Source organism: Cnephaeus nilssonii (genome assembly GCF_951640355.1).
Source record: "Cnephaeus nilssonii genome assembly, chromosome: 21".
Lineage (NCBI taxonomy): Eukaryota > Metazoa > Chordata > Mammalia > Chiroptera > Vespertilionidae > Cnephaeus > Cnephaeus nilssonii.
The window spans coordinates 15,763,633-16,025,426 of NC_137092.1; the positions used below are offsets into that span (position 1 = coordinate 15,763,633).

General features: G+C 48.8%; 13 protein-coding genes and 1 pseudogene across 32 annotated transcripts in view; 6 read left to right on the forward strand and 8 right to left on the reverse strand.

Moving 5' to 3' along the window:
• Nucleotides 1-758: 758 nt before the first annotated feature.
• MSTO1 (misato mitochondrial distribution and morphology regulator 1) lies at nt 759-6,833 on the forward strand (the record flags this gene model as incomplete). 3 transcript variants are annotated; one of them, XM_079760964.1, is made up of 14 exons in its annotated part: nt 771-2,140; nt 2,252-2,387; nt 2,857-2,926; nt 3,018-3,093; nt 4,030-4,084; nt 4,166-4,304; nt 4,455-4,572; nt 4,824-4,958; nt 5,061-5,216; nt 5,470-5,601; nt 5,676-5,860; nt 6,031-6,135; nt 6,222-6,331; nt 6,622-6,833. In XM_079760964.1, the coding sequence occupies exons 1-14, from the start codon at nt 2,057-2,059 to the stop codon at nt 6,831-6,833; spliced, it is 1,713 nt and encodes a 570-aa protein (XP_079617090.1). In that variant the 5' UTR covers nt 771-2,056. The 3 variants fall into 3 exon arrangements, with proteins under 3 accessions (XP_079617089.1, XP_079617090.1, XP_079617091.1); XM_079760965.1 differs by having other exon boundaries at nt 813-2,140; nt 5,064-5,216; XM_079760963.1 differs by having other exon boundaries at nt 759-2,387; nt 5,064-5,216.
• Nucleotides 6,834-7,235: 402 nt separating this feature from the next.
• GON4L (gon-4 like) lies at nt 7,236-56,012 on the reverse strand. 8 transcript variants are annotated; one of them, XM_079760919.1, is made up of 33 exons: nt 55,725-55,797; nt 55,427-55,499; nt 52,099-52,629; nt 50,514-50,705; nt 47,396-47,589; nt 46,390-46,464; nt 46,159-46,209; nt 43,338-43,388; nt 42,903-43,013; nt 41,326-41,445; nt 40,573-40,743; nt 37,542-37,734; nt 33,760-33,861; nt 32,125-32,183; nt 31,441-31,544; nt 29,233-29,431; nt 28,642-28,728; nt 28,089-28,257; nt 26,543-26,687; nt 24,739-24,889; nt 20,047-20,163; nt 17,987-19,687; nt 17,179-17,437; nt 16,190-16,374; nt 15,107-15,304; nt 13,200-13,343; nt 12,538-12,681; nt 12,332-12,451; nt 10,404-10,517; nt 9,466-9,676; nt 8,001-8,628; nt 7,811-7,913; nt 7,236-7,404 (listed from the first exon to the last, which is right to left on the reverse strand). In XM_079760919.1, the coding sequence occupies exons 3-33, from the start codon at nt 52,601-52,603 to the stop codon at nt 7,255-7,257; spliced, it is 6,753 nt and encodes a 2,250-aa protein (XP_079617045.1). In that variant the 5' UTR covers nt 52,604-52,629; nt 55,427-55,499; nt 55,725-55,797; the 3' UTR covers nt 7,236-7,254. The 8 variants fall into 8 exon arrangements, with proteins under 8 accessions (XP_079617045.1, XP_079617046.1, XP_079617047.1 ...); XM_079760920.1 differs by having other exon boundaries at nt 55,687-55,730; XM_079760921.1 differs by lacking the exon at nt 55,427-55,499 and having other exon boundaries at nt 55,725-56,012.
• A 1,688-nt stretch (nt 56,013-57,700) lies between these two features.
• On the forward strand, nt 57,701-77,714 carry SYT11 (synaptotagmin 11). Of its 2 annotated transcripts, none has more exons than XM_079760988.1 (4): nt 57,701-57,986; nt 64,534-65,360; nt 72,956-73,079; nt 73,514-77,714. In XM_079760988.1, the coding sequence occupies exons 1-4, from the start codon at nt 57,953-57,955 to the stop codon at nt 73,822-73,824; spliced, it is 1,296 nt and encodes a 431-aa protein (XP_079617114.1). In that variant the 5' UTR covers nt 57,701-57,952; the 3' UTR covers nt 73,825-77,714. The 2 variants fall into 2 exon arrangements, with proteins under 2 accessions (XP_079617114.1, XP_079617115.1); XM_079760989.1 differs by having other exon boundaries at nt 72,959-73,079.
• Nucleotides 77,715-81,792: 4,078 nt separating this feature from the next.
• LOC307093373 (heterogeneous nuclear ribonucleoprotein D-like) lies at nt 81,793-82,753 on the reverse strand (annotated as a pseudogene). Its single transcript has one exon. The product of its transcript is annotated as a heterogeneous nuclear ribonucleoprotein D-like (transcript).
• On the reverse strand, nt 81,793-95,115 carry RIT1 (Ras like without CAAX 1). Of its 2 annotated transcripts, XM_079761428.1 has the most exons (6): nt 93,654-95,115; nt 92,935-93,069; nt 92,707-92,763; nt 89,575-89,648; nt 89,159-89,350; nt 81,793-88,137 (listed from the first exon to the last, which is right to left on the reverse strand). In XM_079761428.1, the coding sequence occupies exons 2-6, from the start codon at nt 93,026-93,028 to the stop codon at nt 87,907-87,909; spliced, it is 648 nt and encodes a 215-aa protein (XP_079617554.1). In that variant the 5' UTR covers nt 93,029-93,069; nt 93,654-95,115; the 3' UTR covers nt 81,793-87,906. The 2 variants fall into 2 exon arrangements, with proteins under 2 accessions (XP_079617554.1, XP_079617555.1); XM_079761429.1 differs by lacking the exons at nt 92,707-92,763; nt 92,935-93,069; nt 93,654-95,115 and adding an exon at nt 92,567-92,614.
• Nucleotides 95,116-95,229: 114 nt separating this feature from the next.
• KHDC4 (KH domain containing 4, pre-mRNA splicing factor) lies at nt 95,230-113,189 on the reverse strand. 3 transcript variants are annotated; one of them, XM_079761426.1, is made up of 14 exons: nt 113,090-113,189; nt 112,384-112,600; nt 108,733-108,861; nt 108,277-108,356; nt 106,105-106,157; nt 105,694-105,857; nt 104,736-104,947; nt 103,849-103,909; nt 103,163-103,220; nt 102,666-102,919; nt 99,475-99,666; nt 98,459-98,571; nt 97,395-97,486; nt 95,230-96,512 (listed from the first exon to the last, which is right to left on the reverse strand). In XM_079761426.1, exons 1-14 carry the CDS (start codon nt 113,125-113,127, stop codon nt 96,313-96,315), a joined length of 1,863 nt encoding a protein of 620 aa, XP_079617552.1. In that variant the 5' UTR covers nt 113,128-113,189; the 3' UTR covers nt 95,230-96,312. The 3 variants fall into 3 exon arrangements, 2 of the variants coding, with proteins under 2 accessions (XP_079617552.1, XP_079617553.1); XR_013812956.1 differs by having other exon boundaries at nt 96,455-96,512; nt 98,459-98,543; XM_079761427.1 differs by having other exon boundaries at nt 96,333-97,486; nt 98,459-98,543.
• A 5,177-nt stretch (nt 113,190-118,366) lies between these two features.
• RXFP4 (relaxin family peptide/INSL5 receptor 4) lies at nt 118,367-119,305 on the forward strand (the record flags this gene model as incomplete). The annotated part of the gene is given in 6 exon segments (XM_079761850.1): nt 118,367-118,380; nt 118,382-118,868; nt 118,870-118,900; nt 118,903-119,086; nt 119,088-119,137; nt 119,140-119,305. Coding segments are annotated over 6 exon segments (828 nt in total). The 3' UTR covers nt 119,202-119,305.
• Nucleotides 119,306-122,768: 3,463 nt separating this feature from the next.
• ARHGEF2 (Rho/Rac guanine nucleotide exchange factor 2) lies at nt 122,769-160,430 on the reverse strand. Of its 4 annotated transcripts, none has more exons than XM_079761330.1 (26): nt 160,164-160,430; nt 158,452-158,569; nt 154,795-154,912; nt 154,170-154,209; nt 152,977-153,070; nt 140,679-140,823; nt 138,473-138,540; nt 138,077-138,140; nt 137,318-137,447; nt 136,989-137,098; nt 136,705-136,851; nt 135,983-136,233; nt 135,219-135,344; nt 134,780-134,897; nt 134,337-134,585; nt 131,708-131,784; nt 130,951-131,120; nt 129,323-129,390; nt 127,693-127,893; nt 126,991-127,107; nt 126,787-126,854; nt 126,609-126,644; nt 126,356-126,406; nt 125,470-125,913; nt 124,996-125,179; nt 122,769-123,939 (listed from the first exon to the last, which is right to left on the reverse strand). In XM_079761330.1, the coding sequence occupies exons 1-26, from the start codon at nt 160,415-160,417 to the stop codon at nt 123,866-123,868; spliced, it is 3,522 nt and encodes a 1,173-aa protein (XP_079617456.1). In that variant the 5' UTR covers nt 160,418-160,430; the 3' UTR covers nt 122,769-123,865. The 4 variants fall into 4 exon arrangements, with proteins under 4 accessions (XP_079617456.1, XP_079617455.1, XP_079617458.1 ...); XM_079761329.1 differs by having other exon boundaries at nt 124,996-125,113; nt 160,164-160,321; XM_079761332.1 differs by lacking the exons at nt 154,170-154,209; nt 154,795-154,912; nt 158,452-158,569; nt 160,164-160,430 and adding an exon at nt 153,232-153,459.
• Nucleotides 160,431-170,812: 10,382 nt separating this feature from the next.
• SSR2 (signal sequence receptor subunit 2) lies at nt 170,813-178,059 on the reverse strand. Of its 2 annotated transcripts, none has more exons than XM_079761304.1 (6): nt 177,972-178,059; nt 177,121-177,275; nt 176,335-176,433; nt 175,163-175,271; nt 172,424-172,501; nt 170,813-171,348 (listed from the first exon to the last, which is right to left on the reverse strand). In XM_079761304.1, the coding sequence occupies exons 1-6, from the start codon at nt 178,032-178,034 to the stop codon at nt 171,238-171,240; spliced, it is 615 nt and encodes a 204-aa protein (XP_079617430.1). In that variant the 5' UTR covers nt 178,035-178,059; the 3' UTR covers nt 170,813-171,237. The 2 variants fall into 2 exon arrangements, with proteins under 2 accessions (XP_079617430.1, XP_079617431.1); XM_079761305.1 differs by lacking the exon at nt 177,972-178,059 and adding an exon at nt 177,916-177,955.
• A 2,416-nt stretch (nt 178,060-180,475) lies between these two features.
• UBQLN4 (ubiquilin 4) lies at nt 180,476-195,425 on the reverse strand. Of its 2 annotated transcripts, XM_079760506.1 has the most exons (11): nt 195,278-195,425; nt 193,437-193,588; nt 192,821-193,038; nt 192,067-192,329; nt 190,359-190,517; nt 186,306-186,531; nt 184,885-185,024; nt 184,321-184,404; nt 184,053-184,168; nt 183,685-183,868; nt 180,476-182,173 (listed from the first exon to the last, which is right to left on the reverse strand). In XM_079760506.1, exons 1-11 carry the CDS (start codon nt 195,383-195,385, stop codon nt 182,021-182,023), a joined length of 1,803 nt encoding a protein of 600 aa, XP_079616632.1. In that variant the 5' UTR covers nt 195,386-195,425; the 3' UTR covers nt 180,476-182,020. The 2 variants fall into 2 exon arrangements, with proteins under 2 accessions (XP_079616632.1, XP_079616633.1); XM_079760507.1 differs by lacking the exons at nt 193,437-193,588; nt 195,278-195,425 and having other exon boundaries at nt 192,067-192,572; nt 192,821-192,838.
• A 1,041-nt stretch (nt 195,426-196,466) lies between these two features.
• On the forward strand, nt 196,467-199,598 carry LAMTOR2 (late endosomal/lysosomal adaptor, MAPK and MTOR activator 2). The gene is made up of 4 exons (XM_079761367.1): nt 196,467-196,620; nt 196,922-197,084; nt 199,170-199,259; nt 199,462-199,598. Exons 1-4 carry the CDS (start codon nt 196,553-196,555, stop codon nt 199,516-199,518), a joined length of 378 nt encoding a protein of 125 aa, XP_079617493.1. The 5' UTR covers nt 196,467-196,552; the 3' UTR covers nt 199,519-199,598.
• A 71-nt stretch (nt 199,599-199,669) lies between these two features.
• RAB25 (RAB25, member RAS oncogene family) lies at nt 199,670-211,577 on the forward strand. Its single transcript, XM_079762186.1, has 5 exons — nt 199,670-201,449; nt 205,096-205,291; nt 206,492-206,685; nt 210,750-210,830; nt 211,233-211,577. Exons 1-5 carry the CDS (start codon nt 201,407-201,409, stop codon nt 211,358-211,360), a joined length of 642 nt encoding a protein of 213 aa, XP_079618312.1. The 5' UTR covers nt 199,670-201,406; the 3' UTR covers nt 211,361-211,577.
• A 4,215-nt stretch (nt 211,578-215,792) lies between these two features.
• MEX3A (mex-3 RNA binding family member A) lies at nt 215,793-221,792 on the reverse strand (the record flags this gene model as incomplete). Its single annotated transcript, XM_079761882.1, has 2 exons — nt 215,793-217,771; nt 221,339-221,792. 2 exons carry the CDS (start codon nt 221,790-221,792, stop codon nt 216,672-216,674), a joined length of 1,554 nt encoding a protein of 517 aa, XP_079618008.1. The 3' UTR covers nt 215,793-216,671.
• Nucleotides 221,793-247,999: 26,207 nt separating this feature from the next.
• Nucleotides 248,000-261,794, forward strand: part of LMNA (lamin A/C) — a 17,347-nt gene continuing 3,552 nt past the window's right edge. Inside the window, 2 exon segments of the mRNA XM_079762045.1 lie at nt 248,000-248,878; nt 260,928-261,169. Of these exon segments, the coding sequence (XP_079618171.1) occupies nt 248,523-248,878; nt 260,928-261,169 (598 nt within the window). The 5' untranslated portion in view covers nt 248,000-248,522.

The following is a 261,794-nucleotide window of genomic DNA, read 5'->3' on the forward strand; positions in this document are numbered from 1 at the left end:
CAAGGATCACAAATTTAAGCTGAAATATCTCTTTAGTGTCCTTTTATCTTTAAAAGACTATATGCATTTTTTTCAATTTTACTAAATAGATGTATATTCCCCAAATAATAAATGAGGCTTTGTTTTGAATTTATGTTATATCATGCTGTATATAATAGTTTTTACTCATTAGTTTTTTTAAAATATATTTTATTGATTTTTTACAGAGAGGAAGGGAGAGGGATAGAGTTAGAAACATCGATGAGAGAGAAACATCGATCAGCTGCCTCCTGCACACCCCCAACTGGGGATGAGCCCACAACCAAGGTACATGCACCTGACCGGAATCGAACCTGGGACCCTTCAGTCCGCAGGCCGACGCTCTATCCACTGAGCCAAACCGGTTTCAGCTCATTATTAGTTTTTTGTTTGTTTTTTTATCCTCACCTGAGGATAAATGTCTTGTTATTTTTTTTACTTTTAGAGACAGAGGAAAGGAGAAACATCGATGGGTTGATGGGTTGCCTCCCCCAATGTAATTAACAAGTTATATATGGAGGGTTACTTTGAAATCCTGCAACCATCCTGTTTTCCAACAAATTATCACCCAATGGTGTTAACATCCATTGATGATCATCATTTGAATAAATTCTTAAATTGATAGCTGCAATCTAAATTTAAATTCGATCATTCTGTCTACATGTTTTCAACACATATAACTTGTATCCAGAATAAAGTACCCACTCCTACAAATCAGTAAGAGACAACCCAAAAGAAACACGGGCAATGTCCACCCCGTGTGACTCAACCAGAGGTCAGGGTTCCATTCCAGGTCAGGACACATGCCTGGGTTCCGGGCTCCATCCCTAGTGGTGGTTGGGGAGGGGAAGGGGACATGCAGAAGGCAGCCCCTCAATCATTCTCTCTCATCACTGATGTTTCTCTCTTCTCCCTCTCTCTTCCTCTCTGATATCAATAAAAATATATTTAACAAAAAAAAGAAACATGGACAAGAGACTGGAACATGCACTTCACCAACAGGGATATCCAAATGGTTGATAAACTTATCAGAAGGTGCTTTCAACCTCTTTGGTAATCAGGAAAATTAAAACCAGTGATAAGGACTAAAATTTTAAAATGTTGGAAAGATTATGAAACATCAACTGAAAATTTCCCCTACACTGGTGGTGGAATTGTAAATTGGTAAAGAAATTTATAAAACAGGTTGGTGTTATTTACCAAGTTCGAACATATCCAATATTATGACCCAACAATTACACTCCTAGATATATACCCAACTGAAATGTATGCACAGACACCTACACAAGAATGTTAATTGTATCACCTAATAGCCCAAACTGGAAGCAATCTCAAAGTCTGTTATCATTAGAATAGATCATATTCATACAATCGACTATTCTGAAGCAAAGAAAATGAACTGTAAGTACATAGAACAAAATGAGATTCACAAAATATACCGAGCAAAAGGCAGACGCAAAAGAATATGTGCTCCAGAAGAAAAAAAAAAGAATATGTGCTCCGATTTATTTACACAATATGCTGGATAGAAAGACAGATAAAGATAGTTCACAGGGTTAGAAATCAGGAAGGCTGTGACTTTTTGAGCGGAAGAAAGGGATGCGTGGGAAGCTTTAGGGGAGCAACTTTTCCAACAAGCTTTTAATTTTGCCTGAAGCAGAAATATCCCGAGAGAGAAGAGACAAACGCTGCAAGAGCAGTAAGAAGTAGGGCGAACACCCACAGTCCCCACCTGAGCAGCAAGGACAACAGCACCAAGAACGCGCCAGCAAGGGCGTCGGCTCAGGCGCCTGCAACTTCCGGCGTGGGCCCCACCCCTTGGCAACCACAAGGAAGTGGGACTCGTCCACGATAGGAAGAGGCGGGAATGATGAGCGGTGTCTCTAAAGCCCAATGAATCGTTTATCCTCGGGAAAGACGTATTTGTGGGCCAATAGGGCTCAGAGGATGAGGCCCCGCCCACAAGCCTGCCGAGCCAATCGGCTGAGAGCAGCGAGGGGGCAAGCGCCGGTTTTGCGACTTAGCGGAGTCGCGCGGCATGGCGGGCGGCGCCCGGGAGGTGCTCACGTTGCAGTTGGGACATTTTGCGGGTTTCGTGGGAGCGCACTGGTGGAACCAGCAGGTGAGGTCTCTTGGCAGTTGCCCCAAGCGGAGCCTTTCGGGATCTCCAGCCCTTACCTCCGGCTTGCCCATCTTGCCACCCCTTGGTCCGGCCCCTTTTCTGCCTCCTCAGGATGCTGCGCTTCACGAACGGACTGATACCAAGGAGCCGCCAGGGGAGCTGTGCCCCGACGTCCTGTTCCGGACCGGCCGAACGCTGCACGGCCAGGAGACGTACACGCCAAGACTCATCCTCATGGATCTAAAGGGTGAGGCGGTGGCCCGGGTCGGCCAATGCCCATTTTCTCCTTCGCATCGGAGTCTCGAGCACCCGTTCGTTTCAGGGCACGCTGACCACACTAAGCCGAAGGGCAGATGAGTTGCCTAGGGAGAACTAGCCACAATAGACAAATACCCGAGGGACGCCAGAACGCAAAACTTGATTCCGTTCAAGAGCCATCTCTGGAATGGGCTGCTTGTCTCTGGAGACAGTGACATGGCAGTCCTCTAAGACCGCTGGGTAGTCTTTGCCTCAGGCCTCACAGCGAAGGAAAGGATGAAATCTAGATTCTCCTAGGCAATGTTTTTTTCCAACTTACGTATATTCAAGAAAGCTTGGAAGTGCCAAGTGCTGGAGGGATGGTGACAGCAGGTTTCCAGGTGATCAGAGGAAGATTACCTGAAGCCTGGGAGGGACTAGGCTTTGATTTCACATTTCCTGTTATTTTTTTTGTGCAGGTAGTCTGAGCTCCCTAAAACAAGAAAGTGGACTCTACAGGGACAAACAGCTAGACACTGCAATAGCATGGTATTTGTCGTTTGGAGAAGAGTGGGAGATGTGCACAAAATGCTGGGAAACAAAGGCAAACTGGCTATGATCAGTCTCCAATTTCTTTAAGGCAGGGGAAGCTCACCACACACAAAGAGGAACTCCATCCCAAGAATCCTTATCTCCAGGATCTCCTGAGTGTAGAGGTGAGGGTCTCAGCCCTGAACTTCTTTTTCAAATTGTAAGAGAAAGTTTATTAGAAGGTTACAGAGTTAGTAAAAGTGAGCCATATAAGGAACAAGTGGCTAAGGAAACAAGTTACAGAGACAAAAGAAAGGTTTAGGAAAGGACCATGGGAAAAAAGATTTGAGAGGGTGTGCTCCGGGGAGGGAGGGACAGACAGACTGCTCTGAACTTGCACACTGAGTGCTACAACCACAATGTCTCCACTGGGTCAGAGAAAGAGGATTTCATTAATCTAAATCAGTGATGGGCAACCTTTTGAGCTTGGTGTGTCAAACTTCGCCAAAAAACTGAGCATAACTCGGGTAGTGTGTCACTTTGAGGAAAAAACATTATTTCGCGATATTTATAGTTTAAACAACATAAATGTGTAATTGTTATATATAATTGTATTTAATAAACCTCAGCGGCCGCATGTCATCAGAAATGGCTACGCGTGTCAGTGCTGACACGCGTGTCATAGGTTCGCCATCACTGATCTAAATGCCTTAAATAGTATTTTTGGAAGGAGCACTTTTCTTCCTAAAGGACTGTGACTAGAGCCCAGACAGTGTGGCTCAATGGTTGAGCATCAACCTATGAAACAGAAGGTCACTGTTCGATTCCTGGTCAGGGCACATGCCCAGGTTGCAGGCATGATCCCCATTGCTGGGGAGGAGGGGGAAGTGCAGGAGGCAACCTATTGATTCTCTCTCATCAGTGATGTTCCTGTCTCTCCCTCACCCTTCCTCTCTGAAATCAATAAAAATATATTTTAAAAATAAGTAAGTAAATAAAAAGGACTGTGATTACATAAACAGAAAGGAGGCTGTAGGGTGTGGCCAGCAAAATCAGGGAGGATAAACTTTTTGTCTTTAGACTGCCTGGAACTAAATATTGATTTTTCTCATCCCTCCCAGGGAGTGCTGAGTAGTGATGGTATCTGGAGGGTCAAATCCATTTCCAATGGCAAAGGTGAGAGTTGTCCAAGTACTGCAGGATGGGAAGTGGGCAGAGCAGGAACATGGAGATGAATTTCCTCTAATTTTCCTTTAGGTCCCACACCACTCACCACTGCTGCAACTCCAGAGCCACTTATCCCCACAGAGGGCAGCATCCGAGTCTGGTCAGACTTCCTCAGAGTGCATCTCCATCCCCGGAGCATCTGTATGATTCAGAAGTACAACCATGATGGGTATGGGGTGCCCCAGAGGCTGTGAGGCAAGAAACTGGGTTCCTATACCAATGTTGGATGGGAGCTCTTGCGGGGGGGGGGGGGGGGGGCAGGGGCGGGGAGAGCGGGGAGCAGGACCCTGTAAGTCCTGGATTGTGTTTATCACGATAGTGAAGCAAGTCGCCTGGAGGCTTTTGGCCAAGGGGAGAGTGTCCTGAAGGAACCCAGGTACCTAGAAGAGCTGGAGGACAGGCTGCACTTCTACGTGGAGGAATGTGATTACCTGCAGGTAGCTGTGGGCATAGTGGACACTGGGGTAAACTCTGCTCATCCTACTTTTTTTAAGATTTTTAAGTTGAGTTTTGGAGAGACGAAGGGGAGAGGGGGAAAGAAACATTAATGTGAGAGTGGCACATCAATTGGGTGCCTCCTGCACAATCTCTACCGAGAACCAGCAACCTTTTGGTGCCTGGGACTATGCTCAACCGAGCCACACCCACCAAGGCTCCTTCTACTGTCTCATCATTCACCTCTCTCTAGGGCTTCCAGATCCTGTGTGACCTGCATGATGGCTTCTCTGGTGTAGGTGCTAAGGCCGCAGAGTTGCTACATGATGAGTATTCAGGGCGAGGGATAATAACCTGGGGCCTGCTCCCTGGTCCCTACACTCTTGGGGTGAGTCGAACTTGGAAGAAAAAACTCAGGGTATGGAGGGAGGAATGAGGGAATGACAGCCCAATGAGAAAGCTGCTTAGAACAAACTACTCTTTCTTTCAGCAGGAGCCCCAGAAAAACATCTATCGTCTGTTAAACACAGCTTTTGGTCTGGTGCACCTGTCTGCTCACAGCTCTCTAGTCTGCCCCTTATCCTTAGGTGGGAGCCTGGGGCTGAGACCTGAGCCACCCGTCAACTTCCCTCACCTGCATTATGATGTAAGGCTCGATGCTCTTGTTCTGCTAGTAACAGGGACTCTGTCCCACTCACCAAGACAGCCTGTTCTTGAAGCCTCAGCTTGAACTCAGCTATGAAGTGGCCTCTTAGATCCCAGTCCTGTTTATCCAGCCTTAGGCCGATCACACCGATTTGTCTCAAAGCCCCCAGATCTCCCTGCCCATGCTGTCCTGCCTCCACACGCTCTTTCCAGAGCTTAAGACTTAAGTGCTCTCTTTGGTATCCTCTTTACAGGCAACTCTGCCCTTCCACTGCAGTGCCATCCTGGCTACAGCCCTGGACACGATCACTGCTCCTTACCGCCTGTATTCCTCACCAGTCTCCATGGTTCATCTAGCTGATATGCTGAACTTCTCTGGGAAAAAGGTATGAAGCTTTGTGAGGGGTTAGGTCAGAACTGAGAAAAAGCCCTGTAACTTGATTTGGTCCTTCCCTTTAAGGTGGTGACAGCAGGAGCATCCATCCCCTTCCCTTTGGGTCCAAGCCAGTCCCTTCCCGATACCCTGATGCAGCTCGGAGGGGCCACCCCTTGGACTCCACTGTCTGCATGTGGGGACCCTTCTGGAACCCACTGCTTTGCCCAATCAGTGGTGCTGAGGGGTCTAGACAAAGCATGCCACACCAGGTGAGGACTGGTGGTCCTTAGAGCCCTTGTCAGACTTCTGTTTCGTATTCTTTTCTCTCTAATACTTCTGGACATTCTCATGGTATTGACCTTCGTCCCTCTGTCCCACTTTAAAAAAGAAAAAACTGAGCACCCCCATATTAAAGGTGATTTTGTCTCTGATCTGGCAGTCAGCTCACCCCAGGTACACCTCTGCCTTCCCTACTCCATGCTTGCACCACTGGGGAAGAAGTCTTGGCCCAATATTTACAGCAGCAGCAGCCTAGAGCCAGGAGGTTAGTAAAATGCTTGCTCCTGCTCTCCCCTTAGATCTGACCTCCCTTGACCCTTTCTCACTCAGCTGCTATTCTCTTGTCCCCAGTTCTTCTCATCTGCTGCTGACTCCCTACAAGGTGGTTCCTCCTTATCCCTGCCTCTTCTCAAGCCTCAGCCAGCAGGGCTTGGTTCTGGATAACCCCCCAACAGGGGCAGGTATGTAAGAGATGAAGAAAACCAAGATTTCAAACATGGGAGTGGTTTACTCTATCACTTTCTGGATAAAGATACTTTAAAGTCACAGTCAAACATTTCTTTATTCATTCAATGGTTCCTGAAGACTTTTCTTCCTCTGGAGTACTGGTATACTAAGGGGACAGTACACAAAATGTATTGAGTTTACTTTATAATCAAGTCAACTAAAGACCCAGACTTGTCCATCTATAGACAGAGTCTCGGGGTGGAAGAACAATCCGTCTACAGGTCTCTCTCTCTCCCTCTGGCAGGGGAGAGCATCCCAGTGCTGGGGGCCCTCTGCTCCTCTTCATCCCTGAACCGGACCCTGGGAGACTTGGCCAAGGAACTCGCCAAACTCAACCTGCGGCGCTGGGCCAGCTTCATGGATGCTGGAGTGGAACAGGATGACCTAGGGGAGCTGCTGCAGGAGCTACGCAGTCTGGCCCAGTGCTACCAGCATGGTGACAGCCTTATGGACTAAAGTCCCAAGAAAAGGAAAGAACTAGTTTACAATAAAAAGTGCTGGATGCAGGAGCTATGTCTTGGGACTGGCTACACCAACATATGCACTTATTACATTTAGAATCACTGTGCCTTACATCACAATAACTGTGTACCATCGGGACAAATTTCAAAAAGGGTAGTAAAGGAGCTGAGCCCCCCTCTCCCTCAACACTATTTACAGAGTAATTCTAAAGGCTTCGTAACAGACATTGAGTGAGGCAGATAATGGCAGAGCCATGAAAACCCTCAGCCTAGCTTTGTCCTTGTCCTTGGCCCCTGCTCCTTCAGCTCTATACTGGGTTCAAAGGGCATTCAAGCAAGGTACAACCACCCTTTCCCTCGTCAGGGTGCCTGTGGTTTTGATCCTATGCACGTGACTCCCACATGCTTCCTGAGTCTCACTCATCCAGCTCCTCCTCAGACAGAAGATCCCCATGGTCAGAGAGCTGGTCTGCATTGCTGGTGCTGGTTGCATCGTCTTCATCCTCCGAGCTGGCCTCGCAGGCGGTGTGGAAGAGCTGCATGAGTTCTCGAAAACGGTGGGAAACCTAGGAGGAGAGGTGAAGGTTGGTGTTCCATGTCCCTAAGTAACATAAAGCATTATATACCAAATTAAACAATCTTATTTGTCCCACACAGTAAGGTTGTGAGGGCTATGTCCTCCTTAAAGATAAGGAAATTCGAGTTAAGTGGCTAAATATTTTGCCCAAAGTCACACTCCTAAAACCAAAATTACAATAGAATCTCTGGGGCTTCCACCTCAAAATCCAATGCCCTTTCTCTTCTAAAACCACTACCGATTACCCTGAGAAGCCAGGCCCTTCCTCAGCAGACCTTTACAATCTTCTCTTCTCTTAGTTGGCCAACCTGTCCTCTTCCTGCCTCTCCTGGATTTGAAACTGTAGAGGGCTACTCTTCCCGCCCCCCCCCCCCCCCCGCCCCCCGCAACCTTACCTCAGTAGGAGTCTTATTTCCTAGCTGCTGGGAGATGATTCGAAAAGTCTGGGGCTGTGCTCCTTGTTCCTGGCACATGGTGAGAATCACACGGTCAGCTTCCCTGTAACCCATATGTTGTGATTAGTCCTAAATTAGTGTCATGGATTTGGTCCTTGTGCTTTATAAATACACATCCATCCCTACCTACCTTGTCCACAGGACCACCTTTTCCCCGGTGGAGCTGACCTTGCTGTTGTTCGCACATACGGTGACTTCTGTGGCCTTTGGCTGCTGCTCCCCTTCTGGACCCTTGACCTGTATTCCATTGTCTTTACCCAAACCTCCTTTAGGGGTTTTGGGAGAAGTCTCTGAGGTGTCAATTCCTGATGAAGATTCATGGACTGAGGACTTCTTGTCTGATGTCTTCACACCAGTTCTGCTTGAGGGTAGCCAGCTCTCTTGAGTATCTGGTTCCCCAGACACCTGTCTTCTCCCTAAGTCTCTGGTCCTTGAGGAAACAGGACTCAGGAAAGAAGCAGGGGGTTCAAGAGTTCCAGAACATTGAGTTTCTGAAGCATCGCAGACCGGCGTGTAAGACTCTGAGTCACCTGCTGCCTGATGGCCCTCCCCCTCATTCTGAAGCCTGGGGAATGCCTCTGTGCAGCAGGAAACCTCCGGTTTGACCTGGTTGGTCCTAGTGTTGTCTAGAACAACTCCAGTTTTGGAGGGAAGCTGAGGAGTCTCTGGTGAGCTGGGCGGTGGGCCATCCAGGAGGAGCTGCTGTTCCGTAAGAATCACTTCTTGAGGGGACAGCAAAGTGCTCCCCACTGCCAATCCTGCTTAGGAGGAAAACAAAGATCTAACAGTGTGGACAGGGTTGAGATGCAACGAAGGACTGGCTTCAAATTACCACAGGGTCACTTTGGTAGGCAATTGTGACAAAATTCTAATCCATAAGAGTGAGGTAGGGGTCAGGGCTAAAGTCACATTTAAAGAAATAAGCCCCGGCCTGGTGTGGTTCAGTTGGTTGAGTGTCACCCCATGGATGGAGAGGTCACGGTTCAATTCCCAGTCGGGGCACGTGCCCAGGATGTGGGCTTGATCCCCAGTAGGAGGCATGCAGGAGACAGCTGATTGATTGCTTTCGCTCACTGATCAGTAACAAAAACATTAAAAAAAAAAAAAATTTGCCCTCCTAGCCTAATAGCTCAGTTGGTTAGAGCATCGTCCCAATACACCAAGGCTGTGGGTTTAAGCCCCATCAGGGCACATACAAGAAGCAACCAATGAATGCATAAATAAGTGGAACAATAAAACAATGTCACTCTCTCTAGACATCAATAAATAAAAAAAAAACAAAAATATCTGCCTGCCAAAGCTGATAATGCTGGAGTCTTTAGAATGCGGAAAGATAAAGAGAAGGGATTCAGAAATGGGAATTCAAGAAAAGGCTGAATCGTGTTGATTTTGTAGCAATCTTAGTTCTGCAAAGAGTATTAAGGCCACAGGAGAGAAAACTAAGGCTGAACAGGAAAAGGGATTTCTACTGGTTTATTAGTAACAGTCCCTGAAAAGACTGTTATTTACCCAAGTTCAAATACATTTTTACTTAAAGTGTGTGAGAATCAGACAAATAAATGGAGAAAGGCTGGACTGGCAGCCAGATCACTCACCTGAAATAGGCATCTCTCCCTTCCGGGTACTCCTGCCAGTCCTGCTCTGGGTTGCCTCAATGGTTTCTCGTTCCTCTGGGGCTTCCTCCTCCATCACATCCTTGCCCTGCCCAGCTTCCTTAGCACCAGGCAAAGGACTGGCCTCTCGGTGGGGGCTGCCACCCACCAACTCATGGGGCTCCTTGCTCTTGTAGGATTTGCTGTCATAGACCTGCAGGGATGGCCTTGTGGGTCACGGGTCTCCTGACCTCCTTTGTCTTAGGGGGCCAACCAAAGGAAGAAGCCCTGTTGTGATGCTCAGCAAGTCAATCAAGATGCATGCCTGCGTCAAGGATTTTAAATGCCCAGAATACAGTACTGGATTCAACAACTCCTCTACCTAAGGATTGTTTGCTGCCAACCAACCCTACTCTACCTAGAGAACCAGCATTACCTTTAGGTCTGTTTTCCTGACATAGACTTATTTCATTTAAAAAAATCTAAGAAGGAACTATTTGAACTAATTGATATTTTTCCAATTCCAAAAACTTTATCCACAGGATTCTCTTTAAAAAGTAAAATCTGCCAGACCGGTGTGACTCAGTGGTTGAGCTTCGACCTAAGAACCAAGAGGTCATAGTTCGGTTCTTGGTCAGGGCACATGCCCAGGTTTCAGGCTCAATCCCCAGTAGGGAGTGTGCAGGAGGCAGCTGATCACTGATTCTCTCTCATCATTGATGTTTCTTTCTCTTCCTCTCCCTTCCTCTCTGAAATTAATAAAAAAATATTTTTTTACAAAGCAAAACCCACAATGTATTTTTAAAAGATTCTATTTGTAATCTATGTGTGCATAAAAGGTTCACATCTGTGGTAGCAAACAATACCCCAACAGTAAGGCAACCTGGAGGTTGATTTAGGTAGGCAGCTCGGAAACCTCTCGGGACAGCCCCTGCCCTCACCTTGCTGCTGCAGTGGCTGCAATTTCTCCTTTTGCTCTTCTTCAGTTTGGAATCAGGACCTCCTTCATGGCATGCACAGGCACAGTCCTTGGCACCATCTGGCCACTCAGTCTCCTAGGAAATATCTGGGCTTGGTTAGCTGCCAAGTATTTTGGTAGCAAGAGAGAAATATCAGCTTGCTCTGGCCCTGCCAATTCCATCCTTTTATTATATACCATATCTTTATAATGCCTGAGGAAATCAATGTCTAAACTCAATTAAAGCTTATTATGAATCCCTAAACAATTCTTAAATGACCCCCAAACTAACATATCCCAGTTGCCTAGATGTTTCAAGAAATATTTAAGTCAAATATAATCTGAGGCAAAGACACTGGAGAGCTCCAACAAAAGGTATGATCTACTCACTCATCTATCTTTGTTTCTGTCTCCCTGTGCTTTGAGCTCTCCCCTCCCAATCACCTTGAGAGAGGCTTTGTATATAATATGGAAGGCTCACTCAATGATACTCTATTTAATAAACCCAAGACCATATTTATTCCGATTGATGATGAAAAAACTGAGATATTAAATAAATTGCCCCACGTCATTCAGCTACTAAGAAGTTCTTCCCTAAGAAATAGTAAAAGACATGGAGTAAAGGGACATGGATTAAAAAGACTACTTCTTGACCTAATCAGTTAGGCTTAGTGGATAGAGCTTCGGCCTGCAGACTGAAGGGTCCTGGGTTCGATCCCGGTGAAGGGAACATACTTCAGTTGCAGGCTTGATCCCTGACCCTGGTCAGGCACGTGCAGGAGGCAACCAATAGATGTGTCTATCTCACATCAATGTTTCTCTCTCTGTCTCTCCCCCTCCCTTCCATTCTCTCTAAAAATCAATGGAAAAATACCCTGGGGTGAGGATTAAAAAAAAAAAAAAAGACTACTTCTTGCCCAGCTGGTGTTGCTCATTGGTTCACCCTCAACCCATGAACCAAGAGGTCACCAGTTCAATTCCTGGTGAGGGTACATGCCAGGTTGTGGGCTCAATCCCCAGTAGGGGGTGTGCAGGCGGCAGCCAATCAATGTTTCTAACTCTTTGTCCTTCTCCCTTCCTCTTTCTCTAAAAATAAAAAATAAAAAAATCAACAAAAACGTATTTTTAAAATAATAAAATAAAAAGACTACTTCTTGAAAAGCATTAGAGAGCAGTATGAGCAGATGCTGGAGCTGGATTACCTGGGTTCATATCCTAGCATTGCCACTTATTAAATATGAGACCCTGGCAATGGCCTCTCTCTGCACTTCAGTTTCTTTTCTGAAAAATGCAAATAAGAGCAATCTCTTCATAGGATTATTGTGAGAATTAAATGAGTGAATAATCCACTGAAAATATTTCCAAGAGATACATATTTTGTAACACCCCTAAGGACTAGCCATTATCATTATGGGCAATCTTAGTTCTTTTTTTTTTTTTTAAATATATATTTTATTGATTTTTTACAGAGAGGAAGGGAGAGGGAGAGAGAGTTAGAAACCTTGATCAGCTGCCTCCTACACACCTCCTACTGGGGATGTGCCCACAAACCAAGGTACATGCCCTTGACTGAAATCGAACCTGGGACCCTTCAGTCCGAAGGCCGACGCCCTATTCACTGAGCCAAACCAGTTAGGGCTCTTAGTTCTTTTTTTTTTCACATAAGCAGAAAAGAAAAAGTTAAGACCCAAGGGCAAGAGAAATAGCTCTGAACTGGAAAGAAAATGGCAAACAAATCCTTCTAATGAAGCGCTCCAGAGTGGGGCCTCTTCAGCAATTGCACTGTTCTTCCCATGGGCTCTGCATGTCCATAGCAGCCTCAGATCCCGGAGGCTTTGCCAGAGAAACACTTAGGCAGAAACTCAAGTCTTGATTAATGAAAAATGGACAATCTCCAACAACTTGGTGTACCTTATCATGATTTTGTACCCCAATCTCCTTTCTTCTTTTGTTCTTTGGGGCTGTGGGTATCTTGGGAGGTTCCTCTTCCTCTTCCACATCAGGCAGTGCCACTTCTTCAAAGCCATCAAACTGGGGAGAAGTTGGTGCCACTCAACATAGACTACGGGCAGATTATCCCTCCCTTCACAACCCTAGTGCAGCCTCAGGGCTTTTACCTCATATTCCTTCTCTTCAGTCCAATTGATCTCTTCAAAGTCACCCATCCGGCTAGCTGCTGGGCGCAGATGGTCAAAGAAGATGGAGAATTCATCCTGCAGGTGGTCGTGGCCCTTGAGGAGATGCCACATCTGTGTCTTGAGCTAGGGAGAGTTGTACAGGGAAAGATGAAATCCCCAGATCCTCTCTAGGCCATATTCCAAACCAGTCCCATATACTTCCAAGTTCTATTTTTCTAATCAACTGGGAGACACACAGAAGCCTCTCTTTGATAGGTAAGTTTTTAAATTTCCTCTCCCTCCTTGCTTGCCTACACAGGAGGAGTATTTACAATAGGTTTGATTTCTAATAACAACACCCTCTATCCTGCCCTACTGATCTCCAGGTCAGGCATTAACCCAAGTAGAGCAATAAGCTTCTTCTGGGCCCCAACATCACCTCCTTCCTTGAACGTCAGTCAGGATCTGGTTTCGGGTGGCAATCAACCCCTATTCCAATGTATTATGCTATAGACAAGTCTTAAAAGGTCCTTGCCTTCTTCATCTCCTCTGGAAGTGCATGGTACCCCAGAAGCAAGAGGATACAGGCTAAGTTAGGGAAAGGGAGAAGGGAAGGGCCTAAGGCCTAGATGACAATGGAAAGGAAGGACAGGAAAAAATACCTCCGTAATCTCCTGGGGCAGGCAGTCTGCACAACTTTGGAGGACCTTGATAATCTTCTGGTGATGTGAGGGGTTCTCCGCAAAGCAAATTTCAAGCTGCCGGAGAAACTTGCGACTCTTCTCAAAAGCCTGCTGCTCCTCAAACTACCAGAGTGAAAAGAGAGCAAAAGAGGAGTCACCTATACAGCTAGAGCAGGATGTGGGGGTTCTAAGCATAAGAACCAAGAAAAAATGGGTTGGGGGAATAGGGGATGAAAGGCTCCAGTTTACAACTGTGTGATCTTTTTAACGACCTCTAGCATCTACCCACCTTGGGCTACTGGGGTCTACTGATCCAAGATAACTATGATGTGAATGAAAGATTCAAGAGATGTACATATCTCAAGTTGTTTACTGTTTCATGCATTGTGAAATCAGACACTCAAACTGATGTAGCATTCACAGTTTACAAAGAATTTTCACATATGCACTCATTTGATTCTCATAATAATACAGAAAGAGAAGATTGGCATGATATGTATAATCATTCCATTACCACTTAACTGCCTTAAGACTATCAGAAAATTCTCATTATATCCTTTATTCCTGTCTACCAGTCATGACAAAAAAATGAGAACTACCAGAATATCCCTCATGTTTAGATACTTATTCTCCAACATTTCAAATGTCACCTTATCACAGTGGCCCTCCCAACCCTCCATGTATAAAATTGCAACACCCTAGCCCTCACCCATTTTACCTACTACTCTCTATTCCCCTTTTCTACTTTATTTTTCTATAGAGCATTATTACTATAAATCATTATATACTATATACCATTTATATATATTTTATAATTTTTATAATATACAAGGCAGGACAAAAGTAGGTTTATATTTGTTCATATGGAAAATAATACAATAACAAACAAATCATACAACAAACTGTATTTCACATACTCACAACTATAAACCTACATTTGCCATACTCTGTATATATATTTACAATAATGAATTTTGCTGTTTGTATGGTAAATGGGAACATGGGCCCTTTCCCATGATCCAACTCCTCTTCCCACCCTGTGGGAATATACAGAAGGCCATCTGTAGGTGGACTGTGTGACCTTCGGAGCCTGGCCAGCAATTCAGACTAAGAAAGGCCAAAGAGAAACTGCTTCTAGATGTGAGCCCGGATTGTAAACAGCTAGAGTTTTGATCTCACACAACTTGCTCTCGGGCATGACCCCCTTCCCCTGCATGCCCCATTTTGCTTTATTTTCTGTACTCTATTATAAAACCGTGTGCTGAGAAAGTCTGGGTGGTGGTTAGACAATAGCACCAGCTGGCTGCCCCCAGTGTGGCCTATCAGCAAGCCAGATGGGACTAGATGGAAACCATCACAGGTGGAAGCCAGTGCACATGTCAAGTCCTAATAAACTCATGTCTTTCACAGCTAGTCCTCAGGGTTATTTCTTTAGAGTCCACAAATACCCTAAGATTTTCTCAGACCTCAGCACTTTACATAACATTGTTTATCATGACTTTCCCATGAGAATGTAAACTCCATAGGGCAAGGATTTTTTTTATAATTACTGTAGTCATAGTACCTAGGACTTTGCCTGACACATTAAATATTTGTTCAATGACTGCCTGTTTTACAACAATGAGAAGCAATAGGCATATGATTTAGCTAAGGTCTTCACTGGCAACTGAAGGTAAAACCCTCCTATTCCTCATGTAACGTAATTGGGAGAATGGAATTGGGAAGATCATCCTTTGAAAAGGAGGCTCTTACCACCTTGTGCTAAGAGAAGGCTATCTGACTGGAAGTAGTTGGGAGACTGGAACAGTGTGAATCAACTCTCTATTCAAATCCAATCTCGCTCTGACCCAGGAATCCCATTGTGTGGTCTTTGCCCATCTACTCACTAATCCACAGGCCAAAGCTTGCTCGGGCAACAGGAAAGCAGCAAAGTCCTTCAACAGCTGAGGCCAGTCTTGGAGAAGAATTTTCAGGCTTTTGTAGAGATCCACAGCTGTCTGCCTCTGAGTACTTGACTCAAATTCATAGATAACCTGAAGGAAGTCCTCATACCTGCCAGGGATATGTTGCAGGGCTTCTCGTACCTGTACAGGAAGACTATCAATCATCAGTACCCTTTCTTTGCGTTGCAACAAAAACGGCAATACCAAGAAAGGATGAGGAGTTATTGCTTGAGAGCTCTAAGAATTGTCCTTCCTCTAACAGGTCCTAAGATCCGACCATTAATGGAAGACAATGAGCAAGGTACATAATACAGCTCCTTTTCTGCTAGTGGGCAACTGAAAAGCCATTTTCCCCACAAAACGAGGTTAAGTTTTTTTTTCTAGCTCACAGCCCTAGCCTCTCCTTCCTGATTTCAGCTCCATATTGAAATAGACAAGTATTCCATCCATATATTTCAGCATGGTATCATCTGAGGGTAACTAATACAAAATTAGGATTGTTAGTAAATATTAGGAGACAAGAAAAAGTCATGACTATCACTGCTAGTACTCCACTTTGCTTGGGGGCGATAAAGGAACCAGGTGGTTAGCAAAAGAATGATACAGCTAGCCAGGACAACTTCAAGGAGCAGGTTGGTTCATCTCTCTGAAGATCGGGTGCCTGAGATCCACTCTCTGGCAGTGTACCAAAGGTCTGTCTTCACAAGCCAAGGGCTCAGTAAGGGTCCTATTTTAGCCTACCCAGTGAAGTCACAACCTCTTACTGATGATGGTGGTGTCCATCTTTCCCCAATTTCTAGGTAAGAGAGGGACGATGCTAAGGTACTAACAATCAACCTGCTTAAAACTGAATTCTATCTCCTTATGGTTCTCCCACAGATCTTTAGGTAATTCCAGGAGAGCAGAGGCAGAGGCATAGAAGGCTGTTGTGGAGCCTGAAAAGCAAACTTCATTTTAAAAACACCTTCCTTAAAGGAGCAGCCTCATTCAGAGGGAATGGCAGTACAGGAAGTAGCATTTGCCTACCCTAGTCAGATAAGCCTGAGCAAAGGCCAAATCCTTCTGCTCTCTGAGCGGATCCCGTTCGAGAATGTTCTCATCATACAGCAACAGCAGTTTGGAGGTGTCCTTGCTGGCTCGGGCCCGACTGCCCCTCTTATTCCGAGCTCGATGACTGCTCCGGCCCTTTCCAGAAGCTTTGATGCTCTCTCCTTAGAGTACATGAGAAAAAGAACGTTTCTTCATCCCTGCAACCCCTACTCTTCCTATCCCACCACATGCGCCCACCCCATGCAAACCCTTTTAATGGTATGGAACAAATCAGGAGAAAAGCTGCTGGGAAAATGGAATGAGGCATATCTGTCTCTGTCAGGTCAGCTCTATGCAGAATCAGCAGTCTTGAGTGAGTATGGCCTATGTCGAGCTCTCAAGGGACTATGTCTTGGTGAGGAATAAGCAGTGCTTTCTGAAATAAACATAGCTTTTAGCCTCATACATGATAGATGAATGAAGAACCAGTATAGCCTGGCTGGTGTGACTCAATAGACTGAGCATCCTCCCATGAACCAAGAGATCCTGGGTTCAATTCCCAGTCAGGGCACATACTTGATCCCCAGTAGGGCGCAGGCAGGAGGCAGCCCATCGATGTGTCTCTCTCATCGATGTTTCTCTCTCTCTCTCTCTCTCTCTCTCTCTCTCTCTCTCTCTGTCTCTCTCTCTCCCTCTCCTTTCCTCTCTAAAAATCAATAAAAACGTATTTTAAAAAACAGTATAAAATTTAGATAAATCTGATACAAATCTAACAGCTGATGAGAATAAAATTTTAAATTTCTGAGCATCTCATCTGTAAAGGCACCAAGTTAAACCTCTGTTTGGGGGAAGGGAAGTGGCAGGAGTGATCCAGAGTTGTTTTTCTGAAAACTTGCCACCTAGTTTACAAGCTAGCCACTCTGCACACGTCTTTACACAATGAGGCCAACTGAGACCTGCCTCTCATACAGGCTTGCCAAACTCACCTGGTGGGGTCCTGCTGGTCTCTTCTGGAGCAGTTTGGGGTGAGGCAAAGGTAGCAGGAGGTTTCTCAGCAGGGTCTCCCATGGCTTCATCTGTCATTCCATCCTCTTTCTGCAGGCTTTCCATTCCTTCTGCTTCTGCTTCTTCTTCCTCCTCTTCTTCAGGCTCAGAGTTCTCTTCCTGAGAGTTCTCTTCCTCAGACTCACCTTCCTGACTCATGCGCCTTTCAGATGCGAGCCAAGTCAGTTTCTCCATTGTTTCCTGCAACCCTCACCCCCCAAAGAGTGTTCATAAGGGCTGGTAATGGCTCACCAAGTGCTGACTACAGTTTTTCTAGAGGAACTGAGGTTAATCAATTAGTGTGTGTGTGTGTGCCTCACGCACATATGGCGGGGGGACCTGTGGGGGTTACCACAGGAGTTACCACAATTATCAGAGCCTGGTTGTCTGAGTTATGGAGTCATAGGTGTGGCTGGGATTGCTGCCTGACAGTAGGAGTGGGGAGGGGGTCTGTTTGGAAAGGTCCCCTCTACCCTGAAGATAGTTTTCCTTTGCCACAGTCCACACTTATGATCCATTTTTTAGGCATTTAAATTGTGCTTAGGTGATTCAATGAAACATTTAAATGTGTTTAAGTCAAATATAATGAGTCAAATTTCACCCTTTCCCTCTCCTCTCACTGCAACCCAAAAATTTTATTTCAAAAGTCAAATAAAAATGATTTTAGGAATATCTATAGTGCAGCAACCAAGGTGACCTATTGATATTACTGAGTCCACAAAATACTTGAGAATATTTCCCAACTCTCACCTGGAGTTCTGGGACAGAGAGCACAGATTCCTCAGAAGCTGAGGACATCTCATCTTCCTCATCTTGGGTAAGGTCATCGAAGTCCTCTTCTTCCTCTTCCTCTGGCCCATCCTTCTCCCCTCCAGTTTCGGGCCTCGCTGGGGTCCCTGCTACCTGACCATCAATGCTGAGTAAGTCTTCAGGTTTCCCGGGGAGGGTGCTAAGCACCATTTCAGAGTCAATGGAGGATGAAGCATTCTTTGGCGATTCTTTGCTCATATTTCCTGAGTTTCCTCCGTCAGGAGGCTCTTGAGAAGCCGACGGGGTTTTAGCTAGTTGATTCCTCTCCTCCTCCTTTTGTAAGACTGTCTGTTTCTTTGCTTCTCTTGCACCACTTGTCTCCTCACTTGGGAAGCCAGCGTCCAATTCCACAGAGTATTCTTCTTTGACTTCATCATAAATGGTGTGCTTCGGGGATGCCCGGGGGACTTCCTCCCCAGGATCTTTAGGTTCCATCTTGACAATTTTCTCTACATTTTCAGGAGGAGAGCTTAGAGATTCTTGGAAGCCCTGAGGCAGTGGTTCCACAACTTGCCTCCCCTCCTCTGTTTTCACAACAGTCCAGATATAGGCACTGTTCTCCGACAATTCTTCCTGGCACACTCCCTCTGATGGTAGAGGTCCTGGGCTGTGCTCCTTTTTGGGGAAGACAGAGGCACAGAGAGGAGATAGGTCCTGGGGTTCTAATTTGGGTACCAGGCCTGGAAAGGCATTTTTCCCTTCATCCAAAGGACAACCAACATCCATATTCACTTGGGCCTTCTCTTCAGAGGTGGACTGTACAGGAAGATTCATAGAGTTGCCAGAAACAATTAAGGGTGGGATGGAGGAGGCTACAAGGGGCTGGTTCAATGGACATGGGAAGGAAGTAGGGTTAACTAAGAGTGTGGTGATGGGAAGGGTCTGAGAACTCTGGGCCACAGTTGCATTGACAGGCTGAATCATGTTGCAGCCACTGCCAAGGCTCACAACCTTCACAGTGGTGGCGGGAACAGTGAAGATAACAGGTGCAGAGTTGATGAGGGGGACAGACTTCAGACAGAGCGAGGCCTTGGCCCCCTTTTTCTTTGGGCCTCTCCGTTTCACATATGGCTTTCGGAACTTAGAAGGGGCAAGTGAGGGCAGCATTATCTTGGGCACAGGAGCAGGGGAGAACAGGGTCTGGGGCTCGGACAGAGGGAAGCTGGTCCTGGCCTCAGGGGGTAGAGTAGGCAATACTGTTGAGGACTCAAAACTATCACCCCCAGTGACCCTCAGTTGAGGGACGGCTGGCACTGTCTGTAAGACAGTGGCTGGCTGGATCGTTTGAGGAATCCGGACCACCATTTTGCTTGGAGGGGCTTCTGACTGAGTTGACCTAGGTGGCATTTTCCCAGAACTGGAGGTAGGCTGGAGAGAGGGGCTGGGTCTAATAAGGAGGGGCTTCAGGGTTGATGACCGCTTCTGTCTCCAGCCCTTCCTGGAAAAACAGTTGGCAACTGGCTTCAGTTTCAGGACTACACCCTTAGGCAACAGCAGTGGGTACCGAGTCTCACTTCCCAACTCCAAGCTGGTTTTTCCTACATCTGGGTCCGGCTTGATCTCAGTGCCCGTCACATTTCCTGCCTCTCTGGCACCATCAGCTACGTGCTGCATTTCCTCCTGGATGGATGGCAGACTGGCCTGTTGGGAACAAAAACATTCTGATCTAGCATACGTCAGAATTTGGTAAAAAATAAAATAGGGTTTTCTAGATTTTAGGAACTTTGTCAGGACAGTCTCAAGGTAATCTTTTCAAGAAGGATTTTTCTGCACAATATCAAATTTCTACAAAGACTACATTCCTACTGCATACTCTTCTCTGAATTTCCCATAGGAAACTATCATTTTACCCACTTGAGGGGAGGGGAGAAGAAGGAGAGAAGGATGATTTCTTAAATCCTAGTTCTACAACTAAAGCATCAGAGGTGTAGAGTGGAACTGATGTTTCTGCCAGGTTTTTAGTGACCTTCTGCCTCTGGTCTTTGAAGAGGAGGGCTTACCTTTAACCAGAATGGAAGCCGGTGTTCTTCCCTCTCTACAGGTGGCTTCCACTGATGTGGCTGGATCTCTTCACAGCACTTCCCGAAGATGGGCAGCTGTTTGGTCTTCTTATAAAACTGAGCATGAAGAAATGAAGCATGAGTTACATTTCTTTCAGAAACATTGCTCTCTGTCCAGGTAAGGAGTGGGGTGGGCAGTGGTTTGACTGACACAAACACACATACACACACAGGTACACATCCATATATACATGTATATAAACAGCATGTGCTGAATGCTTCTGCATTTAAAATTATACTAATCTCTAATCAGTAAAGATTTTATAGTTATTCAATGCCTTTTAACTGATAATCTCTATTCAGGTCACCAAGAAGGGTAAAGTTTAGGTCACTGAGAAAAGGAAGCAGAGAAATCTTATTTAAAATTTGCTCCTGCACAACAGCTGCCTTAACCCTCATCCTGGACACATGGAAGCTTCTTTTTTAAAAGCAAATAATAGTGAAAGAACATTAGAAGGGAAGGGAAAGAACAGAGAGACTGAGACAGTTAGGTTTTAAGCATAAATGAAGATGGAAATTGAACTTACAATGACAATAAGCACCCATTCATTCACATTTGTAGAATGCCTTCTATGTGCCGGCACTGTGCTATAAACTGAGCATACAAAATAAGAGAAGCAATTCCTGCTCTCAAGGAGCTTACAGATTAGTGGGAGAAACAGTCAAGTAGACCAATAATGACATTCTGTGTAAAAAAGTACAAAGATGTATACAAAAAATGACACATAACTTCACACTTGAACAATATTTTTCTGGAGCAGGTGCAACTGGTATAGATGAATCTTAATGGAACAGAGTTTGCTACATGAGGCAGGGGAGGGCAGAGTATACTTCATGTTCAAATCATGAACATGTTTAAGGAACCACAAAGAGAAAACTACTGCATTAATCTAAGTGTAACAAAGTCCTGAACAAAGGCAGTGGGCAACCGAGTAGGAAATAAAGTAAGAAAACTGAGGATGTGATGACTGGTAGACATGGTAGTAATCAAGCAGGAAGGATTGAGAACACTTCCCAGGTTTATGGACTGAGACGTTAATGTCATACACAAAGACACAGACCACAGAAGGGGTAAGTTGGGGAGGAGTTTGCTGTTATTGGTGGTGACAGTGGCACAACTGGAGGGTACAGAGGGAGAGACGTAAGTTCTATTTGGGGAGTCAGTGAGGAGTGAGAGAACCAAGTTAAGAATTCCTTTAAACAGTTGGCTACACTAAGTCAGAGCTCAGGAGAGAACTAGACCAAAGACACAAATTTGAAAATCATGGAGAGAGATAGATAATACCCAAAATCATGAGACCATTAATCCAATTTACTGTGGAACACTAACATTTAAGGACAGAGCAGGAGAAGAAGAGTTCATGAAGGAGCAGCCTGAGGTAAGAGTCCTGGTATCACAGAACATAAGAGAATAGGGAGTTTAAAGAAGGAATGAGTGAACAACACTCTAAAGTTTAAGAGGAGAAGAAGAGAAAAGTAGCTACTGGATAGCTAACTGGGAGATAATTCACGATCTTTGCAGGATAATATCCACACATTCATAGGTTAAAGAGTTAAGGAGAAACCTACAGTTAAAACAGTTTAAACCATCCATTTGTCTTTGTTCCCTTTTGAAACCCCATGAAAATAACAGAAAGGAATTTCTTACAGGTAAAAGCCTACAAGGAGAGAGAGAATGAGAGAAAATGATAACAACAGCAAAATTTTCAAGGCTAAAAAGCAGATGGAGCCCTGGCCAGTTTGGCTCAGTGGATAGAGTGTCAGCCCCCAGACCGAAGGGTCTGGGGTTTGATTCCGGTCAAGGGCACATACCTCGGTTGCAGGCTCGATTCCTGGCCCGGGGACTATATGGGAAGCAACCAACCAAAGTGTTTTGTTCACATTCATGTTTCTCTCTTTCTGTCTCTCTCCTTCCCTTCCACTATCAAATAAAAATCAATGGGAAAAATATCCTCAGGTGAGGATTAAAAACAACAAAAAAAGCAGATGGATGAATACTGAAACACATGAGCTTCCAAACTAAGACACAGGAAAATGAAGAAAACCAAATCCCATGTGGAAGAAAGTTCACAGCCAACAAAATTGATGTCAGAGTCTAGCAAAAAGCTAAGACACCACCTACTTCTTGAATTGGAGGAAAAGTTACAACTAAAATTAGGTAAAGATGAAGAGGACAGATTAAATCTGTTGAGGAGGCAGTCAAACCCCCATCCCCTCTCCCACTGTGTGGAGTCAGGTGAAAGCCTCCCCCTGCCCTGGCAGGAGGATTTCTGGAAACGATGATCTCTGGACCAAGGCACTGGGCATAACTGAGGGCTGGGTACTATGCTTAACAAATACAGAAATTCCAGCCTTCTTCCTCTCCTGCTTGCCCACTGTCCCTCTGCCATTCACTATTTTAAAGTATTTAATGAACCAAAAAGGCTACTGGAAATTTAAAATGTTAGACGAAATAAAGAACTCAACTTGGCCTAAGGGTTAGAAGAAAAAGTGAGTATCCCAGAAAGTACAACATAAAGACAAAGTAATGTGGGAAAAGATAAAAGACAAGATGCGAGGACCAGCCTGAGAGGCCTACCATCTGACTTACTGGGCACTGTGCAGAACAGATCCAATGAAGGGAGGACACCATGCATACATAATTCATGGAAACTTCCCAATACTGAAACACACGAGTTTCCAAACTACGTTTTACCAAGCACCTCACGTGATTAATGAAACTAGACCCAAACTAAGGAATATTATTATGAAATTTCAAAACAGTAAAGAAGAGGAAATATCTTACATGCTGCCACATAGAGAGATAAAAACTGGTATCACGCCAAGATTCAAGAGTCAAAACAGCATAAAATTTCTAAATTGTCAGCACTAGAAACCAGAAGAAAATGGAGCAAAGCCCTTAACAAATTCTGGTAAAAATAATTTCCAATTTAGAATTCTGGTCCACTGAAGGAGAGTAGAACAGAAACATATTTTTAAAGGTTTTATTTTGAATAATTATAGATTTACAAGAAATTACACAAATAGTTCAGAAAGGTCTTATATGTACCTTTTACCTCGTTTCACTCAATGGTAAAATATTGTTACATTGTAACATATACAAACCAGGTATCTAGTACATTGACTAGGAAATTGACATTGATACAATCCACAGACCTCAATACATATAGTTTAAACTTAAAAATCTGATTCTCAAAAACTCTTCCTCAGAATACTACTAGGATGTGCTCCACTAAAACATGAAAGTAAAGCAAAAAAGATGTGGTATTCAGGAAATAAGAGAATGCAACATAAGTAAGAGGCAATCAATCACGAGCAAAATGGTAAAGAAAGAGCCTAAGTTGATGCTACAGCAAGTTGAGAGAGCAACCCATGTAAAGTGGAAACGCATCAAAGCGTAGGCAATTAATCTAGTACACAAGTGTAAGGAATTTGCTATAGATAACAGATCCCTCTCTTCATCAAAACTAAGAAGGAAAAAAGAATGGTTGCTCCTAAGAGGTCCCGTAAGGATAGAAAAAGGCCTCTCTTTTTCTTTGCTTTGGCGTTTCACAATTTATGAGAAGCACCTTGTAATTAAACCCCAAGACAGCACTAGCTGATTTGGCTCAGTGGCTAGAGCATCAGCCTGCGGACTGAAGGGTCCCGGGTTTGATACCGGTCAAGGGCACATGCCTGGGTTGTGGGCTCGCTCGAACCCCAGTAGAGAGCGTGCAGGAGGCAGCTGATCAATGATTCTCTTTCATCATTGATGTTTCTATCTCTCTCTCCCTCTCCCTTCTTCTCTGAAATAAAAATATATATATTAAAAAACAAAACAACAAAAAACAACCCAAGATTGTTGGCTCCTCTGTTCAAACTGCAAGACAAGCTAAGCTACTTTCAAGGCTACATTCTTGCATCCCCTCCTCCATGTTGTTTTCACAACTCAGGGAAAATTTGCACCAAGGAGTCTCTCTAGTTAGTAAAAAGTTCCCTTCCTCCTTCCCCATCAAACGAGCCTCTTTTGAACTCTTCATAACTTTTGTTCTGAGGCTTGGGAAAAATACGGATAAGACACCTCCTTAGGATATCTGTTGGACTGTCTTTTGGAAGGCAAACTAACTTTTTAAGACAACCCCTCTGGTATCTGCTCAACTTCAACACAATCCCCCTCCCTTCTCTGTCACCTAGCAACAGCAACCAATCACTCTTTATTTTTAATTTTATTATTTTTTAAATATATATTTTTATTGATTTCAGAGAAGGGAGAGGGAAAGAAAGAGAGAAAAACATCAATGATGACAGAGAATCATTGATCGGCTGCCTCTTGCACGCTTCACACTGGGGATTGGCCCACAACCAGGCAATGTGCCCTTGACTGGAATCAAACCTGGGACCCTTCAGTCTACAGGCCAATGCTCTATCCATTGAGCCAAACCAGCTAGGGCCAATCACTCTTTAAAAGTGGAAGCCACTTTTTGTTACCCGTCCTGTACTGACTAGCAATACCTGGCCCTTTCCTCCCTTGTAAGATAAAACAAATTTCTTCTCTGCATCTATCTCTTCTTTTAGTTGTGAATTCTTTCACAGCCTGAGTCACCAGCCAAAGCCCTAACAAGTCCTCAGGTAGAACTTGCAGGAAACACTTACTTTGAAGATGTTGTCAGGAGCTCTGTTCATGCTGCGGTTCTTAATTCTCACTGTCAGTTGGTGGGCAGTCTTGCAAGTTAGAAGGTACTTGCTGATTAGAGGCTTAGGAAACTCGGTCCCTTCAAAGTGCTTTAGTCCTAAAACTAACAAACTGAGAAAGAACAATGACTCGAAATCCCACTTCACAATCCATTCTTCTAAAAAGGCTTCCCAGACTAACTCCACATTTTACAATCCACTTTTTCTACATCTAATTCTTGTATAAGTTAGTGGCTACTCAACAAAAAATTTCAGATATTTACTGAGTGCTAATAAGTACAATGAACAATACTCAATGAGAAGTTCACAACTGTGTGAGAAGAGGAAAACATAAGCGTAAATCACTAATGAATGTCAGAACATGTGAGTTTTCATACTTTGTATTCCTTTGAACTTTGTATTCAAAGGAAGGAGGATGGCTGTAATAAAACAAATATAAAAAACAATGGGCACCATGTTAAGCATATGAAATCAACACCAACACTACCTCCCATCATAACATAATCTATTATGGTTACCTATGTACATATTTACTGATGGCAATGGGGCAATACACATCAAGAGCCATAAAAATATTCCTAGCCTTTATCGCATAATCTCACTCTTGGGAATTTACCAGAAGGGATGAACAGCAAAGATTTTCAAAAGCTCTATGTACAGCCCAGCCAAAGTGGCTCGGTTGGCTAAGTGTTGTCCTGTGCACCGAAAGGTTGCCAGTTCAGTTCAGGTCAGGGCACATACCTGGGTTGAGTTTGATCCCTGGTTGGGGCAGGTACAGAAGGCAACTGGCAACCGATTGATGTTTCTCTCTCACATAGATTTGTGTGTGTATGTGTGTTTTTTCTCTCTCTCCATTCCTCTCTCTAAGCATGTCCTCAGGTGAGCTTTAAAAAAAAAAAAGCTCTATGTGTACAAAGATCTTTGGTGAAGCCTCACTCACAACTGCGAAACAGCAGAAGGGAGAAAAGTAGCAAATGAAAGAAATATCACAGGGCCATTAAATATTCCTTTAAAGGACAATATACAGAAACAATAAAAAAGAACAATGTTACAGCAAATAGAAAAACAATTTAAAAAAGATGTTAGGTTAGCCTTGGCAGTGTTCTCAGTGGTTAGAGTGTTGGCCTACACACCTAAGGGTCGTGGGTTCAATTTCTGGTCAAGGGCATGTACCTGGGTTGCAGATTTGATCCCTGGCCCCGGTTGGGACTCATATGGGAGGCAACCAATCAATGTGTCTCGCTCACATCAATGTTTCTCTTTCTCCCCCTCCCTGCCTCCCTTCCAATCTCTAGAAATCAATGGAAAAAATATCCTTGGATGAGAATTAACAAAACAACAACAACAAAAAGACATTAAGTTTAAAAAAGGCAAAAAAAATATGTATTTAAATGGCCAATAATTATACAAGAAATGCAAGAGAAAAATCATTATCTTGGGATGGTTAGAATAGTGGATAAAAATTTTTTCCTTCGGAAAATTTCCTCTAATAGTACATACTACAAGATTGTTTTTTACAATCAATAAAAGACAAAACATAATTTAAAATGTTTGGAAAATGTGCATATCATTCCCCAAAAGAATAGTATTTGGCAAGGCTGAAACAAGCACATATTATATAACGTTTTAACAACCAACACTGCTTTTCTTTGTCTTTTGTGTCCATATCTTATACATGCCTTATTTCCCTAAGCTCCTTAAGAAATAAGAACTAGACCTTCTCTTCAGGATATTCTGTGCTAACCCCTCCACAATAAACCCTTACTTGTCCTCAGCCTTGGTGAATGAATTCTTATCCTGGGGATTCTTTGCCTTCAGGGAACACACTGGAAGTAGCTCTGGATACATGAAAACCTTGCTTGTGGCCAGGATCCAAGCCACTTGCTTTGGTAAACAGGGAAATTTACAGGCTGTAAGAAAAAAAAAATCCCAATAAATTAAATTCTAGAACAAAGAGGACTTCACACAAGTTTCTGATTGCATTTTTGCATTTAGATAGAGCTGTCCCCACCTAACTTAATCCCCTCCAAATCCACACAACTCTCCCTACAAAAGTTTCCACAACTTTCTGAGCCTAACATACACCTCATGGGAATCCCATTCAATGTTACTAAAATTTGATTTTCTTATTCTTTCCTATGTAGAATACTTAACACACTAAGTAACATAAATACTTAGAAAGTATCTACTAATACCTGGCACACAGTGTATGCTAAAAATATTTTTACCTCCTTCCCCCTTTAAATCCTTGAAAGATAAATGACCTTCAACAATGCTTTCTTTCTTCCAGGATAAGATTTCAACTTCTTAAATGTCCCTCACAAATCTGGTACTCCAAATTTTATTTTATTTCATTCTTACTTAACTTTCATTAAGTTTCTCCCAGATTCCTCCTGAGGCTGGGAATTAAAATAAAAAACATAAGGAGAATGAGACGACACAGTCCCATTCATTTCTGTCTTACTGTCCAAGTCTCTCAATTCCAGGCATTTTTCTGCCTTTCCAGAGATAAGAACTACTATAGCCATACTCCTCCTTCCATAGGTGTTTTTATATCACCAGAAAAAAAGTACAGGACACTGTATATATTAGTCATTACTGAAGTTTGGTGTTAAATTAAGTTTTCAGTACCAACATATAGCTATAAAGTAGTTTGAGATCAGTGTCCATGACCTAATGAACTTAAATTCAAATATATTCAATTTAACTATAAGAGTCAGGGACTTAAAATCAAATCCAAAGACAAACCTAAATCCAGACCAAACCACAACTAATTTGCTAAACCAGGAAACAAATCAAAAGCAAGTATTTATCAAGTATATGGGTGGTGCTTCTTTTCTATGAGATACCAAATGGAGGATGACACTGGTGCTACGGGAGGGCCCAGGGGCCCTGTAATGGGAGGCCGCAGCCGCTTCCGAGGAGGATTTGGCAGCGGCATCTGGGGCCAAGGTCAAGGCTGAGGTCGTGGCCAGGGCCAGGGCCAGGGCCGCGGCCATGGAGCTCTCAGAGGCAAGGCCGAGGACAAGGAGTGCTCCCAGTCACCAAGCTGGGCTGCCTGGTTAAGAACATGAAGACCAAGTCCCTGGATGAGATCTAGCTCTTCTCCCTGCCCATCAAGGAATCTGAGATTATTGACTTTTTCCTGGGGGAATTTCCACAAAGATGAGGTTTCGGAGATTATGCCTGTGCGAAGGCAGACACGTGCTGGCCAGAGGACCTGGTTCAAGGCATTTGTTGCCACTGGGGACTACAATGGACACACTGGTCTGGGTGTTAAGTACTCGAAGGAAATAGCCACTGTCTCCTACCCGTCTTGACAGTTTTACGAGGACTCCAATCAATGCTGACATGTGTGTTGAAATCTTCAATGAGCTTCATGGCTCCCATCAGGTTACAGGGTTGGAACAAGGTCTGAAACTTGGGGTTGAACTGATGGTGAAGGGCAATGGAGCTTTGAGCAAAGGTTCCCAGCTCTTCCTGGGAAAACAGGGCACAAAGGAGATTTAAGTTCCAGGCCACTAGTATCAATAGCCCTTATCCTGTGTGTGAAAAACTGTCCTTCCTATTACAGGATAAAAACAGGTAAAAAAATCATCCTAAACTCTTTCACAATTAACATTACCTCTTTAAGACTGCAAGTCAGAGCAATACTCTCAAGGAAACTGAATACACTCTCTGCCCTTTCATGAAAATCAGTGATTTATGTTCTCTCAGCAAACACAGGAAGACATAGGAATAGCTACCAAAACATGCAGGAGAGAAGAAGAAATATAGATTATGGTGGGTGAATATCTGTGAGAAATGACTTGCCAAGCTAACTGTATACTCAATCTTTAGAGTTAGGGATATCTGGAACCTTACAAGAAATATCCTGGTGGTACTGGCCTCCGAGCTGAGACTGGGGTTGGCGGTGGAGAGAAGGTGAATTTGCGTCAAAAGCTGAACATGCTGGGGAAGGAAAGAAAACAATACAGTGACATGTTATGATGCCATTTCAGGAACCCAGAAGATCTTGTCAAGATATTTGCAACTTTATTAGACATCTTTTGCTTTCTCAATAGTCTATGAGTGCAACATAGTATGAATTTTACAGTTATGTTCCCCTGGAGCAAAATAATAGAATCAGAAGTTTAACCTCAAACCAGAGAAACTGAGATTAGAAAGAAGAAAAAACTATTCTGGCCACAAGGCTATTAAATTCAGAATGGATTACTAGGATTCTTTGAAATCTATAATTCTGAATATTATCAACATACTTATATGCATTCTTGCCTGAGCCATGATGACTCATGAACGTAAGTTCTCAGGGCCTACCTGATGTGAAGATCCTGGGGTCCTATGGTTTCAAAGAGTGTCAAGACACCTATTTCTGACTTTTACAAAGATGCTAACTTTGTCTTCAGGTCAAGCCATGGGATGATCCAATAGTAACATTACCAAGAAGAGTCTCACCTGCTGCATCTGCTGCTGGAGCCTCTTCCTCTGAGCTGGGTCTAGAATCAGAGTCTGAGGAACATTCTCGCTCTGGGGCTTAACCCTGTCTACTTCCTGCTGCTGTTTGGCTGAAGATTTTCTCAACTTCAGCTGCTCAAGGAGCTCCTTCATTGTACGATGTTGCTCATTTAGCAAGTTGGCCAGTGGTTCTTCAAACCTATCCCCAACAGGGAGATGACTGAATGTGAACATTTCCGTAGGTCCACAACACATCCAATTCCTTCTAATAGTGGTCTAAGAGAGTCTGCATAATTTCTATCTACTGATAATTCCTAAATTCCACTTTAGCCAATAAGCAAAACTCCTAGTCTATCCAAATCTTTTCCCAAAGTTGTTAACATAGATTCAAATAAGATGATTCTGAACTGTACCTCATCCCCATTTTTCTACAATCAGTCCTCTAAGTAATCCTATATAATAAAAGCCTAATATGCTAAGTGTCCAACCATTCGACCAGTCGCTATGACACGCACTGACCACCAGGGGGCAGATGCTCCGACCAGTAGGTTAGCTTGCTGCTGGGGTCTGGCCGATCGGGACTGGGCAAAAAGGGCCAGACACGCCCTGGACAAATCCACATACTGGGCTGGTTTCGGCCCGATCCCTGCAGGCCAGGCCAAGGAACCCCACCGGTGCACAAATCCATGCACTGGGCCTCTAGTATACAAATAAAAGGAAAGGAGCAGAGAAACACCAGGATAACAAAGCAGTCAAAGAGCAAATGGAAACTTACCATTCAACTATCATACTGATATGCACATTAATCTGGAACTTGTTCTTAACAATTATATAAAATATCCTCAAAGTATAGCATTTGTTCTCTGATATACCCATTACTTCAATCCCTGATCTAGCTTCTCCCATTCCACTCTTGTTCTGCACTGCTTTTGTTTCTTAAAAATTCAAAGACCTGCAGGCATGAAGCAACAAGGGATATACTAAAATATATGGCAGTTTAACTGACCTGGTGAATATGGCTCGCCACACCCTGGTAACTCCCTGAAACCCCATCCGGTGAGACAAAGGGCTGCTAGAAAACCAGGTGTCCTCAAAAATGGCCTGCCTACAGACTCACTCGCTTACAAACATTCACTTTAAGCTGAAGCCTAGAGACAGCAGCTCGAAAGGTGCCAGAGACAAACCAGGGACAAACTGAATTGTATGGCTTCATGGCAAGCGCCACCATTGTCCCTGTGTTGAGGCCTCCCTACAAACAGCTGGCAGATGCAGGAGGGTGCCAAATCTGAATCTGCATTAACCTGATGAACACCATTAGCACCAGCAGGTGACACCGAGACCTCGCTCCACCCAACTCGCACATTGTCAATAACACCTCAATAAAGCTAAAAGGGGAAATTCTGAGATACTTGTTATAGTTTCATTATGGTATTTATTGTAATGGAGTATGACTAATATTTCTAGCTTTTACACATTGGTTAATATACTTTGTTGTCTTCACTAAACTGCAAGTTCCCTTAAAGACTAGCTTTCAAATGAATCCCAAGCTCTCTAGTTAGGTAATGCTGTTCGGTTAAAACACAGGACTCATTAGAAGCTGTGGATCTCTAAGTTTTGCTTTGTTCCACCCAGGGAATAAACCCCATCCTGATTTCTGTTTCTACTCAGAATGAATAACAATAATGTACAGATAGATTATGCAAACCCATCGCAAAAATAGGAGGAAAAATTAAAGCCTCTACTATCTGGGTGGAGCAACAGAAGTGCTAACTTTATGTGAAGAGGGCAGTACATATATTTCAGACCCTAGGGCATTATTACAGGTGCTTCATGGTTTGCTCAATTAATGCCTAGGTAATTAACAAACATTCATTAACATTTACCAGATGTTAACAGCAAATGAGGTGAACAAAGGGACATGATGGATATGACAATTTGGGGTAGTTTTTGTGGCTGGCCACGTAAAGTCCTACATACCTCTCCAGCACCACTCACCTGGAGAAGTTGCCACTGATGCCAGCTGCTGTTTTTTCTCCCTTCCCAAACAGATACAGCTTGGTCTGTAGCTGCACTGCCCCATCATAAGGAGACTTATTCACCTGACAGCTAATACTCCCCTAGGGCTGGGGAATTAACTGAAATTTCTGAAAACCTTTTCACAAGACATTTTTTCTCTATTCTAAGTTTCAAGGTCTTTGACAGGCCTACCGTAGGGCTTGAGGAGTATTAAAGTTAGGTCGAGGCTCAGCCACACGTTCCTCCTCCTCTGGGCCATCATCTTCCATGCTGGGGAATCCCATCTCATCTTGGAACTGAGGAAAAGGAAAAGGAGCGTTTTCCTGGGGAACGGGCATGTGAAGTCACTGCAGCAGTGAGAAGGGAAATTAATCACTAAGTTTACAGGATAATGCTGGCACTCAGAAAGAGCTTGCATCAGAGTATTTTTCTCACTTGAGGACTTCCACAGTCCTGCACATGGGATGACTACACTATTACCCCAGGGGGAAAAAAATCTCTCAACTGGTCAATCTGTATAGCTAAGGACAGAGCATGGATGACTGACAGTGATCATAACATCTTTTAAGAGATAAATTTATGAGAAAGGTAACTATGTGAGTTTAGAATAATCTAAAACTAGTATGCAATCTTTAAGGATGCACCAAATGATAGCTGGGAAGGCCATCCAAAGTTTGCAAGTAAAGTTTACTAAGAATTATCTATATATGGATAATCAAAGTTTGTTAGTTACCAACATTCTCCTGCCATTATATTCTCTCCTGGGTGGACTAAAGGGGGGGAATTGGCTTTGTATGAACACCATTCTGGAGGCAGGGGCCCTGGGACCCAAAAACAGAGCTTGCTGAAGAATCTACTTTTACCATCCATTCTTACCCAAAGATCCTTACTCACAGTTTCAAACAGCTCTTCCATCAGTCCATTCACTTCCTTTTCTGCAAGAAAACCCAAACAGTATGTTGTGGGCACATTCCCATAAGAGGGAATTCCAAGAAAACAATGTATGTTATTTTCAGCAAGGCATTTGACAAAATCCGCATACATATCTAACATTCACTATTCAAAAACATTTACTGAATACCAACTATGCCTCAATCCTGTTCTAGATACTTGGAATACATGAGAGAACTAAACAGTCTTATTCTTGTGAAGCCAGAGTAGCTAAGTGGTTGAGCATTGACCTATGAACCCACAGGTCACAGTTGGATTCCTGGTCAGGACACATGCCAGGGTTGCCAGCTCGATTCCCAGTAGGGGGCATGCAGGAGGCAGCCAATCAATGATTCTCTCTCATCACTGATGTTTCTATCTCTCCCCTTCCTTCCTCTCTGAAATATTTTAAAAAATATTTCTATAAAAAAATAATAAAAATGACGCTTTCTTCATAACCTGGTCAAAAGCTAACAATGTAATGCATGCAATAAAAATCAATAATTTCTGAAATACGTTTTCTATCACTGGCAATAAAGTAATTTTTCAAACAAATGACTCAAGTCAAGTGATTTGCTTTGCATGCCTCCAATCTTGCTTTCTTTATATTAAACTGGTATTTAATCAAAATGGTATTTCTAAAATCCAAATAAGTTCCTACTTAAAACTCTTTGAGCGCTCCTTTTTGATAAATCAAAACTCAAACTCAAGGTTCTCAAATTCAAGGTCTGAACACTGATTACCCTTTTCTACCACCACTCACTCACACAACTATACCAACTACTTATTATTTTCCCAACACACTTATTGTTGTTTCACAATTCTGCTGTTTATAGATGCTCTTACATTTGTAGTATCCTTCTCTGCCCCCATTTACCAAAAATCTCCTATTCCTCCTTCAAAACTAGGATAAAAAAAATCTCATTTTGTGAATCATTTCCTAAGCCCTCCCACCCTAATTTCATATCATACACTAGATTATACTCTTTTAGGCCTTTATACACAACTTATTATAGCACCTATCACTTTGTATTATAATGTTTTCTTCTTTTAAAATATATTTTTATTGATTTCAGAGAGGAAGAGAGAGGGAGAGAGAGATAGAAACATCAATGATGAGAGAGAATCACTGACTGGCTCTCTTGCACATCCCCTACTGGAGATCAAGTCTGCAACCCAGGCACCTGCCCTGACCGGAATTGAACCTGGGACCCTTCAGTCCACAGTCTGACGCTCTATCCACTGAGCAAAACTGACTAGGGCTATTACCATGTTTTCTGTTTGTATCCCCTACTAAACTGTCACCCTATAAGACACAGGCCATGTTTTATTCATTATGGTATACTAAGTATAATCCCTGCCAAATACTGGACTCAATACATAACTATGGGATATATAAATAAACGACTGATAGGCTTTCTGAAAATATACCTACATTTAAAGATTTATAGAAATAGGATAGAGGAAGCTTAAACATCTCAGATTAAATGGACTGCAAACTTTACCCTCAAAAATATACAAAGTGAACAAATGTAGATGGGACAGAGTCAAGAGCAGGACCCATAGTAAACACAGACTCACTGGTGATTCTCACTGCCCGATCAGTGCGGAAATCCTCTGTATCTGGTTCATCACGGTCTTCCAGGAAATTGTATTCTGGATCATCATCATCATCCGCCTCATCTAGAAAACACAAAGTATCAGACACTCATTCCCAACTCTGAACTCTTATCTTTAGTGACAATGTAAGATAGTCAGCACTATAAGACTCTGTTCCAATAAAGATCATCTATCTTTAAGTTTTAAAATAATTTATTTTTTCCCTCCGTGCCTTTGCACAGATCACTTCCTACAGCTGACTCATCTCACTCACCTATTCTCTCCAATAAGCCAAATTCCTTCCTTCCTCCAAAAAAGACTTAAATCTGTCAAAATGCAGCAAAAGCCAGAAAAATGAACATATAATTTATCTCAGGAATGCCACTTTGATTAGTGCATCTTATGAAAATAATATTTTGTTAACCTTCATAAAGGCATTGACAGTGGAAAAAAAATCTAATTCCCCAAAATCAGGAAATGACTATAATATGAAATGCAAAGAAGCAATATTCTATAAAAATTCCATATATACATGACAAAAAACACAATGTAATAACATATAATAATCATTAAGTTTCAGAAATTATATCCCTATATTAGGACTCAAAAATAACTAAAAATACACAAAAATAATAAGCATTTGTTATGTTAGGACATAGAAATGTGGTTGTGTTTCTCCCTAATAATTTTCTCTGTATCTTCCCCATTTCTCAAGACAAATTGTTTGCCCAGCCGAAGTGGCTCAGTGGTTGAGCATTAACCTATGAACCAGGAGGTCATGAAGAAGTCACTGAATTATTGTTATATTAAGGTAATATTTTTCTGAGACTATTATTTTTTAATTATTTATTTTAAAATATTTTCATTGATTTCAGAGAGGAAGGGAAAGGGAGAGATAGAAACATAAATGATGACAGAGAATCACTGATTGGCTGCCCCCTGCATGCCCCCTACTGGGGATCAAGCCTGACTCAGGCATGTGCCCTGATTGGGAATCAAACCGTGACCTCCTGGTTCATAGGTTGTCACTTAATCACTGACCCACACTGCCGGGCCTTGTGACAACTTTAGATTAGTGATGTCCAAGAGAACTTTCTACAATGATGAAAACGTTATACATATGCATTGTACAATAATAGTAGCCACTGGCCATGTGCAGAAGTTGAGAACTTGAAATGTGGCTAGTGCAACTGAGAGACTGAATTTTCTTTTAAAAAATATATCTTTACTGATTTCAGAGAAGAAGGGAGAGGGAAAGAAAGATAGAAACATCAATGATAAGACAGAATCATTGATTGCCTCCTGCACATCCCCTACTGGGGATCAAGCCCTCAACGCAGGCATGTGCCCTTGACTGGAATCGAACCTGGGACCCTTCAGTCTGCAGGCTGACACTCTATGCACTGAGCCAAACCAGCTAGGGCAGGAACTGATTTTTTTTTTTTAAATCTACCACATGAGAAAACTAAATTCCTTACTACTACATAGCCATTAAGCAAGAGAGGAAGATGTCTATGCATTACAATGGAAATAGATCTAACTTATATTAAGTGAAAGAAACAAAGCTTCAGATGCAGAACAATATGTGCAGTATGATTCCTTCTGTGGAAAAAAAATATTTGAGATAAATATGTGCTTGATTAAATACATAGAAAATATCTAGAAAGTATTAACAAAGATTGAAGAATAGAACTCTTTGTACCCTTTCACGATTTAGTTTTTCATAATAAATATCTTTCATTAAAAATAAAAATATATACACAGTTTTGGTCCACAATCATTGAAAAATCTGTACCGATTAAATCGCATCTAACCTATATTCTTTACTCAATATTAATAATAGTTTATAAAATATTAAGTTGCATTGTTTATACATAGCTATTTGAATGTCAAATCTTTTTCATGCATTTGTGAGTTTATCTCCCCAATAAAACTTCTTTAATCCTTGGAATGGAATTCTGTCTTCCTAATCTCTACAGTCCTTTCTTATTAAGTCTCTTCACAGTAGATCCTTTTCAAACACTGCTGAATAGTGAAAGCACTGAAAGAGCCTATAACATATGGATATTATATTAATGTTTGGACACCCATCTGTTTGGGTGCAAGAACTGCAATAGACAACTTCTGCCTATAACACACAAATGGGTCAGCCAATGTTCTCAGAATACCTATTTGGCAAACATGTTGAAAAATCAATGAAAAACATATCCTTGGGTGAGGATTAAAAAAAGAAAATATGACAACATCTGGAATCACTACAAATGAAATTAACCTCATATCTTCTAAATCTACAGAAATATATTGTACCAAATGATTAAATTATGCCTGATTTCCACTACAGTACACTTTTTAAAACTCACCAGACAATTTTAATAATGTAATTTCACAGTATTAAAGTAAGAACTTTTACTTATGTTCTAAATCCCTACCATAAGTAGGGATTCTTACACGACGTATGACTGTAGTCAACATTATTTTTTTGTCTGATTAATACTCCTTCCTCACTTCTGGAAACACCATCACTTCTTTTGACCAACTACATACTCCAACCACATTGTTCTCTGGTATGCTGCCAATCACAGAACTCCATGATGAACAGCCTTCCTATCAATCCCATGCAACACCAAGAAAGTGAGCATGTGATCAAACCAAGCCAATGTGAGTTGTTCCCCTGGATTTTCCAACTGCACCCTGTAGGAGAGAGTCCTTCTGATCTGAGGACAATGCAAGAAGTAAACGGTGTGCTTATGACTATGGTACAAGCCTTATAGAATAAAACAGGGTTAATAATGGAGTTGATCGACAAAAAGAAGTAGAGATGAAGGCTATAGAGAAGGAAGGCGGGCCCTAACAGGGTGTCAACTCTACTGCAGGTTTTTCTGCCCTTTAGCAAAGTCTGGTTTCATTTGACCTTCTTACAAGTGGGGGTTTGGATTCTTTCACTTACATCATAAAGAACCTTAACACAATAGTCAAGTGAATCAATGCACTCCAATGAGAGGGTATATAAAATTATGTGTGCATTTATATTTCAGGGGAGGATTCTTAACATTCAAGATTCCCAAAGATTCTAAACCAAAAAAGGCGGAAGAGGGGAATTTAATTACTAATCTATCTATATAAAACTGTAATATGCAAATCGACCCAACAGCAGAACGACGGGTCACTATGACGTGCACTGACCACCAGAGGCAGGTGCTCAATGCAGGAGCTGCTCCCAGCCTGCAGGCCCCAATTGGTGTTGGGGGAAGATGGGGTTGGCTAGCAGACAGCGCTAGGCCAGCCAAGGCAGGTGCAAGTGGGGGCTCCCTGATCACCACGACGGTCGCCCCACATATCGGCTCTGATCGCTGGCCAGGCTTAGGGACCCTAACCGTGCACAAATTTCATGCACCGGGCCTCTAGTCCTATATAATAAAAGGCTAATATACAAATCAACCAAATGGTGGGATGACCGGTCGCTATGACACACACTGACCACCAGGGGGGAGACGCTCAACACAGGAGCTGCCCCCTGGTGGTCAGTGCATTCTCATAGGGACGCACTGCTTAGCCAGGAGCCGGGCTCATGGCACAGAATGGGCTGAGGGACAACCCACTGAGTGCACAAATTTTGTGCACCGGACCTCTAGTTTAAAATAAATTGCTGGGTAAATACCAAATTCAATTAACCAAAAATACCTTCTTTAAGTTTTTAACTAATGAAAATTTCATCACAGAGAAAGCAGACAGAGTAGATAGTAAATGCAAGTAAAACTACTTACCTTCATTCCCCACATCATCATTCATGAGTCCCCCAAGCCACAACTTCCATTCCTCATCATCTGCTGTATTGGGGTCATACATGTCTGGGGTGATGTCTGGAGCTTGAAGCTCTGCCTCTAGTTGTCCCAGAGGAACATCTTTCAGAGGCATCTTAGACCGGGTTCGGAATGCAATGAGACTGTCATCCATCGGCTAGCCAATAGAGAAGGAAATAAAAACATGTCACTGAATGCCTAATGCTTCCAAATTCTCCAAATCTCATCATATCCTATGTGTTTCTCTTCTTAGCTAGAACGACAAAGTCTCTTCTCTAAACAATTTGAGTTTATTATTCTTTGAGAAACTTTAAGGACAATGACATCAGTCTTAAAACCAAATTTCAAGAACATTTAAAACAGCTTACTAAGCTATAATTTATATGTCATAAAATTCACCATTAAAGACCGGCCAGAGTGGCTCAGTGGTTGAGCATTGACCTATAAACCAGGAGGTCACCGTTTGATTCCCAGTGAGGGCACATGACTGGGTTGCAGGCTCAGTCTCCAGTAGGGGGTGTGCAGGAGGCAGCCAATCAATGATTATTGTTTCTATCTCTCTCTGAAATCAATAAAAAATGTATTAAAAAAAAGAGAAATGATTCTTCATTAAAAAAAGTTCACCATTACAGGTATAAAATTGAGTGGATTTTACTGTATTCACAGAGTTGTGTAATCAACACTACCTAATTCCTGAACATTTTCATCACCCCCCTCAAAAAATCCAATTCCCACTAGCAGTTACTCCCCACCCCATTCTCACCTGCATCCAATCTGTTAATAACCTTTTGCACTCGGATGTCGAGTGTGACTCGACACGGTTAGCATTAGAATAAAGGAATCGAGAAAAAAGCAAGCGAGTGCAAAGGGTTAACCACTTATCTACTTTCTGTCTCTAAAGATTTGCTTATGCTGGATATTTCATATAAATGGAATCATACAATACGTAGCCTTCTGTCTCGGGCTTCTTTTACTTAGCATAAGTTCATTCATTTTGTAGAATGTATCAAACCTTTGTTCCTTTTTAGTGCACAATAATATTCCATTATATGGATATACAATTTCTGGTTTATTCATTTATCACTTGAGGAAAATTTCAGTTGTTTCTAATTTGGAGCTATTATGAATAATGCTGCTGTGAACATTTGTGTATATATTTTTACATGGATATGTTTTCAATTCTCTGGAAAAGGAACTGCTGGGTCATATGGTAATTATTGAGAAACCACCACACCATTTTCCAAAGTGGCTGCACCAGTTTATGTTCCCAGCAGCAACATATGAGGGTTCCACAATCTTCCACATCCTTGTCAACACTTGTTACTGAAAATCTTATTTATTATAGCCATCCTAGTGGTAATGAAGTGATATCTCATTGTAGTTCTGATTTGCACTTTCCTAATGACTGAAAATGTGGAGAATCTTTTCACTGCATATTGGCCATTTACATATTTTCTTTGGAGAAATGACTATTCATATGCTTTGCCCATTAAAATTTTTTTTTAATTTTTCAATTATAGTTGACATACAATATTATATTAGTTTTAAGTATATAACATAGTGATTAGGCATTTACATAACTTACAAAGTGATTAACACCTAAGTCTAATACCCATCTGACACCATACTGTTGACTATATTCCCCTTGACTGATTTTATACTAGCAATATGTACATCTTAATCCCTTCCCTTTCGTCCTTCATCCCCCTCTATTTCCCAAATTTCCATTTTTGAATTGGGTTGCCATTTAAAAGAACATTTTTTTTTTAATTTACTCATTTTAGAGAGAAAGGAAAGAGTCGAGGAAGAGGGGGAGGGAGGGAGGGAGGGGGGAAGAGAGAGAGAGAGAGAGATTGAGATTTGTTGTACCATTTATTTATGCATTCAATGGTTGAATCTTGAATCTTGTATATGCCCTGACCGGGGATTGAACCTGTAACCTTGGTGTATCAGGATGACGCTCTAAACAACTGAGCTACCCAGCCTGAGCAAAATCTAAATTCTTTATCATAGTTTTTTAAAACCTTCATGATCCCACGCTCTAGCTTAGCTCTGACCTCACTCCTACTACTACTTCCCATGATCCTTATGAATCAGGAACTTTAAATGTGCTATTTCCTCTGAATGAACCATTTTTCTCCCAGATCTTTTATACATGCCTGGCTCTTTCTCATTCAGATCTCAGCTCAAATGTCACCTTCATAAGAGGCTTTGTTGTTGTTAATCCTCACCTGAGAACATCTTTCCACTGATTTTTTTAAAGAGAGTGGAAGAGAGAGGGAGAGACAGAGAGAGAGAAACATTGATGTGAGAGAGACACATCATTTGGTTGCCTCCCACATGCACCCAGACCAGGGCCAAGGATCAAGCTGTAACCGATGTGCCCTTAACTGGAATTGAACGTAGGACCCTTCAGTCCATGGGCCAACGCTCTATCCACTGAGCCAAACTGGTTAGGGCTATGTTTCACAATTAAAAATGCTTTCTTTCACATACCTTATTCCTTCCTTAGGAGCTGCCATGCTCACAATAAAATAGTACAAATAAAATAGAATATCAAAAACCTACAATTTCATAACTTTTACTTATCATATCAGAATTTAATATCATCCCTTCTCTCTTCCCAACATAAGCAACAAATAAATTACTCCATTTGACTTTCTCAGTGATTTATTATTTTTTAAAAAAATTCGTTGTTGTTAATCCTCACCCGAGAATATTTTTTCCATTGATTTTTAGAGAGAGTGGAAGGGAAAGACGGAGGGAAGGAGAGAAGGAGGGAGGGAGAGAGAGGGAGAAATATCCATCAATGTGAGAAAGACACATCAATATGGTGCCTCCTGCACAAGTCCAGACCAGGGCTGGGGATCAAACCTACAACCCAGGTATGTGCCCTGAACCGGGAATAGAACTTTTGACCTTTTGGTGCATGGAGAGACACTCCAACCAATAAGTCACACCAGCCAGGGCTCTGAGAGATTAGCATTATATTTACCTGGAAAGAATCCATGCAGACTGGACTAGATGCCAGTTCCTCATCCACAGCATGCAACTTCTCCATGAAAGTACTATCTCTGGTCTGTTTGGGCTTTGGGGGGGGTGGAGGCCCCATGGGTACTACCTCAGCACTGATGTGCCTGATGGCAGGTGTGGCAATTTTCTCAGCCTGATTAAAAGATGCAAGCACATTAAAAAATAAATGGAAGGGATGGAAGGAGAGAGGGGGGAAAAGAAGCTGAGAGAGGGAGGTATATCTTTCATATACTAATAATCTTTCTGGACCCATCTAGATAGACATGATAAAAGTACATAAAAACAAAGACTCTGTCAAGTATATTAATTTAATTAGGTTTCATGCTATTTCCAATGAAACCAACAGGATGCTACTTAGGTTATCAAAAGTGGGAAATGTTATAAAAATGGCTTTAGGACAATATTAGAAAACTGGTATAAAAAAGAGAAGGGTAGGAAAGAAGAAACTCTGTTAGTCACTCTTATTTGGCCCCTTAATGAGACATCACAAAAGCTCTTTCACTATCACTGGGTTCAGTTTTCTGTTAAAATGTTCATTGAGTTAAGAGACTTTGGAATTGAAACAGTTATAATAACCAGTTAAAAATTCCAGGAAGATCCTGGCATGATTATTGATCTTGATTCATGTTTGGCAAAGGGTAATAGTTCAGAATTCACACAAGAAGTCACACGATAATTTTTTTCTATATTATCGCTTTTGTAGATGCAGATTTACCTCTGATAATATGCCATTCTCTTCATCTGTTTCATTCATCTCAGAAGACTGCCTCAGTCTGGATTTCTTTGCCCCACGTGGAGACGAAGCAGTGCTTTCAACATCACTTTCCAACAAACTCTACAAAACATATCCGGTTCACTTTTACATTTATGCTTCTACCTTATTCCACTGAGTATGAAGTATCACAAGAGAATGAAATCACAAATTATCATTGCATTAGAGTAAGAGAAAATACTTTTAAGTAGAAGCTTAATATTGTGACGGTAGGAACAGAGATCATCAGATCAATATGCTCATCAGCAATGCAAACTTTGTAAAATTGTAAGGCATTCATCACAGATCCTTTTATAAACAAGTCAAACAACACATTTAGAAATAGAATATTACCAAAACAGAAATAGAATATTACTATAGCTAAAAGAAACAAGATAGATGAATCTCAAAGGCTTAACCCTTTGCACTCGGGTGTCAAGTGTGACTCGACACGGTTAGCAGTAGAATAAAGGAATCGAAAAAAGCAAGCGAGTGCAAAGGGTTAGTGTTAAAAAAAAGTCAAGAATACAGACCCTCTCTCTTCAGGGAGTCTGACCATGCCATTCCCTCCACCCTCTCCTTCCCCAACAGGTATGTATCTCCCAAACTCCAAGGGGCCCCAGGAGACTGGTGACCAGGGGAGAAATGGGCAGAGCACCTCTTCCAGGGCTAACTCCCTGAACCTGTCTCCAAGGCCCCTTTTCTCTGACTTCCTAGTGAGCCAAAGCAGCCCAGCCTGGGCTCTCCTGTTGCTGCTGCAATGTCCTTCCTTGTTTCACTGTCCTAAGTGTGTTTTTGCTGCAGTCAATAAATTCTTGCTTGCTTTTCTACCAAAAAAAAAAAAAAAAGAATACATGCACTATGGGTCCATTTATAAAGTTTAAAAACAGTAATTGAACTATAATGTGTAGAGCTGCAATTTTAGGTGATATAACTATAAGGAAAAACAAGAAGCCCTAGCCAGTTTGGCTCAATGGATAGAGCCTCAGCCTGCGGACTGAAGGGTCCCAGGTTCAATTCTGGCCAGGGGCATATGCCCGAGTTGCGGGTTCAATCCCGTGTGGGGTGTGCAGGAGGCAGCCAATCAATGATTCTCTCTCAGCATTGATGTTTCTATCTCTCTCTCCCTCTCTGAAATTAATAAAAATATTAAATCAAAACAACAAGGAAGTAATCCAAAAAGTCAGGATAATGGTTATCTTTAGGGGAAGAGAAATGATTATAATCATGAAGGGCAAATAAGAGGTATCTTGGCAATATCATATTTAATGACTTTGGAGAAGTTTCATGAGAATTAGCTTTATAATTAGGCTGTATATTTTTACTGTATGTACAGCTCTGTGTTATATATGTTATATTTCATAATACAAGATATGACAAAATTAAGAGTGTGACAATACGTCTCAGACTTGGATTTATGCAAAGTGAGTAGAAAAAACAACGGTGTCTCAATCCTCTCTATAGAACAGGTGACATTACAAAGCAAGAAAATACACTCTGCCTTATTGAGCCAAATTTTTTTCTATATTATCAACACTCACAGGGTCACCACTGACCTCTTCAGCAGTCTCATCTTCTTCTTCATCATCTGGCTGGTACTCTTCATCTGAGGAATCATCTTCTTCAAGGTTGATATCCACAAACTGAGGAGGCTTCATAAATACAATTACAGAAAGAAATGAAGTAAATAGGAAATATAAACCATATGTATTTGGAAAATAAGGGGGAAAAGACAAAGCAGGAGGGGAAAAAATCCTAAGAGCACAATGAGCTAAAAGCAAGTAACAAGAAGCAGGGGTTAAAGAGACTACTAGCAAGAGAATCAAACCCAGCAATTAATAGAAGAAAAATTAAAGCTGGAATTTTAAACGTTTAAGTTAAAAGCCCCAAAAATGTTAACAAATAAAAAGTACTTAGGTTTCAAAACTGATGAAGTCTTTCTGAAAAAGAGTAAGAATTACCTCTTCCAAGTTTACCTTAATTTCATTGGCCTTCTTAATTGGTGAAATATTCCATGTTGGAATTACCTACCAACAAAGAATATAAGTAATTAAGTTCTCTTAACTAAAATAGACTGTTTTTCATTTTTACTTTCTCTTTACCATTACAAAGAGCCATTTACCTACCATGGAGCTGCACTGAGCTAAGGGTACTGATTATCCCTGAGAGTATACTCTCAAATATTTGTCACAGCTTGACAGCAGAAAAGGTAAGAAAACTATTTCCATGATCAGCATTTCTGCCTTAAACCAGGTAAGACTCTGTATCTGTCTTGTCTACTTTATATCACAACTTGGGTTCACATGAAATAATGAATGTGAAAACTACTTGTAAACTACAATATTATAAGTGACAGTAGCCTTTTGATATCAGTATTTTTTTTAGTCACATTACATAAATCTACCATTAGAATGCCTCCAAAAAGCCAGCCACCAAAAGTACTTTTTTTTAAAGATATATTTTTATTGATTTCAGAGAGGAAGGGAGAGGGAGACCGAAACATCAATGATGAGAGAGAATCACTAATCAGCTGCCTCCTACACACCCCCTACTGGAAATCGAGCCCGCAACCCAGGCATGTGCCCCCGACCTGAATCAATCCCGGGACCCTTCAGTCCGCAGGCTGATGCTCTATCCACTGAGCCAAACTAGACAGGGCAACGAAAGGTCTTATGAAAGGATTTGGAGTGAAGTGTCAAATTGTCCACAACTTATTTTCAAATAGTATAGGAACAAACAATAGATAGAGTTATAAAGCAAATATGGCAAAATTTTACAACTGTTAAATCTAGATGGAATATGGATTCACTAAAACTCTTGCAACTTTTTTCATGTTTTAAAACAGTAGAGTTGGAGGTAAAAGATTTTAAAATAATTTTTTTAAAGGTCCTACATAGTGCTGACAAAATGCCATTGGAGTAGGTAATTTCTTGACTATTTACTTGTGACCCAATCAAAATCATTTTATGGCCGAAACCGGTTTGGCTCAGTGGATAGAGCGTCGGCCTGCGGACTCAAGGGTCCCAGGTTCGATTCCGGTCAAGGGCATGTACCTTGGTTGCGGGCACATCCCCAGTAGGGGGTGTGCAAGAGGCAGCTGATCGATGTTTCTCTCTCATCGATGTTTCTAACTCTCTATCCCTCTCTCTTCCTCTCTGTAAAAAATCAATAAAATATATTTTAAAAAAATCATTTTATGAACAAAATCCAACAGGCCACTAGGTTCTATCTCTACGAGGAGCCTCAGGTTTTCCACATTTCAGCCCTGCCTTGTCCTAGCCACTTATCGAGCTCTGTGTAGCTAGGCCTGCACAAAATGTAAAGGGGATGATGTGATTCAGGGCCACACCCTTTCTCATGTTTGTTTCTGAACCAATCAGCTCACCTATTCCCAAATACATCATGAAGGCAAAGCAGCATCTGGGAGTGTATTGGAGTTAGTCTATTAAGCATTAAGAAGCAAGAGGAACTCTAATCCTGCTCTTCCACATAAACTATAGTCTTGGGTTGTTCAACTTCTCTACACCTATATTCGTGGCTGGTAAGCATAATCCAGAAGCTGATTTGGATCTCCTTGGCCTTTTATTCCAAATCAAACATGGAAATAATATCAATTACACCCCATATGTCAGGTAGACTTCATGTAACTTCTGTCTCTCTGATGGCTGCTTTCATCATAGCTACATGTTCATTTGTGTACTTCCTGAAGATGATAGTTCACTTAATGCAACAGGGTTAGTTGATTAAATTAAAAAATATGATGTGGCTGTCAAAAAGCAAACCTCAGACTGCATCAAAAGAAATATGGTATCTGGAACATTGAGGGGATAACCTAACTTTAACCTGTACTAGTTAAAACACATCTGGACCAGTAGATTCCACTTCGGGCATACTTTTAAAAGGATACAGACAAACTAGGTACATTCAGAAGAAAAGGGTGATTGATAAAAATACTCAAAGCCATGTCACATAAAGACCAATAAAATATTGGGGACGTTTAGCAAGAAAAGAATGTTACAACAAGAGATGCTAGTTTTCTTCGACTAGAGGAAAGGTCATGTGGAAGAGGAACAGACATTTCTTCTACAGGGTTGCAAGGAAAAGAGCTGGAAAAAGATAAAAACTGCAATATGTATTTCGGGTCCATCTTCCTCACTATCAGAGATAGAACGGACTCCCTCAGACTATCACTTGCCTTGTCACAGAAGGTAACCACAAACTGGACAAGTGTTTGTTAAGCAGGATGTAATGTGGTTCCAAGCATCAAAGACCTTGCTATACCAAAATACTTCAAAAGTCTTCAAGTGGTTCTCAAACTTCAGTGTGCAAAAGAACAAACTAGTGTGTTTTCAACGATACATAATCCCAGGCCCTACTCATGGGTCCTGATATGTAGGTCTGAGGTGAGCCCAAGAACGTGAATTTTTAATAAGACTCCTGAGGGAACCCACACCAGGGTGATATTGACACAAGTGGTCCCCAGGACACACTATGAGAAATAGTAAACCCTGCCACATAACATGAATAGAACTGACCTCTTGTTGCTTTCAGCAACTCTAAATGGTTATCTACTACCTACTAAGTCCAAAACTGCACTATTTCCACATCAACTAAAATAAAAATAAACTATGCTGATGATTTCATATATTCTACCTTTACTTGTCTTTTACAAATCTTTCATTAAGAAGGCAAACTCAGACCACAATAATCTCTATATTTTTTTTCTCTACAAATAACCTGAAATTAGATATTATTTACCAATCTAAGTAAACAATAAAGAAAAAACAGAACACCCACCACTCCTTTCTCCACCACTTCCTTAAGTTTAGAGCGTGTCATTTTGGGTTCCTAAAGAGGGGAAAATGAGAAGAGTCAATAAAAATCATCGTATAATTCTTAAATTTTAGGATGCTAACTTTGCCCCCAAATGCCAAACTACTTACAGATTCCAAAGTGCTCTCCTACACTTAGCCAGTTTACAGGTAGCTCTGTTCCATGACATTAAAAAAATGACAATCAAATACTCACAAACATGGGCATATCTTCAGTCTCACTGATGGCTGCTTTCATCATCGCTACCACATGTTCATTTGTGATTACTTCCTGCAGAAAGATGAAATTTCACATTATGCAACAAAGATGTGTCACTCGATAACACTCATCTCTCTGTAATTCTGCTAAGCATATGTAGAGACAAATGAGAGCTATATACTCAGCTTCAGATTAGGGTAATGCAAGGCAACTAAAAGCAAAGAAGCAAGTTTTGCATAAAAACACACAGCTTCAAGCAATTTAACAGCTTATTAGCTGCTACAGGGAATAAGAATGGCTTACATAAAAAGAAATTCTGCCCTAGCTGGTTTTGCTCAGTGGACAGAGCATCAGCCTGCAGACTGAAGGGTCCCAGGTTGGATTCCAGCCAAGGGCACATGCCCGGGTTGCGGGCTCAATCCCCCCCAATAGGGGGCGTACAGGAGGCAGCCAACCAATGATTCTCTCTCATTGATGTTTCTATCTCTCTATCCCTCTCTCTTCCTCTCTGAAATCAATAAAAATATATTTTTTTTTAAAAAGGAAATTCTGAGGTAACTATATGCTTAGGAGAAACTAATAAACAAAAGTTTTATAAATAGCTGTGTTGCTACATATTGAAAAACAGTATTTGCATATGTGCAAAGTACTATAAACTGTTAACTGGGCATCTTTTCAGGCATATTAACCTACAAAAGAGTAAATCCAGTAAAAACATTATCATCATCAAATCTAATAAATAATACAGTAAACAATTGAATCAGTGAAGGCAGCAGAGGAACAGTTTATTTTCCCAGTTAAGTTCTTCTTTAACATTTGTTCAGATTTCAGATGTGTGCTGAGTGCAAAGAGAAATCTATCTTGAAATGTAAAATGTTTCGCCACAGGTAACTCACAAAATTAGTAATTCACATACCAAGAGTCAAGAATTTCCTGAGTACTTTTATTTGCTTCCCATAAAAAATTTCCATTCCAATTACATAGCTGTCCCAGTCTTACTCACGTGAAGGATGTTTCGCACATTGACTGCTGTCAGATTGTGCTGTTTGGCGCCATCCTCTAAGGTACGGTCAAGCATATCATCCAGTTTTGGGTCATAAGCCAAAGTCCCTTCTTCTTGACCCCTTCCATCTCGTTTCCTCTTGGTACCCTTTTTCTTTTTCTGCCTTTTCTCACTTTCTTCACTGTCTTGCTCTTCTGCAAATAAACCAAGAACATCACCAGAATCTCCAAAGTAACTCTCCCCAAACTTAACTCCAAAAGGCAACGTTGTAAAGAGAAACAAGCTGCCAGCTGTCCGGCCCTGGAAATCAAAGATTATGATGTGGTAGAGGTGGTAATGGTGGAGGTGGTAGAACTGTCATAGTAATAATACCTAACTTTCACGGAATATTTACTTTATGTCAGATAGTCTTCTACACACTTTATATGTATTAATTCACGTACTCCTCATAACTAATACTCCTTATGAAATAGAGACTATTCTTTTTTCCACTGTACAGGTGGAGAAACAGAGGCTAAGAGATGAGAAACTTTCCGAAGAGCCAGTAATGACAGAGCCATGTTTTGAAGCCAAGCAGTCTAGCTCTAGAATCAGCAGTCTCAATTATTACTCCATATTGCCCAGATAATGCATGGGAAACCCTCGGTTTGTGGCCCAGTCCTATAACTTAACAGGGTAACCTTGGCAATAGTCTCGTTTTTTTCTTTTATAAAATACTAGCGTTCCCGTTGCAGGAAAAATCCTGCAATAGGGTTTCCTGCTGCACTCTACCCCGCCTCCGCTCCTCCCTTGTCGACCGCCCCGCCTTCTCGGCCAGCCCGCCTGCTTTTCCCTTCACCCCCGGCCCTGCCTTCGCTCCTCCCTTCTCCACCCCCCGGCTTGCTTGCTTCTCCAAAGCTTTACTCCCTTCTGCAGCTCTTGGGTTCTTTGACGCTGTCTTGATATGCAAATTAGCCGTCATCTTTGTTGGGGTAATTTGCATAGTCGTCCTGATTGGTTGGTGGGCGTGGCTTGGCTAGTGGGCGTGGCGAAGGTGCTGTCAATTTGCATATTTGTCTATTATTAGATTAGACAGATATCTGCCCATCAGGGATGCCAGGTGGATTAAGTTAAATAATATATATCAAAGTGCTGTATAATCAATGAAACATTATATAAATGTAATTTATCATAATTACTATTCAATCTAGAAAAGAGAAAAACAAAGAGCAAACCTACAAAAACTCCACTCTGAATTATACAAATAAAAAAGGTACACACACAAAAATAAGATACCAAGTATCTCTATTCTACAAGAAAGGAGCACAAATATAACCAGAAAAAGAAAAAACTTCCTGCCCTGGCCGGCATCACTCAATGGTTAGAACGTTGGCCTGTGCACCAGAGGGTCTCAGGTTTAATTCCCAGTCAAGGGCACATATCGGGGTTGCAGGTTTGACCCCTGGCCCCAGTTGGGGTGCGCTCAGGAGGCAACCAATTGATGTATCTCTCTCACATCTCTCTCTCTCTCTCTCTCTCTCTCTCTCTCTCTCTCTCTCTTTCTTCCCCCATCCCTCCCTCCCTCTCCATACACCCTCCTCCGTTCCATCATCTCTAAAAATTAATGGAAAAAATATATTTGTGTGAGGATTAACAAACAGAAAATACAAATCAACCAATGAATACATAAGTAAAACAACAAATCGATGTTTCTGTCTCTCCCCCTTACTCTCTCTCTAAAATTAAAAATGTTTTAAAAATTAAAGAAATAAAAAGCCTACAACTATTGTCATACATGATGGAGAAACACTGAACACCTTCCCCCAAGTTCAGAAATGAGACATGGATGTTCACTATCACCACGTCTAACCTACATAGTAATTTGCAATCTATCTATACTAATAAAAGGGTAATATGCTAATTAGACCAGACATTTTCCCGACGACCATCCACACATCCTTCCTGACAAAGCCAGGCCCGGGCGAAGCCACCTGCCGGTGGTCCCGGGCACCAGCGCCTGCAGCTGGCTGCAGCCTGGGAGATGGAAAAGCTGCCCAGCCCGCAGTCCTGGGCACCAGCACCTGCGGCTGGCTGTGGCCTGGGAGACAGAGAAGCCGCCCACCCCGCAGTCCCGGACGCCAGCATCTGCGGCTGCGGCCTGGGCAAAGCCACCTGCCCACCGTCCCCTGCGGGCACATCCCCAGTAGAGGGTGTGCAGGAGGCAGCTGAACGATGTTTCTCTCTCATCGATGTTTCTAACTCTCTATCCCTCTCCCTTCCTCTCTGTAAAAAAAAAAAAAAAAACAATAGAGAGAATTTTTTTTTTTTTTTGCTCTTATTTTAGAGAGAGAAACATCAGTGTGAGAGAGAAACATCGATTGGTTGTCTTCTGTATGTACCAGACCAGGACTCCAACCCACAACCCTTTGGTGCACTCCAATCAACAGAGCCACACTGACCAGGGCAAGAGTTGAATGGATAAAGAAAATGTAGAATGTTCAACAACAGAATACTATATAGCAAAGAAAATGAACAATCTACAAATACATAAAACAATGTGGACCAATTTCATAAATATATAGTTAAGTGAAAAAAGGCAGTCACAAAACGTGCTTAATATTCCATTCATACAAAGTACAAAACAAATGAACCAATCTATGCTGCTGGAAGTCAGGGTAATGGTTACCCCAGAGGTAAGGTGTTGGTAATAACTTAAAGGGAGTACTTTTGGTACAGGTAATATCCTGTTTCCTTTTTTTAAATGGGAATGTTCCAAGGAAATGTTCATCTATTTTTAGAGAGAAAGGGAGAGAGAGAGAAAAAAAACATCAATGTGAGAGAGAAATATCAATCAGCTGCCTCCCATACACGCTCCAATTGGGGACCAAACCTACAACTCAGGCATGGCCCTGATAGGGAATGGAACTGGAAACATTTGGTGTATGGGCTGACACTCCAACCAACTGAGCCACTGAGCCAGGGCAGTAATATTCTTTTCTTGATCTGGTTGCTGGTTATATAGGTGTATTCAAACTCTGAAAATTCAATCATCTTTTATATCTTAGGATATGTGCAGTTTTCTGCATATTATACTTCAATAAAGAGGATTAACTTAAAAAAAAAAAAAGAGAGAGCCTACCCATTGGAATGAAGAGTCCATCATCCTCTATCTCTTCCTCAGCCTGGTGATCTGAAGTCCTGAATGGCTTTCCTTGAGGAGAGGCACAGACATCTGGCTGAGATGATTTCCTAGGCTGGGCTCCTAGTTTTACAGAGTGGCTGCCTGATGGCAATAAAGGCATCTCTTCTCCAGAATGCATCTGAGGTTTTCCTGGAAGAATTACAAACACTGCTTCACACTTTCACCATTCTTAGTCATACTCTATTGTAGAAATCAGGATCTTGTTATAAAGTCCTTTTTAGATAGATAACTTTGTTAATGATGCATATACTATACAGGCATTCCTCTCTCTTAAAGACAGTGTCCTAAGAAAAATATTGAAATGATATTGAAATATGCTCACATCCAATTCACTCATCTATAATGTCAGGGAATTGAAGTAGATAATTGCTAAGGTCTTTCTAGCTCTATTATACTGAGAGCTATGCATTTATTTCCTACTAGAGGCCCGATGCACAAAATTCATGCAAGATAGGCCTTCCTTCCCCCGGCTGCCAGCACTGGCTTCCCTCTGGCACCCGGGACCTGGGCTTCCCTTGCAGCCCTGGCTTCATCCGGAAGGTCGTCTGGTCTAATTAGCATATTATGCTTTTATTATTATAGACTCAGAGGCCTGGCGCATGAAATTCATGCACTTGTGGGGGGGGGGGTCCCCTCAGTCCGGCCTGTGCCCTCTCGCAGTCCAGGAGCCCTCAGGGGATGTCCAACTGACAGCTTAGGTCCTAAGCCCGCAGTAGCTAAGGAGGCGGGAGAGGCTCCCACCACCGCACTGCACTCATCAGCCATGAGCATGGCTCAGGGCTTCTGGCTGAGCAGCGCTCCCCTGTGGGCACACTGACCACCAGGGGGCAGCTCCTACGTTGAGCGTCTGCCCCCTGGTGGTCAGTGCGCATCATTCTGTCATTCGGTTGATTTGCATATTAGCCTTTTATTATATAGGATTAGCTGTCACCTACAGGAAAAGTTCAAACACCTGAGCATAGAAAATAAAACCCTTCACAACCTAAGCACAATCTACCACTCTGAAGTCATTTCTCACCACTTCTTCCAAGCAATATCACCATCCTCTTCTGCCTCTGACCTCTGAGCGGACTACTGTTGGCCTATGAAACCCTATGTCATCATTCTGTCAAACTGCAACTCATCCTTCAAGTCCTAAGGGTTAGGTAAAGCCTTTCCCAATGTCCCAGGCAGGAGTCTCTAAGCCACTGACCCTCCTCCACAAGCCCCACTTCATAGATATGTACCAAATCACCAAAAGCTCTACATAGTTCATACCTCCAGACAAGAAAGGATAGAGAAAGGAAAGAAAAGGACACAGAAGATTTAAGGAATGGGAGGGGATAAGAAAACCTCCACCCATTCATAAAGCTCACTGCTGACCTTCGGAACTCTGCGATTCCAATTCCATGCCAAATCAAGATCCCCTTTCAGAAAAACTACATTTTGTAAAGGCACTGACAGGAGTGCAGTAGCAAAGGCAAAGACAATGCCAAACCGCTGACAAGGAAAACATTAAGCCTAAAGACCATGCATATCTTACCTCCCTCTTCCTTGACTTCTTCACTAGGCTCTCCTGGAAAAGGCTCCTTGGTGATAAGATGATCACCTCTGTCTTCTTGGGTAACTGGCTTGGGCCTGAGTGTCGTTTTCTTCCCTTTCTTTGAGCCAGTGGCATGGAGTTTTTCTTTATCAATGTGTATGTTCAGAGGCTGGGAAGACTCCAAGGAAGGTAGGGTGATTCCCTTTGAGATGGCCACGTTAACCACTTCTAGAACTGCTGCATTTGTGTCCTGGGTGAGTACCCTGGAATTCAAAGATGGATCTTCCACACCAAGCTGATTTCCTGCATCCTGCACAGATTCAACTTCGAGACCAGCTGCACTACCATGACTTCGACCCCAGGACAGTGACGCTGACCCCAAGTCTTTACCCTGGTCAGATTCTGGTTTAACAGCTGACTCGAGGTCTAAGTCATCTTCCTCCAGGTTGCCCTGATGCTGTGGGAACTCAGTCACTGCAGTTCTCCTCTTCTTACTGGGCAACATTTTAAAAGTCCTACTTTTGTTCCATCCTGAAAGGATAAAAGCGAGTTTTTTATCACCTTCATATTACCTATGATAATACTTCCTCAAATATATTTTCCCTTACTTATAGTCAACCATGAACACAGTACTTTATACCAAATGCACCTTATTCCCATTAGGTGGAAGTGGACAGACAGTGGTTAGAGTGCCTGAGTTAAAATCCCAATTCTACCACTGATTAGTAAGTTATCTTGCTTAGTGACTTAACCTCTCTAAACTTCAGTTTCCTCAACTGTAAGAAAGAACTGTTTTTACCTCATAAGAGTTGTTATAAGAATTATATAGTGCCAAAACCGGTTTGGCTCAGTGGATGGAGCGTCGGCCTGCGGACTGAAAGGTCCCAGGTTCGATTCCGGTCAAGGGCATGTACCTTGGTTGCGGGCACATCCCCAGTAGGGGGTGTGCAGGAGGCAGCTGATCGATGATTCTCTCTCATCGATGTTTCTAACTCTCTATCCCTCTCTGTAAAAATCAATAAAATATATTTTTTTAAAAAAAAGAATTACATAGTAGCCCTGACTGGTTTGGCTCAGTGGATAGAGCGTCAGCCTGCGAACTGAAGGGTCCCTGGTTCGATTCCAGTCAAGGGCATGTACCTTGGTTGTGGGCACATCCCAAGTAGGGGGTATGCAGGAGACAGCTGATCGATGTTTCTAACTCTCTATCCCTCTCCCTTCCTCTCTGTAAAAAATCAATAAAATATATTTAAAAAAAAAAAAGAATTACATAGTAAATGATGAGCATCAGTGATTATTATTACCATCAGGAGGGCAGAATAGCACGATGCTGAGACCAAACAGAGTCAAACTGTCTGGATTTGCTTTCCAAGGCTGATTCTCTCCAGCTGTGTGACCTTCTATAAATTACTTAACCTGAATCTGCTTCTTCAGTCATAAACTAAATTAAAAATAGCAGTGACATCACTAGATAGTAATTTATTAGATCAATAAGTGTTTTCTATTTTTGTTTGCATAAACAGGTTATTTCCATTAACAGAAACAATCCAAAAGCAAAATGTGTTTGCCCTGGACAGTGTTTCTCAGAGGTTAGAGCATGCACAGGCCCACACACCGAAGGCTACAAGTTCGATTCCCACCAAGGGTATGTACCTGGGTTGCAGGTTTGATTCCCGGCCCAGACCGGGTGCAGGCAGGAGACAACCAATCCATGTTTCTCTCTCTCTCCCTCCCTCCCTTCCACTCTTTCTAAAAATCAATGGAAAATATATATATATATTCTCGGGTGAGGATTAACAAATAAATAAAGAGGTTAGGCGATATTAACAGAAATTTTGTGTTGTAAACAAGAGATTCCTACTGTTCTCTGTACTACGTTACTTCTGACTCTTGCTTTCAATTCCAGTTATCACATTTTAAGAGCAACACTAACCTAAATTGGATGGTATCTTCTTTTATGTTCTAGCACCTGTTGGCAAACCTCTTTTATAGAAATTATAATTTTTGTAATTGCCTCTTGTCTGTCTCCTTCCCATCTGCCTCCACAAAAACTATGTGGTTTTTCAGGAAAAGGACTTTTTCAACTAGTACCCCTAGTACCAGGCAGTATCTGCCCTATTGTAAAGACTGAATGAATGTTCCCTAACTAAATGAATGAATGGAAAAGAGTGTGGCTCCAGCTGGTGTGGTTCAGTTGGTTGAGCATCCTCCCATGCACCGAGAGATCACCAGTTCGATTCCCTGTCAGGGCACATGCCCAGGTTTCAGGTTCGATCCCCAGCAGCGGTTGAGGCAGCAGATTGATGTTTCTCTCTCTCTCATCAATGTTTCACTCTCTCTCTCCTTCTCTCTTCCTCTGTGCTTATTTTATGCAGCATTTAGACCAGAGTTAAGCATTATATGGAAAGTTTTTACCCAAAAAACTTTACCCAATAAAATAGGTACAAGAACAGAATAAATTATCTTGTGTTACAGTGAGTTCTTCATCACTGATAATGTTCAAAGTCTGATCTAACCGGTTTGGCTCCGTGGATAAAGCGTCAGACTGCAGACTCAAGGGTCCCAGGTTCGATTCCGGTCAACAGCATGTACCTTGGTTGTGGGCACATCCCCAGTGGGGGGTGTGCAGGAGGCAGCTGATTGATGTTTCTCTCTCATCGATGTTTCTAACTCTCTCTCCCTCTCCCTTCCTCTCTGTAAGAAATCAATAAAATATATATATTTTTTAAAATGTTCAAAGTCTGAATACCCATCTACCAGGGCACTAGATGAAAGTTTGGAGTACAGGACTGCAAAATAAAGTTCTTTTTTTTTCCCTTTTCCTTTTTAAATAATTTCTCGTATTTAATGAGTTGAGAGAAAGAAACATTGATTTCTTGTTCCACTTATTTATGAATTCATTTGTTGATTCTTGTATGTGCCCTGACCGAGGATGGAACCCGAAACCTTGGTGTATCCTGACGGCACTCTAATCAACTGAGCAGACCGGCCCGGGCAAAGTTCTAACTCTTAAAGAGACTGAACTATAAAGTTAGTTTTAAACCTTCCTAATTCAGTTTCCACAGATCACTAGGAGAGATCTCCCCCCACCCTCCTGTCTACCAACGCCCTTATCTTGGTAATTAAAGCTCAAGGGAGGGTGGTGAGTGGGTAAGGGGGGTGGGAGTAGCTTAGGCGAGTCCAATATTTTGCAGATGAATTACTGAGGTCCAGAAAAGGGGGAAAAATTTAAGAAGGAAAGAAAAGAAAAACAGCTACCACTTAAAGTCAGCAGCGTACAGGGACCGACCCCCGGCACTTACAATACAGCAATTCTAAAGAGGCTCACCTTTTAGGAACTGGAGTGAGACCAACAGGGTGAAAGAACGCAAATCCGAAGGTAGCCCCAGCGCGAGCCCCTCCTGGGAAAATTGTTCAAAAGGGGGACCTAGCTGCGCTTTTTCCCTAGGCGCCGAGCCCTGGCCCAAGCCCCCGCGCCCGGCTCGACCCCCTCAGACCTCTACCTCCTGTGCTACACCCCGCGCCGGCCCTCAACCCCGACCCCCTCAGCCTGGACATCCTTCGCCCCGACGTCCAGCTCCCACTAGCCACTTCCCGCCTCACGGCACGGGACGCACTCCCCTCACCAGCGACGGATCCCGCGGAAACTCGGAGTCGGTGCCACCGGAAGTCAGCCAGCGGCGGCCCCTTACGTGCGCGCCCCCGAGTCGTAGTGCGCGGCGTCAGGACGTCGGAGAGCGCGCTCCAACCCCTGGGCGCCGTCCCCCTTTAGGGCGGGATGAAGCCGCAAGGCTAGCCCGTCCGTTGTGGGCAAGAAGTTTTAAGGAAATACCTCTCTTACTCGGTCCGGGGCGCTACTCACAGCAAAACTCGGGATTGCGATTCGTTAGTTGAACTTGACAACTAACCCTTCTTGCCGCGTCACCCCTGGGAATACGGGACCAAGGAAATGGAGAATTCAGAAATTTTCCGAAAGGAATCCCTGGGTTACAAACAGTGCGGTTATTTGTACTAGTGAGTCATGGAGTCACTCCATAGTAACGACCACTCATAGCTGTATAACACTCCGCCGTTTTACAAAATGCTTTCATTTACGTTATCATAGGTGATTTGGTCTTCACGATAAACCTTAGGGAGCAGTGGATATTATCCTTTCAGATTTACACAGAACAAATTTCTGGCTCAGCTGGATAGGTGATTTCACAAAGATACACAGCTAGCAAGAGGAATCGGGTATCCTTAACTCGAGCTTCTAATGCATGGACCCCATGTCCAGGAAGCATCGTTGATGTTCAATAATCCAATACTTGTGTTTTGAACAAATGAGTCCTAGAGCCATGCTCTTTCCACTTTTCTGGAAGAGAATGTCAAAACTGGAAAAATACACGCAACTCTCTCATTTTACAGGTGAACCATCAACAAATATTTTATGGATTTGAATAATCTATTTAACCTGATCCTGTCTGTAAACAGAATCGACAGGATGAAAGGATCCACAGCCAAAATGAAGAGCGAAATTAATATACTTATGGGCACAACTGCAGTCTGACTCTAGCTTCAATCACCCTAACTCTCCCAAATGCCAAGGAAGTCTCTAGAAGCTTGGAGTTTCATTTGTGGCCTGCTTTTGAACTTGCAGCATATGAGTATCTTCCCTGGAAAAGTTTTGTGGCTCACAGGGTTTCAAATATCAGAGCCTCCGGTCATCTGTTGGTTTGCACATGCTCTCTCTCCTAAGCAGCCCTAAGCACTTGACACTTTAAAAAAGAAATATGCAGCGCTGATTAACTTTGGCGTTCTTCATTAGTCTTTTTATTTACTTATTATTAATTTATTTTATTATTTATGTTTGTTTTTCAACATCTTTTATTTTATCCTCACCCTAGGGTATTTTCCATTGATTTTTTTTAAAGAGGGAAAGACAGAGAGAAACGTCAATTGGTTGCAATTGGTTGCCTCCTGCACTCGCCCTGGAGCCTGCAACCAAGGTACGTGCCCTTGACCAGAATCGAACCCAGAACCCTTCAGTCCGCAGGCTGATGCTCTATCCACTGAGCCAAAGCGGCTAGGGCTTCATTAGTCTTTTTATAAAAACAGCTTTAATTTACACACCACAAAATACATCCGTTCTACTTGTATAAATAAATTATTATAAGAAAATGTTCAGAGTTGTGCATCCATCACGAGGTTTGATCTTTAATCAGAGTTTTAGAGGTTCTGAAGTTTAAGTTTCCATAATAACCTTTAGTGGGCTCGGACATGCATAAAAATAATGGTAATTGATACAGAAATGCAGACATATAGAATTTTGTTTTTCCAAAATCCTGGGCTCCCTTCTCAGCCAGAACATTCCGCTGCTCTATTAAGCCCAGCGGATCGGAATCACAGGATCTAAATTTTCTCTATGATAACATACCTACACTTCTTACTCTATCCTTGGGTTTTGCTCCTTTAGACCAACAGCCTGTCAGTGGGCGGGTCTTATTCTCAGGAAATCCCGGTGATGGGGTCCCCTCCCAGAGATCTTCCGGAAAGGGGCGGGGACTGCCTTCCGGAACTTTTCGGACAGAGGCGGAGTCTTCTGCCGAGGACCGCTCGGAAGAAGGCGGGGCCTCCCTCGCATCAGGACCAGTCTGGCTGCACCTGCATCCTTAGCTCAGAGCATCCCTGGAGCATCTTAAGAGGCGACCGCAGCTGGCAACCAGGGACCAGACCGTCACAGGAGGCATCCGCCAGATACCCCCCCCCTCCCCTGACCTAGCGCTGTACAGCGGCGGCCTCGGTTCTGATCCAGGGTTCCCGGAGTTGTCTGACCATTGCAACAGCCTTTACAGCTATAGCCTCTGATTACGACATGGCCGAAATCACCAATATCCGACCTAGCTTTGGTAAGTACAGTCGGTCCAACTAAGCCTGCGGTAATCGAAAGAGTTGCAAAGCTAGGGGAACCCAGGGGGCGGCACCAGGAATGAAGCCCAGACCAGGGTCTTCAAGCGCCAGCCCCGCTAGAATCGGGCCTGTGGAGGTGGGTCGTGGGCAGTGGGCAGAGCCTGAACTTAAACTGCGGGCTGCAGAGGCTGGGAAAGGCTAGAGACATGGAGGCTCTGGGGTCCAGGATGCCAACACCTTGTATGGTGCACCGTCAGCACTGCTGGAGGTGAGAAGCAGAGAGTTTGCAGAGGACGTGAACCCCTCCTTCTGGGGGAGGAGAGGTGGAGTAGGCCGAGCCCTCCCCCTTGGGGCACGCAGGGCGGTGCCCCTTCCTCCCCATCCTCGTCCTCGGGGCTGCGGGGGAGGGAGATGGCAAGGGGGATGGGGCATCAAGATGGCAGTTTGGAGACTGTGGGCTGTGTGTGGATGGCAGCCAGCGGAGGCAGCGGCCTCTAGGGAGAGAGGTGCGGGGGTGGGGAGCTCAAAGGAAGCCACTCCTTAAGCCGGTCAGCTGGGTGCTGAGGCTGAGGGGAACCGTGAGCCCTGCAAGTTCTATTCTGCATCGTAATGGTGGGGTCCTTCTGATGCTCCCAAATGGCGCTTGGTGCTGCTGGGCTAGGGGATGACGTGATGTCTATTTCTGGGCCTCCTGGCAGTGCCTAGGCGCTTCCTCCCAGGCCTTTTGTTCCCCATTCTCTGGGCTGGCTTTTCAAACAGGGGGACTCACCCGCGCTCGTGCTGGAGCTGGTGGGGGCCCGACCCAGGCCGGAGGGGGAGGGGCGAGAGAGGCCCAGCCCGGGGGAGGCCGCTTTGTGTACCAGAGACAGCATTACGTCATCTCGGCGCGGCTCCAAGATCTGTTACATTTCTTGGAGCAGGGAGTGGGGTGGAAAATAGGCAAGGTGGGAAAGAAAAGCTCGAGAAACAAGTTTTTTTTCCTCTTAGGGGATTCCTCCAAAATATGCGAGGGTAACAAACTACCTGTGCTATGTTTTCCTGGTCCAGAAATATAAAAAAGAATTTCCCTGCTTCTCCCTCAATTCTACTTACCTCAGTTTGGATGGTAGAAGCCAGAGAGAGTGCTGTCAGCCAAGGGTCCCTTCATATTCCTTAAGAGGTCCTAACCCTCAGACAATCCAGAAGTTTTGAGCATCCAGTGTTTGGGTGGGTCCACAATCCAACATGGAAGTGGCTTTTCTCACTCTCCAGTGAGAGGTTTATGGAAATGAGCAAAACTCAATGTGCTCCATTCTCTCAATATTCAGAAGACATCAGATTAGGGCAAGTATCTAGACAACAGATCACACCCATTAACTTCTTGTTCCCTTTGATTCTCAAGGCTAAATCTTGATATTTTTTTCTTCCACTTCACCTTCTGCATTGCTGTTCTTTGAGTCCTAAATTTCTAAAATAGATGTCTCGTTGGTGATTGCATGAGCACCCTATGATTTTCTTTCTGCTCTTTCTTTTTCTTTTTATGCCTTCTTTTCAACATGTTGTTTTATTTTTTTCTAATTGCATTTCCCAATTCCTTGGAAAGTGAGATGGTGTGATTTCCTTTAAAAAGACTATTAGTGGAAAAGAGAAAATAAATTTTATCAGCCTTTTACATACTAAATTTTATTTAATCCTTACAAATATCCTCTGATGTAGGAATTATTATATATACTTTTTCCAGTTGAGGAAACTGAGGCTCAGGGAGATAAAATAGATAAAAGTTACACAAAATAGTGAGGGTAGTGCCAATGTCCAGTTGATGCCGAAGTTTATTCTCCTATCTGTATCACGGTGGTCTACGTGACAGGGAAAAGCTGGTTTGGTAAAGGAAGTCAATAAGAGGTCTGGTCAGGGACTCGCAGAGTTGGGCATAGCCCAGATGTGTCTCACAGGCCTTCCAACCCTTACAGAGGGTTTCCTACGAAAGAACTGTTACTTCTGACTTTTTCATGTCTCGTAGAGTACTTCACTTCAGATGCCTTAGCCCTTGGGAGATACACCAAGCCAACGCTCAATTAGCCATGACCTCAGAGTACAAAAGGAGCAAGAAGCATCGGTCACTGCAATTTACAACTACTTTAAGCACTCACTTCAGATATTAGTGCCAGCTTCCTTTTCCCACCAACCTTTTGACTAAAGCAAGACAGAGGGTTCTGAGTTTCAGCATCCCTGGTTTTTCTAATTAACTGCCTTTAGTGTGTGGAAGGAGAGGCAGAGGTTAACAAATAATTGAGAAAAAAGTAGGGCAAAGGTGGGCAATAAGGTGGAGAAAAGCACATAGGTGATTTACAAATGGATTGATCTGTTTTCTTTTCCTTCTCTGTCCTTCTGAAAGATAAGAATCCTTCATCTTCTTTCTTACCCACACCACCTGCATTTTCTAGCAGTAAAAGCGAAGGCATGGGAAGCAACAGTGGGTTCCCTTAGGGATCACAGAGTAAATTTAGGGTAGATCACAAAGGATCACTCAAATGTCTCCCAACATGGCCTTTAGATCTCTCTTTCAAATCATTCTCAAAGATACACCTGTCTCGGTAGTTCCCTGCTTTCCTCTTCTCACAGAGACAATCAATGTTCAATTTCACTAATCATTAGCAAGCAATTTTCAGGAAAGTCCCTTATTGGTGAATAGAGAGCCATTTTTTTCAGCTTGTGCCATTTTGATTGACAATTGAAACCAATCAATTGTTCAAATAAATATTTACTGACCTTGTGTTAGATGCAAGAGACTCAGGGATTCAGAAATGAGCAGGATGTTATTTCTGCTTGCTCTCAATGAGCTGAACACCAAGGGTGTCCCATTTTGTGAAAATTCTCTCCCTAATAACTCTTATTTTCACTTAATGCTCTGTGAATAAACACTAGTATTACTTAGTATGGACATGGTCACCTTGATTGATTTTGTTAATGGCTTTATTCCTTAACTATATTGTTTTAGAATGTAACTCCTCTTTTTCTTTTCTTTTTTTTAATTTTTATTGATTTTAGAGAGAGGAACATTGATTTATTGTTTCACTTATTTATGCATTCATTGATTGCTTCTTGTCTGTGCCCTGACTAGGGATCAAACCCAAAACCTTGGTGTATCAGGACGAACTCTAACCAACTGAGCTACTCGGCCAGGACTAACCCCTTCTTTTCTTACCTGGTCCCAACTTTCATGAAACCATGGAATGTTTGAAGTAGAAAAAACTTTGGAGATATTTAGCACAATCTCCATGGAAGAAATCCCTTTTAGAATATCCCTGACCAATGGTGATGATTCAACCTCTGAAATTTTTCAGTTATAGATCCACTGCTTTATGAAGCAATCTGGGCTATTGTGAGGCCGTTGAAATAATAATGTGACTCTTTTCATTGAGTCAGATCTGTCTTCCTGTAGCTTGTACGCACTGGTGCTGGGCCTAAACTCCAAAGTAAAATCAAATCACACCTTCTTCCATCACAGCATCTTAAATAATTGAAGGAAGTTATTATTCCTAGACCTCTCAGCTCCTTCAGTCCTTTCCATTTTTCTTCATTGGATGTGGTTCCCAGATCTTTTACTCTCCTGATTATCTATAATGTAGAGACACTTTGGTGTCAGGCAAACCAGTATTTAAATCCCATCACTGCCGGCTGCCATTACTTGGCCTAGGGCAGATTTGAGTCCCCAGGTTTCTCCATTGTAAAGTGAGTATATTAATAGTACCTATTTAATGAGTTCTTTGATTCAAAGAGAGGAAGCTCTAACTCAATGCCTGGCAGGGACATAATAAATCTACAAAAAAAAAAAAAAAAAGCAGTGTTTATTCCTGTCAGTGCTAGACCGAACACTCCATATGTGTTGTGACCAGTGCAGATGAAATTATACTACCCTCCTGTGATCCAGACGTTGTATTCAAAGTATAAGTTGGGCCCTAAACAGCTTGGCTCAGTGGATAAAGCGTTGGCCTGTGGAGTGAAGGGTCCCAGGTTCGATTCCGGTCAAGGGTATGTACCTTGGTTACGGGCACATCCCCAGTAGAGGGTGTGCAGGAGGCAGCTAATGGATGTTTCTAACTCTCTATCCCTCTCCCTTCTTCTCTGTAAAAAATCAATAAAATATATATATTTTAAAAAGTATAAGTTGGCTCTAGCCTAATTATACTCCACGCTTGTGGTCACCCAAACTGCTAAGTGATTTTTGCTCATCCTTGTCAAGTAAGGTCTCCTGTTGCTTATTGATAGGTTTTAAAAACCAAATAGAATTTTAAATTTTCCTTGATATATGTAATCATATTGACCTCACCCTCTTGATCCAATCTGTGGAGGCTGTTTTGAATTTACTAACTCATTTGTTCACTGAACACTTGCCAGGTGCCACATGGTTCTAGGACCTGGGGATATAGCAGTGAACAGAAATTCAGTATTCTTATTAAGTTTATCTAGTGAGGAAAAATAGAAATTGTTGGGCGTATTAACTACTATGAAGAAAAAAAATAAAGCAGGTAATAGGGATATTAGCTCACTTGGGGCAGTCAGGAAATGCTTCTCTGATAAAGTGAAGTTGGAACAGAGGTCTGCAATGAGAGGCAGAGAGCCAGGCAGACCTGGTGAAAGGATGTTCCAGGAAGAATCTGGAATATTCTGGAGTCACGCTTATTTTCTTATTTCTCCCTGCCCAAGTCTTTCCTTAAAAAAGTAATGTGGGGTTTGTTATGTTTCTGCTTCTATTGAAACAAAATTATATAATAACATTTCAAATTCAAGGGACCGTATTATGGCACAATGGGTTTCAATATTTGTGATTGCCACAGAGGATTGTAATTTGTGTGTGTGTGTGTGTGTGTGTATACACATATACATTACATGTTATTAATATGCAACATAATACATAAGTATATATATGCAAAACATTAAAAAAGTTATGTGGGGTAGTTACAAAATAGTAATGAGGATGTAAAGTACAGCATAGGAAATATAGTCAATAATTTTGTAATATCTATTTATTTGGGTACTGGAAATATCAGGGGGAATACTTTGTATGATTGTCTGACCAATATGCTGTACACCTGAAATTAATACAAAATAATATTGAATGTAAAATATAATTGAAAAAAAAAAACTTAAGAAAGTCAAGTAATGTAGAAAACTAGAGGCTGTATCTAGACCAATTGGCTTCAGTGAACATAAAGGGGAATTAACCCCGAACCTAATTATCTAAGTCAGGGGCCAACTTGTGTGGGGAAAAGACAGGTAAGACTAGAGGAAGGAAAGGAAAAAATCTGTTTCCCTTTAGTTACTTGTTTATTCAACAGATACTGTATATATTAAATGTCTTTAGTGCTGCAGATATAGAAATAAACAAAACAAACAAAATACCTGTCCTCATGAAACTTATATTCTAGTGAAAATAGATAATAAACAGTAAATTTATATGTGTGTCTATATATATTCTTGTGTATGTGGGTGTGTATGAGAGAGAGAGAAAGAGAAAGAAAGAGCAGACACATGGAGAAAATTAAGCAGGGCTAAGAAGTGTGGGTCTTTGGAATGGAGAAGGTTGCACTTTTAAATGGGGTGGTCAGGGAAGATCTTACTAAGAAGGTGACATTTGAGCAAAGATCTGACTTTTCCACAGTCTCTATATTTCTCTTTCTAAAATTCTTCCATTTTTAAATACCTAGGAGCTGAAATTTAGAACAAATTTAAAAGTACTTAGACCCTCCCTGGCTGGTGAGCTAAGTGGTTAGAGCATCAGCCCATGTACCAAAGGGTCTCAGGTTCGATTCCCTATCAAGGGTATGTACCTGGGTTGCAGGTTCAATCCTGCCCCAGTCAGGACACCTGCAGGATGGAATCAATCAATGTGTCTCTCTCACATCGATGTTTCTCTCTCTCTCTTGCCCTTCCTCACTCCCTTCCACTCTCTCTAAAAATTAATGGGAAAATATCCTCAGGTGAAGATTTAAAAAAATACTTAGACCCACTGTTCTTATTACCGTCCACCCACTTTTGCTACCCTTGAGCAACCTACTAAAATGAACTGAAGTCAATCCCATATCCTTTCACCCTACATACCAGTAAGTCAACACAGTCCCACTGTTTACAAACCCTGCACGAGATGCTGTGGAATACCCTCCTGAGCCCAGACACACCTCGTGCCCTGGGGTAACAGTTGAGGTGAATGGGTTCCCATGTAAAAAGGTGACCTTCCAACACTTACAGGGCAGCTTACGTGAAACAAATCATTATTAGAACAACCAAGTTCATAACAGGGAGCTGGGTGGGCACCTCAGGGAAGTCTTTCTGGAGAAGGTAAATATTTCATCCAGGTTTGGTGGAAAGGAAGAGCCAAGGGTTGGTTGAGAGGATGGAGGAGGGCATTTCTAAGAGGGCGGATAAGTTCATAAGCCCAGATGAGCAAACTTAGTTTTGGAGGCTAGGTTGGGAGTAACTTGACTCCAGCAGAGGCCCCAAGTAGGAGAGCTCTGGAAGGGGGTTGAGGTCCACCTGCCTTAACGCATCTCTGGTCTCCACCTTCAGATATGTCACCGGTGGTGGCAGGCCTTATCGGGGCCTCCGTACTGGTGGTGTGTGTCTCGGTGACCGTCTTTGTCTGGACATGCTGCCACCAGCAGACAGAGAAGAAGCACAAGAACCCACCGTACAAGTTTATTCATATGCTCAAAGGCATCAGCATATACCCAGAGACCCTCAGCAACAAAAAGAAAATCATCAAAGTGCGAAGAGACAAAGATGGCCCCGGGAGGGAAGGTGGACAGGGGAACCTGTTGGTGGATGCGGCAGAGGCCGGCCTGCTGGGCCGAGACAAGGGTCCCAGGCCACCTAGTTCTGGATCTTGTATAGACCAATTACCCATCAAAGTGGACTATGGGGAAGAACTGAGGAGCCCCATGGCAAGCCTAACCCCTGGGGAGAGCAAAACTAGTTCTCCGTCATCTCCAGAGGAGGACGTCATGCTGGGATCCCTCACCTTCTCGGTGGACTATAACTTCCCCAAAAAAGCCCTGGTGGTGACAATCCAGGAGGCCCACGGGCTGCCCGTGATGGATGACCAGACCCAGGGCTCTGACCCCTACATCAAAATGACCATCCTTCCCGACAAGCGGCATCGGGTGAAGACCAGGGTGCTGCGGAAGACCCTGGACCCGGTGTTTGATGAGACCTTCACCTTCTACGGCATCCCGTACAGCCAGCTGCAGGACCTGGTGCTGCACTTCCTTGTCCTCAGCTTTGACCGCTTCTCTCGGGACGACGTCATTGGGGAGGTCATGGTGCCGCTGGCCGGGGTGGACCCCAGCACAGGCAAGGTACAGCTGACCAGGGACATCATCAAAAGGAACATCCAGGTGAGGAGGAAGTGTGTGTTGGGGAGGGATGGTAGGTTGGGGGAGACAAGATCTTAGGGGACAAGTGGAAGGAAGGGGGAGGGGATGGAATGGGTGGCAGCGAGGGACTGAGGGGCGGAAGCTCTCACCTACCAAGAATAAGCCGCGGTCAGGGTAAGACAGAGGGCCTGGCGGGTTAGGTCTCCTCTACGAAGCAGCTTCCTGGGGAGAGAGGGACAGGTAGCTTCTGAAATTTCACTTAGTCGCTGGGATCCTGACCCTGCACCCAGCCTGCTTAGATGTAGGGGCTCATTTTTTTTTCCTCCAAAATAATGTGTGATCTTCCTCTAGTGAATTTCTCACAGCTGAGCAACTTTGAAAGTAGCTCAATAATTTTTCCCCTCTGCTTTTCTTTCCCAGCAGCAGAAATTCAGTATTCTTACTACGTTCATCTAGTGAGGAAAAAACTTTGGAGATATTTAACACAATCCTAGGGGTATAAATAGTATCATGTCTGTATGTCTTTTAGTAACCATTTTATAAATGCAATTTAATGAATTGCTTCGCCTCCGAGCCCCTGAGCCAGGCCCAAACCTCCTTTGCTACAGATATTTCTCTCTCTATTCCTCCTCTCTGCGTGAGAAGCTGAAGCTGGGGGGGGGGGGGGGGAAGAGTGAGAGCCTTCTCTCCCATTGGGCTAGCATTGGCTCTTGAGTTGTCATTTCAGGGGTACAAGAAATGTGTACCTGTCCTCCACAATTGGGGAGGCAATGCAGTTCTATGGTTAAGCCCTCGGGCTCTGGAGTTGGACTGCCTGGCTTCATGTTCCAGCTCACCCTTTTCCAGCTGTGTGACATGGGAGAATAACCCTTCTAAGCTTCCCCCCCAATGTAAAACGGAGCTAATACTACCTTCCTTACAGCAGTCCGTGGCTCCAATGAGATACTATCCCTGGTATATCAGTGCCCTAGGGGAGCTTTCACTGGAGTGGAGGAAAGACAAACCATTTTGGCAATTACCATACTGGCAGGTGCTTTGAAAGACATAGTTGACATTTTAACGCAGAGTTTCATTTGCTTTTTTCAGGATTAAATATAAGTGGTTAATAGCAAGGGCTTGGAAGTCAGACCTGAACTTTCATCCAGGACACTGGGCAGGGGGCACTTACTGAACGTCCAGGGGGGCTCTTGGCATGAGCCAGATTTCTTTCTATTTTATTCACGCCCCTCGGGGAGGGATAAGCCAGGGCTGCAGTCCTTAGTAACACATTCCCTGGGAGAGGCCCCACGCAGGTCACCCGGAGCCTGTGCAGCCCAGAGCCTTCCACCCCCCGGCTTCCTACCAGCGTTTTCCCCACCAGTGACCACGGGCAGGGCTGTGTTCCAGCCTGAGCCACGACTGGACTGTCACCTCCCTGATCACTCATCCTGGCGATTCCCTAGCACTACAGCCTCCCAGTGCCACCCGAAATCCTCCCTGCTGTAGCCAAGAGTCTGCCCTCTCTGGATCTCCCCTGAGCTCATCGGTTAGAGCTGCTCGGGACCACTCCACGCTGTCTGGAAAGAGCTTTTTTTGGGGGGGTGGGGTCTGTGTAAAGCATTCCTTTATAATATGGGGCCCAATTATCTCCCTCCAAAGATTCCCGCGTGGTGGTGAGGATTGCATTTCTCTATATAGCTCCCCACTACTAACTGTATTTCCTGGCCTTCAGCGGAAAGTTCATGTCTTGTTCTTTCCATTATACAGCGCAGTCCCGTTGAAGAAGCCCAGGACTGGTCATCATTTTTTACTTTATCCATTTCATTACCTTAGTCTGGGCAAGTAGTTAACATCTCTGGGCCTCAGGCTCCCTCTAGGCTGGATCATGAAGGTTCCTGGGATCACTTTATGTGGGCACTCTTGGTTCTTATGAACATACAAAAAGATATAAGAAGCATGAAAAATTAACTCTTGACAATTAGTAAAAGGAGATCACAGTATAAACTCTGTAATACCCAAAATCTCTGAATTGGACTTTGGGACTTGAATTTTTTATTTATTTATTTATATTTTTTTAGTGGCAAGCAGCTTTTTTCCTAGTATTTTATTTAGATAGAAATTAACGTGAATTTATATTCCCATAATAAATTCCCCACAAAGAGAAGGGAGACAATGCAGAGAGGGCTGGGGAATAAAGAAGAGACATTGGGAAAAGAGAAATGCAGAGTGGATAATGGAGAGGAGTTAGACTCCTAATTTCTTCAGGTCATTGTTTTCCTGTCTTTCCACTGTCCAATCTAGTGTTGCTGACCTGGGACAATGGTCACTTAACGAAAGGATTCTTAAAACCTCAGATTTACAAGGGACCTTAGAGGTCATCCATTCTGGCCAAGGGGACTGAAAAGAAAGAAAAAGGAATGTCACTTTCCCAGGAACAATAAAGAAGGTTGCTCTGTATGTGCACTGGGGAGGTTAAGAGGGTGGAACATTAAGGTTTTTGTTTCTTTTATTTTCTCACGATTGTGATTGATGTGGAGGTGGCCCTTCGTACTCCTAACCCCAGTGAAGGTTTATCGTGGATGTGTGGCTCCACCTAATGCAATGACTCTGTGGCTAGAAAATCTTTCTGGAAGGGGCTCTGCTAGTTGGAGGAAACAGATTTCTCCCTCACCTAAGTGTTTCTGTGTCTGTATGTGTGCTTTAGGACCCATGCTCCTGTTCCCCTTTTCCACTGGGGGAGGGCAGAGCCTCCCAACTCCGTCAGGCATGGACAAAACCCTTTCTCCCCCTTGTCCTTCTGCTTGTCTGCCCCACAACAGGGTCTTTGCCTCATTAAGCCAAGGGACTGGGAAACAGAGCTCGCTCCCAGCCCTTGACAAAGAGCCTTTGAAAAAGAGCCATTGGCAAAGCTACTTGGAATGGGATTGGGTGGGAAAAGAAGGGGAGGGGAATGAGGGGACATGAAACTGTTCTTCGATGCAGAATGGAATGGCATTCAGGTAGTGCTGTGGCTGCAGACCTGGGTATCACAAAGGGGCAGCTGAATGGGGACTGGCATTCTGCCCATGTAAAATGGCAAAGGTGGGGGGGGGGGCAGAAGGAAAACGGTTGCCTGAGGAGTGATTTTAGGGGAGAAAAATATTAAAAGGGTAACCAGAAGTTGTCCGCTTTCTCAAAGACCTAGGGAAGGGACGTGGAGGTTTAGATTAGGGAGATTTTGCTAGAATGAATGATTTAGGAAACAGTTTTAAACAAATATTGAGGAAATGTAAACTATAATACTATAGTTAGTGGTGTTTTTTTTAAAATATATTTTATTGATTTTCCACAGAGAGGAAGGGAGAGGGAGAGAGAGTCAGAAACATCGATGAGAGAGAAACATCAATCAGCTGCCTCCTGCAGTTAGTGGTGTTTTTTTTAATTGAATGAATTTGAGAGCGAGGTGGGGAGTGGGAGGGAAAGAAACATCGATATGAGAGAGAAATGCTGGTCAGTTGCCTCCCACAAGTGCCCTGACCGGGAATTGAACCTGCAACCTGGGTATGTGCCCTGACCTGACCGGGAATTGAACCTGCCACCTTTTGGTATATGGGACAACGCTTCAACCAACTGAGCTACACCAGCCAGGGCTAAAACTCTGTGTTATTATTTTTTTTAAATCAAATATCCCTTTAACCCCCACGTATCCTTCTTCTGTATATAAAGTTAGAATTATATTTAAAGATCGCATATTTAATATTTAGATACCAGTATTCAAGGATGGTCTCAGAAATAGGTATCAAATCTACTTAACATTTTCATTATTCGTGGAAATGGAGGAGAGCAATGGCCCAAATAATCAAAGGTTCTTGCTTTCTAGATCAGCTCTGTCCGCTGGGACTTTCTGTGATGGTGGAACTGTACTCTATTGGCACTGTCCAATATGGTAGCCACACATGGCTGCTGAGCATTTGAAATATGGCTCCTGAGGAACTAAAGTGTTAATGAGTTGTCATTAAATAGACACATGCAGCTAGTGGCTACTGTATTGGATAGCTCAGTTCTGAAATGTCTTGGAAGGCATTTGATTTTCTTTCTCCCGGGGGATTACTTCCCTAATGCCATTTGGCTGTGGGTAAGAGTCGTAAAGACGAGTTTATGTTCTCTGGTTGTATTCTGATTTGTGTCCAAAGGAAGCAGCCCAGGAGTATACTGGTTGGCAAGGGCAACCAGCCTGTGATTTTAAACTGGCTGAGGGTACTTCCTGTAGATAACATCAAAAGCTGACAATATATATGTGATGGGTAAGGGAAAAAATGTGAGACTTCCATCTAGTAGAGAAAAGCTATCAAATCGTTTTTAAAAAATATATTTTATTGCCGAAACCGGTTTGGCTCAATGGATAGAGCGTCGGTCTGCGGACTGAAAGGTCCCAGGTTCGATTCCGGTCAAGGGCATGTACATTGGCTGCGGGCACATCCCTGGTAGGGGGTGTGCAGGAGGCAGCTGGTCGATGATTCTCTCTCATCGATGTTTCTAGCTCTCTATCCCTCTCCCTTCCTCTCTGTAAAAAAAAATAAAAATAAAAATAAATAAAATATATATATATATATATATATATATATATATATATATATATATATATTATTGATTTTAGGGAGGAAGGGAGAGGGAGAGATAGAAACATCAATGATGAGAGAGAATCATTGATTGGCTGCCTCCTGCATGCCCCCTACTGGGAATGGAGCCTGGAACCCAGGCATGTGCCCTTGGCTGGAATCGAACCTGGGACCCATCAGTCCGCAGGCCAACGCTCTATCCATTGAGCCAAACCAGCTAGGGCTCAAATCTTTTTTAAAGTCTGTTGTTCTCTTTTGTACTTCAGTTTCAAAATTAAATTATAGTTAGTCATATTCTATGCTCTGGGAGAGACATTTTCATATGCTCCTGGTATGAAACATAGTCTTGAGAAATTTTTTAAACCACATGAAATAATCGAATTCCTTATTATCACAATTTTCTTCCCTGAGATGATGTGAGGCTTATAATCAAAACACAAACTATTAGGTTTTCCCCTTGTTTTTCATTGACGCGCTAATCAGATTACTGCTGCTGTCCTTTCCTGTGGCAGACACGCCTGAGCAGGTAGAGCACTAGCCTGCAGCTTCTCCAGGGAAGGACTCTTCATTGTCTATTTTTTCAGCCCTAGCTGCTGGCAGAGTGCCTGGCACTTAGTAAATGCACAATAAATCATTTTGATGGACATGTAAGGCTGGTAGTGAGAATAGTCTATTTTGCTCAATCTAAGAAAAATTCCTGAAATAGGTGACATTTCTTTGGGAATAGGAATAAGATGTGATAGGAGGCCCTGGCTGGGTGGCTCAGTTGGAGTATCATCCCAAATACCAAAAGGTTTCGGATTTGATTCCCAGTCAGGGCACACATACCCAGGCTGCAGGTTCAGCCCCCCATCAGGGCACGTACGGGAGGCAACCTATTGGTGTTTCTCTCTCTTTCCCTTCCTCACTCTCTGAAATCGATTAAAAAACAAACAAACATAACCTCGGGTAAGGATAAAATAATAATAATAAGCTATACATGTTATTACATATATATTGATTTGATAGTGGAGGAATGATTTTGTCCCAAATTTAACTTGTTGTCTTAAATTCCTCAAATTCTACCTCCTTTTGTTTTCTTTATCTCAGCCTCAGCCCCACTTTCTAAGCTAGAAACTTAATAATCCTCCAACAAGACAAAACCAACAAACAAACATTCCTCCATCTCTCCCCGCTTCCCTACATTTACATCCAATTAGCCACCCACACCTAGAACTCCTGACCATTCTCCGTGAGACATAGCTTACCCCCATCCCTCCCGTCTGCTATAGCCCTGGCTCCAGGCCTCATCGTTTCTTCCTTAGCCTATTGCAACAGCCCTTAGCTGAGCTTTCTGACTTTGGTCTTTCTCCATTTTTCAGCTCTCACTAGAATAATAATATTATTAATGAAATATTTAAAACAACCATCATAACTTTGTCACTCCTACACTTACAGACCTCACCTTGCCTGGGGGTGACTCTGCTGTTTGGCTAGAGTGCCCCACTGCTCTTTACCTTCACCTCACCCACCTCTCCAGGTTCCTGACTCATCCCTCCTGCCAGGCCTCCCAGCATCAGGAACATGCGCCTCTCACCATCCTCTGAACACAGTGTACCCTTTCAGGGCCCAATGCCTTTGTACCGGCCACTCCTGCCACCCTGCCTGATGGGAGCTTCTCTCTGCCCATTGTCTCATGGCCTCTTACTCACCCTTCGTAACTCAGCCCGGATGTCAACGGGCAGCGCCTTCCTGAACCTCCCGGCAGCACCTGGACAGGCTTCTGACTGCTCTGCTTATTCCATCTTTGTCTCTTCTCTGCACAGTAAGCTCCTTGGGAGCCCCTGAGTCCTGTCCGGTGTGGATGCCCAGAACCTGGCAGGTAGTGAGCCAGGTGTGTAAAATGTTCTTGGAGGACTGGAGGTTTTTTTTCAAGTTCAGAATGAGGCCTAGAATAAACTTTAAAGATGGGGAGGCAAAGATGGAGGCACAGGGAAGAAAGCGACTTGCCTGGAGAGGACACTCTGAAGTGCATGACTGAGGCCGGCGGAGCAGGTGTGGATCTTCACCCTGGGACATGGAGGAGCGCAGGCGCAGAAAGGGCAGGGACTTGCCCACGGCAGGTGCTGAGGCAGTGGCAACGTTAAGGCTCAGACCCAAATGTCCTACCTCCCTCTATGCATTTTTATCACAAGAACCAAATGAGGAAATAGGAGAGAATACACTTCTGTCGCGAACACTATACTCCAGGCACCGTGGTGTTACAACATTTAACTTATTTAATCCTTTTAATAATCCTCTGAATGAGGTACTGTTTTTTATTTTTTATTTACTAATGAGAGAGAGACATCAGTTTTGTTGTTCCACTTAGTTGTGAATTCATTGGTTGCTTCTTGTACGTGCCCTGACTGGGGATCAAACCCGAAACCTTGGTGTATCAGGACGACACTCTAACCAACTGAGCTACCCGGCCAGCCATTAGGTACTTTTTATCTCCATTTTATAGGGGAGGAAACTGAAGTACTACAGCGATTGTCAAGTAAGTGGCCCCAAGTCATACAGACGAGAAGTAGCCCATTTGAATCCAGGCCAGGTTGGCTTCAGAGTTTGGGCCCTTAAGAAGGAGCCTGTAGCCCTAACTGGTTTGGCTCAGTGGATAGGGCATCGGCTTGCGGACTGAAAAGTCCCAGGTTCCATTCTGGTCAAGGGCATGTACCTTGGTTGCGGGCACATCCCCAGTAGGAGGTGTGCAGGAGGCAGCTGATCGATGTTTCTCTCTGTAAAAAAATCAATAAAATATATTTAAAAAAATAAAAAGAACAAGGCTGTGCTACCTCTCCATGCAAGTGATCTTATTTAGCATCCGGATGGTAATTAGAACTTCTCCTTTTATCCCTTCCCTGTTCAGTGATGGGAACATCTTGCTGGGGGCTGGGTACCTGCCATACAGCCTTCTCCTCCCTGTGCTTCCTCTCCAGCCTCTCTTCCCTCTCCTCGGCACTCTCCGGTGCCAGGCCCTGCTCCCCCTGCCGGATTCTCATGTGCTGTCTTTCTTCACAGAAGTGCGTCAGCAGAGGGGAACTCCAGGTGTCTCTGTCATATCAGCCCGTGGCACAGAGGATGACGGTGGTGGTCCTCAAAGCCAGACACTTACCGAAGATGGATATCACCGGTCTCTCAGGTAGCAGCTATTTACTTCAACCTATTTCTAAGTGTCTGAGTGACACCCCCTCCTCTTGCCTGAGGCCCAGATACCCCCCCTACACACACACACACACACGTCAGGACCCCTTATACCTGTCACTTCGCATGCGTTCCTCTGTGTGTCTACTTTCTCTTCCTAGTGAATATCTAGGTTATAGATTTTCCTAGGCAGGCAAGTGCTTTGGGTGAGCAAATGGGATCTTGACCTTTGGGGAGATGCCCTAATAGGAGCCCGTGCCAGGTGCTGAGTCCTTGCTCCAGGCATTTGTTGTGCTGTCACTAAAGACCACGTAGGGGTGGCCACCAAAGACGTGGACAACAGAACCCCCTCCTTCCCAGCATGAAACCACCATTACATAGGAGAGGACTGTGTCATAGGCCTGTCTTCTTTTTTTATCTCTTTGGGGGCCCCAGATCCTTATGTCAAGGTGAACGTCTACTATGGCAGAAAGCGCATTGCCAAGAAGAAAACCCACGTGAAGAAGTGCACTTTGAACCCAGTCTTCAACGAGTCCTTCATCTATGACATCCCCACTGACCTCCTGCCCGACATCAGCATTGAGTTCCTCGTCATCGACTTTGATCGCACCACCAAGAACGAGGTGGTGGGGAGGCTGATCCTGGGGGCGCACAGTGTCACAGCCAGTGGTGCTGAGCACTGGCGAGAGGTCTGCGAGAGCCCCCGCAAGCCTGTGGCCAAGTGGCACAGTCTGAGCGAGTACTAATCCTATGCTCCTTGCCTCCAACCCCAGGGCCAGGCTGGGCAGGGACAAGGTGGGGAACGAGGTGACAGAGAGAAGCGGACTCAAAACCTCACTTTAGTTGTAGAAGAAAATTTCTTACAAAAGAAACCCTACAAAGAACACCCCATGTGACCACAGCTGCAGACCAGTTCTTAGAGATGATGATTTCTCTCCTTTGCAAGGCACTAGAAATTCTTTTTTTTTTTTAAATGGGGAAAAAGAGAGAGGGAAAGACCTCTACAAGTTTATATATAACAATGTAACCTATACTTGCATGTCTAATACAAACTGAAGAAATTAGCCTAGCTGCCAATATCAAGTTACAGATTTTAACCCATGAAAATTGTGTTTTGTGCCGAACTGTATTTGCTGATTACCTGAAATTGGCCTCTTTTTATTGGGCTTCTCTGAACAGTTACTCTCCCCACCTCTAAGGATATTTTGCTCTTGTAAAACCTCATATTTTCATTGTCCCCATCTTTTCTTCCTATTCCCTCTGACATCTCTGCTCTTTTATTGAGCTCCAGGTCAGAGGTCTGTAGTAAGCCAAGAAACAAAGGTGGACTGGATTAGGCCAGGTTTCCAGGAGAAAGACTATTTGAGATTGGGGGCGTCTTTGCTGTCAGCTCTCCTGCTATGAAGGGGTAGACGGCAGCCTATGATTAAATTGTGATGAAGCACATGGACACATGAGACTCATGAGGTAGAATTGGGTTTACAAACAAGATGATGTCTCTAATCAGAGCTTTGGGAATTTCAACTTCAGCTATAGGATAGTACCAATGAAGGCATCCTGCTGATCCCAAACACTTATTTGCAGGTATGAGGACACAGAGAGGAGAGGAGAAATGAGATGGTTGCGACCCCTCCCCCCACCTTTTTTTTTTTTTGCAGCTGGATATGGAAGCAACAGCTATTTCTGGTTGATGGGTTAGAAATCATCAGATGTTTGAAGAATTAAATTGGCCTTTGTTTTTCCAGAAATTCTGACCCTTGAGAAGCTTTAGAGTCTTCTCAAGTAGCTTAGGTGTGGTTAGTGGTTAGTTTTGCTTTATAAGGCAAAGGGCCTCAAAAATTATTCTCCTTAAATTTTTTAGCAATGACTCTTAATAATAGCAATGGGACTGAGTCATAAAGGTAACTTGGATTCTTTCAGGACATCTTTTCCCTCAAAACAAAGTGCTTGGTTCTTGGAACTTATGAGTCTTACAACCAGCTGGAGGGATGAGGGGAACCACAGAGTTCAACCCTCCTTCTGCCAGTGGGCACAGAGGTTGAGAGCATTCAGCATCCTGCTGGGATTAGAATTCAAGTCTCTTTTTACTCCTAGTCCAGCCATGTCTCTAATGCTGAGACTTCTCATGGTGGCAGAGACTTCACTGACAATAAGTATGCTTGGATAGGCAGTCGGTATTTTTGCTAGTCTGAAGAGGAACTTAAGTCAGCAGCAGCTTGAAGCAAGGCCTGAGGGATTAGCTAAAATTGAAGGTCCACTTCCATGCAAGAACGTCGCTTTCTAACTTCCTTCTGAGAAGGGAGTTAAAAAGCTGAGTCTCTATGGAGAGTGGTGATGTTGCCTTTGGAGTTCCCTTAGCTCTTGTGGATTTAACACCTATCTGCTCCTCCCCAATCCTTTTGTTGTTGTTTTTTTAAACCTTGATTCTTGACAAGGCAGAGCAGTACTGAGCAGGCACAGAGCCCTCTCTGTCCTTGTCCCGGTCAGCTCCCACCCACTACAATCTGACTCACTCTCTCCCCATCAGTTGGGTTCACACCACCAGTCTCTGTCCTATACTCCATTGGAATGTAAATACTGTATCATACGTAGAAGAAAATAATTTTTGTTTTCTAAACATGGCATTTTGAGATAGTTTAATGTAAATCTAACAAGAGCATTCTGAAACCCCATTAGGAAAAAATTTAAAGGATTCCTCTTCATCGCCTTAATGTCTAAAGATCAGAAATTGCTGAGCAATCCATTTTGTTTCCTTCCCAGAAACAATGCAAAGCAACAGGTGGAGACAGTCTGATCTTTGCCCTGCTGTGTGTGCCTCTGTAGCTCCTCCTGATATAAGTATGGGAAAAAGCCTCACCCCACTCTTCTCTTTCCCATCTCCTTGTAGCTTTATTCCTTGAATTCGTTGGGTCTACTGAGTAGTGGGTAGTGAGGTGACAGGGGAGGAACCAGTAGTTCTGTAGCCTGTGAGCTGCCTCGGTGTTTTTCTCAGAAAAAGGCCAAAAGGAAGTACAGGTTTCCTCCCTCCTACCTCAGGCCTGATCCATCGTGCCCTTGACTTTGCTGTCCCAAAGTTTCTTAACTGACTTTGGCTTTCACATTGGTTCCTCCCAGAGCTAACTGATAAGGGTGGAAGAGGAATGCCTCCTCCTAAGAGTCAGTTGAAAGACAAGAGAGTCACGTCCTAGTTTTTGCACAAGGCACTCATGGTCAGGAATAGGTTAGGGAATAGTCACTTCTGATTTTCCAAGAGTCAGTTCTTCTCTGCTGATATCTTGATTCCTTTGGGAAGACAAGAGTTTTTCTTAATAACAAAAGTCCCTTTATGAGTTATTCCTTCTTTCAGTTCTCAGTGGAGCACAGCCAAGATTGTACATGCTATAAACAGTGCTCTAGGTATGAAAACAGACAGAACTGGTTTGTGGGACAGGGGCAGCTTGCTCAGGAGAGGGAATTACGCAAGTCCTTTTTCTTGGAAGGCTTTTATTATGGCCATGATAGTGACATTTCCCTCACCATGATCCTTCTCCAATGTGGTTGTCTTTCTTTACCCTGTGTCTTCTCTTGTAAAAACGAAACTCAAGAATAAAATAAACGTGTCAAATTAAAAAAAAAAAAATCTGAAAAAGCTAACATGAATCGTGTGAAATTGCATAATGCCGTAACGCTAACCTACAATATGTAATGCTATCTTGTATGTTGAATTTGTTAATGCACCGCACAAGTGCAAAATAAAAACTGATTCCCATTAAATAGAAACAGTGATGTCAGCATGGTTCTCTTGGAAGCTGGATGACTATGAATGAAGTGAATACTCAGATTCTAATAGGATGTTTTCAAAGTGTGGGCCTCAGACCACCTGATTCAGAATCATCTGGGGCACTTGTGGAAAAATGCACACTCCAGACTCCTGTCCTAGCGACTCTCGTTTGGTAGGTGACTTGGTTTGCTGTTTGTCCTATTACTTTTTCTAGTCTTTTTGCTGTCCCGTCAAAATGTAACTTCTAAGACCATAACCTCCAGGGGGAGAGATGCTGGTTATGAGTGCTGAGAATTACTCTGCCCCTGTAATTGGGAACATTTATTCCAAAAGCAATGCCTAGACTGACTGAGTTGGTTTACTCATTCATTTGTCAACAGCTATTTACTTATTGAGTGTCTACCATAGGCCACATCCTGGGGATACAGTACATGGATAAGCAAGAGTCCTACTCTTACGAAGCTTAGCAGAGGACAAGCATTAATCAAATAATCACAATAACAAATGTATAAATGCAAACTGATAAATGCTCTGAAAGAAAAAAACACAGGTACTTTCAACAATAAAGATTTAGAAAAAGAAAAAACATAGGTTGCCCTAACCGGTTTGGTTCAGTGGATAGAGCGTCAGCCTGCAGACTCAAGGGTCCCAGGTTCGATTCCGGTCAAAGGCATGTACCTTGGTTGCAGGAACATACTCAGTAGGGAGTGTGCAGGAGGCAGCTGATGGATGTTTCTCTTTCATCAATGCATCTCTCTATCCCTCTCCATTCCTCTCTGTAAAAAATCAATAAAATATATTTTAAAAAAAGAAAAAACATAGGTTAATGAAACACTCTGGGAGTCATATACTGGGGTGATATGACCATTGCAAGTGCTCTTTGTGGATTTCTAAGCCTGCCTTAAAGTCTGGAATGATTCAGTTTTCATATTTTCTCTAAATGGTCCTCCCTGTGTACATGCTTGGGATAGAGAGAAAGGAAGCAGGAGAAAAAGTCCCTGCTCTTTGAAGTTTCAGGGAAGGAACGAAAAAACATTTTCAAATTATAAAACTAATATAATAAACACAAGAAAATTGAAAAATAAGAGGGGAAAAATCAATCGATTCCAAAACCTAACAACCATTTTGTTTTCCAATCTTATTTTCTGTGCATTTTTCTCCTGATAACGTCACTCAGGATCATTATAGAAAACATGTAAAATAGTAAGTTCATAGAAATAGGAAAAGTATCCATCTACACACAAACATTAATCATTTTGGCACATCTCCTTCCAATTTGTTTTAACTATCTTATTATTGCAATCATGGGATGTATATAATATTCCCCCCTATGTAATCGTTTTAAAAATAGGGACATGATATAACAAAATGATTGTAAGAGTAACTTGGAACTGAGGGTGATTTTGGCTACCAGTACAGGAAACCCAATTCAAATTGGCTTAAGCATTAAGAAAATGTATTAGTTCACCTAAAGGGAAGTTCAAAGGTAGGGGGCAGCCTTTAGAGCTAACTCTGGCAAAAGGTCACTGAAACTATCAGGGACCCAGGTTCTTTCTGTGGGCCCAATATGATATTCAAAATAATGAATACTAAGCTTACTCTACCCAGCAAAGCTCTCATTTAGAATTGAGGATCAGATAAAGAGCTTCACAAACAAGATAAAGCTAAAGGAGTTCATCACCAGCAAACTAGTATTACATGAAATGTTGAAAGGTATTCTTTAAGAAGAGATTAAAAAAAATATGAAGCCGAAACCGGTTTGGCTCAGTGGATGGAGCGCCAGCCTGCAGACTGAAGGGTCCCAGGTTCGATTCCGGTCAGGGGCACGTACCTTGGTTGCGGGCACATCCCCAGTGGGGGGCGTGCAGGAGGCAGCTGATCGATGTTTCTCTCTCATTGATGTTTCTAGCTATCTCTCTCCCTTCCTCTCTGTAAAAACTCAATAAAATATATATTTTAAAAAATATGAACAATAAAATGGCAACAAACATATATCTATCAACAATTAAATCTAAAAATCAAAATAAACAAACAAGAAGTCTAATGACACACAAAAAAGCCAAAAATCCAATTAAAAAATGGGCAGCTTTGGCCCCTGTGGCTCAGTTAATTGAAATGTTGCTGGTTCAGTTCCTTGTCAGGGCACATGGCCAGATTTCAGCTCAACCCCCAGTAGGGGGCATGCAGGAGGCAGCCAATAGATGTTAGGCTTTCACATCCATGTTTCTCTTTCCCTCTTCCTTCCTCTCTCTCTAAACATCAATAAAAATTACTAAAAAAAAAAAAAAAAAAAAGAATCTAATGAACAAAATAAACTGGTGAATAGAACAGAATCAGAGGCATGGAAGCATGGAACACTGACGAATCTCAGAGGGAAGGCGGGAGGGGTGTGGGAAGAGATTAACCAAAGATCTTACCTATGGAGACAGACAGTAGGGCAGTGAAGGGGTGGGGTGGGGTGGGAACTGGGTAGAGGAAGCAAGGGGGGAGGGGGACATTTGTAATACTCTCAACAATAAACATTAAAAAAAAATAAAGACTTTCTCCTGGTTCAGAGCAAACTGTAATAAACTCTATCCATAACCAGCTCTGGGAAGGGCAGGAAATGACACATGTCCCCACCCCAGCAGCTTTTGTTAAAAAAACTAGGTGACTTGATACGATCATGTGTACTGAAATGTACACACTGAACCAAAAGCTGCTCAATAAGGATTCTGGAGTTGTTTTGTTTTAAGCAAGGACTATTAGACAAGGCTAATAATTTTCAGTAATTTTGTGTCAAGACCAACTCATATTTAAAAGTTGATTGGAAATTTCAGAATATCCCAAACATGAAGATCTATTGGTCCTTTGTTCGATCCAGTAGTTTCCTTCATCACAAGGTATGAGTTTACTTTTCTTTCATATATTTTTATTGATTTTAGAGAGGAAGGGAGAGGAAGAGATAGAAACATCAATGATGAGAGAGAATCATTGATCGGCTGCCTCCTGAATGTCTCCTATTGGGTATCGAGCCTGCAACCTGGGCATGTGCCCTTGACCAGAATCAAAACCAGAACCCTTCAGTCCGCAGGCCAACGCTCTATCCACTGAGCCAAATCAGCTAGGGCTGAATAATTTCTTTAGTCAGAGAACTAGTTTCCTGTATGGAAATGTTTCAGTTCCAGCTGTGCTGATAAAATGTGAGATAATTTGAAAGTAAATTTTAATTTGAAGCTGAGCAAATCCAGGACTATGCAAATCCAACATTTTCAGTATTGGACTATAAAGCACTTTAAAGCCAAGTGCTTGTCAAACTTACAAAGACTCTGTCTTACCCTTCTCTTTTATTTTTTTTTTATTTTTTTAAAAATATATTTTATTGATTTTTTACAGAGAGGAAGAGAGAGGGATAGAGAGTTAGAAACATCGATGAGAGAGAAACATCGGATCAGCTGCCTCTTGCACACCCCCCACTGGGGATGTGCCCGCAACCAAGGTACATGCCCTTGACCGGAATCGAACCTGGGACCCTTGAGTCTGCAGGCCGACGCTCTATCCACTGAGCCAAACCAGTTTCGGCTGTCTTACCCTTCTCAAGATTGAGTTTGGGAAAGATGCAACACTACCATTTGTCAGGAACTTACTAAACTTATATAAGAAAAAATTCTTTTGAGAAAATAAACAATAAAGACTAGGAATGAGGCCCTGGCCAGGTAGTTCAGTATCTGGTCAGGACACATACAAGAAACCAATGACTGCATGAATAAGTGGAACAACAAAATAGACATTTCTCTTTCTCTCCCTTTTTCTCAAAAAAAAAAAAAAAAAAAGCCCATCCAGTGTGGCTTAGTGATTGAGCATGACCCACGTGCCAAGAGGTCGAGTTTGATTCTCACTCAGGGCACATGCCTGCGTTGCGGGCTCAATCCCCGGTGGGGGCCATGCAGGAGGCAGCCAATGGATGTTTCTCTCTTCCTATCCCTCACCGTTCCTCTCTCTCTAAAACTCAATAAAAACACATTTTTTAATAAAATAAAAATAAATTTAAAATTCAATAAATTAAAATAGAATTTGTCCTAGCCAGTTTGGCTCAGTGGATAGAGCTTTGGCCTGTGGACTAAAGGGTCCCAGGTTTGATTCTGCCCAAGGGCACATGCCCTGGTTTCGGGCTCGATTCCCCACCCCTCCCCCAGTAGGGGGCGTGCAGGAGGCAGCCAATCAATGATTGTCATCATTGATGTTTCTCTCTATATATATCTCTCCCTTCTTCTCTGAAATCAATAAAAAAATATTTTAAAAAGAAGATATTTCTTTAAAAAATAGAATTTAAGACTAGGAATGAGGGCACCCAGGGCAGTTTGGCTCAGTGGATAGAGCATTGGCCTGTGGACTGAAGGGTCCCAGGTTCGATTCCGGTCAAGGGCACGTACCTCTTTGCAGGCTCCTCCTTGGCCTGGGCCTTGGCAGGGCTCATGCAGGAGGCAACCAATCAATATTTCTGTCTTTCCCTCTCTCTTCCACTCTCCCTAAAAGTCAATGGAAAAGTATCCTCGGGTGAGGATTAAAAAAAAAACTAAAAAAAACTAAAACTAAAAAAAAAAAAAAAAAAAAAAAAAAAGAATGAGGGGAAACTTCAGAAGTTACAGCTTTTTGATCTTATCTTTATTATTGCATTCCAGTTAAAGTCAATCTCTTCTCAATTTGCCTCTTCAAGAGTCAGCTACTCAGATCTGCCCTAGCTATACTAATTCCTTGTCTGAATTCCTGTAACATTCTCACTTTGAAGCACATAATCTACTAAATTCTCTGAATTCCTATAATATTACCAGTTTGGAGCACATAACATACTACTTTAAGATTGATCTCTAGTTGTTTTGTACATGCAAATTTTATCAAAGCTCAAAAGCAAGGACGTTGAATCCTTTGAATCCCTCAAGCTCCTTTTTTTTTAGTACCTGACAGAGAAAAACAATCACATAAGGAAGCATTTATTTGAGGTTTAACATGAAATCTACAAATAAAACTTGTATAAACACAAATCCATATTGAACCATAACACAGAGAGCAAAAGACAAAGTAAAAACAAAGAAGACGAACTGGTGGCTATATGCAGTTGGACACAGTTGTGTCTTGTACACTAGAAAGTCTTTTGCAAAATAATCACCTTAGAGCAACAGAAGACCAATCTTCAATGTTGTCCTGCAAGATGGGTTACTTGAGCAATCTCCTTCAGTTTTCTCCAATGTCCTCCTCTAGCGTGGCTGGTAATCGCTGTGGTGATTGCCACCCCCTCCAGAGGCCTTGCCCGAAGTGCTCTATTGGTTTCAGCCAAGACCCCTCCCCTCGTACCACCTGGTCCACCAGCTGCAGCATCTCTTCCTCCTTTTTGTTATTATTGCTGCCTATATACGTTTTTGGGTTGGGCAACTTTGATTTCATACTTCCCAGAACCAAATTGATGATAGCTGCTTTCTAATAATTTCTTCACTGATTCTCATCTGAATATGTGATAAAACAAAAACCTCTTCTTTCATTTGTTTTTGTATTCACGGAGAAGTTCAGTATTTTCAACCTTTCCAAAGGCTCCAAAATATTCTTTGTTCTTCAGAAGTATCCGGGCTCAATCCACCCCCAAAAACCTTTTTGGAGCTGCTTCCCTTTTAAAGCTTTGGCCCTTTGGGAGCTATCAATTTGCCATCCAGTTTGTGTTCTTTCCGTTCCAAAACCTCATCCACACTAGCAGCATCTTTGAAAAGCACAAATCCAAATCCCCTTCATCTTCCGGTGACTGGATCTGTTTTAATTGTGCAGTCTCCAACTTCCCCACATCGAGGCAAATACTCAGTCAGACCCTTCTTGCTTGTATCCCAGCTCAAGTCTCCAATACACATTTTACACCCATCCTGCTGATTCTTGCTCGTGTTGATCTCCATGGTGGCCAAGTTCCTGGCTGGGGGTGCTGGTGGGTAGTTAGGGTCGGTGCCACGAAGCGCTGTATGGAGCTGGTGGCGGGAGAAGCCTCACAGCTCTTAAAACAGTGCTTAGTGTGCACAGAGGAAGTTCACACACACTCTGATTTTAATTCCATTGCCTTTCCCAGCAGACCTTACCGTAGGAAATGGAATGCCGTGTCTTCATTACCCAGCTCAGTACATCCCTTTAAGTCCAAACTAAGTCCTTTCTACCATCACTGATGCCCATTTAGAGAAGTGAAGATAAAAGCAATGCCCTTCACATAAAAATTTATTCCTTGTTTTCTCATATTTAGTACACATACTTGAAACAACTTTACCCTTGATCAGGTGGCAAAGGAGCTATGATTTTCTATGTGTTTCCTTTCTCCCCACCCAAGAGGTAATGTGATTGAAGGAGCACTCCATGGCATGCTCCCTAGCACTTTGTCAAGGTGTTCTGTGCATCGTGAGCACTAAAATTTATTGTAATCAATGTTTTCCAGAATGTAAAATCTCATGGCATTAAACTTTTCTTAAAATGACGCATTGCAATGATTCCAAACATTTCTACCCATACATGGGTAAGTAAAGTAAAAGCCCAACAAGTTGTTTACAAGTTTTTGTATTGTGTCAAACAGTCTTCATATACAAGAGCGTAAGTGAAAAATATCTCTCCCTTTGCCTCCCCAAACATCACAGACCAATTCTTGCTACTATATCATGAAGTTAAAACACGTTTCCCTTTCTGAAGTATACAGTTAATTCTAGACACTAGCTTCTAAATTTTGTAACTTACCAATCTAGTAGGGCACAAATAGTTCCAGTGCTTTTCAACTTGTCCCTGAATGTTTCTCTCTTCGAAGTTCCAGGCAGTAATTGATTTTAATGCCCTCAAATTGGATAAAGCTGACTACTTAGAGCTTATAAATTACATGCACTATATATATATATATCCCTTAAACTAGCACCATGAAGAGAATTCTCAATACTAATTGATGGGCTAATTAATCCAACAATCAAATATATAACAGTGATAGTCTTCTTTGATTTTGATTTTGAGAGGAATTTGTTAAAACTGGGAACAGTGAAACAAGGCAGGGTAGAAGCCTAGGCAAGGCTGCTGCTGGCTCGCTGGGAAGTAAAAGTCACAGTGACCGAAGGGAGCCAAAAAGGAGCTGCTGTTGACTTACTGAAAAGTCAGAGAAAAGGGGGCCTTGGAGACAGGTTTGGGGATTAGCCCGGGATGGGCTGCAGCTGCCCATTGCTCCCCTGGTTGCAAGTCTGATAGGGACCGTTAGTTTACAAGATGCACGCCTGCGAGGGAAGAGAGGCGTGGGCGTGCTCCTGAAGGGGAAAGCCCCGGCAATGATAGTCTTAAAAACACTGATTTGTTATTTTCCTTATATACAACTCAAATTCCCTCCTGTATTACATATTTTTCTTTCTGGCGATATTCTCTGCTATCTTGTCTATCCCAAATAATTATATAGCTAGCTGTCAACTTCTTGATTGATGCTCATAACATTTCCCTAGTCATTAGTAATGAGAGTTAAGGCATTAAACTTAAAAGACTCTAGGCTAGTTTAAATATGGTGAAATACTGTTAAAACAGAATTGTATTGCATTTATTTTCTACCTTCATGCCTCTCCATGAACCAGTCTATGGTTCCTGTAAGATTGTCCTGCATAATTTGAATTCTGGGTCTTTTACTTTTGAATGGCTTGAGTACCATAAAACATAACTTATTTGGTAGCAAAAACATTTCCAGGAGTTTCAAAAAGAACCACTACTCGGCTAGAAAATTTACAACTATTATTTTTCTTTAAACTTGGAACATACAGCATTGATTATAAGGAAAAATACAACCCTGTCCTTCTGCCTGTAAATAAGGACACAGTAAGTTGAGCTATGTGCTTTTTATGAGGCACTACACACAAAGTCCTGTTCTTAGAGTTTGAAGTGGACAAGAACACTGCTTCAGTGATATGTAATGTTCAACATATGCCACATTACTCTTAGCATTTATGCACTTAATCTCCACACATAACCAGTTCAGATATCAAAACAATCCTGATTCTAAGAGAGAATTCCACCAATATTTAAAGCTGTTTCTTCCCAGGACAATAAATTATCAAAGTGTACTCTCTTAAGCTAAGCTTTGTCAAGGCTCAGAAACTGTGAGGTGAACTTTGCGAAGTCCTTGTAAAGAAATCTTCAATAAGAAACTCAACGTATGGGAATTTTAAAGCTTCAAGACTGGCTCGTTAAACATCAATACCACAGGCTTTCTCAGAGCACCAAGTCTAGTGATTGTCAGTGTTAAGGAGGCACATACACAATTTTATTCAAACTCCTGAGGTCTCTTCTCTGTATGGAAAATGCAGTCAGTCTGACAAAGGGCCTAACAACATTTTGCCAGGCCTAGCTCTTCTAAAGAGCACAGGGAATACCCAAGGTAATCTACAGATTCAATGCAATCCCTATTAAAATACCAACGGCATATTTCACAGAGCTAGAACAAGTACTCCAAAAATTTATATGGAATCAAAAAAAGACCCCAAAAATACTTGAAACAATAAAAAAAGACCCCAAATAGCTGCAGCAATTTTGAGAAAGAAAAATAAAGTTGGAGGAATCACAATAGCAGATTTCAAGTTATACTACAAAGCCACTGTAATCAAAACAGCCTGGTAATGGCACAAGAACAGGCATATAGATCAATGGAACAGAACAGAGACCCCAGAAATTGACCCAAGCCATTATATTCAATTAATATTTGACAAAGGAGGCAAGAGCATACAGTAGAGTCAAGACAGTCTCTTCAATAAATGGTGTTGGGAAAATTGGACAGATATATGCAAAAAAATGAAACTAGACCACCAACTTACACCATACACAAGAATAAGCTAAAAATGGGTAAAGGACTTAAATGTAGGCCGTGAAACCATAAAAATCCTAGAAGAAACCACAGGCAATAAAATCTCAGACGTCTCTCATGGCAATAGGTTTATAGATACATGTCCTAAGGAAAAGGAAACTAAGGAGAAAATAAACAAATGGGACTACATAAAAAAAAAAGCTTCTGCACAGCAAGAGAAACCATCAACAAAACGAAAAGAGAGCCCACTGTATGGGAGAACATATTTGGCAATGATATATCTGATAAAGGGTTAATATCCAAAATATATAAGGAACTCATACAACTTAACAAAGGAAGACAAACAATCCATTTAAAAAATAGACAAAGAATCTAAATAGACACTTCTCCAAAGAGGACATACAGATGGCCAAGAGACATATGAAAAAATGCTCAAAGTCACTACTTATCTGAGAGATGCAAATCAAAACGACAATGAGGTACCATTTCAACGCCTGTCAGAATGGCTATTATCAAATCAACAAATGACAAGTGCTGGCGAGGATGTGGAGAAAAGGGAACCCTCATACACTGCTGGTGGGAATGCAGACTGGTGTAACCATTATGAAAAACAGTATGGAGTTTCCTCAAAAAATGAAATATGGAACTGCCATTTAACACAGTGATCACACTTCTAGGAATATATCCTAAGAAACCCAAAGCACCAATCAGAAAGAACGTATGCACCCCTATGTTCAATTTACAATAGCTAAGATCTGGAAACAGCCCAATTTACAAATAGCTAAGATCTGGAAACAGCCCAAGTGCCCATTAGCAGATGAGTGGATAAAAAAGCTGTGGTACATTTATACCATGGAATACTGTGTAGCAATAAAAAAGAAGAATCTCTTACCCTTTGAGATAGCATGGAGGGACCTGGAGAGTATCATGATAAGTGAAATAAGTCAGTCAGAGAAAGACACGTATCACACGATCGCACTCATATGTGGAATCTAAGTAACAAAACAACAACAAAAAAGTTTGAAGACCATTGATCTTGACCACAGATCTCCTCGGTACACTTACAATCTGGTCCAGGTACTCAGGAATACTACCATTTCACACATAAAACAAGGCTGACATTCAAAATAAAATGCCCTTGGTCACTGCTCTCTAGGCCCTGGATGTTCAGCAAACACTAACAACTGAGAACCGAGTAAACCATTTTTCCTATGCTATTCTTTTATCTCTAAAGACACTGTATGTAGCCATGTCTACCACACTGTGTGTTTCAGGAAAACAGTAACACAAAATACAGCTTTTAAGATAAATAAACGTGCCACAAGAAAAGAAAAAAAAAAAGCACAGGGATGCTAAGGGAAAGCACTAGGGAACAATTACTGTAAATGCAGCTCTGGGGGAAAAATAAACCTCTACAAGGCAATGGCCATCCCAACTAAGGATTTAAATTAAATGAGTTTGGAATCCAGTAATGGTTCCCTAAGTGTTTACCTTTGAAGGTAAAGGAAAGTCTGAACCCTGAAAGAAAGAGTAAAATAACCTCATAGGAGAACCCTTCATTGCATTTTATATGCTTGTTTGTTCTCAACCATCCTAGTACATTTCTTAGAAAAGCCAGGTGCATACTAGGAACACTGTTCTGACCCAACTGTTTTTCTAGCCAAGTTCCTGTAAATGTATGGCCTACTTCCCCAAATCTCATCACTCCACAGTCTGCAACAGGAGTCAGTTCCACAGCTATCTGCTGAACTTCAGCACCTATCTCTTTAGCACTGGTTTCCCTATTTGATTTTTGTTGTTTCCAGGAAGCACAGTGCGAATAGAAAAGACGGAGGTTTCTCTGGGACAGTCCCAGGAAACTGAAAAGATAATGTGGAGTAGTGCATGGCAAAAAATTCCTCTTATGAGCTTAGTCAAACACACTTGGTATACATATTCCCCTGGATATAAACAATTTACATTAATTAATTAATTAATTAATCAGCAACAGAACCCAAAACTATGGTAGATCAAATTCTAATGTGACAATTTAAAAGCAGAAAGTGCTCCACTGGGTTAATAAATCAGAATTAGCTAAGAGACAATATATTAAATACCACATCATTGAAAACTCCTAGTAGGCATGTCCCCTTCATCAGTTACTTTAAAAATAACGGTCATAACAGGAGAAAGAGCAAGCACCATGCTCACTAATGCAGGTTACTGGACTGCTTTGATTAAGCACTGCAGTTCACACGTAAACACTTTACAACTTCAAGTTACTGAATCTTTCTTCTTCCGGAATGGTGATTTTAGCCTCTTCCATACACTGTTTTTGGGTTTAGATTTTTTCTCCATGGCCAGTACTGCCTCCTTTTCTTTCCTACGTATCTCCCGGACAAGGGCATGGAATACATCGTCAATGTAGTAGCGGTATGCAGCAGATGTCTCAAAGAAGGGACAGCTGAATTCTCGGGCCAAAGCCAATCCTTCTTCTTTAGTGACCTTTAAAAATGTCAACAGAGAAAATTTGTAGTGGTACAAGTGGAAAACAATTACAGCTACCCCAAATGGAGGAGCTACCTAAACAGGAAGAGAGCTCCTCAACTCTGGAGGTATTCAAGCAGAGTGCAGTGATTTTTGTAATGCTGGGAGGCTAAATTACATGAGTTCTCATTCCTTCTGCCTTCAAGTTAAGTGAATTTATGTCGACTCTATTTTAAAGATAACTCTTTGCAACAGGGAACAGTTATAGATATCAAAAGTGCAATCTACATTTTCTTCATACTTTTCATTTTAAGAAAGTAAAACACGAGGCAAACAGATGCATATTTAAACTACAATACTGAAAACTGTAAGGACCCCAAAATTGATTATTCAATTATGGATATACCATAATTTCTCCTACTTTTGGGTATTTAGGCTTTTTCTAATTTTTTGCTACCATAAAGAGCCTGGCAATAAACATTTTACATATAAATCTCTGAATAAATTTTTCAAAGTCAAACTACTTCCAACAATTTGTACCATTCATTGTTTCCAGTAGTAGCCATGAGTGTGCCCGTTTCACTACACCTTCAGACACTCTACACTGAACAGCAACATGTTAAACATCATTGTTAACTTGAAAGGTATGGCTTATTCTAAAATCCCCTACAATTTCTCTTATTCTCTCCTTCCAGGGCTCATAATCCTCACCATCAGGAAGTATATCTTCAAGTCTAATTTCAGTTTCTCCTGATGCAACATTTCTGATGTTTTAGGAATTGAACATTCCACGATCCTTCATTTACTACATATTCTATGCCATCTGATTACTATCCTGTGGATTTTGTCCTGTAAACTGATTCCTGAAATCCAGATTTTGATCCCAAATGATAGCAAATTAGTACATACCAGGAAATTTTCAAGGTTAGGCAGAAGCTAATTTTTAATTTTTACTTTCAGACAGAGGAATCTATAGACAGAAAAACAAAAATGACTAATCCCATTAGGTTACAGATAGCATTTTCAACTCTATCCTCACCTGTCTTAGCTGCTTTAGATCAGACTTGTTTCCTACAAGAACCACAGGTGTATCATCAGTGCGTCGAACTCGATAAATAAGCTGTTTAAATTCCCGCACTTCATGAAAACTTCGACGATCGGTGATAGAGTAACAGATGATAAACCCTTCTCCTGCCCTCATATACTGATCTCGCATGGCTGTAAACTCTGCCTAGAAGGAAACAAGGGTCATTAATGTAGTGATGCAACCTAGGAGTACATATACATTATCTATTTATTTCAGATTAAGGAAGAGATATATCAATTACCTGCTATCCTGAGTCAGAGTGCATGAAAAATTAAAAGACATGAACTGGTGATATTCTCTGCATAAGCCTTCCCCCCTCCTTTACTAGAGTGAAAATGTCTTATGCATAGCATTCTGGGATTAGATACCTGTCCAGCCGTATCCAAAATATCCAGATTGGCAGGCTCATCATCAATCCGGATCCGGATTTTATAAGCATCTTCTACAGAAAGGAAGAAAGGTGTACTGTGACCCCATAGACACAGGAATATGCAACCCTACTTTAAAATCCATCTTATGGAAAAGCAGATTACATAAGTTCTTTAAGTGTCCACATTTTCTCTGGCAGTATGCTAACTATTGAGATTCATACAGTGGGTCTTCAACTAAATTTAATTTTTCACTTAAGCAGTGATGTAAGTTTATTCATAGCTTAGATTTATAAGATCTCACCTATAATCCTAAATTAAAAAGGATTCTGAGATCATTTAAAAAAAAAATATTAGGCCAAAAAAGTAACTTTACCACTTACTAAATGCAGGCATTACATTAAGTAATTTATATACATTAACTCATCCTACCTAATAATCCTACCTAATAATATCCTACCTAATAACCCTACCTAATAATAGACAAATATGGAAATTGACCACACCTTCGCCATGCCCAAGCCACGCCCACCAACCAATCAGGACGAGTATGCACATTACCCCAACAAAGATGGTGGCTAATTTGCATATCAAGACAGCGTAGAAAGAAGCCAAGAGCTGCAGAAGGGAGCAAAGCTTCGGAGAAGCAAGCAAGCTGGGGGGGGGGGGGGGGGCGGGGAGGAGAAGGGAGGAGCGGAGGCGGGGCCGGGGGAGAAGGAAAGAGAGTGGGCGGGCTGGCAGAGAAGGCGGGGCCGGGGGAGAAGGGAGGAGCGGAGGCGGGGCCGGGGGAGAAGGAAGGAGAGCGGGCTGGCAGAGAAGGCGGGGCCGGGGGAGAAGGGAGGAGCGGAGGCGGGGCCGGGGGAGAAGGAAGGAGAGCGGGCGGGCTGGCGGAGAAGGGAGAAAAGCAGGGGGGCTGGCGGAGAAGGCGGGGCGGGGGACAAGGGAGGAGAGCGGAGAGCAGGCGGGGCGGGGTAGAGTGCAGCAGGAAACCCTATTGCAGGATTTTTCCTGCAACAGGAACGCTAGTTCTATAATAATCCAATGAGGTATTATCATCTCCATTTTACAGATTTAAAAAGTTAAACTCTAAAAATTAAATCTCCCTACATTAAACATTAATTAATGACATAGTCAGAATTAAAACCCAGGGCTGGCTTGATTCAAAAGCCATATACTATAGTTCCTCCTCATTTTAATACTATAGAAAAGAGAAAAAAGTCTAAATAATCCAGTGTCATTAATTTCTCCTTTATGGAAGCAAATTTCTTTCTTTTTTTTAAATAATTTTTTAAAAATATATTCTATTGATTTTTTACAGAGAGGAAGGGAGAGGGATAGAGAGTTAGAAACATCGATCAGCTGCCTCCTGCACACCCCCTAGTGGGGATGTGCCCACAACCAAGGTACATGCCCTTGACCGGAATCGAACCTGGGACTCTTCCGTCCGCAGGCCAACGCTCTATCCACTGAGTCAAACCGGCTAGGGCAAAGCAAATTTCTTTATGCATATTATTACAGTAACCTTGGAAAATACAGGAAATTTAAAAAGAGAGAAAAAAAAATACTTAATATGTTCACCATTCAAACAACTGCTGCTTACATCCCGATGTATTTTCTTATCAAAATTTTTTCTTGAACCCCTGCTTCTGATTCTTCCTCAAAAGTGAAGAGCCGATTAAATCAATGTTTCTCAAACTACAGGACATGATCCATTAGGATTAGTGAATTGTGAATGAATTTAATGAGTTGGGACCAGCATTAAAATAAACAAGCAGAAACCTTAAATAAAAGAGAAAATACCAGACTGTACCACATAGAGTGAGGTCAATACAGTTTTGTGAATTTTAATTACACGTGCATATGGGTACACACACACATATTTAATATGTGTACTAGTTACGAGCAGCCACCGTTTAAAACAAAATGTACTAAATTATAAGCTCACTGGGAACAGACACCATATCTTTTTGCTCACCTCTCTACTCCCGGGGCCTACCACACTGCTGGGACATAATAGGAACTCAAGTGACATGGTATTTACTGGTGAATCAGTTAATATGGTCAAGAAAGTCTCTGATTGAAAAAAACAACAATCAATGGGGGGACATTTTTTTTGGAATTCTAATTATCCTAAACCCTAACTCGGTTTTATTCCTAGAATTTCCCCCCGAGTTTGAATCTCTGAACAATGTTCTAACTTTCACATAGTACATGAAAATAGCAAGCACTGCTTCCATTTCCCTCATCCACAACAGTTCTCTGCTCTGTGAAATGACCACATCCAAAGCGGGGTTAGCTCAGACACTCGCTGGCTTTGTGGAAAACAGCAGCAGAGGCCTGACTCAATCGCAATCCTTCCTAGAAACCCCGGTCCATGACTAAGTGTCACATCCTGAGAATACTAGCAGTACAGCAGACCTGCGCTCTCCCCTCCCCTTACCCTTTTCTCCTGAGATATAACCCTTAGATCAAATCTGCTTCCTTAGGGTTCATGAACAACAGTAAGAGTCTTAGCCTTTGTAGAGAAAGGCAATTTTTTTAAAAAGGTAAAATAAAGTTACTTTTTATTCTAATAGCATTTTGCCAACAATAGAGCACTAAGGATTACAAAAGACATGAAGGCAGCCCTCACTGTATAGTGAACTTGAGCTACAAGGAAGTAAGTGACGAGCCTGTGAGTGGACGTCCAGGCTCTGGAGAGCTGGACTGTAAGAGTTCAGCAGGCTGGCTCTACTTGTTTTTCTGCTTCCTTTTGTGGAAGTTCAAACCAGCTGACTCATAGCTAGAGAGTCAGTCTCAAGTCAGACCCTTAGAGAACTGACAGCAAAAGGTCTCTGTTAAGTGGCCTTTAAACTTTTCCTTTAATGTAGCAATACAGTATAACCATAAAAATGTGACAAGAAAGTGTCCCATTAATGTCCAATAAAAGAGCCTAACAATGGCTTACATCCAAACAGAGTTAAGTGAGGACAAGAAAAATTCATTTGCTTACCCACTGCTCTGATGCTCTTATTAAATAAATCTGAATTAGACACCAAAGGAGGCTCAAAATGTAGTTAAAAACCGTTTTAAAAACGGTCACCAGGGCCTTTTTCCGGGTCATTTAGACACCTACGTGCCCATCTGGCTTACCGATGGTGGGGTCGTGGTCTTCTGGGAACCGGTGGCTGATGAACTGCATGGTCATGGCTTCAAAACAAGAAACGAAAGTTAAAGCTCGCACCAAGGTGCCGGACCCACGGAAAGAACCCCCGGTACCAACTGCATGACAGCCAGGCTCCCATGGGTCTGAGGGAGGCCATTTGTTTTCGGAAATGTCCACCCTCAGTGCCTCCAAGATGGAAGGGGCCGGTCACCTACCGCTCTTGCCCACGCCACCGGCCCCCAGCATCACGAGCTTGTACTCCCGGGAGAGCCCGGCGGGGCCGCCCGCGGGGCGCGATCCAGGATCCATTGTCTTCTCGGAGCCTCCGGGCTGCCCCGCGGAGAAGGCACCTACAGACAAAGAAGCAGGGACGTATGTGTATCCTCGGCCCAGGATAGCTTTCCCACCGATTTTTAGAGAGAGGGAGCGAGGGGGAGGGCGGGAACTCCGCCAGGAGAGACGCGTCCATCGGGGGCCCTTGACTGGAATCGAACCGGGACCCTTCGGTCCGCGGCCGCCGCTCTGACACTGCGCCCGGCGGCCGGGCGGAGAGGAAGCACTTGGCCCAGGACGGCGACCCCGGGACACGGCTCCGGCGGCGCCCGGCCTCCTTCCACACGCCCTCCGGCCTCACCCCTCTCCCTCTGGGGGTCCGGGGCCTAGGAACCCCCACCCTCACCTTCCCACCGGGACAGGCAGCCCCAGGACACCGACCAGGTTTTCCAAAAGAAAGACAAAGGAATTTACACTTTTCCTTCAGACGAGATCCGCACAGCAGGGAGGAGAGCGGAGCGCTAACGTCGAGGTTTGGGGACCCGAGGCAGAGCCGCTCCGGCCACCGGGGTCCCCGCGCCGCCGCCTCCCCGTCCTGTCCCCTCCCCCAGGGGCACCCCGCCGCCGTCAGGTGCCCCCCCAGGAACCCAGCCGCTCGTACCTTTCGGTAGGCGAGGACCACGATAGGCGAGCTCACCCCTCGGTCCCGCACTCGCAGCGACGCTGACGCTCCGGCACTGACCCGTGACCCCTCCCGCAGCCGGGAAGATGGCGCCACCGGCGAGAGGGACGGCGCCGTGACGTAGGGCAGGCCCGCCCCTCGGCCGCCGGGTCCTCTAAACCCAGTTCCTGCGACTCGCCACCGGAGCCTGGGGTGGAGGATCACACTCCAAGTATGCACACACCGCGTGTTAAAATCATTATTTACACAAGCCAAAAAGGAGGGCGAGGGTTGCGGGCTCGGTCCCCAGGAGGGGGCATGCAGGAGGCAGCCCATCGATGGCTCTCTCTAAAATCAACCAAAACGTATTTCAGAAAGAAGAAAAAAAAGGTAGAGGATATGATAAGGAAAATAACTACTCAGGGTTGTCCGCTGCTTGTGATAAACTAATTCGGCCAAATGTAAGAGTTAACAGGAAACGGGTACCCACCAAATCCTCCCCCAAAGCAGGACTTGAGATAGTTTACTGCTCAAGAACAGAAAAAGCAAATTCCCCCAAAGAATAGCTGATGTGGGCTTTTGAAAACAGTGGATCAAGTCTCAAAGACCAGATGTTCTAGTGAAGCAATTTTCAACCCTTTTCAGCTCATGGTACACATAAGCTAATTACTAATATTCTGTGGCACACCAAAAACTTTCTGCCAATCTGACAAAATAGGTACTAACTTTTCATTCACACCAGATGGCTGTTGTGTTGGCTCTTGTCATTTTGACAATCTAAGGCAAGAGATCAGTACCCCTGACAAGTCAGGTATTGCACATTTTAAAAATTCTTGCAGCACACCAGTTGAAAATCACTGTTCTAGTTAACTGGAGTTCCGTATTTTATTTTTACAGGGAGGAAGGGACATAGAGAAACACGGATTTACTGTTTCACTTATCTAATCTATGCATTCATTGGCTGATTCTTGTATGTGCCCTGACTAGAGATTGAACCCACAACCTTGGCAATCTGGACAATATTCTATATGGACAATATTCTATATGTTTTCCAGAACATTCTGGACAATATTCTATATGTTTTCCAGAACATTCTATATGTTCTGTATTTTAAACATATATAAATGAAACCTATTAAGATAATTTTTGTTTTGTTGTAAACAAACTATCCTCCAACAGGAAATAAAATTAGAATTTTCAGGTGGCCTTGAATTAAATATGGAAATAAATGAAGACATTATCATTATATTCCTGTTTAGGTACAGGTACTTGAAGGAACTTGACACTGGGAAACCTGTTGAAACTTCTGCCCGTCCTACTTCCTTTTTGAGAGTGTTTTTCCAATAATTTGCATTTCCGTTAAAAGTGTTTCACTCATCCAGCCCCTTTAACCATGAGAGCTAAAACATTGACACTTTTCATCTGAACTTCTAATGGTTTACTTTGGAAAGTCAAAACTCTGAACTGTATGCAAACTTTGGGGTCCATGTATGTATTTTTCTGGAGAGGTTAGAAAGTCATTGTGCTATGAGTAAACAAGTTTATGAATTTTAATTAAGAACAGAGATACCACAAGCAGAATATTTATACATTTATTTATAATGACATTATGGTCTAAGTATTTACAACATATAGGAAACCAGAGGATACGTTTATACAAAGCTAGCCTGCAAAGTATTCAAATGTGCAAAAATGACAGTTCAGTATCTCAAACTACTGATTCAGCAGACTAGCTCCTTCACTTTCACACATCAATATTTGATACAAAAAAGTTCTTTTGGTAAAACCTGTAATGCCAAGAAAAAGGACAAGTTGCAATTTCAGTCACTAAGTCCACCATCCTATTGGGAGCAGTCAAGTCTCTCTATTTTAGCTGCAACAGTTCTGAGAGAGACCGACCACTGTTTCATTTCTGTGATAAATTCTGGCCAGCTTTTGATCAAGTAGTTTTCTGACCCAGTTGAAGACAAGAGCTTAGAAGAGCAATAAAAACAGCAATGGCTATCTGAGACAAGTGTGCCTGAAGGTGCCAGCTTTGGATCATTCCCCAAAAAAGACACAATAAAAAAAATAACTTCATTTTCTTCCCCAGGATCCAGTTATACCTGACAATTTTAAACTAGTGAAACCGCACTTGCCAAAACAGAAAGAACCCAAAAATGGAATAGGAGTGGGGAAATTGTAGATTTAGTACTGAAAGGAAAAGATGGTCTTAAAATCATTTCCCTACTAATAAATAGTAAGGCTTGGTTTGTAACAAGTTATTATCAAAATTGACCAAACAGTTGTAAAATACAAATAAAACTGTCTACATCAGAATAGGGGTTATTCATTTGGAAAGGCCAGACCAGGTCAAATGTATACAGGAATGACCCCAATGGGATGCTGTGTTGAACAGCACAGTTCACTGAGTGTTAAATAAAAAAGCTTCTGAGACAAATTTGTGATCCCATGTAAATTTTAACAGATGCTATGCCACTGAAGAAAAGAAGACATCTTAAAAAGAATGAAACCCTTTTAAGAAAGGAGACACTGCACCTCTAACTTCTGCAAAGGTCCACGATGGTTCCCAGTACAGGCCAAAGTCTTGTTAAATCAAATGCATGCATTATTGCTAAAGAAGAGTCACCGAGGGTCAAAAAGTCTGTTCCGCTGTGTCCTACGGGGCCATCCAGAATGGCATCTGTTGTTTAGCTCGTGGTTGTGATGAAGGGTACTGATATCCCAAACTCCAGCCCTGTGGAAAACTACTTGCATTTTTATGACCTCCATGTTCCTCCTCTTCGTCAGATGAATCTGCAGCATAAGCCACCAAGCCAAATCCCTTCTCTGTAGTTTTCATCTTCTTAACTGGATAATCTAGAATAGAGAAAAACAACCCAAACCCCATTCCCCGCCAAGAAAAAAGATAATACCATAAATTCGTTAATTAAAAAAAAAAAAGATGTTAATTTTAAGTGGTTAGTTGGACGCCATTTTGAGGTCACAGGGTCAGTGGTCACCCAAATGCGTTGAAGGTCACACGAAAAACAGCACCAGCATCAGCAAATGTGAATCCACCAGAACCATGTAAGAAAACAGAGAAAGAAAAAAGAAACACACACACACAAAAAAAAAGAAAAAAAAAAAGAAAAAAGGAAAGTTAGCAAGTACATCTTTTGAGGCTGATACTTCACCTTTTAAAGAGTTTAAAGAAAAGAAAAAAATTAATTTTCTTCTGTTCATTTTTATTATGATTACAGGGAAGGAACAAAAATGTTCCCATGTACCTATACAGGATTTAAGAGTTCTGGAATACTAAGAAGCAACATTTTTTTATAATAGCCACAGGCTGACCATTCCCAACCAACAGAGCTATGAGAGGAGACGTGGCTCAGTTCCCAATACAAAAATATGGATCTTTAATTCTGTTTCAGATTACCTCCAAGTACTTAGATAACAAGGCAACAAAATTTTGAAATGACCTACCAATCATTAGTATTTCCTAGGGTTTTAATGTCACTGATGTTATGTATAAAATATAAGTCGACTGACTCTTTTCTAGACACACGTCGGTTGAAAATAAAATGCTGTGTAACTATATGCTGTCCGTATGAATAAAAAGAAAAGTTTTTTCATTAGATTATAGAGGTTGGATTAAACGCTAAATGTATCGCACCTGAATGAACATCAGGTTAGAAAATTAATAGCTTAGCACAAGTCTTAGCCACTCCCTTAGGCCCCCCGTTATACCTTACTCACCATGGCTCCCTGTTAAGGTCCCAGACCCATTCCTTTCATCAGACTCTGTTTTTATTCCAGTCACTGGAAAGGCTGGTGGAGGCATCAACTGCCTGTTAAAAAAGAAACACTCTTTCAGACAAATTCAATCAATTTTAAATTCTCCTGTAGATAAGAAAGGGAATTAACAGTAGTCTGAAGATAACCTTTCAAGTTCATATTTACCATTAATTTCAAGCTATTTTCAAGTTATAAAATTATGAGGCTTTGTCTACATAGCCAGGCCATGCCAAAAACAGAAGGAACTGTTATGGGAAGTGAGCTCCCTCTTATGAAGGCTAATAATGATATAGGTAGAATCCAAGCACTAGAATGGCAGGCTTGACTCCCATTCAAGTACCTCCATCCATGATACTCTACGATTCTAAGTAGCAAAATGGCTTGATTGTGTAACTACTGCCTACCCTTTAAAAAAAATGGCCAAGATACAATGAAGGTAAAGGAAGATGACTGAATAAGCAAGCATGGGATTATTCAAAGCTAAGTATAGCTGCCTCTAAAACTGGGGAAGTTATATCACTGTATTTTCCATTATTGCATCAACTACAACAGGAACTTGTTTGCCCAAGTGATTTCATTTCAGTATTAGAACATGGAAACTTATAGCAATGATCATTATTTACACTAATGGTACAAACAAATGACATATGAATATATTCATACTAGTAGCCCTGCGCACGAATCCGTGCGCCAGCAGCTCTCTGTGGGGCCTGGCCGCTCCGCGCCCACTGCCCAGAGGCTCTCTGTGGCCCAGAGGCCCATCCGTGCCCTAGCCTGGCCAGAACGCGCTGGGCGCAGAATGCTTGCCTTGTCACTGTGGCGATGAAGCAAGCATTCCGCCAGGCTGCTCATGCTGCCCCCTCTCAGTGCCCCCCCCCCCCCAGGACTGGGGACTCCAGTGGGGCTGAGAGGACTGGGCGCTGCCATCTTGTGGCTATGGGCACCGCCATATTTGTGACAGAGTGATGGTTAATTTGCATATTACCCTTTTATTAGATAGGATAGTTACATTCCAACTAACTTACCTGTCCCTCTCTCGCTCTTTGCCTGAGGAACTTGCCACCTTCGATCCTGCACCTTCAATCTCATTCTGACTGGAGAAGCCTGTACCTAAATTAGTCATATGAATGGGTCCATGCTATGAGCAGAAAAATACAGTAGCATTAGCAAATCTACAACTGCTGTATTGACTTTAGCTCCTTAATGTAACTGTCAAGTGCCTCATCTTTCTGGTAAATTGCAGTAAACTGCACTACATAGCTCCTTGGGATTTGGAGCATAACCACAGTCAAAGTAGAGATTATTTTTCTGTTGGGATGGTCAGGGATGTGGTGATTCATTATGTTATGTCTATCTGTTTTCAACTACCCATAACTTAAATGGTTTGTGCAAACCTAGTTATAAGCTATAAAAATACTTCAAATGTTTGTTTCAAAAGAATGCTTCAAGGATTCCGGCAAAAAGTAAAGGTGCTTTTCCTGATAAAACAAAATTGCACCAAACTACATATTTTGATATTTAATAATCTTAAAAAAAAACAACTCCTTAGTGAATGATTGTGTTTATGTGTCTGCAGATTCACTGCATTTCTGACACTTTTGGGGGGGCATTGGAGAAAAAAAAAAATCAACACTTTTTTTAGGGAGAGAAAGGACATCAAAAACTAAAAGCCAAGGTTTTAAATATAAACCACATACTGGTAGAATGAGCTTTCAGTGAGATGTGTAGGGAAGTAAGAAGTATTAGAGGCTTGAAAGTGTATGAATAAGAGAAGTCCAGAATTTTACATAATTCCTTCTAGATGCTAGTCAGAGACTTCTTTAGGTAGAAGGCTTTGTATGCCCAAGGACAAAACTCACTCAGAAGGAATCAACTCTTGCTTTAAATTAATCCCCCAAGGATAAAAATCTAATCTAAGTAGATTCTAGAAAATGGAAATCCTAGTATTGGGAGGACAGTTGATATAGATGTGAATTTATCTTTATTTAAAGGGAGAATACAGAATAAGATTAGGAAAGTAAGACAGGATATTTTATTTAACCTGGTATCCAAGAAGTCCAGATTCTCGTTCATCTGGTAGCTCCTCCGTAAATCTCCTCTTCTGTGCCTGGGTTTGAGTTGAGAGTGGGGCCTGGGGCTGGGGCTGGGGCTGGGGCTGGGGTGGGGGCTGGGGGCCGGCAGGCAAGGCAGGTTTGACAGGAGTAGCAGGAATAAAAGGCCCACTCATCGGACTCTGGGACAAAAGCAAACCAAGGGGGGAAAAAGTGTGAGAATCCCCAACTAATGAAGAAGTAAACAATGATTATAATATACTTTAATGATCAGTAGGTAGCACATAAATCTTTCACCTTCTGGTACTTAAGTTTCTTCATGTATAATTTTTAAAAATATGTTTTTATTGATTTTAGAGAGAGGAAGGGAGAGGGATAGAAACACCAATCGGCTGCCTCCTACATGCCCCATCCTGGGGATCATGCCCATAACCTGGGCATGTGCCCTGACTGGAAATAGATCTGGCAGGGGCATGTAGGAGGCAGCCAATTGGTGTAGACCCCCCTTAGTTCATGGGTCTACACTCAACCACTGAGCCACACCGGCCAAGCCCTTCATGTATAATTTGCTAACAGTATTACCTAGCCTTCCCATCTTCATGGGAGAGAAACATGAAATTGATAATCTCTACAGATTTGAACTCTCAGGAAAAACCTGTTGTGCATTCAAGCTATTAGGAGCAAACATGACCTTTAACAAACAAAAATTCCAGCCACTTACTTAGTTCAGAAGTTATCAAGCAACAACACTGTTACTGCCCTAGCTGGTTTGCTCAGTGGATAGAGTGTCGTCGGCCTGTGGACTGAAGGGTCTCGGGTTCCATTCCAGTCAAGGGCACATGCTCAGGTTGCGGCAGGCGTGGCTCAGTGGTTGAGTGTCAACCAATTAACCAGGAGGTCATGGTTCGATTCCCAGTCAGGGCACATGCTGGGGTTGCAGGCTTGATCCTCAGCAGATCAATGATCCTCTCTCATCATTGATGTATCTCTCTTTCCCTCCCTCCCTCCCTCCCTTCCCTCTCTGAAATCAATAAAATTATATTAAAAAAAAAAAAAAGGAAACATTCAATTCAATGATGAGAGAGAATCATTGATTGGCTGCCTCCTGCATGCCCCCTACTGGGAATTGCGCCCACACCGGGGCATGTGCCCTCGACCGGAATCGATCCCAGGCCCCTTCAGGCTGCAGGCTGACACTCTATCCACGGAGTTAAACCAACTAGGGCAGCTTTATTTATTTATTTATTTGTTTATTTATTTATTTATTTATTTTTCTTTCTTTCTTTCTTTCTTGTTTTTTTTTAAGTGAGAGAAGATGGGAAAGGAAGAGAAACATTGATGTGAGAGAGAAACATAGACAGACTGCCTCTGGTACCCACCCTGGCCTGGAATCAAACTGGCGACCTTTTGGTACACAGGACACGCTCCAACCAATTAAGCCACACTGGCCAGGGCTACTCCCATTCTATACAGAAAGAAAACCAAAGCCTGGATAGGTTACATTATATCCTAACATCACACAACTCAAACATGGGAAAGCATATCTACCTCTAAACCCCAACTGTTACTCACTCTGCTATACTGCTTTCTCATTACAACAGAATGTGGCTCAAAGTTGGAGAACTATATAGCTCTCTCTGCCTAAATGTAAAAGGTAAAATAATTATGACAGAGACCACAACAGAAGTCCTTTGTTGTCTCATACTGTACAACCCTCTTCAGTGCTAACAGCCCACAGGTAGGAGGCTGGGCAATGGTTCGAGGCAGCAATTTACTCTGGCATGGGAACACTATGAGAAGCCCACAGAGAAGGGCCCACCATAAATCATTACCATGCTCTCTCATTAGTCTCTCCCCTGCCTCTAAGAATGACTGTATATAATGTATCTAGATGAGCTAACTACTTCTTCCCTAAAATTCTAGTTTCTTACAGTTCGAGAAACAAATACAGCACTTATAATCCTTATGTTCGGCAAGTTCCCCTTAATCTTGGCCTAGGAACACTTGTATATGATATAGTTCTAAGATTAGTAATTCCATTCCAATCATCTAGAGATGTAGTATAGGCCAGCCCCTTTCTCCTTGAGCACTTTTAACCCTTTGCACTCGCTTGCTTTTTTCTCGATTCCTTTATTCTAATGCTAACCGTGTCGAGTCACACTCGACATCTGAGTGCAAAAGGTTAAACTATATAAAGCGAGGTGCAGGCACATGATGGCCCACAGAATGGCACCCTATGATTCTGGCCTGCTACCTATTTTTGTCAATCAAGTGTGACTGGCATACGGATACACATGTTTGTTTGGTATTGTTTGCAGCTGCTTTTGCGCAACAATAGCAGGGCTGCAGTAGTTGTGACAGAGACCATGCGGCTTACAAAGCCTAAAATATTTAGCATCAGTTCACTGACACCTGCTCTAAACAACTATAAGGTGGCAAGGCTCATGCAACTGACTTCAAGATGAACAGACACATGTACACATTATTCCAAAGTACTCAGGTAGTGTGTTGGTGGTAAGAGAAGAAGATACTAGAGCCCTGGCTGGGTAGCTTAGTTGGTTAGAGTGTCATCCCGATATACCAAGGTTGCAGTTTCGATGCCCAGTTGGGGCACATACAAGAATCAATCAATAGCCTTGGCCAGTGTGGCTCAGGTTAGAGCATCGGCCCTCACACCAAAGGGTTCGATCCCCAATCAAGGGCACATACCTGGGTTGCAGGTTTGATTCCCAGCCCCGGTAGGAGTGAATGCAGGAGGCAACCAGGCACACAGTTCAAGAGGCAACACATCAATGTGTCTCTTCCACTCCAATGTTTCTCTTTCTCTCGTCCTTTCTCCCTTCCTCCCTTTCTCTTTCCCTCTCTCTCCCCCTCCCTCCCTCCCTTCCAGTCTCTCTAAAAATCAATACAAAATACATCCTCAGGTAAAGATTAACAATAGCGAAAAAAAAAAAAAGCCTTTTAATTAAAAAAATTTTTAATTAAAAAAAAATCAGCCAATGAGTGCATAAATAAGTGGAACAACAAAATTGATGTTTCTCTCTCTAAATTAATCTTTAAAAAATTTAAAAATAGGAAAACAGTATCTCATATTACATACAATTTCTGAATAAAATCACCACCTTTCCACCCCAATTTTTCCAAACTCAATGGTATCATGTTTCATATTCTGGCATCTTACCTGTCCAGTGCTAGCTGGAGGCTGCACTTGTGTTATCGGGTATTGTGTAGGCACAGGTGGGACTCCAGTAGGTAATGCTGGCAAGACTCCAGGTGCCAATGAAACAGCTGGTGGCACTATGCTTGGAACTCCATAGGGAGGCTGAATTGGCTGCTGAGGAGGGGGAACAACAGGGTAACCAGACTGATAGCCATTGGATGGATAATATGGTGGTTGAGGAGGGACACTACTTATAGCAGAGGGTTGTGTATAGCCTGAAGGGGAAGAAAAAAAGTGTTTAATCAGCTGCAGCAGAATGAGACATTTTAGCTGAATATTAAACTTAATCTTCAGGGAAGAAAAATACTGAGGCTCAACTGGCTTTCCAAATTACCCTAAGTTGAAGGGAACACTATTAGTGCCCTGGCACAATTAGTCTAGCCTCAAGTATCACTATTTTATTCATAAATATCACTAGCAAAATATTTTCTCGTTAAATACTTTTAAGACATACACACCTGGTAAAGGTACAGCAGTATTAATCTGATTCACAAATCTAGAGTATTCGGCATGAACCTGCAAGAGAAGGGAAAACAAATATGTACTTTAGATTCAAAATTCCATACTGAGATAGCTCCTGAAGGAGAAATGCATGCCATCTGTGCCCCTGGCTAGGGAAATATGACTTCCTTAAAAAGAATGTCAGTTCTGGAATGGTGTAATGGTTTGAATAGGGTCATGTGTGTCCTCCCCACCCCCACCCCCGCATATTCCTGTCTGCCTGTAACTCAGAATATGACCTTATTTGGAAACAAGGTATTTGCTTGGAGGTTAAGAAGAAGTCAAACTGGATTAGAGCGAGCCCTAAATCCAAAGACTGCTACCCTTAGAAGAAGAGATAAGATTGGAATTATGCTGACGTAAGGCAAAGAATGCCAAGGACTAGACGATCACAAGATAGGAGAGAGGTGTGGGATGGATTCTCCCACAGAGCTTTCAGGAGGAACCATCCTACCCCACACCTCAATTCTGGACTTCTGGCTCCCTGAACTATGAGAGAATACAATTCTATTGTTTGAATTTTGTTGTGGTAATTTTGTGTGGCAGCCTAGGAAACTAATACAGGTGGGAAAAATAGCTAAGACACAGTCTAAAATGGCCGTAGCTGTTCTGGATAAGTATGAGACAGACAAATATAACTCACTGTTTGCAAGAGATTCTCACAGAGCTTCTTGGCAGCAGCGAGGCCTTCCGGTTTGGGATGACTGCAAAAAATTAAGAACCAAGAATTCAAAAGGAAGAAAAATAAAGATACAGGATTCTGTTTTCACTTTGTATGCTGCTTTATAAACTTAATATATTCAATGCAGCACAAATCTAAGCTTCTGAAAATCACAAAACAGGTACACAAAATAATGTTATAAGCCCTTTAAGGTATAACTAGTATTATTACCACATTTTATTGGTCTTTCTCTGAGTAATAGTACTTCGTGATATAAAGAAAAGACATTTGAAAATATTGTGATAGGTTTAAGTCAAAGTTATTGTAGGCTCATAACAGCTCATTTTAGGATCATAGACTTGTATAAAATCCAAGGAGTTGAATACTAAAAAAGATAACCTATCTCCTAATCCAACAATTTTTATTAGCTAACTAGAGGCCCGGTGCATGAAATTCATGCACGGGTAGGGCCCCTAGGCCTGGCCAGTGATCAGGGCCAATCTGTGGGGCGACCAGCAGGGTGATGCGGGGGAGAGGGGGGGGGGCGGGGGGCGGGGGGGGGGCCACTGGCACCCGCCTTGGCTGGCCTGGGGCCTGCAGGCTGGGGGCAGCTCCTGTGTTAAGCATCTTCCCCCTGGTGGTCAGTGCACATCATAATGACCAGTCATTCCACAGGTTGTTCCACTGTTCGGTCGATTTGCATATTAGGCTTTTATTATATAGGATTATAAAGTGATTACTCCTGGTATTTACCTAAGTTCCTTCACGTTACTACTTATTAAGCCCATTTTTCTCTTACTCCTTCTGAATCACTGCTGTCTGTACTGCTAAGTTAACAAGGATTTAAATGTTCTCAGCTCCATCCATACCTGATGTAAATATACATAGGTTCAAAAGCTTCTCGGCCAGATGCTGGCTCAATGCACCCTGAACCCTTGCCTCGTAGAAAGACTTTGGCACCCGTTTCGATCTGAATGTGCTGCAAATAGGAGCAGCCTGGACCTTCCACTTTCTCTTTGACATTAAAAGTGGGCACAGCATGTTCCAGACCCACAAATAATTTATCTTGAACATAATGCATCTGTAGAGGAACAGAAAGATCAGGTTAAACAACGAATACAAAATTAAATCCTAACCATGGAAATCATTATACAAAATATTTTTATTCTCCAGATACGTTTAATCACTTTCAGAATAAGGATCCCCTATAATTTCTATCAAAATGGCATTAAAATAAACCTTACCAGGTAGCTTAATTTAAATGAGAACTACAGTCCACATACCTACCTCTCTGCTCAGCAAAACCTATTTAAGAGGTGAAAACTCCAATTCAATACTGAATAAGCATTTCCAGTTCTTCTAAACTGATATATGTTAAGAAATTATAGCAAAGACAGTTTCCTGTAAAACTGGAGTAGAATGTTGGGTAGTACAGTCAGCCCTATGATATTCTCCAATAAAGGCTGCTCTCTCCAACCCTTTTTTTTAGGAGGATTGTATCAGCAGAGTCTTGCTTCATCAGACTCAGCCTTCTTAGTCCTCCAGTTGCCATTAGGTTTACAAATATAAATTCAAACCACTAACTTTAAATGTACAATGTGCATACTCTTTGATCTATCAAAACCTCCTTTCTGGAATATGTCAGAAGGAAGAGCTGTGTGCTCAAATGTTCACTACTATATCTTGGACACCTAAATGGTCCATTAATCTGATATCAATAATGGTAACTTTCAGGATTTTACTTCTTTCTTCATACTTTCTATTATTTGGCATGTATCATTTTTATAGAAACGATAAAGCTGTTAATGATCTCTCCACAAAACATACCCCTGACTGGAAGGGAGGCTTCTGGCTAACAGCTGGAGACAGCTGCGTAATGGGCGCTGGTTGGTGATAGACAGTGACCGTCGCACCATTAAAAGTTGGACTTGTCCCAGTGGCAGCTTTCACCACCCCATTGGTAATAATTTCTTTGATTCGGTTTACAGCTCCTAGGGAAAAGCACAGAGTAAAATACTATACCAAAGAATTGAATGAACTGACTAGCACCCAATGATAAACACAGGCCAATACTTAATTATCTGAGTATTAATCCATTTTATAGGTGATCCAAATATCTGGCTCCCAACCTTTCTAAACCCCTGTGTATATTCATGAGTAGTTCATAAATAATATTACACACATCCCTGTACTTTGCTTTTCACAAAAAGTGATACGTGAGCCAAAAACATTACTTACTGTCCACTAATTCCCGTGTTTGGCCCTGAACATGAAGATATAATGGACGATCCCTATAAAGAGAAATATAAAATGATGATCCTAAACTGGTAATAACCAAAGAAGGAGCTAAATCAGTCACCCAAACTAATTTGTAACATTTAAAGCTTCCAAATAAGTGAAAGAAACTATACAACACATAGAAATGGCTATTGCTAATTTCTAAGAGCATGGTTTAATAGTGGAGGGATGATTAAGCCAATGGTAAAGACGTTGTTTTGCCCTGGCCAGGTGGCTCACTTGGTTGGAGTGTTGTTCCATACATCAAAAGGTTGCGAATTCGATTCCCAATCAGGGCACATACCTAGGTTGTGGGTTTGATTCCCAGCTGGCACATGTACAGGAGGCAACCAATCAATGTTTCCCTCTCACATGGATGGCTCTGTCTCTCTCTTTTTCCCTCTCTAAAAATCAATAAAAACCAATCCTCAGGTGAGGATTTAAAAAATAAAATTGAATACTGAAAGAGATGAAACTAAACTGAGATGAAATCTTTACAGATAACCTACAACTTATAATCATCAGAGCCATTAAGGAGTCTTTTTTTAAAAAAATATATTTTATTGATTTTTTACAGAGAGGAAGAGAGAGGGATAGAGAGTTAGAAACATCGATAGAGAGAAACATCGATCAGCTGCCTCTTGCACACCCCCTACTGGGGATGTGCCCGCAACCAAGGTACATGCCCTTGACCGGAATCGAACCTGGGACCCTTGAGTCCGCAGGCCGACGCTCTATCCACTGAGCCAAACCGGTTTCGGCCATTAAGGAGTCTTGATAAAAAAAATTGTTTAGCCCTGGCTGGTTTTCTCAGTGGTTAGAACAGGGGTTGGGGAACCTTTTTTCTGCCAAGGACCATTTGGATATTTATAACATCATTCACAGGCCATACAAAACGATCAACTTAAAAATTAGCCTGCTATATTTGGTTAAACATTTAATTAACTCACCCCCCTAATGCCTCAGCAGGGCCAGACCAAATGATTTCACAAGCCTCAGACCAACATCCCCCACTCGTGTTAGAACAGCCACCAGTGGACCAAAGGGTATTGGGTTGGATTCCCGGTCAAGGGCACATACTTTAGTTTCAGGTTTGAGTGTTTGTGTGTGTGTGTGTGTGTGTGTGTGTGTGTGTGTGTGTGTGTGTGAGAGAGAGAGAGAGAGAGAGAGAGAGAGAGAGAGCGCCTCTCTCACTCCCTCCCTTCCACTCTCTAAAAATCAATGGAAAAAATATCCTCAGGTGAGGACTAAAAAAAAATTTATTTTTTTAACTTTAAAAAAGATTACAACAGCCCTAGCTGGTTTGGCTCGATGGATAGAGTATCAGCCTGTGGACTGCAGGGTCCCAGGTTCGAATCCGGTCAAGGGCACATGCCAGGGTTGCAGGCTCAATCCCCAGTAGGGGACATGCAGGAGGCAGCTGATCGGTGGTTCTCTCTCATCATTGATGTTTCTTTCTCTCTCCTTCTCCCTTCCTCTCTAAAATCAATAAAAATATATATTAAAAAAAGATTACAACAAAGTATGAACTCATTTGTTAGGGGAAATATTTCCATAAAAAACAGTTTACAAGTATCACATTAAGCATTAACAATTATCTTCTTTTACACTTTTTAAAAAATATATATTTTATTGATTTTTTTACAGAGAGGGATAGAGAGAAGCATCAATGAGAGAGAAACATCGAACAGCTGCTTCCTGTACACCTCCTACTGGGGATGTGCCCGCAACCAAGGTACATGCCCTTGACCGGAATCGAACCTGGGACCTTTCAGTCCATAGGCTGACGCTCCATCCACTGAGCCAAATCGGTTAGGACTTCTTTTACAGTTTTGCATAATTTGTTGTCTTCAATAAAGATACCGTGAAATATATATTAAAAAAAAATCAATTTAAAAAATAAATAGCACAATAGGAAAAAGAATAACTGCAACACTTTTATCTATTGAAGATGTCCCGAATTCTGCAATAAAGCATATATACATATACATAGGTGTATATCTATTAACCAAAGTAGCTACTGCATAAGCTACTAACCAGGCATTTACATATACTCCCTAAGAATAAGATATATTAAGCTAATGTGAGTCATATACCCTACCCTTCCCCAAAGTAGAGGATATGCATACACACCCTGGTCCTACTTTGGCCTTCTCCTCAGTGGTCATGAACCTCCCTCGAGTTGACACTGCAGCCCCACTAAGTCGGCTGATCTAAAAAGGAAATTTTCTATTAAAAAGATGATGCAATTGATTGGCTTTAATGACAGGTAGCAAGATAGATTTTCCCCATCCATCGATTCCATCAATAAGGAGGAAATGAGTTCTCTCTGCTATCTGAAAATCTAGTTCCATTGTTTCTTACTCAGACCACCCCAGGGAATTCACACAGAGCTGTTTTGGTTTTTTTGGGTTTTTTTTAACCATCACTAAGAAGTTCCTCTGCAGTTAAATCAACCCAACCCTAACTTTGGAGAGTATGACCCAAATACACTAATAAATACTTGATTCATATCTGTCCTTATTTAGCAGTCTTTATTTTTCTGAAACCACATCCACCCACATTCCCCAAAGCCCAACATCTCCACACCTCGTCTTGAGTCTGTCCTCGAGTCAGCAAGTTCCTACATGTGAGAGGCACATCATTGATCTCTACTTCAGCTACCACCAGGTCATCCTTGCTTTTACTGCTCGTTAAGCCTTTTCCAGGGGCCTGAAGCTACAAAAAGAGAAATCAGATTAAAAAGTTTACATGATGAAATAGCTCTTCAATGCCCAATTTAAAAATTTACCTTCCCAAATCCCCCTTTACCTGCCTACAAACATACTTGGAAACACTCTTTGGTCATTCATGAGTGAAATAACATGCAAATAAAACCTCACTATTGAGTGTCGATCTATGAACCAAGAGGTCATGGTTTGATTCCTGGTCAGGGCACATGCCCAGGTTTCAGGATCAACTCCCAATAGGGGCATGCAGGAGGCAGCCGATCAATGATTCTCATCATTGATGTTTCTCTCTTCCTCTCTCTTCCTCTCTGAAATCAACAAAAATATATTTTAAAAAATAAAAATTTTAAAACCTCACTAAAATGATAGCAAGTACAATCAATTTACCTGAAGGCTGCCATCAGATTTCTCTACAGTCTTGGCCATGTGTGCATTTTTATGACCACATAATTACAGAAACTCTATGAATTAGAAGGACCAAGTCATGATGCTTTGCAGCTCAATTAGGTAACCGTGTGTGTAAATACAGGGTAGAGCTCAACACACAATTCACAATAAGTAACTCATATACACACCTGTGCAATGGGATGTAACCTTACACATTAAGTGTTAACACTATGGTCACAACGTATCAAAATCAACTAATTGAATCTTTCAATATCAAAACCCTTAAATTGGCCCTGGCTGGTGTGGCTCAGTTGGTTGGAGCATCTTCCCATACACCAAAAGGTGGTGGGTTTGCTTCCCAGTCAGGGCACACAGCCTGACTGTGGGTTCCATCCCTGCTGTGGGCAAGTGTGGGAGGCAACCAATCAATGTTTCTCTCTCTCTCTCTTCTTCTAAAATCAATTTAAAAAACAATAACCCTTAAATTGTATCTAATTAACATTCCACCCCATTACTCTCTCTTAAGGAAGAGTGGGTAAAAAAACAAATAAGGTCCTAAAATCTGGAGACATACTAATAGACACAATACCCATCTCCTTACCTTTGTTTAGCCCTCTTCAGCATGCATTATACATCTTATCTCACTGAATCCTAATGGCAGGATGTAAGTGTCCTCTAGCTCAGCGGACGCCAACCGGTGGTCCATGGACCACTGGTGGTCCGTGAGGTCCGAAAGGTTGGCGACCCCTGCTCTAGCTGGCAGTGCAAAATGGGTGCCACTAGCCACATGTCTACTGAGCACCTGAAATGTGACTAATGTGACCAAGAAACTGAATTTTATATCTTTAGATAGCCACATGAGGCTAGTGATTATGGGACCAGACTGCACAGGTATATATATATTACCAACCCCATTATAGATGAGGAGACTGAGGCTCATCTGTCAAAGCCACCCAACCAGTAACTGGGGATTCTGGGATTTAAACCTAGGTATTCCGATTCTAAATTCAGTATTTATGCACCATGCTGCCTCTTACTGAGTTCATTTACCATTTTAAAAATTACTTGTTAGAGCCCTGGCTGGTTTGGCTCAGTGGACAGAGCGTCGGCCTGCGGACTGAAGGGTCCTGGGTTCGATTCCAGTCAAGGGCATATACCCGAATTGCGGGCTCGACCCCCAGTAGGGGGCATGCAGGAGGCAGACAATCAGTGATCCTCATCATTGATGTTTCTCTCTCTCCCTCTCTCTCTCTCTCTCTCTCTCTCTCTCTCCCCCTCCCTCTCCCTTCCTCTCTGAAATCAATAAAAAAATATATTTTTTAAAATTACTTGTTAGCCGAAACCGGTTTGGCTCAGTGGATAGAGCATCGGCCTATGGACTGAAAGGTCCCAGGTTCGATTCCGGTCAAGGGCATGTACATTGGTTGCGGGCACATCCCTAGTAGGGGGTGTGCAGGAGGCAGCTGGTCGATGTTTATCTCTCATCGATGTTTCTAGCTCTCTATCCCTCTCCCTTCCTCTCTGTAAAAAATCAATAAAATATATTTTTTTAAAAAATAAAAATTACTTGTTAAAGAAAAAATGAGTCTAAGTGATTAACATCAGTATCAAGAATTTTAATATTCACGGAGCATTCCTTCTTCATCAGCGTTCTTTTAATATTTCCTTGTAGACCTTAGAAATGGACAGTTGACTCATACAATCTTTGCAAACCATAAATATACAATGAGTAATAAACTTCCAAGTCATTAAAATTTCTCACCAATTCTGCAGAACTTGAATATTTAAGTATCCAGACAGGTTATGGCCTACTAATAAACATTCTGTTAATGTTATCTACTGATAAATTAGAAGGCTAACAAAGAATATAATTTTCTTTTTTCCCAGCTTTATTGAGATATAATTAAAAAATAAAAATTGTATATATTTAAGATGTACAACTTGATGTTTTACTATATGTATACATTGTGAAATAGTCACCACAAATATGCTAATTAACAAATCCATAACCTCACATTCATTGCATTTTCAAATATAGAACTCCTCTCTTCACAAGGATGGCAAATTTAAGCCAAAAGCACTTTTAAAAATTATAATTCCAATGAAATGGGCTGCCTTGGAATACAGTGAACTCTACAACTCTACAGGCTTTCAAGCAAAAGCCAAACATCCAACTGTCCGAGGCGACTCTGAAGTAGAAGTCTGTGCCTACCATTACAGATTTTGGACAAGTTACTTGACATTCATGAGCCTAATTTTCCTCACCAATAAACTAGTGACAATAATTCATTTCATAGAATTGTAAGGATTTCTTTTAAGTGCAAAGCATGTATTCTGGCAATACAAACAGTTGCTATATACTCATTATCCTGTAAGAAGATTTTTGCATTCTATGGCAAGTAAGTTCAAGTTTTCCAAGTTCAGATCCATTCTAGCTGTAAGGGAGTTTATAAAATGTTCAAATAATTTCCTCAATTTGTGTGAAGACAACAAAACCACCTATATGTAAATTATTCTTGTATTTCTTGTATAATTGCACTTTGGTTAGGCAGTCATTAAAAAGTTTAATCTAACCCGATACACCTGGCCAGGGCAAACATACAAGAATCAACCAGTGAATGCATAAATAAGTTTAACAACAAATAGAGGTTTCTTTCTCTCCCCCTTCCTCTAAAATCAATAAATGAAAAAAAAGAATTTTAAAAAGTTGAATCTACAGATTATTAGAGACATTTGTTAAGTCCACTTGATTTATTTGAACTCCTTAGACTTTAGGGAAAATGCACATGTATCAAAAAACTTATTACATCACTGCTTTACATGACTAGATTTCTCCCCAAATTGAGCTAAATTCTTATGGAATCCCAGCCTCTAGTGGGGAAGAGCTTTCTAAGTAAACACAGACAAAACAAGCTAGTATTTGGTCCATAAAGGTAATCAACCCAACCAAAACTGCCTCGTCAAAACAAATGACAAAATTTCTGATACATTCCAAAACTAAGTGGTCTTTAAATTACTGGACCCCTGTTTTCTCCTTCATTAATACAAATGATGGGGAGATTACAGGATCACAAAATAACCCTCTTAAAATTGCAATTAGCAGAGTCCCTTCAACCTCAAATACCTTCTCAGCAGCATTCTGAGTGGGTTTCAGCTTCCCTTTGGCCATGAGCATGGCATTGATCTTGGCAGCCACAGCGGCAGCAGCATCTAAGGCTCCAGAGGGAGCAGCGGTGGTGCCCCCAGGACTTCCCCCACTGCTGGTCACCTCCCCACCTGGGACCGCCGGTGGGAGGAAGAGAAGGGGGGCTGGAGCTGGTTGGTCCCATTTGCTGCGGCGCCTACAATAAGTAAAAGAAAAATAATAGCCCCCCCATAAGCTTTCACTTATCCTATTTTCCCCTTACTATGCCTTGGCACCCCCATTTTCCCCCTCTATCACGTTCCCTTTACACCTTCGAATCTCCGATCAGGGCTTTAAATTGCCTTCTTACAATTACTGCATTATTTTCCCCAATCCTCACTTCTTTCAACCCTTTTCCGGAATCTACTTCCTTTCTCTTCCGTCATCCGTATCAAAAGACTTCCCTCCGTCCACAAGCCCTCGTTTTCGCCTTCCCCTCGGCCCGCACTTCCCAAGTGCCTGCTTTCCTCTCCCCTCTGATCCTCGCCGGCCTTTTCCAGGGGCCCCAGGCCTGCTCACCACCCTGCCCAACAATCCGGCCCCCCATCGTACCCTCCCACGTAAGCGCCCCTCTGCCCACACGCAGCTCCCCCGGGGCCCCCCGCGCCCCCCGCTCGCCGCGATGCCCTCGCCCGCGGAGCTTTACCCGCCGGCTCCAGGATGTGTCGCGCTCCCCGCGGACATGGCGACCGGCTCTGCTCAACCACCCGCCAACTATCCCACAACCACCTTCCCGTCACTTCCGCCCCCAACGCCCTGACGCACAGTCTCTTCCGGTCGTGAGGCAAAGAAGTTCCGGTTAAGACGTCTATTCCGATTGGACTCTCGTTTGATTTCCAGGCGTCTGGCATTAGCTGAGACGGGGAGGGTGTGACCTCCTGGTCGGGCCTCGCCCCGGAGAAAGATGGTTACTAACCCTCGCATTAAAGGGAGATTGGGGCGGGGAGGAACCGATCTTTGTGGTGGGCAGATCGGTAACCTACACGATAATGTGCACGAGTCTGGGAATTACGCCGATTTCTCCCCAAAGTGAGCTATATTCTTGTGGAATCCCAGCCTCGAGTGGGGAAGAGCTTTCTCGAGACTTTTGCCCACTTCACGCTTCAGTTACCGTATTTAGGAAAAGGAAAATAACGCGTCCTAAAGGTCATTTGAAGAATGTATGGTTTTGTGTGTTTTTGTTTGTTTCTTTTCTGTTTTAAGAGGAGGACATCTATAAACACGGAAAGCTACGGGCCCTGCCTTTCCAGTACATGCGGCAGGGTGGGCGCGCAGACAAATGCATCGAGGGAGGCTGTATAATCAACAGCGGTGAAGAAGATGAAGGGCTCAACTTGGAGGCGCTTACACTCAAGTATCTGAAAGAAATGGAAGCTGAACATCTGCGTCAGGGCGGAGAAGTGATACAGCGCAGTAAACTGTTCTGCAATCCCAGTTCTTAGAGTGGAACTGGCTTGAGTGTGGGGGCCAGATCATGAAAGGCCTTAAATGCCACCTGAGAAGTCAGAGTTGATTTTGGAAGCCAGAGATTTCCAACATTTGGGCACCTTGGAGCTGCAAGGAGTCTCTAGCTCAAATAAATATAATGCAGCACTATTTTTCAAATAAGTTTGCATTCCGATAGGATTAATAGAACACAAATTCATTTAAAAAGTCAAATTTATAGTGTCTCCCTTTCAGCATTTAATAAATTTACCCTTCATACACATGCCACCTATATTGTATGTGAAATATATATTTCTGCATTTTTTTTCTGTTGCATTGATCTATTTGCTTTGCTATAGTGTCTTTATTACAGTAAATCTATGTGTATGTATATTTTAAAAATGTTTTTATTTATTTTAGAGAGAGGAATAGAGAGGGAGGGAGAGATAGAAACATCATCTATAAGAAACATGGGTGGGCTTTCTCCTGCACACGCCCTACTTGGGATCTAGTCCTCAACCCAGGCATGTGCCCTGAGCAGGAATCCAGCCAGCCAATTCCTGGTGCATGGGATGATGTTCAACCAACGGCGCCACACCAGCTGGGCCCCTGTATATTTTCATAGCTGTTCGGGCGAGCCGATTCTCATTCTACATTTTCTGCATACAGGTGTATTTTTTCCAAGTGAATTTTATTTATTTTTAAAATAACTATATAAATTTCAAATATACAACATAATTATCTGTGTACTGTACTGCATGCTCACCACCAAAAGTCTAGTTTCCTTCCATTGCCATATATTTGACCCCTTTACTCAATTTGTCCTGCCCCTATCCCCCCAAATGAATTTTAGATTAAACAACATTGTTTTCCCTTTGCCTTGTCTCCCCAAAACACGTTGCTGTTGGAATTCTGATTGTAATTCATGAACCATAAAATCTTTCCTTTTTAAAAGGGTACTTTAAGTGTACAATTTAGTGACTTTTTGTGTATTCACAAAGTTGTGCCGCCATGACCAGATCATTTTCATCACCCCTAAAGCAATCCTGCACCCATTAACAGTTACTTTCCATTTTCCTCTCCTGTCAGCCACCATCAACCACTAATCTACTCTGTGTCTCCATGGATTTGCTGATACTGGGCCAACTTTTTAAAATATACATATATTTTTTTATTGATTTCAGAGAGGAAGGGAGAGGGAGAGAGATAGAAACATCAATGATGAGAGAATCATTGATCGCTGCCTCCTGCACGCCCCACACTGGGGATTGAGCCTACAACCTGAGCATGTGCCCTGACTAGGAATCGAACCCTGACCTCCTGGTTCATAGGTTGACGCTCAACCACTAAGTCACGCCAGCTGGGCTGAAGTAGATTATCTTAAAGATCCTACCATCCATCTCAAAAGTTTAGCCCTAGCCGGTTTGGCTCAGTGGATAGAGCGTCAGCCTGCGGACTGAGGGGTCCCAGGTTCGGGTCAGGGGCACATGCCTGGGTTGCGGGCTTGATCCCCAGTGGGGAGCATGCAGGAGGCAGCCGATTGATGATTCTCTCTCATCATTGATGTTTCTGTCTCTCTCCCTCTATCTTCCTCTCTTAAATCAATAAAAATGTTTTTTTAAAAAGTTTATTATATTTTACTAGAGGCCTGGTGCATGAAAATGCATGCACTTGGGGGGAGTCCCTCAGCCCAGCCTGCCTCCTCTCACAGTCCGGGAGCCCTCAGGGGTGGGAGGTGACCCTGCAATCAGGGGAAGGCAATGCCCCCATCACACCTCTGCTGCTGCCACTGCTGACAGCTCAAGCCTCGGCCAGCCCCGGTTACCTGAGCCCCGGGCGGGCTGAGGGGACTGGGTGCCGCCATCTTGTGGCTGTGGTGCCACCATCTTTGAGAGCGTGACAGTCAATTAGCATATTCCCTCCTTATTGGCTGTGGGCGCCGCCATCTTTTAGGGTGTGGCATTCGATTAGCATATTCCCTCCTTATTGGCTGTGGGTGCAGCCATCTTTGAGGGCGGGGCAGTCAATTAGCATATTCCCTCTTTATTAGATAGGATAAGGTGAAGGACCTTATTTTATTAATTTTTATCTTCCCACCATCTAGCACAGTGCCTAGCACATGGTAACAGTTTGGGAAATGCTGTGATTAGCATAGGAATGAGTTAATAATGCAAAGGAGGGAAGGGAGGGAGGGAGGAAGGAAAGATCAATGAATCAACCAACAAAATTCTAGAAAAGTGAAAGGGCCCAAAGTGAAGTTCTTAGAATCGGCCAGTTGGTGGCATCACTTCTCTACATAATCACAAGGGGGTGTTGCTAGAGCAAGGGAAAGGATTTAGATTAGATATGAATAAAGGTTAAGAAAGAAAGAAAGAAAGAAAGAAAGAAAGAAAGAAAGAAAGAAAGAAAGAGAGAGAGAGAGAGAGAGAGAAAGAGAGAAAGAGAGAAAGAGAGAAAGAAAAGAAAGAAAGAAAGAAAGAAAGAAAGAAAGAAAGAAAGAAAGAAAAAGGAAGGAAGGAAGGAAGGAAGGAAGGAAGGAAGGAAGGAAGGAAGGAAGGAAGGAAGGAAGGAAGAAATGATCACAGGACCAGATATTGCAAATGGATAGCAGAATTCTGACCCAGCTTCTTTTCTTCAAGCTAAGAGAAAATAAGTCTAATGCATTAAGCAGACCCCTTCCCTGCTAGATTGGCAAGGCGGTGCTTGGATGGGTGGAAGAGTAAACATGGTCAGTTCACGAGGCCAAGCGGTAACTCACGGAACTCATCTGAGCTTGGGCTGGCCCCTCCCCTTCTACCACCGCCCCCTTCTACCACCCCTTCACATGCATTCCTTGCTGAAAAACCCAAACATCCTGGCACCATCTGGATCTTTTTACCTTCGGGTCTCTTCTGTAAGGTTCATTAAACCCACTGCTGCCTGGCCAGCATGACTCAGTGGTTGTCATGGTTTGATTCCCAGTCAGGACACATGCCCGGGTTTCGGGCTTGATCACCAGTGGGGGTGTGTGTGTGTGTGCAGGAGGCAGCCAATCAATGATTCTCTCTCATCATTGATGTTTCTATCTCTTTCTCCCGCTCCCTTCCTCTCTGAAGTCAATAAAATAAAAAAAATTTTTAAACCCCACTGCTGATTTATTGTCCTGAAGGGCCCTTCTCCTCCCCAGCACTCCAAGGAAACGGAACATCAAACACTGTAATGAGTTGGCTGAGGGCAGGAAGGTGTTGAATATTTTGGAATCCTTGAAAAAGCCTCACTCTTCTATCTACCCACCTCCCACCTCTGTTTTCCCATCACAGCAAGTTGTGCAAAGGGTAGGGATATGGGCACACAATGGGAGGACCCAATGAAGCATTTTTTCCGGTTAGGACTGAGATCATGGGGAGACAGGATGAGGTGCGGTGAGGGTGTATCTCAGGACCCATCTCTGAAATAGCATTTGGGGGTTGCTGTTGACTTCCGGCTCCACAGACTAGAGCAGGAAAGGTGCAAAGGCAGTGGAGTGAGGGAGGTGAGCAGGACTACTTAATCCTCAGAAGCAGGAACAGAGTGAGGGCATGCCCAGGTCCACTCAGGTCCACTCAGGCTGTGTTCCCAGTAGGGAGGAAACAGGAAGCTGTGACTTCTCCTCTTTCCCTCCCTGCCCTGAGCCTCAAGGTCACTTGCTGCTGCAGTGAATTAACCCTGTGTTTCAGTTGGCACGGTTCCCTGGGCTTGGTGGTAATTGCTCAAAACCCTGCTCCCTTGTGCCACAAACACCCCACACTTTTCCTTTAAAGTAATAATCATTAGTGCAAATAGCAATGTACAACGTGCTTTGTTTTTACACGTATTATCTAATTTCATCCCACCAATCTTTTGAAGCAGAGACTTTTATCTGAAAATTTTAAGCAAGGAAACTGAGGCTCAGGGGAGTAAAGTAACTTACCCAAAATCACGCAGTGAGTGAGTAGCAGATCTGGGACTCCAGAACCTCTTCTCTCTCTCTCTCTCTCTCTCTCTCCTCTCTCTCTCTCTCTCACCTGAGTGGACACCCATTCTGATTTCCTGCCATATGCCCCCTCCAGGTCCCTTCCCCCAGGCTCTACGGAAGCGCTTTCTGCAGAGAAGGGGGCCCTTGCACACTGGTAGGAAGAGAGTCTGCAGTTCGGTTCCTGCCATCCCTGAGATGGGATATCTCTGGTTCTCTCCCTGGGGTGGAGGCTCGGGTCTGATTTTCATGGTGGAGTAATTCCCCTTTCTCTCCTCTCTACAGCATAGAGCCCTTCCTACACAGATACACACCACACACACATGCACACACATGCACACACACACACTGTCCAGCCCTCTCTCATCCTGCCCCACCCACCACCAATCATGACCAACAGGGACGGGTGGGTTGTCCCATCCACACCCCGCCCTCTGAGGCCTGGAGCCTCCTGCTGAGAGGCCCTGCCAGCCTGGCGCTAAGTCGGCTGCCTCCGCTGCTCAGCACTGTGGCCTCCGATGCCCTGAGATGCCCACACCCAATCTCTGCCCCTCTGCCCGTTTTCTGGCTCCGTCCCTCTGCCGGCGGTGTGCTGAGTGTGGACGACACTGCGATGCCTGTCGAATTCCCAGCCCTGAGGGTTGTGGTTGCCCTGGCCTGTGGGCTTGTAGGGGCCATTGGGTTTATGGGAAACTTGGCCGTGCTGTGGGTGCCGGGTAACTGTGCTCGGCGAGCCCCTTGCCCACCGTCTGACACTTTGGTCTTCAACCTGGCTCTGGCAGACCTGGGGCTGGCACTCACTCCCCCCTTCTGGGCAGCTGCGTGGGCACCGGCCCTCCACTGGCCCTTTGGAGGTGGCCTCTGCAAGGGGGTCCTGACGGCCATTGTCTTCAACATCTACGCCAGCGTCCTCCTCGTCACCGCGCCGAGTGTTCCCCGATACTGGGTGGTGGCCGTGGCTGGCTCCGGCTGCATCCTGGTGGCCTCCTTCTTCCTCTGCCGGTTCCCCAACCACATGATCACTCTCTGGAGTGTCCTCTGTCCTCGTGAAGTTTGACCTGGTACCTGGGACAGCACTCTCTACACCCTCCATCCCTACGTCTCCCCTGTCACCATCTGCTTGGCACACGGCAACAGCTGCCTCAAGCCTGTGCTGTACCGTCTCCTGCGGTGGTGGTGGTGGTGGGGGGTCCCGGCAGGCCTGGCAGGCCCCTTCAGGGATCTCCGAGCACGGCTGTGGCCCCAGAACCGGGGTGAAGCAGGTGGCCGTGAAGGAGGTAGGCAGGCGGTGCGTGGAGAGCACCCCCAGGAGAGTGGCCCTTCTACCAAGCTCCCCGACTTGGACAAAGGAACACCTGGGTGAAGGTACCAACTTCGCACCCTCTTTCTGGGCTCTGCCAGGGGCAGGATCCGTGCATCCTAGGGAGGGCTGGCCTGTCTGCCAGGCCGAGACGCCCTCGGGGAAAGTCTTACCTTCGGTCCATTCTGGGTGTGGTGGCGTGCAGGAGGCCCAGGCCCAGGCCAGGGCTGGTATGACAAAGCTTATGTCTCCACTTGGAGGTGGGGAAGAAAAGGATCTAAAAAGAAACTCTGGATCATCCAGAAATGATCTTTGACTCTTTATCCCAAGCCCACCTTCAGTTCCGTGTGGACAAAAGCATTATTTGTCCCACTCCTGCCTTCTGTGAGAATTCCCAGGAAAGTTCCCGAAGGGTTCTAGACTCATGGATCCGAAGCCAGTGCCTAGCCGCTCCCCGCCTGTCCTTCCCGCTTCTCCATCTCGAACGGGATGTACCCTTGTTCTTTTCTGGTGCCAGGACCAAAAATGCCCTCCTCCCCTGGCCATCCCCATCTTTTTCTTTTTTTTTTTAAAATATATTTTATTGATTTTTTTACAGAGAGGAAGAGAGAGGGATAGAGAGTTAGAAACATCAATGAGAGAGAAACATCGATCAGCTGCCTCCTGCACACCCCCTACTGGGGATGTGCCCGCAACCAAGGTGCATGCCCTTGACCGGAATCGAACCTGGGACCCTTGAGTCTGCAGGCCGACGGCTCTATCCACTGAGCCAAACCGGTTTCGGCCATCCCCATCTTCTTACCCCCAGCGGTACCCACAGAAACTCGATGTCTGCAAAAACCTCAGCTGCGAAAGCTGTAGTTCCCATGTGGGAGGTGCCACCTGTGGAATCTCGCTGGGTCCCTGGCACCAGCCAAGCCCTGCGTGTAAAACGCTGGTGTTGGCTGGGAGTCCGTGTGCCTCTCCTTAAATCAGGATTTAGAGGGAGAAGTGAAGATAATGAGAAGTCAAGGATGTGGGTGAGGCGTCGTGAGGTGAGAGACGCAGGATGGGGGTGGGGGGAGAGGCTGAGGGTGGGGCTGGAGGAGTGGAAAGCATGGGTTGTGGGTGCTCTTCTCCCTCCCTACCCCAGAGGCTTCACTCAAAGCACCTGGATTCACATCCTAGCTCCCAGGGAACTCGGTACGCTCCTTTCTCCCTCTGGACCCGTTTTCTCACCTGAAAAATGGGTTGCTACCTGATTGTTAGCTATTCTTCTTACACTCCGTGTAAAATGGAGTCAGAGAAGGAAAAGGAAACAGTGAGGAGGTAGCTGGGAGATGGGCTGGAGGGCCATAGAGGGCTTACCTGGAATGATGTTTACATGCTCTGGAGGAAAATGAAAATGTAAGAACTAAGTGAGGGGTTGGCTCCTCAAGCCCCTTTGGAAGGTGTGTTCTTTGGGGCAGGGGGTTCCCCTTTGGCTTCCAGATCCACAGAGACCCAAGACCCAGCAATGGTAAAGGGTGGCGATCACAAGGGACTTTCTGGGGGGGGCAGCCCCTGCAAAGGGAGGTGGCAGCGAGAAGATGGGGTGGAGCCGAAACCGGTTTGGCTCAGTGGATAGAGCGTGGGCCTGCAGACTCAAGGGTCCCAGGTTCGATTCCGGCAAGGGCATGTGCCTTGGTTGCGGGCACATCCCCAGTAGGGGGTGTGCAAGAGGCAGCTGATAGATGTTTCTCTCTCATTGATGTTTCTAACTCTCTATCCCTCTCTCTTCCTCTCTGTAAAAAAATCAGTAAAATATATTTAAAAAAATAAAAACACCTAAGAGGAGAAATGTTTAAAAAAAGAAGATGGGGTGGAGCTCCCATTCCCATTTCCCCCGCCCCAAGCTCTGGCATGTCTTGCAACCCTAACAACTCCAGCCACTCAAGGTCCCACAACAGCCAGGAGCAGCACCTGTGTGTGGAGCCCCCCTGGCGAGGGCACCCCAGGGCCTGCAGGCACCCCTGCACCAGCTCCATCCGGTTGCTGAGGAGGCTGTCAACAACCACCCAATTCACCACATGTTAAGCAATATTGCATAGATTTAATTCGCCTCCTGGTGTTTAATTTCCTCTTTCTGATAATGTTTAAACTGGTTCTAAAGCTCCAGGTCTGTTCCAGCCAATTCAGGACGGGAACTCCTTACCTACCGAAGTACCCTTCTGCCACCCCACCCCTCAGCTCCTCCAATGACCCCCCCCCCCCTGCTGGGCTCCGGATATTGGCTCCTGTAGGGGCCTCTGCTTTATGGGGCCCGGGGTAAATATTGACAAAGTGTGAACAGGTCCCATCCAGAGATGAACGCACATAGGCTTCCCCTTAGGAGGGGTGGGGAGGCAGGAGAGGGCACAGCAACGGAGGCTGGCTGGGCAGCTCCTGAAATGGAAAGGCATCGTTTTGGCAAATAGCTGGGCCCTGGCTCCTTGTAGCACAAACACAGAGAGCTTTGGAGCTGCAGGGGAGACAGTTAAAACGGAGTTTCCCAAAATGGGGCAACAGGACCTCTTGTTTCTAAGAATGAGGGGGTTTTGGTCAGGCGCTGCCAGGAACAGAGCTTTGGGCTTCACACACTCTGGGCCTGCCCAGCATCCTCCGCTGGGTCGCTGTGAACATGTGGGAGGAGCCTGTGTTGCCTTCAGTGGTCTTTGGAGACAACCTAACACCCTCCTCCTACCCAGGACTCGTCTTCCTCCCTCCTCTCCCACCTTTTTACAGCCTTGGGTCCCAGCTGACACAGCGGAGGGCTGCTGAGCCATGCGTCAGTGTCAGAAACCCGGAGCTCCGATATTTTTAGGCAGAGTTGTGGAGGGGGAGGTGAAGGCCTGCAGCCTTTCTGCACCTAGATCCCCACGTCCGTAAGAGGACAGCCATTCCTGCTGCAAACGCCGTAATGGATGAGCAAGCACCTTGTAGGTGAGAATCACAGGAGCGAGGGGTGCTGGCTGCTCCTCCGAGCCTGCCCCCACCGTGGGAATTCCAATTCCTCTTTCTAGCTGAGGTCTTGAGGCCCACTCTTCTCACCTCACCCCATCGGCTCCTCTGGACATATGTGCACCTATTGCAGCATTTCTACAACTCTAGACTCGCCTCCCCCCACAGCCCCAGAGCAGGGTATTATCCGGAAACAGGAAGTAAAATTAATCAAAGCGAGAACTGAAATTAACATAATCTCCCACTGCCTCTCAGAGAGCAAAGGAGCTCCTCGGAGGAGGACCATCTGGAAGAGGGTGCCCTGGGCTCTGACACCGTGAAGAACCGGGACAGAGTGGTGGCTGAACCTGAAAACAAGTGAAGAGAGTCTCAGGGGAACTGTGCCCAAAGGGAGGGGAGGGGGCCCGAGGCCGATGCCGTTTCTGAGCACAGCATGCAAACGAGATGAAAACGAGTCTTCTAATATTGGAATCCCCAGTCCTTGTTTGTGAATATCAGTAAGATAACTGAAAAAGGAGGTAGCCGTTCCTTTTGTGAGGGTCCCCTGTCTTCAGTGAGGCCACCTTGCCCTTCTGGGGGAGGGAAGGCCCCTTTCGGAGGGCCACGGGCCACTCCCTGGCTCTCCCCTCAGCAGTACCAGCAGCACCTCAGACATTCAGAGACAGCACTGCATGGGGTTCCAGGTCTTTAATTTTCCTTTCTTTACCTTTCATCTTTTTTCTTTTTTCTTTTCTTTTTTTTTTTTTTTTACACAATCAAATTGGTAGAAAAATGGCTGGCGCTGGTGGGCATTTGAGGGTCCATTGAAAATCCCCCCAATTCAGGCGGAGGTTTCAGGTCATGGTTGGTGAGCTGGGGGATAAGGTCAGGGTTCATAGAGATTTCCCAACTCACCCTAGAACTTTGTTTCCCAATGGCTGCGGAAGAGGTCAGACTAGTTCCCCCGTTACTATGGATGAGGGGTGAAGTCATGGTTTCCCCCACCCCCTCAAGTTCTTCAGAGATGTGGAGATAGAAGGCTGACATTTCTAATTGCCTACAATCTTCTCTTAAAAATATAAAACACGTGCAGTTGGCTTTGGTACAAAATAAAAAAAAAAGCAAACAACAACAAAAAGACATTCTGGTCCCTGTGGGTTTTCCCCTCACCCCCAACAGACCATTATGGCCACCTCAACCTCTACTCCGTCCACTCTAGGAAGCCAGGTTGACTCCCTGGGGACCCACTGAGGACGGAGAGAAGAGAGAACAGCAGTAAGAGGTTGAGGGGACAGGGATATGGCCCTGCCCATAGCCCTTCTTGAAGGGGCAGTCGTGTCCTACAGCTGCAGCCTCTCCTCAAAGATGTTGTTGCTGGGAGGGTGGCAGGGCTGGAATCCGGCAGCTGCATGGTTATGTCTGAATAAACCCCAGTAGTGTTAAAGGACAAGGCCCCTCGTTCCCTATGGCTTGGCTCCCATGTCCCTGGTCCTCTAAATCCCCTTTCTCCCTCCATAACTAATAAACAATAAATAAATAAACTTTCCTAAAGTAGAGGGAAGAAGGCATGAAAAGTTGGCATCTGTGGTGTACTTCTGGATGCCACCAGGGGGCACTGTGGCCTAATTCCCCCCAGCTTCCTAGATGGCCCCAGGTATCCAAGGATCCCAAGAGCTGGCAAGGACAATCAGCAGTTCAAGTGTTCCCTGGTCATTGGCAGGTTGGAGTCCCCAAGGTTTGCCTCCCTCAGTAATATTCTTCGGGGGGCACAGGAAGGAGGGAGGGGCCCCTTAGCTCTCCGGAGCTACAGGCTCCCCATCGCGGCTCTCGGTCTCCTCGGGTATGTCCTGCATTCTGGTGAAATCTGCAGGGGACAGGGCAAAGTTAGTGAGTGGACAAAGGCTCCATGAGCACCCCTACACTAATGCCCCCCTATCTGTGGGCTGGGGAGCTCTGAGGGCTGGGGAGCTCTGAGGGCTGTGAGGGACGACCAACGTCTGTGAATCCTTGGTGAGGGAAAAACCTCTGTCAACAAAGTAATGTGCTCACACCTTGGCAGGTACTTTATATACTGGTAAGTACCGTACTTTCCGGCGTATAAGACGACTGGGCGTATAAGATTTTCCTGGGTTAAAAAGTGGTTTTATACGCAGGAAAATACGGTATATTGGACTATATTGATGGGATTAGATATAATGGATTAGATATATTGGACTACTGTATTTTCCGGTGTATAAAACGACTTTTTAACCCAGGAAAATCTTATACGCCCAGTCGTCTTATACGCCGGAAAATACGGTATATGAAGATACAATTTGATTAATAAAATAACAAAATATTTTAAGATTGCTATTACAAAGTTATAGTAGCTTTTGGTTATTTTGTATTTCCTGAGCCGACTATAAGAACTTGGAAGTCTGTGACTTTTTTTTTTACTTTAAAAAAATCTCTTTCTAAAAACAAATAAATAAATAAATCGATCTCTAACCCTGGCCGGGTAGCTCAGTTGGTTAGAGCATCGTCCCAATATGTCAAGGTTGCTGGTTCAGTCCCTGGTGAGGGCACATACAAGAATCAACCAATGAATGCATAAATAAGTGGATGTTTCCCTCTCTCTCTCCCTTCCTTTCTCTAATATATATGTATTTCTACTTGAAAAAGTTGGGAATCAAATGACTTACTACAGAAGGAGTGGCCCCTACATTCTTTGCTTCCTAGAGTTTCCCCACTCTTTCACCATCAGACAAAACAGGAAACCCTTGTGTCCTTCCCACGAGTTACTGCAGACCTCAGTAGTTAGTGAGGGACCTTCCTAAATGTTCCTGTGCTCCAGGACACAGACTCCACTTGCAAAGCACAGCCAAGGGTCTGAACCCAGGTCACACCCCACTCCCATTCCCCGTCTCTGCCAGGATCTCACCTCGAGGACTATGGGGCGGAGACAGGCGGCTGCTACCTTCCTCCTCGCTGCCCGTGTCAGGGTCACTGCTATCTTGTAGCCGCTCCTCGGGGCTGCCCAGCTCCTCCCTCTCTTGATCCTCAAAGGGTCGATGGACAGAGCGAACAGTCACAGGCAAATCCAGGCGGTCATGGCCTCGACTGGGCTGTGGGCCGCGCGCAAGGAAAGCAGCAGGTCAGGGACCGAGGAGTGTGAAGACTGCAGGTCCTGCTCAGCGGGGGCAGTGGGCCCTCTGAGCCCCAAGACTCAGTTCTCCCCAGTAGATCCACCACTGACTGATTTCTTTCTGCACCCACCTCGAAGGTTCAGTTCTCTAACGAGTCCTTCGAGTCTGTTGCCCAGTTTCATTTGGGCTCAAATCCCCAATTCCCTTCAGGTTCTCCCATGGACCCTGATGTCCACCTCCGGTCAGTTCACTACCCCAAGCTCCCTTACCTGCGGGGGGCTGAAACTCAAGTACAGGGCATCGCCTGCGGGGAGGCTCCGGCGCCGAGGATCCAGAGGCCTGCGGGCCCAGGGGGCCTCCTGGGGAATGGAGTCGGCCTGGCCCAAGGCAGCCAGCTGCCTGCGTGCCTCCTCAGCCTCCCGCTCCAGCAGCGCCCGGGCCTGCTCGCTCTCCCGGAGCCGGGCTTCCAGGCTGCCAGCCTCGGTCGCCCGCTCTTCGCCGAGGCGCCGGCAGCGCCGCAGCTCTTCCTGCAGCAGCGTGTGTTGCCGCTGCAGTAACGCCAGTTCCGTGGCCTGCTTCTCGGGAGCCCCAGGGGGAGCCCCAGCTCTGCCAGCCTCCCCATCCCGGGAGTTGGCTCGGGTCAGCTTCTCCCGTCGCTCCGGGCCCTCGGGGACCCGGGCTTCCATCAGCGTATCCTGCTGGGCCACGGCCGCCTGGGTGGAATGGGGACGATGAGCATATCAGAAACCCCCGCTATTTCTACCCCTCACCCTCATCCCTAGGAACCAGGTCAGGATTCCTGGAGTGCTCCTACTGGGAGAAGGCTCAGAAAGGCCTAGTAGGCCCTGGCCAATGTGGCTCAGTTGGATGAGCATTGTCCCATGCACCGAAGGGTCACCAGTTCGATTCCGTCTGCATCCTACATACTCAAGTTTGCAGGTTTGATCCCCCGTCAGGGTGCATGCAGGAGGCAACCAATTGATGTTTCTCTCTTTCTCTCTCCCTCTCCCTTCCTCTGTCTCTAAAATCAATAAAAACACATTTAATTAAAAAAGAAAAAAAAGAAAAGGCCTATCAGAATGACTCTGTCCCACCTGAATGGGCAGCTCTGTGCTGGCTCCTCCCCTTCCCCATTCCTGCCCCTGCCCCACTGACCTGCAGGCCATGGAGAAGTCCATAAAGATTGACCAATCGCTGCAACGCTTCCTGAGGATAGAGGAGAGAGTGGGAGCAGGGCTCAAGCTTCAGGATGGCAGAACTGCCCGGAAGTGTGGGTGTGGGGACAGTAAAACTTATGATAACTTTGAGGTATAGACTCTCCCCCACACCCCTCCAAACTAGGCTTCAATTTCTCAAGACTAAGAATATCCTCCCTTCAGTCTCCTATAGCATCAAATTCCCATCTCACCTCCTGGGGAGATCTCAGCTGATTTCCATTTCGATCCTGCAGAAATGGGCAAGGATAGGGAGTCAGCAGGCACACAAGTCCCTGGTGCCTGTCCCTGACAGCTCCGTGTTAAGAATCTATAGGCCAGCTGTCCCTTTCCCATCCTCTAGCCAAGTCCTGACATCTCCTGAGGACCCACCTTCTGGCTGGAGTCTGAGTCGGCTCTGCAGAGCTCGATCGAGCCATTGAAGGTTCTGGCCTCACCATCTATTGAGGAGAAAAGGATGGGCTGAGCTCGCTTCCCCAGGACCCTGACAGCACTCGGCCCCTGGTACCACCCCATTCTCTTTAATCCCCCCGCCCCGACCACCACCACACCTTGGTCCCCTGCCCTGGCACTCACTGGCGGTGATTCCAGGACTCATGTTACCACCACTTTCTGCTTCCGTGGGCAGGCCTGGTTCCCGGGTCGAGAGCAGCTCCACTCCAGGCCCCACGAGCAGGTCTTTCAGGCCCTCCACTGAAGGGAAGGAAGGAGAGGTGAGGACAGAGGTCACACAGAACCCCGTGAGGAATGGGAGGCGATGCCATTTGCCCAATACGCTTGGACTTCGCAGACACCTAGGGCAGTGGTCGGCAAACTCATTAGTCAACAGAGCCAAATATCAACAGTACAACGATTGAAATTTCTTTCGAGAGCCAAATTTTTTAAACTTAAACTTCTTCTAACGCCACTTCTTCGCAATAGACTCGCCCAGGCCGTGGTATTTTGTGGAAGAGCCACACTTAAGGGGCCAAAGAGCCGCCTGTGGCTCGCGAGCCGCAGTTTGCCGACCACTGGCCTAGGGGAATACCCTGCACATGTGGGCTCCCCCTCACACCACCGTGTATAAGGCAGAGTTCACGGAAGGAGCCAAGGGCGGCACAGGTGCATGGAGGATGACAGGTGTCCATCTCTTCCCCGGCCCACAGCAGGCACTCAAGGGCGTTTATGGACTGTGGGGCTGACATCCCTTTTGTCTGCGTGCGCCCAGGTCTAGCTGTGTGTCCACAGCCTGTGACAGTGAGTGGACGAGCCTGGACTCTTCCCTGGGCGTTCCCTCACCCTCACGGATGGCGTCCTGCAGCAGCCGCTCGCCACGAGGGGACTCGAGGGACTCAGAACGGAAAAGGCCCCTGGGCAGGGTGGGCAGGGGCATCCCACAGCTGCCATTCTCTTCCACCTGGAAATGGGTCATCTCGGCAAACAGCCCGACCTTCTCCTGCAGCAGCTCCACCAGCGCCCGGTCTTTCTGTTGCAGCTCCACTGTGGACAAGGGACAGGTGAGCACACTAGCGGGCCGAGAGGGGACCCGGAGAGCCCGCCGTGGAGCGCAGCCACCCCAGAGGCAGCCTTAGGGATGACGGGCCAGCGCCGGGCAGAGCAGCAGGACTAAATTTTGATTTTCGGCATGTATGAAAAAGAAAGAAAAGCACAAACATTTTGAGGGGGAAAGTAACATAGGCACTTCTGTTTTAAAAACAAAAGTGATAGCCCTGTCTGGGTAGCTCAGTTGGTTAGAGTGTAGTCCCGATACACCAAGGTTGTGGGTTCGATCCCTGGTCAGAGCACATATAAGAATCAATCGATGAATGCGTAAACAAGTTGAACAACAAATTGATGTTTCTCTCTCTCTCTCTCTCTCTCTCTCTCTCTCAAATCAATCAATCAATAAAATAAAATAAAAATGGTGGTAGGGATTGAAGGTTGTCCACCAGTTTTCACTCTCCCCATCTTCCTTTAGTTAGAGAATGTGTACAAGTTTCATCTGGGCGCATGCTACCCAGTTAGACTACATTTCCCAGCTTGATTTTGCAGCTAGACATTGCCATATGACTAAATTCTGGCCAATGGGTGCGTCTTCCAGATCTGTCCTCAAAAGAAATGGGACATACTGCCGACCAGTGTGGCATGGACCCATGAAACAGGAGGTCATGGTTTGATCCCCGGTCAGGGCACATGCCCAGCTTGCAGGCTCGATCCCCATTAGGGGGCATGCAGGAGGCAGCCAGTTGATGATTCTCATCATTGATGTTTCTCTCTCTCTCTCTCTGAAATCAATAAAAACATTTTTTTTAAAGAAATAGATATATGCCCTGGCTAGTGTGGCTCAGTTGATTAAACATCATTCCATGCACCAAAATGTTGCCGGTGTGATTCCCAGTCAGGGCACATGCCCAGGCTGCAGGTATGATCCCCAGTTGGGGTGTAAGCAGGAGGCAACCAATTAAAGTTTCTCTCTCACATCGATGTTTCTCTCTCACTCAAATCAATAAATATATTTTTTAAAAAATGGTTATAAACTCTCCTTGTTCCTTTACTCCTCCCTGCTGGCTGGGATACAGATCATGCCCTAACTAAAAGAAGACCCTATAGTAAAAAGTAAGTCACTGTCTCAACCCTGGTCTTCCTAGTTCCCCTTCCCGGAAGCAGCCATAATAATAGCTGATCTTTTTTGAGATATTACGTGTGCGCGCGCGCGCGCACACACACACACACACACACACACAATACATGACATATTTATCCCCATTATTTTTGCACTAATGGTAGTACACACTTTACACTGTTTTAAACCTTGCTATTTTCACTTAACAATAGGTTCTAGTTATGGATCTACAGCAGCCCTCAGACAGCCATCTCATGGTGTGACTGTATCATAAATTATTTAACGCATTTTGTGGGTGGGACTTACTCTTGATTCGCCGCAGGTAAGCCTCATCCTCTGTCTCAATCAGGGGGAAGTCCTCTCTGGATGGGCATCTGGGAAGATAACAGGGCGGGTGGGGGTAAGGGAGGAAGCTAGGCTACAGACCAGGAATCACTCTCCCTCCTTCGCAAACATGTTCTATGCTTCCCTGGTATGATCCATCAGCCGCATGCCCTGGCCTCCTTCACTCCTGACCCTCCCCCTTTCTTAGCACTGATCATCTGCATTTAGTGGGATGTGTTTCCCTCCCCTAAGACCACCTGGAGGGGCGGCATAGTGCAGAGGGACAACTACAGGCTTTGGCATCAAGAAAATTGGGCTCAAGTCCTGGCTCCACTATTTGCCAGGTGATCAACTTTCTATTTCCTCTTTTGGAAAAAATGGGAATACTATCTTCCTTATAGGTTTTTGTTAGAATTAAATGCAATAATATAACAGTGTTTTAATAATAGCAGAGGCTCAATGAACTACAATGAATAATATTAATTATAATTTTCACAATTACAACTATTAATACTATTAATAAAGAGGCCACTGTAGATCTACAGTCAATAGGACAGGTATTTTGCACTGTTTTGCTAAAATAGGCAATTTCATAGTTTGGTATGCATTTATGAAATATTAGTTCAAAAGTCTAGATTGCAGAAATTTAACAAATAGGTTTATAGGGGGACAGGCCCTGGCTGGAGGGGGAACAAGAGGAGGGAATGGGGGATATCTATAATAGTGCTAACAATGAAAAAAATAGGTTTATATATTACAAAGTGGAGAAGAATCCATTCTCTGAAAGCTGAAAAAAATTATAAATATCCTAACTGAGTGTAATCTTCAAGAATCCACTTTCAACATTTTACATGCACTTTACTTGACTGACTGCCTCAAATCTAATGTGTGTCCAACAGAAGCTAAAGATTTGCTGCTTTAGCTCACTTGGCATGGCTCAGTGGTTGAGCGTCGACCTATGAACCAGGAGGTCATGGTCTGATTCCCGGTCAGAGCACATGCCCGGGTTGCAGGTTTGATCCCCAGTGTGGGGTGTGCAGGAAGCGGCCGATCAATATTTCTCTCTCATCAATGTGTCTGTCTCCCTCTCCCTTCCTCCCTCTCTTTCTCTCTAAAAAAACACAACGACAACAAAACCCCATATTTTTTTTTAAAAAGATTTGCTGATGCAGCACACCAAACAATTTCCTTCTTGTCTCTCTTGGTTGGAGTTTATGAGTCTTATCTCCAGTATCAATGCTTTTATTATCTTCCTTTTCATTCCTTTTTAGAAAACAGAGGTAAAATCTAATCCAATCCAAATAACAGCCCACTGCCTACAGACCAAATGGTAAAGCAGCTGAAATTGGACTGTCGGCCTGGCAGGTATTCCACCACATTACAGCTCAAAACATTCCTTTGCTTGTCAGCTCAAGTTGCATTTGACAGGTGATTGGGGTTGTCATCATATATGAGAACATAAGATGACCTTCCCTGCCTTGTCTCCCCCCAGCCTCTGCCTCCACCTCTGAACCCTGGGTTCTGATCCCAGGGAGCGCTGTGGCCTGGGCCCCAAAGCTGCAGGTGCCCCGAGGCCACACACACACACACACTCACACACGCACACTCACATGCGCACACTCTGCTGAATGACTCGGATCCAGGTGTTCCGATCATCCCGGGATGCCGTGTGGACCTCATACATCTCAGGGGGGGTCGCGCTGATCAGAAACATCCCTTTCTCCTGGTTGGCAATGTCCCGAACGATGAGATTCTGCAGTGAGATCACCGAGGGCTTGTCCTGTCGGTCAGGGAAAGGAAGGATTAAGCCTGACAATCCTGACCCTTGGGTATCTGGATGCTCTACGGCTCTTCAGGAATAAACAAAGTGTGGGAGTCCACCAACAGGACAAGTTCAGGGCCCTGGCTTTGGTGCCAGCCAGAGAGGACCTAGAAGCACACGTGACCCTGGACAATTTAATTAACTTTAAGCTTTACTTCCCTCATCTACAAAAAGGGAGTATTAATAAACCAAAGACCTTGTATGCATATACATGGACACAGACAATAGGGTGGCGAAGGCCTGGGGCGGGGAGTGGGGGCGGGCTGGAGGAGGTCAATGGGGGGAAAAAGGGAATATGTAATACCTTCAACCATAAAGATTTATATAAAAAAAAGGGGGGGGGAATATTAATTGGCCTTCCTCCCAGGTGTAATAGTGCCTGCACACAGTAACAACACCTGTTAGTTATTCCTATTCCTTCTTATTTTATTATAGTCATGGTTACAACCATGGCTATTTCAGGGTTCTTTCGGACTCAGGCAGGAAAGCAAAAGGACCTGAAACACTAGTCTGTGCTGGCTGAGAAAGGAGGTGGACGGGCTCACCAGGGTAGGAAAGATGTACTTCTGGTCCTTCTCTTGGAGAAACACTAGCACGTCTGTCATCAGCAGCATCAGCACATCTGGCGGCGGGGGGGGGGGGGAGAGGGGGGACCAAGGCGGGAGAGCAGTCAGCAGCGGTTTCCTCTTTCCCAAGGATCAGGCTGGCCCCATCGGGTTAGAACTCCTGATCCCCCTCTTCCTGCCTCTCTTCCCTCTGGCTGCTCCCTCCACCCGAGCAGACCTCGCGCCTCCCCATTCTTACAGCTCAGACTGCGAGGTGGGGAAATGTATGTGCTTTCTATCGGGCAAAACAGCTTCTTAGGCTAGAAGAGACCATCAGGGATTACCCAGCGTTTTTAAAGAAAAACCTCTGTACCCACCTGATACAGGTTTTATTTTGTTTTGTTTTTAAAATATATTTTTATTGATTTCAGAGTGGAAGGAAGGGAGAGAGAGAGAGAGATAGAAACATCAATGATGAAAATCATTGATCGGCTGCCTCCTGCACAACTCACACTGGGGGATCGAGCCCGCAACCCAACCCAGGCATGTGCCCTGACCAGGAATCGAACCATGACCTCCTGGTTCATAGGTTGATGCTCAACCACTGAGCAACACTGGCCGGGCTATGAAGGTTTCTTAACCTGGAGTCCCCAGACCCCTACAATGTCCCCTGCTGGGCTCCAGAGGCTCTGCAAACCGTATGAAGTTGCACAAGCAACTCTGCATACTAATATAACATGTGTTTTTCTGGGTGAAAGGGTCCAGAGCATAGAAAGGGTCCCCAGAGCAGGAGGGGGCCACCCTGTTTCAACCTTTCAGCTCCATGTCTAACACTTAATAACATATGACCTTTTGGAATGTTGGACCTACATTCCCCGGGCCCAGCATATCCCCACTTCTCGTTTTGTGCTGGGTACGCAGGGGGAAAGTTGGGTTCCTTATCCATCTCTCTCACAGTTGAACAATGCCATCTCCTTCCACTCCAGCAGCGCCCCCCGCCCCCCTTCACGCTCCTCCTCTGCCCCACCTTCTAGGCCCTCAGATCCTATGAAGTCCTGCACTTTAAGACAGCAGCGAGAACAAAGGGCAAGTCCATAAAACGCAGATGTCATGGTCACGAAAGCACACACTTGCCCGGCCAGCGTGGCTCAGTGGTTGAGCATCGACCTATGAATCAGGAGGTCACGGTTCAATTCCTGGTCAGGGCACAGGCCTGGGTTTCAGGCTCAATCCCCAGAAGGGGGCGTGCAGGAGGAAGCCGATCAATGATTCTCTCTCATCATTGATATTTCCATCTCTCTCTCCTTCTCCCTTCCTCTCTCTAAAATCAATTAAAAAAATATTTTTAAAATATGCCGAGACCGGTTTGGCTCAGAGGATAGAGCATCAGCCTGCGAACTGAAAGGTCCCAGGTTCGATTCCAGTCAAGGGCATGTACCTTGGTTGTGGGCACATCCCCAGTGGGGGGTGTGCAGGAGGCAGCTGATCGATGTTTCTCTCTCATCGATGTTTCTAACTCTCTATCCCTCTCCCTTCCTCTCTATAAAAAAATCAATAAAATATAAAAAAAAATATATAGCACACACTCACCCTCTTCCCTTGGAGATCTTACTGAAGTGTGGGCACCAAGAAGGGGCAGGCACTGACTAAATGCTTCACGAATAAAGATCTCCAGTCTTCCTGGTTCTAACCCCCTCGCCCCAGCATAGCCTCTACCTATTCTTAGCTGCTGCAGGGGAGGGATGGGAAGGAGAGAAAGGATGAAGGAAAGTGGTTGGTGAAGATGGTGAAGACTGCAATCCCCAAGCACAGGGGGATCCTGACGTGGGACAGAGGTTCAGCCAGGCGTGGCCTCAGGCAGCACAAGCCAAGGCCCATTACTCTCTTCCCCTGATTAGGAAAGACTTGGCCAGTACAGCCTGGGAAAGTGTGCCCCACCCCCAGTGCACCCCTCAGCTCTGTTCTGCCTTCTCCAGTCTGCCCACCCTTTGCTGGGCTCAGTCCCCAGCTGTGTTCCCAAAGCTCCTGCCCATTCCCAGTCCTGGTAACTGGGAATCCAGTGGGTAGAACCAACTGCCCCAAGCTTATCCTACGGTCCTGGGGTTTCTCTGTCTTCCTCATCAAAATTGATAGCCCTCCGGTACGCGCTCGCAAGGACCAGAGAAATGAATAAATAATACTGCCCTGGTTGGTTTGGCTCAGTGGATAGAGCATCAGCCTGCGGACTAAGGGGTCCCAGGTTCGATTCTGGCCAAGGGCACATGCCCGGGTTGCGGGCTCGATCCCCAGTGGGGGGTGTGCAGGAGGCAGCCGATCAATGATTCTCTCTCATCACTGATGTTTCTCTCTCTCTCTCCTTTCCTCTCTGAAATCAATAAAAATACATTAAAAAAGAATAAATAAATTTTAAAAAAAGAAAAGAAAAACGAATAAATACTGATAAAGTCCCTGATTGGTCCATAAAGTTAACTCCAGAATGCAGACTTTCGCTGCCACAGAGACCACGCTTACTCCTCCCACGAGGTCTCACCCTGGGAGTAACGCTGCAGAGAGATGTAAGGGCTGAACGCTCCTCCCTCTCCATCTCTGACTGCCAACGCTCGCTGGGCCGGCCGAGGTGGCCACTGACCTTTGAAGCGGCCGGTCCCCGTCTTCCAGAGCAGGCAGCCGTCGTGGATAAGCTTGCGCCGCAGGAGCTCCTCTCGGCCGAAGGGGCCCTTGCCGGGCACTGGTGTCTGGGCCCGGGGGTCCATGCGGCTGTAGATCTCCTGCAGGCGGGCCCCCTTCTCCAGCTCGTGCACATCCTGGTCCACATGGGACAGCAGCTCCTTCACCATCCCCAGAGCCGTCGTCAGGTCCTTGCGCTCCTCCTCCATCCCTGGCACCGGGGCAGCATGAGGGATGGCTCAGCGAGCTTCGCCCCAGCCTCCATGCCCTTCGAGTCGTGACCCCCCCTTCGGAGGCTGCCTAGGGTTCCACATCTGACTCTATCCTTTCCCTTGGTCATCCCGAGCCTTTGGTTACCCCAAATAGCCCGCCCGCCTCCTCCTCTCCCTGCAGCCTGCCTCTCACCGTGGGAATGCTGCAGGATCCGGTTAATGAGCACCGGGTACTTGGTGATGCGCTGCGTCACCAGCAGGATGCACTCCTGGACCCCATGCCGCTTCAGCACAGCCAAGCGGGTCACTTTCTACAAGGACAGAGGCAGGACTCAGGGCGGGAGTGGGGGCGGGGGGGAGGGCAACACGGAGAACGCTGGGCTTGGAGCCTGCGCTCGGTGCTGGCACCAGCCCGGCCATGGACCTCCTGCTGGCTTAGGTGAGGGCATCTGGAAATGAGATTCACTGTGAGGAGCGGAAAGCTCCTGCTGTGCGGCCACCAGGGGCTGGCCCTCAGGACGGGTGAACCCCTGACCTCCACGCAGGTGCGGTACACCTGCACCCGGGAGTGGGGGAGGCCGGGTTTGGGCCCCAGAGGAGGCTGCCTGTGGGTCCCGGAGAGGTTTGCTCACCCGGATGAACTGCTGGAAGCGCTTGTCTCGAGCATATAGCTCCTTATAGAGCTTTAAGGCCTTGGTGTGGCGGCTACAGAACTCCGAGTAGGTCTTCCGCATCTGCTCAGCGCTGGGACCTGAGAACTAGAAGGTGGGGGAGCAGGGCTGGATCAGTATATCCCCCAAAGCCACACCTCACCCCCTGTGTACTCTCTGGCCTCCAGCCAAACAGGCTGTCTTCCTGCCTCTCCAGTTCTCCCTGGCTCTACCCCCCAGAGCAGTGGTCGGCAAACTCATTAGTCAACAGAGCCAAATATCAATAGTACAACGACTGAAATTTCTTTTGAGAGCCAAATTTTTTAAACTTAAACTTCTTCTAACGCCACTTCTTCAAAATAGACTCGCCCAGGCCGTGGTATTTTGTGGAAGAGCCACACTCAAGGGGCCAAAGAGCCGCATGTGGCTCGCGAGCCGCGGTTTGCCGACCACAGCCCTAGAGTTTGGAGGCAAGAAATGCCCTCTCTAGCCCTGGCCAGTATGGCTCAGTTGGTTGAACATCATCCTGTGTAGAAAAAGGTCACCGGTTCGATTCCCGGTCAGGGCACATGCCCAGGTTGTGGGTTGAATCCCCGATTGGGGTGAGTATAGGAGGAAACCAATCAATGTTTCTCTCTCACACAGATGTTTCTCTCCTTCTCCCTTCCTCTCTCTCTCTAAAATCAACAAAAACACATATATTTTTTCAAAGAAATGCCCACTCCAGTCACACCGCCTTTTCTCACCTGGCTGATGAGCAGGTCACCCAAGCGAGGGATGATGAAGTTCCGGGTGCTGCCGGGGCACAGGGCCTGCCGGCGGCGTTCTAACAGCTGGCTGAGGAAGCGTGTGTGGATGTCACTGAGCTCGTCCACACAGGGGAACAGGCCCTGGACCACGCCCGGCTCCAGCTGGAGCTCCTCCAGCATCCCCGTGCGAAAGAGGCGGGTCATGATCTTCAGCGTCCGCACGTGGTGCAGCTCCGTCTGGATGAGCTCTGTGTGGACAACAGGACATCTGGCCTCTACCTTGGCTTGGCCGCAATTGGTGGGACCTGGGTTGGGAACCTCAGAGCGCTACGTGAGGTTTGCAAGGTCCCTTCCAGGTCAACATTCTGCATTCTGATGATCTTAAGGTCATTTTCTAATCATTTTTTATCTTTATGATTGTCATCTCAAGTCGTAAGCTGCTTTAGGGCAAGGACCATGTATTTGTCTACAGGTCTAGGTTTCCCACAGTCCCTAGCATGGAACAGGCCCAGAGTAAAGACTAAGAATTGACTAGCATGAAGTGATAAAGACAGAGCCCTGGAGACCAACAGTCCCTAGTGGCAATCTGTGGGAGGCAGGCAGGGTCTTGGAGACCAATGGGGTAAGTGGGAAGGATCTTGAGAGGTGGGAACTGGCAGAAGGACACCAATAGCCAGGACCTAGTAAGGCAGAGAAGTCTCGGGGTGGTCTGGGCTCACCATAGATGACATCCTGTTGCTTCATCACCTCCTTTTTATGCTGCTGCAGGAAGCTGCTGTCCACAGCAAGGCTCCAGGAATCGGCTGCAAAGTCCTTCTCATCCATCTCAAAGTCACTCATCAGCTCATTGTAGATTACCTCTGCACCTGGACATCAGAGGGGGCAGCAACTCAGCGCCAATTCCCCAAGTCCTGGGTCCTTCTCTAGACCCTTCCGGCTCTGCCATTCTGGGCCTGCCCACCAGCCCCTCATCCCCAGGTGTCCCCAGGCCCCGCATGGTCACCTTCGTCGATGAGGGACTCCACCGATAGGGTTCGGTTCCGCATGTTGAGGGAGTCTGTGGACTGGGAGAGGATCCGGCGCAGGCCCAGTGGAGACTCCTCATTGAAGTGCCTGAGGGAAGTGCGGGTCGGCTGCATCACTCAATCTCCGGCCGGAGGGCCCTTCCCAGGTGCGGAACCAAGGCCGGGACCCGAGAGGCCGTCACCCCACGTTCGCCTTACCTGTCTGACTAATTCTGAACCCAGGGATGGCAAGGCCCTCTCAGCCCGCTGGCCTCCAGGGCCACATTCTCTGCCTACCTGGCTCTCCCCTCCCCAGGCAGAGGCTCACCCGGCAATGTTGGTGGTGGACACACTCTTGGCTAAAGACAAGGAGGAGCGGCCTCGGCGGGAGCCCAGCAGGGACTGCCGGAAGCTGTCGGAGGGGTAGATGGCGGAGCTCGGCCGCTCCCGCGTGGTGGCTGTGGAGGGGACACCGAGCAGGCGGACGTCAAACGTGGCGCCTTCCCGGGAATCGGGCCTCCCAGGCTCCTCAACTAACAGGCAGGCCTCCTCTCCCACCCACCCTCCGCCCACGCTGATCGAAGCAAGATGCTGACAGTGATGCTGCCTCCCATGGGTGCGATCCTTTGAACAGACAAAGAGCTCTTCTCGTCTTCACCCTTCCCCTCAACATGCCTCTGAGCAAACTGGAGCTCAGAAAGGTTCTAAGTCTTGTCCGGGGTGACTCAGCCGGTGGATGAGCAGGGACTCACACCTGACTAAGCACCGTGCTCTTCCTGTTCCACCAGAGCTGTCTGAACGGACACTTGTCGGCTGCCACCAACACCCAAGTGCAGCGTAAATAACAACCATAATGATACAGGGTGTGAGCGGGTTCAGAGGGCCGGCCATCCCCAGTCCTCACCCCCCGGGATTCTTCTGTCTGGCCCCTCAGCCCGAGAGTCCGGACATCTCACCATCTGCTTCCAATTAAGGGGAGAAAGGTGCTGCGCCAGGGGACAAATTCGAGGGGAGCAGCAGAGCCCGTGGACCGAGGGGCCTGGGGCCCAGGGGCCCGAGGGGGCTCCTGAACCCCCTCGCTACTCACTCTTACTGCGGAGTGACACAGACTGCAAGGCAGTGTTGTTCTTCAGCAGTGCAGCTTTCTGTTGCTGTGAGACAGAGAGCAAGAGAGAGAGACACCAAGGACAGCTGTCACCCAAGCGGCACCCCCACAGCACAGGGCAGGAGCTGGGCAGCTGGCCCCCTCGGGAGGAAGCTGGCAGGATGGCCGAAGTCATCAGGGTGGCTGCGCCCAGTGCTGGGGAGCTAGGTCTATAGCAGCAGGCTGGCCCGCTCAGGCCTGAGGTCTGGGGTGGAGGGTCTGGGCTGCCCCACGGTGAGGAGAGGGGTTGAATGGGTAAGGGGGTGAATGAAAAAGGCATGAGGGCACCGCACACTCACTACCCTCTCCCCCAGCCCTCTGCCCTCCCTGCCATCTCACCTTCTGCTTGACCTTGGTACAGTTGGCGAGGGTGTCTTTACAGCGGTTGTGGATAGTCACATTGCAGGCTGGGAGGGCGGGGTAAAGAGGGTGAAGGGAGGGCCGGGTGGTCCAGGAGGGGGCACACCCATATGCAGACACCCATCTCCCCGGGGCCACACAGTCTCAGAGACTGTCCTCCCTTCCCAGACTTCTCAGCCATCACCACACCCCAGCCCCTCTCCTCCCGCCTCCTCCTTCCTTCAAGCAGGAAATTAACTTAGGGGTACAGGTGTTGACCACAGCTAAGTAATCAGGGCGGCAGGCCATCCTGACTCAAAGGTGACCTGAGGGGTGGACCAGAGGGAAGAAGGGGTGACTGGCTGCCACAGAGGAGTTCAGGAAGCACAAAGGTGGTTGAGAATGACAGATGGAAGAGAGGACGCCCACGGAAGCGAAGATGGCACAGGAGCAGCTGGGATGGGGACTAGGGGCCGAGGGGAGAAATGAACATTCCCTGAGCAGCTAGTCCACGTCCCAGCTTTATGTGGTCCCAGCAACCCTTTGCGGTAGACTCCGTTGTCCTCGTTTTCCCGATGAGGAACCTGGCTAACGAGGTGAGGTCATCTGCCAGAGGTCATCTAGCCAGAGGGAGAGCTGGGATTTCAACTCAGGTGTGCCTGAGCTCACACGCTGTGCTCTTTCCATGGCACCACACGCCTGCCCATGAACTCTGGCCAGGCCCACGCAGTGTGAGGGCCGACGGACCCAGGGGTAGAGTGGGGCTGGGCCCAGCCCTGCCCTTCCCTCCACTGCTTGCCTCTGCACTCAGCTCTGCATGCTCTGCCTCCAGTCCATCTGCCTTCTTCCAGGCTCAGGAGCCCTGTCCTCTAACTAAGGCGAACCTGCAGCGCTCACACGCCACCTGCTTCTCCCCGTCACCCACCCCGCACACCTTGCCCTGGGGTAGAAGAGGAAGGAACGGAGGAACAGCCAAGCCTAGCCCTGGAACCCCTGGCTGCCCCTTTCCCCTGACGTGCCCTCAGCCCCCGTTCCTCTCCAGCTTCCCCTCCTCCATCCAGCAACACCGGAAACTCTGCTAACTCCTTCAGACAATACCCAGCACCACGCTCACTTCCACAAATACAAGGCAAGCAGGGTGGGGCAGGGGGGCAGGCCGAAGCGGGGGCAGGGGCTGCCCCCACCCTCCAGGAGCTCCCTTCTCCCATATCCCTAGCACCCAGTGTCTCTGGAGCGAACCTCCGCTTTCCACCTGCTCTCAAAATAGCACTTGCAGGCTGCCCGCCTCACCAGTTCCCCTGGCAACAAGCTCTGGATGGGGAATTTTGTCAGGTCTCTAGAGGGATTTAGATTGGGGTTCCCTCCTCATCCTCATAACTCAAAATAGAGCATCGAGGAAATAGTGGTCCTTTCTGGGGTTCCTTCCCCAGTTCCTTAGGGATTTAGGGCTACAGCCGTTGTCCCACTAACCAGCAGCTGGTCCCAATACCTCAGGCCTGCTCTGATCACAAGCCGCTCTTTGCCATAAATTGGAGGGGGGGGGGGGGGGGGCAGACAAGGCAGGATCCCTCTGCATAGGCATTTTGGAGAAGGAAGAATTATACTTCCTAAATACAGAGCTACCTTCAGATGTAGGTGGAAGTCAGGACTTCTCACCCTCACCCCCCAAAACACACACATCCTTGCTGTGTGCCCTCTGGCCACCGTGCAGTCAGTCAGACCAGAATGTGAGACAGAGGGTCCTAAGCCCATCTTCTGCTTCAAGCTGCAGAGAGTTCAGGCCCCACCCACAGTGGATAGAAAGGGAGTGGCAAGGGGCCCCCAGAGTCCTGAGCGTCCAGTTCTGCCCAGGAGACGGGCAGAGCCAGCTGCAAGTCCAGTAGCTTGCCACCGAGCTCCCCTCGCCTGCCCCCACCTGCCCTCGCATGCATTCCTGCTCCTTCTCCAATCAGTTCCCCAGCTGTTCAGGGAGCCGGGGACACCCAGAGGGTGACAGCTGCACTGGGAAGCCATCCTCGTCTCCCCTCCCCCACATTCCCAGAGAGTCCTGCTTGTGCCATCGTCCGACTGCCACCACCCCTCGGTGGGAGGCAAGGGAGCAAGGGACCCAGCTGGGGCTCTGCGTGGGGAGTGACCCCGATGGATCCAGAGCAGAAAGGACAGATGGAAAGATGCGAGTCAGAGTGACATTCAGGGTCCAACTTACTTGGGCAGATGAGGGCCTCCTTGGCTGTGATGCTCTTGTTACAGGCATAGCACATGGTCATGCCCGAGACGGAGATGGTGGTGAAGAGGTGCCCGTTGGTATAGCGGGCATCCTTGGCTTCCTTCATCTTCTCCTTTTCCCGGGTCTGTGGAAGGGGGCAGAGAAACACTAAGGGAGGCTGGGAAACGCCAGAGTGCCGGCCGAGTCCGGAGAGACAGGCCAGGGAGGAGTCCACCGCCCAGAGCAGAGCCTCTGAGCTCTCCAGGATCGGCCAGCCCAGCCCCGGGGACCTCGCTGGCCCCGACCGACCTGGCCTCTGCGGCTCGGCTGCCTCCGGTTGCCACTCATCTCCCTGGTCTAGACCTTGGCGTCCTCACTCCACCTTCCAGCCCTAGCTCTGCTCGCCCCCAAGCTGCTGAGCTCTCTTCGCTGTGCCAGAGGAATATGCGCAGAGAGGAGGGGAGAGCAGGCGAAGCAGAGCATGCCAGCTCACCAGCGCTTTCAGATCTATGGGAGTTAGCTCCTCTTATAACCATGACAACCGGTGCTGGAGTCACTGTCTCCGTGGCAGTCACAGTGGGGGGGAGGGGGAGATCCCCTTATTAGATTGGCTGAGGGGGGCAGAATGCCTCCATTGCCACCCCCAACCCAGAGTCAGGGTGCCGAACCTCGGACTTTCCACACACTCAGCCCGTAGGCAGGAGGCAGCGTGTTCTCCGCTAACCCCAAGGTAGGAGGAGCCTGGTTTTGGCCTTGGGTCACTCCTCCCCTCCTCTAAGGAAGGAAAGGAAGGAAACTCAGCTGGCTAGGTGTCATTCCTGGCAGGAAGTCTCTCCTGCAGTCTAACTTTTTTTTTTTTTTAATTGATTTTTTACAGAGAGAAAGGGAGAGGGATAGAGAGTTAGAAACATCGATCAGCTGCCTCCTGCACACCCCCTACTGGGGATGTGCCCGCAACCAAGGTACATGCCCTTGACCGGAATCGAACCTGGGACCCTTGAGTCCGCAGGCCGACGCTCTATCCACTGAGCCAAACCGGTTTCGGCTGCAGTCTAACTTTTTTATCCTTCTCCTACAACCCTCCAAAACCTAGGGCGGCTCCCTCTATTCCTCCTCACCCAATTAGTCTCTCCTATCCTAGGAAGTTCCTTCGGACGTCTACCCTCCATCCTCCAGCTGTGACACCGGTTCTTCCGGCTCTGGGCTCCCCTGAGATGGGGCACACTGCGAGGCCTCCCTCAAAACCTCAGAGGCTGGCTGTTCCCATCTCTGCTCTCCCCTCCCACTCCCCTCTGACCTCTGAACCCCTTTTCTGACCCCCTCAAGCCACTGAGCTTCCTGAAAGCCTGAGGGGGTGAGGAGATGGGACCCCATCCTTCCCGCCTGCTCCAGGGCCTTCTGCAGCAGCCACTCTCGGAGGAAGGAGAGCAGGAACGGGAGCTAGGACCACCCTCTGCTTCCCAGCCCCTCAGAACCCAGTGGATCATTTGCTGAAGCCGAGGGTATGAGGCCCAAGTTGGAGAACAGTGGCGGGGGGCGGGGGGGGGGGGGCTGGGACAGAGAATTAGAGCTCAGGGGAGAGCCCTCAGGCTGGACCTTAGGCCTGAGCCTGAGCCCAAACACGCCCAGCTCCTGCCACACTAGCAGTGAAGCGGTGGGGGAGGGGCAGAGACGCCCTGATCTGGTGCTTAGGGTAGAAAAGGGAAGTGTGGACGGGCTGAGTCAACACCACAGGGGCAGAGGGCACTGGGCCACAAAGCCCTAGCATGTCTCCAGACTTCCTGGTGGCCCGGATCCTTCTTTCTTCTGCCTCCCTTCAGAGCTCCAGGTTTGTCTGATGGGCAGAGACCAGAGGGCTTAAGGTCACTTCCTACCCAGATCTTCCATTTTTCTTTGCTCCTCTCCTCTCATCCTCCTCTTTTTTCTCTTCCTGTCTCCTGGTCTCCTTTCCATCCCATTCCCACACCCCCACCCCTCTTCCACTTCTGCCTTCTCTCTCTTATCCTGGCTTCTCCTCCACTGGCCTTGGCCACCCCCTCACCCCTCCTCCACCTCGGCAAGGGTCTCATCTCTAACTCTAGCCTCCCAATGTTCCAGGCCTCCCTTTCTTTGTTCTGGTACCCACCTACCTGGACCACTAGGAAATTCTTCCTTGGGTCTAACCTCCATCTGCCTGCTCTATGGAAGACAAAATCCTGCTCTGAATAACAACCTTATAGGACCTCAAAGACCAAGTCCAAATATCTTTCTTACTGTCACACACTCCGTTCTCTCCTCCTTTCCTGCCCTCCCAGGCTTCTCTATGACACAAATAAAAAGTCTGAGCACTTTGCTATGTTTGACTTAAAAGCAAGCAAGCAATATTGAATGTCAATTGTAGTTGAAATATTTTTCATAAAAGCTAGCAAAAAGTGAATTATTAAAAAGAGCAACATGTCTAAATCAAGTCAGTTCCAGAACAGGCAGCGGTACAGATCTGCCCTAATGATGCTACCACTCTCCCTCCCCTCACCAGCGTGTCCTCCCCTCTTATGCCTCCAGGAGCACTCACCTGGGAAGGAGGTGGGAGGAGGAGGGAGAGGACTGGGGCTGCCCGAGAAGGGGGTCTCTAGTGACCCACCCTCTCCGGCATCAATGCCCCATAGACAACCCAGGTACTCTGTGCCCAGGCTTCCTTCTTGACCTCCAGATACTCACCCTCTCTCCGAGTGACCCCCTCTCTAGGTGGGCCAGCAGCGGGCAGCAGCCACAGCAACAGCACATCCCAACATGGGCACTGCCCAGCAGCAAGCGGCCCTGGCACTGCCTAGCGCTATTGTCCGGGAGGCAGACTCTGCCCGCCCCAGGGCTTAGGCTGGTGAGGATAGGAGGACACAGGGCCTGCTCACCAGGGGCGCCTGCTCCAGAGAGGAGTGAATGGTTTGTTTGGTTCTTTGTCCTACTCTTTTCCAGGTATTCTTACGATAATCACATTGGTTTCCCATTTATCCACCCCCCTCAGCAGGCAGCCCTTCACCTCCACACCCCATTCTGTCCACCAGGAAAAGGGCCCATTCCTCCACAATCTACAACACCCACCACCAACACTCAGAGACCGTTCCTGCTTGATTCAGTGCTCTGCTGCCCGTATCTAGAGTCATTCTTTCTCATAAACCCACACGGGAAGTCTTTCTTGCTAGACAGCCTTCAACTACACCGCTGCCACATCAAGGATCAAGTGAATAAAGCACCCAACACAATGGCTGGTATACAGCAGGCACTCAATACATGTTTGGAAAGAAGGAAAGGAAGCAAGGAAAGAAAGGAAGGATGGACGGACGGATGGACACCAAGACAAAGGGTCCCAGCCACACCCTCACCCCTGCTCTAGGGGCCCTCATTCCTTGCCAGAGGTTCAAAGCCTCCAGTCTCCTCTCCTCGTCTCTCCTCTCTCTTCCTGGAGGGTTCCCAGCTCTTCTCTCCTCTTATTTCCTTTGAACTTAGACCTAGAGCCCAGAAGGCCAACCCAACCCTTCCTTCATTGTCACCCCAGATCTTGGTCCCTTTGCGGGGGAGAAAAGACGAGGTGAATAGCAGAGGGCATTGTGGCTGGTTGCCCAAAAACTCAAAGGCAGCAGCTGTCTTCTCACTTCTCTGACCCTGTCTCCCAGGCCGAGAGGAGAGGAAAACAGTGACGTCCATGAAGGACAAGGCAATGCCAAAGCCTGGACCTTGGCTTCCTGTGCTCCCAGCGGGCAACGGGGGCTGGCTGGAGGCTCTCCAAGGCACAGCCTAAGCTCTCAGCCGTCCTTGCTCCTCCGTGGGGCATACCCACACCAGGAGCTCGGGGGGAGTCACGTGGCTCTCAGAACCACCTCTGCTCCGGCTGCAACTGGCAGCAGCCCCTTCCCCAAGACGGTGAGGCCTCCGTCCAGGCCCGCTGTATGGCGACCCTGGAGGATTCCACTGGGATTGGAGTCATCTGTGGTTCGACCCCTAGCCAGCAAGGGTGCAGAGTCATAGGCTGTGAAGGGCGGTGAGTCATGGGAATGAGCTATAGGGTTGGGAAATGAGGAGAGAGCTTGGGATGGTCTCAGCCAGGCTCTGTCCCTTTACGACTTTCCAGGGACAAGATAAAGGAGGCCGAGGAGAAGGCAGCTAACGGAAGTACTAACGCCAAAGCCGGGCACTTAGCACAAAAAGATACCACTGAGTACACAAAGGCACTTAATAAATGCTTGCTTGATGAATGAGGATGAAACACTGGACAATGGGGGTGGGCACACTGGTGAAGCAAAAGAGGGGTGTTAAGGGTCCATCGGGAATAAAATCAAGCCAGAGACCCTGAGACCCAGACATCCTGGACCCCAGCCTGCCCCCCACCCGGCCACACCTGTCGGGTCAGAGAGAGAAACCAGCGGAGGGAGGGGGAGTGCTGCAGACAGACGGGCATTTGTGAAGCGAACAATAGCTGTGCCAGGACTCCCTGCCCTCCTGGCACAGGGCAGGCTGGTGGAGCCGGGAGGGGGCAGCTGCTGCCTGCAGGCCCCCTCCGCCAAGGAGACAGAACAAACCCAGAGAGGTCCAGCCAGCTCCTCTCGGTCCTTTCTCTTATCAGCCCCGGGAACCCTAACCAATCTGCTCACACAGGCTCCTGGACAACACTTCAAACCAGAGACTGAAGCTAAGAACGGAAAAGCTTCCTCAAGTCCAGAGCACGAGCCTCCTACTTTGGTGACCACCATTCAAAGCAGTAAACCAGAGCATGTGGGGACAGACAGACAGACAGACACGTACATATACCCCAATACAGGCCACGTACATGCATGGGACTCATACATTCTCATCTGACCCTTCCCTGATTCCAAGGTCAGGGACCCAGGAAAGCCAGAGGGCGTGAGATCAGAGAGAGCCCTCTTTAAACCCCTGGGTCAGCCCCACCAGATTCTTCTCTAGGCTCATCCAACTCCCCTGCTGTCCTGTGACTTCCCTAAGCTTCCCGCTCCCTTCCCCCATCCTCACGTCCCCCTCCCCCTCAGCTCTTTCCCTAACCTAGAATCTTTTCCTATGCCCCCAAAAGCTTCCGCCTCCTGGGGATCCCCCGCTCTTCAACATTCCCCCAAACTGCCACCCCTCTTAGCCCCGTCCTGGGCTCACCCAGCCTTCCTCTGCGGCTCCACTCCCGCACACAAAGCCAGCCACCTCTCCATTATTCAGGACAAAGAGACAGCCTTTCTCCTCTCTCCCCACTCCACCTGCCCGCCACACTCCAATGCTGGGGTTAGAGATTCCAAGGAGACCCCCTCCCGACTCCACAGCCACCCCTGGATCTCGGGACCCTGCTTGCTCCTAAGCAGGAAAAGACCCTTTGTTCTGTGAGAGGCGGGCAGGTATAAAGGTTAGGGCTTGGGGGAGGAGGAAGGGAAGGGGGGCGCTAACGGGAGAAAGGAGACCTCTGGGTTTGGGGCCTGTGGAGGTAGGAAGTAGAGCAGAGAGAATTGAGGGGGTGGAGGGCTGAAGACAGCCTGAAGGAATAAAAACGGACTGGAAAGAAAAAAAGAAGCATGGGGAGGGGAAGCCACACAGAAAGACTGTGAGAATGAGAAATAGGGCAGGTTTGACTTAAATTTCTCCTACCACGAGGTCCTGGGGAGCAAGCAAAGGAATGGGGGTGGGGGGGGACGGTGAGGGTCAGGGCTTAGCTTTGAGCTATTCCCCAAATGGGTAGCAGGAGAGACCATCTTCCTCAAATAATTTCATTTCCACAGGCCCCTCTCTCCTTCCCACCACAGTATAAAAAGAAAAGAGACAGCTGGCGTGCTTGGGGGAGGGGGGATCCAGGGTTTGTTGGCTAAGAACCAACTCCCCCCTTCTGTAACCACAGCTTTCCGGAGGTGCCCTCCTCTTCCGACCAGCCCAAACTGACAAGTTCCAGTGGCCTCTTTGCCCTCAAAAATCCACCCCCTCAGCCCCCCATACCCCACCCTCCGGCCAGATCCCCAACCCCCCCCCCCACCATGGCCACCCCAGGATAGAAAGAGCCAAGCTCCTAGAGTCCCAGGTCCCCCTCCCCACCCACCCACCCACCCACAGCCCGCATGAGGGCCAGGTGTCTGCCCCCAGCTCCTCCCAAGAATGGCGAGAGGACCCCCAGTATCTATCCGCCCAGAAGCCCTCTCTGTGCCCCCTCTCCCCCATGGCTTTCCTTTTTAGGGTGGAACCAAATTTCCGTGGTTTCAAAAAGCTCTCCACCCCCCCCCCCTTGGCTCCACTCCAGGGTCTCAGCTCAAACGGCTGAAAAATAAACACAGACTTTCAGGGCAGGGGCCTGGCCTGGCACAGGCCACCCCACCGCTCACCGCCCTGCAGCCACCTCTCCCAGCCCTCCGCTGGTCTTAAGCCCTACGCCAGTTGTTTTCCTGTTCGCAGACTCTTATCCCAACCCGCTCAGGAAACGTTCCAGGGTGGAATCTTGCCCAACTTAGCCTGCAGACAGGTAGGCAGGGAGGAGCTAGGAGTGGGTGGGTTTGCACCGTCCTTGCGGGCTCCTGAAGGGTACAGCTTCCTTGCCTGAAGAAAGGGGGGCGGGGGGAGTGATCAGCATCGGGTGGGAGCCAGGGACAGGGCACTGGGGTCCTGGGGTGGGAGAGAAGCCAGAGATCAAACCAGTTATGGGCTGCATCCTGGCCTTTCTGAAAAGGGCTCCCGTGGGGGTACCCTGCGTGGCTGGGAGGTGCTGTCTGCATGCACCCCCTTCCTCCTAGCTCTCACGTATTCATCTACACGTCAGCTTCATCACTTCCTGGGGTCTGGCTGTGCAGAGGTCATGGCCTTTGGGAGTGGGCCTGGGTACAAAGGCAGGGATAAAGGATACTTGGGAAGGAGCGGCCAAGACCTCATGATGGAGGTGGGGGAGAGGATAATTACACACCCAGGCTCTTTAAATGGTTGGTAAACATCCCCAGACGGAGAAATAAGGGAGCTGGGAGAGGGACAAAGGGGGCGCAGTGCCCAGTGGGTCAGGGTAAGGGTTCCAGGTTGAAAGAACAGGGAGTTTGGAAGCTGGCGGGGCAGACAGGGATGGGGGCCCTGCGGGAACAGGGGTGCTCAGGGCCCCTAAGGAGGGAGGAAAGGATCCCAGCTACACAAAGACCTCTGCTCCCTGCACCTGAGCGAGACCGCTAGGGGGAAATACGCCGCCCTGACCCCGGCCACCCTCCCGCCAGAGGGAACTGAATCACAGCTGGAAAGTCCATTTGCGCGGGGGAGCTGACTTTTGTCTGGGAGGGAGGCGTTAGAGGTGACGGTGGGAGGAAGCCGGGAAACTCCCCCCTCCCACCCCTCCTGCCCGGATGGCGGGACAAAGGGGGAAGAACCGAGCCGGCGACTGCGGGGTGCGGGGACGCCGAGAGCACGGCGGTGGGAGCCGGGCGGAGGGGGTGCCACCCCCACCCCGACACACACCCCTCCTCCTGCTCTGTCCCTTACCGAGTAACTTTCTTTCCCGAGGCCCCGCACACCCGGCCCGCTGGATCGGAGGCCACCGACACCGGGTCCGCGCTCCCGGACCCCAGCGTGGAGGTGGAGGTGGAGGTGGAGCGAGGTCTGTCTCCGGCCCCCTCCCCCTCCCCCTCCCCAATTACCAGTCCCCACCCACCCAGCCCGCCCCCTGCCCGGGGATGCTCCCCGATTTCGGCGTGGGGAGCCGGGGGAGGGGGTGCGCCTGTGGGCGGGGGTTGGAGGGTGCCCTGGGGACGGGGTGGAGGGGAGGGGTCGCCGAGCCCACCTTGCTCGCCAGCTCTTTGCTCCGGTCGATACGCGCCCGCGTGAGGGACTCGATCCGAGACATAGTCCCCCGATGAGGGGGAGCCCGAGGGACACTTGGGGGCCCAGGCGTCCAGCTATTGTGGGGGTGGAGGGGGACGGGCTGCCCCGCACGCGCAGCTCCGGGGACAGGAAGTCGGACTCCCCTCGCAGCCCCGGCGCCAGTTCCTCAAACCCGAGTCTCCACCCCCCGCCCCGGCGCAGGAAGGGGGAGGCGGGGCAGAGCAGGGCGGGTGCCCCCAGCACCGACTGCTGGGTCTCGGCTGGGGCAGCTCCGAGGCGGGAGCGGGTGTCCACCGACACGTTGAGGGTCCCCTCCAGCGCCGGGAGCGTCCCCCGGCCCCGGAGATCCGCCTCGGAGCGGTCGTCTTCCAAAAAGCCGCCCCTGCCCACGCCGCGGCCCCGTCCCAGCCCGGGTCCGCCCTCCGCCCTCCATCCTCCCGGGCTGCAGGGCTCAGAGACCCGCAGGCCGGACGGTTCCTGCGCCCCCACAACCCCAGGGAACCGGCCACCAGTTCCTCCCCGGCCCTCAGCCCTTCAGAGCAAACAGGCCGGCGAGGACAGCCTCCCTGACAATGGGGGGTCGGGGCGCAGAGAGGGCGGGGGAGTCCGAGGGGACCTGGAGGCTGGGTGTTCACAGGGCGTGAAGGAGACGGTTCACCTCCGGGGACAGGGGAGCGGGGAGCATTCTCCTGCAAGCTCCACCCCTCTGCGGCCTCCTGACCGCGCTCGCTCGGTCCCTTCGCCTCCCCTCCTGCCCAACACTTGAGGGTGGAGAGGCATTCACTACCTGGGAGCTAAGAGGCTAAGGAAGTCCTTTCTTGTGTCTAGTTCTCACTGCTGCAAGTTAGGCCCGAACCAAAAGACCAGAAACCAGCTTGCGCCAGCCAGGGGCAGCTGGGGTATGGCCAGTCTCTCCACCAGAGGGGGGAGGGGCGCCAGCCTGGAGGCACCCTCCACCTTTGGTGAGCTTCCTGCTCCTGGGAAAGTTCCTCCCCCACTCGCTAGCTACACCCACTCAACGTTGCAGCTCATTTCTGCCTCCTAGGGTCTCCCACCTCCCTGGAGAAACCAGAAGCATGGGATGATGCCCTGAGACGGAGCATCCCCTGTTTGCAGAGTCTTGACCAAGGGTCCTCAAACTTTTTAAACAGGGGGCCAGTTCACTGTCCCTCAGACCGTTGGAGGGCCGGACTATAGTTTAAAAAAAAAAAACTATGAACAAATTCCTATGCACACTGCTCATATCTTATTTTGAAGTAAAAAAACAAAACAGCAGAAACACCCGCATGTGGCCCGCGGGCCGTAGTGTGAGGACGCCTGGTCTTGACCAATTCTAGTCCCAAAAGGTGTGGGGGAAGGAGGGAGGAAGCCCAGCCCAGACCTGCGAGCCGGGCAGTAGGGCAGGCTGCAGGTTTCAAGTCCAACTCAGCACTCTGGTAGGCGCCAATTTTAGCTTCTGCCACTATTTCGGGCTCCACTGCCTCACCACTGGCTGAGCTGGTTGGGCTCCTCACCCACAGCACCACCCCCACAGTGCTCCTCTGCTTCCCCTCCTGCCTAGCAACTCCTTCACCTCCTTCTTCACCCATTCCCCTGTTAGGATCCTTATATAGCAAAGACCAGGAAAAGGGAGAGGAGGGAACCATGCCTGTTCTAGACCGAATAGAAAGCAGAAAGGACTTCTCCGGGGCCATGGGAGAAGCTGATTCCTCCAGGAGCGCACCTGCAGGGGAGACCTCCTGAAAGGCCCTAGGAACTCCCCCCCAACCAGGAGTCCAGAGGCTCCCAGGCTCAGAATCCCAGCTTCACCTACCCCCACCCCAGTGGGCAGCCAAGGCTGAAGAATGTACTAAGTTTAGCCCAGTCGGCATGGCTCAGTGGTTGAGCATCAGCCTATGAACCAGGAGGTCACGTTCCATTCCCGGTCAGGGCACATGCCTGGGCTGCAGGCTTGATCCTCAATGTGGAGGGCAGGAGGCAGCCGATCAATGATTTTTCTCTCATCATTGATGTTTCTATCTCTCTCACCCTCTCCCTTCATCTCTAAAATCAAGAAAAAATATTTTACAAATAAATAAATAAGCCCTGACTGGTTTGGCTCAGTGGATAGTGCGTTGGCCCATGGACTCAAGGGTCCCAGGTTCAATTCCGGTCAAGGGCATGTACCTTGGTTGCGGGCACATCCCCAGGAGGGGGTGTGCAGGAGGCAGCTGATCGATGTTTCTCTCTCATCAATGTTTCAAACTCTCTATCCCTCTCCCTTCCTCTCTGTGAGAAAAATCAATAAAATATATAAATAAATAAAAATAAAAGTGGCCACTATCTTCTTTAGCTCATTTAACCTAACAGGTGTGTCCCCCACATTTCATGGGTGGGAAGACCATCTAGGGAAGAACCTGGCTGTTAGAGTCCGAGTCAGGGCCAGGAAGTGAACAGACGGAGCCACAGGGATACCTGGGCCCAAGCACTCCAGTGCCCAGGAGGAAGCTTGCTTTTCTTACTGTTACTCTGGATCTTGTGCATTCTGGGAGGGAGGATTAAGACATAATTGACTCCAGTGGCCATCCATCAGAAGACGGCAGAAGAAGAGAAGGGATAAACTGTTCCGTTAGCTTTACTGACAAGCAGAGGCAATTTAGGCTCTAAGTTATCTTGCCTGAGAAACGGAGATTAAAATATTTATCTTTCCCAGGATGTTGTAAGAATTAAATAAGATGACCTCTGGAAAAGTGTTTTGTCAGCCCTACAATGCTGGTCAAGTAGGAAGGAATAAGCCACTTCCTTCTCTCGCTGCTTGACCGAGCTTCTCTCCAGCCCCACCCCTGCTGTTTACCTGCTCACAGCCCCTCATCCTGAGCTGGGAGGAAGGGGAAGAAGAGATTCGGTGCAGCAGACACACACATTCACGAGGGTGGAAGGACAATGGACCAGATGACAGAAGGAAACAGGACCACAGGACCAGAGGCTGCGGTGAGGAAAGGCCACATGGGACGATGTCCTCATGTACTCTGGCGCTTTCCTGCTGCCTGTCTGGACTCCAAAGTCTCTGCCCACATTCCCCTTCACCGGGTTACTCAACCCGTCACCAAACTGTTAGGTCAAGAGTGGGCACATGACTGCAGGAAAAGAGGGCGATTCTGCCAGCAGACTCACACCCTGCACTGAGCCAGAGCGCCTGTGGGAAATGGGACTCAGACCCCAGGCCTCATGTTCGCTTTGTTCTTTAAAGAGCTCTCCTCCCCCCCGCCCCCCCCGCCCCCCCCCCCAGAGGACAGGCCTCACTGCCCTGCCTCCCTCCCCTACCCCCAGCTTTAGGACCCCTCCCCCCCTTCTCAGATTACTTGGTCTCAAGCCTCAACTCCCCACTTTGGCCTGTAGTGAGAAGGTGCTAACAACCTGGCTTTGTCTCTGCCTTCCCTGTCCACCCAGAGGAAGGGGAATCTTGGCTAAAAGGCTGGCCGAGGAGAGAGCCCTGGCTCTGCGGGTGGGGCCAGAAGGAGCCTGGACAACCTTCCTAGGTGAGACTCCTCTGATTCTTCCGAGTGAATAGGTGATGACCGCTCTGGGGTGTCTCTCAATGCTCAGGAGCCACCTTGGGTTGGGAAGTACATATATAATTGGGGAGGCCACCAGAAGAAAAGGGGGGTGGCCCAGAAAATGAAGGAAGTGGACATGAATTTGAGTAGCAGGCAGAGCCCCCGGTTTCACCAGAGCCCGGAGGCTGGCAATAAGAAAGAGCGATGTGCCTTCACCTGCCTGGGTCAGAACTGCACTAGGCCTCCCATGGACCGTGTGCACCTGCTTCCAACTCATCCACCTTCCTGGCCGCCTCTTTGCCTACAGTCTATTTTCAACTCCTGCAGCTGCCGTGTCCACCTAGAAAATTATGATTTTAAAACATCTCATAAATGCTAACACTCTATGAAGAAGTAACGTGTAGACCTAGCTGGTTTGGCTGGATAGAGCATCAGCCTGCAGACTGAAGGGTCCTGGGTTCGATTCTGCTCCAGTGTGTGTGTGTGTATGTGTGTGTGTGTGCAGGAGGCAGCCAAACAGTGGTTCTCTCTCATCATTGATGTTTCTATCTCTCTCTCCCTCTCCCTTCCTCTCTGAAATCAATAAAAGTATATTTTAAAAGATGAAGTAGAGTATCGCTGTAACTATTATTATTATTATGCCCAATGGTTATGGTTTCTGCTGCCCACCCCTTAGCTATGTGAGGCCTAAAGAAAAGGAGGGCTAGTCCACCCCGCAGCTGCTCAGGCTCTTGGCTGTCTCTTCCAGCTGTCCACAGCTGGCTGCTAAGCTGCAGCCCTGGGGAAAACAGAGGAAAGGCGGTGTACTGGAATACAGGAGGAAGGCTGGGAGAGATGGCATGTGTTCCCTTAAAACTTGAACATGGCCCCGAGTCTCTGTCTCCCAGGGGTGGGGAGGAAGGGAGCTGGAGGGGCAGTGGGTCCCAGGCCGCCCCACTTCCCCAGCTGACTCTTACCTTGGCCTTGCCGGTCATGCCCAAGAGGAAGCTGAAGGTTCGTCGCAGGGAGGAGCCTACCCAGGTGTCCGAACCCCGGTCCAGATGGCTACAGCTGCAGAAGGAGAAGGAAGAGGTGAAAAGATACTCCAGAGAGATGGTGGAGGGGGGTGCCATGATAAGGAGAAAGGAAGTGGAGATATGAGGGGAAAGACTCAGAAAAAGGGAGAGGAAGGTAAAGGAAGGACTCAGAGGAAAGATACTCCCCACCCCCACCTCCTAGGACTTCCTGGATGTGAAGGGCTAGTTTTCCAGGCCCCTCTATTTATGAGGAGACTCCAGGCTCCTCCCAGATAAATGCAGACACCCCCCCTCCTCCATCCAGGCCCAATCTTCTCTCAGGCTGCTCCCAGCGGAAGCGGTATGGGGTGGGAGCTCTCGGGGATGGCATTTTCCCCTCCTCAAACAAGAGCCCTGTGTAGGACCCCCTCTGCTGTTTGGAAAGGGCCTCTGGGCCTAAAGCCAATAAGGACTGAATTTCCTGGGATTTCATCAGCCCCATCCCATGAGCTAATCCCAAAGCCAGAGCCAGGAGGATGTGTCAGCTAGAGATTTTCGGACCGCAAATCAGCCTGACATCTTAAAGGGCCCATTACTAGCTCTCACACCCGCACTGTCTTAGAGGGCTGGCCTACTCCAATCAGGCTTCGGCCGCAGGAGCCAAATAAACAGGTGCTGATTTTGCATGCTTATGGACATAGTCGATGAAATCTCCCAGCCTTCGCCCGGATTCCTGACCTATGCCTTCAGCCTCTGCCCTCTCCCCTTGGGGTTCTCCTTAGAGCCACTGCCCATTGGGCAGTTACCTGAGCCATCAAAGCTGATTCGTGGTCCTTGGTCACTGTCTCTCCCTAAGACTGTCCAACAGCCCTTCTCTCTGCCTGCTCACCTTTCCGGCACTGACAATGAACTCTCGCTCTCTTTCATTTAACTGACACCCTGTCATCTGGATACTCCGTTTCTCTCTTTAATTTCGTCCCCATCCCATGGGCTACCAGAACCTTCCGGAGCCTTCCCTGGGTCAATTCTATGCGGCTCAGGGAGGAAGATACTTGGAGGTCTTTGATCAGAAATGTTAAGGGGAGCAATGTTTAGGAAGCGCCACCCCGCCCCCACCTAGGCCTTTAAAGGACTCCAAATCTCCCCAAACTTACCTTTGGCTGAGGTTAGCAGCAGAGGACTGGGACAAATTTCCTGCCAACACAAAAGGAGACGAGAAGTGTCCAGCTGAAGCCAGACAAAGGCGTCCAGGGCTGCCTCCCCCACCCCCTCCACCTGGATCAGGTTCCCAAGCTGCAGGTGCATGTGACGCCATTCCTGAGGGCGAGCTCTGGGGAGCAGGGAGGGAGGGCGGGGTCTGAGCAGAGCTGGAGAACTTGGGAGCCAGGGAAACAGGGCACCAGGGTTCTGTGGAGAAGGGGGCTGAGGACCCAGTGTCTCCGTCCTGTCTCTGGTGGATGGGGAGGACAGAGGTTCACAGTGAGCTCCCAGTGCCTCATCTTGAGGACAAGGTACATTGCAGTTAACTGTCCTCCGTCTCTGGTGAGAAGGGAGGCTGGGGAGCCTCAGGTGTCCGATGTTCTCCTTCATTGGAAGGAGCGTGTCGGAACGCCAGAGTCCTGAATTCAAATCTCTCATTTCAATAAAGGCATTTTGGGGTTTCCAAATTATAGTTAGATATAACCCAGGATATATCTGAACCCTAAATAGCTCACCCCAGGAGTGGTGGTGAGACAGACAGGGGGAGCTACCACTGCTTTGCTCCCCACTTTGACTCACCCGCTGGATCTGAGCCACTCGAGAAGCAATTGATGCCACTCATGGATACAGACTTAGAAAGCATGCCAGTGGCTGAGCGGTCCAAAGGGCCAGCAGATGGATGACAGGAACCCTGACCCTAGAATCACATCAAGAATCCTCACACAAAGATCGGGCTTCATCCATCTCCCCTACTCCCCATGCTTTTCACTTTCCCCGCACAACATGGCCCATCTTCAGGGCCTCAAACCTTTCACCCCCTCCCCCATCACAATCCATATCTGGGATATTCCATTGAAATAACTGGGAAGTTCTTCTGCTAGTTACTAGTCATCACTCTGTGCAATTCAAGCCCAGGTTTCCTTAATATAGAGAACGTCTTAGAAAAGATTTACCCTGAATGGTTTCCAGAGATGACAAACTCAACCTATGGAGGCCAGACATGTAATGAGAAAAACTGAGGTCATCTGGGTTTAAGACAATAAGGAATAAAAGTATTTATAAACCACATGCCCAACCATTCAAAAATACCTTTATCCCAAACCTACTTGGAGCATCACAAAACTGACCAAATATCAGGCCATAAGGCAAATTTTAATCATTTCCAATAATCCGTGTCATAGAAATCATAGGAAACAACCCAGAAGTCCCTTTCCAGTAGTTTGAATAAAGAATCTTTGATAGCCCGGCCAGTGTGGCTCAGTGGTTAAGCATCAACCAGGAGGTCATGGTTCAATTCCTGGTCAGGGCACATGCTCAGGTTGCAGGTTCGATCCCCAGTGTGGGGCGTGCAGGAGGCAGTCGATCAATGATTCTCTTGCATCATTGATGTTTCTATCTCTCTCTCCTTCTCCCTTCCTCTCTGAAATCAATAAAAATACTTTTTAAAAGTAAAAATGCACACTGGGAGAAAATATTCACAATACACATATCTGACAAAAGACTCAAATCCAGAACAGATGAAGGACTTTTACAAATCAGTAAGAAAAAGACAAGCTGGTGTCTGCAGCCCTTGCTCTCTAGCATCGATGCCGCATCTGACGCACAGAGCTCCAGCCCAAGGAGAAGGCGGGTAAGTAAAGAGGGCTCCATAGCATGGCTCCTGCAAAGCAGACTGCCCACAAACTGACCGGTAGTAAAGCCACTGGCTACCAAAGCCACTCAAAAGGGTGCGCCCTCTACCGGAGGGGTGAAGAAACCTCATCGTTACAGGCCTGGTTCTGAGGCACTTCGTTAAATATTAGATGTTATTGGAAGTCCACTGAACTTCTGATTTGCAAACGTCCCGTCCAGCCTCTGGTGCGAGAAATTGCTCAGGACTTCGAAACATCTGCGCTCCCAGAGCACAGCGATTGGTGCTCTGCAGGAGGCAAGTGAGGCCCTTTTGAAGACACAACCTGTGTGCCCTCCACGCCCAACGTGTAACAATTATGCCCAAACATCCAGCTAGCACGCCGCATACGTGCAGCACGAGCTTAAGAATCCACTATGGTGGGAAACATTTCATTCTTTTATTATTATGATGATTTCCTAGTAATGTGCTTCATAATGGCAAAGAATGGAAATTATCCAAATGTCCATCAACAGAATGAAATGAAAACGAAGGAACTATAGCTTTTTGCAACACAGGAATAAAAATTAGAAACAGAATGCTGAATGAAAATTATAGAAAAATGTGTATACTATAACATCATTGTTTTTAAATTCAGAAGCAAGAAAAAATAATGTCATATTAGGGGATGCATATATTTGTGTTAAAACTATTTTAAAAATTAAATGAATGATAAAGAAAAATCAAGATAGTGATTGCCTCTATGGGAGCCAAGGGAATAAGAGAGGAAGACATAAGTAAAGATAAACGTATTGGTGATGTTTTAGTCCTTGAGATGGGTGGTTGATTTATTGGGCATTCATTTTTAAATATTATATTTAAAAGACAAATGACCCAGCCAGTGTAGCTCAGTGGTTGAGCGTCGACCTATGAATCAGGAGGTTACGGTTCGGTTCCCCATCAGGGCACATGCCCGGGTTGCAGGCTCAATCCCCTGTGTGGGGCGTGCAGGAGGCAGCTGATCAATGATTCTCTCTCATCATTGATGTTTCTATCTCTCTCTTTTTCTCTGAAATCAATAAAAATATATTTAAAAAATAATTTAAAATAAATTAAATAAAATATAAATGAAAAAATACAAGAGACAGAATTAACCACTCTGGCAAACTGGAGAGAGAGCACAGGTCCCATTTAAGGACATCTGAATTTTTAGACGTGTAAGCACCAGGCTGGCCAAACAAAATAAATTTTGGAGCTAGACCTGGCTCCTGGGCCCACAGTCTGCAAGCCCTAGTCTAGCTTAAGGAGTCTCAGACTTTTGGTCTGTGGACTTTGGTGAAGAACGTATATCCACTGGCTATTGCAGGGAGAAACAAAAAGACCCCAAACATATAGAGAAGGAGAAATATGAGGGAATTGCTTAAAGATTGGATGGCGAGAGGAGGGGAATCAGAGCAGGAAGGCAGAGAAAAATCCTAGAAAAACATTGCCCCGCTGCCCTCTGTAGCCCATGGGGGAAAGAAGAAGACACAGCGTACCAATCAGGGGTGGAGTGGGCAGGAGGAGAGAAAGGCAGGAGAGAGGGAAAGCAGGCTGAAGGAATGGAGGAGAGAAGAGGAAAAAGAAACTGTTCTTTCTCACGCTCATCCTGTATGCCAGCCTCTGCACTGGGCACTTGGACAACTTTTTGTCATCTAAGAATCACACCTTTGAAAGGCCGTTTTTGTTACCCTGATTTTCAGGAAGATGAAATAAAGTGTTCAGCTGGTAAAGGAAGGATCTAGGAGTCAGTCTGATTCGGAAACCCTGTTCTTTCTACCACGCCGCATTGACATGGAGGCAAGGAAGACATGCAGAGGGGCTGATGGGGGAAAGTGGGCGAGGGGCCCGCTGCCCCCCTGATAGGCTGTATCATGTAACAGCTCCTTTCCCTCAGCCTCTCCCACACCACGGGCACCGGAAAGGGAGGCTGGGCTGGGCCCGTTGGCCAGCTGGAGGACGAGCTGGGAGGGAGGCAGCCTCTTAGTCACCGGGCTTGAGACATTTCTGTGAGGCACTCTTCGCTGGCTGACCAAGTGCGGTCTCTACAGCCCTGGTGTGCCCTCCGTGGTCTGTGGGCGCTGGTTTGAGAACCCCCAGTTGTGTTCCCTTAAGCCAGAAGACTGGGCAATCTCTATATTTCTCATTTAATAATCTTCTGGTTATCTTGCTGGAGAACTCTTGTCTTCCAGGGTACCAGATACCTAGTCTCATCCCACAAATAATAAGCTCAGCTTCAAGTCTGAGAAGTGGTTATAACAATTAGGGGAACAGGGGGCCTTTGAATGAGAGAGGAATAGAGATGTCTACATCAACACAGAGACCCAGACCCAGAAAGGAAGGAACAGAGAGTCTTAGAGAAAAGAGACAGAGGCAGGCGACCAAGCGTGGGGTGCTCAGCACGCAGACGCAGGGAGCAGACAGAGGGGTACAGACCAGAGATTCAGAGTCAGTCAGATGGAGTGATGCCTGGGCACAGGGAGACCCAGCAGCTGGCAGAACAGAAGAGGCACAGAGTGATGGCTGGGAAGGCAAGGGGGCGGGAAGGGGAGGAGGCGGGGGCTCCCTGGGAGTGTGTCTGTCCATACCACACTGGAAGGCTGGCCACCGTGGTGCTGCGGCTCCAGGAATGTGCCCAGGTCCTCTTGGCTCTGCAGTAAGGCAGCCTCCTGGGCCCCAGCGCATCCCGATGCCTGCAGTTTGCTCCTGAAACACACATGGCCACCACTGCCCTCTGCACCCAATGGCCAGTGATGGGCACAAGAGAGGAAAACTGCCTCAGCCCAGCCCTGTTGCTTGCCCCCAGCCCAACCCTTCCTGTTGGCATAGGCACAGCCATGACTCAATCTGGCCTCCCTCTCTTTGGAGCTGTGCTTTGGCAGAGCTGCAGAGCTGGCTGCAGGCAAGGGTGACCCCTGGTGGTCATAAGACAGTACTGCCCTCCAGTGCCCAGGGCGGGAGGCAAAGAGCAAGCTGGATTCTCACTCCCTGCCTGCTTTCTTAAAAGACAACTTTTGTCCCTACTCATCTAGATGATGTATCCAGAGACCCCTTCTCTCTCTACCCAGGGGGCAGAATTAGTGCCTGATAGTGAAAGGAGACATCTGGAAGACCTGAGGTACGGTGAGCACCACATCAGGGGTACCCACGGCATCTCTGCCTTCAACGGGCTGCTCTTAGGCAAGTGCCATGAGCCCTGCAGGCAAGGCTTTTCGCTCAAGCTCTGGCCCAAGGCGCAGGGTCCTCTCCCCTTCTTTGCTCAGCCAGCCCTGCCCAAGAGCTAGAAGAGGTTGGTCTACTCACCGGAGCTAAGGGAACCTGTGCCAGGGCACCATTGCCAAAGCAGAGAGACAGGGCCCTTCCATCGCTAGCAGGCACTCACAATGACCACTCACACTGAACTCTTCATGCTGACCCCTGGGCCTTCTCTTCTGACTTCCTCTGTTTGGGGGGAAGTGGTCAGGGATTTTCCAGGGAGGGGGGGGGAGAGATGGGTCCCTCTTTTCTGGTCTGCCAGGCAGATGCAGACCTCTGCGCAAAGCCACACTTCTCCCGTGGCGGGACTGCACTATGATGTCCAAGACATCCTGAGTCTGCCTCAGCCTGGAGCCAGCAAGGAGGCAGCAGTTCGGGAAAGGGGCTGGGTCAATGCCCCGACCCTAGAACCACTTCTCTCAGTAAACCTCCCACAGTTCTCTGGGCCTGTTTCCTCATCTGTAAAATGAGGAAACTGGACCATATGATCCCTGAGTCCCTTCCAGCACTGAACCGCTGTATGGTTCTTTTTAAAAAATATATTTTATTGAGTTTTTACAGAGAGGAAGGGAGAGGGATAGAGAGTTAGAAACATTGATGAGAGAGAAACATCGATCAGCTGCCTCCTGCACACCCCCCACTGGGGATGTGCCCGCAACCAAGGTACATGCCCTTGATCGGAATCGAACCTGGGACCTTTCAGTCCCCAGGCTGACGCTCTATCCACTGAGCCAAACCGGTCAGGGCTGTATGGTTCTTTTAAATCCAAAGTAGGAGATGGAAGCAACAAGACCAAGTGTCCTGATACCCCAACCCTGTACCTCCCCTTCTCTACTCCCACCCCCACCTGCCCCTCGAGACCAGGGAGAAAGAAGGAGCTAGAAACACCAGGCAAAGCCACATCTTGAAAGGCAGGGTCCATCTTTCCCAAGGGCTCACCAAGGCCTGGGTCCTAAGCCTCCAGAGAAGGAAGGAGGGAGTCATTCCTTTTGAACCAGGTCTCGGACTTAAGAGAAGTAGGGACAGGAGGCCCCCGGGGATTTACCTGCTCAGATGCTCCCTGTCTGGCCCCCAACTATGTCTTTTGAGGGGGTCATAGCTGTGGTTATGGGCACGGAAAGCCCCCGATCTTCGGAGCGGCACAGCGTGGAAGCCATCTCTCTCCTTCTTTTCCCCCTCGTCCTCCTCCTCTTCCTCCAGCTGCTCTCTGGGTTCAACCGCAGACAGGCAGCGGTGAGTGCGGGGTTGGGGCACCAGGTCTCCACCTGTGAGGGGCCCCTCGGGGACGTCTCTGTTCATGGAAGGCACGGGCAGGCCAGTCTGAGGAAAGAAGACGGAGAAGGGTGAGCAGAACTCTAGAACCCTGGAACCCTGGAGCGAGAAAGGTGTCACAGTCAGCCCGGCCTAGCGACTCGAGTCCCTCCTCGCCTCCCTGGGCACAGCGTTGGGGAGCGGCTGGCCGAGGAGCACACCAGGAATTCACTGCAGAGCCAAGTCCGGGGCTTGCGTTTTCTTTCTTTCTTTCTTTCTTTCTTTCTTTCTTTCTTTCTTTCTTTCTTTCTTTCTTTCTTTCTTTCTTTCTTAAATACATTTTATTGATTTTTTTTACAGAGAGGAAGGGAGAGGGATAGAGAGCTAGAAACATCGATGAGAGAGAAACATCGATCAGCTGCCTCCTGCACACCTCCTACTGGGGATGTGCCCGCAACCAAGGTACATGCCCTTGACCGGAATCGAACCTGGGACCTTTCAGTCCACAGGCCGACACTCTATCCACTGAGCCAAACCGGTTAGGGCAGGGGGCTTGGGTTTTCTGACTCCCAGTCCAGTGTTCTCTCCAGTTCATAATGCCATCCTCGCCACTCTGCTGTTCCATTTAGTGAGCACTTCCGTGGCAGGAAGCCAAGCCAAGCAAAGAGACATAGATATTGTTCCTGTCCTCGAGGAATTCACAGTCTAGTGAGTGACACAAGTGCTCGTGTGCATGTGTGTGTGTGTGCGCGTGCGCACAGACCAAGGCACAGATGACTGACTGGTCAGAGTATGCCAAATGCCACGAGAGAAGTTTTCACGAAAGGCTTTGTGCCATCAAAGGAATGAGTGCATATACCCAGTTGGAGGACTCAAACAAAGGGAAACAGAAGCAAGTAGATAGCCTTCGAGATGGGCTTCGAGGGGTGGAGTGGTTAGGATTTGGCCAACCTGGAGAGGGAGGCGTCTAGGCAGATAAAGCAGCAGGAAGAAAAGGTTCATGAGGGCGGAAGTATTATGCCTGGTCAGCAGGGGAGTAAAAACACAACGATGGCCTCTCCCACAGAGCAGAGAGAAGGGCTCCACCATCGCGGTGACGTGCAGTTCCTTCTCTCTCCCAAGTGGGCACTGTTTTCACTGCCCAACACTTGGGGCTGCCACCAGGGCTGGCCTCCTGTGTCTCAGAGATAAGAACCCTCAGGTGCTCTTCAAGTTGAAAGTGATAAGCCCATTCCAGGAAGAAGTACCAAATACCAGAGCTCCACGGGGGTGAGGAAGGGAGGCGGGGAGAGGGGGAGCTCCCATGGACTGCATACCTCTGAGCACCTGGCTTCCAGGCCCAGTCCCTCTGGCACTTCTGCTGGAGTGCGTCTCCCAGGCTCCCCTTCTCCTGGAACCACCCCAGCTACTGGGGTGCTGGGAGCACCCAGGAGGACCAGGAAGCAGTGAGTCCGAAAACTGCCTCCTCCAGGTTGTCTGAGTACCCCCACCCCACCCAGGAGAGTCCAGGTGGTTGGAAAATTGTTCCCTCGACAACTTTCCCTTCAACCCGGTCACTGCCCCGCCCTCCCCAGGACCGCTGAGAATGTGCGTTTGCCTGTCCACCCCGGGGAAGCAAGGAGACAAGTGCTCGGGCCTGGGCAGTGGCATTCTCAGGGTAAGTCTAAGGATAAAGAGGAGAGGCCCAGGGAAGGCCTGTGCCCACCCATGATCATAGCATCTGAAAGCAATGCATAGGGCACCCCTCAGCAGCCACCGGGAGAAATCCTCTCTCTCCTTGTTTTGTTTTTAACGTTTTAATTGGTTTTTAGAGAGATGGGAAGGGAGAGAGAGAAACAGAGATAGAAACGTCATCGATTGGCTGCCTCCTGCACAGCCCCCACTGGGGATGGAGCCCACAACCCAGGCATGTGCCCTGACTGGGAATTGAACCGGCGACCTCTTAGTTCCTGGGTCAACACTCAATCACTGAGTCACACCGGCCAGGCCTCTCTCCTTGTTATCAGACTTGGGCCTCCTGCCATGTGAGGTGCTGCTGCAAACAGGATGGGCAGATCTGCAGGGAGCAGGACAGCCCCTGAGGGCCAGGGACCAGTCCCTGCCAACCAGTGGTTTCCAAAGCTAAGCTTTGGGGGTCAAGAGGATTCACAAAAAGTATTGTGAGAAGCAGGAGTGGAGAGAAGAGTAGGAACCGGAAGTGCTCACTAGGAAGAGAGGAATGGGACTGGGAACAGGACAGACATTGAGGGGCACGGAGTGAGCACTGTGAGAATCTTGGGTGTGGCATTCAGTGACCTCATGAAAGAGGAAACACGGCTCAGGGTACACCCCTTGTACCCAGCCTCGGCTGCATTCGGCAAGATCAATGAGATGCAATGAACTGAAGCTGTTTCATTTCCCTCTTTTCCTGGAGATGCCGCCTGTTAGAGATGGCACCCTACTACCCTGGCTGACGGACGGACAGATCTGATCCTGAGATCTTTTTGTCCTGAGATCCCACCCTTCCTTTCCCACCTCAGAACAACTGGATTCTGGCCTCTTCTGAAGGACCTACCCTTTCCCCCAGCACCTCTGTCATTTCATTCACTGTCTCTGCCCTCTGGGAAAATGGAACCCATTGAGCTCCTTCTCCTTCATATCTTCATTCCATTTCTCAGAGTTTTTCCTGTTTCCTAAATTCCACCTGTCCGTGCTATCATGCCAATCCTTTTATTCTGTCCTGCAAAGAGAGGAGTTTTCCTCAGCCCCCTCCCAGCGATATTCCTCCTCCATTGTCTGGATCTCAGGCTGGGGGTGCCCATGGCTGTGCTCGCTTCCCTCCTCTTCTACCGGCTCTCTCTCTCCCAGCCCCCTTGCCTCCCAGGCTCAGGAAATGGTGCAAGGGAACAGCCAGGGCTGGGCCTGACACAATGGCTTTATTTAGCTCCCGGATGTGATCACATCACATCACATCACATTATTGCTTCTGCTGAGCAGAGAGATGGAGATGCTGAAATAGGTCTGGGATCAGAAGCCTGACATGGGGACAGGAGAGGCAAGCAAGAAGGGCTCTGAGAAGTCCTTTTACTTGTCTTCCTGCTCCTGGATTGGATGGCTTTCCCACCAGCACAGACCACCAGTGTCTCCTCCTCTGAGTGTGTAACCTCCACCGATGACACCAGCCATCAGTGACTCTGGGTGGTGAGATGGCAGCATATCACGTTTTAATAGAGAGATATGTGTTATTCCAAACTCTGAGACCATCACTTATTTACATTGTGTTAGTGGAGTTGAAGTCCAGCAGATTCACTAGTTCTGATGCCTTCAAAAGCCACATGACCTTGGGAACTTGCTTAATGTTGTTGTTTATAATTGATTTGAGAGAGAGAGAGAGGAAAGGAGAGGGAGAGAGATAGAAGCATTGATGAGAGGGAAACATCAACATCAATTGGCTGCCTCCTGCATGCCCCCTGCTGAGGATATAGCCCGCAACCCAGGGCATGTGTCCTGACCAGGAATGGAACCTCTGACCTCCTGGTGCATGGCTTGGCACTCAACTATTGAGCCGTACTGGCTGGCCAATGTTCTTGAGCTTCAGAATCTCTGTAAAATGGGAATGACAATACCTAAGTTGTAAGAACGTTGACGGACTTGATAATGTATGTAATGTGACTAACATTGTGCTTGGGCCATATTTAGGTGTTTAATAAATGCTACTGCTATTGCTGTTGTTTTTATTATCTAAAGGCGGAGAGAGAATATAGGGCATAGAGAAATGGAGAGATGGAGAGAAGAAGGCCCAACACAGAAGCAGAATAGGCATTAAATGATGGTTACCCATCATCATCCCTTTAGAGAGAGAGAGAATAGCCCTGGCCAGTCTGGGTGTGATCACATCCGGGAGCTAAATAAAGCCATTGTCCCATGCACCGAGAGGTCGCCAGTTCAATTCCTGGTCTGGGCACATGCCCAGGTTGCAGGCTCGATCCCTGGTAGGGGACATGCAGGAGGCAGCTGATCGACGGATGTTTCTCTTTCTCTCCCTTGCCCTTCCCCTCTCTCTAAAATCAATAAAAAACATATTTTTTTTAAAAAGAGAGAATAAATAACCCACGGGCCAACTAGTCACAATTGTGATGGGGACTCATGATCATAAATAACTTCTGATGGAGTAGAGTGCACACAACCAGTGCAACAAGAGATAGCCTTTCTGTCCTGTGAGCCCCTGATGAAGCTGTCCTCTTCAAAGAGAAGGGAGGACAGAGTAACCCCTGATACTTTAAAGCTGGGGTTGACAAACTATAGCCTGTGGGCCAAATCTGTCCTGCTATCTTTTTTAAATGGTTGGCGAGGGGGGGAAGGAGGGGGATCAAAAGAAGAACATTACTTTGTGACACATTAAAATTACATGAAATTCAAGTTTTGGTGTTCGTAACTTTTTTTTGGAACACGGCCATGCTCACTCGTTTATATATGGTCGGTGGCTGTCTTTGCAACAGAGACCATGTGGCCCACGAAGCCTGAAGTAGTTATCATCTGTGTCTTCACAGGAGAAGTTTGCAGACTCCTGATTTAGAGCAACAGGGTCTCAAAATCTTAGGAAGGAGGAAAAAAGAGATCAAAGCAAGACAGCCAGGCTCGCTGCACGCCATTCTGCAACAAGCCGGGGGCGGGGGGGGGGGGGGGGGAGAGGGACATTGAAGACCCCAAATACCCATTTCCTCAATTGCCTCTGGAGCCTACAGGGGGAGAAAGTTAAGGAACGCGTGCCTACATCATCTTCTTTCAGAGCAAATCCATCACACTGTAGGGCCTTGGTTCTTTTCTTTCTTCCTTTGAAAGAAATCTGGCAATATTGCTGTGCTCATTCCCACCCTCCCCCGCCCCTACCACCCCCCCACACCCTACCCGCCCCCACCCCCAGCCAAAGAAAAGAAGAAACTTCTAAAGACATTAGATGGGGGCTCCAAAGAAGTTGAATTTGTCCTTTCTACTCCATCTGTTATCTTAGAAATCTGAATGAGGCCATGGGGGCAGGCAGGGCTCTGCCTATGTTTGCTGCCAGCAAACACTGGGGATAGCAACTGCTGCTGGCAACTACACGGCCCTTCTGAAGCCAGGGAGGGGAGCCTGAGGGGCTTCCTGGGTCTGGATCTTAGGTCCTAAATTGCCTGAAGCCGGCCATATTGTGGCAGACCCAGATCCGGATAATAAAGAAAGGGAGGGAGAGGCCCGCTGGCTCTCCTCCAGGTCTCCCAGGCCTGGGGGGACAGGGTCATTGAAAACCCTTTGATGGTTCAAAATTTAACCTACCTGCTTCTTTTCCTGTAGAAAGTAAACCATTAATCCAACAGTGTCTGCAAAGAGGGCTACATCAGGGCTTCTCTTAACTTCAGATAAAGAAGGCCCCAGTACGCATCGTTCCTTCCCACCCTGCACCCCGGACACCCCATTCTATGGCAGGTCATAGTACCCGAGCTTCTGCTCTCTCCCCTCCCCATCCTGATTTGGTCACATCATTACTCTGTTTCTCAGTGGGAAACACAGGAGATTTTGACATGTGTGGCCGAAGGCTGCTGTCCTGGAACTCACTTTCCTTCCCTGACTTCCCTGTCCACTGCCAACATCAACGGAAAGGCAAAGGGTATGGAGGGGGAGGATTCATTCATTCATTCCGGTGTCAGGGGTCTATGCACAAGGACAGCGGTGGGGCGTGTGTGCCATCTCTTAGTGGGACAGGGCTAAGGACAGGCTAGAGCCCGCATCAGGTCCAGGTTGCCTTCTGCAAGGTCCACACCTGCTTCAGGGCCCACGGGGCAGAGCTCTTGATTTTATTGTTACTACTTAATTCCTAAGTTCAAAGCTAGAGAGCTGGCAGCCCCAGCCCCCTGACCTACCCACACCTCCTTTGACTAAGTCAGCAATCAGGCATCTCAAACAGCCACCCTAAATAACACCCACCTCTTTGATAAACCAGGCTCACAAATCAGTCAGGAATTTGCTGCGTTGGGCTTCCAGGTGTCGTTCCCCCCCACCCCCTCCCCGCACCCTTTTTTAAAAAATTGGTTTGCAAACCAAACTTAGGTTAGCAAAATCCCCTTCTTTCTTTCGGCATGGACCCAGGGTAGCCCAGGACATGTGGGGCTGCAGCAGAGAGGGAGAGACCAACCGATCCTCTCCCACCTCCTCCTGCCAGTTTCTTGGCATGTGTCATGGGTCCTGTGCCAGATAGGTGGGGCAAGAGAGGGTCTGAGGTCCAGAGGGACACACCTGAGAAGACTTTGGCCACTGTGTCCCAGGGAATTAACCCTTCAGATCCCAGGAGGCAGCTAAAAGTAGAGGGCAAAGTAGGGAACCCCTGATCTGGTAGATAATCTAGAATCAGGACTTCCCTGGCTCCAGGTATGAGCTGGTGGCCTTCTAAATTTCACGACCCCCAGGGGGAAAGGAACAAGGTTAGGCGCTAGAAGAAGGGGACCCCGGATGAATTCAGATATCAAGGTTTTAAAATCCATAGGATTGTGACGATTGAGAATACGTACAAGGGTTTAGCATCACTTGTCACACACGTATTTGAGTGTTCGCTGTTGGCCATAATTGTGATTCCCTCTTACACACACACACACACACACACACACACACACACACACACACACGGCCCCCTAATTAAAAATGAGAGCTGAATGCAGGGGCACTGTTCTCCCCTCCCTGGGGCACAGGGGGTGCTTGAAGATCTCTGCTTCTGGGGGAGTGCCCATGTACAGGGACAGGACCCCAAGAAAGGGAGAAAGGGACGAGAGGGAAACTCACCAGACTTGGGAGATATCCCAGGGATGGGGGACTTGTTCCCGCCCTCAGCTGGTGACTTCGGTATAAGAAAAAGTCCTGCTTCAGGTAGGCCCGCTGAGAAGCCAGTCCAGCACCTTAATGCCAGGGCCCCTCTTGTGGTCCTTTTAAAGGAGGGGCTCATGATCCAGAGGTTTGCACAGGAGAAGACAGGGGGGACTCATTCCAGTCCGGACCAGCTGCCTCTTCTATTCCTCTAGCACTTCCCTTCCCCGCCCTACTTCAAACACCCTGCCTGTGTGCAGGCCTTTAACCCCTTGTGCGCTGGCCCTGAGGACTCCTGGGACCCCCATCCTCAGCATTCCCTGGACAAAGGGCGGCCCCCGGATTTCAGGTTCATGTGGAAACAGGTAGAGGTAACCCACCTGGGGTCACCCTGAGTGGAGAGTGTGTGGGAACCTGACATCCAAGGAACCTTCGCCCTCCCCCCAATGGGGACAGGGTGAAGGAAGGAGAGAAAGGGAAGACTCACAGCTGGAAACTTACTTAACTGGGAGGTCCTATTGGGGTCAGGGAGGCCCTTTGTTCCTCTCTCAAATTTGGCTTCAAAACGGCTTGTCGGTCCCTTTAAGAGGCAGGTTACAGCCGCGGGTAGAGGAGGCAAGATTGTGCTTTCTGTGATGAAGGGAGGAGCCTTCACAGGGTCAGCTCCATCTGAGGGCCCTCCCTTCGGCCCACAGGGACATGGTGACCAGGCAGCTCAGCATCCACTGGCTCCCGCGCCCTCCGCGTTGTGGTGGGTACCAGGCCAGGGTATCTGCCCAGCGCCCCTACCCTCCTCCCTGATAACAGCCGGGGGCCTGACTCACCCTCGCGTCTTCCATGGGGCAGAGGACAGCGGGGGCAGACCCTGGACTTCCTGAGGTACCTGGACCCTCCTCCTGACAGCCCAGCTGGAGTTGGAAGACCTTAGCTGCCTCTGCCATCTCACTAGTTACGGGGCCTTGGAGCAGTGATGTGTTGGCCTTGCTCATCTGTAAATGGAGGTGCTAGATGAGAAATGGGCAAATGCTGACACACCAACGCCGGGCCCATACTAGCTATTCAGTAAATAAGCTGGCCGCCACTTGGTGTGACCTTGGATAAGCCACTTCACCCTTTTCTGCGCCTTCCCTGACCCATTACATAAGAGGGCTAAAGTAGGTGGTCCATGGCCTGTGCTTGCCCTAAAACTCTCCTTCTGGACGAAAGGAAGAGGGCAGTTGGGCCAGATGTGGAAACTGCATCGTTTCCCACCTGGCTGGGCCCCAAACCCCACGATGGGCGACAGGGGTAGCTTCTCCCTTCACAAGAGCACAGGGGAAACACCCGCCTCGTTTTACTGGCGTGGGGGCCTCAGAAATCCTCTCATGAAACAGTCTCGCGATTGTTCAGACGGGGACACAGGCTCCGGGAGGGGCGTGATTTACCGGAGGTCAGACAGCCAGCGAGTGGTGGACGAGGCGGGCGGATGCCCAGCATGCTGCCCGTCTGTGGTCAGTCCTGCTCCCACCACTCGGAGCCGCTGCATTTCCCCGTTTCTTGGAGATTCTTACACCCGTTTCCCATTGGCTTCCTTCAGGAAGAGTCCCCCAGCCTAGGGTGTGGAGGTGGCCATCCAGGCACCTGGTTCCTCCTGGCACCAGGGCTGGGTGTGTGGGTGAGCAGGTGCCAGCTGAAAGCTTGGACGACGTGGGAGGAATAGTCAGCTGGTTTCCAGGGTGGGATCTGGAACATGTTGGCAGCTGGGTTTCTCTCTGTATTGCCTTTTAGGGAGGAGCCCCTCCGTTTTGGTACCCAACCTCCAGGAAGGATGGGGGGGACCAGGGCTTACTGTCCCTCCGCCATGCAGACCTGCAGGCAATCTGGAGATCAGGGTTCCCACCTTCCTAGGGTGGTTTCCATTAGAGCAAAGGACTGCTATCTACCACTCCTCCTCCCATTCAATTACCTCAGAAGTGAACAGGGTTCAATCATAAAGCCAACTAGTCCAGCCAAGTCTGTCTCTCGATTTTAGAGGCTCTTATATTCTCCAAGCCCACTGCTTACGGGTGGGCTCGAATTCCATCCCGACACCAGTGGAAGTGGATCCCTTCAGAGAGGAAGTATCTGGTTTTGGCCCCTTTTCAAGGTGCCTGTGACACTAACTGCCTTCACAATGCTTCTCTTGTTATCTGTCCGCCCCCCCTCCCCCACCCGAGTCTCCTCCATTCTAACAAGGCCCAGGACACAGAGTGCTGAGTTCTGCAAGGAAAGGTAAAGATTGCCCGTTTTCGGGAAAGGAGCACCTCTGAGCTGAGACAGGAAGTTCTCTAGGACCTTCGGGTTATGAAGCTTATCCTGTCCTCTAGAGCACAACACCGCCTCCTACAGGTGAACCCGCTGTTCTCAGGGGAGACCGCGCAGGTGGAACAGGGTGCTTCCTCCTCCAAAGACTAATGCTTCATAGACCTCGGGAGGAAGATGATACGCACCAGACTAGCTCCCTTTTCCTCCTCAACCCCCCCCCGCTTCTGACCCATTGTCTTCTCCCCCGTTCTCCTGAGCACGCCCCAGGTCTCCACCAGGAACACAAGGGCCACAGCGTTGTGCTGTCCCCTCCTTGCCCTCTCACCTGGCCAGTCCTGGGCTGTCCGAGCCACAGCCCCTGAAGGAGGGATGTGAGCTGCTGGAGGGCCACTCCATTCGGAGCCTCCCGTTGTCTCCATGTCCTTTTCATCCTTCCTGGGGCCCAGAGGCTCCGCTGCTGGGCAGAGGAAAGGTTAAACCGGTTGGGCAGCACGCCCCCCCTTCCCCCCCCCCATCCCCAACAGAGTCTAAACTGGGAAACTCGGTGGCAGGAACAAAGCGGGTGTTTGTTGGGCTGCTCCCCTGCCTGGGAGGCTGTTCTCGGACCACGGCATTCCTGGGTTGGACAGAGTCAGCTCAGAGTGCCTTCTCCCCACTGCTGCTGCAGCAAAAGCCACTGCCTCTCTACAGCCCGAGCTTAGGCGCAACTCCGGGCTGGATCCAGGTGCTGCTGCGGGGCCAGCGCTCAGAGCAGAGGCATAATTCAAGCTCAAGAAAAGCTAGTTCTTAAACAGAGGAAGGAATAGAACCAGGTGTAAGAAATAGCTTTTCAAGAAGTCAGTAAGTAAACCTGGCCAGTTTCTCAGTGGTTAGAGCATCAGCCTAGGGACCAAAGGATCTTGGGTTTGATTCCCGGTCAGGGCTTGTGCAGGAGACAACCAATTGATGTGTCTCTCTCACATGGATGTTTCTCCACTTGTCCTCCCCCTCCCCACCCCGCTCTCTCTAGAAATCAATGGGAAAAAATATCCTCGGGTGAGCATTACAAAAAGAAGTCAGTATATGAGACCAGAATGTCTTCCCGGCGTGATAACGCCTTCTCCATCCTCTCCTTGAGCTAAGAGGAGCTAACAGTCAAGAAAGGTTCTGGGGAGTATGTGGTGACTGGTGAGAGCAGAGGGAAATGAGATGAAGCAAGGTGCTCAAAAACAGATGGATATCTCCATGGGAACAGGACCCACAACCCCCACAGCAATGAGGCAGGATTCAGCTCACCTGCCCAGGAGCCTTGGCTCTCAGGTCTGAGCTCCAACAACCTGCACTCACCCAGCTGATGAGAAAATGGGCAAGTCAGTGTGGCATTTGTTTTTATTAGAAAACCCATTTGGTAAGCACTTCCCTAACCCAGAGCAGGAGCTGGGTAGCCTCCAAGAGTCCCACAGCTTTCACTTTATCTTCTATCCGCTTCTGAGAGGGGAGAGCAGGAGATGGGGGTGGTGTCATGCAGTCTCCAAATGCCCCCTCCTGCACTGGAGAGCTCATACCGCCAGCAATGTACCCCACGGCACCTCTAGGCTCCGGCATTCTTGTCTGTATGGCTTCAAGAGGGAAGCGAGGAGGCTCTCGTAGACTCCTCGGCCCAGTCCTTCACTCCGGCGAGAGCAGGGCAGGACCCAGGAGAAGGTGGCCACGGGCTCAAGGAGACTGCATCGGAGATACCCTCTGGAGTCTGGAAAGCACCTGATTTCTTGGGATGGGCGGGCTGTGCAACCCCCTCAGTTCTTCTTGGTTTTGGGAGTGTCATATTTTCTCTTGCTGGAGTACCACAGCAGCAGGGGGACCCCGATGGAGGGGAGAGTCATGACCCCGAAGGCTGCCCAGTCCAGCTGTGGAAGACAACAGAGGCCTTGCTTAGACTATGGAGCAGGGCACGGGAGAGGACCAGGAAGGAGGGTCCAATGAGAAAGGGAGCAGCCCAGCCCAAATTTTAAGCTGAACCGTGCGTGACAGGAAGGCTTCTCTGAGGACTCCTGATGGAGAAGAGCTCTCTGAAGACTAATCTCTTTCCAGCTGAGAAGCCAAAGCCTCACCTGACCCCACCCAGACGGGAAGAAAAGCTTTTCTCTTCCAGACAATCTGTGAGGAGGGAGATGGCCAAGTATTGCCCCGACAGTCAAGCCTCCTGTGATCTAACCCCACTGTCTCCAGCCCCTCCCCCATTCCTCCGCCTCAGCCTGCCCTCCAGCCTCCTGGACTACTTGCCATACCTGGATGGCACCACGCTTTCTCACTCTGAGCTGCTCCCTCTCCCTATAATGGCCATCCTTCCTAACCTCCTCCTCCAGAAACCCGCCCTGACTGAGACCAGGCTCCATGTTCCTGCTGCCTGCTCCTCCAGCACCTGGTATATGATCTCTAGCAGAGCATTTCCCCTCAGTGACTTGTTCTGAGTCCCTACGACCTTTATGAAAGGGGCTATGTCTTGGTCACCATTGTTTCCCAAAGCAAAGCACTGAACTGAGCACATAATTAGGAATTAATAATTATTCACTGAATGAATGGATGAGTACATGAATTTCCTCAATCAGAACTTTAGGCAAATATTCAAAAAATTCTGTCTTAGACTAGACCACAGCTAAGTTCCCACTTCACCTTCCCAATGCTCTAGGACTCTTTGAATCTAAGCAGATATTCTTTTTAAATCTCAAAATAGACTCAGGACTCCAAGATGGGGCTCTACTCAAAGATGAGGAAAGAAAAAGGGCAGTTTTTTTGTTCTCATAATTGTGATCTCATGACTAAAAATCTCTAATCATAGTTAAATTAGGATATTTGATGGCTGATCAGACACCAAAAAAACCAGATATGGCAAAAACCAACCAATTAAATAAATCTTCTAAGGGGGCTAAGAGGTCCCAGAACCCAAGGTGGTCTCATCCCAGACAACACTGTGCCGCTTACAAAGTGAGGGGAGAATCTCCTGTCAAACTCCCGCTGAGCCAGGATTCCTCCCTGTCCAGGTGCGCTGGTAAAGCCAATCTGAAAATAAAAGCAGGACATTAAGGCAAACCCCACACTTTCTCATCTGAGAAAGGGCAGTCCCAACCAACCTAGTTCTAAGCATTATTCTTTTTTTTTTAATTGACTGGAGAGAAAAATTGGTTTGTTGTTCCATTCATTTACTAGTATGCATTCATTGGCTGATTCTTGTATGTGCTCTGACAGGGGATCGAACCCTCAACCTTGGTGTATTGGGACGATGCTCTAACCGACTGAGCTACCCAGTCAGGGCCTAAGTGTTAGATTCTTAGAGCTTCAAGAGGAAGAAAAGCTTCTGAACTAGAGAGAGTTGGATGATTCCTACTGTGTTGTAAAGAGGGGTAAATTAGCCAGGAGATCTGAGAAACACATGATGAGCATTTACTAAACACGGAGGCCAGGGATGCAGCTGAAATTCAAACCAAATCCTTCCACCGGAGACCCAGACTCTGGAAAGAGTGGCTCACCACCACTGGCCCTCTGCAGGGCCAAGTGTGTAATGGGATGACTTGCACCTGCCACTCATTCCCTTATTCCTCCAGAGGAAATACTCTTCTGCACCTGAGTGCCGTGAGCTCAAATGAAACGAGAAAGACTCTGGACAGCACAAAGCCCTACCCTAATGTACATTACTAGAGGGGGCTGAGTCTGGCCCACATTCCTTTGTCTTGGAGAGGAGGCCAAGACCTTGGAGCACACTGCAAACAACTTTGTTCTGAAGTGGCAGCCGAGCCTTCGCCTTCGGTGCTTTGTCTTTTAACCTGTTAAACACCATGTAGAACCAGAGTCCTAAAAGTTGGTTCTTTATTTCTTTTTATTTCTTTTGAGGAGCTGTCAAACTGTGTTCCCAACGTGGCAGCAGCATTCTATGTTCTCACCAGTCGTGTTTTAGCATTCTATTTTTTCACATCTTTGCCAACATGTTACTGTCTTTATTTTTTTATTATAGCCATCATAGTGGGTGTGAAGTAGTATCTTATTATGTCTTTTTGTTGTTATTGTTGTTTTTAATACTCACTCAAGGACATGTAGAGAGAGGGAGGAAGGAAGAGACAGAGAGACAGAGAAACGTCACTGTGAGAAGCATCAATTGGTTGCCTTCTGCATGCTCCCTGAGAGGGGATCAAAATCACAACCCAGGTACGTGCCCTGACCAGGAATCGAACCGGCAACCTTTTGGTGCACAGGAAGCTCAAACAACTGAGCCACCCTGGCCAGGCTATTTTAAACTTTTTTTCAGTTACAGTTTACATTCAATATTATTTTGTATTGGTTTTAGGTGTACAGCATAGTGGTTAGACAATCACCTACTTTATAAAGTGTTCCCCCTGGTATTTCTAGTACCCACCTGGCATCATAGCTAGTTATTACAATATTACTGACTATATCCCCTATGCTGTACTTTACATCCCCATGACTATTTCTAAAGCTGATTCTGAAGGTAGAAATGGCACAGGATGTGGCAATGTAACAGGGATTACAAAAATATGGTTCCACATGGTTTATAAAAAAAGAAAATTCAGAATGTGCATTTAACGAGAATTTTGGATTTCGTTTAGTTCTATGGTTGACTCTATTCCAAGTCCTCTCCCTACTGTGCACTTGCTAAGTAGCCAATAGCCCATCGTATGGTCCTGTCAGAGGCCTTTATGAATTCATGACCTAAGGCTCTTGAGGGTTGGGACAGCATCTTAATCTTCTTAGTATTCTCTAGAGTCCAGCACATTGCAGGAGCTCAATAAATGTCTGTTGACCTTTACATCAATCAGTCAAAGATTATTTACTACTGTTTCTATTAAATATGGGAAACAGAGCGAAATCTAAGATAAAGTCCCTGGCTTCAAGGAGTTTATATTAAATTGGGAGTGAGGGTGGGGGGAAGACCTACACATAAGAAAGAGAACTAATAATTATTTATTGAAGACAATAAATAATTAAATGTTCAAGTGGCCTATAACATAAGAGCTACAGATGTTTAGCTGCCCTCGATGAATGTTTATTGAAAGAAGGAGTAGGAAAGAGCAATGTGAACTGTAAAAGCAGAAGACAAAAACGAGGACTTGCAGCTCAAAGCTGGGTCTTGAGAAGGCTTCGGATAATGAAGTGGAGGAGAGAGAGTACTTCAAACAGAGAAGCAAGGCGAAGTGGGAAGAATAGCACTGGGAGGAGAAGGGCGTGCACAAAGGAGCCTGGCCTCGCTGGGATGGAGGGGCTTTGTGCGTCGAGTGGAGAGGAAGCTGGAGGCAGAGAACAGCTGGACTACTGGAGGGTATGCAATGAGAGGCAGAAAAGCTTGACCTTGATGGAATTAAGCAGAAGCATCCAGAGCAAGGGAAAGACATGGAAACAATGAAGACGGGAAATAATCTGACAGCGGCATAGATGAACTGGAAGGGCAAGAACAGCAATGAACCGGGCAATATATGACACATTCCAGATTAAAAGTCAAGCAGAAGGAATGAAGAGGAGGGGAATGCTACAGTACTCCCCTCCCATCCATTTCAATTGCTTTATTCAGAAACTTTATAATTTGAAACGTATTTCCTAAGGACAATATCCCACATTTCTGGTCTTTCTTCTCTTTCTCAGATAAGAAATTTTCTGCAAGAGTTTTCAAGGGCAGATCTGAGCCCCATCCAGCTAAGGGTTTGGACAACTCACCACCACGGGCCCATCCTCCTGGGCCAGGTAAGTAACAGTTGCTGAGGTGAAGTTGAAATAACCAGCCTTGAGAGGGCGCAGGACAACAGTATGGGAGACGTTGCTAGCACTGGCCCAAGAGTTAAGGAAGGAAAAAGATGAAGCTAAAGTTATAATAACAACCTTTCAACTTGTGGACTAAATGCACCATTTACAAAACAAGTTGCCAATACATGTGGTGATTTCATACTTGCCAATACTCTGCAAGAATAATAAACATACACATTTTTGTAAGCCTAAAGTATATTACAATATACCTTTTTTTTTTTTTTTTAAATCCTCACCCGAAGACATTTTTCCATTGATTTTTAGAGAGAGGGAAAGACAGAGAGAAATATCGATGTGAGAGAAACACATCGATTGGTTGCCTCCTGCACGAGGCCTGACCAGGGCCCGGGCCTGGGAGAAGCCTGCAACGGAGGTATGTTGCCCTTGACTGGAATCGAACCTGGGACCCTTCGGTCCGCAGGCCAACGCTCTATCCACTAAGCCAAACCAGGTAGGGCAACATGATGCCTTTTTAGCCAAGTTTTAAATCTAAGATGTACTCAGTGTATTTTCAAAGCAATATATGTTATGGATGAAAAATTAGTCACTTAAGCTCACAGAAAATCTTTCATTGACTATAACTGAAGGAAGTTCTTGAAAATGCAAAATAAAAACAAAAACCACAAAGAGAACACTAACTCTTATCAGAAAATCTAAACATACTTTAATTCACATGGGGAAAAAAATCTAATTCAAAACACTCAGGAAACAACTGGTAGATCAGAAGAAGAGACTCACTGACTAAGAAGAGTCTTTGAAAGGTCACCCAGGTCCTCCACGTTAGCATCCAACTGAATTTCTTTTAAAAGCGCCCCCCCTTTGCTGGGCCACAAACATCTAAGTGTCTACGTCTGCCCAATAGAGTATGTTTTAGGGCCTTATAACCTAAACTTCAGAACCTCAGGAGCATCCAAAGCACACGAACACAGCTGTCACCAGTATCTCCTGCCCCATCTCATCCAGAGGGATGACAGAAGAATGGCCATGCACACCTGGACTGTTTGAAGTGACCCTGCTGCTTGCTTCGGTGGCAACGTTCCCCCACCCCCACCGCCAGCCTTCATCACCCAGTGTCAAGAGGATACGGGGCAATCCGGTCCCATTTGACGTTGAGCATTCCAGAGACAATGCCAAAGTCTTCTGGAGGGAAGGAATCATCAGATAATTCCACATCTAATGCAGCACTAGAAAACAGAGGCAACAAAAGAGGTTTGGAAGTCATGGATATGAAAATTAAAGCAATCAGCAATCAAATCTGCCTGCTTGTCCTAAAAATTCAAAACTACAAAAGACACATATGACTCACACAGACAGTAATTTGGGTTTGTTGCACTGAAGAATCCAGGTCAAGGCCTGGATTCTATGTCTCAGAAGCACCAAAATACTCAAGTATCTAGGAAAAAATGGGCCCAAACCCATTCTTGTCTCAATTTCTCTGTGTGTGTTGTTGGAAGGATGGAGGGGGAGAGGAGCAAGAGGCATATGGAAGATCAAATGAAGGGGAACAAAATTTAAAAAGGCAACAAAAATGTGTACAGGCTAATGAAACAAAGGAAGCTGAAACTGTAAACCCTGAGGTAAGACGGAATCATATATTTAATGCCTTCTCATTTTCCTCTCCCGGTTTCACAATTCCTGCTTCTTCCCCACTCTAAAACTCTTCCAACTCAAAAAAAGAGTGGAAGATGGTTTCTTATAGCTTAGGTAAGAATGTCCTCCTCTTCTTAAATGAGGTCCAGCAGTGTATTCATTCACTCATCATAGCTGTTGCTGGAGGTCTCCCAAAGAGAAACCACTGCTGGTGCTGTTCCCAGCTGGGAAATCTAAGAAGCCTGAAAAGGGCCTAACCTGTAGCTCCAGAGCCTCCTTACCTTGAGCCAACATTGTAGATGTTGTACTGTAAGGTCAGGTCTCTCCCCTCCACGGCATATCTGTTCAGCAGTGATTTGGAGGCCAAGAGCCTGGCCCCTTCCTCTGCTTGTGTGACAGCAAGTAGAGCCAACACCACAAATGCCAGCAGCCTCATCTGTGGAGAGAGAAGCAAAGTGAGCAGTCAACCCAAGCATGTAAGATCACCAAAATCTTCCTGATGGTCCTTCACGAAACGCCTATGGGAGCTCTTGGATGTTGGAAAGCAGCAGCCCCTTCCACAGAGCAGTCTCTAAGCCGCTGGAACTGACCTATTGGCGCCTCTCCTGCCACCTCCGCCCTGCAAGCCCTCGGGTCATCGGTCTAAGCACCAGCATAACCACCACCCTCTTTCTGCCGGGGGACCGAGGTGCTCCCCAACTGATAGGGTCTTCTGAGATGACACCAGGTGGCTACAACAGGGCTTTTCTTGGGGTGCCCGATTTCGGCCGATCTCAGACCTGCAGCACCCCCCAGCTTTCCCTTACACAGGAGTCCCCCACGGCTGCTGCCTTCCGGAACGTGGCCCTCTCCTCCATCGCCCAGCTCCACTGAGACCCCACCGCGCGCTCGCGGGGTCCTCCCACACACCCCGCATCCCACCCTCCATCCTTCCCCCGGGATCCCATTCTCCTCGCCCCCACATCTTTTTGTGGTTCCCTCCCGGGGCTCAGTCTGCTCTGCCCCCTTCCCGCCTCTCCCCAAGATTAAACGTCCTTCCGCGGCGCACCCACTCCCCTCCCCCTCCCACAGCTAACCCTCAGCCGCTAGGTGAGGTGCGGACAAGAGACTCCCCCTCCTGCTCGGGACTCACCGTGCACCCCAAAGAAGCCTTTGCGGGAGGGGAGGAACCAGTACCGGAAAAGAGCGTCAGCATCCGAAAGACCGGAAATAAGCTTTGACAGGAAACCCCGGTGCTCCGCCCTATGCCTTCTGGGAGTTGTAGTTCTTGGACAAGCCCCACCTTTCCCTTTGTAGTGCCCGGGGACCTCGGAGACACGAGGCACTTCTGAAAGCCTTGTCTGTTTGCTTTATTATTCTGCCCCTTTCAATGGCTTTTCAAGCTGGTTTGCCCTTACCGTATGTGGCAAGCACCTGATGAGCTGCTTTGCGGAATTGGCATATCTAGAGATTTTGATCATATATTGAGAATGGCGAGTGTACTGTCCAACCAGGAATTAGAGAAAAGCTATTTCTCTCAGGGTTACTAGAATTCTTTCTAATTCTAGGCAAGACACTTAGTCACCCCCTACACCCAGTAAGTAACCAAGCCCTGAGCTTTATTTAGAATTCCTTTGAGGTGCTAACTCCATTTACCAGTCTGACTCCTGTGCTGTTGTCATATATTTAAATTTTCTTTCTATATATTTTAAACTCCATGAGACATTGTCATTTTTGTTTTAGAGTCAATGTTTGTTTATTTTTGTCAGTCCTTACCCAAGGACATTTTCCCATTAGTTTTTAGAGAGTGGAAGGGAGGGGGAAGAGACAGAAACACAGATGGGAGAAGACACACCCATTGGCTGATTGGCTGCCCCCTAACGCACCCACACCGCACGCACCCACACCGGGTGGGGATCCAGTCAAGGTACATGCCCTTGACTGAAATCGAACCGGTGGACCCTTCCGTCTGCAGGACGGCTCTATCCACTGAGCCAAACCGGCTAGGGCATGCTATGTCCATTTTTACAGTTTCATGTCTCTGCTGAAATTTCTAAGCGTGGCTTTTATCTTCTTGAAAAACTAAGCACAGTTTTCACTTGTATAATTTCAATACGTGGAATTGCTGTGGGTCTGTTTATTGTCTGTCATTTCTGTTCGGTCTCACCTTATCTCTTCAACTGCTTAATTTTTATTGTGGTTGATGTTATATTTGAAAAATTATTTATTATAATAATTTTGAGGTCTAGGTTGATGTTACGTTCCTCAAGATTTCTGCTTGATCCTACCAAACATCTGGATATGATAGCAATCTGGGATCATCTTATTCCTAAGTTTGAGGCTTAAGAATTTCTGGACCACCCAGAATGGTGGGAGGCTAGGCTGCTGAACATGAGGAATGGCTTACTTCTGATCCACCTGTAGGGGGTCCTAGTTCAAATGCTGGATCTTTATCAGCATCCCTATCTTTAGCTGTCCCCAGATTCCAACTTTTTGTCTCCCTATTCTTCAAGGCCCTCAAATCCTCTCAGCAACTTTTTCCCAAGTGGCAAAAACTCCCAGGACAAAGGTAGTCTTTAGGCCGTTTTTCCTCTCTGGATTCCCAGCCAATCTTGTTGGCTCTTTGATGCTTTTTAGGTTTGTTAAACATATATTACATCCAATTGTAAACATTTATAGTGAGGCCCTGGCCAGGTAACTCCGTTGGTTAGAGCATCCGCCTGATAAACCAAGATTGCAAGGTCAATCTTGCAACCAATGAATGCATAACTAAGTGGAACAACAAATTAATGTCTCTCTCTCTCGCTCTCTAAAATCAATAAAAAAAATTAAAAATTTTCTAGTGAGAATGTTGGTCTAAAATATCCAGACTACCATAATCAGAAGTGGAACCTCCCACCATGATTTATTCATATATCACAGAACTCCAGGCCATAACCTCACTATACAAGATAAAAGTTCACACAATTAGCGGTAGAGTCAGGTCTAGTCTCAGAGATCAAGACTAAGAACTACTAAACTCCATCTGCATAAGATCTGGATGCAAGGGTTTTTTTTTGGTGTGTGTGTGTGTGTGTGTTTTACCTTTTTACCTGAGGTAAGGAGAGAGCGGTCTTGCCAAAAGATCAGACAGAAGTATACATTCCTCGCTCTGGCTGGTTTGGCTCAATGGATAGAGCATCAGCCTGCGGACTAAAGGGTCCCAGGTTCGATTCCGGTCAAGGGCACATATCCGGGTTGTGGCTCGATCCCCAGTAGGGGGCATGCAGGAGGCAGCCGATCAATGATTCTCATCATTGATGTTTCTATCTCTCTCCCTTCCTCTCTGAAACCAATAAAAATATATCTTTTAAAAAAAGTATATATTCCTCTCCCAGATTGACCAATGGGGGTGGGGGTGGAGGGTAGGATGAGGAATCTGGTGTTTTATGGTCTGGGGATGGGGAATGGAAGAATGCAACCCTTCTCATTCCTAAACCATGGGTTATAAATATCCCATGACCAGTTATCCCTTAACTTACAATGTTTCTTAACATCTGTGGTAAGTGAACTGAACTTCAAATTCCTCTAGATCCACTTTATAAAACCCTCTAAGACAAAGAAGTTATCTTCAGCTAGTCTCCCCCGCCCCCCCAGAAAACAAACACCAAGACACACTCACAACAAAGACCACGCCCTTTATTTACAAAGGCCAGTGTGGAGCTGAGGGAAGGATGGAGAGGAGCCACGCAGATACCCTCTCTGGAGTGCTTGGGACCCTTTCCCACTTGGAGAAAATTCTGTTCTCATGCCTCCATATTCTCAGCCATGGGCCCTCCAAGCAGCTGGGCTAAGTAGCAGAGAGAGGAGGTGCTATGAGCCTCCTGTGTGCTCCAATATAGTAATGTCCAACTCCGGATCAAAGGCAGCATTGCCAGCCTCTCCTTTCCTTCTCAAATAGAACTTTCTGGCCTGGAGGGAAACCATGAAGAACTCAAAGGGCAAGGGCCAGAGGCTCTAGATGGAAAGACCCTTCTACCATTCCCTGAAGCAATCAGGAGAGGGGTGTAAGGGTGTTGGTCACAGTCCTGGTAGAAGGAGTATCCACACTACCCTTGGGTTACCCAGCATCCAGAGGCCCGAGGGGCCTAGCTCCCTGGGCTGTACATATCCCTGCCCTAGACTAGCCCTTTTGCCTATTTCTCTGGTGGGGGGAGCTCTGAACCAGAAATCAGCAAAGAATCCACTTCTACTCAACCCATATGCATCCCACCACCACACACACCCACTGCCGAGCCAGACCCCAACCCGCTTCATGTCTTTTAAGGGGGGCTCAAATCACTGGTACCTGGGGACACAGACAGGTCCTGGGTTCATGGAAATGTGTGTGTGTGTGTGTGTGTGTGTGTGTGTGTGTGTGTACATAAGCATGTGTGTTTGAGGAAATGGAGCCAATATGGCCCCTTGTGAGCCATCTCCCTTAGCTTCATTGAGCCCCTTTCAACTCAAGCTACATTAGCATCTCTATCTAAGCCTCCTCTGCCACGCCTGAACCAGAAATCTCAGGCTCTTCTCCTGGGCACCAGTCTCTGTTGGGCTGGTCCGGGGCTGGCTAATTCCTTGTTCAGAGGACTGTGTCTTATCTCCTCCTTCAGACAGGAAGAACAGGCATCTTCCTCCCCCTGGAAGTCCCAACAGACCCCATAAAAAAGCACTTCAGGGGGCGAGGAGGAAAATCTCAGCCTGCTTCACCTGCCCCTCCTTCAGAGGATGAAGTTCTAGCACTGGTTAGGCTGGAGGTGAGAGGGGGTGGGGAAAGAAAGAAGAGAGTTACCAAAAGTAAACATGAGACGAGCAAAACCCTAGTGGTACAGGTGAAAGACCATGTTCCAATAACCAGAGAGTCAGTTCCTCCTTCAACTCTGTGCTGCCGCTGAGAAGTGTGCAGATTGCAAAGGCGGTTGTGGGGCCAATCAACAAAACCGTGAAGACCGTGAAATAGTACTGCTCAAGCAGGAGCAGGAGAGAAGATTCTGTAAGAAGTAGAAGTAGAACCAAAATTCTCAGGCAGAGCTACAGGGTTGGGGTCCAAGCCTCTAAAGCCACCCTGTGTCTGGAGAGGACAGGAAGAAGACAGGGATGACAAGCTGCAGAGGGAAGGAGCTGACAGGAACCAGAGGCTGGCATCCAGGGAAGGGAGAAGCAGGAGGCACGGCCACAGGATTAGGAGAGCTGAGAGCCCAGGAGTCTCTCAATGGCCGCATTGATGTCCCCTCCTGTGGCAATCAGGGCCTGCAGGTTAGCCTCCCGGTTGATGAAGCCCATGGCGTTGAGCTGATCTAGCTGCTGCTGGAATCTCACTTCTGGCGTCTGCACCTACAGGGGACAGGCCTTGTGAAGTGGGCACAGGACCAACTTCAGAAGCTGGGGGTTTATAACGAAGAGAAGACAACCTGCAGGTCTTCTCCAACATCCTCAGAGCCAATCAATGGAGCAGGGTGGTGAGCTGCAAACAACTGAGCAATAATGAAGTGGAGGTGTCTTTCTTAAAATTTCAAGTAACAGATTTCGAGTAACAGACAGGCTTCGGTCAGCTTATATTCCTAACTACTTTCCATCAACAGTCTGGAGATGTTAACAGGTACTCCAAATGCTCTGTGGTGGATAAGATGTGTACTAACCATCACCTCTAAACCCCCTCCTAGCCATCCTCACACATACAGTCATAGGAACGGCCAGAGAATGGCTCCAGGAAAGAAAGAATCTGTTTAATTCTAACCAATCCACAAACATAGCTATTTACAAGAGGAAGGCTTTTCATATTTGACACTCCTACAAACATCTCCTAGGAGTGTTTTCCAAGGCATGTTGATGAAGCACTGGCCTAGATCATGAACAGACGACTCAGCTGGAAGGAGCCCAGCAATCACAGGCCACCTGGCTGCTGCGCGCAGTGCTCCAGGCACCCGCGGGATTTAAGCTGGGCTCCACCTTGGCGATCACTCGGTTCGGCTTTTGCACAGAGCCGGGCCTACCTACATTTCTATTGACAGGCTTTCCCAGATGAGTTACAAAGGACGGAGGAAGGTTAAGAGGTTTACCCCAGGTCATCCTCACTCCCTCAAACCCCTAGCCTTCACTTTGTACCCCAGGCTTTACTTAACTCACCTCTCATAATCCTCTTCTCGGGTCTCAGAGATGGAGGCTGATTTAATTATCAAAAGAATCCCATGGCCCTAGCCAGTTTGGCTCAGTGGATAGAGCGTCAGCCTGAGGACTGAAAGGTCCCAGTTTCGATTCCGGTCAAGGGCACATGCCTGGGTTGCGGGCTTGATACCCAGTAGGGGACATGCAGGAGGCAGCTGATCAAGGATTCTCTCTCATCATTGATGTTTCTATCTCTCTCTCCCTCTCCCCTCCTCTCTGAAATCAATAAAAATATTTTTTAAAAAAATCCCATGGTATAAGTAGAAGTGGTAAAACACAGTAGTTACAGTGTAAATCCTGGAGCCAGCATGCCTCGGTTTGAATCTTGGCTCCATTACTTACTGGCTTTTAACTGAGCAAGCCCCTTAATCACCCTGGGCTTCAGTTTTCTCCTTTTGTAACACAGGAACTGTAATAACAGCTCCCTCACAAGGCTGTTGTGAGAAGTAAATTAAATGAGCACATGGTAAGTGCTATTACTATTCTTATCTCCATTTTACAGCTGTGGAAACTGCACTTAGGGAAGATCAGTAACTTGCCCAAGGCTAGAAAGTGGCAGACTAGGGTCTCAGCCAGGTCTGGCTGCCTCCAAGCCTGCTCTGCTCTCTCCATTCTACTGCGACCCCTGACACCACCAGGATGGAGTGGTGGTTCCAGCACCAGCCCCGCTGCCCGTGTACCTGTGAGTTTCCACTTCCTGCCAAAAGCTGGATCATCTGCTGCATGAGCTGCTGCTGAGCACTGGAAGCCCCCGAGGGAGAAGTGGCTGGTGGGGCTGGTGAGGAGGTGGGGGCCTCGGGTGCAGGCCCGGCGTTGCTGCTTGCTGAGGGTGCAAGGGTCCGGGACATCCCGAAGGAGCCAAGGCTGCAGACAAAAGAGACCAAAAGGTGGGAGACGGCCTCTGAGAAAGGGATGGGAACGTGAGATCCGGAAGGAAAGCAATTGGAAGAAACAGGAAAACAGACACACGGCTGCTCGGAGTGGCAGAGGGAGGGGTTGAGGGGAGAAGTCGCCAGAACCTTGCTGCCCACCTGCCTCCTACCCTCACCTGGGTATCAGCCCGGGGGCCTCAGTCTGCAAGGTCTGCAATCCCTGCTGGATCTGCAGCAGCGCCTGCATGGCGCGGGGGTTGGTAAGGATGGAGAGTGACTCTGGGTTCTGCATCTGGTGGGAAATGAGCAGAGAAGGCAATGGGAGGTGGCAGGAGACAGGAAGCAGCCGAAACCCCGAGTCCAGGGCCAAGCTCTGCCCCGTCCCTGCAGTTCCACCCCTTGGGCTTCGGGGTCCGCCCCCCGCCCTCTAGGCTCCTCACTCACCTGCTGCAGGAAGACTGGGAGCTGCAGGCGGAGCTGCTCCTGAAGCTGGGGGTTCCCCGCGAAGAGCGGCACGTTCACCATCATCTGCCAGGGTCAAGGTAGTAGGGGGAGGCCTGGGCCTACCCACCCTAAGAATCCCCCACAGCCTCAGTCTCCCTCGGCACCCCTACCACTGCAGGAAACTGGCCAGCTTTTCCAAGGGTCTCAAAGTATCCCGAAGGCCTAAGTGGGACAGCGAGAGGAAATAGAACTATACTCCAGGCAACGACGACATCAGGAGCCAGGCTGCTCAGCCCCGGGTCTGATAATGACGAGCACACAATGCCCACGATGTGCCATGCCAAGTTCAAAGCACTTTAGATGCATCAACTCATTAATCCTCACAAATCTAGGAGGAACTGCTGTTACCAGTGTACAGCTGAGGAAGCTGGGAGGTTCAATTCCTTGCTTAACTTACACAGCTAGGAAGTGCTGATGCTTGAGATACAAACCCAGGCAGTCTGGCTCCCGAGTGTTTGACCACAAGTGACTGCCCCCAGTGCGCTCCCCTGGAACAGTTCCTACCTGAGCGGCGAAGTCAGGGTTCTGGGCGAGCGTCTGCATCATGCTGCGCATGTAGGGGGCGGAGATCACGTTCTGCATCAGCTGGGGGTTCTCAGAGATCTGCTGGAGCAGGGCCTGCATTTCCGGGCTGTTGAACATCCCTAAGGCGAGGAGGAAAAAACAAACCAAACAGGAGAGAAGGGGTCCAGATGGAAACCAGATGTCACATCAACCTACCTTACCTCAGACACCGAGTGGTTACCAAACCCAGAAAGGCAACGGTACAATGGGCGCCCAGGTCCTGGGCGAGGTCGTCTCTCCTGACTCCCGCTTTGGCCTGGCCCCTTACCCATCCACTCTGCTAAGGACAAGACAAGCCAGCCGGAAACTGGGTCTGATTCCTGCCCTGTTCCTTTCACAAGCTCAGATAATGTCGGAGTTGGAAAGGATTTGACTAAAGATCACTTAGATCCGTGGTCGGCAAACTGTGACTCTCGAGCCACATGCGGCTCTTTGGCCCCTTGAGTGTGGCTCTTCCACAAGATACCACGGCCTGGGCAAGTCTATTTTGAAGAAGTGGCATCAGAAGTTTAAGTTTAAAAAAATTGGCTCTCAAAAGAAATTTCAATCGTTGTACTGTTGATTTCTGGCTCTGTTGACTAATGAGTTTGCCGACCATTGACTTAGATCCATGGTTTTCAAACTTGTCTTAGCAGCAGAGACTCTTTCCTCAAACCAAATCTCATGCAGAAACCAAGCATGGTCGGGGCTAGAGCCCTTCGGTCCTTTCTCATCCTGAAGATGGCCCAGACCCTCCAGAACGCAGGAGCGTACTTTTAAAACCATGAGTCAGGTTCAAGTCCCTTATTTTATAAATAAGGGAACTGAAGCACATAGAGGGGAAGGGACTTTCCCAATAAAGATGTCCCCCAGGGAACAGGAAAATCAGGGCATCTATCAGACATCCCCTGGGTCGTAAGTAGAGCCAGAGTCCAGACAAATGGGGCTCCCCAGGGTGGTGCAGTCACAACATGCACCCCTGTGCTTGGCAGCTCTGCATGCCCCCCCCCCCGCACCCCTCCCACCCCCCGCCCGGGCATCTGCCCTGTGTCCCCAGGTCTGCCCTGGTTCCTCTCCACATCCTCATCCCCTCTGACCCCTTTACACTGGACAGTACCACTCGTGCTGAAAGAGCTTAGAAGGTGGGGCTGGTTTATTGGTGAGCCAATTCTTAGGTCCCTCCCAATGATATCAGGGCCTGGTTGGGACCAGCCCTCACTCTCTGAGGGTGGAGCCACTGCCTCAGGCTGCCGAGCCCCCTCTGTGGCTTCCATAGTCTCACCTCTGTCTTCAATATTCTGAAACAGTATGAACCCCACTCAGTCCTGGGCCAGAGGAACTGCCCTGGAGACCCACTATGCTCCTTCCACCCTAGGACATACCTGACCCCAGGCTAGCCGCATTGATCCCAAAGGGGTTCGAGACTGTCGGGTGCACCTGGCTGGTCCCCGATCCTCCGGTGCCCTCCCCACCGGACCCGGGGGCCTGGGAGGTGGGGGGCGAGGGGCTCCAGGGGTTAGGGAGGGGCTCTCGATTCTCAGTCCGCAGAGGCTGGGAAGATGAGCTGTCGGAGTTCCCGGCCAGGGAAGAGAAGGGATTGTTGCCAAACTGGGAGGAGGGAAAGGGTTCGGGTTAAGGACTGAAACAAAGCAGGGACAAGGGCTACACCCCTTCTTTCCTCTCACCTAGCAGCCTCCCCTTCCCAGGAAAGGGAGAGATCTGAGACCTTAGGAATCCTCAGCTCAATGTTTAGCCCCACAAAGGGCAGCTCCACCCCTATCCTACAGGCAGAGCTGGCTGATGCTGAAGACTGGATAACTGAACCCCTCAGGTAACTGGAAGCTTCCCCTCTCCCCTGGTGGCGCTAAATATTTGGTCTCTAGTCTCCGCTGTTCCACAGGACTTTACACACACCGTTCCCAGTGTGCAGGCAGCGAGGCAGTTTTCCTCAGCTCCTTGGGCACAGGTATTGGACTCATCTTCGCACCCTGCTCCTGACACCCGCAGGCGCTCAATAAGTAAGTGTTGGCTTTTCCTTCAATGCTGATTTGCCTCCAGTTTCCCCTTTTCTGACCACCTTGGCCCAATGCTAACTCCCCAGAGCCTCCTCCCCCACTGCCTGGGTCCCCTATGTGGGCTCCGTCCCTCCAGGCACACCACAATGGAGCACACCTCCAGGCCTTCAGTCTTCCCCCTCCACGCCCAGCCTATCTCCTCAGACCAGCTGCTGCAGCCCCCCTCAGCACCAGGCTCCCGCCAAGTCACTCAGGATGATCTCAGGGTCTGGACCATCAGATGGTGCTGCCTCAGGGAGCACCTGGATCTCCTCCCTCTGTCCAAGGGGTGTGCTTGCTGGGGAAGTCCCAGCCCCACTCCCTGGCTCAGCCTCTTTCCCGAGTTCCTAGGCAGTCCTGACCGAAGCAGGTCTCCGAGCAGCCTCAGCCCTCCCTGCCGTGCAGTTTGCAGTTTCACATCCACTCACTTTTCCTGTTTATTCAAAGTGGGCCATGGGGACCACGCGGGCCACGGACTCTGCTGCTCTGAGCTGTGGCTCTCGCACCTCACCAGATGCCTGTTCAGATAACGGGGCTCGCAGGCCAGAGTTCGTGCACCATGGTCTCAGTCTCTGTCCCTGTTTCAGATTTCCTGTTCTGGTAACTTGACTAGCACCCAACTTTGGGGCCCGGTTTTGTTCTTCCTGGTATACCCTAAGGACTAAATCTCTTTTTCTAAACTCCCTTTAGTGATAACAGCTGCCATTTATTGTAATGTTTACAATACCCCTCCAATATGTCAGTTCTCAAAGTGTGGTCCTAGGACCCCTCAAAGGTTCAAAACTATTTTTATAATTCTAAGACGTTATTTGCATTTTTCACTTTCATCCTCTCATGAGTATTGAGCGGAGTTTTCCAAGGACTGCATACATAACATGTGACACCGCGGCGGACTGAATGCAGAAGCAGATCTGAGAATCCAGCTGCTTTGTAGCCAGACATTAAAGAGATCTGTAAAAATGTAAAACAACACCCTGGCCAGATAGCAGAGTTGATTAGAGTGTCGTCCCAATATGCCAATGTTACAGGTTCGATCCCTGGTCAGGGCATATACAGGAATCAACAAAAAACGCCTCGTTGTAAAAAAACAACAACAAAAACATAATAGGGCTACTCTTTCCTCTAAAGTTCTGATTTGGAAAATAAAGTTATTTTCAAAAGAATATGCTATTTATGTTAATGTAATGAATTTATTGTTATTTTTAAATGAATTAATAAACATTTAAAAAATTTCTTAAGTTTTAATTTTACATACAGTGCATATCAGATCTAACCCATGAAAACAAACGCTTTTGGGGATCCTCAATAGTTTTTAAGAGTATAAAGGGATCCTGAGACCAAAATGATTGAGAACCTCTGCTGAATATATTGCTTCCATTGTGGAAATGAGGAAGCGAAGGTTTAGAGCGGCCAGGAAACTCACTTAAAACCACATCACTAGAAAACGGTGAAGCAGGTGTTCGAACCCAGGTTTGTGGATGCCAACCGCTGTGTTCCTTTAGCTAAACCGGTGGCTCGCACACCTCAGTGTGCATCGGAATTAACTCGAGTGCTTGTTTTCAGCTTCTCTCAACTACTTGATTTTTTTTTTAACTAGGTGAATGCATTACTTTGATGTACATTTTAAATTAAAAACTTAAATAACATTTAAAATAAATAAATTCCTTTAAAAATTCATAGTTGATCCCTGTAAGCAGTTTCTAAAATTTGAAAGAGCAATCTCCAAAATAACCAAGATGATGTTAAGAATAAGGTGGGGGATTCGCTCCGCCAGATGTCCAGGCTTAAATAAGACAATGTGGTAGCACTGCAGGGACAGACAGACGGACCAGTGGGACTGAGCAGAGCCAGAAAGACATACACTCATTTGTGGAGACTTGGTGCAGGACAGAGGCAGCATGAACAAGGAACCTGTTGGGTATCATGGGCCACTCCGGATATGGTGCTTTTTCCTTTCCACAAGGCAAAGGTAACGTGAGAGCCTCCCTCCCGCCTGAGCACTGGTTGCGGGAAGGTGTTCAGTTTGTGGAAATCCATCAAGCTGTACACTTACGTGCTCCTTTCTGTCAGTGTATTATCCTTCAATAAAACTGTTTTAAAATGCTTAAAAAACAAGTTAAAAATTATATGAACAGCATGATACCACTTCTAGAAGGTTGAAAAATATGCAAAACAAAACTATAGATTACTTATGGATACATATATAAGTAATCAAAGAATCAAAATGACAAACACCAACTTCAGGGTGGCAGTTAGCTCTGGAGAAGGAAAGATGAGCATAGAGAAGGCTGCTATTCTATCTGTAATGTCTTATTTGCAAATGTTAAATATGTACAGGAAAATATACAAAACATTAACAACAGTCATTAACTTGGGCTAAGAAAGAAGTGGTCGGAGAAGAAAGTAGGATCCCTTCTGCGTAACCTATTGAGCTTGTATTCCTTTCCGTGCTTTTTCAATGCCCTTTTGTTTACTTTGTGTACCTTTTGAATTTTGAAACATGTAAATGTATTTGATGTAAATTAAACTTAAAAAAAAAAAAAAGAACCAAAAGAGGCACTGAAACTATATATGGCAACATGTTAGGGCAACATGGATCTGACAGAATGCTCTATTTTTATCTATATTTGTTGTACATTTGGAAAGAATTCATAAAGCATTTTTTAAAGTGCATATTCCCAGTCTGGCTGGTGTGGCCCAGTGGTTGAGAATCAACCCACGAACCAGGTCACAATTGGATTGGGGAGGGGGGAGGGCATGTGCCCGGGTTGCAGGTTGTGGGCTCAATCCCCAGTAGAGGGCATGCAGGAGGCAGCTGATCAAGGATTCTCTTCACTGATGTTTCTATCTCTCTCTCCCTCTCCCTTCTTCTCTAAAATCAATTAAAAAATTTTTTGTTTTAAGTTTAAAAGTGCATACTCCTAGAGGCTGATTCCAGAGATTGAGTCATTTAGTAGCTCAAAGGTGGGGACCGGGAATCTCATCATTAACAAGCCCCTCAGGCGATTCTACCACAGGTGATCTCTGGACCACACTTGAGACACTGTGCTGGGATCAGCTGTTTGACCCCAGGCCTGACCCACAACCTTTGAGCCCCTGGTGCCAGAAGTTTGTCAGAACAACATCAAATCCCTTGGGCTCTATGCCTCACCCACTTCCCTGGGGAACTCTGCTACATTCTGCCCTAGTGCCTCAGTCCCATGCCAAGTTGGACCATCTCTGACTATGCATTATGGGAACCATTTCCAAGCCAAGGCCCACCCTCAGGGGTGGAGGGTGGGACTAGAAAGAGGAGCAGACAGCACCCCAGGCTCTCCTGGGTCTGGAGGTAGGGGATCTCTGGCCAGACAACCCACCTAACGCCCCAGCCCCTGGCCCCACCTGTTCCCGGGCAGCACTGAACATGGGCTCCTGGATGTCAGTGTACATGCGGCGGAGGGCGTTATACCCTCCAGGGATGCTCTCCAGGTTGCTGAGGGCCCGGTCCTGGTTCCGCATCATCTCCTGCATCATGGCTGGATTTCGAGCAAGCTCCATCGTCTGGTGGGGAAGGCAGAGAGACAGAATGGGCCCTAGAACCAGAGAGCACCAAGCCTGCAAAGGATGGGCCTGAGGAGGAGGCCTGCATCAGGACCAGGGTCCAGGGTCCAGGGTCTGCCCTACTGTGGTAGACAATAGAGTCGACCAGACTTCCTTCCTTCCTGTCATTCTGGTCCCAACCACCTTCCCTGTGGGCATCTAGTTGGCCTTTTCCAGTGAGATACAATGATCACAGAAGGGATCACAGCAGCAGCTTCCTCCTTCAGGTTCAGGGGGTGCACAGGGGTGTCAGGGGTCAGGGAGCACAAGGATATTGAGTAAGAATGGACATGGGAAAGGGGAGGAGGCAGAAACAAAAGTTAACATCTCTCGAGCACCTACTACATACTGGCCTTGGACTAATTTACAGAATTCAAGTCATTTAATCCCAATAATAGTCCCTAGTAGGTATCTCTGTCCCTATTTTGCAGAAGGAAAAATAGGCTCAGAGACTCACTGCCTGGGGACACACAGCCAGTCAGTGGTGGAGCCAGTTGTCAAGGCCAGGTTAGTCTGTCCGGCCAACACCAGCTCTGCCTCCTGGTAGGTGATATGCTGAGGAGGGAAAGGATTCAAGCCGGGGCAATGCTACCAGCACCCTTGACCTCCCCTCCCCAGATCTTTGTCCTGACTGCATAGGAGGGTGGGGCTTTCTCTTTCGAGCCAATGGCTCACTCTCAATAAATAGCCTGTGTCAATCCCAGTGGACAGCAGTACATGACAGAAAACCTGAGTACGGCTGTCTTGTTCCCATCCAACGCCTTCCCCGTTCTTCTTCCCAAATTTGCTCCACACTCTTCTAAGGTACCCTTATGTCTAAGTCATGACTCTGATCTCTTATCCCATAATTCAGTTATTCAATAATTTACTGAGTGACTACAATATACCAGGCACTATTCTAGACAGTGAGCAAAACACCTGCAAATCCTTGTCCTAATGAAGCTTATCGCCTGGTGAGTCCAGCGCTGGTGCCCACAGTTCTGCTGGGGCTGTCTCTCCGTGTCCCCTGGGGGACTGGGCCCCGAGCTGGAGCTCCCAGAGACCAACACAAAACTGCTTCACCTGGGACTCCCTCACTCACCTGGCCCTGGACATCCTCAGTGCTCCCCGAATACCCTCCTATCTTTTACTCCCAGGCCTTGGCATTGCTGTCCATTGGCCCTTCTTCTGGTTCATGCTTCCTCCCTTGGACCTCAGCTTGGGTGACATTTCCTCTAGGAGGCCTCCTTGGAACCCGCGTAGAGTCAAGACCTCCTCTCTGTGCTCCTGGGGACCCTGTGACTATCCGTACGATAGTACTGATCATACTGTATTATCATTGTCTGCTTACTTGTCCCATTTTCCTTTAAGACCAGGAGCTCCTGAAAAGCTAGGCCTGTGTCTTTTTATCACTGTACCCCAAGTGTGCAAAACATGGCTGCTGAACAAATGAATGAACAAATCAAAGCAGGACAAGGTGGGGAAAGAAAGGCTGGGCAGGCACCCCCCACCCCACCTCTCTCACACCCACCTGCCTCATGAGCTCAGGGTTGTTGAGCATGTGGCTGATCTCAGGGTTCCGCTCCATCAGCTGCTGCATCTGGGGGTTGGCCATGATCATGTGGCGCATCAGGTCAGGGTTAGACATCATGTCCTGGACCAGGGGGTTCTCCATGATCTGCGACAGCATCTCGGGATTGGACATCAGCTGCCTCTGCATCTGTTGCTGCAGCTCCATGAAGTTGGCGGAGCCCAGGCCCAGGCTGCCCAGGCCGAGGATGCCCCCGAAGCCAGCTGCGGGGGGAGGCAGAGTCACGGTCCGCTGCAGGAGCCCTTCCCCCACCCGGTCAGAGCCACTGAGTTCAGGTCTCCAGGGTGGGCCCCCTCTGCTTCTCGCACTCCCTTTCCCAGGCATTCCCCCAGCCCCAGCCCGGAACCTGCTGGCAGAGATGTCAGCCTGCTAGACTGAGCCCTCCATGGTGGCAGAGGCTGGGAGCCGGCATAGTCCTGAGCACAGAGAGGGCACCCCCTGACGGCCTGTTGAGTGAGTAAATCAATATTCCCCAACTGGCTACTGTTGGACCCACTTTTGTCCCTACCTACAATGTCTTCACCCCTGGCTCCCCATATCTGCAGCCCCATTTCCGCCTACTCTAACCTTTGGCCATGCTCCCCTTAACTGGAAAGTCCTATGTCCAGGGGTCCTCCATCCCCATCAGATCATGAGTGGGGACCATGTTTCTCCCTTCTCTTGGCTCTCCCCCCCCCAGTCCCTAAGGGCTTACAGAGTATGGATGTGGTAGCATTGGGAGGGCCCTCCCCAGCCCCTGGGGAGGGACCCCCCCCACTGCTCCTCCGGCTTCCGCTGCCAGCATCCGACGTGGCACTGCCAGAGGTGGAGGGCTGGGCAGGGGCGGCAGGTGAAGCAGGCGTGGTGGAGGGTGCTGAGGCAGGTTCCGGAGTAGAGGGGGAAGAAGCCGTGGCAGCAGCTGGATCTTGAGCCCTGAGCACAGAGGAAGAAAGTCTGAGCTTACGTGAACACAGGAAGAGGGAAGACAACCATCTCCCTGCTTGGTGTGCAGCTACTGCCCCAACCCAGGCTGCATCCTGGCGACACTGAAGCTGGGGTGGGGTGAGGTTAGGGGCAGTGAGTCAATCAGGTAGGGAAGGAGGAGCTAGGACCACCCGTCTGGAGGGCATTCTGGGAGATGTAAGTCAGGATCCGTCCCTTGCAGGTGAGCCCATAACCCTGCTGGGCAACCCATTCAAGAGCCACTTTCCTGGTCTTGGTCTAGGTCCTCCGGGCATAGTCCCTCCAGGCGGAGGTGGGTGAGGAAGTGAAGTATCAGGTAGGGAAAAGGGGTCCAGTCAGAAGCTGGGCCCGCCCTCTCCGGAACTTACTTCTGCGGGGTCTTGATGACCAGGTGGACGGTGAGCCCGTCCTTGATCCCGTGCTGGCTCAGCGTGTCCCCGTCCTTGAGGATCTTGCCGGCGAAGATCAGGACCAGCTGATCCTGCTGAGCCTTAAACCTCCGGGAGATCTCCTCTTTGAACTGTGATCGAGAGGCAGAGATCACTGCAAAGGCCGCCCGGACGCCATCCCCCAGGGACTCTTCAAGAGCCTCCGCATTCGTTGGCTCCCCCTCCCGTGGCGGGAAGTCCCTTCTGCAGTCTTGACTCCGTCCCTCCAGCTGCAGTCAGCAGCTCCTTTCCTAACCCAGGAGACGGCCCCGTGGGAGGCTCCTCTCTCAGCTCTCGCAGCCCAGGACGCCCTTGCTGCTACCTGCCCCTTCCTCGCAGTCCCTCTGCCCCGTTCCCTCTGAGGGAACGCTCCGCCTCAGCTCCTTCAACAGCCTTGGACTCAGGCCCTGTTTCCCTGGCCTGCTCTTCCCGGACCCCAGGTTTCTCTCCCCTCTCTCTCCCCAGCATGCTTGTAACAACTACAACACATAGATCCCGGTTATTTATTATGGACCTAACTATTCGTGAGTTAAGAGTATGTTCTGTGCCCTGGCTGGTTTGGCTCAGTGGATAGAGCGTCAGCCTGTGGACTGAGGGGTCCCGGGTTTGATTCCCGGTGGGGACACATGCCCAGGTTGCAGGCCCCATCCCAGTGGGGGGCGTACAGGAGGCAGCCGATCAGTGATACTCTCTCATCATTGATGTTTCTATCTATCTCTCTCATTCCCTTCCTCTCTGAAATCAATAAAAAATATGTTTAAAAAAAAAAAAGAGTACGTCCTATGAGATACACATTGACTATTCTTTCCACTTTAAAGATGAGAGAAAAGAGGATCAGTGTGGATAGGAAACGTGCCGGTGCAGACTGGACTCAGGTCTTCACACCAAAGCCCGGCTCTTAACCAAAACACTGCCTCTCAACGGGAGCTGATTTCAAATCCAGCTTTGCAGGGGACAATGTTTAAATTCTGGAATGTAGTCATTTTATCAGGTTGGGGGGGGGGGGGGGACAGTGATGATACTCAAGGCTGGCTTGGGAAATTAAGACTCCCAACTCTACCACCAGCACCCAAACCACACACTCGAACAAAAACAGTGCACTTGCCGAGCAAAGGCAGCGGCCAGCTCCCCCCTGGCATCCCGAAGGCCCACCGTCAGCCCCGCCTACGTGAAATCCTGGAGCAGCCACAGGGAGGCGGCGAACACGGCGATATTCCCTTATTCCACGCGACTTTACTGAACACCTACTGCACATTGTGCAAACCCGGAGGGGCTGAGGACCACACACAACCGCCAGGATTTGAATCAGCAAGAAGGACCTGGGCGGAGGGAAGCCCTACCCCCACCGCCCCGCGCAGAGCACGCGGAGCGGTCTCGTGGGCGCACAGTGGCGCCCCCCGCCGGCTCTCCGGGCTCAGCACTCTGCCTGGCCCCCACTCAGCCTGGACGCCTCGACCCCCGACCAGTAACCGGGGCGCACACTCCCCTCAAACACTTGCCCCTTCCCGGCGCAAGGTGTCCCCACCCCACCCTCCACCACGCCCCCAGTCCAGGCCACAAGGCAAACCTGGGTCTCCCGTCCCCAACACGCGCCACGCTCCCCCAAATCGCCCGCAGAACGCCCCCTACCCGCCGCTCCCGCTCTCCCGCTCCTCCGAGCGCCCGCCGAGCCCCCGCCCTCCTCTCCCAGGCCCTCCCGCTCGCCGGACCGTCCAGAGCCACCCCCTCTCTGCCTGGACCCGCGGACCGCTCCTCCCCGCCCCACCCCCCCCCTGCACTACCTCCTTGACTGAGGCGCGATCGCTGATCACAATTTCCTCCTTGTCCTTGGGGGTCTTGACGGTGACCCGAATGGGGGGCCTCGTCTCGGCCCCGCTCGGCTCCGCCATGCCGCCGCCGCCACCCGGCCGCCCGCCAGCACGCCCCGGCTCCTCCTCCTCCCCGCCCGCCCCGCTGACCTGGCTCGGCTCGGGCGCCTCCGACACCCCCCCTCTCCTCTCCCCTCTCCTCCCTCCCCTTCCTCCCCAAGGCCTCGCCACCCACTTCGGGCCAGCCGCAGCCACAGCGCCCCGGGCGGACTGGGAGGACCACTGCAGCCGAGTCCGCCCAGGGCTGAGCCCGGGGTCCCGCCGCCTGGACACGGCCTCGCGGGGCGGCTGACCCCCGGAGGCCCGGGCGGGGGCGGGGCGTGCCCCTCGCTGGGGGGGCGGGGCCAGCTCCCCGCGGGAGACCGGGGCCCGTCGGAGAGGGCGCGAACCCAGCCGAGGCCCCCGCCAGCCCACAGCTGCCCCCGCGCCTGGCAGGTCATCCCGCGGCGGGACAAAGGGTTCTCTGTGTCGCCTCTTTCTCTCCGTTCCCGGCGAAAGCTGGTCCTTCTCGGGAAATCCCAGTCCTTCCTGGGCCCGGAGCCTCTGCCGCCCGGGAGGCTGAACTCCTCCACTTCGGCGCGTCCCCCTAAAATCTCCTCTCTAGGACTGACTTCCTTCCCCCGAGGGTCGTGGCCTGAAGGAACTCTATGAAGTTCGGGTTCCAGAGACAGGGTTTTGCCTGCGTGACCCTCCCGAGCCTTGGTTTCCTCAACAGCACTTATCCCATCTCACAGAACTGTGCACAACGTAGAAAATTACTTTGAAAATAACCGAAGGTGTGCCTGACACATATAGGGATTTTTTTTAAAAATTACTGACTCGTGGGTTATTAAGCGAACAGGATGACTTTTCTCTCCCCGAAGGAGTTAAATGGTCTTCCAATACCGCCACTGTCCTTTCACTCCCGCTCTCTAATTGCCCCTCTCTCCCCGCGTCCCCCATAACCGTTTGGTCTCAGCGGAAAGGCGAACTATAGTTCCCAGGGTGCCTCGCGAGGCCTCAAGGAACTACAATTCCCAGTGGCCCCCGCGGCGGGGCGGAGTTGACCCAAAAACCATAAAGTCAGGCCGGGAAACTACAATTCCCAGAGCGCTTTGGAGCAGGGCAGTACCGGAAGCGGCTGGCAGAGCCCCGCAGGAGGCAATTCGAGGGTCTAGGTGCAAAAGTCCAGGCTTAGGAATCGCAGGCATGCTGCGTCCCAAAGCTTTGACCCAGGTGCTAAGCCAAGCAAACACTGGAGGTGTCCAGAGCACCTTGTGAGTGTGGACCGAGGACCTAGTGGCGAGCACCGGAGTGGGGCAGCGCGCGGCTCTCTGAGGGAGGGATGGAGAGGGGGAGGATCTCGGGGAAGGGAAAGGGCAGCAGCTAGGGCAACTGGCATGGAGGGCCCCTCAGGAAAATGGAAATGGACATGCTGGGTGCTCGGGTCACGTTCCAGGACACACTCGGCCCGGACCCTTGCTTTCTAGAAGCGTCAGTGGCGGGGGCTGTGAAGGGAACCCAAGCCTTTTACTCCCCATACTGAGCACGTCCCTAACCCGCCCTGTCCCTCGCCAGGCTGCTGAATAACGAGGGATCTCTGCTGGCCTACTCTGGTTACGGGGATACTGACGCACGGGTCACCGCAGCCATCGCCAGTAACATCTGGGCCGCTTACGACCGCAACGGGAATCAAGCATTTAATGAAGACAATCTCAAATTCATCCTCATGGACTGCATGGTATGGAGAGAGGAGCCACTTCCTCTGTCCCCAAAGGGGATCCCCAGGGGGTGACCTGTACCCCATCCTGGATGGTTGGGATCTATGGAAAATTGCTAAGATTTAGCGCCAGCACCATTTCTAATAGGCAGGATCTTATGCATCAAGTGGTGAGGAAGGAGCCCTGGATCCAGCATCTACCTGGAGTTGTGGTCTCAGCCAGCCACTGACCATCTGTGGGACTTTGCATAAGTTATTTAACCTCTTTGAGCCTCCCTTCCTTACCTAAACTCTAAGGTGGAAACAATAATCCCACCACCACTCCCCTGGCCCCCCACCAACTCACAGGGTTGTTGTGAAGATCAAATAAGAGTGGAGATAGAAACTGTAGTGAGGTGCACACAAAGTGTTGGCATCCCAGATTCATTGAGAGTCTCCAAACCCTTGTCTAATCCCTTCGTTTTACAGAGAAAGGTGATGAAGTCCAGAAAAGGGAAGTGGCCGTTCACAAGTTCACAAGGGAAGTTGTGAACTTCTTGGAAACAGAAACTATGCCTTACTTTTGTTCAGTCAACAAATATTTAGGTCCCTGCATTGTTCTCAGGACTGGGGGAGAAGTAGCAAACAGGACAGACAAAAACTGAAGCCCCAATGCAGCTTATAGTTTTACGTCTTAAAATAAGTAAAATGGGTATGTTTTGTAAAATAAGTTTGTCAATATGTTTTGTAAAATGTGTAAGTTTAAAAAGTATGCAGTACATTCGGTATTGAAAATGCTATGGGGAAAAATGAAGCAAGGAAGTGGGATAGAGGGGGACATGGGCCAGGGACCATCTCCCTGAAAAGGTGACATTTTATCATAGATTTGAAGGCAGTTGGCAAGCCATGTGGCTGTCTGGGGGGAAACATTTCTAATAGAACAGCAGGTGCAAAAACCGTGAGGCAAAATGGGGCCAGGTGGAGGATCACAAGGCTGATGTGGGTGGAGTGGCATGAGACTGGGAGAGGTTGTTAGGAGATGAGGCCGGAGAAGCAGGGGATGCAGCACCCGACTCCCAGCACACAGTGGTTACCGAGTGAGAGTTAGCTGAACCAAACTGAACAGGCCCCAAGAGAAAAGGATTTCCACTGTAACTCAGCTGCCTACCTCTTTCTCACCCCATGCCCAACCACGGATGCATTTCAGTTCAACTAATGACTCCTACTGGGTACCTGTCCTAGAGCTAGTGCTATAAGGCAATCGCTTTTAAACTTTTGACCACAACCCAGCCATAAGAAACACATTTTAAGTCAGAGCCTGGTACACACATATAACCCCCAAAACAAAAGTCTCATGAAACAGTACTTCCCTTACTACATGCAATGCACTTAATTTCTCTTCTTTCCTTTTTCTTTCTTTTTTTAAAAAATATATTTTTATTTAATTCAGAGAGGAAGGAAGGGGGAGAGAGAGAGATAGAAATATCAATTATGAGAGAGAATCATTGACTGGATGCCTCCTGCATGCCCCCCACTGGGGGTCGAGCCTGAAACGGAGGCATATGCCCTGACCAGGAATGGAACCGTGACCTCCTGGTTCAGAGGTCAACCCTCCACCACTGAATCATGCTGGCATGGAGAGAGGAGCCACTTCCTCCGTCCTTTTTCTTTTAATATTGATCAACCTTCTTAATTGATCTAACTCTGGGGTCAAACCTACAGTTTGAAAAACATTACCATGGGGAAAGAGGAAAAATATGTTGGATTACTGCTTTCAAGCCCCTTACAGTGTCTTGGGGGTGAACCCATAATAATGACATCACCCATTTGGCTAGCCCTTTGCAGATCCAAAACTCCTTCCTGCGTACTAACACCTTCACCCACTGGTTACAGAAAGAGAATCTGAGTTTCTGAGAGATTGAGTTTCCCATGGTAACTTGGTCAGTAGGTAGCTGTGCTAAGGCTGGCATCTGAGTGTAGGACCATGTCCAGGGCTGTGGCCATAGCTCCCCAGCTGTGCCCAGGGCATGGAAGGAGGATAGAGTCTCTCTCAAGAGGACTCCTTGAGGAAAGAGGGAGCTGAGGGTGCCAAGCAGAATATCACATCCAATGATGTCACCCCACCAGGAGGGCCGTGTAGCCATCACCCGCGTGGCCAACCTTCTGCTGTGTATGTATGCCAAGGAGACTGTTGGCTTCGGAATGCTCAAGGCGAAGGTGTGTATGTGCTCATCCCTCTACCACCCCAGGCCTGGCCTTTGTTCTTTATCACCACTCCCATCCCCACCACCTTCCTCATGTCACCCAGTCCTTGTGGGGGGCTAGGGTCTGGGTTCTCAGCATTGGGAGTCTACCTGGATTTGGGATCCCTGTCATGGCAGGCCCTGTGTGGCACTGATTTCTCCTCCCCCTCTCACAGGCCCAGGCCTTGGTGCAGTACCTGGAGGAGCCCCTCACCCAAGTAGCAGCATCGTAATGGGCATTGATGGAAGTAGGAGCCAGACAAGAGAGATGACTATTTGGAGGGGCAAGGCCCCGGGGGGACCCCTTCCTGGACTGTGGGGGGGAGGGTGGGACTTTGTCTTTTTCCAAGAATAAATTTCACTCCTGTCATGTGTATTTTTTTAAAAAATATTTTATTGATTTTTTTACAGAGAGGAAGAGAGAGGGATAGAGAGTTAGAAACATCAATGAGAGAGAATCATCGATCAGCTGCCTCCTGCACACCTCCTACTGGGGATGTGCCCGCAACCAAGGTACATGCCCTTGACCGAAATCGAACCTGGGACCTTTCAGGCCGCAGGCCAACGCTCTATCCACTGAGCCAAACCGGTTTTGGCTGTATTTTTTTTAAAATATGTTTTTATTGACTTCAGAGAGGAAGGGAGAGGGAGAGAGCGATAGAAACATCGATGAGAAAGAAACATTGATTGGCTGCCTCCTGCATGCCCCCTGCTGGGAATTGAGCCTCAACCTGGGCATGTGCCTTGACCAGGCAACAAACCAGCAACCTCCTGGTGCGTGGGTCTTGGCTGGATGGAGTCAGGAGATGGAAGGAGCAGGGATGGCTTATGGGATTCTTCACGTCCCGTAAGACCAGATGTCCACCTGCTCATCCACCAGGACCTCCAGCAGCCAACGGTTGTGCCTCCGGTCCCTTGGCCTCTCCAGTGGAGGGACCTCTCTTGACCACTCCGAGCAGCATTCTACCTACCTGACTGGCAACACCTTGGAAGTGAGCTCCCAGGAGCAGGGGCCAGTGGGGGTCATGTTGGACAAAAATAATATGGGGCCTGAGAGCTCAGTGTCCTTCAGTCCCGACGTTGGTAGGGTGCCTTTCCTACTCTTTAGTTTGGGAGGGGCCACCTCTTGGTTCTTCTTCTCTCAGACATTCACATGCTTACCCAGACCTCCAGACCCTGAAGCCCTTTGCAGACAGGGTGGCTTTGTTTTGAGGCCAAAGGTCCTGGGCAGTGATCTGAAGAAACTCATCTCCAGATCCTGCCCCTATACTCAGACCCCTCACCCTGTCTGGCTGTTTCTGCCCCAGGTCTCCCCCTACCCAGTGTTCTTAGAGCCGGTCTGGGCAGGGAGCGACCAGCCCGTTTCCCAGTGCTCTAGGAAGGGACCCATCCTAAGAAAGTCGGTAGGTGGCAAGTTCCAGCTCCACCCAGAGTAAGAAATGCTGCCCCTCCCAGGCCCTGGGCTCTCAGGGAGGGGCAGAATTTGCTGCACCCAAGAGGCAACTCCCAGAGCTCTGCAGGGTCGTTGCCATCCTGTTAACCTTTCCTCTGGTGCCCCCAGTTACACCCCACACACACACACACCACCAGAGGCTCTAAAGGAAAAGAAGGAGGCCAAGTAGGTTTCTGCTCCCCGAGGGACTGGTTCTCACTGGCAGCTGGACCTATCTTGGCCACAGGTCCCAGGAGCCGAACAACATGCACTCAGTCCTCAGCTGGCTCTCTGAAGGCCCGGTCCCAACTTCCCCTACTGTCACCCTCTGGAGCCTGCTCACCTAATTGCGGGAGCCCGGGCTGAGAGCAGACACCCAACCTGTCTAACCTGTCTGACGTCATCGTCTCCACCCACCGGGGCCCCAGGTCTCCAGCCGGCCTGCTCTTCCTGTTCCGTGCTCAGCTTCCTCACAGCACCTCCACCTGCCAGAGGTGAGCCTGCCCGGGCCTTGCCTCACCGTAAGTCGGCCCCCAATCCCTCTGCTTGCAGAAGTTTCTTTACCTCCAATGAGAGAAGGGGTAGATCCAGGTCTCTTAAGAGCTGAGGGTTGAGGGCATTGAGGCAACGCACAGACCCGTCGTCACCTCTGCCCCTGAAGACACCTGCACCCTCCATGCGGAGCCAAGATGGGGAACGGAACCGAGGAAGATTATAACTTTGTCTTTAAGGGTAAGTTGGGGTTCATAAAGAAAGAGGGAGCCTGGGAGAGACCCAGAAAGAGACCAACAGAGGCAGTCCCTCCTGGTGGTTTGTTGCTGTTATATTTTTAATCTCTTACCAGGACCCCCTAGGGCTCATGGTTCCTTTGGATAAGAAAGACAGCTGCAAGGACGGGGAAGGGTCTGGTTCCTGTAGCAAAAGTCTTAGGGCTGCCAGAATGCTCTGGGTTGTAAATAATGAATGGGGTTGCTCGCTCTCTCATGGTGCCTAGTTAGGCTCCTCTGCCCCATTCCTAATGGAAGGCCAAGTCCCTAGGAATAGTCATCCACTGCAGCATGAGCGGTGGAGGTCAGACTGCTGAGAGGACTTCCCTCCTGGAGGGAGGGAGAAACAGGCAGACTGAAGAGAGAAAAGTCATCGTTCTGGGCAGATGTACAGAAAAGGAGAGAGGACAGATTTCTCCCGTCTCAGGGCTGGGTGAAGATACAGGGGCGATGTAGTGAGCTGGGAGCAGGGTCTAAGAGGACTCCTAGGGCCGGAGCCTTCTGTCTGTCACCTGACAGGCAGACCCCCTGGGCCCAGATACCAGGCACTGGATTCAGCGTGGCTGTGCCTGGAAGTGTGCACGTATCCTTCCTGTTCTTTATTCTAAACTCCTGTGTTTGGCCCCCTTATTGTCCCCCAGCCCCCACATCCCCTTCACCTCCACACCTCCTTCAGAGCAGGGTGGACTGGCAGAGCTCTGATTCCCTGTCCAGCCACCCCACCCCACTGCCTCTCCCAGCCGCAGCCCCACCCTCACTTGGGACACACGCGAACGTGTACTCCCAACTTCTTTCCCCGGAAGGGGAGACTGAGTAAGAGCTAGGGGGTCTTGGTGAGAGATTTAAAAACAACAGGAAGGGCTGCCTCTGTTGGTCTCTTTTTGGGTCTCTCCCAGGCTTCCTTTTTCCCAGGAGTTGGGGAACCGGTACTCTCTCAGCATCTTTCCCAGGAAGAGGAGACCGGGTAAGAGCTAGCAAGAGTTTGGGGCACGAATACTACTGGTAACTACCTGCCATTTACTTAGCCCTTACTGTGTGCCAGCCACTAGCTTATTAATCACCATAACACCCCCCCCCCCCCAAAGTTCTTTGATTTTGAAAGCATAATGGTCAGTGTAGCATAATGGTCAGGCGCCAGAGAGTTCAAATCTCAGCCCTGCCACTCACTCCTTACTGCAGGTTGGGTCTCCAAAAGCAGTCACTAAGAAGTTTGCCCTGAAAGATGTTCATTATGGATCAACACCATTGAAAGGAAGGGGGAGGGAAGAGGATTGGGCAGAGAGAGAGTTAAACTGCAAGGCAGAGTCACCAAGCCCTGGCCTAAGGCGGGGAGCGCTGATACCCTCGCCTTGTTTGGGCACTGGGTGCAGACCGCCCAGGAGAGGCAGGTCAGGGGAGGCCGCTCTCTGCACAGAGGCAGATGCTGAAGGAGCAGACAGCTGGAGGCTGTCCGCTGAGGGCACTCCCTGCCGCTGGGGTAAGTCCTTTCTGGAAGGCACATCTGGGCAGCACACCTGTGTTTGCCACGCTAGCTGTGTTGTCTTGTTCAAGTGGTTTAACCCCCCAAGTGCCTCCTTTATCTGTAAAAATGCGACGATCGTAATAATGGTACTTGCTTCACGGCACTGTTGTGAGGGTTAAAGGAGTTAATCTATGTAAAAGCTCTAGGACAGTGCCTGGCACGTAGTAGGCACTCCATAAACTTTAATGGATGAGAACCAAAGTAGCTTACAAAAAGGTCACAAAGTGCCCTAGCTGGTTTGGCTCAGTGGATAGAGTGGCGGCCTGTGGACTGAAGGGTCCTGGGTTCCATTCCGGTCAAGGGCACGTACCTCGATCGCAAGCTCGATCCCCAGTCCTGGTCGGGGCATGCGCAGGAGGCAACCAATTAATATGTCTCTCTCACATTGATGTTTCTCTCTCTGTCTCTCCCCCTCCCTTCCACTAAGAATCAATGGAAAAGTATCCTTGGGTGAGGACTAACAAACAAAAGGTCACAAAGTCAGCACAAACCTCAATCTGTCCGACTCCAAAGCCCTTGCCCTCAGCACCTTTGGAGCCTAAACCCGTGGTCGGCAAACCGCGGCTCGCGAGCCACATGCGGCTCTTTGGCCCCTTGAGTGTGGCCCTTCCACAAAATACCACGGCCTGGGCGAGTCTATTTTGAAGAAGTGGCGTTAGAAGAAGTTTAAGTTTAAAAAATTGGGCTCTCAAAAGAAATTTCAGTCGTTGTACGGTTGATATTTGGCTCTGTTGACTAATGAGTTTGCCGACCACTGGCCTAAGGATAGGGCTAGGCACCCTCTCACTGGGAGGGATGAGTGTAGACTGGGTCCCCAATAGGGGAGAGGCAGGAACACACAGACACACACACATCCTCTTACCATGCCTTTCTAGAACCATCCGGGGCTTCCTCTGATCCTGTATGCTTAGCGCAGTGCCTGTGCGATTTGTGAGCCTTCCTCCCATCAGCCCTGCTGGGTGAGGCTGGGCCCTGGACCCTGCCCTCCGGCTCAAAGGCCCTTCAGGACCCTCTGGTGGCTCCTTGTCCCTAAGAGTCTGAAAGTAAAAATGCTGGCCCACCAACAACCGTCATGAGAGTAACAGTTTTACACACGCACTATATCTTGGGTAATATCTCATTTATTTCTTACAGTAACCCATAAGATAGGTACTATTGTTATTCCTATTTTTTAAAATATATTTTATTGATTTTTTACAGAGAGGAAGGGAGAGGGAGAGCAAGTCAGAAACATCGATGAGAGAGAAACATCGATCAGCTGCCTCCTGCACACCTCCCACTGGGGATGTGACCGCAACCAAGGTACATGCCCTTGACCGGAGTCGAACCTGGGACCCTTGAGTCCGCAGGTTAGGGCTGTTATTACTATTTTTAGTGTGAAAAAGAAGGTCAGAGAAGTTAATAACTTGCTGAAGGACACACACAGGGGGTCTAACACCTAGCCCCAGGCAAGACTGACCCTCCTTGGGGACAACTGGGTCCTAACTTTTTACACACACACACACACACACACACACACACACACACACACACACACACCTCTCTCCAGACCTCCCCCCTGGCCCAGACGTGCCGTCGGCCGAACTTTCTCCTCACCTACACTTCTCGTCCCACCTATGCTTCCCACACAAACACTCCCCCACCCCTCCCACTTGTCCTCCCAGCTCAGTGCTCACACTCCCTACCCAGAGATGTGCACCCTCCCCCAGACCCTCTACCATCCCTGTCCACGTTCACACCCCTGCTACCCTCCCCCCAGCCCTGAACACCAACACCCACAGCCGCACCACCATCGGGGTTGAGTTCTCCACCCGCAGACGTCACCCATCACCAGAGCCGCAGGCTGGCTCTGCAGGCTTGTCTCATCAGTCCAGGCCTGGAACCATTAGAGCCCCTTAGCCGAGTCCAGTTTTTGGCCCTTCTGCCCCGATACCCAGCGTGGGAAGTTGTAGGCCCCCGTCTCTGCCAGGAGCCCCTGCTCCCTCCTCGTTTTCTGAGATCAGCTCCCCTGTGCCGATGAGCAGACCCTCCAGGCTCAGTAGGCCTGGGTGCTCTGCCCAGCTCACCCCTTATCTCTCCACTCCTTCAGTGGTGCTGATCGGTGAGTCAGGAGTGGGGAAGACCAACCTGCTGTCCCGATTCACTCGCAATGAATTCAGCCACGATAGCCGCACCACCATCGGGGTTGAGTTCTCCACCCGCACGGTCATGCTGGGCACTGCTGCTGTCAAGGCTCAGATCTGGGACACGGCTGGCCTGGAGCGGTACAGAGCCATCACCTCAGCGTGAGCCTGGGCTGGGGGGCTGCCGGGGTGTGAGGGTGCGGGGAAGTCAGGGAACCCCTCTGGAGGAGAGCTGGGTGGGGAGGAGGCAAGGACGCTCAGCAGTGTACTTCCCAGTGGGATCACAGGACGCGTGGAGACGCAAATGCTAGGAGCCGTACACAGTCGGAGACAGGAGATCGTGATACTGGCTACTAGGACTAAAAACAGGAGTCCTTGTCCCCACTTTCTAAGTAAGCCTTTGCTGTGTGCCCAGGAAGGCACAGGCACTTTACTTGGGCATTTTATTCAATCCCCCAGGTACCATAGGAGTAAGGTTCTCTCCTTAGCCCCTGTTCAAAGACCAGCTTGAGGCTCAAGGAAGTGAAATCGAAGCAGAGCTGAGATGGGGGCAGGCTCCAGGGGGTGAGGGCTCCCTCACTTCTGCACAGTGCTCTGCCCTTGGCAGCCTTTAACACCCAACCACCAAGGGGAAGGGCTGGACCCCTCAACTGCATTTTACAGACTCAGGATGCCACACGCAGAGTATTCCCAGTCAGTGTCGGCTGGATATGAGAAAGGTGGTCTATGGAGGTGTGTGTGTGTGGGGCAGTACCTGCCAGGGCCAGGAAGCTGGAGTCAGGGGCTTCGGTTACACACATCACTCTTGGACTGGTCACCTGACCTCTTGTAAGCCTCAGTTATGCATCACCAGGCTGCAGAAGCTCCAGGAGGGCATCTCAGTGCCTGCAAGGATGCATCCGATGCTCAACTCCGGGTCTGCTGCATGGGGTGGGCATTTAGCTGGTCCTAGAAAGATGGCCGTGAGAGAGAAGAGGGTGCTGAGGGTCCAGGAGCCGTGTGAGGGAGATCTTGGGGGTGGGGCATCCAGGAGACACACTTGAACAGGGCCCGGGTACGCGCTGGTGGATAGCAGGGGCTAAAATCAGAACCAAGGACCTGGGGAAGCAGAGGGGCCACGAGGGAAGGAGGGAGCCCGTGGTTGTAGAGCAGGGTGGGAGTCTTCAGAGCCTCCACAGCCGTGATTCCTGAAGGCTCCCCATGTCAGGCAGCAGGGCCTTGGGCTGCCCTGTTGGGTTTGTGTCCCTAGACTCCAGTTTTCCTATTTCCCCACCTCCAGGACTCAACTCTAGCTTTTTGGCTTGAGGCTAGGCCCAACCACCTTGACCTTGCCTCTCTGTCCACCCCGTCTGCCCCACCCAGGTACTACCGTGGTGCGGTGGGGGCCCTGCTGGTGTTTGACCTAACCAAGCACCACACCTACGCCGTGGTGGAGCGCTGGCTGAAGGAGCTCTACGACCATGCCGAGGCCACTATCGTCGTCATGCTTGTGGGCAACAAGAGTGACCTCACCCAGGCCCGGGAGGTGCCAAGTGACGAGGCCCGCATGTTCGCCGGTAAGAGCCTGCCAAGACCTGGGCTAACCTCTCCCCCGCCCACACTGGTCCCCCCCAGGGCCTCCTACCTTCATCCCCTCTTCTTCAGGACCAGCCCTTCCCCTCGGTGACCTTGTTTCTCTCTTTTTTTAAAAAAAAAATATATTTTATTGATTTTCTACAGAGAGGAAGAGAGAGGGTCAGAGAGCTAGAAACATCGATGAGAGAGAAACATCGATCAGCTGCCTCCTGCACGCCCCGCCCCGGGGATGTGCCCGCAACCAAGGTACACACCCCTGACCAGAATCGAACCTGGGACCCTTGAGTCCGCAGGCCGTCCCAGGCCGATGCTCTATCCACTGAGCCAAACCGGTTTCGGCAACCTTGTTTCTCTTGATGTCCCACCACTTGCCCTGAGATTGTCTTTAAGGGTAGTTATTTATAGTTTGATTTTATTTATTTATTTATTTATTAAGTGTATTTTTATTGATTTCAGAGAGGAAGGGAGAGAAAGAGAGAGATAGAAACATCAATGATAAGAGAGAATCATTGACCGGCTGCCTCCTGCACACCCCACACTGGGGATCAAGCCTGCAAACCAGGGCATGTGCCCTGACCGGTAATGAAACCGTGACCTCCTGGTTCATAGGCTGACGCTCAACCACTGAGCCGCTGGCCGGACTCTAGTTGATTTTAAGACAGCCCCACCTTGCAGTGCTCAGAGATCCTAAGTGTGGCAGGTGGGCTCCCCTTGACTGTCTCCCGTCACACTCTCCCCAGGTGTTCTCTGGGGTTCCCAGGCAGTAAGACACAGTGGTTAAGTGTGTAGGCTCAGGAGTCCCAACAGCCCAGCCTGCCATCTCTGGGCCAGTTCCTACATGGGGGACACGGAGCAAGCTCTTTCACGTTCCCTCTGTGCTTCTGGGCCTCAGCTTCCTCTTCTGTAAAATGGGGTGGTATTCAAGGAGGAACCAAGATGGCTGTGTGGGTAAAAACAGTACTTGCATCCTTCCACAACCACATCAAAACTACAACTAAAATACAGAACAACCATCATTCGGAACTGCCTGAAAGCTGGCTGAATGGAAGCTCTAAGACTAGAGAATTAAAGAAGAAATCACATTGAGATGGGTAGGAGGGGTGGAGGCGCTAAAAGGGCTTGTCTAACAGCCCAGGATTCCATTGTCGGGAAGAGAAGTCCCCGCAACGTTGGGCTGTAAAAACCAGCGGGGATTGTGGCTGAGCGATAGGGAGGCAGCCGGAGACCCAGGCAGTTCGTAGCTAGAAAGGGGGACTGAGGCATGTAAGACATTGTGAGCTAGGGATGAGGTAATGCACGTTGAGGGCTTCAAAGGGTCATTGCAGGATAAGAAGAGCAGGTGCCTAGTAAATAGTAGTTTGTTCTGCCCTAGAGATAGATCAAAAGAGGTTATCTTTTTTATATTTATTTTTAAAAATATATATTTTATTGATTTTTTTATAGAGAGGAAGGGAGAGGGATAGAGAGTTAGAAACATCAATGAGAGAGAAACATCCGTCAGCTGCCTCCTGCACACACCCCACTGGGGATGTGCCCGCAACCAAGGTACATGCCCTTGCCAGAATCGAACCCAGGACCATTCAGACTGCAGGCCAACACTCTATCCACTGAGCCAAACCGGTTAGGGCAAAAGAGGTTATCTTTGATAATCTCTTATTATGGGCAAGGCCCCTAATTCAAGTACCACAGAGGCATGTCTTGGGGTGACTCGTTCTGAATCCCCACAAGATCATGAAACCTAGATTATGGTCATTGAGATGGAGACTCTGCCACCACAGAGCCATGTCAATTTGGACATTACCTCTCTGGTTTTAGTTGTTTCTTTTACAATCCAAAGGATAAAACCAGATGACCTCTAAGGAACTTACCTTAGGATCTATGATTTCTCCTGGAATACTGAGATGGTTTATTTTCTTGAAATGTGTCCTTGAGCTGTCATTCATGGGTGACATGTTAATCCCTTACTGGAAACGGAATACATCACACTGCTATTACAGTGGAACCTCGTTTCTTGAACGTCTCCCATCTTGAACAATTCGCTTCTCAACCTGACAACCCTTTCATGCTGATACCTGTATGATCAGTCACACATTTCTCAGGTGACAAACAGAGAGAATGCATGAATACGAGTCCGTTTACCATTGTTAAAATCTCAGAATATTGTGCTGTGAATATTTTTGTGGTTTTTTTTTTTTGCTGCTTATAATTATTGTTAAATTTTCATTTTTTTACTGTACATTTCCTTTCCTTTTTGCTAAATGTTCATTTACATTTCATGTCCTTTTTGTTTTTAAAGTGTTTATTTATAGATTAAACAGGACAATAGACATGTCCTGTATGTAAAAAAGGTTAAATCAGGGAATCATTTGGGAGTCTGGAACGGATTAATTCAATTTACATTATTTTTAATGGGAAAGAATGACTCGGTTTTCTAACAGCCTTCCAGAATGAATTAAGTCCGAGAAACGAGGTTCTACTGTATGTTCTTTAAGGGTGGGGTTATTAAAGTTAGCCAGAATGTTAGGCCCAATCTAAGCACAGACACAGAAATTACATGCTGAGATTGGTAAACAAAAAATTCCTGCAAAGGAAACACATTTTTGTTTCTATTAATCTCCCCATCTTCCCCTCTTGCTCCATGACCTTATTTTATCACTTACTTCCTTTGCTAGAGTCTTCAAATTCTCCTTCAGATAGGATTGTGTCCTAACCCACAAATGTGAGCATTTTGTATTCTTGTAATATTTTCTCCTGTCATCTTGGAATAGAAGTCTGAACCTCCTGCCTTCACTCCTCAGTCCAATGCAACTTTAATTTGTACCACTCAGCCCTAGCTGGTTTTGCTCTGTGGATAGAGTGTCGGCCTGCAGACTGAAGGGTCTCTGGTTCGATTCCAGTCAAGGGCACATGCCCAGGTTGCGGGTGCAATCCCCAGTAGGGAGCATGCAGGAGGCAGCCGATCAGTGATTCTCTCTCATCATTGATGTTTCTTTTGATTGATTTATTTTTTTGTAATATATTTTTATTGATTTCAGAGAGGAAGGGAGAGGGAGAGAGAGATCAAAACATCGGTGATAAAAGGGAATCATTAATTGGCTGCCTCCCACACACCCTCCCCCCTCCCCCCTCCCCCCTCCCCCCCCCTCCCCGCCCCCCCCCCCCCCCCCCCGCACTGGGGACCAAGCCCTCAACCCAGGCATGAGCCCTTGGCCAGAATTGAACCTGGAACTCCTCAGTCCACAGGCCGATGCTCTATCCACTGAGCCAAACCAGCCAGGGCTCATCATTGATATTTCTATCTCTCTCTCCCTTTCCTTTCCTCTCTGAAATAAATAAAAATCTATTTTTTAAAAATCCTATATAATAAAAGGCAAATATGCAAATTGTCCCCTTGACTGGGAGTTTGGCCAGGGGGCAGGGCCAGCCAGCCAGCTGCCCTCAGCCCCTCCCCCTGGCTGGCCCAGCCCGATTGGCCCCAACCAGGGCCGGCCAGCAGGGCCCCACCTGTGCACAAATTTGTGCATCAGACCTCTAGTAAATAAAAGAATTACTGTTTGGCCTTTAAAAAAATTTTTTTTTGTACCACTCTACTGAAATGTTTCTTATAAAAATTGTGAATGACTACTTATCTGCCAAAAAAACAAAAGGAGGGGGGATGGTATTCAAACCTACTTCACAGGTTGTTTTAAGAATTAAATGAGCTGGCCAGTTGGTGTGGCTCAGTGGTTGAGTGTCAATCTATGAACCAGGAGGTTATGGTTAGATTCCAGGTCAGGGCACATGCCCAGGTTGCAGACTCGATCCCTAGTAGGGGGTATGCAGGAGGCAGCCAATCAATGATTCTCTCTCATCATTGATGTTTCTGCCCCACTCTCCCTCTCCCTTCCTCTCTCAGAAATCAATAAAAACATATATATATTTAAAAAAAAAGAATTAAATGAGCTACACACACATGCCAAGGGTTTAGCACATAGTAATCATTAAATAGATATTGTTACTATTGCCTTTGACCCCACAATTAATGGTGTGTTTCCTTTCCTGTCAGAAAACAACGGGCTGCTATTCCTGGAGACCTCAGCCCTGGATTCCACCAATGTGGAGCTGGCCTTTGAAACCGTCCTGAAAGGTTAGAGCCCCTGCCTCCATGTGGCACCCCATTCCAAACCCGAGGCTTCCATGGGCAGTGGTAGGAATGCAGACACCCAGCCCTCTCCACCCCAGCTGGTTCCTCAGCACCTCTGTGGGTCCCCAGCCTCCTCAGAGCCTCCCACCACCCCCCTCAGACATTCCCTAGTGCTGCCCCCCACCCCCACGTGAGCCTGGAGCTTAGGGAAGGCACCAGAAGGCCACACTTCTCAGGGAGCGGAGTCTTGGTCCTTCCCCACGCAGGTAAGTAGAAGGGACAGGAACTCCAGTTCCTTTCAGCAAAACCTCCTGTAAGGGCGACCGCCCCTCAGAAAGGGGCGTGTGGTGCGAACACAGGGAGAGGGTGGGCTTCTGAACTGACCGCTCCCCTCTCCCCTCTCAGAGATTTTCGCAAAAGTGTCCAAGCAGAGGCAGAACAGCACCCGGACCAATGCCATCACCCTGGGCAGTGCCCAGGCCGGGCAGGAGCCTGGCCCTGGTGAGAAGAGGGCCTGTTGCATCAGCCTCTGACCTTGGCTGGCACCAGCCCTGCCCTCACTAGCTTCCTAGTGAGGGTGCTCCCCAACCCCACGCTCCAGGATTTTTCCCGGCCCTGTGGCTCCAGACGTCAGTGGCCTGTTCCCTGTTCACAGCCCCGCCGAGCTCTAAGGTCTTCATGCCCCCCACCCCCGTATTATCTGCTAACCTCACAGACTAGAGCTCTCAAATAAAGCCGTTTTATATCCACGCCTGGCCATCCTGCTGCCTCCCGTCTGTGCTCCCCTGCAACTCGCTCCTCCTCTGAGTCCCTGTTCCCCTTCCCTTCCCCTCGCTCCATCCTCCCCGCTGCCCCCCAGGGCCAGCTGCCTCTGAAGTCCTGTGGTCTGGGGACAGTGCCAAGGGGGTGAGAGGTGTCCGCCCTTCCCTCTGCTAACCCCCAGAGTAGGAGGGGGAGGGGGCACAGCGTGGTGGAGAGGGGGTATCTGAAAGCAAGACAAAGGAGACCATCGGCGGGTACCATCTGGTGCCCAGGGCCCTGGTGCCAAGAACTGAGGTCACTCCAATGCCAGGGGTGAACGGAGGAGGCAGGGAGATGTTCGAGAGGAGGGGGAGTCGGGGCCAGACTGTTCCTGTGTGCTGGGGAAAGGGCTTTAAGGCAGGGAGGTGGAAGGTCCATCTCCATCCGGTTTTCTACCTGACCCCAAAGAAGAAGGGTTGGGGTGTAGGCACAGATTGCATCTGGCGGGGCGCGTCTGTCTCAGCTCTCCGCCCTTTCTCCATCAGCCCAGGAAGGCGGTCTCTAGTCTTCCCCGTTCTGCAGGGCAGAGTGGATGGAGGTCTGACGGCACCCCCAAGGAAAAGAAGGGGTAACATGGGTGGAAAAGGGGATTGAGCATTTGGAGACTGGAGTTGGGAGCTGTGGAGAGCAGACAGGAACCACCCACCTCTCAGAGGTGAGCAGGGAGGGGCGCCCAGAATTACGCCAGCGAGAACTCCCAGCTACCACCTCCACAGCGGCCCCTCGCACACCCACCCCCCGCCCCCAGGTGGTTCAGATCCACACGCAGAGAAAAGAAGCCAGAGCCTTAAGTAATAATACTTTTAATAAAATTAACTTCTTAATAGCACATTTAATACATTAACCCTCCCCCTTCTTGGTTTCTCTGCATTTTGTGCAACATCACTTTGACTCAATTATTCGTGGGTCCGTTTTGTTTCCCGCCTTTTATTTTTGCTTTTGAACTATTTTTTTCCTTGGTGGATTTGTATGCGTCCTCACTAGATGCCTCAAATTAAGTCTGACCACAATCCTACTCTACTTTCTACCGTGGAGAGACCATCCCCCCTGCCCAGGGCTGTCTCCACCTACCCACCCTACCCTACCCGCACCCTTGAGTGGAGAAGGGGAAACCTTCCCCACCCCAGACACTACCTTCCCAAACTATGGGGGTTTCTAGGACAAAAAGAGCAGGGGGTAATCTGTCCCTAGGTGGGGGCGCGAAGAATAAATTGGGAGAGGGAGATGTGTTTGGGGTCTAGGGCGGGGGGGGGGGGGGGGGGGGGGGGCGGGGCATGACAGAGTCATTGATGTAATGGAGCAGGCTCTTCTTGCCAAGAGCCAGGGACCTGACCTGACTGCAAGCAGGGGTTGGTAGAAGGCAAGTGCTTAAAAAATCGATTTCTCACATGCAACAGCCAAGCTCCCCAATTTTCAGCGGGGAGGGCAACGTGCCCTGACAATGGCCAGAGCACAATGGATGATCCCTACCTGAACTCTTACAGATGGAAGCGGATGGAGCAGAGGGTTGGGGCCAGGGTCACCCAATGTCTCTGCTTCCCACCCCCTGCCTCTGTCCGCTTGGGAGCCCCTTTTCCCAGTGGGTGGAAAGTCCTTGGAATGGAACTTCCAGGAGACAATAAAGCATGTTGCAAACCTGTAAAGCACGGTGCAGCTTTAAAGGAGAACGGGTGAGACTTACTCCTCGGCTGCAAAAGCCAAGTGGAAGATTGGGTGGGAGCAGGGATGGGGCAGGGACCCCGCCTCCCGAAGCGGAGGTGGGAAGTGTGCATATGCATGTGTGTGGAATGACCTACCAGGCTCTTGAATCAATCTGTACCACTGGAGGTTACACTTCAAGGACTTGCTCAGTTAGGCCTAGGGACCTAACTCAGAGCCCCAAGAATGGACATCATCACTTTGGAGTAAGGGCTACCCAACAGAGACAGAGGAATGACCCGGATGGTAGGCCCCCAGTGCTGGCATGCAGAGCAAGGGTGCAGGCTCACCCGCCTCTGCTGCCCCCACCTGGCTGAAATGATCAACGTCCATCCTTTTAAAGACCCTGGGAACGGAGCCCCTCCTCAGTTTGTCCTACAAGTTAAAAACCCAAGGATTCTCAGAATCAACCCCAGCCGACTAGAAGCTCCCAACCTTAACTAGCAATTTGCTTCCACCCTGATAACTGAAGATGGGGGACTCAGCCACTTCCCTCCTCTATTTTCCTTTTGTTAACGACTTTTATACATTCTACTGGACCCAGGGGCCCGCAATGCTACTAAACTTTTAAGCTATCTGAATAGTCTACTTAAGTAACTAGTAATTCTCTTTTTCTCTAGGATTATATGAAATAAATTTGAATTATTATTAATAATTATTATTTTGTAGTATTTTTCTTTTAAACCCCTCAGTTTCTTTCTCTCTCATTTTTGGTTAAAAACAAAAACTATTTCTCTTAAATCTCACACTTCTCTGAGGGTCCCGTGGGCCTGCTAGGCCTATATTCTGGACTTCCCCTCCTCACTTGCCCCGGAGACAGGGGCAGGGGCAGGGGAGCCCCCAGGATCCTCAATCCTCCAGCTTCTTCCTTTCTTGTTAATTCCTTTCTTTGTTTGGCTCTGCCAGCTCCCCCGAGGGGGAGGGGGAGAGAAGGGAGCCCGTGGAATGAAATCCAATCCACTTGCAGGGCCCAGAGGGACCAGGTTCCCTCAGCCACCATCCATCCCAGGATGCTCCTCCTCCCCCAAAGCAAGCGACATTCCTCCCCAAAAGAAAAGTGGGGGAAAAAGGAACGTAAACCTGAACATATATTAAAAACACTTTTTTTTTTTAAGATTTAACTCTGAATACAAATGTATTTTTTTCTTCTCTCCCTACATATATTCTAAACCTTCTAAAGTTTTTTTTATTTTTTAAGGATCACTTTATCATAAAATAAAATATCCTTTTCATATAATAAATTACCTAATAAAAAGTCTTTTTTTTTCATATTAGCCCAGGTTCTTTGCTACATTTATACGGTAATAAACGCCTTTATTAAAATAGAATATTAAATTATAAAGAACTGCTTTTTTTTTTTTTTTTTGCTATTTTTGTTTTCTCTGTTGGTCGCCTATCTCGCTCCCTCTCACGCTCTCTTTCTCACCTCTATTTTGTCTCTCACTATGTGTGTTCTGCGTTTGTTTCTAGGTTTGGCTCAATTAAGTAAGGGTGGGATGGAATTTTCCGAGCCCCCTAATGTAACAGTCTTCTGCCTTTGTGGGTAAGGAGTGGAGAGGGGGAGGGGAATCCACAGACAGACATCCCTTCTCTGCCCCAGCCCCCCACCTCCCCTGGGCAACCCATTTGGTTTGGTTTCTATTGTACAGACATCTCAGGATGGCTCACATTGGCTGGAAGGAGGGAAGTTGTCACAGGCCAGTGTTCCTGGCTGTGACCTCCTTCCTCTCCCCTCCCTGGCTGGTGGTGGAGGGGAAGGCTGTGGAGAGTTAATTCACAACAGGAGGAAGGAGGGGAGGAAATCCCCTCTGTACCCCCATTCCTGCACCCTCTCTCCGTCCAGGAATGGGACTCCAGAGCTTACGTGCTCAGAGATCACTTACAATAGTCCCACCTCACTATATACAAGAATTTCCTGGGACCCCCAGGGACTCCAATCCCCCATCCTCTCCTGGCCCGCCAGCGGAACTAGGAGGGTGGGGGGCTGGTGGCAGCCCCAAGTGAGCAGTAGGGAAGCAGCGAAGGGGGTGTAAGGCCTGTAACATGATTCAAAACAGCCGCACCCCAATCCTGCTTAGCCCGGGAACTGACCCCTCTCTGAAGACCTGACCTCTCTTCTCAACCACAGTGGGTAGGACACACACTTGATGATTTGCTCACTAATAAGGGTTGGTGTGAGGTCGAGAGGGGCGCAGGGAGTGGGGTATTGCTCCTTGAAACAACAGACCCACTCCCTGGCTCTCCTCCTACCACTGCCATGAAATCCCGTCCAGGAACTGCCCCCCTAAATGTAATGCCCAAAGAGGGTTAAAGGTCGAGGGTTGGCCCTTTATGTACCCCAGGATTAGTCCCCTCCTCAAATTTTCACTGAGAATGGGGATACATTCCATCACGAATTTGAGGTGCGTCTTTGGAGGAGTGGGGAAAGAGGGCCTCCAGATGCCAAAAGAGAAATTAGGGGGAACCACCAAAATGTCCTTCCCCCAACTTCTCCCCAAGGGGATGGTATCCCCAAAGCTGCGCTAGAAGGGGCAGAAGGGAGGGGGGGAGAAGGGAAGAAACAGAAAGACAGGGTGGGAGTAAAGAGAGGAGCGGGGAAGGAGGACAGGAGAAGGGAGAGCCCAAAGGGGGGGATAACGGGAGGAGGGAGGAGGGAAAAGCTGAAGGGGCGGGGGCGCCTCATCCAGATTCCTCTAGCCCAGCTTTGTGGACACAGACAGGGCTGAGCCCTTCACTGATCGGCAAGCTTCCCCACCCCCTGCAATCTGTGCAGGCTTCCGAAAGGGCCCCGACCCCCTCCCATCTTGGAAACCCAGGAACAGATTCCCAAACAGGATATGGCAGTGGAGGGTCCAAAGGGTCATGCCAGGAGGTCAGAGGTCAGGGCCAGAGGACCTGGGGATGGGAGAGAGCACCTCTGTATACAGATGGTAATTCTCCCTCTCCCTTCCCGCCCCTCCATCCCCCTCCATCGGGGAAGGGGTAGTATGACACACGCAGGGGAGGTGGACCCGGGGGGTCAGGATGCCTTAGCTGCCGCCGCTGGCAAAACAAAAGTTTCTCTTAGCTGCTTTCAGATTGAAGGGTGTGTTGAGGTATCAGAGTTGTAACTCTAGTAAAATTTCCAACCTGGCCCCCTCCCAACCTTTCAAGGACAGGGTGACCAGAGGGTCTCAAAGCGGACCACCCTCCAGCCACCGTCACCTCCCCTCCCCGCTCCCCAGCCAGTATCTCTAATCACCTTGCCCCTCAAACTGCTGGTTTCCAAAAAGGCTCTGGTGGAAACCAGCTCCCGGGGCAGGCCCCTGGGCAGTGGCCCCAGGAGGCGGGGGCAGGGGAGGGGGCTTAGGAGAAGATTCTGATGGCTTGCGTGGCTGTGATGTGGCAGACGGGACACTCGGGGTCCGTCCGCTCACAGATGCGGACTGCACACTCCATGCAGAACAGGTTGTGTCCACAGGGCACGAGGGCGGCGGTCACCTCACTCTCAAAGCACACCATGCAATCCCGCCCGCCCCCGGGACTCCGCAGGCCGCCCCCCCCAAGTTTGGAGAAGCCCTGAAGTGGCTCTCCAGGCGGGCGTCGTGGGAGTCCCGCCAGCTCCGAGGTGGCGGGGGAGCGGTGCACTCCTGGGGGACCAGCACGCGTCTTGGCGGAAGAGGACGAGGAGGAGGAGGCCGAGGAGAAGAGCACGGAGGAGGGCGTGGCGTTCTCCTGGCCGGCCCACAGCGGGGGGCTGGTCTCTGCCACCCCATAGTACACATCCTGCTTGCCCACACCGTAGCCAGGGAACAGGTACCCGCTGTAGCCAAAGTCCCCGCCCTGCTCACCCAGGCGTGGGGTCTCGAAGCCCGAGTCCACGGCGCACTCGCCGATGCAGCCCAGGCTGTTCTGCCGGAAGGTGGAGAGGGGCTTGCAGGCGGGCGGGTGCACCCGCCAGGCCTCGGAGTAGCGGCTGTCCAGGGCGGCGTCGGGGCTCCCGGCCAGGAAGTCATTCTCATTGTTGTACTCGAGGATCTTGCCGGTGCGCACCGCGATGTGCGTCTCGATCTCCTCCCGCGCGCGCTCCACGTTGCCCGGGGCACCCGTGATCTCGAACACCGGGTCGCGGTCTCGGCTTGGCGTGATAATGTACGTGTTGGTCTGCTGCTGGATGCGCTTGATGGTTGCCCCCTTGGGGCCCACCACCAGCCCCACCACGCGGTAGGGCACCCGCACGCGAATGGTCACCTGGCCAGGCAGCGCAGGCGCGACGCCAAAGGCAGCCCCCGACTTGTTGCGTGATGCTCGGATCATGGAGAAGTGCTCCGCCGCCGAGATGATTTCCCTGCGGGCCGTGGCCACGTCCTCCCGCCGCCCAGTCACCATGAACACCGGCTCCTCGCCCCGCACCGGGGTCTTGATGTAGGTGTTGGTCTTGGCCCTCAGAGCCTTGATCTTGCAGCCTGGGACAGACGGAAGGGGAGAGAGAAAGAAACTCACTGTACAAGGTCTGTGCTGGCACCAATGAGCTCCTGATCCTCATTCAGATACCCGCCCCCTGGAACCTCTCAATCTATCCTTTGAACCCCGCTCCCCGCCCCCCAACCACCCTGATTTGAACAATCCACTCATTTCAGATCTACACAAGGTCTCTATCAACCACGTTTTTCAAAATGTAACAACTTTCCCTTGAATTCCATTCAGGACCTCCAAATTCATGTACTCCTTGAAACCCGGAAATAACCCTCCCAGAAAGCTGCTCACCTCAAATCTCCGTACTAATTCCCCCCCAACCATGAGCTGTTCTCTCAACTTCTCTACTGATTCCTGGCAACTCACCAACTTCCAAATCACTTCATCTATCACACTGCCTTTCTACCCCCCGCCCCCCAATCTGTCACTGACTCTGATCTTTCCACAGAACTCCAAATGCACTCAGTAACCCCACAATCTACTCATCACTGGACCTCCATTCATTAAAAGTGTCCTCCAACCTACCCAGGGACCACTGACCCCCATCTGTTCTATGATCCCCCCCCCCATCTTCCCCCCATCCTAGCATCCACCCATTAGTGTCTCTCAGTGTCTCCAATTCACAGCAGGTTTGCAGCAACTAGTGGAGTATGGGAGACTGGGAAGGACCTGAGAATCAGTTTCAAGAGCGACAAGAGGAATATGAAGATAAAGATAATGTCGTGAAAGGGACAGGACTGAACCCCATAGTCACTCCTGCCACCCTGTCCCCTGGGAGCAGGAGAGCTGAGACGGGCTGGGGGCTGACTAGAGTGAGGGAGAGGTATTCTGGACCCTTATTTCCACTTAGAAGTAGGAGTGGGTTAAAGCTGGGAGGTTGGGGAGAGAGGCAGGAAAAGAAAGAAGAAATCGGAGACAAAGAGACAAAGAGGGAGAAGGGGAAAGAGAAGAGTGAGCGAGGGTGGGCCGGCAACACCGTCTCTAAAGGGTGCGGACCTCAATGGCTGACTGGCCAAGCCTCTCGCTCCTCTCCCTCTCTCTGCACCCAGCTTCACAGAGACTCACATCCTTTCTTGAAGCACACATGCCACATGTGTGAGTTTGCACACGCAAGGACCTGAGCGCCGTGCGGTACTATGTGCCTTTCTCTAAATACTTTCACACACCTCTCACACTCACCGCGATTCCCCGCCTCAGCCTTTCCTCCATCCCACTCCTCCATCCCTATCACCCCCAGCACACAAACAGCACCTTCCTATGCACGCCCACAACGTTCACCCCATTCACGTAGCGATACGTGCACACCCCTCTTCAGGTATATACTCACTATAGACTCACCATCTCTTTTCTCCCCCACCACACTACCTCTCCCCCAAAACCAACACTAGTAGTTCCAGTTTTCTGACTCTGCCCCAACTCTCCGTCCACAGGCCTGAGGAGAGCTTATTATTGTTGTTGTTGTTATCAGCCTCCTTCCTCCACTCCATGCGGTCTCTTCAACCACAGCAGATTGGTGTACGGGAGGGTAGAATGGGTTGGGGCAGCTCTCCTTGCCTTCCAGAGACCTTAGAAAGGAGAAGTTGCCCCTCCCTTTCGTCCTCAGACTTCTTGGACACTGAGAAGTCCTACCTGTTGTCAAGCTCGCATCCTTGCTGCTTTAATGCCAGCAGACGACTGTTCGTAAGGCACGGAGTGCGGGGGAACAGTGGCATTCCCTCTCGCACAGTGTCTACTCACAGGGTGTCTGACAGACACCTGGGTTTTGGCTCTAACTTTTGGGTCCATAAAGTTAAGTGAGCTAAATACCTTTGGGGGTTGGGGCGCGGTGAGGAGGACAGGCCGGGGCAGAGTACTTTAAGTACAAAAGCTAGCGGCCCGGCCCGGAGGTGCAGAACTGGTGGGGGAACTGACCCTAGGCTTTGCAAGCCTAAAGAAGCACCTCTTGAGGGGAAGACCCCCCCGGGCTTCACCTTCCTGGAGGTTAAACACAGGGGCACTGACACTGTCGCGGGAGAAGGGAGGTTAGACATACTTAAGGAATGAGGGGGAAGAGAGAAATCCCCCCTACTTTCATGAGAGACAGCTCCATCTGATGCGGAGGCAGGAGAGGAAAAATGACTCCATGAAATTCTGGGGGCCTCCCAAGACCACCCTCCCACAAGAAAGATATTAGTGTCCCCACCCAATTCCAGGGCTGTGGGTCCCTAGTTTCTGATAAAGAGGAAATCCAACTTTTCAAACCAGAAACCTCAAGAGATGGAGTGGGGCGGGTGGGAATGAGGGCTGTGCAGGCCCGTGGCATCGTCCCCTCCTCCATTCTGGATCTCCCAGCAAAATCCCACCAATCCCCAGCACTACAGGGGGATGCGGTGGGGTGAGGAGCAGGGCCCCCTGGCTTCGCCTCCCCTCTTCCCCTGCCAGCAGCCGGCCTCCTCCCTCCCTCCCCAGCCGGAATGCAGCTCCGCTATTGTTCCCTACTGTGGGGCAGCTCCTCCCCTGCTCCTTCCCCACCCCCACCCCACCAGCCCAGCCTTGCAATTTCCAAGTCCCCCCCCCCCCCAACTCCCCTTTGGGAAACTAGGAGAGGGAAGGGTCCCCAAGATTCCGTCTGCTCAATCTGGACAGTCATCAACACTCCGACCCCCACCCGTCCAGGGATGCTGGAGTGGAGGAGGGTGTGGTATCAGACTGACTACACTGTATTAATTCTACATCCCTCCCCCCACGCACCCAGACACACGCCCTGCACCGAATCTCCAGGTGAAGCTTTCGCACCCCTCCCCCCAAGTATGTCCCCTCCCACCCTGTCCTACTCCGGCACTATCGGAGACCCCCATCCAGGCCTCTGGCCCCTGGCCTAGGCTAGCCCAGAACAAAAGCCTGAGAGGGAGGAGGAGAGGGCCACACCAGGATGTGGCACTTCCTTGGAGGCGCCCCTTCCAAAACCCCGCAGACTGTTCAACTTCGGCGTGTGGGTGACCACAGGCTTCCCTCCTCCCAGGAGCCCCCCTTCCCATCTCTCCCCCAAGGCTGGGACCCTCCCATGAGCCACACCCCCTTCCATTCCTACACTTAGCCCAACAAAGAGACAGATCCTCAGACTGGCTCCCCAGGCCAGGTCTCCCCCAAAGTGTGTAACTCCAGGCAGCTGGGGGTCTCAGGGGGACCCCCTCCCCAATCCACTAGCAGATACCAGGGCAGGGGCTTCTCAGTAACTCTTTGCACGTTCGGCCAGTTTTTCTGGCTTTGAGTGGACACCCCCTCAGGATAGACAGCCTCTCCAGATTGGAAAACCAATCCCCTCCCTTTTCCCTCTCTCTTAAGAGAGGATATTTCTTTGTCTGAGGGCCGGGCCCTGGGGGAGGAAGGATCTGGAGAACAGTCCGACTGGGGGTACCAGGGAACTTTGTGGCACTAGGAAATCGGGGTTTGAGGAGGGTCCCCCTTTGTGGAGAAGGGACAGAGCCATAGGTGGACGGGAGAGGAAATGAACTTTCCGCGCTAGGGATGGGGTGCCCCCCCCCCCATCCAGCTCCGCGATCTGGGCGCCCTCTTACCTTGCCTACCCACGATCTCGGCCACGTGCTCGGAGGTGGGCACGGGTACACACTCGGTGGTGTTGCTGCTGCCCTTCAGGCGCAGCTCGGCCTCTTTGTAGAGAGCGCAGAGCTTGGCGTCGCTGGCCCCTTTGGGGGCGGTGGGGGGCTGAGGCGTCTGCGCTGCGGGGGCCGCCGTCGGGGCGGCCGGGGGCGCCGCGGGCGGCGGCGGCGGGGCCGGCTGCGGGGGAGCGGCCGGCTGTGCAGGGGCGCCGCCCCCCCCACCTCCCCCGTCCTCGCCCGCCGTGGGGGCGGGGGGCTCCCCCAAACCCAGGAGGCAGAGTTGATCGAGAGCCAGCTGAAGGGCGCGCTCGTCTTCCAGCAGCCCTCGGTCCTTAGCGCTTCCCCCGAAACATCCTAGTTCTCCAAAGCCCCCATTTCTTTCCATTATTCCAGATACCACTAGACTAGGCATGGCGAAACAAAAGCTGGGGGAGAGAGAGAGAGGGAGAGAGAGGTGGTGGAAGGGAAAAGAGGAGAGAGGAGGGGAGGGGAGAGGAGAGGAGGGGGTGTGTGGGGAGGGGGGAACAAAGAACTGGGGAGGGGGAAAGACGGCGAGATAGAAAGATAGACCCTCCCCCTAAGCCCCCCTCCCCAAACACCCTGTAACCCGACTCCCCTCGCCCCAGCCCCCGGGGTGGGGGTGGGGGGAAAGAGAAACAAAACCAAGAAAGCAGATCTCTTCTCCTCTCCGGGGGTGACGGGGGACCGGGGGCTGCGGGATCTCTGCCCCCACCCCTCCCTCCTCGGACCCGGAGTCTCTAGACCCCGCCGTCCAGACGCCCCCCTTAGGCTCCCGCACCAAGCCCCAGTCTAGGAGTAGCACTCAGTGGCCCCCAATAGAGACCAGCCCCATCCAGCGCTCAAACTCTTTTGTTTTAAATGAACTGGATGGAGCAGCATGGAACTGACGGGAGGGGGGCGCGCCGGGGGCGCCGGGGGCATGCCGGGAGTTGTAGTTTCCCACCCTTGGGGGCGCGGGGACGAATTCCTTGACCCGAGGAGGTTCGGGATGTGCCTTAGGTCTTTACCCGCGGCTCGGAGGCAAAGCCGGGGTGGGATAAAAGCCGAGGTCCCTAATTTTTTCGCGGGCGAGGGGAGAGGAGTCGGTGTACAGAAACGGAAGGGTTGAAAAAAAGACTAATGGAGCGCGCCCCCCTCCCAAGACTGGCTCCCACGCGGTCCCGGCAGGTCTCAGGTCCCTCTTTCTCATGGTAATGAGAGGGGGGGGGGGAACGCGAGGGCGGGGAGCGGTCCCGGCTAGGTCACTGCGGCTTTCCCTCTCTCCGCTCCCCTCCTCCCTGCCGCGCTCCCTCTCCGCTCCCCCTCCCGCTCTTCCTGAGTGGATCCAGCTCTGGGCCGCGGGAGAGGTTCTCCGCAGAGCAGACAAAGCCCGCAGCTGCGATGCGGGGAGAACCCGGCTCAGCGCGCAGTGGGGGCCAGAATGGGGTGCTGGGCTGGAGTGTGGGACCCCCAGGCAAAAGACGGGGTCCCCTCATACCCAAGCGGCAAGCCACCCCCCCTCATACCCAACCGCCCCCCCAGTCTCGGAGATCTGAGAGGCACCGACTGGGAGGTGAGTTAGTTCTTGGCCTTCTGATCATTGGCGGGGAGCCTGGAGGGCTTTGGGGTGAGGAGGTGAGGAGGATTGGGGGGTGGAGGGAGAGGAGAGATGTGGGGGGGGGGCAGAGAGCGGGGAGGCAGAGTCCGTCTTAAAGGCATGATGTGACTGAACAGTTTTCGGGTGAGAGTCATGAGCTCTGGGTGCCACAGAAGGAGGGAGGGAGGCGATTGACTGTGACCCAGACTTCCTTCAGGCCTGGGCCGTGCGTACAGGTGGGAGGCGATCGGTTGGTTATCCTCCACCATCATTCCACCCATCTCTTCCGCATTGAAAACTCATCAATTTAGTTCCTGTGACTCTGGAAATTTGGTGAAAGTGAAAATAAGTTTTTAAGGCATGAATTGGGCACTTGGGTACTTTTAGAGAGAGATTGGGGAAGTTGGGGGATAATGCAATCTTTTCTTCTCCCCTGACCCTACATCTTCAGCATTTCTTTTGCCCTCTTACACCTGGTCTTTCTAGAGAGGAGAAAGGATGGCACTGCAGCATGAGGGCTTGAGGTCAGACTTTAAGTCGAACTTCCCAAAATAGTTGTATAAGAATGGGTGGGTGAGCTACAATAGTAGGTGTCCTTTTCTGGAGCACCTTGGAAACCAAAAGTCTGAACTCGTTGGTGAGGTACAGTCCTGCTGGAGGACAGATGAGAGAGCTTCATAGACCTGGCCCTGTGAGGCCATAGGGAGGGCTGAGCCAAACCCGTTCCCTAAAATGCACACCAATGGAGGGTGGGACCTCTGAGAGGTTAGGGATTGACACTGTGTGTGTGTGGGGGGGGGGGGGGGGCTCTTGCTCCTTTGCTAAGAAGATTCAGGTAGAGGAGCCATGACTGAGGAACCCCTTGAAAACCCTGGCGTTGGGGAGGGGTGCCCCCTGGATCAGGGACTTAACGTGAGATTAACAACAGACCTTATTGTGGAGTTGGGTGCCACTGTCTCCAAGCAAGAGTGGGAGAGGAAGAAACGCAGAGATAAGGCCCCGCGGAAGTTGTCTGTTCTCTACTCTGGTCCCCTCTCTGCCCCAAGAGCCTGGACGAGGGGAGCTGTGGCACTGGGGACCTGGGGCTTTCGTTGGGTAGAGGTTCCTACTCTGCGGACCAGGTGACCGTTTCTCACGTTAATAGAAAAGCAAACAGTTGCATGGGACTTCCTGTATGCCAGACATTTTTGTCCCCAGCTGGTCTGAGCGTTCCTGTCCCCACCCAAATGAGATTGCCCCCTAGACACCCACCATTGAACTGGCCCTGCTCCCGCGTTCCTCCCCACTACAGCGAATGAAAGCAGGAGGGTAATGACCAAAGGAGCCGTGGGGATTTGGCCAGGGAGGAAAACAAAGGACAGAAACGTGTGTGTATGTGTGTGTGTATGCGTGTGTGTATGTGTGTGTGTGTGTATGTGTGTATGCGTGGGGAGGGGGACAGCTGCCGGATGGGGAAGGGTAGACAAAGGGCTGGGGTAGGGGAGACAGTGGTCCCTGCTGGGCCCACTCCACTGGTCCAACAAGGACAGACCCATCAGCCCCCTGGGAGTGTTAAGGCTCCATACGTCCACCCACGGGTGTCCTGCTGAGGCTCCAGACAGATCTCCAAGGTGGGAGAGGCAACTGGGAACCCGGGCCCTGGAGGGCAGAACACGTGTGCGTGCACTTAGGCCTCTGGCACGCGTGTGCACCCGGGAGGGTGTGCCTGCATATGGCAGGGGCATGTCCATCCACACTGGGACCGGCCACCGGAGTGTCCACGAAGCAGAGGAGCCTAAGGAGGGGCACCTTGCGGAGCCAAGTTCCAGGGTGCGGTTTCCATGAGCCCTTCCCTTGCTTTCAGAGGCTGGTGGCCGCCTCTGCCCAGGGAACGCCCCTCCTCCACTGGCCCTCATGCTGGCCACGCTAGGTTTCTCTCCGAGGCCAACCTAGAATTATGGCAATAAGGGCCCCAGGCTTAGCAATAGATGGCTTTGCCCACCCCACCCTACCCCTCACTCTCTGCCTTACGACCAGAAAAGTGTGTAGGTGGCATCTCTCTCCCCGCCAGGACCTTAGCGAATAGGACTGTACCTCTCATCTGTGTCATGGCCCCCCACCGGGGCCCCCCAGTGCCCAGCCGGCACAGGGCCCCGCCTAAAACAGAAGCAAGAGTGTGTTGAGTGTAACGGCATATGTGAAGCTTCACGGTGCGAGGGGAAGGAGCAGGCCTCTGAAGCCAAGCTGCTGCCTCTTAGGTCTGCCCCTCGGGCACTGACTTGCTGCTGAGCCTCAATTTCCTCATCTGTAAAATGGAAATAATAAGCCAAACTCCTGGCACAGTGCCTGCTCCTCTTAGGTGTTCAGTGAGTGTTACTTTCCTGGCCCTGGCTCTTCTCCCCTTGCAGTTGACTTTGGCTAGACTTAGGTCTTTATTAATGAAATGTAATTCATTTATTCAGCTCTTAAAATGAATTCATTTATTGAACTCTTAGGATGTGCCAGGCACGGAGATCCTGACCCACTGTGAATCACTTGAAGTCGGTTCTAGATCTAGACCTGCAGAAGTAAGATCATCTCAAACAAAGAGCAGATAATTCCAAAAATAATTCCTGTTGAGCACTGGAATGCAGGCAAACTCTCTCTCTCTCTCTCTCTCTCTCTCTCTCTCTCTCTCTCTCACACACACACACACACACACCAGGCTCCTGGCCTTAGGCCTGAGGAACAAAGGGAGCTGTGGAGTTGTGGAGTTGGCTGTATGTGTAGTTTGTGTGTGTGTGTGTGTGTGTGTGTGTGTGTGTGTGTGTGTGTGTATACGTGTGTAGACAGGCCTGGCTGCAAGACAGGAAAGGTGACCCAGTTGAGATGGGTGGCCCAAGGTTCACAGGGAGGCTGGAGGACAAGAATTGGGGGGTGGGGTGTTTGTATGTGTGTGTATGTGTATATGTGTAGATCTGTGTATCTTTCTTTTCTAAGCAAACCTGGGCACCTATTATCACTGTCTACACACCAAGTCCCTAGGGAAGGGGGCATACACCTAATACCTGCCCCTCCCTGCCCCTAGGGAGGGAGGAAGACACCCACCAGGCTGCCCTGCCTAGCTGGCTGGCCCTTCCAGAGGTTATCGGACCCATCTCCCTACTCTTCTCAGGATGCCTTCTCCATCTGTCCTAGGCAGGTGGGTCTCTTCTCCTATGCTTTATGGGACCTCTATTTTCTTTTTTTTAAATACCCCTCCCTTAGGGGAAGTCCACCTTGTTATGTAAACACCAGCCAGTATTCTGTCTGTCGCTAGAACAACTCAGCTCATTCATTTCAATCAATGAGAATGTACTGGGGAGAAGTTTGCAGGTCACTCCAAAGAGACATCCAACTTGATCTCTGCCCTCAGCAGGACACAGAAGCTAGTCTGCATGACCCAGTGACATGGACAAACAGGAGTAAATGTGAGGGCAAAACAGTCTTTGGGACTTGGAGGGCTGCAGAGCTTAGAGGAGAGAGGAGGTCGCTGCGGGTCCTTCTGTTGTTATGGACCCGCTCTCCAAGGGCTTTGAAGCCCAGCCTGAGGTTTGGACCTGGACAGAGAAACACTTTGCTCCTGGGACCACCACCCCGGCACTCCCCCTACCAGGTTTTCTGCACTCTCTGATTTCCCCAGGGAGAGCAGCGCAGAGGGGTAGGGGCAGAACCAGGGTCCCCCAGGACAGCTGGCTGACAGGGCCCCTCTGGGACTCAGAGCCAGACCCAGGCGTCCTGGAGGCGGTGATACCGGAGCTGTGACAGTTGGTCCCCAGATTCCTCACCCAGTGGCGCCAGCTCTGGTTTCGTGCTGGGGTGAGGGGCAGGGCTCCTGGTGCCAGCCAGGGCTGAGTGCTCTCTTGGGGCAGGGAGGGGGGAGCAGTAAACATCCCCTTCGGAGGTTGTTGAGGGATTTTTCCAATTGCCCTCTCTGGGCCAGGCACCGTGCTCGATACTGACAGGGGATACTGAAGTTTGAGGCACAATCTGGCACAGATGAAGTCAATGTAGAATGTCATAGGTGGAAGTGAAGGGGATGAGTGAATTAACAGGTTCATCAATTATCCAACGGCCTTGTTTTACAGAGGAGACGGGGGCCCAGAGAACCCAGGCCCTGTGACTTTTCTTGTGCCTTCTGTTCCATCAAGCTTCCTTGTTCAGGAAAAGAAAGAGGAAGTCAGGGAGAGGGATGGGAAGGGACTTGCCATTGCCTGAGTGCCTATTTATTGCCAGGCTCTCTCGATTTCATCCGATCCTCTCCACACCTCTGTGAGGCTGGAATTGCCAGCTCTCCTTAACATCAGGGACCCACAGCTCAAAAAGATGAAGTAACTTGCTCAGGTCACACAGCTGGTAAGTGGACACTCCAGTGTTCAAAGCCAGATCTGTCTGACCCAGAGCCTAGGACCCCAGAGGTAAACAGTGACACCCAGTGAGTTTTTGGAGGCTGAGAAGGGAGCCATCGCTTTTAAAAGCTGGTGCACCTGCCCTAACCGGTTTGGCTCAGTGGATAGAGCGTCGGCCTTCGGACTGAAGGGTCCCAGGTTCGATTCTGGTCAAGGGCATGTGCCTTGGTTTCGGGCACATCCCCAGTGGGAGGTGTGCGAGAAGCAGCTAATCGATGTTTCTCTCTCATCGATGTTTCTCTCTCATCGATGTTTCTAACTCTCTATCCCTCTCCCTTCCTCTCTGTAGAAAACCAATAAAAATAATTTAAAAAAATAAAAAAATAAAAGCTGGAGCAGTTTGGAAAGGCTTGCTTCCTGGATGCAGTAGATCTGGAGTCCCTGACGGATGAATGAGGTTTATTCGAAGGGAAAGCGTTAGAGGGATGTCTAGAGGTTGATGCCAGAGGTTCCCTGGGAAACTTGCTGGTTGGGCAGGTGGCCAGCTTGCCTGGGTGGGTCCTGAGGGGCCAGGGACCGTCAGAGGAAACGCGCCTTTGAACCTTGGCCACGAGGTGGCGTTGCAGGCCAACGACGGGGAGCAGCTGCAGCCGGCTCTGATACTAGGAACCAGATGTTTCTTTCCTGCCCAGCTAGGTCTCCTCGGGTGTCATCTCAAGCTCCCACCTTGCCCTCTTCCGGCAGGGCATCCAACACATGGGAGACAAGAAGAGGCTGCCAGGACCAAAACCCAGGTGGCCGGTACCTGGCTGTCCCCATGGTTAACCCGAGCCCCCTCCGGCTGTGTAAGACTGGCTTCGTGTCCAGGGGAGAAACGGTACAGGGAACAGGCTAAGGAAACAAGCACTGAGTCCAAATGGCCTGGGCCTGGAAGGGGAATTCTAATACTACCTACCCAATACGCAGTTAAAATAAATGCAGGGCGTCCCCCAAAAATGTATACACACTTTAACAGCTGATAGCTCCATTTTGAAAATGACGTATAGTTTAATAAACACTGCTTTTATAACTATTCAAAGTGTGTGTATACATTTTTTTTTGGGGGGGGAACAACCTATCTATATATATATCTATCACTTGCTGTGTCAGGCACTGTTCTAAGCCCTGGACATAACGCCATTGAACAAGACAGACTGTCTTGACTGTCCCAGAGCGGATAGTCGGTAGGGGCAGGGCGGAGGCAGACGGTAAAGAAGTAGATCGTGTGATTTCTGGTAGTGTAGTGGTAACCGCTCCGAAGAAAAATAAAGCAGGCTATGGGGATAGAAAGGTATGAGGTGTCGCATTTTGAAAGGATGGTCCTATTGTGAGAATTTAACTGGACGTATATAGAGCATAGTGCTCGGCATTGTGGTGGCTGCTGTCACTATTATTTTGTGCCCGTGGCTTCTGCCCCGTTCTGTTGCCACGTGCCCCTTCCTCCGTCCCACTTTTCTCCACGTTTTTCCCATTGGCCCCCACAGGAACGGCAGGCGCTCCCGTTTTCCTGGCTTGGAACCAGGAGCCCCGAGCTTTCAGTCCTGGCACTGCCAACACGGTTCGTACCTGCTCCTCCCCCAGCTTCCCCCGCTTCCGGAATGGACCACCCTCCACATGGTTGCTCAAGCCAGAAATCTGGAGCCTTCTGTGATTCCTGCCTTTTCCCAAACTTCCTCCCACCCAGTCCATCAACCAGTCCTCTCAACTGCACCTCAAAACATTCCCCCAATCCATCGCTTTCTCGCCTCCACTGCTACCTTCCTGATCTGAGCTCCCAGCATCTGCCTGCAGGAGCCTCTAACTGGTCTCCCTCCTCTGCTCTTGTCTCCCCTGTCCCTACCAATCCGTCCTCCACACAGTGGCCAGAGAGATCACTTTAAAAAAAAACATGACCATGAAACTCTTATTTAAAACCTTGCAGTAGCCAAAACCGGTTTGGCTCAGTGGATAGAGCGTCGGCCTGCGGACTGAAGGGTCCCAGGTTTGATTCCGGTCAAGGGCATGTACCTTGGTTGCGGGCACATCCCCAGTAGGGGTTGTGCAAGAGGCAGCTGATCGATGTTTCTGGCTCTCTATCCCTCTCTCTTCCTCTCTGTAAAAAATCAATAAAATATATTAAAATAAACACACACACACACACAAAAACACCTTGCAGTAGCTCCCCATTGCCATTAGATTCAAGACCAAACTTCATGTGTTTTTTAAATTTTTAAATTATTTTTACAGAGAGAGAGAGACACACACAAAGAGAAACAGTGATTTGTTGTTCCATTTATTTATGCATTCATTGGTTGATTCTTGTATGTGCCCTGACCAGGGATCAAACCTGCAACCTTGGTGTATTGGGACGATGCTCTAACCTTCTGAGCTACCAGGTCAGGGCCTTCCTGTGGTTTAGAACATCCTTCATGTTCTGGCTCCTGCTCGCCTGTCCAGCCGATCCTGCCCTCCCTCCCATTGTCGATTGCAGCCGCATGCATCTTCCCCCAGTGCCTTGAGCTCACCTTGGGAATAAAGCACAGCGGGGCCTGGAGCTGGACACGAGAGATAACTGGAGGTGCTAGGGAGGTAGTGAGAGTGGAGAGCAGCCTAACCTCTGACCCTCAGGTTCCTGGGAAGGGACCTGTATGAGGATGTTGGAGCTAGAAAGTGCCCCGGAGGCCCCCTGGCTCAAGCCACCCGTGTGCAGTGGTGAGCTGGAGATGCCTTGTACCTGCAGGTGAGAGCCCCTTGTTCAACTTGAAATCAGCCATGGTGAGAGAATTCAACCCCAGAAACTGGAAGTTGCCATACACCAGGGCTTCTCCCCCTCCCCGGGTTATTAAATATGCACAAACACGCCACTGCTCCACACTCTCCTGCCCCCACTTTACGGAAGAGGAAACTGAGGCCCAAAGATGTGGAGTGCCCTGTTCAGTACCACACGGTAATTTTCTTCCTCGTGTTCATTCAGTTCATCATTCACTCAAAATTTTTTTATCGAGGGTCTCCCCTGTGATAGGCTTTAGAGAGACACCTCCCTGGTCCCGAGGGAGCTTCCGGTCTGGTGTCGCTTGCCGAACGTGGAAACTGCTTTGGCGGCACTGTGGGCTAGGTGCTTGCAGAAGGTAGGTCCTGGATGCCACAGCATCGAAGGCCATGGTCAAGATGGCCTCTCAGGGGACACGCCTCCTACGCTCAGCTCTGAAGGGGGAGGAGGAGGCAGCCGAGATGAGTGGAGCCGGGAGGGCTCTTGGCGGAGGCAGGAGCACCTGCAGAGGCCCAGGGGTCAGGCAGGAGCAGCTGACCTGCGCGTATACACGCTTTTGCCCTCTCACGGGCACACTATGTGCAGGACTCCCCTTCCCAGCCGTGATTCAGGGGAGGGGTCACGTGCTTAGAGGTCCCGTCTGAGCCATCGTCAGAAGTCCTCCCAGTGAATTCGCACCGTCACGGAGTTCCCGCTGGGTACGCGTTCAGACGAGGTGCTAGAGAGAGGCGGGACACGACGTGCCAGGCTGTCTGGTGCCCGGTGCCCCTTAGTGCCAGTTTTCTGGAAGTTCTTCCAGGCCCTTCTGGGTGGGGAACACTACATGTCTCTCAGGCAGCCTTCGCCGATGACTGAAGGCCTGTTGGTAGGCCCAAGCCCTGACGTCGGACCTGCGCAGAGGGCCTGCCTACTCCCCGTGTGTCTGTGCCCCTCCTTCCCACACTGGCCAGGGCTCTTCAGAGCAGGGGCTATGTCCAGTCTCAGTGCTTACCTTACTTGACCTCTGACCCTGCTGGTCCCTCCCTCCTTCTCCAAACTTCCCTCCCTGGCATTTCTCCTATCTCCCTGGGTGCTTCTCCTCGGCCCTTCTCTCTTCCGTCCACACGGCCAGAGGCTCCCAAGGCTGTAGTGTCCTCAGCCTAACAGGCCTTTTCCCTGGCTGCAAATGCATGTCTCTGAACCTGTTTCCCCACTAACGACACGGAGATAATAGTAGCAATGACCTCATGGGATTGCTGTGTGATTAGTGGAAAGAGGCATGTGAAGGACTGACAATAACATCTAAAGTACACAGAACGTGCTTAATAAAGGTTTTTATTATTTAGGACTTAGTCATCCCTTCCTCAGGGAGGCCTGCTCCAAACCCATGGCCTGGGTTCCGTGTCTGGTCTCTGCCCCCGGCATCCTGAGCTGTGTCATTGAATGGCTCGTTTCAGGAGGACGGGACCCATTTTGGCACCCAGATGGTAAATATCTGTGAGTGGATGGAGGAACAAAAGGTGTGGATGACTGCCTCCCCGGGGAGGGAGAGGACGGAGAGCCCGGAGCTACGGCCACTCAGGACAAGCCTGGGCACAGCCACCCCTAAGAAGGCGGGGCTGGTTCCCCCAGGACAGCAGGTGGCGCCAGTGCCTGTCGGTCTCAGCCAGTGGCCACCTCCCTGGCCCTTGCTGGTCTCACATCTCCGAGCTGAGGCATCCACTGGGCCAGGCCGGGGCGGCAGGGGTGATGCATGCTCACTGCTCAGGAACAGGTGGTTTCCTAGGGGGTGCCCCGCTAACTCGGCAGGGAAGGGAGGAGGGGGCCCCTGGCTGGAGGGGCTGAGGCACAGACCCTGGAGTGGGGGTAGGTTGACAGTATCTTGGGGACCTGAAATGAGAGGCAGTTCAATCAATGAGTCAAAAGCTGAGATCTAGGAACCAGACACAGCGTGGGGGACAATGTGGTGAAATCAGTCAGCGGGAAGGGAAGGGGAGGCCCGGTTTCTATGACAATAGTAGTGTTTGTGGCAAGCTGGGGACTCCTGAGTCCCCAGGGCCTGTGAAACCGTGATTCACCACAGGAAAGGGAAGGCTGTGGACGGACTGGGTGCTGGGGACCGGATGCCCTGTGGCTCCTCGCGGTGCTTAGCACGCGCTCCTCCAACCTCAGCCCACAGGCCTGTGCTCTGCCAGGTACTAAGGGGAACGGAGCTCTCGGCTCTCGCTGCACATGCACATCTGACTTTCTGCTCACAACGGCCTTGTGGGGTTACTGTTACCTCTTTTTTAAAACTTTAAAAAATATATATATTTAAAAATATATTTTTATTGATTTCAGAGGAAGGGAGAGGGAGAGAGAGATAGAAACATCAATGATGAAAGAAAATCATTGATCGGCCGCCTCCTGCACGCCCCCTACTGGAGCCCGCAACCCAGGCATGTGCCCTTGACCAGAATCGAACCTGGGACCCTTCAGTCCCCAGGCCAGTGCTCTGTCCACTGAGCCAAACTGGCCAGGGCTAAAAAATATTTTTATTGATTTCAGAGAGTAAGGGAGAGGGAGAGAGAGATAGAAACATCAATGATGAGGAAGAATCATGATCAGCCGCCTCCTGCACGCCCCCCACTAGGGATCGAGCCCGAAGCCCAGGCATGTGCCCTGATCGGGAATCAAACCGTGACCTGATTCATAGATGGATGTTCACTGAGCCGCGTGGGCCGGGCTCACTCATTTTATAGGAGAGGAAACCGTTACCCTGGCCCAGATGACACAGTAGGACAGGACATGAGTGGCGGAGCCAGGAGACTCTAACCATGCTTGTGAAGACCCAGAAAGCTGGAAAGTAAGAACAGGAGCATGGGCGTTAGATTGTGGCTAAGACTCTGGAGGAGATGGGAAGGGGTCCTCCATCTCCCCAGCCTCAACTGCCTGCCCTGCCCTGTGTGCCCAACACTGATAGGAAGGAGGCTGGCAAAATGGATGGATGGCCTGATGTGGGCCAGAAATTGGGTCCACCCCCCTCACTCTCTTCCAATTCTTTTTTTTTTTTTGTGTGTGTGTGTGTGTGTGGTTAATCCTTACTCAAGGATATATTTTTCCCATTGATTTTTAGAGAGAGTGGAAGGGAGGGAGGGAGGAAGGGGAAAGAGAGAAAGAGAGAGAGAACATTGTTATGAGACACATCAGTTGGTTGCCTCCCACACATACCGACAGGGCTGGGGATCGAACCTGCAACCCATACTGGATCCAAGGTCACACAACCAGTAAGTGGTAGAGCTGGCTTTGAAGTCCACACTCAAGGTACCTGCTGTTCTTGACTGGGAATCGCACCTGAGACCCAGTGCATTGGCTGACGCTATAACCACTAGCCAGAGTGTCTCCTCCAGTTCTGGCCCTAGGGGCAGAAGAGTGTGTGTGTGTGTGTTCTATGATCATCATGTCTACCCTACCCCCAATGGCGAGGAACCAGACACAGTGAGGGACAATGGCTGGGTAGCTCAGTTGATTAGAGCACAGTCCCTTCTAAAGTCTGGGAGTTCCCAGCCTCCTCCAGTTGCCATCAGGACAGTGTCCTTTTTTTAAAAAAATATATATATATATTTTATTGATTTTTACAGAGAGGAAGAGAGAGGGATAGAGAGTTAGAAACATCGACGAGAGAGAAACATCGATCAGCTGCCTCTTGCACACCCCCTACTGGGGATGTGCCCGCAACCAAGGTACATGCCCTTGACCGGAATCGAACCTGGGACCCTTGAGTCCGCAGGCCGACGCTCTATCCACTGAGCCAAACTGGTTTCGGCAGGATAGTGTCCTTCTTGTCTAGCTGTGGGGGCCCCACAATTTCAGTATGAAAGGGGTATCCCCATCCCACCCCTGACCTTGACGGCCTGCAAGAGGGAAGCCCAGCCCCTTACCACCTCTTCCCCTGCAGCAGAGGGATGAAGGTTGGAAGGGCCTTGGGACTCTTCCAGTTCCGTCTCCTTGTCTTATAGGTAAGGAAACCGAGGCCCATAGGAGGAAGACAATTTCTCCAAGGTTACAGGGTGAATTGTCTCCTGACTCTTGACTTTGGCACCGGGTGATTGGGAACAGACAGTCAGATGAACAGAGGGAGGCAGCAGATGAAATGGGATAACCTCGCAGAGCGTGGCCGTGGGAAGAAGGCGGGCGATTCCTGTTCCACCTCTACCAGGTCACATCAGGAATAATGGAGGTGAGATCATCGGAAAGACTGATCACATAAGCACATCAGGTGTACGAGATCTGGGGTCCAGGTGGACTGGGTGATTTGGGCACATGACTTACCCTCTCTGAGCCCCAGTGGTAATGAGGGGTACCCTCCCTTCAGGGTTGCGGGGAGGAGAAAGGGGATGCTGGGCAAGTACTTGTGAATTATGGATTGACGTGAAGGTCCTTGTCTAGTGAGACAGAGCTGCCTTATGGTGCAGAGGTGGGGACAAACCAAAGTGCTTGACCCTTGACCCCTGGGAGAGCAAGGAAGGAATGAACTTCTGACATGCTTAACACACGCAGCCATTCCCTTCCCTGGGATGGGGAACTTGTGGAGTCAACCAAACTGGGCAGCAGTTTCTTGGAAAAGGGGGAGGGGAGGGGCTGCCTAGAGGCCAGGGAAGCTGAACACTAATTAGCTCTCCCTCCCTAATTGGACTTAATTGCCTCCTTGTGATCAGCAATTAGGAGACTGCATCCATTAGCACAGGGAGGGTGACCGCTCACTTGGGCTGGTCAGGGCTCCCCTTCAGGAGGGGAGGGAGGCAGGTAAAGGGCGGCCGAGCCCCACACCACTCAGCCCCTCAGGGGCCTCCAGGCCTCCAGCTGGACTGTAGCTTTTCTGACCTCAGTTTACCCACCCTCACCGGCTTCCAGACGTTTCTGCCCAGGCTTGTGGGAGCTAGGCCTGGCACTTTCATGGGCTTCTTTGCAACTTTGGAGTTGACAGTTGTGGGGTCAAGGTTGAGAGTGTGGACTTCAAAGCCAGTTCTACCACTTATTGGTCGTGTGACCTTGGATCCATTGTGCTTTGTTTTCTTACTGCAAAACTGAGCTACTAGTTTAATGACAGTCCCTTCACCCTGGCCGGGTAGCTCAATTGATTAGAGCATCGTCCCAGTACACCAAGGTTGCGGGCTCAATCCTGGTCAGGGCACATACAAGAGTCAACCAATGAATGCATAAATAAGTAACACAAATGGATGTTTCTCTCCTCCCACCCCACCCCCCCACACACACCTCTTTCTCTAAAATCAATACATAATAAATAAATATCAGTCATTTCTGCCCTGGCCGGAGTGGCTATGTGGCTAGAGTGTTGGCCTGGGCACCGAAGTGTTGTGGGTTCGATTCCCCATCAAGGTCATGTACCTGGGTTGCAGGCTTAGGCTCGATCCCTGGCCTGATAGAGGCACTTTTGGGAGGCAACCAATCAATGTGTCTCTCTCATATTGATCTCTCTCTTTCTCTACCCCCCCCTCGACCCCCCGCTTCCACTCTCTCTCTCTCTCTGAAAAGCAATGGGGAAAATATCCTCCGGTGAGGATTAACAAACACAAAACAGTCCCTGTGTGCAGTGTTATAGTGAGGGTCAGGTGGTTAATGCACCTGCACTATTTAGAACAGTTTTTGGCGTAGTAAGTACTCAGCACGTATTAGCTGTTATAATTCCCACTCCAAACCTCAGCTTCTTTACCTGCAAAGTGACAGATTGGAGAGGTGTTTGCTGGAAAACGTGCAGGTCCCACCCCAGACCAATTTATGAATCAAGATATCTGAGACTTTGGGCATGATCAGTTTTGTGTTTTTTTTGTGTTTTTTTCTTTTGGCATTAGCAGTTTTCAAAGTCCCCTCCCTGACGCCATGTTGATGCCCAGGGAGGGTTGAGACCCCTGGATGTGTGGTCTCCAAGGTTCCCCCCGGCCCTGACCCCTGAAAACTCTCCAATTACTGACACAGTGGCTCCCCGCCCTGAATCACACTGGACTCTGCACCGCCCTAGAGGCGCTGCGGTTTGATTGAGAGCTGGTTACTACCTGTGTGGCCGGAAGCAGGTCCCTCCCATTTACCTGGACTGAGTCCTAGCTACGCCCCCCTCCCAGGGCTGCCTGGAGATCATGCTTCCTGATAGGCCCTCTATAAAGGTAGGCAATTATAGTATCCCTTCCCTCAATAAACAGTTATTAAGGGCCTAGCCTATACCCTATCTCCTTTACACACGGTGACTACTGAGTTATAAGCTCCTGGGAGATTTGTCTTGAACCATCAGACAAGTCAAGTTCTGCAGCCAGCCTTTTTTTTTTTTTTTTTAAGCTCCTGCTGGGTATCAAATGAGTCAATGAATGGAAAGAACCTAGAACAGGCCCTGACACATAGCGAGTGCTCTATAAACAGTAGCTCCTGTTACTACAGTGGCGGTGTTGTGACCATGCCCCAGGGTCGGTGTGGAGGGAGGCCTAGGTGCAGGGCACACGCGGAGCTCTGATGCAGAGAGATAGTGAGGTTGCACTTGGGAGGCAGGTGAGGCTAGAATGAGGTTTGGAAGAGTGGGGGGTGGGGGTGGGGAACGTAGAGGGGGGACTTGAGCGCTTTGAGAGTGCTGGTTCCTGATGGGGGCCTGGTGAGATGGTCAGCTCAAGTGTGGAAAGGACCCCTTGCGTGTCCCAGGCCCTGTGCTGGAGGCTGGGAATACAGCCTCTACCCGCAAGGATTTCCCCTGATGGGGGAAGACAGAGGTGTGCAGACAGAGTCACTAGCGGCGACACCTAGCCCCGTCTTGGTGACACCTGTAGCTGGAGGAGGAGGAGGAGTTGGTCAGAGGGCAAAGCATGTGCCAAGTTCAAGCAGGGTGCCTTCGATGTAAGCAGAGAGGTCGGGATTATTGGAATCCGGGGTGCAAACGATGAGGCTGGAGGTACAGGCAGAACTGGGTCACAGAGGACTCTGTGAGCCCTCTCAAGGAATTTGTACTCGATCCCAAATACAGTGGGATGCAGGGCTCGTTTGAAGTCTTGTGGAGACAGGCCGAGGCTGGTATTTTGGAAAGATGGCTGCGGTTCAGGGAGGAGGAAGGATCGAGCAGAGGCACGGGTGGAGGCAGGGAGGCCAGCTGGGACGCCCTGCAGGTTCCAGGCCAGGGGGGATGGGGATCAGAATGGGGAGCTGGAGGCAGTGCCCAGAATGGAGACAGATTCTGGAGGGAAGACCCACAGGACTTGGGGACGCCCTGGCCAAGGGAAATGGAGGGGGAGCAGAGTGGGGCTGGGTGTGTTGGGAAGACAGGGAGCACTCCATCTGAGACATCCAAGGAGGCCTGGCAAGTATGGGAGCGGGGGTAACCCCTGACCTGGGAATGCTTGGAATCCTCCGCCGGGAACTCTCTGGACTGGAGCGGCCACTCACCCTCGGCCCAGTGCCAGACTCCCATCTCTGGGACGGGCTCAGGGGCCCCCTGGCAGGGGTGGAACCCCCCCCACCCCGGCCCCAAGGGAGAGATGTGCCCTTCCTGCTTCAGGACGCGCGTTTCAGGGGAAGAAGCAATGACAGGTGAGTTCAGGGAGCTCCCCCCCCCCCCCCCCCAGCCTTTGGTCTCAGGTGTGGCCCTGGGGAGGGTTCCAAGAAAGAGGCCAGAAGCCAAGCTCTCTGGTCCTGGAGTGCACAGGGCACCAGGGTGTGGTGGCCACGCCGCAGTTTCCGGGGTGCTGGTGTAAAGGACCCCCCCACACACCCACACCCCGGTGACTACAATGGACAATCACTGAGGCCCTGTGTGGCCAGCTCAGCACACTGCTCCATCTCCGGCCCCTCCCTCGGCGCCTCCGTGCCTCCTTCAGCTGCACTTTGCCCTCCCTCATTACGCGTGGTTTCTGGGGGAATGTGATTTGAATTAGCTCTTGGGAGAAAAATCACAGAAACCAGGAAAGGGGAGCCCTGGGGAGGGGGCAGTGAGTCATGTTTCCATGTGTATTTTTCAAACTTTCCAACGGGAGTTTGGAAAACAACACTCTTTCGGTTGCCAGCTTGGACCTGGCTCTTCAGGGGCCCCATGTTCTGTGTCTGGAGGTCTCCCCTTAACGGCTGCGTCCTGGCCCACCCTTCAGGCCTGCTTTGCTTCCTGGGATCCCCGGCCCCTCGGGGCACCAGCTCATGCGCCTGTAGGGGCCTGGAGAATCCCCTCCTGGGGTAGAGTTTCAGTCTCTGCATTTCGCAGTGACAGGCCTCCATCTGCCCCCATTGCAGGGTGGCCCCGGGGGCCTGCAGCCCCTCTGGCCAGCTCTTCCAACGTTAAGGACCTGCATCAGCACCAGGAGCCTGAGCTCCAGGAAACTCCTCTCAGCCCCACAGCTTCCTCTCTGGGCCCTTCCCTCCCATTTCTGCACCCCAGTTCCCGAGGGCCTTTGGCAGAGGGTGAGAACCTGTCAGCCCCGGGGGGGAGCCTGCAAAGACCTCATCCGAGGCCTCTGTGCCCCCTGTGTGCGGGACACACCTGGGGCCTGGGAAGGCGCGTCCTTCTGCGCATGGACAGAGTCCCAGCCAGGGTAATGGCTGGGAACCTTGAGGATGGTGGAGAGGGTGGGGAGGGCAGCCCTTGCCCATAGCTGGCTCCTCCTTGCAGTGAGCCTTTCTACCCTCCCCAAAACGCCCATCTACTCCCTTGGGGGTCTTGGGCTAGCTGTCCCTCTCCCCTACCCCCGCCCAGCTTCTGTCTAGTCCTTCCTGGCAACAGTTGCATTTCCTGCCGCTGCTGTGCCCATGCCAACGACAGCCCACATCACATGGGCCACATCTGGCCCCGATTGAGCGCGCCCTCCCATCTTTTGTCCCTCCCCCTCCTCTGCCCAGGGGCCAGAGCAGGGAGTGCCTCTGAGGACGCCTCTTCTCTGGGCCCATCAACAACCCTCCACCTGCCCCAGTCACAGCCTCTCAGGCCCCCTCCTTTCCCTCCTTTCAGTTGCCTCATCCTCTCTTCCAGTCTCCACCCCCTGGACGTCTTGTCTCCATCCTTCAGCATCTCTTTCCTCACTGTGTCCTGACTCCTTGGACCACTCCCCTTTCCAGCCCCCACTGAACAGCAGGGTAGAAAAGGGGCATTTTGAAGGTTTGAGTCCCCCGTTTACCCATTCAGCTGGGGGACTGAAGTGGGGGAAGGCCTTGCAGCCCAGGAATTGAATTCCCCCCAGTCAGCCCTCTGGCCCGTTGCCAGGTTGAGGTTGGGGTGGGTAGAGGTGACCCCAAGGTATGTGTGCATGGAGGGATAAAGCTAGCCTTCTGGGCGGGGGTGGGGGGAAAGGGGGGACTGTGTGGCTCACTCTGAGCTGTCTTTTGTGAGAGATGGGGTGGAGCTTCAAAGGCCTTCTGGCTACTGGCCTCCCTCCACCTTCTTCCCTGCTTAGCAACCGTTGCTGGGTAAATATTTGCCCCACCAGGATCTGGGGCTGGAGCTGTGGCGTCAGCCTGGGCAGCTGCCCCTCTCCTCAATTCCTGGGTCTCCTCTGCCCTGTCCCCACTCCCTGGCCCCCCTGGCCTGGACTCCAGATGTGATTCCTAATCCCCTCACTTCAAAACTCAGTCCTTCCTCTCTCATGTAGACTTTCTTCCCAATGTCCCTTTACCTACTCATCTCTTCCTTCATCCCCTCTTACCCTTTTGCTCAGCTCTTTTTAAAATTTTATTTACTGATTTGAGAGAGAGAGAGAGGGAGAGAAAAACATCGCTTTGTTGTTCCACTTATTTACCCATTCATGGGTTGTTTCTTGTCTGTGCCCTGATGGGGGTTCGAACCCGCAACATTGGCGTGGGACGACACTCTAACCAACTGAGCAACTGGCCAGGGCCAATTTGCTCAGCTCCTTCAGTCAGTCCTCCGCCTCTGATCCACCCCACCCCTGAGCCAGACAGGTCGCCTGCTTCTCCCTTGACCACATCCCACGGGGAGCCCAGCCTGGCTATCACGTTTGATAATCATTGCGACTCCTTGAGCCTCAGGACCTCACCTCTCTGTTCTAAGTTAAAGCCACCTGAGCTTTAACTCAGCTCCCTGGAGCTCCAGGGGGCGAGGGGGGCGGGGATGGAGGATGTTTGGATGGGCACCCTATCCATCCTCCATTCTCAGGCCAGGAAGCTCTGTTTCAGGAAGCCAGCACCATTTTCACCTCCTCAGGGGCTAGAACTGAGAGAAACATGGCCAAGAGGAAACAGATGCCCCCTCGGCCCCTCCCTGGGCAGCCTGAGAGCCGCCAGCCTCAGCCTGTGCATCCTGTACCTCCAGCCAGGCTCCCACTGCCCCGCCCCGCCCCTCCCCAGTTTTCCCATTACCTGTCACTGTGATGCAGAGCTCCGTAGGGATCGAGGGCCAAAGTGCTTTGTAAGTTTTGGACCTCTTTGGTAAAGATGGCTAATGGGGTGCTGCTCCGGGCCTGGCCTTTGGGCTGGTTTAGGGACAGTGGGACAGAGGAATCTGGGGAGTTGGACTGAAGCAGGTATAGAAAGGAAGGGGCCTGCCTGATGCCCTAAGACTCCTGCAGGCTCTGAAGTTCTGGCTTCTAGGCAGTCCCTACTCCATCCCACAGGCCCTACCTCCAGGAGCTCCTGATTGGGCAGAGACCCTGCCCATCCACCTGCCCCACCTTTCTGCCACTTCTCCAGAAAGGGTCCCTTGCTCTGCCAATCATCAGGACATTTGCTGATTACCACCATCCCGTGGGAGTTTCCTTTCCCAGTTGACTTCAGTGGCCTGCGTGCCAGGGGGACTCTGAGGAGCTTGGGGGCTGCGGGGGCTGCGGGGGCTGCGGGGGCTGCGGGGACTGCGGGGGCTGTGGGGGCTGGGGACAGGGGCAGATTTATCAGGAGGTGAATGCAGGGGAAGCCTCAGAGCACCTCAGTTACACAGGCCCTTCCAAGACCGGGAGGAGCCTGCCTATGTTTCCACATGGTCACATACCCGTGTGAAATTTGTAAAAAGATATTCTCATATATTTTTGTTGTTGTTAATCTTCATCCGAGGATATATATTTTTATTGATTTTTAGAGAGTGGAAGGAAGAGAGAGAGACTGCCTCCCGCACGCACCCCTACCCAGGCAGGGCTGGGGGTTGAACCTGCAACCCAGGTATGTGCCCTTGACCGGGACTAGAACCCACGACCCTTCCACTCACCGGCCAGCGCTCTAACCACTGAGCAACAGCAGCCAGAGCTAGTCTCCCATTTTTTAAAGAGGGAGTCCCCACAAAAAATTGGAAGCACATGTCGGGAGACCCACTGTCACAGTTTGCCAGGGGTTGTCCCGGTTTTAACACTGAAGCCGAGGGCACTCCTCTGCAAACGGAGGCCATGGCTGCTCTAGTTCCAGGCCCCACAGCATAGGTCTAGGTGGGCACCTGGATGCGGGGAGGGTGGGAGGGAATCCCTCTCGGCCTCATTTCCTCGAAGTGCCTAGGGGCGTGGGGCTTGGGGGCCCCTTTCCTCCAGCCCCTTTCCAAGAGTTGTGGCGCTTCTGTTTGTTTCCTTGGCAACAGGGAGAGGAAATCCCTCTTTAGGCGGCCGGGGAGGCCCCAGCAACCACACACACACAGACACACACAGACACACTCCGCCTCTGCGGGCCGCCCGGCCGCCCACACGCAGGCGCCTGCGTCAGCGCCCGGGGGCAGCGCCGCCCCGCCCCGCCCCGCCCCGCCGGCCCGGGGGCGGGACATCCCGGCGGGGCTGGAGGCCCAGTCGTTCCAACTGCGGTGCGGGAGCCGGGCCTGTGCACATGGCCCCACCCACCTCTCCGGCCCCGCACCTCCCCGCCCCTTCCTCCCCTCCCCCGCCCCACCAGGTGAGGCCGGGCCAAAGCTGCGGGTGGGAAAGGGGAGAAGAAGCGTGCGGCTCACGGCGGGGGTCGGGGCGGGGGGGGGGGGGGGGCACCAGACTCACCCACGTCATGCGGATACCTGTTACCTAATAACAGCAGGTGGAGAGGTGGTTTGGGAGGTGGGAAGGAGCGCCCGGGTTTTGCTCTGGGATTGGGCTCCTGGGTCGGGAGAGAGGGGCGGTGTGGTTCTGCTGGGGTTCGGGGGGCCTGCGTCCGTCACCTGCCAGCTGTGTGGCCTTGAGCAAATCAGTTAACCTGCCCAAACCTCAGTTTCCTCATCTGTGTGATGGGGAGAATGGCGCTTGCGCGGTGCGCCGCAAAGAGACGACAGAGGCTTAAGGTAGTCAGTCATCTGGATTGTGAAAGGGCTGTCACCAGGGAGACCTGCCAGGTGTGAGGTGTCCTCCAGCTATTTCCGGCCTGGCTGGAGCGGTGAGGGCAGACAGCCAACTCTGGCTGCGCAGCCGGCCTCCCCACATCACAGAAACGTTCATGCCGGTCCCTTAAGATGCATTAGCCCCTTCAGATCCGCCCGGAGTGATGTCCTGTCTCCTGTGCTAGTGTGAGACGGGGTCAAAGCGCTCCTTGGGGGTTCTGGGCAGTCCTGGCTGTGTGACCTTAGGCAAACCTTTCCTCCTCCGGCCTCAGGAGTCCCCTTGTAAAAAGGGGGAGCCTCCTGGGTGAGGGTAAAAGATCACTAGGCAAGGGCCCCCGAAACTCCCTAGTGGACTTTGCCTCTGTCATTCAGCGTATTGGGCTGTATGGGTGAGATTTCACTCAAAGGAGGGGTGCTCTGGCTTCACCAATGGCTGTCAACCACTCCTTCTAAGAGCCTTTCCCACTAAACTAACTTGAGCCAATCCACTCTGAGCCTGCGTTACTTCTCCTTGCTGAGTCTGGGTGGAAAGAAGGCAGTCTACCCAGCTGTGCTACCTCAGGCCAGTTACTCAACCTCTTGGTGTTTTGGGTTCTTGGCATACACAATGCAGGTAACAATCCCTGCCTCATAAGGCTGAGGTGAAGGTTAAATGGGATCACCTCCAGATAGCTCCTAGCCCATTGGGGTCTCTAGACTCTAGTACATGGCAACCACTTCAGGAACAGGCAAGTCCTTAGGCTCTCAAGGTTATAATAATCACCTGTGCTTGAGGCATGAGTGATTCAGCAGTTTAAGACTTGTTTAGCGCCCTGACCAGATTGGCTCAGTGGATAGAGTGGTGATCTTCGGACTGAAGGGTCCCAGGTTCGATTCCAGTCAAGGGCATGTACCTTGGTTGCGGGCACATCTCCAGGTGGGGGTGTGCAGGAGGCAGCTGATCGATGTTTCTAACTCTCTATCCCTCTCCCTTCCTCTCTGTAAAAAAATCAATAAAATATATTAAAAAAAAAAAAAGACTTGTTTAGCACCAGACCCTGTGATCAAAGGTTGAACAAGACAGGGACCCTCTGAAAAGGGATTCCCAAACCATGGCCTTAACTCTTCAAATAAACCTCCACTCCCTAGATCCTCCTCCAAAGACCACCCCTTCCACCTCTCCAGGAGTATAACTATCTCCCCAATGGCCTAGGGATGCATTTGAATGCTCTTTCCCATCCCCACCTGTCCAGGATTATAGCCGAATGGTAAGATCTTGGCTTTCAGTCAGGCCAGCCTGTATTAAAATTCCAGTTCTGCTGCTAACCCTGTGACCTTAGACAAGTGGTTCTCAACTGGGGGCAGATTTTGTCTCCCAGGGGACACTTGGCAATGTCTGAATACTTTTTGGATTGTCACAACTTAGGGGCAGAGGTGTTACTGGCATTTAGTGGGTAAAGGCCAGGGATGCTGCAAAACATCCCATGATGCATAGCCCCTCCCCCAACAACCAAGAATTATCTGGCCCAAAATGTCAAGATTGCCAAAGTAGAAACACCCTGCCTTATATGCATGCCTTAACCTCCCTGGGCTTTGTTTCCTCATCTGTCAAATAGGCCTAATACTAGGTTCTACCTTGTAGAGCTATTGTGTAGGTCCAGCAAGATAATGGGAATACCTAGTGCCTAAGAACAGTAGGTCCTCATAAACACGCCCTATACAATCATAATCAGTCCGCCTCTGGAATACCTCCTGGTTTCATCCCTCTGCGAAGCCCAGTCTGTTTGGCTTGCTTCTTGCCAGGCCAGTGCCTCTGACTCCTTCCTTGCAGGTCTCCTTTTGTGACCCTAGCCTTATCAAACAGCCAGAATCCTCCCCCTCAGGCCCCATCCCAGCACCAGCTCCTACCTCCTCTCCCACTTCTCCCAGCCTGCCCCTCCTCCCACACTTTTCCTGCCTCACCTCTGGTGGCCAGGCCAGGCTCCTTCTGTGCAGACTTCCTCCTGGCCCCCATCCACCCCAACACCTCCCACACCTCCAGCCAAAGTGGCCGAAGATAGTCAAGCACATCTTGGATTTGGACCAGGATGCCTGCTCCAAGTCTGAGCTTGGCCTGTTACCTCCTGTCCAGTTTTGAGAAAGTCGGCCTCACCCATAAAATAGGAAAATAATCTCCAAGCCATGAGGTGGTTTTGTGACCAAGGTGAGAATGTAGGTGAAAACAGACGCCTGTAGAGAGCGTAAACGTGTAGTTATTCAGTTTGTTGAGCGTTATCCCACTTAATATTTTTTATTTTCATAGTGTTTACCACCTTCTAACAAGCTGTAGCTTTGTCTTTTATTGATTGTCTCCCTCCACTAGAATGTCAGCTCCATAAGGATAAGGTAGGGATTTTTGTGTTTTATTCACTACTGTACCCCTAGTGTCTAGAGCAGTGCCTGGCACATAGTAGGTGTTCAATAAATATTTGTTGGATGAGTGAATTCACTATGTATAAGGCACTTCTGTAAAGCCCCTAACTCTACCTCCTCCGAGAAACCTCCCTTCAGATGCTTGTAACACAATCACTGCAGCACCCCCACGTTCCCGGTAAGGAAACTTGCCAGTCACTCACCTGAACGAACGTGTCAGGGCCAGATGCATTTGTTCACTTAAAAACACTAGACCCCTCCTGTGTGCCAGGCACTGGGTCAAGTATTAGGGACACAGACGTGGTCCTTCCTATCCCTCATAGCACTTGTGGGGTGAAGGGTCATAGAGGGAGGCCCAGGATGCTATGGGAACAGAGGAGCACCCCCCTCCCCGCCCCAAGGTCATTGGTCTTCAAGACATGTGCCCCTTTACTGCCTAAATTACCCTTGGACTCAACCACTATATTCTTTTTTTTTTTTTTAACAGAACATGATTATAGTTCAATGCACCCCCAAAATGAATATTTTTATATCACTCATTAATGGTCCAGCTCCCAGGCTTCTGGAATCTATTTGGAATTCATCCAGTTTAGGGTCCTATGCTGCTCTTGAACCACTGTGCTTGGTTTTGCTTCTCCCTCTGTTTTCTCTACCAGTGGGCAACTCCCTTGAGAGAAAGTATAGTAGCTCAATCCCTTTGTCATGTCTTTTCTTTTTTTAAGATTTAAAAAAACAACAACCCTCACCTGAGGATATGTTTATTGATTTTAGAGAGAGGAAGGGAAAGAGAGATAGAAACATCTGATGTGAAAGAAAAACATCGATCCATTGCCTCCCATATGCACCCAATCAGGGGTGGAACCCATAACCGAAGTATGTTCCCAGACTAGGAATCGAACCTGAAACCTTATTTATTTATTTATGTTTGTTTGTTTGTTTGTTTGTTTTGTTAATCCTCACCCAAGGATATTTTTTCCATTGATTTTTAGAGAGAGTGGAAGGGAGAGGGAGAGACAGAGAGAAACATCAACGTGAGAGAGATACATGGATTGGTTGCCTCCTGCAGGCACCCCTACCAGGGCGGGGGAACCTGCAACCGAGGTACATGCCCTTGACCGGAATTGAACGGGGACACTTCAGTCCATGGGCCGACACTCTAGGGCCAAACCTGAAACCTTTTGGTGTACAGGACGATGCTGCAACTAACTGAGCCACCCAGTCAGGGCTCAATCCCCATGTCTTGATAGCCACTCTGCCCAGATGAGGAAACTTGGGCCTAGCTAATTCAGTAGATCTGTCATCACCCAGCAAGTGAGAGGCAGGACGGGACCTGGTCCCCACCCAGTCACAACTTCCATCACTCTCACCCCCAGGAGACTCTGCTCCTCTGGCCTGGCTGGCCTCCCCTGCTTTCTCCTGCTTCTTCAGAGACCGGGATCTATGCCCTCGTAGGAGGAGAGCGACTGATGGCACTTGGGGTCCAGAGTTAGGGTTGGATATTGGAAGTTCAGGTTTAGGATTGAGGCCATTTTGGTGGTGGTGAGGCAGGGACTCTTTGGAAAGAGTCTAGAGTGAAGTGTGGGGTGAGATGCCCCTCTCCTTTCTCCTGCCTCTTTCCCCCAAAGACAGGGAGGTCTAGGATGGGAAGAGTTAAGTGTGGCTTTGCTTCCCCAGCCAGGAGGAGAAGAAGCCAGACCAGGCGGGGACTGGGTGGGACAGAGGGGGGGGGGGCGCCAAGGGGTGCTAAGGCAGTGGGAACAGCAGGAGCCCTGTCCCTCACATTTCACTGGCTCACCCACCCCTCCTCCACTCCTGGTTTGGGGAACAGAAGAGGGAGAAGCAGAACAAGACTTTTTGTTTTCTACGGGAAGCCAAGTATGGGGGCTGCTCTCTGGGGGAGAGGGCTGCAGGGAGGGGAAGCCATATCCTGGGTCCTCACCTGGATGCTCACCACACTGCCCAGTGCCCTCCTAGAGAGGGAACCCCAGCAGCTACTCCCTCCCAGGTGCCCCTCTCTGAACTCCGAGTCCCTGCCTTAGTTCCACTCCAACCCCTTATCCACCTGAGGCCAGCTCCAGAACCAGAACAGAGGGCCTGTCCAGTTTGCTTCCCTTGCATATTACAGGAACCCTGCTGTCCTGGAGCTGTAGGCGTTAGCAACCTAATTTAATTTACCAGGTTTCTCATCGGAAGAAGCTGTGGAGGCGCAGGGGAAGGGTACCCACGGGTTCCAGAACCTCAGCTCTCTACCTCTCAGAGAAGATGAGGTGGCTGGTGGGGCCAGGGCCAGAATTAGGGGACAGGAGTGGAAGGACTGATCAGAGAGGTCCGTGGTGAGGCCTGAGGATGGAGTCCCTAGCGCTTGGGGTGGGAAGCCTGGGGACCTGGATGATCCTGTTTTGTGAGAGGACCTGGCCCCTCCCCAGAGCCTGCTGCAAAGCAGGCGGGGCCAGAGAGGGGTGTAGAGATAAGTGCAGTGCTGGCAAGGTTGTGGGGGGCTTTGCGGTCCCTGCCCTCCACAACCCCTTTCTGACTGCACCCAAGATGGAGGCATATCATTGGCTGTTCAGCTCCCTGCCTTCTCCCCATTCCAGGCCCCTTTGGGAACCACAAAAATCTGGGACCTGGTGTCCTGGCAACATGATGAGTGTGCACACAGCTTTGGTATCTGTTTTAAATTATCCATTAAAATAAGTACAACCCTTGGGGGGGGGGGGTCAGTACAGTGCTGCAGTTAGCTGGGTGGAGTAAGCAGTAGGAAGGGACTGAAGGGGGGAAAGAACCTCTTTTTCCAGTTGCTTGGGGCCAAAGGAAGGGGGCTGGGGTTGGAGGGGGAAATGCCTGGGTCCTATTCTTGGCCTTCTCTGCAGATCTGTGGCTTGTTACTTGGGCCTTCTCTGGGGTGTGTGGCTTGTTGCAATGGTTGGTTTGGAAGGGAGATTAATTGGAGCAGAAAATGGGAAAAGAGGGACCCCAAACTCCTGGTCCCCACCCCAAAACTGAGGGTGTAAAAGGAACTCAGAATCTAGGACTTGGTTGCGCTTCCCCCAACTCCCCCTAGGCATTCCTTCCCCACCCCATCCTGGCATACTGAGATGCAGCTTTGAATGGACTGCCCACGTGTGGAGGGGGGGCAGGGGTGACTCACTATTACTATGGGGGGGGAGGGAACGGGTGGTGGAAGAAGAGTGAGTCACCCTTGATGGGCACCAGCCTCTGTCCTCCCCCCCCCCCGCCCCCTTTTCCTGGATCTGCCTGCCTGGCGCCCTCCCTTGCTTTACCCCCACTTTCCCTCTCCCCACTGCCCTTCACCCACCCACTCTCACCCCTTGGCTCTGCCCTCTACCCCTAAGGCCTGAGACTGTAGGAGGGTTGAGGAACCAAGATGGGAGCTTCAGCAAAGCTCCTGGCACAGTGAGGTGCGCGGGAGAGGGTGGGGCGCGACTCCGCCAAGGCTGGGCGGTCCTTTCCCCTGCTCACCCCTCCCGCCCCCACCCCGGTGGGTTTGCGACGGCCCCTTTAAGAGCAGTGGCTCCGCCTCCCATTCCCAGGACCTATTAGAGCCTTTGCCCGGACACCGGTGACTCAGTGTTCGCGGGAGCGCCGCAGCCTCTCCAGCCAACCCGAGTCCCAGGTCTGACAGCGCCCAGCCCAGATCTCCACGTCTGCCAGGAGCGAGCCGAGAGCCAGCCGGCCGGTGCGCTCCAACCCCGAGCCGTCTCTATCCTTCCGCCGGAGCCCCGTGCCCTTCCCGGGACCCCTGCCCTGCGGGCAGCGCTGCCACCCTGCCGGCCATGGAGACCCCGTCCCAGCGGCGCGCCACCCGTAGCGGGGCGCAGGCCAGCTCCACTCCTCTGTCGCCCACCCGAATCACCCGGCTGCAGGAGAAGGAGGACCTGCAGGAGCTCAACGACCGGTTGGCGGTCTACATCGACCGTGTGCGCTCGCTGGAGACGGAGAACGCAGGTCTGCGCCTTCGCATCACCGAGTCTGAGGAGGTGGTCAGCCGCGAGGTGTCCGGCATCAAGGCCGCCTATGAGGCCGAGCTCGGCGATGCCCGCAAAACCCTCGACTCGGTGGCCAAGGAGCGCGCCCGCCTGCAGCTGGAGCTGAGCAAAGTGCGGGAAGAGTTTAAGGAGCTCAAAGCGCGGTGAGTGCGCCCAGGTGGCGGCGGGCCCAGGTGACGGCGTGCGGGCCGACTGGTCACCCCTGCCCGGCCCCAGGCGGCTGATAAAGATGCCATAGAGTCTCCTCCCTCCGAACTGCCCCCTGCGGGTGCCTGGCAGTGCCAAGGGAAGTCGCCTGGATAGGACAGATAAGGGAGGGGTCCCTGGGAGAGGGTGGGGTGTATAAGGAATGGTGGGGACATCAGGGCCAAGTAGGGACTGGTGGCAGGCCCACGTTCAATCAGGGTCAGGTTTCCAGCCATCTGGAGCCTGGGGTAGGGGTTTGAGCAAAGCAGAACTGACCCTGCCTGGTCTGAGAGATCTGGGCACCCCAGGGCACATCGGAGTGGGTGAAAGGAGCCTGTTAGAACTTTCTTGGCGGGCTTGGCACAGTGCCAGTTTTGCCCAGACTGGCCTCTAAACACATGATGACCATTAAGACGGAACTCCCAAGCTGGCAGATGTCCAGTGGTGCTGGGGAGAGGTCACTAAGGCAGAGTGACCCCTCTTCCCCCTGCAGGGGCATGTGGGTAGCCCTCTTGGCACTGGCCCTGCCTGGGGTTCTTTCTAAGAGCTGGGAGGTTATCCTTCCTTCCTGCGTGTCTGGGACTTTCCCTGGGCCCTGACAGGCCCACCGGCCAGCTCCAGGAGAGCAGCTCCCCCGCAGCTCCCACAGCCCTTGGCCTGCTTGGCCTGGAATGCAAGGGAGGGAGGGAGGGAGACGGAGGGCAGAGGCTCCACCTCGGGAAGTTGTGTTATGCCTAGGTCTGATGGCTCCCCACCTCCCAGGGCCCTCTCTGCCCGGTGTCTGGTCTGGTTTAGGGCTGTGTCCCTCTCTGCCCCCCTCCGTGGAGTGAGCCACTTTCATTTTCCCAGCCGAGCCGAGCCGTCTTTACTTTGGCCGGAACTCTTAGCCGCTGCCTTTTTGGATCTCTGCCTTAATAAATTGCTGGAATACAGTGACATTTTTGAAATCCAGCCGTTGGGAGCTTCAGGCCACTCCTACCTGACCCATCCCTGCCCCACCCCACCCCACCCTACTTGACTCCACCCTCTTTTCTCAAAAGGCCTTTGGAGCCTGGAGGTTTAGGCCCGGCGTTCAGCCCCCAAGAGTTTAGTTTCCTCCTCTCTGTTGCCCTTTTCTCTAAGAAGGCTCAAACTGAAGAGCTCTAACGCGGCCAGACAGGATGACTCAGGTGGCTGGGCGTTGTCCTGTGCACCGAAGGTCGCAGGTTAGATTCCAGGTCAGGGCACACGCCAGGGTTTCAGCTCTGTCCCCAGTAGGCCAAGTGCAGGAGGCAGCTGATCCATGTTTTGCGATCACATTGATGTTTCTCTTTCCTCTTCCTCTCCCTTCCTTTCTCTCTAAAAAATCTTAAAAAGAGAGGTAAAGAGAGCTCTAAAGGTGCTTGAAGATCCCTGGGCTTAGAGCAGGGGGGACTACGGTTTGAGTTCCCTTCCTCCTCTCCCTTTGCCTCATCTCCAAACTCTTGCTCTTAAGTCTCTACCCCTTCTGTATTCTTTCCACCACTTTACTAGCAGCCCCAGTCCCAAGTATGGTGGGTATGGCAGATCCATCCTCTTGTGAAGAGTAGATGGAAGTTGTGTGGAGAGAGAGGCTGAGTTTTCTTTCTGTTGAAAGGGATCACTCCTGGTTTTTTGGTTTTTGTTTCCCACTAGAGATTTGAACTGTTTAGTTAGCAGGAGAGACAGGAGTCCTGGAGAATGTTGGTGTTCTGTCCACTCAACCACCACAGCCCCCGTTGCAGATCCCTGTGAAGGGCATTTTTGCAGACCTTTTTCTGGGGTTGACGCTGATCGGGAAATGGGACAAGTGGAGTTTATGCTAACCCGGCAACACCAGTCTGTTTCCTCTACCTCCTGCTGCAGCTGTCCAGGCCTGGGACACCAGAGGGAGGTGTGCACACGTGGGGCAGGGGTGGGGGTGGTGTGTGTACTTGTTATATTTAGCCACCTGACTCTCTTCTCGCCCACTGATCCTGGCTGGGCTTCCGGGAAAGGGGAGTGGGTTTGCACATCTGGATCCCAGGCTGGTGGACAGCAGGGTGGAGACAGAGGGGGCTCAGAAGGGGGTGACAATCCCCTTCTCTGTCCCCAGTGGGAGGAGCTAGGATCTGTTGCTCCCTTTTGTGTCTGCTGTACTCAGGGTGAGGTAGAGAAGCGTCAAATGAAGATTTGGGAGAGGAGGAAAGGCATTGTCCTAACTCCTCCCACTAAAGCTTAAAGAGATGGTGTTGTCTGGTTTAATGTTTAATTAGAGCTCAGAGTTCAGGGTCAGGCTTTGGGCTGGGATGCCGAGCCACCTGTAAGATCCTAGGATCACCCCCGGGCGTCTGTCTGAGGCTCTCTTGCTGAGTTGGGTTATAGGCTCCAAGCAGAAACACTCCTCTCCTCCTTCCCCTCCAGCACACACACACTCACACACACACATTCTTTTCTTCTGGAGCCTAAGTCCAGGGAGAAGGAGGTTGAAAGCACCAGGGAAGGCCTGCCTGGGGTCCAGACTTGGAGCTGGGCCCCACCCTAGGCAGGACAGCTGGGTAGATGACTCATGTGCTGCCCGCCCCCCTTCCACCCTGGTGGCTTTACAAGAGACTGCGGGAGACAGCAGATGTCTTCAAGGGAGGGATGGGGGCCTGAATGTCTGCATCTCCATCCCAACCTCCTGCTCCCTGCTCCCCACAACACCCTGGGATCCTTTCCTGCCTTCTCCCTTAGGACCTCTTGGTGGAGGTCTGGAACCAGGGCTCCAGGCAGACAGTGCACAAGTGGTTCTGGAGTTATGAGCTTGGGCGCAGGACAGTGCCGGGGTCTGTGCCTTCCCAAGCGGAACTGGAGGAGGAAGGCTGAGTCAGAAGTGGGGATATCCCAGGCCCACAAAGCAGAAGTGCTTCTTCCATCCAGACGAGGCCCGTGCACTCGACAACTTCCTGGATTGCCCACCTCAGTGGGGACAGGCAGGGAGGTGTAGGCTCATGGTCATCCGAGCTCTCATCAGGACAAGAATAGCAAAGGCCAGAGAGGTTCCATGTCACACAGCAGGGGAGTGACACGTTAGGGCTTGAGCACAAGTCCAGGTCTGCCTTCTCGTTGAGTGATCATACCATTAAACCGTACTCCTCTAGCTTAGGGAACAGGTTGGAGGGTCAGAAGGGGGGAATGGGATGGAGTCTGGAGGTTTTGCTCTGGGACCTCAATGCTCTGCTATTCTGCCAGGGCCTGTTAGCACTTTATTGAGAGTATTACAGATATCCCTCTCCCTCCGGCCCCCCATAGTCCCCCTCCGCCTGGCTCCCTCCCGCTCCACCCCAGGCCTTCACCATCCTATTGTCTATGTGTCCGTAGGTAATGCAACATGTATATAAGGTCTTCGGTTAATCTCTTCCCAGCACCCAACCCCCCTTCCCTCTGAGATTCATCATTCTGTTCTATATTTCCATGCCTCTGATTCTATTTTATTCATCAGTTTATTTTGTTCATTGGATTTCTTGTTCATTTATTTTTATTTTTAAATTCAATTGTTGATAGATATGTATTTATTGCCATTTTTTTGTTCATATTTTTTCTTCCTTCTTTCTTCTTCCTCTTCTTAAAGAACACCCTTCAACATTTCATGTAGTACTGGGTTATTGGTGATGAACTCTCCTTTAGCTTTTTCTTGTCTGTGAAACTCTTTATCTGATCTTCAATTCTAAATGATAGATAGCTTTGCTGGGGAGAGTAATCTTGGTTGTAGGTCCTTGCTATTCATCATTTGGGATATTTCTTGCCATTCCCTTCTGGTCTGCAAAGTTTCAGTATCAGTGTGCTTTCTTCTTCTCTAGTTGTAGGACTTCCATTCAGCCAGATTTCAGGTGGTTCTGAATGATGGTTGTTCTGTATTTTAGTTGTAATTTTGATGTGGTTGTGGGAGGTGGCATTTTACCTATGCCGCCATCTTGGTTCTCTTATGTCAGAGCCTGTTAACACTTAATAACAGCCTTTGCCCCAGCCTGAATGACCCAGGACCTACCTTGCCAGGCCATGGATCAGGAGACTAATGATTTCTGTTTTGGGACTTGTCATGGGAATTGTCTACCTGGACCTGAGGAAGGATATGCCCTTAAAAAAAAAAAAAAGATACATATATTTCAGAAAGGAAGAGAGAGATAGAAACATCAGTGATGGGAGAGAATCATTGATCGGCTGCCTCCTGCATGCCCCCACTGGAGATCGAGCCCACAACCCAACCCAGGCATGTGCCCTGACCGGGAATCAAACCGTGACCTCCTGGTTCATAGGATGATGCTCAACCACTGAGCCACGATGGCCGGGCAGGATGTGCCCTTTTCATGGAGGCCTTTGGGTATACCTGGGCCTCAGTCCTCACTTGAGGGAGCCTCCTGATGTTATCTCTGCCCTTCTCCCCCCCTCCACATTCTGATTCAAAGGAAAAGAAGAAGGTACAGCTAAACCCTGGGGTTGAGCAGAACTTAAGGAGCCCAGGAGAAACAAGAGACAATAATTCCTACCAGGGCCCCTGATTGCCTTCCCACAATCGATGCCTTTGGTTGGCACTTCCCCTGGCCTTCAGGAGTCTGAGACTTGCTCTTGTTTGGGATGTGCCCATTGCCCCCACTCCCAGTCCCACCCCCAGGGTTTCAGTAGCTCATTGTCAGGGCTGAAGCCAGAGACAGCTGGGGGGACAACTGGTAGGAGAGGCCTTCACCTACCAGCTGTGCCCTCTGCTCTCCTCCCCCATCACTCCCCCCCCCCCCCCCAGCCCCTTACCACCTCTAGCAGCTGTAGCGGCCAAGATCGGGCCTGGCTCAGAGGCCCACACGCTAGAACAGTTTATCCAGTTCCTACCGCCTAGCCCCCTTTGTACTGAAGGTGACACAGGCCGAGCTCGAATATTCTTGGAGCTGTCTCCGGGGAGGTTGCGGTCTCAGCCCTGAACAAGAGGCACGGGGGTCCCCCAACAAAGTCGTGTGAGGGAGTTGAAGCAGCCCTGGCCCTTGGTGTCCTTAGTGCTAGGCTTAGCCCTGTCACTAAACTGCGGTGTGCCCTTGAGCAAATCACCTCCCTTCTCTGGATTTCCTTAGCTCTAAAAGAAAGGGGTGCGGGCAGGTCCCCAGGGATCCCTCAGGTTTCACAGTAGTACAATGACCCACAAAGTGAGAAAACAGCCTTCTAAACACCAAGCTGTAAATATTAAAATCAAATATTTACAACCAATGGCCAATGCTATTCTCCATAGAAATATTTCCTGCAGTCTGTGGAATTAAAAATACGTGCCTCTTTCTTCCCCCCAAAAAATGTGTGAATGATGACATTACACTCTTGGCTTATGCTTTGTCTTTATTGCTAGTGGGAAAGGATACTTCGTGTTCGGTGCCTCTCCCTTCGGGACAGTGGAAAGGGCTGTATCATGTAGAAGGAGAGGGCGAGTCCCATTGACATGTGTTGGGGGTAGGAGGGAGGGAGGGAGGCCCAGGGAAAGAAAGGCAGGGCTGTTACCTTACAGCGGACCAGGATTAGACACTGTGTGTCTGGAGCCAGAGGGAGGTGCAAGGTGACCTTGAGAAGCCCACCTTCTACCCTTCCTGTACCCATATTTGGCTCCCCCGACCTGAGGCTGGGCTGTGAGGCCTTGGCCCTAAACAATCCTTCAAGAGGGAAGGTATAGTTTGGGAAGGAGACAGGGCTGGAGGGGGGTGCTCCCCGACCCTTAGTGGGAGAGGAAGCCCGAGTCCCGCCTGTGAAGCCAGGAATAATTCTGGCTGGGATCCCAGGCCCAGCAGAGGAGCTGAGTCACAGTAGAGGGCAGAGCAGAGAGTGGGGAGGAGACCCTGAGCTTCTCCAGCCAAAGGAAAGGCCGGGGGGCAGCCTTTTTTGAGAACGACCATGGGTGTTTTTGCTGAGTGGCAGCGAGAGGGATGAGTCTGAATCTGATGGGAGACACGTGGAAGGGAATAGGACCGATGAGTTCTTTCCAGGCTGGCTCAGGGGAGCTAGAGACCCTTCATTTTGAGGGGCCCGGTTCTGGGCAGTTGAGAGGAGGCCGTTTGGGATTGCCAAGGCCCCCTTCCTCCCAAAGCACTCCCTCTGCTGGGTGGGGAGAGAGCTGCATCTCCCCAGGCCGGAGCAGGAATGCAGTGTGACCGGAACTCCTAGGTCTACCCCACCTTCTTCTTCTTCTTCTTTTTTTTTTTTGGTTAGGTCATCTGGAAAATCAGATGGCGCCAGCCCCCACCTCCTTTCTTGATCTTGGGGTGCTGCTCCCACCCCTCCCACTGTTGTCAGGGCTAATTACCATGAGCCACCACGAGCCACCAGATGGGGTTTGTTTGTTTTAAATCCTTACCTGAAGATACGTTTTTATTGATTTTGAAAGAGAGAGATAGAGGGAGAGAGAGAGAAACATCAATGTGAGAAACATACTGATCTGTTGCCTCCCATATGTGCCCCAACCAGAGATCCAACCGCAACCTCGGTATGTGCCCTGACAGGAATCGAACCAGCGACCTTTCGGTCTACTGGACAACGCTCCAACCAACTGAGCCACACTGGCCAAGGCGGAGGGAAGGCCAATATGTCCTAAGAAGGGACTGCTCAGGCACCTTCTCCTGGGGATCTCCTAACTGTCCCTACCTTTGGCCCGTGGCCTCCCTCCCTCCCACTCCGCAAGAAGTTCTATCTCTTCCTAGGCCATCCCTCCTCCCTCCATGCCTCCACCTCTCGTCTGTCCCCAGACCTCGCCCCTGCATTTTTGTGACAACACAGGAATGGTTTCCGTAGAGAAAGGCCAGGAGAAGGAACGTGGAGTCTGGCCGGGGAGCTGGAGGGAGCGGTGGGTCAGGGAGCCAGCCTCCTGTTGCCCAGGCCCCCGCGCCCGGGCCCGTGGCTGCGGGCTTCTCTTGCTCTGCACGGTGCCACGTTGATATCCTCAGCAGCTGTGACTCAGGCTGGGCCCCCGGCCAGGCCCAGTGTCTGAACATGTCAGCAGGCCTCCTGCCCCCCTCCTCCCCACTGGTTCCCTCCTCGCAGCCCTCCCTCTGGAATGAAGAGCCGGCTTTGTTTGGGGGCAGGACAGCTGAGAGCCTGGCGGCTCTGGAAGGAGATCTGATCGGGCTCAGACACCGAGCATGTGTGGCGGGGGTGACACCCAAGAGAGCGGCATGTGGAAGCAGAGCTGTGCCTGCTGTGGGTGCCTGTGCCCGGGTGGGGAGTCGGGAGTGAGGGGGCCATCCTGGGGGGCCTACCATATACTTCTCTGGGTGTGAAAGGCACTAGGCGCTCACAGGGTGGGGTTTGAGGAAGCCTCCCGGGGCTCTCTGTCCCTGGAACACCTTCCCCTCAGTTCCTCTATGGAAGGCCTCCTCCCCAGTGGGGAAGCCAGATGTCCCAGCCTGCCCACACCCTGCGGTTCCCCGAGAGTGAGGCCAGACCCACAGGCGGGCCACGAAACCAAGCAGTGGTTCCTTCTGGAGGGAGGGTGCCACCCTCGTGGCTTTGCACACCATGTGCGGCGTGACGTGGGAGGGCTGCTTCACTAGGCCTCTGTCTCCCTCTCCTCCCTGTGCCTCTGCGCCCCCTGCATGCATGATGCCATTGTCTGTGTCCCGTCCGTCTGCTGTGAGTGTCCTCAGGTGACCGGGTGGACAGGTTTTTGGGGTCTGAGCCGCCCCCTTTCTAGGCCTTAGTTTCCCATCTGTCAAAGTGCAGGAGTTGGCCTGGGGGGAGGTCCCTCTAGAAGCCTTGAGCATACGTATGAACCCCCCTAGTGTCAGGGCGTCAGGGGACATAGGGAAAAAGCCCCAGAGATGCAGTGTAAGTGGAAAGAGAATAAACCAACAGGTAAAACAACAGATAAACACATTTGGGAAGAGGATGGGGGATTGGGGGTTGGGGGGCTGGCAGGGCTAAGGCGGGCTCCAGGTTGGGGCTGGATTTGGATAGACAGATGGAGGGAGGGAAGGGGTATGTTCAGTGGGAGGGGTTGCTGGGACAAAGGGAGGAGGAGGAGGAACGGGCAGGCAGGCTGGGGCGGCCCCAGGCACTGCCCCATCACTGGGCAGGAAGACAGCCTGGCCACAGGTTTAGACACCTGGGAGGGCAGGAGAGCTGTTCCTGAGCCAGGAGGGCCAGCACGCCCTGCCCAGCCACAGGGGGCGCCCTTTCCTGTGAGACAGGAAATGCCCCGGGGCTTCGAGACCCTTGCTCCCCTACCCTGCCTCTCCTCTCCCCACTTCTCCAGGGTCTCCCTTCAGTCATGGGGAACTCCATTGGCTGGTGAGGCTGAGGTGGGGCCTGCAGGGGCCTGGGGTGGGTGCTCCCACTTCTTATTTTAGTCCCAGCCCTGGTCTCTGCTCCCCTCAGCCCAGGGGAGGAAATGGGGGCCCTCCCTCGGGGCCTAGCTAGTTGCTCCCAGCAACCAGGCCCAAACAGGCCTGCGGCGGGCCCGGCTTCCATATCTGGCATCCGAGCTCGGCTGAAGAGGGTGACTCAGCGGGTGGGTCACCCTGGGCCCCGTGCCCACCCAGCCCCTTAGCTATGCTGGGCTCCTTTCTTCCCCAAAAGCAGCCCCAGAGCCCTGACCCGCAGAGGCCTGGCCAGCCTCAGCCTCGTGGGCCCCAAGCCCTGGGCCGGGCCAGCCCGCTCTGGGCTCTCCTTTCTACCTCATGCTCTTCCTCCCGGCTCCCCTGCCCTTCTCTACCCCGCTCTCCGCCCTCCTGCCCTCCTGCCGAGCTCAGATTTGCCAGCTGTGGGAAGAGTCAGCAACAGGCTGCCCAGCCCTTCTTGCCTCACGAGGCCCCTGGGATGGAGCCACTCCTGTGCTTGGGGAACCTGGCGGATGCGAGGGAGAGCGTCGCCCCTGCCCTGGCATGGCATGGGGCCTGGGGCAGGACACGGGCAGAGCCAGGGTCTCCCCTGTGAGCACTAGAGGATTTCCCGACCCCTGCCCGGGCATTGTCTGCCTGAGGATGAGTCAGTGCAGAGCCCCTGGTTCCCACCCTTCCCAGCTCCCCTCGCCTGCCCCACCCTGTCCCCCTGCCAACCGGCGTGGGACGGCACGTGCCCAGTTCTCCCACTGCCAACCCCCAGGGGTCTCCAGCACAGGCGGCACCGCTGCTCTGGGGCCGAGTCCCTGGCCAGTGTCTGTCTGGGGTCTGGGCTGGGTCTGAAGACCCCAACTAGCTCGGAAATGGCTTTGGGGGCTGGTGGGCGTGCGTGTGGCTCCTCACCACAGAGCTCCCGGGTCTGAGTCATGAGCCATGAGTGATAGTGGCTTCTCCCCGCCGCCGGGAGCTCCCCGGGCCGCTGAGGAAACCACAGAGGCCCTTCCTCGTTTCCCTCGCGGCTCTCGGTTCTCCTCCTCCGCCGGGTGGGCCTTGGGCCTTTCGTGGCCCCTGACTCGGGCGATCATCCAGTTCTCCGGGACGGCCCGGGAACGAGCCCCTTAATTTCCGGGGGGCCATTATTGTGTGGCAGGCGCTGAAGCAGCGCAGCCACCAACTGTGAACTGACTCGCTTCAGGACCCGGGACTCGGCTCTCCGTGCCTCAGTTTCCTCCATCACACAGTAACAGCATCTACCGTGTCCTGCCCCAGGCCCGTGCCATGCCATGGGAAGACTGGGTGAACAGGGAACTCTTTAGAGCAGCGCCGGGTACATAACCGGCTCGATGTGTGTTTGCTGTTATGATATTATCGTGACGATAACCACCCTGCCTTTGGGAGCAGTAGGAAGAGCAGGGGTCAGGCTGAAGGGGAAACGCTTGCGGTGGTTCACCTGTAAGCTGCCGGGGCCCTGGCTCTGCACCTCTGCTTTCCTGGGTCAGGTCTGCACTGGAAGGGCATTTCCCAGGGGAACTGGAGCTGGGCTGCTGGAGTCTGAGGTGAGGGAGCAGGACTAGGAAGAGATGCCCTGGAGGTGTCTTCTGCAGGCCTCGCTCTTTCCTGCTTCCCCAGCTCAGGCATGTGCCCTCCCCCTCCCGCCAGCTCCACTCTCGCTAGGCCCAGGGCTTAGCAAGCAGCGACGGGGAGCCCTCCTGGACCCCGTCCCCGCTGTGGCTTGCAGTGCTTGACGCTGGGCCTTGGACCTTCCTCCTCTGTGCCCCAGTTTCCCTTTCTGTAAAAGGAGGGGGTTGAGCTGAACCCACTCTACACTCCTTCTAGTTCCCTGCACCCCGAGAGCTCCCAGCACGGCCAGCGGCAGCTGTTGGCCCGCAGGGTAGAGAGGCCACTTCTGGGAAGCCCCGGCCAGCCTTGGAGTCAGGTCAAGGCCCTCGGAGTCTGCCTGCCGCGTCTTCACTTCACCAGCGGTTTTTCTTCTCTCTCCCTCCTCCCCCTTACAGCTGCCCCGGCTTCGGAAAAGTTCTGAAGTCATGGAAAGTTGGGGCTGTGCTCCCAGCCAGGGGCTGGGCCGGATGGCGGCCAAAACCTGAGCTGGGTTTTGACTTTATTTTTAGCTTTTCAGGCTGAGACGGAGGAGGGGAGACCTCCTCCTCCGGTTCTGGGAGGGCCTCCTCTCACAGGAGGCAGACACTGGGGCATTAGACAGCTTGTTGTGAGGTGTGGCCAGAGGCCTCGACAGGAGCAAGCATGCCGGCTGGGGGTGCTCCCCCCAGGGGTTCACATCCTTCCCGGGCCTGTCTGGACGTCCCCCGGCCCCGCCCAGTGGAGCCCAGGGGAAGGGGAAGTGACTCCTGCTTGGATCTGCGAAGGTGGCAGAATGCTGCCTGGGTCCTGGCCTCTCCCCCCAGCGCGGCCTCCAGTCTGGCCTCCCCCTCCTGCTTCACAGTGAATTGTTGCGGAGCTTAGCGCTTTTGTGGCAGGAGAAGAATGTTGGCGGGGCGCTTTCCCCCTTTCCAGGACAGAATATTTTCCCCCTGCCTACGTCTGGTTTTCTTCTTTCCATCTGCTGCGGTGGGTTTGTGCGGAAGGCCTGATGGGTTACAGATGGCAGCCGGGACCCCGCCCTTGGGCTCTCCCCCACCCTCTGGGTCTGAATCCTTCCTTTCACCAGACATCGGTGAAAGGAGCAGAACATCTGGAGAGTCCTTGGATTCCCCAGGGTTTTTTTTAAGAAAATAGGACCCCTCTATTTTTCCAGTTCACCATCCAGCAAAAATAACCAGGGGCCCAGAAAGGGAGCGGGGGACAGAGGCAACCTGTTGGCTCGGTTCTAGCTGAGGCTTTACCTGCCTTGAGGGGCGGGGAGGTCATATCTGGAGCCAGATGCTGAGGCTCATGGTCGGTGCATAGGGACCCGCATTCTCTCGGGCTCTGAGGAGGCCCAGAAGGAGAGAGGCTGGGAGCCCCGTGCTCTGCCCAGATCACGGGACCCAGACTGAGTCTGAGAAAGGGAAGCATTCATACCTCGCCTGGTTGTCCTCATCCCAGGCCTCCCTGAGTTCTAACCAGGCATGGTCCCCAGTCCCCAGAGTGTCACAGGGACTAGAGGAGGGTGACAGGCACCTTCAGGGCACAAACTGAGAACCAGGAGGGATGCACAGACCTCAGGGCTGGGCGTCGGGGTCCCTGCTGGTGGGGAGGCTTGGCTGGATGGAAGGTGGGTGGCGTCCGGGAGGAGAAGGTTAAGGCCCCAGCGTGGGAAGGGGGGAGAGACAAAGGTGGCCCTGTTTCTTTGGGGAGGAGGGGAGAAAGGGAAAAGCATATGCATTCATCTCACGGGATCCAGCTTTGCCCTTGGCCCCAGGCACGTTCCTGAGCACTGAGTCATGGGAAGGGTGGAGAAGCAGGAGAGGGGTTTGGGGGACTTTGGAGGAAGTGGGAGTCCAGCCTCACAGGCAGGCAGAGGCCAACAAACCAAATCCCAGGATGCCCTCTGCTGGCAATTGGAGGGATAGCAGAGCCAGGCCCCACAGCTGACCTCTGGGGAAGTGATTCTCTCTCTCTCTCTCTCTCTCTCTCTCTCTCTCTCTCTCTCTCTCTCTCTCTCTGGAACCTGGCTCTCTCTAGGGACACAGACTCCTCCCCTTAAATGTATTCTTCCTTGCTTCTTTAGCAATACCAAAAAGGAGGGAGACCTGATGGCTGCCCAGGCCCGCCTCAAGGACCTGGAGGCTCTGCTCAACTCCAAGGAGGCTGCGCTGAGCACTGCTCTCAGCGAGAAGCGCACGCTGGAGAGCGAGCTGCACGACCTGCGGGGGCAAGTGGCCAAGGTGAGACCACGCTCCGGGCCTGCCCATGACCCCCGGACCCCAAACAAATGCACACTCATTCTTCTATCCCAGTTGCTCTCTGGGGGTGGCTGATCTGGCCTGTCCCAGCCTCAGAGCCACGCACCTGTCCTAGCACCATTTCACCCCATCCAGACCATATTTCCTCTCTCTGTGCTGCCCATGGTATCTAGCAGAGTGAATTTAAAATACTCCATAAGCATTCCCATTTGACATCTCAATGAACTATGCTTGGCCTTGGATTTCCTCCTGCTCCTGGTTTGGCCTCCTTATAAAGAGCTGCAACCTCTCTTGGAGACAGGAGAGGCGTGTAGACCATCCACAGAACCCGTAGTCAGGAGCTGATGGTTAATCACACAGAGGACACATGTCCTTCATGATTGGCATGTATATATGGTGGTCTTTACTTTTTATTTTTTTATAAGATTTTTTTTTGGTGTGCCACAGAATTTTAATCATTAGTTTATTTATTTTAAAATATATTTTTATTGATTTCAGGAAGGAAGGGAGAGGGAAAGAGATAGAAACATCAATGATGAGAGAGAATCATTGATCAGCTGCCTCCTGCACGCCCCCTACTGGCATTGAGCCCAAAACCCAGGCATGTGCCCTTGACCAGAATCGAACTCGGGACCCTTCAGTCTACAGGCCAACGCTCTTATCCACTGAGCCAAACCGGCTAGGGCTACTTT

Coding starts and splice junctions, on each gene's coding strand:
- GON4L (XM_079760921.1), bottom strand. CDS start 52,603: ATGTTGCCCAGTAAGAAGAGGAGAACTGCAGTGACTGAGTTCCCACAG. Junction 33,862..37,541: donor TGATGATGTGGGGAATGAAG/GTAAGTAGTTTT, acceptor TGTGTTTTCTAG/ATGAGGCGGATGATGATGAT. Junction 17,438..17,986: donor TCTCTGTCCCAGAACTCCAG/GTGAGAGTTGGG, acceptor TGAGGGTTGCAG/GAAACAATGGAGAAACTGAC.
- SYT11 (XM_079760988.1), top strand. CDS start 57,953: ATGGCCGAAATCACCAATATCCGACCTAGCTTTG. Junction 57,987..64,533: donor CAATATCCGACCTAGCTTTG/GTAAGTACAGTC, acceptor CTCCACCTTCAG/ATATGTCACCGGTGGTGGCA. Junction 73,080..73,513: donor TATCACCGGTCTCTCAGGTA/GCAGCTATTTAC, acceptor TGGGGGCCCCAG/ATCCTTATGTCAAGGTGAAC.
- RIT1 (XM_079761428.1), bottom strand. CDS start 93,028: ATGGATCCTGGATCGCGCCCCGCGGGCGGCCCCGCCGGGCTCTCCCGG. Junction 89,351..89,574: donor TTTTGGATACGGCTGGACAG/GTATCTAATCCC, acceptor GTTTCCTTCTAG/GCAGAGTTTACAGCCATGCG. Junction 88,138..89,158: donor ATCTAAAGCAGCTAAGACAG/GTGAGGATAGAG, acceptor ACATTTTTAAAG/GTCACTAAAGAAGAAGGATT.
- KHDC4 (XM_079761426.1), bottom strand. CDS start 113,127: ATGTCCGCGGGGAGCGCGACACATCCTGGAGCCGGCGG. Junction 108,357..108,732: donor GAGGACAGACTCAAGACGAG/GTGTGGAGATGT, acceptor TTTCCTTTTTAG/ATCAGCCGACTTAGTGGGGC. Junction 102,920..103,162: donor TACTGCTGTACCTTTACCAG/GTGTGTATGTCT, acceptor CTTCCCCTTCAG/GCTATACACAACCCTCTGCT.
- ARHGEF2 (XM_079761330.1), bottom strand. CDS start 160,417: ATGAACAGAGACGTCCCCGAGGGGCCCCTCACAGGTGGAGACCTGGTG. Junction 158,570..160,163: donor GACAGGGAGCATCTGAGCAG/GTAAATCCCCGG, acceptor TGTGTGTTTCAG/GAGCAAACTGCAGGCATCGG. Junction 126,645..126,786: donor ACTCAGACTCCAGCCAGAAG/GTGGGTCCTCAG, acceptor CCATTTCTGCAG/GATCGAAATGGAAATCAGCT.
- SSR2 (XM_079761304.1), bottom strand. CDS start 178,034: ATGCTGACGCTCTTTTCCGGTACTGGTTCCTCCCCTCCCGCAAAGGCT. Junction 175,272..176,334: donor AAATGGGACCGGATTGCCCC/GTATCCTCTTGA, acceptor CTCTTGGGCCAG/TGCTAGCAACGTCTCCCATA. Junction 172,502..175,162: donor AGGAGGATGGGCCCGTGGTG/GTGAGTTGTCCA, acceptor TTTTATTTTCAG/ATTGGCTTTACCAGCGCACC.
- UBQLN4 (XM_079760506.1), bottom strand. CDS start 195,385: ATGGCGGAGCCGAGCGGGGCCGAGACGAGGCCCCCCATTCGGGTCACC. Junction 190,518..192,066: donor ACCCTGAGCTCATGAGGCAG/GTGGGTGTGAGA, acceptor CTTCCCCACCAG/ACGATGGAGCTTGCTCGAAA. Junction 184,405..184,884: donor ACCCTGACTTCGCCGCTCAG/GTAGGAACTGTT, acceptor TGACCCTGGCAG/ATGATGGTGAACGTGCCGCT.
- LAMTOR2 (XM_079761367.1), top strand. CDS start 196,553: ATGCTGCGTCCCAAAGCTTTGACCCAGGTGCTAAGCCAAGCAAACACT. Junction 196,621..196,921: donor GGAGGTGTCCAGAGCACCTT/GTGAGTGTGGAC, acceptor GTCCCTCGCCAG/GCTGCTGAATAACGAGGGAT. Junction 197,085..199,169: donor TCATCCTCATGGACTGCATG/GTATGGAGAGAG, acceptor TCACCCCACCAG/GAGGGCCGTGTAGCCATCAC.
- RAB25 (XM_079762186.1), top strand. CDS start 201,407: ATGGGGAACGGAACCGAGGAAGATTATAACTTTGTCTTTAAGG. Junction 206,686..210,749: donor CGAGGCCCGCATGTTCGCCG/GTAAGAGCCTGC, acceptor CTTTCCTGTCAG/AAAACAACGGGCTGCTATTC. Junction 210,831..211,232: donor CTTTGAAACCGTCCTGAAAG/GTTAGAGCCCCT, acceptor CTCCCCTCTCAG/AGATTTTCGCAAAAGTGTCC.